This window comes from Scyliorhinus torazame, chromosome 8, assembly GCF_047496885.1.
Source record: "Scyliorhinus torazame isolate Kashiwa2021f chromosome 8, sScyTor2.1, whole genome shotgun sequence".
In the NCBI taxonomy this organism is placed as follows: domain Eukaryota; kingdom Metazoa; phylum Chordata; class Chondrichthyes; order Carcharhiniformes; family Scyliorhinidae; genus Scyliorhinus; species Scyliorhinus torazame.
In genome coordinates this window covers 31,263,883-31,552,240 of record NC_092714.1, presented here as the reverse complement: position 1 = coordinate 31,552,240, position 288,358 = coordinate 31,263,883, and the positions used below count along the sequence as shown (strand labels likewise).

The 288,358-nt window shown below is 45.7% G+C and overlaps 1 protein-coding gene and 1 pseudogene across 1 annotated transcript; both read left to right on the top strand.

The window, feature by feature from the left end:
* Window positions 1–50,004: 50,004 nt before the first annotated feature.
* Window positions 50,005–286,336, top strand: LOC140427719 (bromodomain and WD repeat-containing protein 3-like). The gene is made up of 40 exons (XM_072513258.1): window positions 50,005–50,420; window positions 50,529–50,587; window positions 50,705–50,734; window positions 50,989–51,048; window positions 54,781–54,931; window positions 77,697–77,795; window positions 77,891–78,051; window positions 83,133–83,354; window positions 83,966–84,066; window positions 93,983–94,053; window positions 103,895–103,995; window positions 105,162–105,202; window positions 115,840–115,938; window positions 116,505–116,658; window positions 126,075–126,209; window positions 130,276–130,404; window positions 138,219–138,444; window positions 146,467–146,649; window positions 149,777–149,960; window positions 165,006–165,099; window positions 169,272–169,415; window positions 175,538–175,605; window positions 181,687–181,867; window positions 183,556–183,672; window positions 190,759–190,866; window positions 192,796–192,920; window positions 194,407–194,489; window positions 195,633–195,744; window positions 213,785–213,846; window positions 221,682–221,837; window positions 221,975–222,095; window positions 233,739–233,864; window positions 246,589–246,667; window positions 247,064–247,108; window positions 248,154–248,297; window positions 265,002–265,154; window positions 266,158–266,327; window positions 270,490–270,734; window positions 277,835–277,981; window positions 278,629–286,336. The coding sequence occupies exons 1-40, from the start codon at window positions 50,093–50,095 to the stop codon at window positions 279,354–279,356; spliced, it is 5,742 nt and encodes a 1,913-aa protein (XP_072369359.1). The 5' UTR covers window positions 50,005–50,092; the 3' UTR covers window positions 279,357–286,336.
* LOC140427718 (histone H2A-like) lies at window positions 260,974–262,512 on the top strand (annotated as a pseudogene).
* Window positions 286,337–288,358: the final 2,022 nt, after the last annotated feature.

Sequence of the window (288,358 nt, the reverse complement as noted above, 5' to 3'; positions counted from 1 at the left end):
CCATCCATTCATGTCCCAGACCTCGACCATGCTCCGGTCCTTCAGCGGATGTAACAGTCTCGCGCGCAGTGCAAGGCGGTGCATGACGGTCGGGCGACTGATCTTCCTGCTCTGGCACCAGGTGACCACATCCAAATCCATCTTCCGGAGTGTGGCTGGGCTGTGACTGCTGTGGTTCTTCGGCTGGTGGCTCCCCGCTCATTCCTGGTTCGTCTGCCTGATGGCTCCATTCGCTGCCGCAATCGGCGTGCCCTTTGTCTGGTTCCACGCTCGCTATGCGATCCATCCCTGGTGCCATGCACTCCTGTTGTCCCCGACCTGGACTTTGTAGAGCTTCCGGATACTCTGCATCCTCCTCACTTGGCCGTGGCCCGGCCCGATCCTCAGCCGATGGCTCCTGACCCACCCTTGAGGCGGACAACCCGAATTCGTTGCCCACCTCAGAGACTTGATTTATGAGCCTTACAATGTTGGACTCAATGCTTTGTTCTTTCATCCTGTTTCTGCATTTCACTAGTTTGTTCATAGCATTCGTTATTAGTTTTGTTGTTGGTGTAACACGTTGTTTTTCTTTTCTCTGCACCAGGCACCTTCCCGTATATATAGACTAGCCTCATGTACATAGTTATGTAAATCCTGCACACACATGGTCAGATACACTCATTACACATTATTTATTCTCACATAGGCACATGTTCTTTGTAAAAAAGGGGGATGTCATAATATACATTAGTACATTATGGTGCAATCACATACACACACTGATCGACATGCAGTAGGACCAACCAGCATACATAACACCGCAGCCAATCACCAGTGAGAGCACAAGCACTATAAAGACAGGGGACAGGAGAGTTCCCGCTCATTCTAGCAGCAGCCAGCCCAGAGCACAGAGCTCACAGCCTGCATCACAGACATTCACCATGTGCTGAGTGCCTCACCATAGCTAGTGATAGGAAAGGGTCCACAGTTAAGCTGGTATTGCTTATACCCACGTTTACAGTATGTTAGCATAGTTGAACAGTTAATAAAATAGCGTTACACCACTTCCAGCATTGTTGGCTTGTTTGTGAACCAGAACACCCAACACAACACCCCCCTTCCTGCCTGCCTTCCTGTGCTAGCCCGCCCTGCTAGTACGGTGGCTCCCCTTCTAGGGCAGGTCTAGCCCTTTGTCAATGCCCACCAGCTGCCTGTTTCTCTGTCTGCCCCCTCACCTGCTTTTCCCTGTCCTCGCTCTCTCCTGTGCCCGGTCTTTCTGGCCAGAACAAAGCAGTACAGTCCCACACAAATATAGAGCAATGTCTATGAGTCTCTGATTCTGTCTCTTTCAGCGATCCTCCTCCGAACCAGTGGACACATGAGGCAAGGAAGCCCTTCATCGCTTCCTTGCCTGTTCTTTGTCCAGGCCATTGGCCCGTACAAAGTCATTTGCCTCCGCCGGGTGTTGAAATAGTATCCGTTACTCTGGTGCATGACCCAGAGTCTGGCCGGGAATAACATGCCGAATCGCACCCCACTCTTGTAAAGCGCCGACTTTGCTTGATTAAACTCGGCCCTTTAATTTGTCAGGTCTGCCCCAATGTCCTGATGGATCCAGATTCTATGTCCATCCCATGTGCTCACCTTCGTCTGTCTAGCCCACCGCAGGATCCTTTCACGGTCCTGGTATCAGTGCAGCTTCGCTATGATCTCTCTCGGATGCTCCCCTGCGTTGGGCTTCGGTCTGAGCGACCTGTGTGCCCTGTCTAGTTTTGGGGGGTTGGGGAAGCTGTCCCTCCCAACTAGGCTGCTCAGCATTTGGGCGATATAGGCTGTCGGGTCTCTGCCCTTGATGCCTTCCAGCAGGCCCACAATCCATACATTCTGCTGTTGGCACCTGTTATCCTGATCCTCGACCTTTCCCTTCAAGCTCCCCTTGGCCACCACCAACCTTTTCACCTCTGCCTCCAGAGCAAGGATCCTGTCACACTGGTCTGTTGAGGCTCTCTCGTGGTCTTGGATAGTCCTCTCTTGCGCCTCCACTTTCCTTCCCAGAACATTGATCGTTTATTGAAGGGAGACCATCGCCTCCGTCACTACCACCTTCACCACAACCGGGATCTCGATTCTAATGGCCTCCTTCATGGTGGACAGCTCCTTCTTTAGGAAGGTCAGCCGTCCATCTCCTGGTGGGGAGGGGGAGGCTGTTGTCGGGTCAAGCGTCTACCCCTCTCTTGGGCAGCCGGGCTTCCTTGCCTCATGTGTCCACTGGTTCGTCCGCCTGTTGCTCGTGGCTCTTTCCGCCACTTCTGTCCTCTCATCTGCCTCTTGAGCTCCCATTCGCCGGCATCTTTCCCTCCCTTGTTTCATTTTCTCCGTTGGGGTTGTTTTTTTGTTGGTTTCTCGGGTCAAATTCATCTAAATGTGTCCTTTTTGATTCTGGTTGGGAGGAGAGCCACCTGATGTGCTTCCGCTCAGCGCATCACCGTCACTGGAACCATTGCACTGCCATTTTTACTGATCTGTGTACCTGTACACCCAGATCTCTCTGCCTGTCAATACTCCGAAGGGTTCTGCCATTTACTGTATATTTCCCATCTGTATTAGACCTTCCAAAATGCATTACCTCACATTTGTCTGGATTAAACTCCATCTGCCATTTCTCTGCCCAAATCTCCAAACAATCATATCCTGCTGTACCCTCTGACAATCCTCCTCACTATCCACAACTCCTATATTTGTGTCATCCACAAACGTAGTAATCAGACCAGCTATATTTTCCTCCAAATCATTTATATATACAACAAACTAAGATCCCAGCACTGATCTCTGCGGAATACCACTAGTCACAATCTTCCATTCAGAAACGCACCCTTCCACTGCTCCCCTGTCTTCTATGACCTAGCCAGTTCTGTATCCATCTTGCTAGCTCACCTCTGATCCAATGTGACTTCACCTGTTGTACCAGTCTGCCATGAGGGACCTTGTCAAAGGCTTTACTGAAGTCCAGATAGACAACATCCACCACCCTCCCCTCATCAATCATCTTAGTAACTTCCTCAAAAACTCGATCAAGTTAGTGAGACATGACCTCCCCGTCACAAAACCATGCTGCCTATCACTAATAAGTCCATTTGTTTCCAAATGTGAGTAAACCCTGTCCCTAAGATTCTTCTTCAATAATTTCCCGACCACTGACGTAAAGATCACCGGCCTATAATTTCCTGGATCATCCCTGCTATCCTTCTGAAACAAAGGAACAACGTTGGCTATTATCCAGTCCTCCGTTGGCTATCATCCAGTCCTCTGGGATATCACCTGTAGCCAATGAGGATAAAAAGATTTCTGTCAAGGCCCCAGCAATTTCCTCTCTTGCCTCCCTCAGTATTCTGGGATAGATCCCATCAGGCCCTGACACTTACCTACCTGAGTGCTTTTTAAACCGACCCAGACTATATAGTGTATATATATAAATATATACACAGAGTGTGTGGTGGGCTCAGTTAAACTCAGGGGGGGACATGAATCCACCCTCCCCCACCATCTTACTGAATATCTCTGCAGTACTCAGTGGGCGTTGGGCCTTCCATCCCTTCTGGCAGCCCACAATTTGAATGTTTTGCCTCCTTGATTTTCCAGAATTTAGTACATGCAGGTAAACCTGGCGACAAGTCATATGGTGAGTTAATGACTGTCTTTCAAGAACATTTCTCTCCATGTCCACTAGTAATAGCTGAAAGATTCCGCTTTCACTATCATACTCAGACGCAAGGGGAAAACATTTCACAATTTGTTGCATCACTGTGAAAACTGGGGCGTGGAGAGAAATGTTCTTGCAAGACAGTCATTAACTCATCATTTGACTTGTCTCCAGGTTTACCTGCATGTGCTAAATTCTGTTGCAGCCTGACTAGTTTCTTCCCAACTGAGCTGAGAAAGGATGCAGTACGCAGGTCTGCTTGTGCCTGATTGGCTTTAAGGAACGACTAAAACCTTTTCCCATCAGAGTTCCATTTCTCCTCCTCCTCATCAAACTAGCAAAGTACTGTGCATTTGGCCAGGCTTTGGATGATATATTGCTGCGAGAGAAGCTTCGCTGATTGGTGTTTGAGCTAAAGTCCATAAGATGCAGTCCATGTGAAGCAGGTCTACCAAGAACCTACCATGTCATCATTGTAACCAAATGGGACATGTGGCTGGAGATTGTTGGAGCGAGGAGAAAAAATGCAAAACCTCTGGTAAAGTTTGTCACATTGTCAAGGCATGTTGGTCACACCAACCTTCATCAGCACAAAAGAAGTGTATCAAGAAAAATGGTGCAAAGTCCACAGAGTAAATTTACCAGTTAAGTGATCCAACTAAAGACTCACTGAGTACCAAAGTGTTAAGGAATTTAAACTCAGCGTTCTCGCAGTACAAAGAGACCAGCAACAATTTTGGGTCTATTAAATTAAATGGGAACACTATTAAGATGGAAACGGATACAGATGTTGCAGTATCACTTATACCTGAATCGATATAACGTCAGAAATTGAAGTATCTGCCAGTACAACCATCTGATGTGGTCTTGAGGACATATAACAAGGAGGTTTTGCTGCTGAAGGGCTTCATCAAGGTGTCAGCAGAAAGTGGAGTTATCTCTTTATATCATTCAAGGAAACTTTTTATCATTATTTGGAGATAATTGGTAGAAGTTTTAGCTAAATTGGGCCATCATGAACCATCTTGTTGATTCCACAAACGATCTTCAACCACTTCTGAAAAGTATATGATGGTATTTTAGATCCATTTTGAGATCTGGGGTCGACTGGGGTCGATGTGGAACTTAAGATAAAGGTGTACAAGTGTTTCAAAGTGCATACAGTACTCAATGCTATTCAACCTAAAGTGGAAGAAAAACTTGAGAGGTTACTGAAGACAGGAGTAATTGAGCCTGTTACCACCAGCGATTAGGCAGCCCCAACTATCCCAATCTTAAAGAAGGATAGTTCAGTATGAATATGTGGGGATTTCAAAATGACTATCAACCTTGTATTTAATGCTGATCAGTATCTTCTACCACTTATCGAGGATCTTTTTGCAGGCCTCTCAGTGGGCCAAAAACTTAGCAAAACTGATCTCTCCTTAGCCTATATGCAAAATGAACGTAGCTATTAGTCTCAACCATTACTGACCAGAGTAACACACAAAGGTTTGTTTCACTATCGGAGGCTTCCGTTCAGGATAATGTCAGCACCTGCTCCATTCCAACAATCTATGGATCAGGTCTTGAGTGGACTATCGAATACAATGGTACCTGTATGACATTTTGTTTTCAGTTTTGAACAATGTAGAGCATATAAAGGACCTAGAAGCTACTCTTGCAAGGCTGCAACTACATAATCTCAGGGTCAAGAAAGAAAAGTGTGAAGTTTTAAAATCTTCTATTCACTATCTTGGACACATCATCAACCAAGAGGGTCTTCACAAAGAACCTAAGAAGATGTCAGAGATCCTAGATGGTCCATGACCACAGATCATGGCTCAGTTAAGGTTGTTTCTAGGAATATTAAATTACTATGTAAAGTTTGTATCACACTTAGCAACAAGACTGAAGACTTTACACACTTTGCTTTGTAACAAACAAGCTTGACTTTGGATGAAAGATTGTGAGGATGCCTACCAAAAATTCAAGAACAAATTACAGGAATCTGAATTATTGGTCCATTATAACCCAAAACTGAAGCTGCAGTTTGTTTGCGAGACATCACCCTGTGGGTTGGAGCAATTGTCTCGCATATAATGCCTTCAGGCGAAGAGCGACAAATAGCATTGGATTCCAGGATGTTGGATCGCGCTGAGTCCAATTCTGCTCAACTTGAGAAATAAGCTCTTAGCATCATTTTTGGTATTCAACGGTTCCACCATTATTTATTTGGCCATCAATTTATTTTATGAGCTGACCATCATCCCGTAACAACAACAATATTTGGGCTACATAAGGAAATCCCTTCACTCGCTGCTAGTTGATTTCAACATTGGGCATTAATCTTGTCGGCACATGATTATGTCATCGGATATCATATGTTTGACAGCATGTGAACGTGGATGCTTTGTCTAGATTGCTGCTGCAAGATCAACAAGACCAAAAAGATAAGCATGAATCTGATGAATACTCCAATGATATATTCTATCTGTCTCATTTGGAAAATATTCTGGTAGCGTCTTCTCAGATGTGAACAGTTATCAAACTGATCCGGTGATGGGGAAGGTGTTGGACATGATTCACAAAATGGAGTATTGCTGTGGGGTATTAGAGTAATCATTTCACTGTGTCCACTGTAATAACCCTCACAAGATTTATGGGATTCTCCAATTGATCTCCTCATAGGACTTGTAGATTACGATCTCCCTTCCAGTGGGTGAAGGCCCATTAGCTGGGGTTTGTAAAAATCACCTCATAAATGTTGGCCTGGACTGGGATCGGCGAGATCAATAGTCCCAATTGGGACAGTAAGCCGCGTTGCAGCCTTTACTTTTGTTGTCAAAATAAACTTCTTTTCTATTTACCTTCTCGGGCCTTGAGGGCGGCACAGTTGCACAGTGGTTAGCACTGTTGCTTCACAGCGTCAGGGTCCCAGGTTCGATTCCCGCTCAGGTCATTGTCTGTGCGGAGTCTGCACGTTCTCCCTGTGGCTGCGTGGGTTTCCTCCGGGTGCTCCAGTTTCCTCCCACAGTCCAAGGATGTGCAGGTTAGGTGGATTGACCATGCTAAATTGCCCTTTGGCTAAATTGCCAAAACAAAAAGGTTAGGTGGGGTTACTGGGATAGGGTGGAGGTATGGGCTTAAGTAGGGTGTCCTTTCTAAGGGCCGGTGCTGACCTGAAGGGCAGAATGGCCTTCTTCTGCACTGTAAATTCTATGATTCTAAGCTTTTATACTGGCGACAAGGTAAACAACGGCTACGATCCTGGATGTCCTAACTGCGTCAGAATTCCCCAGCATGAGAACGAGGTCAGTGGGACCTCACACACTTTGACCCGTCAACTGGTTCAAGCTCACCTCCATTAAAGCTGGTCTTCTCCCACCTCCCACTCACATTCAACCTGTTTGTACTCATTTTTGTCCGCAATTGCTGACAAATGTAAAAAGCAACGAAAAAAATGACTGCTAACCTTTGTGCTTTCTTTACTTCCTTCCCTAAAAACTTGAGTGGAGATGTAGCTTAGTTGTATTTTGTACTGCTAGAATGAAGATGTTTTGACATTTCAAGGCTCACCTCACAAGCTATTAACTGGTTCGACCTCAGATTATTTCTACATGGTCTGTGAAACCTATGTTGTAATAACAAAACTAAGGTAATAATTCAATTTTCAACTTTTCAACATTCCTGTTCATCATCATGGTTCTCATTTTGTGTTCATAGAATTTACAGTGCAAAAGGAGGCCATTCAGCTCATCGAGTCTGCACCGGCTCTTGGAAAGAGCACCCTACCCAAGGTCAGCACCTCCACCCTATCCCCATAACCCAGTAACCCCTCCCAACACTAAGGGCAATTTTGGACACTAAGGGCAATTTATCATGGCCAATCCACCTAACCTGCACATCTTTGGACTGTGGGAGGAAACCGGAGTACCCGGAGGAAACCCACCACACACGGGGAGGGTGTGCAGACTCCGCACAGACAGTGACCCAAGCCGGAATCGAACCTGGGACCCTGGAGCTGTGAAGCAATTGTGCTATCCACAATGCTACCGTGCTACCGTTATTAGTTCATGGTTGGTAGAAGCTGCAGTGCCACCTTGTCCTGGTCCATTATTTTATTTTTTAGTCACAATTCTGTCTGGACAATTAGATTATTTAACCATCATTGTCTTAAGTGTTGCCTGGAGGCAAATAGCATCTTCTCCAGATTTTTGTCGGAACTTGTCACAGTCCTAAAATATTGATCCTTGATGCTTAAACCCTTGAAACTGCAGTGTGTTTGCTGGTAGTTCCTTTCTCCTTCCAACAGAAAGACTAAATAAACTTACAGAAATTAAAGATAAGAAATAAATTGAATAAGAAAGAAACTGGATTTTTCTCCCAGATTAAATAATAAATAATAGTATTCGTAAGTTTGTTTGTTTTGACCTACTCTGTGTGGACTCTTCATTGCCCTTACAAAACATCGCTCCACATTTGGTCCACCATCAGGCTCATTAATAATATTTTACTACGTGTTATAACCTGCCCGCTGACCACTGGCTGGTGACTAATGGAAATCCCACAATCCTTAGGGAGTATGAGCTTTCCCAATGAGGGGGGAGAAATCATTAGCAGGTCCCTGCATAAATAAAGCTGGCCAGTATGGAACCAGCTAGAGAGGAGTGAGCAGCAAGGGAGTTACTGGTGCTGTTGTGTATATATATATATATATATATATATGTTATTGTAAATAAAGTTTTCTTTCTTTTCTACAAACTCGTGCTGGATTCTTCGTGGCCCTCACAAAACTGCCGATGAGGGTTAAAGTTTCTACGCTGCTGAAGCCATCTCCCTGGGTTTTTGTTGGAAGTTTCTGTTCTGTTACACCATGCCTCTTTATGGATGTTTGGATGTCTTTGATGCTGCGCTGGAAAGTTGGAACCAGTATGCACAACATCACCGAAAACGACCAGCAGGTGGTCATTTTGCTCACCGCCTGCGTCCCGCATACGTTTGGAGTCATAAGGAGTCTTATGTGCCCAGCTGCGACGGACACCAAGACGTTTGATGAACTTGTGACCTTAGTGGGGCAATATTTTAACACAACCCTGTCCACGATAGTCCAGCGTTACCGGCTTAATACAGCTGAGAGGACCCCAGGAGAATCCCTTGCAGAGTTTCTATCCAGGCTATGTAGGATTGCAGAGTACCTTGACTATAGTGAGACATTGTCAGAAATGTTACGTGACCATTTGGTTTGCGGTATTAACAATGCGGCCACCCAGAGAAAGTTGTTAGCTGAGGCAACATTGACTTTTCAACAGGCCATTCAGATAGTATCGTCCCTAGAGAGTGCAGAACAGGAGGTACAGGGAATGGAGGTGCACGCCTTGGGGCACAACCCCTTCCATCCAAAAGCGTCTCCCCGCACCCCTGTGGCACCTTGGGCGGGGCGGCGTCCCGATCGACTCCAGTGGCCACCGGACGTTCCTCCCTGAAGGTAGCCTTCTCCAGAACCGATGGATGAGGAGCCATGTCTGTGTCGGACTTGTGGACGCTGACCCCGTCTCGGACACCAGTCCTGGGGGTGCCAGTGACGCCGTCGTTCTGATGGAAACTGGGGCCAGCCCAGGGGCCGTACCTTTCATTTGGATGAACCTGCGGGGACTTCTCCCAAGGACGTAGAGACGGAGGACGACTGCCTGCAGCTGCATTATGTGGCAGCTCCCCGTGTGACCCCCATTAAGGCGATAGTACAGGCCAATGGTCACCCGCTTAAGATGGAGTTGGACACTAGTGCAGCGGTCTCTGTGATCGCCCAGAGGATATTTGACCACATCAAGCAGGGTATACAGACCCTTACATTAACCGATACACAGGCCAGATTGGCCACTTACACGGGGGAACCATTGGACATTGCTGGAACTACGATGACTCCTGTTGTTTATGGACGCCAGGAAGGGTGTTTCCCACTTATTGTGGTGCGCGGCCACAGGCCCAGACCGTTGGGTTGGGACAGGTTGCGCCATTTGCGGCTGCAGTGGCAGCACATTCTTCAAACAGGTTCTGGAGTGTTGACAGAGGTACTGGGACGATACCCAGATGTATTCCAGCCTGGTTTGGGGAAGATAAAAGGGGCCGTAGCCCGTATCCAGGTCGAACCAGGAGCCACGCTGCACTATTTCCGGGCACGCCCGGTGCCTTACGCCTTGCTCGAGAAAGTAGAAGGCGAGCTCACTGTTTGGAGTCCTTGGGTATTATCAGGCCCGTCCGTTTTGCTGACTGGGCAGCGCCAATTGTACCTGTAATGAAGCCAAATGCCACAGTTCGCTTGTGCAGCGACGATAAACCTCCAGTGAATACGGCTTCCCGGCTCGACCGATATCCAATGCCCCGCATAGTTCTCTACACGAAGCTTGCAGGCAGACTCTCGTTCACGAAATTAGATATGAGTCACGCCTACCTGCAGTTGGAGCTGGACCCTGCCAGATGTAACAATTAATACACACAGGGGCCTGTATGAATATACACAGTTGCCCATTGGGGTATCCTCTGCCTGTGCTATCTTTCAACGCGTCATGGATGGCATCTTGAGAGGTTTACCGCGTGTCGCTGTCTACTTAGATGACGTTTTGATTACAGGGATGTCGGAGCAGGAACATTTAGAAAATTTGGAGGCTCTCCTTAGACGCTTCTCAGAGGCTGGAATCTGTTTACGTTGTACAAAGTGCGTCTTTCAGGCAAAGGAAGTGGTCTACCTGGGTTATCGGGTGGACCGCGAACGTTTGCACCCCGTCGCAGGGAAGGTGCACACAATTCAACAGGCCCCCGTCTCGACTGACACTTCGCATCTTCGTTCTTTTCTCGGCCTCGTAAATTATTATGGGAAGTTCCTCCCCAATCTGGCAACTACGCTGGCCCCGTTGCACCTTCTGCTAAAGAAGAATCACATCTGGGTTTGGGGTCAGCCGCAAGAAACCGCTTTCCAGCGGGTAAAATAGCAATTGTCATCGTCGGGATTACTAACCCACTACGATCCTGGAAAGCCTTTGCTCATCATGTGTGATGCATCCCCATATGGTATTGGGGCTGTCCTGTCCAACAAGACCGAGAACGGGGCAGAGCGACCAAAAGCTTTTGCCTCCTGCACATTGACTGCAGCGGAAAAGAAGTACGCGCAGATCGAGAAGGAGGGCCTGGCGGTGGTCTTTGTGGTGAAAAGTTTCCACCAGTATGTGTATGGCCGCCATTTCACTATTGTGACTGATCATAAGCTTCTGTTGGGACTTTTCCGAGAGGATAAGCCAATACCGTCCATTGCTTCCGCACGGATCCAGCGCTGGGCTTTGTTGCTCGCTGCCTATGAGTATTCTCTGGAGCATAAACCAGGGACCCAGATAGCGAAAGTCGATGCATTGAGCCGGTTGCCTTTGTCGACTGATCCCATGTTGACCCCACGACAGGTGGTGGTTGCAACCCTAAATTTTATGGACTCCTTGCCTGTCATGGCATCACAGATCCGTGAGTGGACCCAGACGGAGCCAGTCCTGTCAAGGGTTTGGCACATAATCCTGTATGGTGGGCAACATAGACAGCTCCCAGGCGAGTTGCGGGCATTTTCCTCCAAGCTGTCAGAATTTAGCGTGGAAGACGGTATCCTCTTGTGGGAGACGCGTGTGGTCATCCAGGAAAAAGGACAGGACCTGATACTACAGGACTTGCACAATAGGCACCCAGGTGTGACCAAAATGAAAATGTTGGCCCGGATTTATTTCTGGTGGCCAGGCCTCGACACCGACATTGAGAAGATGGCCCAAAACTGCTCCATTTCCCAGGAGCATCAGAAGCTTCCCCTACATCACTGGGAATGGCCAGGGCAGCCTTGGGTGCACTTGCATGCGGATTTCGACGCCCCTTTTCAAGGATCCAGGTTCCTTCTATTAATCGATGCACAGTCTAAATGACTAGAGGTGCATAAGATGGTAGGCACAATGTCCTGCGCAACGATCGAGAAGATGCGTTTGTCTTTCAGTACACATGACCTCCCCGAGGTGCTCGTGACGGCCAATGGCACTCTTTTCACAAGTGAGGAGTTTGCGAGGTTCATGAAGATTAACGGCATACACCATATCCGCACCGCTCCATACCACCCAGCTTCCAATGGGTTGGCAGAGCGCGCAATGCAGACATTCAAACGGGGCCTAAAGAAGCAGTCTTCCGGGTCTATGGACACGAGACTGGCTCATTTTTTGTTTTCATACAGGACCACTCCACATGCGGTGACTGGGTTAGCTCCCATGGAACTCCTAATGGGCCCGCGCCTTAGCATGGTTTTCCCGGATATTGTAGCAAAAGTATGCTGCACTCAAGAATGTCAGGGACATGGCCTTTCTCGGCATCGGCCGATTTGGAAGTTTGCGCCTGGTGAACCGGTGTTCATTCGAAATTTTGCTGGTGGTGCCCAGTGGGTCCCTGGCGTTATCTTACGATGAACGGGCCCGATCTCTTACCAGCTGCAAGCCCAGGGTCGTCTCCAGCGCAAGCATGTAGACCACGTTCGGTCCAGAAGGCCGCCTCGTCCAAAGATTCCCTGCCCCCGGAGCTCACTTCTACAGCCGCAGAGACCAGACACAGTGGAGGGTGTTTCTCATGATCTTCCCCTGGCGCCGCACTCAAAGTCTCCACAGGTCGTTGCAGAACCACGTGGAGATAGGTATGCTGAGATGACAGAAGCTTTGGACTCCGAGATGGAGATACAGGACGCCTCAGAAGGGGAGTCCTCGGTCCCACAGGCCGTGGATTTACAACCGTTATGCCGTTCATCACGGAAGCGCCGTTCTCCATCTCGTTATCCGCCGCCCGATCCAGTGCCTCGTGCAAATAGTGTCCGGCCTGCGGCAAAACGAGTCCGACGCCCTCCTTCGCCAGGGTCTTCGGTGGATTCCTTGGACTTTGCGGGGGAAGGGTGTTATAACCTGCCTGCTTACCACTGGCTGGGGACTAATGGCAATCCCACAATCCTTAGGGAGTATGAGCTTCCCCAATGAGGGGGGTGGAGAAATCATTAGCAGGCCCCTGCAGAAATAAAGCTGGCTGGAGAGGAGTGAGCAGCAAGGGAGTTACTGCTGCTGTTGTGTGTATAATATACATATGTTGTTGTAAATAGTTTTCTTTCTGTTCTACAAACATGTGCTGGATTCTTCATGGCCCTCATAAAACTATGGTTTTTATTTATCAGAGCCAACTCTCTCCAGACGGCTATTTCTTTCTTGGCAACTGCTCATCTCCTCTGAAGCCCCTTTCTTCAATTTCATAGTTCCTCTAATTTACCTGTTATCGCTATGGCTCGAGGTAGGAATCTGAATAGGGTATTTACCTTCAGCTTGGCACTAAAGTACTCATTTACTACCAAAAGTCTAAAGTGGTTCTAAAATGTATGTTTCCAATTAATAACAACAAATATCAGGTGAGGGTATGAGTGTGGAACTGTTAAAGGATTCCTGTGGTAGCGTGGCCTCTTTAAGGGGGCGGGGTTTGTGGTCCACGTGGCCGGCTCGGGACCAATCGCATGGGAACACATGAACCCCGACCAATAGAGAGAAAACGCGGGGCCTTGGGATCAGGCAGTGTGGACCCCAGAGCTGGAGAGTTAAGACCGATCCAGCATTGCTCTGTGCATGAATATAGTTGTAGTTGCCTATTGTTAACAAACCCTTTTTTGTTGTTACTGGAAGCCTCCAGTGTATGGTAGTTGTTCGTTGGTTATGCTGTTTTTTATGAGTGGGGTCGTCCTGCTAGCTGTATATTCTGTTTTTTTTCATGAGCGGGGTTCGTCCTGCTAGCTGTATAGTTAGTTAATGGGAGCGGAGTGGTAAGGGTAGCTGTGGCTGTGGGGGGATTTTTAAGGATAGGCATTTTCAAAAATTAATTTACGGGATGTGGGCGTCGTTGGTTAGGCCAGCATTTATTGCCCATCCCTAGTTGCCCTTCAGAAGGTGGTGGTGAGTTGCCTTCTTGAACCGCTGCAGTCCTTGAGGTGTAGGTATACCCACTGCTGTTAGAGAGGGACTTCCAGGATTTTTGTTTTCATTTTGATAAGGGTTAAGTTGAGAGGGGGGAAGGGTGGGGGCTTTTGTTTGCCTTGTTGTTGTTTGCTGGTTGATTTGGGTGTGGTATTGATGGGAGGCCGGTTGGATGGGGAAGGTGGAGAAACAATATTTCTCTGATGGTCATTAAGTCCCATTTGTATCCACTTAATGGGCCAAGCACCATATTCTGCAGGTTCGCATGATTCTCCGGTCCTCTGGGCTGGGAATCACATGGGCGAGAATTACTACTGGTTCTGACAAATGTGGCCCTGATGCAGTGGATGTTGCGGTGGACCGAGGGGGTAACCTTCAGGGAATTGCCTCAAAGTCCATTGGACGGCCCCCCCCTCCAATTCAAGACCTGCCACTATCCTAGATTTTCACCACTTAGAAATACTTTAGTCTATAGTTTTAGGCCCCAAATAGATGACCTGCCATTTGCCTTCATTGGGAGGTGGTGGCACAGCGTTAATTTCACTGTACTAGTAATCCAGAATCTAAGGCTAATGCGCTACTGAACAAAGAACAAAGAAATGTACAGCACAGGAACAGGCCCTTCGGCCCTCCAAGCCCGTGCCGACCATACTGCCCGACTAAACTACAATCTTCTACACTTCCTGGGTCCGTATCCTTCTATTCCCATCCTATTCATATATTTGTCAAGATGCCCCTTAAATGTCCCTATCGTCCCTGCTTCCACTACCTCCTCCGGTAGTGAGTTCCAGGCACCCACTACCCTCTGCGTAAAAAACTTGCCTCGTACATCTACTCTAAACCTTGCCCCTCTCACCTTAAACCTATGCCCCCTAGTAATTGACCCCTCTACCCTGGGGAAAAGCCTCTGACTATCCACTCTGTCTATGCCCCTCATAATTTTGTATACCTCTATCAGGTCGCCCCTCAACCTCCTTCGTTCCAGTGAGAACAAACCGAGTTTATTCAATCGCTCCTCATAGCTTAATTCCACTGCTGGTGGAATTTAAATTAATTAATATAAAATTCAGTCTCAGTAACGGTGACCATAAAACTATCATTGATTGTTGTAAAAACTGCCTGGTTCACTGGGAAGGAATTTTGCCATTCTTACCTGGTCTGGCCTACATATGACTCTAGACTCACATCAAAGTGAACTCTTAACTGCTCTCTGAAAGCCAACAAATGCGGCTTTACCAGCGACACCCAAATCCCATGAAAGGCTCAGGCCAGAGTGAAGGAAGAAAGGAAAAACAAACCTAAAAGGCTGGAATTGTGGGGGCGGCATGACAGTGCAGTGGTTAGCACTGCTGCCTGACAGCACTGAGGACCCGGGTTTGATCCCAGCCCTGGGTCACTGTCCGTGTGGAGTTTCCACATTCTCCCCGTGTTTGCATGGGTCTCACCCCCACAACCCAAAGATGTGCAGGGTAGGTGGATTGGCCACACTAAATTGCCCCTTAATTGGAAAAAAACCTGAATTGGGTTCTTTAATTTTTTTTAAAAGGATGGAATTGTGAAAAAGAAGCCTCAGATGCAGGGGAATGTTTTTTTTTTACAATTTTATTGAGGTATTTTAGGCATATAGAAAAAATGACATTGTATAGTACAAACAAAAAAAGTCAAGACACAAATTCCACATTAAACATAATGCAAACCACGGCTCTGTTCACGCACGGACCTGCCTCAATATCCCCCACTCTACTCTATACCCTAGCCCTTTCCCCACCCCCCTCCCTTCTGACGTTTACTCCTCTGAGAAGAAGTCAATAAATGGCTGCCACCTTCGGGCGAACCCTAGTATCGAACCTCTCAAGGCGAACTTGACTTTCACGAGGCCAAGAAAGCTTGCCATTTCCGATAGCCATACCTCAGCACTCGGGGGCTTTGAGTCCCTCCATGCTAACAGTATTCGTCGCCGGGCTACCAGGGAAGCAAAGGCCAGAACCTTGGCCTCCCTCTCTTCCTGGACTCCCGGGGCTTCCGAAACCCCAAAGATTGCCACCTCCGGGCTCATTACCACCCCAGTTTTCAATACCCGGGACATGACATCTGCGAATCCCTGCCAATACCCCCCGAGTTTAGGGAACGACCAGAACATGTGTACATGGTTAGCTGGCCCTCTGGCGCATCTAGCACACTTGTCCTCCAGCCCGAAGAATTTGCCCATCCGGGCCGTCATGTGGGCCCGGTGCACAATCTTAAACTGGATCAGGCTGAGCCTGGCGCATGTTGCGGTCGTGTTTACTCTGCTCAGGGCTTCTGCCCAAATACCGTCCTCCAGCCCCACCCCCCCCCCGAGCTCCTCCTTCCACTGAAGCTTCAGGTCATCGATCTGCGTACCCTCAGCTCTCATTAGCTCCTTGTAGATGTCTGAAACTCTACCCTCTCCCACCTCTCTCCTAGAAACTACCCTGTCCTGCCTCCCCTTCGGCGGGCGACGTGGGAAGGACGGCACCAGTCTGCGTACAAAATCCCTCACCTGCAGGTATCTAAAGTCGTTCCCTCTCGTCAGCCCAAACTTCTCCTCCAGCGCCCTCATGCTCGGAAAGATCCCTTCCAGGAACAGATCCCCCATCCTCACAATCCCCGCCCTCCTCCACAGTCGATACCCCCCTTCATGTTTCCTGGGGCAAATCGGTGGTTGCTGCAGATTGGGGTCCACACCTCCCCAACATGCCTCCTCCACTGGCCCCAGATCCGAAGAGCTGCCACCACTATCGGGCTGGTGGAGTACCGTGCCGGCGAAAGCGGCAGAGGCGCTGTGACCAGGGCTGCTAAGCTAGTGCCCCTGCACGAAGCAGCCTCCATCCGCTCCCAAACCGACCCAGCACCCACCATCCATTTCCTTATCATCGCTATGTTGGCCGCCCAGTAATAGTTGCTGAAGTTCGGCAACGCCAGCCCCCCTTCTCCTCTGTTCCTTTCAAGCATCACCCTCTTCACTCGCGGGGACTTCCCTGCCCATACAAATCCCAGGATAATTTTATTCAATCTCTTAAAGAAGGACCGCAGGATAAAGATGGGGAGACATTGAAAAACAAACAAGAACCACGGGAGAATTGTCATCTTAACCGTCTGCACCCTCCCCGCCAATGACATCGGAAGCGCATCCCACCTCCGGACCTCCTCCCTCACTCGTTCCACCAGTCGGGACAGGTTGAGCTTGTGCAACCTGCCCCAGTCCCGTGCCACCTGAATCCCCAAATATCGGAAACCCTCCCCCACTAGCCTGAACGGCAACCTCTTCAGCCTACTCTCCTGCCCCCTCGCCTGAATTACAAACAACTCGCTCTTAGCCATGTTCAGTCTGTATCCGGAGAACCAGCCAAATTCCTTCAGGGTTGCCATAATACCGTCCATCCCCACCATTGGGTCCGATACATATAACAGCAGATCATCCGCGTATAACGAGACTCTATGTTTCACTCCCCCCCGGACCAGCCCTTCCCAGCCCCTAGAAGCTCTCAGTGCAATTGCCAGCGGCTCTATGGCCAGCGCAAACAGCAGTGGGGAGAGTGGGCAGCCCTGTCTTGTCCCACGGTGCAGTCTAAAGTAGTCCGATGTCGTCCTGTTCGTCTTTACTCGCCTCCGGGGCCTGATAGTCGATGAACTCCGCCCCCCCCCCCCCCCCCTCCCCCGGAACCCGAACCGTCCTAGTACCTCCCACAGATAATCCCACTCGACCCGGCCAAAAGCCTTTTCAGCATCCATGGCTACCACTATCCCTACCTCCCTACTCTCCGGGGGCATCATAATCACGTTGAGCAGCCTTCTTATGTTGGCCACCAGCTGCCTCCCCTTTACAAACCCGGTTTGGTCTTCCACAATTACATCCGGTACACAGTCCTCAATTCTGGTCCCAAAATCTTGGCCAGTAACTTGACGTCTACGTTAATCAAAGAGATCGGCCTGTATGACCCACAGGCCTCCGGGTCCTTATCCCGTTTCAGAATGAGCGAGATGGTGAGATGCAGGGGAATGTTTTGATAACAGAGAAATTACCCCAACCCAGACCTCAGTGGAGAGATATTTAAATTTGTACAATTCCTTCCAAAGTTTGAGAGGGATGTGGAGGCATTCTTCAGTTTCTTTGAGAAAGTAACTAGGTAGATGAAGTGAACAAAAAAAAATTGGACACTGCTCCTGAAAAGTAGGTTGGCGGGCAGAGCTCACAAGGTTTAAACATCACTTTTGGAAGAGGTTCCTGTGGGTTACGATGAAGTACAAAAAGCTATTCTTAGTGGATATGGGTTGGTCTTTGAGGCGTACACCAGGACTTTTGAAACATAAAGAAACAGCCGGGCAGACTTTGAGAGGTTAAAGCAAAGTAATTTTGACCATTGGATGGCATTAAAGATATATGTCAAGTATGAAGCTCTTGGGGGACATAATTCTCTGAGAAGAATTTTAAAAATCACTTCCTCCAGTAGTTAGAACCCATGTCGAAGACCAGAAGGTTACAACAACTAGACAGGCAACAGAGATGGCTGATGATTATGAGCTGATCCATTAATCCAAACCCTTTTTCCATCATCCGCATGAACCCAGGAAGGATAGAAAGTGGGAGGGTGGAAGGACGGCAAATAGCCAAGGAAGAGAAGGGACAGCTGGAAATGTCCCAGGAACTTATTCTACAAAGGCAGGTGTTGAGAGTGGAGGTGATATTCAAAAGCCTAAGTTTATCCATTGTAGCAAATTGCATGGGAAATCCATGGGACTTCCTGGGGCACGTAAGGACAATTCCAAAAAGAGCCCTGACTGAAAATAAAACAAATCAAGTTGTAACTCCAGCTCTGAGTCCGAGTATGAACACTGCTGTGAGTTGGTGAGATTCTCCGCTCGCGTTGAACCTGGCGCACATCCCACTATTCCCGGAGAATAGTGCGGGAGCCCCTAAACGGGGTTTCCACCAGGCGTCGAATAGAGAGTGATGCTACCGGCGCAATCTGGTTCACGCCATCGCTGAACTCCCAGCATTTTGCACCTTCAACGGTACAGCGTGAGGCCAGCAGCAATCACTATTGGTCTCCATCAACAAAAATCAGACGTGATGACCACACCAGAGGGCTCGGAGGCTATTGGTGTCCCCGGTTGGTCAGGGACAGGGTTGGCACTGCCAAGGTCCCAATGAGCACTGCCAAGGTGCCATGGGTAACCGCCAAAAGGCGGAGTCTGAAAGGGGGCATTGTCATGAAATGGGGGAGGGCCATGAAAAGGGGAGGCATGAAGGTGGCAACTCCATATCGGGATGTCTCTCAACTGGTTGGGGGTGGGGACAGATGGAGACTCTTTGGGATGGACATCATGCCCCAATTCCAGTGATCCTTGTGGGGGGCTGCATCCTCACTTTGAGGTTGGGGCACCCACCGATCTCTGAGGCCTGGCTTACCGGTGTCTTTGGGTCCCACACATCACTTTCTCGACGAGGTTCACCCCAGGTTCCGAACATGACTAAGTGTAGGAAAGGATCTATCATTCAATGCCATTACCATCGTTGAATCCCCTTCAGTCAACATCCTGGTGTTACCATTGATCAGAGACTGAACTGGACAAGCCATATTAATCCTGTGGCTACCAGGGCAGGTCAAAGGCTACGAATCCTACGGTAACTCACCTCATGACACCTCAAAGCCTGTCCACCATCTACAAGGCACAAGTCAGGAGTGCAATAATATAATAATAATCTTTATTGTCACATGTAGGCTTAAATTAACACTGCAATGAAGTTACTGTGAAAAGCCCCTAGTTGCCACATTCCAGCACCTGTTCGGGTACACGGAGGGAGAATTCAGAATGTCCAAATTACCAATGGGATACTCTCCACTTGCCTGGATGAGTGTAGCTCCAATAAAACTCAAGAAGCTCGACACCATCCAGGTCATAGCAGCCCGCTTGATTCCCCCTTCCACAAACATCCAAACCCTCCACCACTGACAAACAGTGGCAGCCGTGTGTACCATTACACAAGATACACTGCAGTAACTCGCCAAGGTTCCTTCGACAGCACCTTCCAAATTCATGACCACTACCATCTAGGACAAGAGGAGCAGATACCTGGGAACCCCACCACCTGGAGGTTCCTCTCCAAGTCATTCATCATCCTGACTTAGAAATATATCACCGTTCCTTCACTGTCGCTGTGGCAAAATCCTGGAACTTCCTCCCTAACAGGGGGTATACCTACACCTCAGGGACTGCAGCGTTCAAGAAGGCAACTCATCACCACCTGCTGAAGGGCAGCTAGGGATGGGCAATAAATGCTGGCTTAACCAGAGACACCCACATCCCGTAAATTAATTAAAAATAGAATTGAGGGGAATGGCGCCGGAACAGCCAACGGGATTCGCCCCAGTTTTCCAGACTGAAATGACGCTTCGTCCTTTTTTGGGATAATTCCACCCAGTGTTTCTAATTGTGTGGTTTAGCTGGACAATGTATTGATTTACAACAACACTTGGAAAGATCGTTTAATGCATGTGGAAGTTCCATGTAAACAATTAGTTTCTAAAAGGTCCCCCACTCATTCTTCTGAATTTCAGCGAGAACAATCTCAACTTAGTCAATCTCTCCTCATATGTCAGTCCCACCATCCCTGGAATCAGTCTGGTAAACCTTCGATGCACTCCCGCGAGAGCAAGAACATCCTTCCTCAGAGAAGGAGACCAAAACTGAACACAATACTCCAGGAGTGGCCTCACCAAGACCCTGTATAATTGCAGCAACACATCCCTGCTTCTATACTCAAAACCTCTCGCAATGAAGGCCAACATACCATTAGCTTTCTTTACTGCCTGCTGCATCTGCATGCCTACCTTCAGCAACTGGTGCACAAGGACACCCAGTTCCCGCTGCATACTCCCCTCTCCCAATTTACAACCATTCAGGTAGTAATCTGCCTTCCTGTTTTTGATTCCAAAGTGAATAACCTTAAACTTAATCAACTTATACTACATCTGCCATTGATTTCCCCACTCGCCCAACCCGTCCAGACCATGCTGTAGGATCCCTGCATCTTCGTCACAGTTCACCCTCCCACCCAACTTGGTATCGTCTGCAAATTTTGACATGTCACATTTTGTTCCTCATCCAAATCATTAATATATATTGTGAATAGCTGGGGTCCCAGCACCGATCCCTGTGGTACCCCACAAGTTACTGCCTGACAATTTGAAAAGGACACAATAATCCCTACTCTTTGTTTCCTCTCTGCCAAACAGTTTTTAAAAAAAAAATTTTATTGGGGTATTTTGCAGTTTTTATAATTATAACAGCAACATAAACACGGTACAATAAACATTTCCACCGCCATCACATTCTTCACACCCCCACCACAGAACATAGAACATTGCAGCACAGTACAGGCCCTTCGGCCCTCGATGTTGCGCTGACCTGTGAAACCAATCTAAAGCCCATCTACACTATTCCCTTATCATCCATGTTTATCCAATGACCATTTAAATGCCTTTAATGTTGGCGCGTCCACTACTGTTGCAGGCAGGGCATTCCACGCCCTTACTACTCTCTGAGTGAAGAACCTTCCTCTGACATCTGTCCTCTATCTATCTCCCCTCAATTTAAAGCTATGTCCTTTGGATTTCGGCGGCAGCGGTGCGCAGGGGCCTTCTTGGAGGTGAGTAGTGAGTTTAAAAACCTTACCTTTACAGGAGCAGCCCTTTGGATTTCGGCGGCAGCGGTGCGCAGGGGCCTTCTGGGAGGTGAGTAGTGTATTTAAAACCACTTACCTTTACAGGAGCAGCCCTTTGGATTTCGGCGGCAGCGGTGCGCAGGGGCCTTCTTGGAGGTGAGTAGTGAGTTTAAAAACCTTACCTTTACAGGAGCAGCCCTTTGGATTTCGGCGGCAGCGGTGCGCAGGGGCCTTCTGGGAGGTGAGTAGTTAGTTTAAAAAGCCTTGCCTGGTCCCGTGTCTGTTCTTCTTTTCAGTTTTATTTGTTTTTATATAAGGCGGGAACCGGAAGTTCTACCTCTGGCAAGTCCCCCCCCCCCCCCACCCAACCAATAAATTCTGGTGGAGAGGAAACCCGAGACACTACACGTGTAGTGTCTCCCACCCGCCCTCCTCCTCGAACCTAATAATAAGACCCATTGGTGTAAGGTAAGTGCCATATTATATTATTATATTATTAGCATTGTGCAGGTCAAGGATCGGTGGTGGAGGAGCAGTCTCTGTCAGCGAGAGAACCTGAGAACATCTCAGACACTCAGAAGGCAAGTAAGTGATTTTTACTTTTATACCTTTTTTCAAATTGTGTGTGTCGGGGGGAAACTGAAGCGACATCACAGAAAAGCTGTGACCTGAGTGGCTGGTTGGGATTCTAACCTAAATTTTAAAAAAAATTTGAGTATTTGGGAACTAATTAAACATAATAACTTAATTATAATTTAGAGGATATCTAAGCCAGAGATCGGAGAGTATTATAGTTAGCTATCGCATTTCTATTAGAAATCTAGTGCTAGGAAACAGATAGTTGACAGTAACTTTGCAATTTAAAAAAAAAAGTATTTAAAAAAAAAGACAAATTTTAATTTTAATTAATTGACGCAATGTCAGTTAGAGGGGTGCTGTGCTCTGACTGTGAGATGTGGCAGGTCCGGGAGGCTTCCAGCGTCCTGGATTGCTTCATCTGCAGAAAGTGCACCCAACTGCAGCTCCTCACAGACCGCATGGTTCGGTTGGAGCAGCAATTGGATGCACTTAGGAGCATGCAGGTGGCGGAAAGCGTCATAGATCGCAGTTATGTAAATGTGGTCACACCCAAGGTGCAGGCAGAGAAATGGGTGACCACCAGAAAGGGCAGGCAGTCAGTGCAGGAATCCCCTGTGGTTGTCCCCCTCTCGAACAGATATACCCCTTTGGATACTGTCGGGGGGGATAGCCTATCAGGGGAAAACAGCAGCAGCCAGAGCAGTGGCACCACGGCTGGCTCTGATGTTCAGAAGGGAGGGTCAAAGCGCAGAAGAGTAATAGTAATAGGGGACTCTATAGTCAGGGGCACAGATCGACGCTTCTGTGGACGTGAAAGAGACTCCAGGATGGTATGTTGCCTCCCTGGTGCCAGGGTCCAGGATGTCTCCGAACGGGTAGAGGGAATCCTGAAGGGGGAGGGCAAACAGGCAGAGGTCGTTGTACATATTGGTACTAACGACATAGGCAGGAAGGGGCATGAGGTCCTGCAGCAGGAGTTCAGGGAGCTAGGCAGAAAGTTAAAAGACAGGACCTCGAGGGTTGTAATCTCGGGATTACTCCCTGTGCCACGTGCCAGTGAGGCTAGAAATAGGAAGATAGAGCAGACAAACACGTGGCTAAACAGCTGGTGTAGGAGGGAGGGTTTCCGTTTTCTGGACCACTGGGAGCTCTTCCGGGGCAGGTGTGACCTGTATAAGATGGACGGGTTGCATCTAAACCGGAGAGGCATAAATATCCTGGCCGCGAGGTTTGCTAGTGTCACACGGGAGGGTTTAAACTAGTATGGCAGGGGGGTGGGTACGGGAGCAATAGGTCAGAAGGTGAGAGCATTGAGGGAGAACTAGGGAATAGGGACAGTGTGGCTCTGAGGCAGAGCAGACGGGGAAAAGTTGCTGAACACAGCGGGTCTGGTGGCCTGAAGTGCATACGTTTTAATGCAAGGAGCATTACGGGTAAGGCAGATGAACTTAGAGCTTGGATTACTACTTGGAACTATGATGTTATTGCCATTACAGAGACCTGGTTGAGGGAAGGGCAGGATTGGCAGCTAAACGTTCCAGGATTTAGATGTTTCAGGCGGGATAGAGGGGGATGTAAAAGGGGAGGCGGAGTTGCGCTACTTGTTCGGGAGAATATCACAGCTATACTGCGAGAGGACACCTCAGAGGGCAGTGAGGCTATATGGGTAGAGATCAGGAATAAGAAGGGTGCAGTCACAATTTTGGGGGTATACTACAGGCCTCCCAACAGCCAGCGGGAGATAGAGGAGCAGATAGGTAGACAGATTTTGGAAAAGAGTAAAAACAACAGGGTTGTGGTGATGGGAGACTTCAACTTCCCCAATATTGACTGGGACTCACTTAGTGCCAGGGGCTTAGACGGGGCGGAGTTTGTAAGGAGCATCCAGGAGGGCTTCTTAAAACAATATGTAAACAGTCCAACTAGGGAAGGGGCAGTACTGGACCTGGTATTGGGGAATGAGCCCGGCCAGGTGGTAGATGTTTCAGGAGGGGAGCATTTCGGTAACAGTGACCACAATTCAGTAAGTTTTAAAGTACTGGTGGACAAGGATAAGAGTGGTCCGAGGATGAATGTGCTAAATTGGGGGAAGGCTAATTATGACAATATTAGGCGGGAACTGAAGAACATAGATTGGGGGCGGATGTTTGAAGGCAAATCAACATCTGACATGTGGGAGGCTTTCAAGTGTCAGTTGAAAGGAATACAGGACAGGCATGTTCCTGTGAGGAAGAAAGATAAATACGGCAATTTTCGGGAACCTTGGATGACGAGTGATATTGTAGGCCTCGTCAAAAAGAAAAAGGAGGCATTTGTCAGGGCTAAAAGGCTGGGAACAGACGAAGCCTGTGTGGCATATAAGGAAAGTAGGAAGGAACTTAAGCAAGGAGTCAGGAGGGCTAGAAGGGGTCATGAAAAGTCATTGGCAAATAGGGTTAAGGAAAATCCCAAGGCTTTTTACACGTACATAAAAAGCAAGAGGGTAGCCAGGGAAAGGGTTGGCCCACTGAAGGATAGGCAAGGGAATCTATGTGTGGAGCTAGAGGAAATGGGCGAGGTACTAAATGAATACTTTGCATCAGTATTCACCAAAGAGAAGGAATTGGTAGATGTTGAGTCTGGAGAAGGGGGTGTAGATAGCCTGGGTCACATTGTCATCCAAAAAGACGAGGTGTTGGGTGTCTTAAAAAATATTAAGGTAGATAAGTCCCCAGGGCCTGATGGGATCTACCCCAGAATACTGAAGGAGGCTGGAGAGGAAATTGCTGAGGCCTTGACAGAAATCTTTGGATCCTCGCTGTCTTCAGGGGATGTCCCGGAGGACTGGAGAATAGCCAATGTTGTTCCTCTGTTTAAGAAGGGTAGCAAGGATAATCCCGGGAACTACAGGCCGGTGAGCCTTACTTCAGTGGTAGGGAAATTACTGGAGAGAATTCTTCGAGACAGGATCTACTCCCATTTGGAAGCAAATTGACGTATTAGTGAGAGGCAGCACGGTTTTGTGAAGGGGAGGTCATGTCTCACTAACTTGATAAGAGTTTTTCGAGGAGGTCACTAAGATGATTGATGCAGGTAGGGCAGTAGATGTTGTCTATATGGACTTCAGTAAGGCCTTTGACAAGGTCCCTCATGGTAGACTAGTACAAAAGGTGAAGTCACACGGGATCAGGGGTGAACTGGCAAGGTGGATACAGAACTGGCTAGGCCATAGAAGGCAGAGGGTAGCAATGGAGGGATGCTTTTCTAATTGGAGGGCTGTGACCAGTGGTGTTCCACAGGGATCAATGCTGGGACCTTTGCTCTTTGTAGTATATATAAATGATTTGGAGGAAAATGTAACTGGTCTGATTAGTAAGTTTGCAGACGACACGAAGGTTGGTGGAATTGCGGAAAGCGATGAGGACTGTCTGAGGATACAGCAGGATTTAGATTGTCTGGAGACTTGGGCGGAGAGATGGCAGATGGAGTTTAATCCGGACAAATGTGAGGTAATGCATTTTGGAAGGGCTAATGCAGGTAGGGAATATACAGTGAATGGTAGAACCCTCAAGAGTATTGAAAGTCAAAGAGATCTAGGAGTACAGGTCCACAGGTCATTGAAAGGGGCAACACAGGTGGAGAAGGTAGTCAAGAAGGCATACGGCATGCTTGCCTTCATTGGCCGGGGCATTGAGTATAAGAATTGGCAAGTCATGTTGCAGCTGTATAGAACCTTAGTTAGGCCACACTTGGAGTATAGTGTTCAATTCTGGTCGCCACACTACCAGAAGGATGTGGAGGCTTTAGAGAGGGTGCAGAAGAGATTTACCAGAATGTTGCCTGGTATGGAGGGCATAAGCTATGAGGAGCGATTGAATAAACTCGGTTTGTTCTCACTGGAACGAAGGAGGTTGAGGGGCGACCTGATAGAGGTATACAAAATTATGAGGGGCATAGACAGAGTGGATAGTCAGAGGCTTTTCCCCAGGGTAGAGGGGTCAATTACTAGGGGGCATAGGTTTAAGGTGAGAGGGGCAAGGTTTAGAGTAGATGTACGAGGCAAGTTTTTTACGCAGAGGGTAGCGGGTGCCTGGAACTCACTACCGGAGGAGGTAGTGGAAGCAGGGACGATAGGGACATTTAAGGGGCATCTTGACAAATATATGAATAGGATGGGAATAGAAGGATACGGACCCAGGAAGTGTAGAAGATTGTAGTTTAGTCGGGCAGTATGGTCGGCACGGGCTTGGAGGGCCGAAGGGCCTGTTCCTGTGCTGTACATTTCTTTGTTCTTTGTCCTCTTGTGCTAGCCATCACCATCCGAGGAAAAAGGCTGTCACTGTCCACCCTATCTAATCCTCTAATCATCTTGTATGCCTCAATTAAGTCACCTCTTAACCTCCTTCTCTCTTAACGAAAACAGTCTTAAGTCCGTCAGCCTTTTCTCATAAGATCTTCCCTCCATACCAGGCAACATCCTGGTAAATCTCCTCTGCACCCTTCCCAATGCTTCCACATCCTTCCTATAATGCGGCGACCAGAACTGCACGCAATACTCCAAATGCGGACGCACCAGAGTTTTGTACAGCTGCAACATGACCTCATGGCTCCGAAACTCAATCCCTCTACCAATAAAAGTTAACACACCGTACGCCTTCTTAACAGCCCTATCAACCTGGGTGGCAACTTTCAGGGATCTATGTACATGGACACCGAGATCTCTCTGCTCATCCACACTACCAAGAATCTTACCATTAGCCCAGTATTCTGTTTCCTGTTACGCCTTCCAAAATGAATCACCTCACACTTTTCTGCATTAAACTCCATTTGCCACGTCTCAGCCCAGCTCTGCAGCTTAACTATGGCCCTCTGGGACTTCCGGTTGCGGCGATGTGGAGCTAAGCCGCACGTTCCGGCAGCTCCCGCCATTACGGACTTTCGGGCTCTCCAGAGGAGCCCCAACGGGAATTTTTCGAAGACGTCCCGTGTGGGAAGGTGAGAGAAAGGTCCCCCTTCACTGTATATGGAACGGACAAGAAGTGGAACTCCTAAAAAAGCGGCGTTGGAGCAGCGAGGAAAGAAAAACAAGATGGCGGCGGCCAGAGATAAAGTGGAATGCGGGCCGGAGCTGCAAGAATTTATCAAGCGCTGTTTTGAGGAGCTGCGGAAAGAGATGCTGGCGCCTATGCTGTCGGCGATCGAAGGATTAGGAAGGCCCACGAGGTAAAGATCCAGGAGGTGCAGAAAAAAGTCGATGAGAACGAGGATGAGATCTTGGACCTGGCGGTGAAGTTGGAGAGGCACGAGGCGCTGCACAAAAGGTGGGCGGAAAGATTCAAAGACCTGGAGAACAGGTCGAGGAGAAAGAATCTTCGGATCCTGGGTCTCCCTGAAGGAGTGGAGGGGGCCGATGCCGGGGCATATGCGAGCACGATGCTTGAGTCGCTGATGGGTGCGGAGGCCCCTCCGAGGCCTCTGGAGCTGGATGGGGCACATCGGGTGCTGGCGAGGAGGCCCAAGGCCAACGAGCCGCCAAGGGCGATTGTGGTGAGGTTTCACCGTTTCACGGACAGAGAGAGGGTCTTGAGATGGGCAAATAAAGAACGGAGTAGCAGCTGGGAGAATGCGGAGATCCGAATCTACCCGGACTGGAGCACGGAGGTGGCAAAGAAGAGAGCGGGTTTCAACCGGGCCAAGGCGGTGCTGCACCGGAAAGGAGTGAGATTCGGAATGCTGCAGCCAGCGCGATTGTGGGTCACATTGCAGGATCAACATCACGAATTTGAAATGCCTGAGGAGGCTTGGACCTTTATCCAAACTGAAAAGTAGGACTCAAACTGAGGGTTTGTGGGGGTGGGGGTGATGTTGGATGTTTGTTGTACACAGGGTTTTAATCACGCGCAGGAAATGTTCCACGGGTTGGGTGATGGATGGGGATGGGGAAAGGGATCGGGTGAGAAGACTGTGCGAGAAGGTAGGCGCCGGTGCTGGAGGGAGGGGAGGCTCGGGGATGGGGGAAATGAGATAAGGCCGCGACAGGAGCTGCGCCAGAGGGGGCGGGGCAGGCTCAGGAAAGTGCGGGCTTTTTCCCGCGCTAGGGAAGGACGGCGGGGGGGGGCGGGGTGGAGGAGCGCACACGGATTGTTGGGGAGGGGAGATTCCCACACGGGGGGGGTCAATGGGATGGCGGGGGAAGCCGGGGTCAGCAGACTTACGGGAGTGTTATGGGGGGAGCAAAAGAGCTAGACTCTGGTCTAGCGGGGGGGGGGGGGGGGGGGGGGTGGGGGGTGGGGGGGGTGGATAGGGTTGCTGCTGCACTGGCCGAGGGGGAATTGGACACAGAAGAGGTGGTCGGGGCGGGGGTCCCTGGTCTGGGGGACTGGAGGGTAAGGGCGGCGCGGGCACGGGACTGGCCTAGAAAAGGTGATGGCTAGTCGGCGGGGAGGCCCCCCAATCCGGCTGATAACGTGGAATGTGAGGGGCCTGAATGGGCCGGTAAAGAGGGCCCGAGTGTTCGCGCACTTAAAGGGACTGAAGGCAGACGTGGTCATGCTCCAGAAGACACATTTGAAGGTGGCAGACCAGGTCAGGTTAAGAAAGGGATGGGTAGAACAGGTATTCCATTCGGGGCTGGATGCGAAGAACAGAGGGGTAGCAATATTGGTGGGGAAGTGGGTGTCATTTGAGGCCAAGAATATTGTAGTGGACAATGGAGGTCGATACATGATGGTGAGTGGTAGGTTGCAGGGGACGTGCGTGGTATTGGTAAATGTATACGCCCCGAACTGGGACGATGCTGGATTCATGAAGCCTATGTATGTTGGGGCGCATTCCGGACCTGGAGGTAGGAACCTTGATAATGGGTGGGAATTTCAACATGGTGTTGGACCCAGCACTGGATCGCTCCAGATCTAGGACCGGAAAGAGGCCGGCTGCGGCCAAGGTGCTAAGGGGTTTATGACCAGATGGGGGGAGTGGATCCATGGAGGTTTGCCAGGCCGCAGGCCAGGGAATTTCTTTTTTCTCCCACATGCACAAAGCCTACTCCCGGATAGATTTCTTTGTTTGGGCAGGTCGCTGATCCCGAAAGTGGAGGGAACGGAGTATTCGGCCATAGCCGTTTCAGATCACGCCCCGCACTGGTGGAACTGGAGTTGGGAGAGCAAGGGACCAACGCCCGTTGTGGCGGTTGGATGTGGGACTGCTGGCAGATGAGGCGGTGTGCGGGAGGGTGAGGGGGTGCATTGAAAGGTACTTGGAGGCCAACGACAACGGGGAGGTGCAGGTGGGGGTAGTATGGGAGGCACTGAAGGCGGTGGTCAGGGAGAGTTAATCTCCATCAGGGCTCATAGGGAGAAGAGAGAGGGAAGGGAAAGGGAGAGGTTAGTGGAGGAGATTTTAAGAGTGGACAGGAGATACGCAGAGGCCCCTGAAGAGGGACTACTTAGGGGAAAGGCGAAATCTCCAGACGGAGTTTGACCTGTTGACCACAGGGAAGGCAGAGGCACAGTGGAGGAAGGCGCAGGGGGCGACGTATGAGTATGGGGAGAGGCGAGCCGGATACTGGCACACCAGCTCCGTAAGAGGAAGCAGCGAGGGAGATAGGTGGAGTCAAGGATGGAAGGGGAGCTACGGTGCGCAGTGCGATGAAAGTAAACGAGGCATTCAAGTCCTTCTATGAGGAGCTGAACAGATCCCAGCCCCCAGCGGGGAAGAGGGGATGCGACGATTCTTGGACCAACTGAGGTTCCCAAGGGTGGAGGAGCAGGAGATGGCTGGTTTGGGGGCACCAAATGGGTTGGAGGAGCTGATTAAAGGTCTGGGGAGTATGCAGGCAGGGAAGGCCCCGGGACCGGATGGGTTCCATAGGAAGTACATAGACCTGTTAGCCCCGTTGCTGGTGAGGACTTTTAATGAGGCAAGGGAGGGAGGGACCCTGCCGCCGACAAGGTCTGAGGTGACGATCTCTTTTGACCCTGAAGGGGGATAAGGACCCACTGCAATGTGGGTCGTACAGGCCGATCTCGCTCAACGTGGATGCTAAGTTGCTGGCAAAAGTGCTGGCTACGAGGATCGAGGACTGTGTCCCGGGGGTGATTCATGAGGACCAGACGGGATTTGTAAAGGGCAGGCAGCTAAACACCAATGTGCGGCGGCTCCTAATCGTGATAATGATGCCATTGGCGGAGGGAGAGGCGGAGATAGTGGCGGCTATGGACGCGGAGAATGCCTTTGACCGAGTAGAATGGAGTACCTTTGGGAAGTGCTGTGGAGGTTTGGGTTCGGGGGATGGTTTATTAGCTGGGTTAAGCTCCTATATAGAGCCCCGGTGGCGAGTGTGGGTTACGAATCGGCGGAGGTCGGAGTATTTTCGCTGTATCGAGGGACGAGGCAGGGGTGCCCCCGGTCCCCCCTGTTGTTTGCATTAGCAATTGAACCCTTGGCCATGTCATTAAGGGAGTCTAGGAAATAGAGGGGGTGGTCCGAGGGGGAGAGAGCATCGAGTGTCGCTTTACGCAGGCGACCTGTTGTTGTATGTGGCGGATCCAGTGGAGGGGATGGTGGAGGTCATGCAGATGCTAAGGGAGTTTGGGGATTTTTCGGGCTATAAGCTCAATGTAGGGAAGAGTGAGCTCTTTGTAGTACAGTCAGGAGACCAGGAAAGGGGGATAGACGATCTACCCCCGAAGCTACCAAGGAGCTTTCGGTACTTGGGATCCAAATAGCTACGAGTTGGGGGCCCTACATAAACTTTATTTGACGAGGCTGGTGGAGCAGGACTTCAAACGATGGGACATGTTGCCGCTCTCGCTAGCGGGTAGAGTGCAGTCGGTCAAAATGGTGGTCCTCCCGAGGTTTCTTTTGTGTTCCAGTGCCTTTCAATCGTGATCACCAAGGTCTTTTTTAAGAGGGTAGGCAGGAGCATTATGGGGTTTGTGTGGGTGAATAAGACCCCGAGGGTAAGGAGGGGGTTTCTGGAGCGTAGTAGGGACAGAGGAGGGTTGGCGTTGCCGAATCTGGGTGGCTACTACTGGCAGCCAATGTGGCGATGATCCGTAAGTGGGTGATGGAGGGAGAGGGGGCGGCATGGAAGAGGTTGGAGATGGCGTCCTGCAAAGGAACGAGCCTGGGAGCGCTGGTGACGGCATCGCTGCCGCTCTCGCCGACAAGGTACACCACGAGTCCGGTGGTGGCGGCAACGCTAAAGATCTGGGGCCAGTGGAGACGGCATAGGGGTGCAATGGGAGCCTCGGTGTGGTCCCCGATCAGGGGTAACCATCGTTTGTCCCAGGGAGGATGAACGGGGGTTTCAGAGCTGGTATCGGGCAGGGATTAGAAGGGGGGACCTGTTCATTGATGGGACGTTTGCGAGCCTAGGGGCAACTGAGGAGAAGTTTGGGCTACCCCTGGGAAATGCTTTCAGGTACATGCAAGTGAGGGCGTTTGTGAGGCGACAGGTGAGGGAATTCCGTTGCTCCCGGCACAGGAGATTCAAGATAGGGTGATTTTGGGTTGTATGGTTCGGAGAGGGGCAAGGTGTCGGCGATATACCAGAGATGAAAGAGGGGGAGGCGTTGGTAGAGGAGCTGAAGGGTAAATGGGAGGAGTTGGGGGAGGAGATTGAGGAGGGGCTATGGCTGATGCCCTAAGTAGGGTTAATTCCTCTTCTTCGTGTGCCACGCTTAGCCTGATACAGTTTAAGGTAGTGCACAGAGCTCATAAGACGGGGGCGAGGCTGAATAGGTTCTTTGGGGTGGAGGACAGATGTGGGAGGTGCCCAGAAGTCCGCAACCATGTCATATGCTTTGGTCATGCCCGGCCCTGGAGGGGAGTGGCGGGAACAGTATCTAAGGTGGTGAAAGTCCGGGTCAAGCCAAGCTGGGTGTTAGCACTATTTGGAGTAGTGGACGAGCCAGGGTGCAGGAGGCGAAAGAGGCCGGCATTCTGGCCTTTGCGTCCCTAGTAGCCCGGCGAAGGATCTTGCTAATGTGGAAGGAGGCGAAGCCCCCCAGCCTGGAGGCCTGGATAAATGATATGGCAGGGTTTATTAAGTTGGAGAGGATAAAGTTTGCCTTGAGAGGGTCTGCGCAGGGATTCTACAGGCGGTGGCAACCGTTCCTAGACTATCTCGTGGAGCGCTAGATGAAGGTCGGTCAGCAGCAGCAACCCAGGGGGGGGGGATATCTTTCATGGGGGGGGGGGGGGGGGGAGGAGGAGGGAAGGAGGGGGAAGGGGGTTTATTTGGAGGGCATTCGAGCAAGAAAATTCGAGCCGGAAAACTGACATGTACGGGAGGAATCCAATGTACAAAGCTCTGTATCATATCGATTTACCATGTTCATGTCTTGCTATGTGAGCTTTTCTTTCTTTTTGTTACGGGGGGGGGGGGGGAAAGTTTGTTTGTTAAAAAATTCTTAATAAATATATTTTAAAAAAAACTATGTCCCTCTGTAACATCCTTCTGCACTGTCCACAACTCCACCGACTTTAGTGTCATCTGCAAATTACTCACCCTCCTTCTACACCCTACTCCAGGTCATTTATAAAAATGACAAACAGCAGTGGCCCCAAAACAGATCCTTGTGGTACACCACTAGTAACTGGATTCCAGTCTGAACACTTCCCATCAACCACCACCCTTTGTCTTCTTCCAGCTAGCCAATTTCTGATCCAAACTGCTAAATCACCCTGAATCCCATTCTGCAATAGCCTACCGTGGGAACCTTCTCAAACGCTTTACTGAAATCCATATACACATCAACTGCTTTACCCTCGTCCACCTGTTTGGTCACCTTCTCAAAGAACTCAGTAAGGTTTGTGAGGCACGACCTACCCTTCACAAAACCGCGTTGACTATCCTAATCGCCACAACATCCCAGGCACAACCCATGCTGCAAGTTCACCCACCTTATTCCGGGTGCTCCTGGCGTTGAAGTAGACACACTTTAAACCACTTTCCTGCCTGCTGGAATATTGCAATAAAGCAATAGTCCTAGCCCTACCCCGCCCTTGGATTTCTGCTTCTGCTGACATTTTAATTATCTCCGAGAATGTCGATGAACGTCTGCCACCTCCGGGCGAACCCTAACATTGAGCCTCTTAGGGCGAACTTTATTTTCACGAGACAGAAACCCAGCCATGTCACTAACCCAGGTCTCCAAGTTCGGGGGCATCGACTCCCTCCACACAGGGAGACAATGGCCAAGACGTCAGCTTCTTTCACCCCTGAACTCCCGGCTCTTCCGACACTGCCTGTGGAAGTAGTTGAGTCGGAAACATTAGGGACCTTCAAGCAGCTATTGGATAGGTACATGGATTACGGTAAAATGATATAGTGTAGGTTTATTTGTTCTTAAGGGCAGCACGGTAGCATTGTGGATAGCACAATTGCTTCACAGCTCCATGGTCCCAGGTTCGATTCCGGCTTGGGTCATTGTCTGTGCGGAGTCTGCACGTCCTCCCCGTGTCTGCGTGGGTTTCCTCCGGGTGCTCCGGTTTCCTCCCACAGTCCAAAGATGTGCGGGTTAGGTGAATTGGCCAATGATAAATTGCCCTTAATGTCCAAATTGCCCTTGGTGTTGGGTGGAGGTGTTGAGTTTGGGTAGGGTGCTCTTTCCAAGAGCCGGTGCAGACTCAAAGGGCCGAATGGCCTCCTTCTGCACTGTAAATTCAATGATAATCTATGATTAATCTAGGACAAAGGTTCGGCACAACATCGTGGGCCGAAGGGCCTGTTCTGTGCTGTATTTTCTATGTTCTATGTTCTATGTCCAAAAATCGCCACCTCTGGACTCGGCACACCCGTGTTTTAAGTACCGTGGACATAGCCTTAGCGAATCCCTGCCAAAACCCTCTAAGCTTCGGGCATGCCCAAAACATGTGGACATGATTTGCCGGACTTCCGCGCACCTGTCCTCTAGCCCGAAAAACTTGTTCATCCGGACCATCGTCATGTGTGCCCAGTGGACTACCTTGAACTGTATCAGGCTAAGCCAGGCACATGATGAGGATGTGTTAACCCTGCTTAAGGTATCCGCCCACAGACCCGCCACTATCTCTCTCCCTAGCTCGTCTTCCGACTTTATCCTTTAGGTCCTTTATCGGAATATTCTGACTCCATAAGTTCTTGGTAGATATCTGATACCTTCCCTCTCCCACCCATGTTCTGGAAACTACCCTGTCCTGCATCCCCGTGGTGGCAGGAGGGGGAGGGAAGGTCGGAACCTGCCTTCTCAAAAATCTCGTAGCTGCAGATATCTAAACCCATTACCTGCTGGCAATTCAAATTTACCCTCCAAAGCTTTCAAGCTGGGGAAGCTCCGTCTATAAATAGATCTCCCATCCTCCCAATTCCTGCTGTCTGCCATCTCCGGAACCCACCATCTAGTCTGCCCGGTACAACCGATGGTTATTGTATATCGGGGTCCAAACCGATGCTCCCGTATATTTCCTCCACTGACCCCAGATTCTCAAGAGACGCCACTACGACCGGACTTGTGGAGCATCGGGCTGGCGAGAGCGGAAGAGTTGCGTTTATCAGTGCCCCAAACTTGTATTTTTACACAATGCTGCCTCCACTTGCTCCCATACTGCCCCCCCCCCCACCCACTTCCTAATCATGGCTATATTGGCCGCCCAGTAGTAGTTACAAATGTTCAGCAGCGCCAGCTCTCCCCCCCGCCCCCCCACCAATTCCAACAATACTGAGATCACTCACGGGTTTTAACCGCCCATACAAAGCCCAAAATCACCTTATTCACTCGGTTGAAAAGGCCCTCGGGACGAATATGGGGAGGCACTGAAAGACAAAAGGAATCTGGGGAGGACCGTCATTTTCACGGACTGTACCCTCCCCGCCAGTGATAGCAGGAGCGTGTCCCATCTGTTAGAAAGTCCTCTTTCACTTATTCTACGAGCCGAGACAGTTGAACTTGTGCAGTGTCTCCCATTCCCGAGCCACCTGGATTCCCAGGTATCGAAAGCTCCTTCCTACCATTCTAAATGGCAACTCTCCCAGTCTCTTGTCCTGCCCTCTCGCCTGGATCATGAACATCTTGCTTTTTCCCATGTTCAATTTGTACCCAAAAACCTGCCAAATTCCCCTAAAATCCGTGTAATTTCCCCATCGCCTCTAACGGGTCCGAAATATACAGGAGCAAGTCATCTGCGTAAAGCGAGACCCGGTGTTCCACCCCCCTCCCCCAGCCAGCCCTAGAAGCTCTTAATGCCATGGCCAGTGGCTCTATGGCCAGAGCAAACAGCAGCGGAAGAGGGGGCACCCTCGTCTTGTCCCTCGGTGTAGTTTAAAATAACCCGACCTCAACCGGTTTGTATGCACACTTGCTACTGGTGCTTGTTAGAGCAACAGTACGCAGTCAATGAAGCCCTCACCAAACCCAAATATGTTCCTAGTACCTTCCACAGGTAATTCAACTCCACCCAATCAAAAACTTTCTCTGCATCCATCGCGAGCACCACCTCCATCTCCCCTCACTCTGAGGGCATCATGATAACATTTAAGAGCCTTCTAACCTTGGCCGTGAGTTTCCTGCCTTTTACAAATCCCTTCTCTCTTGCTTCATTAAATGCCCTCACCAGCAGTGGGCTCAATATCTCCGAAAAGTTCTTACAGAATTCCGCCGGGTAGCCATCTGGCCCCTGGGCCTTGCCTGACTGCATGCCCTCCAACCCCTCCATTATTTCCTCAATTTCATTGGGCTCCCAGCTCTTGCACCAGTTCCTCTTCCACCCTTGGGAACCTCAACTGACCCAAGAACTGTCTCATCCCTCCACACCAGCCGGGGGTTGCGACTCATATAATTTACTGTAAAGTCCTTAAACACCTCATTCACTCTCACTGAGTCCAGGACCGTGTTCCCACCTCTATTCTTTACTCACCCTACTTCCCTGGATGCCTCCCTTTTTCTGAGCTGGTGCGCTAACAATCTGCTTGCCTTTTCCCTATACTCATAGACTGTTCCCCTTGCCTTACTCAGTTGTTCCACCGCCTTCCGTGTAGACAACAGCCTCAACTCCACCTGTAACCTCCGCCGCTCCCTTAGTAGCCTGTGTCCGGGGCTTCTGAATATCTCCTGTCCACTTGAAGTATCTCCCCAACGAACCTATCCCTCTCAGCTCGTTCCACCTTTTCTCTATGGGCCCGTATCGAGATTAATTTCCCTCTTGACCACTGCCTTCAAAGCTTCCCACACCGTTGCTGCAGAGACTCCCCCATATCATTTATTTCCAGGTAGTTCTGGATGAACGTGTTCATTCGCCCACAGATCACTTCATCTGCTAATAACCCCACATCCAGCCTCCATAGCGGGCGTTGCCCTCTCTCCATACTAACCCGTAGATCCACCCAATGTGGGGCATGATCCGCCACCCACGGTAGTCGATCCGAGAGTATACCTTGTGGACATGGGAGAAAAAAGAAAACTCCTTTGCTCTTGGCCGTCCAAACCTCCATGGGTCTATTCCCCCCATCTGCTCCATAAACCCCTTCAATTCTTTTGCCGCGGCTGGCACCCTCCCTGTCCTGGATTTGTTAATCAGGATTCTGTTTGTTAGTTAGGATCGCAACCCTCCTGGTCTTAGAATGCAGCCCTGAGTGGAATACCTGGCCAACCTACCCCTTCCTCAATCTAGTCTGATCTGTAACCTTTACGTGTGTCTCTTGAAACATTGCCACGTCCACCTTCAGTTCCCTCAATTGCGCGAATATGTGAGCCCTCTTGACTGGTCCATTTAGCCCTCTAACATTCCAAGTAATCAGACTGGTTGGGGGACTTCCTGCCCCACCCCCGCCCACTAGCCATCACCCTTTTTAGGCCAGCCTCCAGCTCGTGTCTCCCGCCTCCTCGAGCCCGCCCTCGGGCATCTGCCGTCCTTGACCTCCTATTTGTCCCCTAGTAACAGTACCTCCCCTGTCAGCAAAGCAGCTTCCTCCTCCCCCCCCCCCCCCAAGTAACAGCACCAGAAACCCCCCCCCCCCCCCCCCCCCCCCCCGTATCAAGCTTATCACCTGCTCGCCTCCTACTGTGCTTCTGTGAGTCAGCTTACCTCGCTGAGCTGATAGCTCCAGCCCATGCTGCCAAACATACTATCTCCCCATTGTTCTCCTTCTTCTCCCCCCCCCCCCACTTGGACATGCATATTGAAAACATCACATTTCCCAGTAAACAAACAGTGGAAAAATCCCCTCCACCCAGCTCCCAATAAAACAAAGTTAACTTTAGAAACAGAAACAGCCCCTTATTATACATAACACTACTTATTCAAAACAGCATTAAAGTGATTTTCACGAAATCGCCACTGCAATGCTCTCCCCCAAGTTTCATTGTCTTTAGTTCACATCTAGTCTTTTGTCCTTGATGAAAGCCAATGCTGTCTGGTGTTTCAAAATAAAATTCCCGGTCCTCAAACGTGACCCAAAGATGGGCTGGATACAGCATCCTGAACTTCATCCCCTTCTTAAAGAGTGCCGATTTTGCCCGATTAAATCCGGCTCGCCTCTTGGTCAAATCCGCACCCATGTCTTGGGATATGCGCAACTCACAATTCTCCCACCTGCTGCTCTGTTCTTTCTTGGCCCATCGCAGAATATGTTCCTTGTCCAGGAACCGGTGCATTCGTACCACCATCACCCTCGGCGGCTCATTCGCTCGGGGCTTCTTCGCAAGGGCTCGATGCGCTCTATCAACTTCCAGGGGCCGTGGAAACGCACCAGCCCCCATCAACGTTTCCAACATACTTGCCACATAAGCCCTCACATCCGATCCATCACTGCCTCAGGGAGGCCGATGATTCTCATGTTCTGTCTCCTGGACCTATTCTCAAGTCCTCCAGCTTCTCCTGTATTCTTTTCTGGCAATCATTCATCATCTCCACCTTGGGCTCCAGCACAGTTATATATTCCTCGTGCTTGGACACCTTTTTCTTCTTTTTAAAAAAAAATGTTTATTCAAATTTTCCAACAACACTTTTAACAACCCCCCCCTCCCCCCGCAATACAAAAAGAAACACAAACACAACAATCAAAAATTATACAAAACTTATACATTGGGTTTCCCCCATATACAGTAACCCCCCCATATGACATTCAAAGGTACCCGTAGGAAAGCCCCCCCCACCCCTGGGTTGCTGCTGCAGCTGACCTCCTCCTAACACTCTGCGAGATAGTCTAGGAACGGTTGCCACCGCCTGAAGAACCCCTGCACAGACCCTCGTAAGGCAAACTTTATCCTCTCCAGCTTAATGAACCCTGCCATGTCATTTATCCAGGCTTCCACACTGGGGGGCTTCGCGTCCTTCCATAGTAGCAAGATCCTCCGCCGGGCTACCAGGGACGCAAAGGCCAGGATACCGGCCTCTTTCTCCTCCTGCACTGCCGGCTCGTCCGTTACCCCAAATAGTGCCAACCCCCAACTCGGCTTGACCTGGACTTTCACCACCTTGGACATAGTCCTCGCGAAACCCCTCCAAAACCCATCCAGTGCCGGGCACGACCAGAACATGTGGACGTGATTCGCTGGGCTTCCCGAGCACCTCCCACATCTGTCCTCCACCCCAAAGAACCTGCTCAGCCTCGCCCCTGTCATATGCGCTCTGTGAGTAACCTTGAATTGTATTAGGCTGAGCCTGGCGCAAGAGGATGAAGAATTAACCCTACTCAGGGCATCAGCCCACAGACCCTCCTCTATCTCCTCCCCAAGCTCCTCCTCCTCTTCTTTCAGCTCCTGGTAGATCGCCAAGACCTTGCCATCTCCAACCCATACACCCGAAATCACCCTGTCCAGAATCCCTGTGCCGGGAGCAGCGGGAATTCCCTCACCTGCCGCCTCACTTGCATATACCTGAAAGCATTTCCCGGGGGTACCCCAAACTTCTCCTCCAGCGCCCCTAGGCTCGCAAACGTCCCATCTATAAACAGGTCCCCCATTCTTCTAATCCCTGCCCGATGCCAGCTTCGAAACCCCCCATCCATCCTTCCCGGGACGAACCGATGGTTCTCCCGAATCGGGGACCAAACCGATGCTCCCACCTCGCCCCTGTGTCGTCTCCACTGCCCCCAGATCTTCAACGTCGCCGCCACCACCGGACTCGTGGTGTACCTTGTCGGCGAGAGCGGCAGCGGTGCTGTCGCCAGCGCCCTCAGGCTCGTGCCCACACAGGACGCCATCTCCACGCCGCCCCCTCTCCCTCCATTACCCACTTACGGATCATCGCCACATTGGCAGCCCAATAATAGCCGCACAAATTCGGCAGAGCCAGCCCTCCCTGTCCCTACTACGCTCCAGAAACACCCTCTTTACCCTCGGGGTCTTATTTGCCCACACGAAACCCATGATGCTCCTACCTACCCGTTTGAAAAAGGCCTTGGGAATCATAATGGGAAGGCACTGGAACACAAAAAGAAACCTCGGGAGGACCATCATTTTAACCGACTGCACCCTGCCCGCTAGCGAGAGTGGCAGCACATCCCATCTTTTAAAATCCTCCTCCATCTGCTCCACCAACCGCATCAGATTGAGCTTGTGCAGGGTCCCCCAACTCCCAGCCACCTGGATCCCTAAGTACCGAAAGCTACTTTCCGTCCTCTTCAACGGTAGGTCGTCTATCCCCTTTCCCTGGTCCCCTGGATGCACCACAAAGAGCTCACTTTTCCCTACATTGAGCTTATACCCCGAGAAGTCCCCAAACTCCTAGGATCCGCATGACCTGCGCCATTCCCTCCACTGGATCTGCCACATACAGCAACAGGTCATCTGCATATAGCGACACCCGGTGTTCCTCTCCCCCTCGGACCAGTCCCCTCCATTTCCTGAACTCCCTTAGTGCCATGGTCAGAGGCTCAATTGCCAATGCAAAGGGGGACAGGGGGCACCCCTGCCTCATCCCTCGGTACCGCCGAAAGTACTCCGACCTCTGCCGATTCGTAGCCACACGCGCCACCGGGGCTCTATATAACCTGACCCAGCTGATGAACCCCTCCCCGAACCCAAACCTCCGCAGCGCTTCCCAAAGATACTCCCACTCCACCCGGTCGAAGGTCTTCTCCGCGTCCATAGCTGCCGCTACCTCCGCTTCTCCTTCCACCGAGGGCATCATAATCACATTGAGGAGCCTCTGCACATTGGTGTTTAGCTGCCTGCCATTTACAAATCCCGTCTGGTCCTCATGAATCGCTCCCGGGACACAGTCCTCAATTCTCGTATCCAGCACTTTTGCCAGCAACTTAGCATCCACATTGAGGAGCGAGATCGGTCCATACGACTCACATTGCAGTGGGTCCTTGTCCCGCTTCAGGATCAGAGAGATCAGCGCCCCGGACATTGTCGGGAGCAAGGTCCCCCCTCCTTTGCCTTATTGAAAGTCCTCACTAGCAACGGGCCTAGCAGGTCCATGTATTTCCTGTAAAACTCGACCGGGAACCCATCTGGCATGCTCCCCAATCCTTTAACCAGCTCCTCCAGCCCAATTGGCACCCCCAAACCAGCCACCTCCTGTCCTCAACCCTCGGGAACCTCAGTTGATCCAAAAATCGTCGCATCCCCTCTTCCCCTGCTGGGGGCTCAGATCTGTACAGATCCCCAGAGAAGTCCCTAAATACCTCATTTATTCTCACCGCACTCCGCACCGTATTCCCCCCGTTATCCTTAACTCCACCTATCTCCCTCGCTGCCTCCCTCTTACAAAGCTGGTGTGCCAACATCCGACTCGCCTTCTCCCCATACTCATTCGTCGCCCCCTGCGCTTTCCTCCACTGTGCCTCTGCTTTCCCTGTGGTCAACAGGTCGAACTCTGTCTGGAGGCTCCGCCGCTCCCTGAGTAGTCCCTCCTCGGGGGCCTCTGCATATCTCCCGTCCACCCTTAAGATCTCCCCCACCAACCTTTCCCTGCCCTCTCTCTTCTCCCTTTGGGCCCTGATGGAGATTAGCTCTCCCCTGACCACCGCCTTCAGCGCCTCTCAGACTACCCCCACCTGCACCTCCCCGTTGACATTGGCCTCCAAATATCTTTCAATGCACCCCCGCACCCCTCCTCACCCGCCAATAATCCCACATCAAGACGCCACAGCGGGTCTGGTCCCTCTCCTCTCCTAACTCCAGCTCCACCCAGTGCGGGGCATGGTCTGAGATGGCTATGGCCGAATACTCCGTTCCCTCCACTTTCGGGATTAGGGCCCTACTCAAAATAAAAAAATCTATCCGGGAGTAAGCTCTATGGACGTGGGAAAAGAATGAAAATTCCCTGGCCAGGGGCCTGACAAACCTCCATGGATCCACTCCCCCCATCTGGTCCATAAACCCCCTAAGCACCTTGGCCGCCGCCGGCCTGTTCCCTGTCTTGGACCTAGAGCGATCCAGTGCTGGGTCCAGCATCGTGTTGAAATCCCCCCCCATTATCAAGCTTCCTACCTCCAGGTCTGGAATCCGACCCAGCATGCGCTTCATAAATCCGGCATCATCCCAGTTCGGGGCATATACGTTTGCCAGTACCACCCGCACACACTGGTTTAGCACACTGGGCTAAATCGCTGGCTTTTAAAGCAGACCAAGGCAGGCCAGCAGCACGGTTCAATTCCTGTACCAGCCTCCCCGAACGGGCTTTTCACAGTAACTTCATTGAATCCTACTTATGACAATAAGCAATTTTCATTTCATTTCATTTTCAGTTTTCATTTCATTTCAACCTACCGCTCACCATCACATATCGACCTCCATTATCCACTACAATATTCATTGCCTCAAACGACACCCGCTTCCCCACCAGTATTGCAACCCCTCTGTTCTTCGCATCCAGCCCCAAATGGAATACCTGTCCGACCCATCCCTTTCTCAGCCTAACCTGATCTGCCACCTTCAAATGTGTCTCCTGGAGCATAACCACGTCTGCCTTCAGTCCCTTTAAGTGCGCGAACACCCGGGCCCTCTTGACCGGCCCGTTCAGGCCCCTCACATTCCAAGTTATCAGCCGGATTGGGGGGCTGCTCACCCCCCCCCCCTGCCGACTAGCCATCTCCTTTTCTAGGCCAGCCACGTGCCCGCGCCTCCCTCACCCTCCAGTCCCCCGCCCCGACCACCTCTCCTACTTCCAGCTCCCCTTTGGCCAATGCAGCAGCAACCCTCTACCCCCCTCTAGATCCACATCTAGCCCTCTTGCTCCCCCCATAACACTCCCGTAAGTCAGCTGACTCCGGCCTCTCCCGCCATTCCATCGACCCCCCCCCCCCCCCCCCAGTGTGAGAATCCCCCCTCCCTGGCAGTCAGTGTGCGCTCCTCTCCAGCACCGCCCATCCCCCCCCCCCCCGTCCTTCCCTAGCGCGGGAAAAAGCCCGCGCTTTCCTGAGCTGGCCCCGCCCCCTCTGGCGCAGCTCCTTTTGCGGCCTTACCCCAATTCCCCATCCCCGGGCCTCCACTCCCCTTCTTCCTTCGTGGGGGTCTGCCCCTCCAACACCGACACTCTCCCCATCAAATCCCTTCACCCATCCCCATCCAGCACCCAACCAAAGGAACATTCTCTAAACGTAGTTAACACCATATATACAGCAAACATCCCCCACAACAAACCCTCAATTTGAGTCCAACCTTTCAGTCCGTATAAAGCTCCATGCCTCATCAGGCGTTTCAAAATAGTGGTGCCGATCCTGGAACGTGACCCACAATCGCGCTGGCTGGCTGCAGCATACCGAACTTCACCCCCTTCCGATGGAGCACCGCCTTAGCCCGATTGAAACCAGCTCTCTTCTTAGCCACCTCTGCACTCCAGTCCTGGTAGATTAGGTGTTCTCCCACCTGCTGCTCCGCTCTTTCTTGGCCCATCTCAAGACACACTACTCTGTCCATAAGGCGGTGAAACCTCACCACTACAGCCCTTGGCGGCTCATTGGCCTTGGGTTTCCTTGCTAGGACCCGGTGCGCCCCAACAAGCTCCAGGGGCCTCGGGAAGGCTCCCGCGCCCATCAGCGAATTGAGCATTGTGCTCACATATGCCCCCGCATCGGGCCCCTCCACTCCTTCAGGGAGGCCTAGAATCCGAAGATTCTTCCTCCTCAACCTATTCTCCAGGTCCTCAAATCTTTCCGCCCACCTCTTGTGCAGCGCCTCGTGCGCCTCCACCTTCACCGCCAGGCCCAAGATCTCATCCTCGTTCTCTGAGGATTTTTGCCGCACCTCCCGGATCGCCGCCCCTTGGGCCTTCTGGGTCTCCACTACCTTCTCAATCGCCGCCTTCATTGGCGCCAGCATTTAGGTTTTCAGCTCCTCAAAGCAGTGTTTAAGAAACCCCTGCTGCTCCTGAGACCATGCTGCTTGGTCTGCACCCGCCGCCATCTTGTTTTTTCTCCCTCTCACTTTCCGCTGCTCCAAGATCACTTTTTTCACCGCTCCACTCCTGGTCCAATCCATATAATGTTGGGGGGACCTTGCCGTCACCTTCCCACACTGGAAGCCCGTCGAACAATTGCCGTTGGGGCCCCTCTAGAGAGCCCAAAAGTCCGTTCCCGGCGGGAGCTGCCGAACGTGCGACCTACCTAGGCATAGCTACAACCAGAAGTCCTGGACACCTTTTTCTCCACCTCCTAAATTGCATGCCCATGGGTTTCTTGACCCTTCACCACCTGATCAATCGATGTCTTAATCGGGTCCAGCGTGTCTTTCTTAAGCTTGGTGAAACAGTCTTCAAAAGCCTTCACCAGCTGTTCCGTCGACCACTGTGCCGTGCGCGGGCCTGCTTCTCCGCCATGTTTTCTTGCGTTGTCAGCTCTACCCGCGTCTTTCTTGTTGAAATTTGTCTTCTTACACGGCCACTTCTAGTCCCAATTCTCTATACACTAGTGGGGGATTTCTGCTCACTGTCCCACTCTCCACCGATTTATCCAATAAAATTCGGGAAAAAAATGAGAGAAAAATTCCGTCACAAGCGGGAGCTATCAAATGTGCGACCTACTCCTCCATGGCCGCCACCTGAAGTCTGCCAACCAGTTTTCTATCCACCTCAATACATTTCCCCCAATCCCATGCGCTTCAATTTTGCACAATAATCTCTTATGCGGAACTTTGTCAAACGCCTTCTGAAAATCCAAATATACCACATCGACTGGCTCCCCCTTGTCAACTGTACTGGTTACATCTTCAAAAAATTCCAACAGATTTGTCAAGCATGATTTTCCCTTCATAAATCCATGCTAACTCTGACTGATCCTGCAACTGCTTTCTAAATGTTCCTCTATTAAGTCCTTGATAATGGATTCAAGCATTTTCCCCACTTACTGGTCTACAATTCCCTGCGTTCTCTCTACCTCCCTTTTTGAATATTGGAGTGACATGAGCTACCCTCCAATCTGCAGGGACAGTTCCAGAGTCTATAGAATCCCGGAAGATGACCATTAAAGCATCCACTATTTCCAGAGCCACCTCCTTAAGTACTCTGGGATGCAGATTCTCAGGCCCTGGGGATTTATCCACCTTCAAACCCATCAATTTTCCCAGCACCATTTCTCTACTAATGTTGATCTCCCTCAGTTCTTCCCTCTCACTAAACCTTTCATTCTCCAACAGGGGCTGGTTTAGCACAGTGGGCTAATGCAGAACAAGCCAGCAGCACGCGTTCAATTCCCGTACCGGCCTCCCTGAACAGGCGCTTTAATGTGGCGACTAGCGCTTTTCACAGTACTTCATTGAAGCCTACTTGTGACAATAAGCTATTATTATTACATTTCTGGTATCTGATTTGTGTCCTCTTTTGTGAAGACAGAAGCAAAGTATGTATTCAATTGCTCAGCCATTTATTTGTCCCTTATTATGCATTCCGCTTTCTGACTGTTGGGGACCAACATTTCTCTTTACCAATCTCTTTCTCTTCACATATCTATAGAAACTCTTAGTGTTCAATTATTTAAAATAATTCGGAGAACATTGAATTTTGAACATTCTGCTGAGACTTTATTTAAAGACTACAAGCTTACATTAGTCTGTAAGTTCATAAGATATAGGAGCAGAATTAGGCCATTTGGCCCATTGAGTCTGCACCACCATTCAATCATGGCTGATCTCATCCTGGCCTTAACTCCACCGTCCTACCCATTCTCCATAATCTTTCAACCCATTACCAATTAAAAATCTGTCTAACTCCTCCTTAAATGTACCCACTGTCCCAGTAATCCAAGAAATCATATGACTTCAGCTTGCTGACCAGCAAGACATCTGGTGAGAAGAGATATTTTGTAGTTGAGTTAAAGTAAAAAAACTTATTGTCATGCTGTCCACTCCAGCTGGCCTGGGAAAGATTCTCTCTGAAAATTTTACTTTGAACTCCGTGTTTCTGTTTGTGGATTGGGAATAACCTGTGTAGAAAGATTACTTCTTTCTCTCTCCTCCTGGATTGCTTGTGGTCCAGAGTGGAATGTTCACATTCAACCAGAAAATTTTCATCTTGGTGTAACTCATTTGTATTTTGAAAGCCTGCGAAGCTGTGACAAATAAGTTGACAAAGATAGTGGGCGTGCTTCAGTGACCCCCTTGCACCTGGCGCAGATCCGGGCATAATGGGTGAATCGCGTACGGGCCCCAAATCAGGATCTGTGCCAGGCCAGTGAGGGAGAGATCCAGATCAGCATATTTAAATGAGCTTTTAAATACCCAGATGCCGGACATATTCATTCATGGGATGTCAGTATCGTTGGCTGGGCCAGCATTTATTGCCCATCCCTAATTGCCCCTTGAACTGAATGGCTTATTAGGCCATTAGAGAGGGTATTTAAGAGTCAGACATGTTGCTGTGGAACTAGACTCACATCTAGGACAGGCCAGCTAAGGGTGGCAAATTTCTCTCCCTAAAGGACATTAGTGTTTCACTGAAGATCCATCTGAAAGGACCAACACTCTGACAGATCGACAATGTCAAGACCTTTTGAACTTGATCTTTTTAGAGTGCTCATTTATGCCAGACCGGATGTGGCTCATGAGGCATTGATAATTGCCCTGCCACGTCCCCCTGTAAGTAAATGCTCATCATCTGAATTTCCTGTAAAGAATTTCAAAAATGCTGATTCTGCTCAGCCAATCACAGGTTGGTTTCTCCATGCACTGGTTGCTGGTTGCCTATCAGCAAAGCTAGCCTGTGGTTACGAGCAAAATGTCATCAGTTGCCGGCTAAGTTTTAAATGTCTGTATGGCTGGGGAGCTCAGAGCAGAAAAGTTCAATGGGAGGGGACGGGAGACCAGGAACCTGGTCAGGTTAGAGACTGAAAAAAGGGGCGAGCAGAAGGGTGGGCTTTCGGGGGGGGGGGGGGGGGGGTGTTAGTGTCGGCCTAGTTGGTCCGAGAGGACTGCCCTAGCTTCAGACAATGGCAGAGGAAACAAATTTACTTCCACATGCGGGGAGCAAGTACCAAGCACGGGTACAGAACTGCTGCTGATCCGTCTATATAGGGGGCTTGGTAAAGTAACTGACTGCTAGTGTGTGTGAGGAAGAGAGTGTGTATGTATAAGATAAATGGTGTTTTTTTTATTTGTTAATAGGATGTGGGTGTTGATAGCTGGGTCAGCATTTACTGCCCACCCCTCAGGACAATTAAGAGGGTAATTAACGGTCAACCACATTACCAGTGAATCTGGAGTCACATGTAGGCCCGACCAGATAAGGATGACAGATGTCCTTCCCTAAAGGATATTAGTGAACCAGATGGGTTTTTACAACAATGGTTTCATGCTCATCTTTTAATTCCAGATTTGAAAAATGAAAATCGCTTGTCACAAGTAGGCTTCAAATGAAGTTACTGTGAAAAGCCCCTAGTCGCCACATTCCAGCGCCTGTTCGGGGAGGCTGTTACGGGATTTTTAATTAATTCAAATTTCACCATTTGTCCTGTGGGATTCAAACCCCGGTCCCCAGAGCATTGCACTGGGTCTGTGAATTATTACACCAGTGACAATACCACTACCTCCCCTTTGTGAGAATTTGTAGGTGCTCGGAGCTTGATGGGGGAAGGAGTGGTGGTGCTGTAGGACGCTCAGAACTGAGGGCTGCCCAGACTTCAGGCAGCCTCAATTTCCTTCCTCATGGATTGGATTGGATTTGTTTATTGTCACGTGTACCGAGGTACAGTGAAAAGTATTTTTCTGCGAGCAGCTCAAACAGATCATTAAGTACATGAAAATAAAAGAAAATACATAATAGGGCAACACAAGGTACACAATGTAAATACATAGACACCGGCATCGGGGGAAGCATGCGGGGGAGAAGTTTGTGCGTGTTCTCAAACGTTTGTTCCTCCTGCCCGATGGAAGAAGTTGGAAGACTGAGTAAGTCGGGTGGGAGGGGTCTTTGATTATGCTGCCCGCTTTCCTCAGGCAGTGGGAGGTGTAGATGGAGTCAATGGATGGGAGGCAGGTTCATGTGATGGACTGGGCTATGTTCATGGCTCTCTTAAGTTTCTTGCGGTCTTGGGCCGAGCAGTTGCCATACCAGGCTGTGATGCAGCCAGGGCGAGGCACATCTGGCCCAGGGTTTGTGTGCGGTGGCAGTGAATGACTGAGGAAGTGTGTGGAGGGAAGTGCATGACACTGACTGAGAAGGTCGGCACGGTGGCGCAGTGGTTAGCACTGTTGCCTCCCAGCCCCAGGTCACTGTCCGTGTGAAGTTTACATTCACCCAGTGTTGGGTGGGAGTGTGTGGTGAGTGCGAGAGTGAATGTGTGGGGTTGAGTGGGAGTCTGCCTTATGCCCAATCTCAGTTTTCTCACTCACTCTCCCCACCACACACCAACACATATACAGTGACCCTATCACATCCCCTTTGTTATTATTTTGTAAACTTGACAATTTATTGCTGTGGCATTGCTATACTTTTGCTCAACAATTGTTTATTTCCTTAACTTGTTGAAATTCAGTTTATTGTTGTGCCAAACCTTATTTTTCTGAATTTTGATCATAGGCCCTTGAGTGAGAAAGTATTCAAACGTGGCACCCCCAAGCAAAATGTTGGACAAGCCTGCTTTACGTCATCATCTGCAGGGACCATATTAGTCTTGTCCTTTGTTTTGTGTCTGTATGTGTTGGGATTTTAAAAAGGGAGTAAATTGTTATATTTCTGGATTAAAATTGTATGTTAACCAGTTTTGCTATTTGTTTAAAAAAATAAGTTTTGTTGAATCAAAAATCAATTATTTTGAGTTTATTGAAAGATACCTGGTTAAAGTCTCTTTTATTCTGGGTTTAGCAGGAGTTAAGGTAAACAATTGGTCATCTTCATGAGTGAATTAAACATTTACACGATTGCTGCGACCTGTAGTGAGGCTAGAGAATCTGCACACTCTTCCCAACCAGGTCATAATACTATGTTTAATATGTGAAATGATGTTAAGAGTTTCAACTTAAATAATGGTAGACATGTATTCATAATTGAGCACAAATTGGTCATCCCATTCAGAAAAAACAGAATCATGGCTCTAGTGAAAATTTTAAGTTAGTGGAATGGTTGTTTTCCAAATTTTACTCAGTAACACCCTTTGAAGTTTCTCTCAAAGTTTTATCACATTAAAGTAACTCCAGGTTGTTGTTTCTGAGATTAGGTCATTCGGCATAAATCAGAAGCAACATAGTTCCATTTTAACTGTTACATGTTTGTAAACCTATGGTAACTTGATCCACAAACAAGTGGATTGATAAAGGTCGGTGTGATCCAGTTTTGTAGTTGTCATCATTCACTTCTGCAGATTTAATGATGCTTGGGTTGAGAACCTTGCCTTTTAAAAAAGAAAGCTTAATAATTATGACCTTAATGTTCCCTTTCTCTCATTTATTTTGACCAGTACTTCAAAATATATTTGTTTAAAGAGCAGTACCTTCAGCATCACTGCTGATTTGAACTCAAAACAGCAAGAAAATTGAATTATTGCAATGGTTCATGAAATTGGGTCTTCATAGTTAAGACACCTTTAAATCAGTCCCAGTGTCATATAAAGACCAATTTAAGATTGACAAAAACAATCACTGAAATAGGTGTTCATAGAATTTACAGTGCAGGAGGCCAATCGAGTCTGCACCTGCCCTTGGAAAGAGTACCTCACTTAAGCCCACACCTCCACCCTATCCCCATAACCCCACCTATCCTTTTTGGACACCAAGGGCAATTCAGCATGGCCAATCTACCTAACCTGCACATCTTTGGACTGTGGAAGGAAACCGGAGCACCTGGCGGAAACCCACAGACACGGGGAGAATGTGAAGACTCCGCAGACAGTGACCAGAGCCACAAATCGAACCGGGGACCCTGCAGTCGTGAGGCAGCAGTGCTAACCACTGTGCCACCCCCACGGCTGGTTATTTTACTTTTTGACAAAGCGGATCGTAGTCCAAAACTAGGAATTAGTCACAAGAACATTCAATTGGGAGTGCAGAAGGAAACCTTTTTACCAGTTACTGGTGAGAATGTGGAACCCACTTAGAAGACCAATACCAAAGCCCTGCTGACAAGAACTGAGCTGTCAGAAGAGGGGGTTAGTATTTGATAAGTTATGAGGGGATAGGATTGCTGATGTCGAAAATAAGGAATGTGCAATATTATTGTTCCAGGAAGGAAAATAATAAATGTGATATAGGACGTTCTGGTGTCCCTTTCGGTGAAAATTATTGGTGACATTTATTTTAAGGAAACACTAAGTGAGGAAGCTTGAATGCTTACTATGGCCTTATAAAGTATCCTAACGATTGACGGATCACAAAAGTCCAACCTCACCACTAACAGGCGGACGCATCTCGCAGAACAATTAAACGCCTTCCACAGAATATTTTGAATCCATCAAAAAAAAAAAGGGGGGGGGGGGGTTAAATTGATGACTTTTTAAAAATAAGACACCAACTCTCCCTCTCCCTCTCCCTCTCCCACCACCAGCAGCCCGGTGCCGCCATCTTGGGGCGGATCGATACCAGCTCGGCGACTCCATTTTATATTCAATCATTCAACCACCGTACCTCGGTGTATGCGTGTGTGTGGCAGGAGGAAAAAATATTTCCAATTGATCGCTCATTCTACTTTCTTTCCTCCTCTGTACTTACTGCTGTCCGGAATCTGCAAAAAAAATGGAAACGGTTAGCCGATCCTTCCGTCACCTCTTCTCTTCCTCCCCCAACCCGTAGTCTGGGACTCTTTTTTTTCCCCTCTTCGCGCATGTGTACACGTGGTTGGAGGCTGGCCTCAGCACTCACTGAATGGCGACCGAAAATCTTGATTAGAGGGAAGCAGAGGCGGCCGGGCCCGGCGCTCAGACAAACAGCGGCGGGGACAACATTCTTTGTATTTTTTCTCTTAAAAACACACAGATACGGAAAAAACAACTTTTATTCAGAAAAAGATATACATACACAAATTACAAGCAGCACAAGAGAATCATGTATTAAAAAGCCATCATTGAAACCGAAGTATATAATTAAACAAATTAAAGGAAAAATGGCCGAGACAACCGCTACCTCTCCTAAAGTCTCTCCATTAGAATCAGGTAAGAGCAGCATTGGGGGAAAAGACGACCTCAACTGTTTTATTTTACCAAAGGCAAAAAAGACAACTTTCGAGAAAATATATCTTTTTTTCGCCCTCCCATTCTCAGAACTCTACTTCCTAATCGCTCGCTTTCTCTCGGCGGGTCCCTGCCAAAAGTCCGCGGAGGTGAGTGAATTACTCCCCCCTCCCGCCCGCACACCGTTTTTAAAGTAAAATAAAATTGACCTTCGGTGATTATGTCGAAGAATAATAATTTAAAAATTGTTATTTTTCCTCTCGCAGATGCTGGCGAAGGAGCTGGAGGCGAATGAGGTGCGTATCGGCGGACGGCAGCGGCCGCTCAGCTCGTCCTCCCTCTGTCCTTTACTCCGTTTGCTGCTCCTATTCGGCCTCTTATGTCACTCTAATGCTATCTGATTTGACGGTTCTTTTTTTTTCTCCCCCCTCTCTCCGCATTAATAAAAAAAAACTCACCTGAGGTGGAAATTTAAAGACTTAACACGTTTTTCCAGCCTTTATAATATTTGCCTCTTCCACCCCCCCCCCCCCGTTTTTTTTTTGTGCAGCTCCTCCCGAAGCGTCTTGACTGGGAAGGTAACGAGTACCACAGAAGCTATGTAAACTTTGTAAGTAATTTAGAAGAAAAATTAATATCCAGATATTTGACGATGGGAGGGGAGAAAAGTTTTATTTCAGAATTTTATGTCGGGAAAATCCATTTATTAAAAAAAAGGTCAAGATTGCTGTTCTTAGTGTCCCGTAATTTATTTTTGTTTTGGGGGTTGTTTTGGGGTAAAGGTGTTAAAAGTGATAAATTGGGGGGGGTTTCCTCGTGAAAGTGGGTGCGGCCTCGGGTCATTCCGATAACATACTCGCTTTGCATAAGCGGCCGTGACCCAATCGCAATCCTGCTTTCATCGGCGGCCAGTGAGCCAGAGAGAAGCTGACGCTGATTGGCTGAGGGGGAAAGAAACTGGCTCCTTGCACTGCGCACGCTCCAAACTTTATGAGGCGGGTTCGCACTGAAATGCCGTCAGATGGGGTGGATTCTTTCAAAATATACTCCCGACTGCCGAAAATTAAAAATAAAATCATTAAAATGTAAGAAACGCGTTGGAAAGAGTTAAAAGAGAACGAAGACCGGTTTAAAGCTTCGGAATTATGTACGCAATGGAGACCAGCCTCCCAAGTCGTCAGCTAGCTTTGCCCGTCAGATGCATTTCAGTATATTGCGTTTTTCATTTGGAAAGAGTGCTTTGAAGTGAATTGACAAGATATTAACGAAATAAGTACAGATGATCAAGAAGTAGAGATAGATGATCACCATCTGCCTAGTTTTCACTGCAAAGTTTCACCTGTAATGCAAAAATACTTTTAATAGGGTTCACCTTTTCCATTTCAGAAGATTGGTGTTATCTGAAATATTTGTGCTCATTTGCTGTAGAAACCCTCATACGTGCCTTTGTTACTTCTAGATTTCAGTGCACCCCTGATCGGTGTCTCATATTTCTGCCTTCTGTAATTGCGACCATTGCTTTAACTTGCAAAAAGTCCTGTTCACCTCTCACCCCTGTGGTCATCTGCCCTAAGATCTCCCTGTGTGGTTCCATGTAAAATTTGTTTTATAATGCACCTGTGAAGCATCTGGTTCATTTTATGACATTAAAGATGCTTGTAGTTGTTAACAACTTAGCTCTCTCAATCTCCTCCCAATTTAAGATGCTCTGACCTGTGATTCATGTGCAGATTGTGTGGCATTTTAAAAATTATCTTGGCAATCTCTTTGAAATTAAGTTAACCCTGCCAGAGTTTGGACATGAAAAAAGTTTGTTACCACTCCCAAGGTTGAGAAAGTGCAACATCATTTAGTTTTTGGTATTATCTAGTTCTCCTATCTTGCACCACTGCTATCTGTTTTAGATCACGAGTTAATGGTCCACGGTGTTGTTCATGTTAAGATGGTGATTAGCCCCGCGATGTTTGTGATCTATCTCTTGTTGCCTATTTTTCATCATTATCCTACTCTAGGTGTCATTTTCTGTAATTAGTTGATGCGTGTCCATAGATTAATTCGTGAAGAGTTAAATGTTGACATTTGTAACAGGCAATTCATATTTTAAATGATTAGTGCTGTCTTTTCTGTGCTGCACACCATGAAACTAGTTCAGGAGGCAGGTGATCAGGTGCCTCTTTAGATCATGTTGATGAGATGCTGATCGGATTTCCACGTGCTTTGTCTTTGCTTCATTCCTGTTGTGTCTCTGCTAACCCTGAAAATGCCCCAGTTGGACAACACTAGCTTCTGAAGGATAGATGAAGATCCTATGTACAGTATGGGTCTACTGCAGCAGTGCATTTCATTCTCCTAATTAACGTAGCTGTAAAACAGTGGCAGAATCGAACAGTCGATATGGATTTATGAAAATGCTTGACAGTTTACTGGAATTCTTCAAGGATGTAACTAGTAGAGTTGACGAGGGGAATCCAGTGATTGTCGTTTATTTGGACTTTCAGAAGGCTTTCGACAATCCCACATAAGAAATTAGCTAGTTAAATTAAAGCGCATGGGTTTGGGGTAGTATATTGAGATGGATAGAAAGCTGTTGGTAGACAGGGAACAGAGTAGGAATATCCTTTTCCAAATGTCAGGCAGTGACTAGTGGGGTACCACATGGATCAGTGCTGGGATCCCAGCTAGTCACAATATAAATTATTTAGATAAGGGAACTAAATGTAATATCTTCAAATTTGCATATGACACAATGCTAGGAGGGAGTAAAGGTGAGCTGTGGAGGATGCAGAGATGCTTCATTGTAATTTGGATACGCTGAATGATTTGGAAAATGCATGGCAGCTGAAATGTGGATAAATGTGAGGATACCTACTTTGGTAGTAAAAACAGGAAGGCAAATTATTACCGGAATGGCTACAGATTGAGAGAGGGGAATGTGCAACAAGACTTGGGAGTCCTCGTATACCAGTCATAGAATCTCTATGGTGCAGAAGGAGGCTATTTACCCGATTGAGCCTGCACCATCCCTCCGAAAGAGCACCCAACCTAGGCCCACTCCCCCGCCTTATCCCCATAGCTCCACAGAATCTTTACATCTTTGGACACCAAGGCGCTATTTTAGCGTGACCACTCCACCTAATCTGCACATCTTTGGCCTGTGGGAGGAAACCGGAGCACCCGGAGGAAACTCGCGCAGACACAGGAATAAAGTGCAAACTCTTCAAAGACAGTTACCAAGGGCAGAATCAAATCCAGGTCTCTGGCGCTGTGAGGCAGCAATTCTAACCACTGTGCCGCCCCTATCGCTGTACGTAAGCATGCAGGTGCAGCAGTTGGTGAAGAAGGCAAATGGTATGTTGGCCTTTATAGTGAGTACAGGAGAAGGGATGTCTTGCTGCAATTATACAGGGCTATGGTGAGACCACACCTGGAATATTGTGCACTTTTGGTCTTCGTATCCGAGGAAGGTTGTTCTTGCTACAGAGGGAGAGCAGCAAAGGTTTACCAGACTGATTCCTAGGATGGCAGGACTGATGTGTGATGAGAGATTGAGTCGGTTAGAATTGTTTTAGCTGGCGTTCAGAAGGATGAGGGGGATTCTCCTAGAAACCTTTAAAATTCGAACAGGACTAGACCGAGTAGATGTAGGAAGGATGTTCCCAACAGTGGGAGGAGTCCAGAACCAGAGGTCACAGTCTGGACTGGGAGAAAGTGCAAACTCCTCAAAGGCAGTTCCCCAAGGGCAGAATCAAATCCAGTACTCCAGTGCTGTGAGGCAGCAGAGCTACCACTGTGCCGCCCCTGTCGCTGAACGTAAGCATGCCGTTGCGCAGCAGATGGCGAAGAAGGCAAATGATATGTTGGCCTTTTAGTAGACCATTTAGGGCTCATTTGAGGGTAAATCTCTTCACCCGGAAAGCGATAAGCCTGTGGAATTCACTACCGCAGAAATATTTGAGGCCAAAACATTGTTTGTATAATAGTATAATAATCGCTTACTGTCACAAGTAGGCTTCAATGAAGTTACTGTGAAAAGCCCCTAGTCGCCACATTCTGACGCCTGTTCGGGGAGGCTGGTACGGGAATTGAATCCGCGCTGCTGGCCTTGTTCTGCATTACAAGCCAGCTGTTTAGCCCACTGTGCTAAACCAGCCCCATATGTTTTCAAGAAGCAATTAGATGTAGCTCTTGGTGAAAGGTATCAAAGGATATTGGAGGAAGGCGGGAATAGACTATTGAGTTGGATGATCGACTGATAATGAATGGCAGAGCAGGCTCAAAGGGCAGAATAGCCTACTCCTATTTCCTATGTTTCTATGTAACTGGTTATTTTGTGGTATCCTAGGTTTTATCAAATCAACATGTTCCACCTGATTATCTGCTGCGGATATGCCAGCGAATTGGCACACTGCTGGATAAAGAGATTCCTTCAAGTGTGTCTGGAGTACAGTCCCTACTTGGTGCAGGCCGACAGTCCCTACTTCGAACTGCAAAAGGTATGAATTTTGGTTAACCTCCCATGATGTTTGAATCGTATTGTCCAGAAGTAGGAATACTGTTTACTTGATTGCAGCCAATCATAGTAATTTTAATAGTAAGACTGTATGGAGTCTAAAATTATTGTGTGCAGCTACATGTTCAGATGGTAAGGTACTAGCTCTTCTTTGTCATAAGTTCAGCACCAATGTGTTCATGGTTTCAGTATCATGCCCAAGTAGCCATTATTTCTGAAAATTTTGACAGCCTGTTTGACTAGAAGTTTGAAGCTGAGACCACACGTAGTTTAAATAACAGTCACCGGATAGCAGATTGAGAGTGGAAACCCTGGACAAACTTCTCAAATAATTACCAAATAAAAGCTGCATCCACTTGTGACACTTTTGGTGCTGTGCTTGGGTTGGTAAGCCAGAGATTGAACCTGGAACTTAATTACTCGGTCACTAAGTGAACAGAGGAGTTGAGCACCATAATTGCTTTTCAATAAAATAAGAGATTTTTTTTCCCCTTGTATATGAATGAATAATATAGATTGTTCTTAATCATTTCCCTTGAATGTAAGCGACCAGTCCAGATTGTTCTCAAGTTAGCTTTGCAGTTTTCTTTACTTTTCATCAATTTCACAATGTTGTATACTGTTTCGGTCAACAGCCAATTTGTTCTTGTTTTGGATATACTCTTGTCAAATTCATGCTTTTGTCGCTGCAATTGAGTAAAATAACAATGAAGTTCATCCAGGTGTATCAGATAAAAGTGAATACTGGTTAAATGTGTACCTTTTAGAATCCCAGTGAGGGGTGACTTGATGGAAGGATACAAAATCCTGAATGGTGTTGACCAGGTGGATGTGAAAAGGGTTGTTTCCTCTTGTGGGAGAATTTTGAACCGGGGGGGAGGGAGGGAGGTTGAGGGGCACTGTTTAAAAAAGGGATCGCGCATTTAAGACGGAGACTAGGAGAATTTTTTTCTGAGGATCTTGTATGTGGAGTTGAGTAGTTGGATTAGTTAGGTCCACACTGAGATTGAGGGTAGCACCCCCCCAATTAGAGCTAACTGTATTGGGTCTTTATTATGTTTTTGCTATTTTGACATTGTTATTTTGAATTTAAGAATCTGTGCTTGTCTCATTTGATGACCTGGGCAGGTTATGTATCCAGGGAAGGACTGGGTTCGTTCTGACGTTTCCTTGAGGTTGGAGTGTTTTTTTGGGGTCACTTTTTGTTGAGAGCTACCAAAATAGGCCAAATTAAGTGACAGAACATGGTGAGATGGGTTTGGTCAATCTTTGACTGAATTGTTGAACAGCGAACTGTTTGCCATGCATCTACATTGTTGGAGTCTATCCCTCGTGGGGGTAACTTTTATGAAGGGGTTGCGCGCCCTCCTCCAAGTGGTCTTATATGGTGCTTTTCCTGAGTGTCCTCGTTGTGGTTGGGTTTTCTATCTGAGAGCAGTGTTTGTGTCTCTGTTGTGGTCTCATTTCCCTTAATATCCTTGTGAGGGCGTGCAGTGCGGGGGGTGCCTAATATTTCTGTGTCAGCTTGGGTTTACTTGCCTTAGCGGTTTTTTTTTCTTTTTCTCTTCATCGGGGCGTGCTGTTATAAATTCTGGTCTGGTCCTGTGGTCTATGGGAGGTTCCACCTATTGTACTGGAGGGGGGCCCTTCCAGGGCACCAAATTATTGGGTGTCTTGATGATTCTTCTCTTCAGTGAGGGGGTCTCCCTGGCTGGGGCTTGCATAATTTGGTTTAGTGTAAATGAGAATGATGCACTGCCTTGGGTGTGGTTGGTGAGGTACAGGATCAGCTGGGATGTAGGTTTTGGGGTGTGCTGGAGGTCTAGGGATATTGATTCCTGTGTGTCAGAATGTGCTAGGCTAGGTCAGTTCCAGTGCTGTGGTTGGTATCCTGTTTCCCCCTGAGCTTGGGATGTGCCTTCTTGAAGGCACTATTTATCGACAGGATAAAATTGTTTCCCTTGGTAGATAATTTTAGAACCAGGGGTCATAGGTTCAAGAAAAGAGGCAGAAGGTGTAGAGGGGACAGGAGAAAGAGCTTTTTTATGTAGAGAGTAGTGGGTGTCTGGAATTACTGCCCTAGTTGGTGGTGGAGGCAGAGACCTGCACCGTAAGTGGTCTAAGCTACAGGGCTATGGACCGAGTGCAGGAAAATGGGATTAACAAGGGCACCTGGGCTATGATTCTATGATATATAGTGCCCTTTTAGAACTGGGGTTCAGGGCAGCACGGTGGCACAGTGGTTAGCACAGCTGCCACACGGCGGCGAGGTCCCAGGTTCGATCCCGGCTCTGGTTTACTGTCCGTGTGGAGTTTACACATTCTCCCTGTGTTTGCGTGAGTTTCGCCCCCACAACCCAAAGATGTGCAGGCTAGGTGGATTGGCCACACTAAATTGCCCCTTAATTGCAAAAAATTAATTAGGTGCACTAAATGTATATTAAAAAAAAAGAACTGAGGTTCTTGTGTATTTTTGTTCTATGGTTCCCTTTTTTTTTTTAAAGGGTGGGTATGACGTATCTGTGATTGGTTCCTGCATGGATGCAGATGGGTCTGCTATCTGAGGAGAGGAGGTTGTGGTGCCCCTGGCGCTCCTGGAGTTGGAGATATATATTGGTGCGTGCCCAGATGTGGTGTAAAAAATTTATCCTGGACACTGGTTACAATCGCTAAGTCGGAAAGGTTTTTTGTTATTTACAGCACAGAAGGAGGCCATTTTGCTCATTATGTTCACACCGACTCTCAAAAGAGCTACCCAGCTAGTCCCACTTTCTAGCCCTATCTCTGTAGCCCTCAATTAATCACTAGAACATAGAACATTACAGCGCAGTACAGGCCTTCGACCCTCGATGTTGCACTGACCTGTGAAACCAATCTAAAGCCCATCTACACTATTCCATTATCATATGTTTATCCAATGACCATTTAAATGCCCTTAATTTTTTTAAACAATATTTTTTATTAAGGTTTTTTAACAACACAATTTTTCCCCCCTTACAAACAATCACCCCCCCCCCCCCCCCCCGGTAACAAAATAACGCAAATCCTCCCTGAGCAAGATATATACATGGCAAGATGGTATATTTACATAGCTTTATACACTGGCTCTTGGCCGCGCGTACCGTTTTCCCCCCACCCTCCATGCTATCTCCCGCTCGTCCTTCACCTCAAACAGTCTCTCGTTCTCCCCCCCTTCTCCTCTCTCCCCCCCCCCCCCCCCCAAGGGTTGCTGTTGCTGCTGAACGACCTTCTTCTAACGCTCCGCGAGACATTCTAGGAACGGTTGCCACTGCCTGTAGAACCCCTGTGCAGACCCTCTCAAAGCGAACTTAATTCTCTCCAATTTTATGAACCCCGCCATGTCGTTAATCCAGGCCTCCAGGCTAGGGGGCTTCGCCTCCTTCCACAATAGCAAGACCCTTCGCCGGGCTACTAGGGACGCAAAGGCCAGAATTCCGGCCTCTTTCGCCTCCTGCACTCCCAGCTCATCCACCACTCCAAATATTGCTAGCCCCCAGCTTGGCTTGACCCGGACTTTCACCACCTGGGATATTACTCCCGCCACTCCTCTCCAGAACCCCTCCAATGCCGGGCATGACCAAAACATATGGACATGGTTCGCCGGGCTCCCTGAACATCTTTCACATCTATCCTCTACCCCAAAGAACCTACTCAGCCTCGTCCTCGTCAGATGCGCTCTGTGAACCACCTTAAATTGTATCAGACTGAGCCTGGCACACGAGGAGGTATTAACCCTACCCAGGGCGTCGGCCCATAGCCCTTCCTCAATCTCCTCACCCAGCTCCTCCTCCCATTTACCTTTCAGTTCTTCTACTAGCGCTTCCCCCTCTTCTTTCATCTCTTGGTATATTTCCGACACCTTGCCCTCCCCGACCCATACCCCCGAGATCACCCTATCTTGAACTTCTTGTGCCGGGAGCAACGGAAATTCCCTCACCTGTCGCCTCACAAAAGCCCTCACCTGCATATATCTAAATGCATTTCCTGGGGGTAACTCAAATTTCTCCTCCAGTGCCCCCAGGCTCGCAAATGTCCCGTCAATGAACAGGTCCCCCATTCTTCTTATCCCCGCCCGATGCCAGCCTTGGAACCCCCCCACCCATCTTCCCCGGGACAAACCGGTGGTTACCCCTGATCGGGGACCACACCGATGCTCCCATTGCACCCCTGTGTCTTCTCCACTGGCCCCAGATCTTTAGTGTTGCTGCCACCACCGGGCTTGTGGTGTATTTTGTCGGCGAGAGGGGCAGCGGTGCCGTTACCAACGCCCCCAGGTTCGTTCCTTTACAGGACGCCATCTCCATCCTCTTCCATGCCGCCCCCTCTCCCTCCATAACCCACTTACGGACCATCGCCACATTTGCTGCCCAGTAGTAACTCTCTAGGTTTGGCAAAGCCAACCCTCCTCGGTCCCTGTTGCGTTCCAAGAACCCTCTCCTAACCCTCGGGGTCTTATTTGCCCACACATACCCCATGATACTCCTACCTACTCTCTTGAAAAAGCCCTTGGTGATCACGATGGGGAGGCACTGAAACACGAACAAAAACCTCGGAAGGACCACCATTTTGACCAACTGCACCCTACCCACCAACGAGAGCGGGAGCATGTCCCATCTTTTAAAATCCTCCTCCATTTGCTCCACCACCCTCGTCAAATTCAGTTTATGTAGGGCCCCCCAACTTCTGGCTATCTGGACCCCCAGATACCGAAAACTCCTCTCCGCCCTCCTCAGCGGTAGGTCCCCTATCCCTCTTTCTTGGTCCCCTGCCTGTAATACAAAAAGCTCACTCTTCTCTACATTAAGCTTGTAGCCCGAGAACTCTCCAAACTCCTTCAGAGTCTGCATGACCTCCACCATCCCCTCCATTTGGTCCACCACGTATAGCAGCAGGTCATCCGCATATAGCGATACCCGATGCCCCTCTCCCCCGCGGGCTATCCCCCTCCGTTTCTGAGACTCCCTAAGTGATATGGCCAAGGGTTTGATCGCCAATGCAAACAAGAGGGGGGACAGGGGGCACCCCTGTCTCGTCCCTCGGTACAGCCGAAAGTACTCCGACCTCTGCCGGTTTGTCACTACGCTCGCCACCGGGGCGCTGTAAAGGAGCTTAACCCATCTAATAAACTCTCCCCTGAACCCAAACCTGCGCAATACCTCCCAGAGGTACTCCCACTCTACTCGGTCAAAGGCTTTTTCCGCGTCCATAGCTGCCACTATCTCCGCCTCTCCCTCCTCCGATGTCATCGTTATCACGTTTAAGAGCCGCCGCACATTGGTATTTAACTGCCTGCCCTTTACGAATCCCGTTTGGTCTTCGTGAATCACCCCCGGGACACAGTCCTCAATCCTAGTGGCCAGTACCTTCGCCAATAGCTTAGCATCCACATTGAGGAGCGAAATCGGCCTGTACGATCCACATTGCTGTGGATCCTTGTCTCGCTTTAGAATCAGGGAGATTGTCGCCTCAGACATTGTCTGGGGCAGGGTTCCCTCCTCTCTTGCCTCGTTGAAGGTCCTCACTAGTAGCGGGGCCAGCAGGTCCACATATTTTCTATAGAATTCCACCGGGAACCCGTCCGGCCCCGGGGCATTCCCCTGCTTGCATGCTCCCCAAACCCTTACTCAACTCCTCCAACTCAATTGGTGCCCCCAAACCAACTGCCTCCTGCTCCTCCACCCTCGGGAACCCCAGCTGGTCCAGGAATCGCCTCATCCCCCCTTCTCCCCCCCCCCCCCCCCCCCCCCCCCCGGGGGCTGGGATCTGTACAGCTCTTCATAGAAGTCCTTAAATACCTTATTTATTTCCCTTACCCCTCGAACCGTGGCTCCCCTTCCATCTTTGATTCCCCCTATTTCCCTCGCTGCCGCCCTCTTACGGAGCTGGTGCGCCAGCATCCGACTGGCCTTTTCCCCGTACTCGTAAGTCGCCCCTTGCGCCTTCCTCCACTGTGCCTCCGCCTTGCCCGTGGTCAGCAGGTCAAACTCCGTCTGGAGCCGTCGCCTTTCCCCAAGTAATCTTTCCTCCGGGGCCTCTGCGTATCTCCTGTCCACCCGCAAGATCTCCCCCACTAGCCTCTCCCTTTCCATTCCCTCTATCTTCTCCCTATGAGCCCTGATGGAGATCAGCTCTCCCCTGATCACCGCTTTCAACGCCTCCCATACCACCCCCACTCGCACCTCCCCGTTGTCGTTGGCCTCCAAGTACCTTTCAGTACACCCCCTCACCTTCCCACACACCACCTCATCGGCCAGCAGTCCCACATCCAGCCGCCACAGCAGGCGTTGGAGCCTCTCCTCTCCCAGCTCCAGTTCCACCCAGTGCGGGGCATGGTCCGAAACGGCTATGGCCGAATACTCCGTCCCCCCCACTCTCGGGATGAGCGCCCTGCCCAGAACAAAGAAATCTATCCGGGAATAAGCCTTATGCACGTGGGAGAAAAAAGAAAATTCCTGGCCTGCGGTCTTGCAAACCTCCATGGGTCCACTCTCTTTCCCCCCCCCCCCCCCCATCTGATCCATAAACCCCCTTCGTACCTTGGCTGCCGCCGGCCTCCTTCCCGTCCTTGATCTGGAGCGGTCCATTGCTGGGTCCAGCAACGTATTGAAATCCCCTCCCATTATTAGTCCTCCTACCTCCAGATCCGGAATGCGCCCCAACATGCGCTTCATGAATCCAGCATCATCCCAGTTTGGGGCGTATACATTTACCAACACCACCCACGTCCCTTGCAACCTACCACTCACCATCACGTATCTCCCTCCATTATCCGCTACGATAGTCTTGGCCTCAAATGACACATGCTTTCCCACCAGAATTGCCACCCCTCTATTTTTTGCGTCCAACCCCGAGTGAAATACCTGTCCTACCCATCCCTTTCTTAACCTGACCTGGTCCACCACCTTCAGGTGTGTCTCTTGGAGCATTGCCACATCTGCCTTCAGTCCCTTCAAGTGCGCGAACACTCGTGCCCGCTTCACCGGCCCATTCAGGCCCCTCACGTTCCACGTTATCAGCCGGATTGGAGGGATTCCCCCCCCCGGGCCGACTAGCCATCGGGCCAGTCCCTTGTCCGCGTCTCCCTCACTCTCCAGTCCCCCAGCTGGGGGACCCCCGCCCCAGCCACCTCTTCTGTGTCCCGTTCTCTTTCGGCCAGTGCAGCAGCAACCCTCCTTTCCCCCCCCCCCGCTAGATCCCCGTCTAGCTTTTTTGCTCCCCCCATATCCCCCCCGTAAGTCAGCTGACACCTGCTGACCCCGGCTTCCCCCGCCATCCCTTTAACCCCCCTGTGTGGGAATCTCCCAATCAATGTACATTCCTTTGTTCCCCTTCCCGCCTTTTTTTTTTGCCGCGCGCGGGAAAGACAACCCCGCGATCCCAAAGCCTGCCCCGCCTCCCATGGCGCAGCTCCTGTCATGGCCTTGTCCCTCTCCCCCAGCCCATATATCCTTTCCTGCGCGTGGTTGACCCCCTATGCACGACAACCGTCATACTTCAACCCTCAAACACCCCCCTCCCACACAAACCCTCAATTAGAGTCCAATTTTTCAGCTAGTATAAAGGTCCACGCCTCTTCGGGCGTTTCGAAGTAGTGGTGTTGGCCATTATGTGTAACCCACAGTCGCGCTGGCTGCAGCATTCCAAATTTCACTCCTTTCCGATGCAGCACCGCTTTGGCCCGGTTGAAACCCGCTCTCCGCTTAGCGACCTCCGCGCTCCAGTCCGGGTATATTCTGATCTCCGCATTGTCCCACTTGCTGCTCCGTTCCTTCTTGGCCCATTTCAGGACCCTCTCTCTGTCCGTAAACCGGTGAAATCTCACCACCATCGCCCTTGGCGGCTCTTTTGTCTTGGGCTTCCTCGCTAGCACTCGGTGCGCCCCATCTAGCTCCAGCAATCCCGGGGGGTCCTCCGCACCCATCAGCGTCCCGATCATTGTGCCCGCATATGCCGCGGCATCGGCCCCCTCCACTCCTTCTGGGAGACCCAGGATCCTCAAGTTGTTTCTACTTGATCTGTTCTCCAGGTCTTCGAGTCTTCCTGCCCACGTCCTGTGCAGCGCCTCGTGCCGCTCCACTCTCTCCGCCAGGCCCACGAGCTCGTCGTCGTTCTCACTCACTTTTTCCTGGATCTCCTGAATCTTCACCTCTTGGGCTTTCTGGGTTGCTCCAAGTTTTTCCACCATTGCCAGTATAGGCGCCACCATCTCCTTACGCAGCTCCTCGAAGCAGCACTTGATGAACTCTTTTATCTCCTCTCTGTCCATGGGCGCCACCATTTTGTTTTTTTCTTCTTTCTTCTCCCGTTGCACCAGGGCCGCTTTCCTCGCCGTTTCACTGCGGGTCCGGTCCATGCAGGTCTGTAGGGGACTTCCTCCGTTCTTCCCCACGGGTTGATTTTTTTTTTTTTAAAGGTCCGTTGGGGCTCCGTTAGCGGGCCCAAAAGTCCGTTTCTGCGGGAGCTGCCGACTCGCGCGGCTTAGCTCCGCATCGCCGCGACCCGGAAGTCCTCTTAAATGCACTTAATGTTGGCGAGTCCACTACTGTTGCAGGCAGGGCATTCCACGCCAGTACTACTGTAGTGAAGAACCTACCTCTGACATCTCTCTTATATTTATCGCCCCTCAATTTGAAGCTATGTCCCCTCGTGCTAGCCATCACCATCCGAGGAAAAAGGCTCCCACTGTCCACCCTATCTAATCCTCTGATCATCTTGTATGCCTCTATTGACACCTCTTAACCTTCTCTCTAACGAAAACAGCGTCAAGTCCCTCAACCTTTCCTCATAAGATCTTCCCTCCATACCAGGCAACATCCTGGTAAATCTCCTCTGCACCCTTTCCAATGCTTCCACATCCGTCCTATAATGCGGCAACCAGAACTGCATGCAATACTCCAAATGCAGCCACACCAGAGTTTTGTACAGCTGCAACATGACCTCATGGCTCCGAAAATCAATCCCTCTACCAATAAAAGCTAACACACCGTACGCCTTCTTAACAACCCTCTCAACCTGGGTGGCAACTTTCAGGGATCTATGTACATGGACACCGAGATCCCTCTGCTCATCCACACTACCAAGAATCTTACCATTAGCCTAGTACTCTGTATTCCTGTTACTCCTTCCAAAATGAATCACCTCACATTTTTCTGCATTAAACTCCATTTGCCACTTCTCAGCCCAGCTCTGCAGCTTACCTATGTCCCTCTGTAACCTGCAACATCCTTCCGCACTGTCCACAACTCCACCGACTTTAGTGTCTTCCGCAAATTTACTCACCCATCCTTCTACGCCCTCCTCCAGGTTATTTATAAAAATGACAAACGGCAGTGGGCCCAAAACAGATCCTTGTGGTATACCACTAGTAACTGAACTCCAGGCTGAACATTTCCCATCACCCACCACCACCTGTCTTCTTACAGCTAGCCAATTTCTGATGCAAACCGCTAAATCACCCTGAATCCCATGCCTCCGTATTTTCTGCAATAGCCTACCGTGGGGAATCTTATCAAACGCTTTACTGAAATCCATATACACTACATCAGCTGCTTTACCTTCATCCACCTGTTTGGTCACCTTCTCAAAGAACTCTATAAGGTTTGTGAGGCACGACCTACCCTTCACAAAACCGTGTTGACTATCTCTAATCAAATTATTCCTTTCCAGATGATTATAAATCCTATCTCTTATAATCCTTTCCAAGACTTTGCCCACAACAGAAGTAAGGCTCACTGGTCTGTAGTTACTGGGGTTGTCTCTACACCCCTCTTGAACAAGGGGACAACATTTGCTATCCTCCAGTCTTCTGGCACTATTCCTGTAGACAAAGATGACTTAAAGATCAAAGCCAAAGGCTCAGCAATCTCCTCCCTAGCTTCCCAGAGAATCCTAGGATAAATCCCATCTGGCCCAGGGGACTTATCTATTTTCACACTTTCCAGAATTGCTAACACCTCCTCCTTATGAACCTCAAGCCCTTCTAGTCTAGTAGCCTGAATCTCCATATTCTCCTCGACAACATTATTTTTTTTCTGTGTGAATACTGATGAAAAATATTCATTTAGCACCTCTCCTATCTCCTTGGACTCCACGCACAACTTCCCACTACTGTCCTTGACTGGCCCAACTCTTACCCTAGTCATTCTTTTATTCCTGACATACCTATAGAAAGCTTCAGGGTTTTCCTTGATCTTACCTGCCAAGGACTTCTCATGTCCCCTCCTGGCCCTTCTTAGCTCTCTCTTTAGGTCATTCCTGGCTAACTTGTAACTCTCAAGCATCCTAACTGAACCTTCACATCTCATCTTCACATAAACCTCCTTCCTCTTGACAAGTGATTCAAGACTTTAGTAAACCACGGTTCCCTCGCTCGACCACTTCCTGCCTGCCTGACAGGTACATACTTATCAAGGATGCGCAGTAGCTGTTCCTTGAACAAGCTCCACATTTCACTTGTGCCCATTCCCTGCAGTTTCCTTCTCCATCCTATGCATTCTGAGTCTTGCCTTATCGCATCATAATTTCTTTTCCCCCAGCTATAACTCTTGCCCTGCAGTATATAGGGCTAAGGAAAATCCCAAGGCTTTTTACATGTCCATAAAAAGCAAGAGGGTAGCCAGGGAAAGGGTTGGCCCACTGAAGGATAGGCAAGGGAATCTATGTGGAGCCAGAGGAAAAGGGTGAGGGACTAAATGAATACTTTGCATTAGTATTCACCAAAGAGAAGGAATTGGTGGATTTTGAGTCTGGAGAAGGGTGTGTAGATAGCCTGGGTCACACTGAGATCCAAAAAGACGAGGTGTTGGGCGTCTTGAAAAATATTAACGTAGATAAGTCCCCAGGGCCTGATGGGATCTACCCCAGAATACTGAAGGAGGCTGGAGAGGAAATTGCTGAGGCCTTGACGGAAATCTTTGGATCCTCACTGTCTTCAGGGGATGTCCCGGAGGACTGGAGAATAGCCAATGTTGTTCCTTTGTTTAAGAAGGGTAGCAAGGATAATCCAGGGAATTACAGGCCGGTGAGCCTTGCGTCAGTGGTAGGGAAATTACTGGAGAGAATTCTTCGAGACAGGATCTACTCCCATTTGGAAGCAAATGGACGTATTAGTGAGAGGCAGCATGGTTTTGTGAAGGGGAGGTCGTGTCTCACTAACTTGATAGAGTTTTTCGAGGAGGTCACTTAGATGATTGATGCAGGTAGGGCAGTGGATGTTGTCTATATGGACTTCAGTAAGGCCTTTGACAAGGTCCCTCATGGTAGACTAGTACAAAAGGTGAAGTCACACGGGATCAGGGGTGAGCTGGCAAGGTGGATACAGAACTGGCTGGGTCATGGAAGGCAGAGAGTAGCAATGGAAGGGTGCTTTACTAATTGGAGGGCTGTTAATAGTGGTGTTCTGCAGGGATCTCAGTGCTGGGACCGTTGCTGTTCGTAGTATGTATAAATGATTTGGAGGAAAATGTAACTGGTCTGATTAGTAAGTTTGCAGACGACACAAAGGTTAGTGGAATTGCGGATAGCGATGAGGACTGTCAGAGGATACAGCAGGATTTAGATTGTTTGGAGACTTGGGTGGAGAGATGGCAGATGGAGTTTAATCCGGACAAATGTGAGGTAATGCATTTTGGAAGGTCTAATGCAGGTAGGGAATATACAGTGAATGGTAGAACCCTCAAGACTATTGAAAGTCAGAGAGATCTAGGTGCACAGGTCACTGAAAGGGGCAACACAGGTGGAGAAGGTAGTCAAAAAGGCATACGGCATGCTTGCCTTCATTGGCCGGGGCATTGATACAAGAATTGGCAAGTCATGTTGCAGCTGTATAGAACCTTAGTTAGGCCACACTTGGAGTATAGTGTTCAATTCTGGTCGCCACACTACCAGAAGGATGTGCCGGCTTTGGAGAGGGTGCAGAAGAGATTTACCAGGATGTTGCCTGGTATGGAGGGCATTAGCTATGAGGAGCGGTTGAATGAACTCGGTTTGTTCTCACTGGAACGACGGTAGTTCCAGGGCTGTTTTAGCACACTGGGCTAAATAGCTGGCTTTTAAAGCAGACCCAGGCAGTCCAGCAGCACGTTCAATTCCCATACCAGCTTCCCCGAACAGGCGCCGGAATGTGGCGATGAGGGGCTTTTCACAGTAACTTCATTGGAAGCCGACTTGTGACAATAAGCGATTTTCATTTCATTCAGGTTGAGGGGCGACCTGATAAAGGTCTATAAAATTATGAGGGGCATAGACAGGGTGGATAGTCAGAGGCTTTTCCCCAGGGTAGAGGGGTCAATTACTAGGGGGCATATGTTTAAGGTGCGAGGGGCAAGGTTTAGAGGAGATGTATGAGGCAAGTTTTTTTTACACAGAGGGTAGTGGGTGCCTGGAACTCGCTGCCGGAGGAGGTGGTGGAAACAGGGACGATAGTGACATTTAAGGTGCTTCTTGACAAATACATGAATAGGATGGGAATAGAGGGATACGGACCCAGGAAGTGTAGAAGATTTTAGTTCAGTCGGGCAACATGGTCGGCGAGGGCTGAAGGGCCTGTTCCTGTGCTGTACTGTTCTTTGTATATACTTATCCCTTTCCATCGCTAAAGCAAACTTAACCAAATTGTGGTCACTATCACCAAAGTGCTCACCTACCTCTAAATCTAACACCTGTCCTGTCAGGAAACCCTCCTGCACACATTGGACAAAAACAGACCCATCTAACGTACTCGAACTATAGCGTTTCCAATCAATATTTGGAAAGTTAAAGTCCCCCATAACAACTACCATGTTACTTTCGCTCCTTTCCAGAATCATCTTTGCAACCCTTTCCTCTACATCTCTGGAACTTTTCAGAGGCCGATAAAAAAACTCCCAACAGGGTGACCTCTCCTTTCCTGTTTCTAACCTCAGCCCATACTACCTCAGTGGACGAGTCCTCATCAAACGTCCTTTCTGCCACTGTAATACTGTACTTGACTAATAATGCCACCCATCCCCCTCTTTTAGCACCTTCCCTGAGCTTACTGAAACATCTGAATCCCGGAACCTACAATAACCATTCCTGTCCCTGCTCTATCCATGTCTCCAAGATGGCCACAACATCGAAGTCCCAGGTACCAACCCATGCTGCAAGTTCACCCACCTTATTCCGGATGCTCCTGGCGTTGAAGTAGACACACTTTATACCACTTTCCTGCCTGCTGGCACACTCCTGCGACCATGAAACCTTACTCATGCCCTCACTACTCTCAACCTCCTGTACACTGGAGCTACAATTGTGGTTCCCATCTCCCTGCTGAATTAGTTTAAACCCTCCCGAAAAGCATTAGCAAATTTCTTCCCCAGGATATTGGTACCCCTCTGGTTCAGATGTAGACCATCCCGTTTGTAGAGGTCCCACCTACCCCAGAATGAGCCCCAATTATCCAGGTAACTGAATCCCTCCCTCCTGCACCATGCCTGTAGCCACGTGTTCAACTGTTCTCTCTCCCTACTCCTTGTCTCGCTAGCACGTGGCACGGGTAACAACCCAGAGATAATAACTGTTCTAGCTCTAAGATTCCACCGTAGCTCCCTGAATATCTGCCTTACATCCCCATCCCTTTTCCTACCTATGTCGTTGGTACCTATGTGGCCCACGACTTGGGGCTGCTCCCTCTCCCCCGAAAATACGATCCGAGACATCACAGACCCTGGCACCTGGGAGGCAACACACCAACCGCGAGTCTCTCTCGTTCCCACAGAACCTCCTATCTGTCCCCCGAACTCTGGAGACCCCAATGACTAATGCTCTACTCTTCTCCCCCCTTCCCTTCTGAGCAACCGGGACAGACTCTGTGCTGGAGATCTGTCCCCCATGGCTTAACCCTGGTAAGTCCCAGTATCCAAAGTGGTATACTTGTTACTAAGGGGAACGACCACAGGAGATCCCTGTACTGGCTGCTTCCTCCCAGCCCCTCTCATCGTCACCCATCTACCTTCATTCTTTGGAGTAACTACATCCCTGAAGCTTCCATCTTATGACCACCTCTGCCTCCCGAATGTTACGAAGTTCATCCAGCTCCAGTTCCCTAACACGGATTTTGAGGAGCTGGAGATGGATGCACTTCCCACGCGTGAAATCAGCAGGGACACTGACTGTGTTCCTCACCTCACATTCTGGGGAAGGAACATTGCACTGCCTTCCCTGCCATCCCCTCGAGATAACTTACGGATAAAACAGGAAAAAGAAAGAAAGGAAGAGCTTACCAGATATTCGCTCAACTCCTTAGGTTCGAGCTGGTGGAAGGGTCGGGGACACTACAAGTGTAGTGTCTCGGGTTTAGGAACCGCCCAACCTGTATACAGGTACTACACACCTTCCCAGAACTCCCCACGGCTGACTTCCGGTTTCCTGCTGCTCTGAAAGAAAAACAACTCCAAAGAAAATAAGTTTAAAAACAAAAATTCAGCTTACCTTCAGCTCTCCTTACCAAAATATCGCTCCCCTTTCTGCCTGCTCCGCTGGAAGAATATTCAAATACGATTCCAGCTCTTTTTTGAAAGCTCTTGTGGAATCCATCTCCACCACTCTCCCAGGCATTCCAAACTCCAACAACTCTTGAGTAAATAAGTTTCTCCTCATCTCACTCCTAGCTCTCTTGCTGACCATCTTGAAATTGTGACCCCCCTAGTCACTGACATGCCAACTAGTGGAAACTGAATATCCTTCTCTCCCCTGTCAAATTTGTTCAGAATTTTGAACACCTCAATAAGATCACTTTTTAATCTTTTCTGGTCAAGGTGAATAAGCCCAATTTCTCCAATCGTTCTTTGTTCCTCATTCCTGGTATCATTCCAGTAACTCTCCCCCTGCACTCTCTCCAGGACTAACATCCTTCTTTAAATAAAGTACCCATAACTGAACACTACTCCAAATGTGGTCTGACCAATGATTTGTAGCGGTGTAGCATCACTTCTTTGTGTTTATACCCGATGCCTCTACTTAGTTCCCAAGGATCCTATAAGCCTTCTTAACTTTTTCAACTTGCCTGACCACCTTCAGAGAATTATGCACTTGAACCCGAGTTCCCTCTGCTCCTGTACCCCCCTCAAAATTGTACTATTGAGCCTATATTGTCACACCCATGTCTCTTCTACCAAAATGCATTACCATTACCGAACATTTTGCTGCATTAAAGTCTGTCTGCCCGTTTGGTCAACTTGTCAATGTCCCTCTGAAGTCGCTCAGAATCATTCTCTCAATTTATTATTCTCCCCAGCTTAGTAAATTTAGAGATTTTTCCCTCCACACCCTCTTCTAAATCATTTATATAAATCAGAAAAAACAAGCATCCCAACACTGAGCCCTGGGGAGCCACTTTCAACTAGCCTCCGGTCTGAGAAATGCCATCTGTACTTGCCCTCTTTCCTAGCCCGTAGTCAACTTCTAATCCATACTGCCAAGGACCCATCAATCCCAAACATTTTTAATTTGCTAACCAACTTGCCCCATGTGGCACCGTATCAAATGCTTTCTGAAAGTCCAAATATACAACATCCACAGCACTACCTTAACTGCCTGTGTCACCTCGTCAAATAACTCAATTACATTTGTTAGACATGCCCTGCCCTTGACAAAGCCAAGTTGACTGTCGAATATTAACTTATTTTTCTCCAAGTGTTTTTCTAATTGTTTTAGCACAGCCTGCCATCTTTTGCTTTTTAAAAAATAAATTTAACGTACCCAATTCTTTTTTTTCCAATTAAAGGGCAATTAACGTGGCCAGTCAACCTATCCTGCATATCTTTGGGTTGTGGGGGTGAGACATGGGTAGAGCATGCAAACTCCACACAGACAGTGAACCGGGATCGATCCTGTGTCCTCGAAGCCTGTGAGGCAGCTGTGCTAACTGCTGCACCACCGTGCCACCCCTCCTGCCATCCTTTCCTTATAATTTTTCTTAGCCTTCCTTATTCTAGCCTTAGCCTCTCTCCTGCATATGAGATACTCTTCCTGATTCTATTATTATTCTGGCATGCATTATACCAAATAAGATCACTGCTCCCTTCCTGTTTCTCACCTCCAACCATATAGATTCTAATTCAGGAACTGCATCTCGTTCAAGGGCCACAATGCTATCTTTGACCAAGCCTGCTACAACTCCTCCGTGTTTACCCACCCTGTTCCTGCTAAAAACCTTATAACTCAAGATGTTAAGTATCCAGTCCTGTTCTGGCTTGAGCCATTTTTCTGTCAATGCTACGATGTTAAATCCCCCTAGAGCAATTTTTGCCTTCAGTTCTCCAATTCTGTTCACTATACTGCATGCATTTACATACAACCCTGTCTTATCTTTCTTGCCCTTTGGGAGGCGACTATTTCTTGGTTCACTGTCAATTTGAGCCTTCCCTCACTTCCTTTTCCTTAGTAAGAAGTCTTACAACACCAGGTTAAAGTCAAACAGGTTTGTTTCGATGTCACTAGCTTTCGGAGCACTGCTCCTTCCTCAGGTAGGATCAGTGCTCCGAAAGCTAGTGACATCGAAACAAACCTGTTTGACTTTAACCTGGTGTTGTAAGACTTACTACTGTGCTCACCCCAATCCCAACGCCGGCATCTCCACATCATTCCTTTTCCTTGTTTCCCATCTTCTCTCTTTTGCGCTCACTGGTACTTCTAAAACTAGGCCCATTATTGAACCCACCCCCCTGCCTCAAGTTTAAAATCTACCCTCACTATGCTGTGGTGTGCACCATTTTACCATGTTTTCATGACATCCTGTTTCTCCCTTGTTCTCTGGGTTAGGGTTATAGAGGCATCGAGTTCTGTCTTAATGATTATAACAAATGAATTATACTACTGTTCTCTCTTCCTCTGTATTCATGTCTACTGAGCCTATTTTTTTGCTTGCTGTGTTGTATCATTCTTGTGGTTTTGTTGCGTTGTTTGTCGAAATGTAAAACCTTTGTAAACATACTTTTAATGTGCGACAGAGTGGCACAGTGGTTAGCACTGCTGCTTCACAGTGCTGAGGACTCAGTTTCAATCCTGGCCCCGGATCTCTGTCCGTGTGGAGTTTGCACATCCTCCCCGCGTCTACATGGGTCTCACCCCCACAACCCGAAAAGATACGCAGAATTGGTGAATTGGCCATGCTAAATTGCCCCTTAATTGGATAAATAGAATTGGACACTCTAAATTTAAAAAAAAACATATAAACATACTTTCAAAAAAGTCTTCGCTGCAAACTGAGCATTGGTGACCAAAACTGAAAAAAACCTATGAAACTTAGTTTCGTGGCAAAATCTTTTTGTGGCTTTCTATTTTTTCTATGCTTAAAATTGACTCTGGATCAAATGAGAGTAGTAACAGTTGTTTCTCACTATGGAGAAAGTGTTTAGTGGCGGCCCCTAGGGGTCTTATAAGGCTCTTATGAAGTACGTTAGGATATTTTATTACATTAATAGTGCTATATAAATATATGGTTTCCCAGGGATTGGTGTTGGAATAACAAAATTTTGATGTACGCCAACAACCTGGACATAATTTAAGTTTGAAGATGACAGGAAACCCTGGAAATCTAGACCGCCGCGAGGAAGAGACAGGTGCTGAAATAGGCAGATCAAAATGTAATACACTGAAGTGATTCATTTTGGTGGGAAAAGAAAATTTTGATTACATAGTATAATTTTATAGGATCAAAGAAATCTGGTGGATGTATATGCACAAGTACGCAAGGTCTTTTGACTTTAACGAAGAGGTGTAATGTAGAAATGTTATACTAAATCTTTATAAAACACTGGCTTTGCCACAGTTGGAAGATGTAGCCAATTCTGGACACCACTCACTAGGAAGCATATCGAGGCCTTTGAGAGGGTGTGGAGGCGATCTGCTACAATAATTCCAGGCATGCAAGAGTTGGGTTATGTGGCGCGACTGAAGCAACTATTTTCCTTGGAACTAACAAGGTTAAGGGGAGATAGAGGTGTTCAAAATAACGAAAGATTTTGATAAGAATAAACACCTAGTTCCAGTGGTGGGATGGTTGTTAACTAGGGGACAGAGTATTACATTAATGACAAAAGAGCCACAGACAACATGATTGAGTTGTTTTGTTGTGGCATGTGTTGTCTGCAAGGGTGGTGGAAACTGATTTCAAAAGGGAGTTGAATAGCGACTTAGGAAGAAAAAAATACGGGTTATGGGGAAAGAGCAGGAGAATGGGACTAATTGGATAGCTCTTTCAACAGGATCAGCACAGGCATGATTGACTAAATGGCCTCTTTATGCTATGACATTCTATGATTCTATGCAAGTTTGATGGTGAGCTGGGCAGACCATGGATGCAACCTAATATTTACCTGTTTGTCTAGTCCACGCTACATTAAATACTGAGCCATCAGGAAAACTGGTGAAGCACTTGTATGTCATTGGATTGGTTCTTGTATTTATGGTAAGGGTTGGGAAGCACTGCATAATGTGAAGAATATCAATTATATTCCTGTTTTGGATGATCAAAAGTGAATAGATTGTCTTCGTACTTCAGTTCTTGTAATTACTTTATTTTAAAATTGTACATTTGATCCAACATGAGGGAAGTACTGACTCAGATTCTGTCTTTTCTCTCATGAGACTGCTTTTGCAAGTGATGTTTACTGGTAGCTCAGGTTGTTGATGCTTAATGCAGTGTTCCACTCGTATAAAAATTAAAGGAGGCATACAATATTTATAGCTGCATATTATTCCTCTGAGAAATTAACAACCTATAATTATTTGCATACATGTGCAGAACTGGTCTAAAATCTTAATTTCTCTTGTACCATCCTCCTTTGTAACCTGATTATCAACCATATACTTGTGCCTCTTTCCTGGACGCTCCTGTTTTTCCAAAATAATACATTATTTGTCTAATGGTTGCTGTTGGATATCTGTAGCCCCATTAAACTCTGAATAATTTGTTGCTGATTTTATTTTCATTTTGGTTATTGACGAGCTATTTAAGTACTGTTTTAAGTGAGCATTCAGCACATCATGCTTCTGTTGTTTCTGGCTTTGGTTTAGGGTATATTCTTTTGTGTAATTTACCCTAGTGATTGAAAATCTGTATGATGTGACGGTGTTTTAAAATATAGTTCACCAACAAAATGAACCATATAATAACTAGAGAATCAATAGTCTAGTAGTTGAGGTAGATATTTGGCAGTTGCCTGGGTATAGCTTATGAGTATGGTATTGAACCATGTAGTCTGGGAAGGTTCCAGTCCCTGGTCTTTACTGAAGGAGCTGCTTTTAAACTGAGTACTGAACAGGTGTGACAGACATAACTGAATGACGACTGAATACCTAATGTAAAGACATTGCGACCAGCTTCTTGATCCACATTGCTGCTCTGGCTAAGACTAAGCCATGGAATTGGGATTGAATTTGATATTTTTCTTAGTTATGATGATTCATTATTACACTGCAGGCATTTGTTTCTTTCATTTTTGAAGTAAAAATTGCTTATGACTAAAGATATTTGATATCTTTGTCACCGGAGGGTGACAAAGACAGGTTGTGTGTGGCTGTCTCCAACCCTTTTGAAAGCATGACAACCAGTTCTTTTTTCTAAATTCAGCCGGGAATTCATTCCCAGCTTCCTCTGAGAGACCGGGCGCAAGGATACACATTCTCCGACCCCCATCTCCCTGAATAAAACAGGATGCAGCAAGATTTCTCAGGACTATAAACTGCCCTATCAACTGACTGGATTCTCTTCTGCGCTTCATCCATTCTCTTTTCGGATATCTTGCAATTAATTAAAGTAAGCACCAATAATCTGTGCCAGGGAGCCAAAACAGTTGTTCACAACATATTCTCAATGGCAGCCATCATCTCTACGCTGAAGCGCAAGTCGCTCACCAGCGAAACTGCGTCCCACCCCGGCCATCTCAGACCGCCTCAATCAAACTAGGATTTTCTTTGATTTAACTCTGCTCCCCATTGTCAAATTTTAAAAAAAATCTAAATTTCGAGTATCCAATTCATTTTTTCCAATTACTGGGCAATTTAGTGTGGCCAATCCACCTAGCCTGCACATCTTTGGGTTGGGGCGAACCCCACGCAAACACTGGAGAATGTGCAAACTCCACACGGACAGTGACCCAAAGCTGGGATCAAACTCGATGCTAACCACTGTGCTGCCCTTCCATTGTCAAATTTTAACCAGGATCTTCCAGGAACATGCACAGGTCATAGACTTCAGGATCAAATAATTATGGGTTGTGCATCAGGATTTTTAAAAAAATTAAAAGATGAACTGTGCTAGAGCTCGCGAAAAAGCAACCGCTCTCGTGCTTATATGTGACCGTCGAAAGAATTTTCAAAAACAAATTATTTCATGTGATGGGAGAGTCACTGGCAAGATCAGCATTTATAGTCCATCCATAATTGTCCTTTAGAAAGTGGTAAGAACTTTGCGAATCTGCTTCAGAATCAAAAACATTTTTCTTGTACTATGCTTATAAATTTTGGGGTCTAATTTTTTGAAGAAGTCTAGTTTATCTCACATATCTTTGCTCACCTGGATGGTTGTTACATGAAGATTTTGACCAGTAGTGTTCTGAGGTAAAAATACTAATTTCAATTAGTATTTTAAAAGCTCTCTAATTTGGTAAGTTTTCCCAAAATAAATGCAATCCACAAATTGGACTCTCCGTTTCGTTTACCTCTTTTTGTTGATATAGAAATATACACAAATTCTGTTTTAATTGTCCTTCCAAATATGGACAGTGAGCTTTGAGCTATGGCACTAGGGTGATACTGGAGGGAGAAATAGATTAGTAAATTATATCAGGAGGTGTGGTTTACCATGGGCAGTATATTGCTTTAGGTCTTTCCCATAAATCATTTGGCGTCCGTGCACTAAATATATCTTGCAATAGGTGTTATCCACATCTTCTGTTATGACGTTTGTGGTACTTGTTCCATTGGTGCAATAGCAATGAATTTAGCCGTGGTAATGTTACGAATGCATGTTATAAGGAATTTCAGCACCTTGAAATGTGTGTTTTAAGCATGATTTGACTTATTATTATGCATCTTATTTAAATCCATTATTAATGTGGGCTAAACAGCTGGCTTGTAAAGCAGAACAAGGCCAGCAGGGCGGATTCAATTCCCGGACCAACCTCCCCAAACAGACAAGTGGGCTTCAATGAAGCTACTGTGAAAAGCCTCTAGTCGCCACGTTCCGGCGTCTGTTCGGGGAGGCTGTTACGGGAATTGAACCCGCGCTGCTGGCATTGTTTTGCATTACAAGCCAGCTGTTTAGCCCACTGTGCTAAACCAACCCCTCCTGTGCATATTCGTATTTAAATGTAATTAGTGCTAATTCTGTTAGTTATTTTAACTTTTAAGCTAGCTGCTCCCATTTTTGAGTCAAAATGTATTTTAAACTGGTTATTTTTATATATTAAAGAAGATTAACTTAATTTGTTAACAATGCGTTTCAACTACCTTTTTGTAGTCAAGTTGCCCAGACTTCAAAACTTAACAATATGGTTTGCGCACTTGCCTAATCATTTTAAAAGAAACAAAATGGTCCATTCCTGGTCCTCCTAAGCCAAAACCTGTGATTCAGTTAGAAGTTGTGTAGAGTAGTGATTCAGTTCAAAGTTGTACAGGACAGCACATTCTGCCCTTGATAAACTGGAAAACTAGTAGTTGCTTTTTGTTTTTAAGTGTTTATTGATGAGCAATCACATGCCAAAATCACAAAAAGCATTGCATAAAAAATCTGCTCATGGGCTACATATGCCTTTGCTCATGTAGGAGCAATTGGACATCTAATTCCCCAATCTCCAGCTTACTACCATATCCTTATACAGGCTGACTTACTGCTCAATGTTATGATGTGTTCCCTGTTTTTAGGCCAGCGATCTCCTTAGACAGTTATCATGTCCTTGACTCATTCATTCTGAGTCCACTTTCCTTCCTGAGTGCCATGTCCTAGATTTGATTCTTCTACGTTCCCTTCCCCTGGTCCCTGCCAAATGTACCAGGCTACCTTTCTACTTAAACTTCTGTTATGTTAAACTTCATGCCACCAGTGTGCATTACTCTTTCAAAAATTATGTTTGTTTATAATATGGATGAACATGTATTAGCTTGGACGTCTACAGTTTGATGTGACTTCCTTAGTAATGTGATAAAACTTGTGTTGACCAGTCCTGGTTAAAGCAAATAAACAGCATTTATGTTTAACTTGTTCTACGTAGCGTTTAACAAGTCAAAATCCAATTTTTTTCTAATTTGTATTGGTCTGCATGCCCTATTCCAGCATAAAACTTTAAAAACAAATGAAGAGTACCCAATTCTTCTTTTTTCCAATTAAGGGGCAATTTTGCGTGGCCAGTTCATCTACGCTTCACATATTTTTGGATTATGGGGGTGAGACCCATGCAGACATGGGGCGAATGTCCCCAATGACCCGGGGCTGGGATCAAACCCAGTTCCTCGGTGCCGTGAGGGAGCAGTGCTAGCCACTGTGCTGTCCCATCATAAAATTGTTAATCTGGAATTAGTTATTTAAACAGCATAAAAATCAGTTGTGGCAAATATATTTGCAATCTATGGTAAGCCTAAGCATTTCCATTTAAATACTTGAATGCACTTTGAACAAAAGAAAAGTAGTGTTCACAAATTTCCTTGTACCTTGTCTGAAGTACTTTTGGCAGATTTATTAACAGTGAAGCTTCTTCTCTTGATTTAAGATTGCAAGCACGTCATATGGAGAGGCTCAGCTTTTGCAGCCCTTCATAGAGGAAGACCACCAGAAGTACCCATTACATATGGGAGTCCACCTAGTGTTGGTAAGTGTGAGATCAATGCAGTTCTGCTGTCATAATGCTCTGTTGTACTGGAGGTTTCTCAGAAAATTCAACCTTGCACAAAATTATTATTACAGTGGAGGTTGTCCGTGGCAGACGGTTGACAGGAAGTGGACGTTTTAGTTCCATTTTTCCGGCCAGTACCTATCAGCATATAAAGATGCACCGCAGGATTCTAGGACATCTGTCTTCTGTGTACTGCATTGCTTTTGATCGCACAGGGCATAGGATTTTTACTGTAAGTACTGATTTTCTGAGGACATACTTATTTTGTGTTCTGCTTTAAATTTTGTTCAGTTGATAATTGAAGATGTTTGCATATCAAAGAGTGTGGCATGTTACATGTCTGAAACAGACCTGGAATGTTGTCGAGGAGAGTACTGAGATTCGGGCTACTAGACTAGAAGGGCTTGAGGTTCATAATGAGGAGGTGTTAGCAATTCTGGAAAGTGTGAAAATAGATAAGTCACCTGGGCCGGATGAGATTTATCCTAGGATTCTCTGGGAAGCTGGGGAGGAGATTGCTGAGCATTTGGCTTTGATCTTTAAGTCATCTTTGTCTACAGGAATAGTGCCAGAAGACTGGAGGATAGCAAATGTTGTCCCCTTGTTCAAGAAGGGGAGTAGAGACAACCCAGGTAACTATAGACCAGTGTGCCTTACTTCTGTTGTGGGCAAAATCTTGGAAAGGTTTATAAGAGATGGGATGTATAATCATCTGGAAAGGAATAATTTGATTAGAGATAGTCAACACGGTTTTGTGAAGGGTAGGTCGTGCCTCACAAACCTTACTGAGTTCTTTGAGAAGGTGACCAAACAGGTGGATGAGGATAAAGCAGTTGATGTGGTGTATATGGATTTCAGTAAAGTGTTTGATAAGGTTCCCCACGGTAGGCTACTGCAGAAAATACGGATGGCATGGGATTCAGGGTGATTTAGCAGTTTGGATCAGAAATTGGCTAGCTGGAAGAAGACAATGTGTGGTGGTTGATGGGAAATGTTCAGACTGGAGGCCAGTTACTAGTGGTGTACCACAAGGATCTTTTTTGGGGCCACTGCTGTTTGTCATTTTTATAAATGACCTGAAGGAGGGCGTAGAAGGATGGGTGAGTAAATTTGCAGATGACACTAAAATCAGTGGAGTTGTGGATAGTGTGGAAGGATGTTACAAGTTACAGAGGCACATAGATAAGCTGCAGCGCTGGGCTGAGGTGGCAAATGGAGTTTAATGCAGAAAAGTGTGAGGTGATTCATTTTGGAAGGAATAACAGGAAGACAGAGTACTGGGCAAATGGTAAGATTCTTGGCAGTGTGGATGAGCAGAGAGATCTCGGTGTCCATGTACATAGATCCCTGAAAGTTGCCACCCAGGTTGAGAGGGTTGTTAAGAAGGCGTACGGTGTGTTAGTTTTTATTGGTACAGGAATTGAGTTTCGGAGCCATGAGGTCATGTTGCAGCTGTACAAAGCTCTGTTGCGGTCGTATTTGGAGTATTGCGTGCAATTCTGGTCGCCGCATTATAGGAAGGATGTGGAAGCATTAGAAAGGGTGCAGAGGAGATTTACCAGAATGTTGCCTGGTATGGAGGGAAGATCTTATGAGGAAAGACTGAGGGCCTTGAGGCTGTTTTCGTTAGAGAGAAGGTCAAGAGGTGACTTAATTGAGGCATACAAGATGATCAGAGATTGGATAGGGTGGACAGTGAGAGCCTTTTTCCTCGGATGGTGATGTCTAGCACGAGGGGACATAGCTTTAAATTGAGGGAAGATAGATATAGGCCAGATGTCAGAGGTAGGTTCTTTACTCAGAGTAGCAAGGGCATGGAATGCCCTGCCTGCGACAGTAGTGGACTCGCCAACACTAAGGGCATTCAAATGGTCATTGGATAGACATATGGACGATAAGGGAATAGTGTAGATGGGCTTTAGAGTGGTTTCACAGGTTGGCGCAACATCGAGGGCCGAAGGGCCTGTACTGCGCTGTAATGTTCTATGTTCTAATTTACATATCTTAGTCTCTGGCAGCTGCAAGAGAAATTTGACCATTTGAGACATTTGACCATGAAGTCAGAGATGGCACATTTCAGCTGCTGGAGGAAGTGCTGCTGAAAATATTTGGCTGCCTGCCAAAGCTGTTTAATGTGATCTCTTCATGACAACGTGATTGTTAAGGTCAGCGATGGCGGTGCAACATTGGAACTGAGGTTAAGTAGGCTGGGCCGATACTCATTGGAGTTTAGAAGAATGAGAGGTGATCTTTTTGAGACATATAGGAATCACAAGGGGGCTTGACAGGGTAGATGCTGAGAGGATGTTTTTCCTTGTGGGAGAGTCTAGGATCAGAGGACATAATCTTCGGGTAAGGGGGTGCCCATTAGACTGAGATGAGGAGTAATTTCTTCTCTGAAGATAGTGAATCTGTGCAATTCTTTACCGTAGAGAGTTGTGGAGGCTGAATCGCTAAGTACATTGAAGACTGAGATAGACAAATTTTTAATCAGAAAGGGAATCGCGGTTTATGGGGATAAGGTGGGAAAATGGAATTGAGGATTATACCAGATCAGTTGTGATCTCATTGAATGGTGGAGCAGACTCGATGGGCTGAATGGCCTACTTCTACGTCTTATGGTCTAACCCTTTGAGATATGCAGTGGGGTCAACCAGGGTTGTGTTCTCGTACCGACACTCATTGGCATATTCTTCTCATTTCTGCTAAAATATGCCTTCAGGTGATCTATGGAGGCTGTCCACTGACATACCAGAACATACAGAAAGCTATTCAGTCTTGCTCGGCTGAGATCCAAGACTAAGTCAAGTCCTCATCAGAGAGTTAGTTGCTCTATTCTGACGATGTTGCTCTGGCATTCCATTTTGAGAAACAGTCAGCAGCAAATGGACAAACTCTCTCGTGCCTGTAAAGAGTTTGGTTTGATCATCAACACCAGGAAGGTAAATGCTATGCTCCAGGAACTTGCCATGCGCCATCTAACAGCAGTGACAATGTGATGCTGGAGGCTGTTGTCAGCATCACATATCTAGGCTCTGCAAACATCAGCCACCGGTCGCTTGACACTGAAATCAACACACTCATCACAAAAGCTGCAGCTGATATGTTCAAGCTGAGTAAGAGAGTGTGGAACAACAGCATTCTGAATTCACCAAGCCTGCATCCTGAGCGTGCTCTTTTACAATAGTGAGACCTGGACAACATATGCTTGGCATAAGAAGTCTGAACAGTTTTCACCTTCGCTGTCTCAATCTTGGCTTTGGCACCTCTTGGAATGAAGAGGTCACTAACTTGGAGGTCTTGCAACTTTCTAATTCCATCAAAATGCAATCATTACTAAACCAAAGATGACTTTGTGGCTCGATGGATGACTGCATGAATTCAAAAACGTTTTGTGCAGTGAATTGGACGCTGGATTACAATGTCCTGGGCTCCCATAACTCCACTGCAGGACACCTGCAAATTAGATATGAAGATGGTGGCATTGACAACTGGAACACCATCAGCAATGGCTATCGCCTTGGAGGCTGACTGGTGGGACATTAGAAGATGCAAATGGAAAGCACATCTGGCCGAGAAGAGAGCAAAGAAAACTGGCAAGCAAAGACTGCCAAGCAGGAGTGAGCCTCCTGAGCCACACCAGGTGATGTTTAACATGTGAATTGACCACCAAGGTGCAAACCATCACTTTTAAGTGATGGAAGGTTGCCAGTGAGCAAGGCATACTGACAAAGGTTAATGTTACCGCTGTCCCACATGCTAAACTGCTGCATTTATTCTGTGAAGGTGAAGTACTGAGCGGAAAGCCAATGGTTTTTAGACAGGAAATCTAAGAATTTTTAAGGATTCCGATTTGATATCATTTGGTAACTTTTTTTATTCTTTCATGAATGTGGGCATCGCTGGATAGACCAGCATTTATATTGCTCATCCATAAGGACATGTCTGCACGTTCTCCCTGTGTCTGCGTGGGTTTCTCCCGGGTGCTCCAGTTTCCTCCCACAAATGCCGAAAGACGTGCTGTTAGGTGAACTGGACATTCTGAATTCTCCGAGTGTATCCGAACAGGCGCCGTTGTGGGGAAACTGGGGGATTTTCACAGTAATTTCATTGCAGTGTTAATGTAAGCCTACTTGTGACAATAAAAGGTTATTATTACTACATCCTTTAAAACGTACCTGGATGAGCACTTGGAATGCCATAACATTCAAGGCTATGGGCTAACTGCTGCCAAGTGGGATTTGGTGGGCAGGTCAGGGCCTTTTCATGCGACGGTGCGGACTCGATGGGCCGAAGGTACTCTTCGGCACTGTGGTATTCTGTGAAATGGCACTAGCTGGATAGCTATTTCAGAGAACTAGCATGGACACAGGAGGCTGAATGGCCTCCTATGCTGTAATCATTCTACGACTCTATAATTTATTTTATGCAATCTACATGAAATTTGACTAGTTGTCCTGAACCTTGGGGTCACTCTTGCTTTCCGTAGCTGTAATTGGTGGAATCCTAAATTAACTTCTGATCTTTGCCTGGTTTCACTTGTGACTATGGTTTTGGAGAGTATCTTGAGATATGTTCACAATACCTCAAGATGGGAAAGTATAAACACTTGAAATAGACATACAAGGCCATCCTTGTTTCATGAATTCTAGTCACAGTAATTTTGGCATCAAGGAAAAGCACATTCTTTTTTGAATTCTTGCTATAGCTAGTTAGTTGCCTTAACTGAAATCTCAAGGCTTCTTTTCATATTTTCTTGTAAACTTGCTTTCTGGGCATCAATGAAAATTATAATTTAGTCTTTTGCTTATTAGCATTAGTAGTGGCTGGAACACCTAATTAAGGTTTGATTTGAGCTCCATATTATAGATAAAAATGAATAGTTCAAAATAAATTTTACACTTGTAACAAAGTTTTCATTTGCTGCTCTCGTTTTTTACCGTGCAAAACTCTGTGTGGGATCTATAGTTAATATGCAAAGTTACATTACTTCATTATGTTATATTGCTGCAGTAGCTTAAAATTGTCTGAGGTGTACATTTTAATTGGAAGGACGGAATATTTTTTTTTCTTTGGAAGGATAGAAAATTGAGTGATGTTATGTACAGGAGGGTTTGAAAGTCACAATATTTGGGTTGTGGAGGTGAGACCCACACAGAGACGGGGAAAATGTGCAAACTCCTCACGGACAAGGGGCCGGGATCAAACCTGGGCCCGTGGCTCCGTGAGACAGCAGTGCTAACCACTGCACCACCGTGCTGCCTCATTGAGAAGATTATAAAGCAACATGTTAAAAGATTGATTATGTTCCAGGGCTCTGATGACTGTCTGGTGAAAATCTGGGCCACACACACTGGTCGATTACTCTCCACCCTACGTGGCCACTCCACGGAGATTTCTGACATGGCTGTGAATTATGAGAACACTATGCTGGCTGCTGGCAGCTGTGATAAACTAATTCGCGTTTGGTGCTTAAGAACGTGTGCCCCAGTAGCTGTGCTTCAGGGACACACCGGATCCATTACCTCTCTACAGGTAATTTTAACAAAATAGGTATAAATGTTCTTAAATTTGTAATCTGGTCATTCTTGCAATCAGAGATTTCAAAGGCTATAACTGTTTCCTTAATTCTGCTACTGTGCTTTTGATGTCATATTTTCATTATGTTGATGGCAAAATTATGGAAATGTTTTTTGACCTTATCTTAGCAAGTTGTCAAGACCCCTGAAAGAGTTCAATTCTGCTTTTCACAGTTGCAAAGTATGCATTTATTTATGTTTAAACCTTGGACAACTTATTGTGAATCAATTCCAAAAATGAAGTGACAATGAAGGAGCCCGAAACCACATTTCTGCATATAAGTTTAAAATGCTAGTCATTGCATGCGCATGCACCATTTTAGTCTGCTACTGAACACCTAGATGCTGTTTGCATTAAAACTCAGATTTTTGTCAAGTTTATTAAATGCAACTGTCTTAAAATACAGTTGGAAATATAGTTGAACTGTACAAATGTCAAGACTATTTGCATGAATCTATTTTTGTGAAAAATGTCATAACGGAAGAATGTTTATTTTTGCTTGTGTAATCAACTTCAAATGAGTTTTCAAATATGATTGTGGTACCTTCTTTCTACGTTTATTCCAGTTTAGTCCGATGGGCAAAGGTTCTGTAAGGTACATGGCGTCTACAGGATCTGATGGGAGTGTTTGTTTTTGGCAGTGGGATCCAAACACTCTGAAATTCACGTAAGTTTTAAACGAATCATTGAGAAATATTTATTAAATGAAAAGCGCTTATTGTCACAAGTAGGCTTCAATGAAGTTACTGTGAAAAGCCCCGAGTCGCCACATTCCAGCGCCTGTTCGGGGACAGGAATTGAACCCGCGCTGCTGGCCTTGTTCTGCTTTACAAACCAGCTGTGCTAAATCAGCCCCAAAATGAAGATAATTGTAGTTGCTTTTTGCCAATCCTTTACTTATAGAAGTAAAATTGCAAAGAACTGACTTTAGAATTGAGGATTTCTTTGTTAATACTGAAACAGGTTTGTGGTAGTTGCTTGAACCTAGTTTTGCTAACATTTGAACTTCTTTAAAACTCCAATTTTTACAATTAGAAAACATAGGGACATTCCATTCCTTTTGTTTTAAACTTTGTCTTCTGTTTAATTGCCTATTTTTTAGGTGTTCTCAGTGTTGCAAATTGTTAAATTAATATTTTTATAGTGATTTTAAATACTTGTTATTTTTAAAAAGGTATTGATGTTTTCCATTCATTTTCATTGCTATGATACTGTACGACATTTCTGAGCTGTGTCATGCTAGCAATGCAAATTTTAATGCGGCTGTAAAGCTTTTAATTATCCATCATAATTGGGACTCGTTTGATGGCTGGAAGGAATGAGTAGATGATGAAGAATCTCCCATGTTTTCTAATTTGCAAACTATTGTTCCCATGCCTGCTGACAGTTTCTGCTCCCACTAGTACTTGAGCAAGATGCTGTTTTTCTCCCCCCCCCCAAATAGTAACATAGAACGTAGAACATTACAGCGCAGTACAGGCCCTTCGGCCCTCGATGTTGCGCCAACCTGTGAAACCACTCTAAAGCCCATCTACACTATTCCCTTATCGTCCATATGTCTATCCAATGACCATTTGAATGCCCTTAGTGTTGGCGAGTCCACTACTGTTGCAGGCAGGGCATTCCACACCCTTACTATCTGAATAAAGAACCTACCTCTGACATCTGTCCTATATCTATCTCCCCTCAATTTAAAGCTATGTCCCCTCGTGCTAGACATCACCATCCGAGGAAAAAGGCTCTCACTGTCCACCCTATCCAATCTCTGATCATCTTGTATGCCTCAATTAAGTCACCTCTTGACCTTCTTCTCTCTAACGAAAACACCCTCAAGTCCCTCAGCCTTTCCTCATAAGATCTTCCCTCCATACCAGGCAACATTGTGGTAAATCTCCTCTGCACCCTTTCCAATGCTTCCACATCCTTCCTATAATGCGGCGACCAGAATTGCAGGCAATACTCCAAATGCGGCCGCACCAGAGTTTTGTACAGCTGCAATATGACCTCATGGCTCCGATACTCAATCCCTCTACCAATAAAAGCTAACACACCGTATGCCTTCTTAACAACCCTCTCAACTTTGGTGGCAACTTTCAGGGACCTATGTACATGAACACCGAGATCTCTCTGCTTATCGACACTGCCAAGAATCTTGAAAAAAAATAAAAAATGTTTATTACAAGTTTTTAAACCATTTTCAATCATACAAACAAAACCCCCCCCGTAACAACAAAGAAAGAATGCACGCATAGCCAGACATGAACATGGCAAATCAATATGATACAGAGCTTTGTACATTGGATTCCTCCCGTACGTGTCAGTTTTCCGGATCGTTCATGTGTGTTCTTGCTCAAATGGCCCCCAGAAAAAAAAACCTTCTCCCTCTCTTTCCCCCCCCCCCCCCCCCCCCCCAAGGTTGCTGTTGCTGCTGTCCGACCTTCGTCTAACGCTCCGCGAGATAGTCTAGGAACGGTTGCCACCGCCTGTGGAACCCCTGCGCAGACCCCCTCAAGGCAAACTTTATCCTCTCGAACTTAATAAACCCTGCCGTATCATTTATCCAGGCCTCCATGCTGGGGGGCTTCGCCTCTTTCCACATTAACAAGATCCTTCGCCGGGCTATTAGGGACGCAAAGGCCAGAATGCCGGCCTCTTTCGCCTCTTGCACTCCCGGCTCGCCCACTACTCCAAATAGTGCTAGCCCCCAGCTTGGCTTGACCTGAACTTTCACCACCTTAGATACTGTTCCCGCAACTTCCCTCCAGAACCCCTCCAGTGCCGGGCATGATCAAAATATATGGACATGGTTCGCCGGACTTCCTGAGCACCTCCCACATCTGTCCTCCACTCCAAAGAAACTACTCAGCCTCGCCCCCGTCATATGAGCTCTGTGCACTACCTTAAACTGTATCAGGCTAAGCCTGGCACACGAAGAGGAATTAACCCTACTTAGGGCATCAGCCCACAGCCCCATCTCAATCTCCTCCCCCAGCTGCTCTTCCCATTTACCTTTCAGCTCCTCTACCAAAGCCTCCACCTCTTCTTTCCTCTCCTGGTATATCGCCGACACCTTGCCCTCTCCGACCCATACGCCGGCAATCACCCTATCTTGAATCCCCTGTGCCGGGAGCAGCGGGAATTCCCTCACCTGCAGCCTCACAAACGCCCTCACTGGCATGTACTTGAACGTGTTTCCCGGGGGTAGACCAAATTTCTCCTCCAGCGCCCCTAAGCTCGCAAACGTCCCATCGATGAACAGGTCCCCCATTCTTCTAATCCCTGCTCGTTGCCAGCTCTGGAACCCCCCGTCCATCCTTCCTGGGACAAACTGATGGTTATCCCTAATCGGGGACCACAGCGAGGCTCCCAGCGCTCCCCTGTGTCGTCTCCACTGCCCCCAGATCTTTAGCGTTGCCGCCACCACCGGGCTAGTGGTGTACCTTGTCGGTGAGACTGGCAGCGGTGCCGTCACCAGCGCCCCCAGGCTCGTTCCTTTGCAGGACGCCATCTCCAACCTCTTCCACGCCGCCCCCTCTCCCTCCATCACCCATTTACGGATCATCGCCCAGTAGTAGCCATCCAAATTCGGCAACGCCAACCCTCCTCTATCCCTGCTACGCTCCAGGAAACCCCCTCCTTACCCTCGGGGTCTTGCTCGCCCACACAAAACTCATAATGCTCCTGCCTACCCTCTTTAAAAAAAGGCCTTGGTGATCACGGTTGGAAGGCACTGGAACACAAAAAGAAACCTTGGGAGGACCACCATTTTAATTGACTGTACCCTGCCCGCCAGCGAGAGAGGCAACATGTCCCACCTTTTAAAATCCTCCTCCATCTGTTCCACAAGCCGTGTCAAATTAAGTTTGTGCAGTGCCCCCCCAGCTCCTAGCTACCTGAATCCCCAAGTATCGAAAGCTCCTTTCCGCCCTGCTCAACGGTAGGTCGTCTATCCCTCTTCCCTGATGCCCTGGATGCACACTGCCAAGAATCTTACCATTAGCCCAGTACTCAGTCTTCCTGTTATTCCTTCCAAAATGAATCACCTCACACTTTTCTGCATTAAACTCCATTTGCCACCTCTCAGCCCAGCGCTGCAGCTTATCTATGTTCCTCTGTAACTTGTAACATCCTTCCGCACTGTCCACAACTCCATCGACTTTAGCGTCATCTGCAAATTTACTCACCCATCCTTCTACGCACTCCTCCAGGTCATTTATAAAAATGACAAACAGCAGTGGCCCCAAAACAGAACCTTGTGGTACATCACTAGTAACTGGCCTCCAGTCTTAACATTTCCCATCAACCACCACCCTTTGTCGTCTTCCAGTTAGCCAATTTCTGATCCAAACTGCTAAATCACCCTGAATCCCATGCCTCCGTATTTTCTGCAGTAGCCTACCATGGGGAACCTTATCAAACGCTTTACTGAAATCCATATACACCACATCAACTGCTTTACCCTCATCCACCTGTTTGGTCACCTTCTGAAAGAACTCAATAAGGTTTGTGAGGCACAACCTACCCTTCACAAAAGTGTGTTGACTGTCTTTAATCAAATTATTCCTTTCCAGATGATTATACATCCTATCTCTTATAAACTTTTCCAAGATTTTGCCCACAACAGAAGTGTAAGGCTCACTAGTCTATAGTTACCTGAGTTGTCTCTACTCCCCTTCTTGAACAAGGGGACAACATTTGCTATCCTCCAGTCTTCTGGCACTATTCCTGTAGACAAAGATGACTTAAAGATCAAAGCCAAAGGCTCAGCAATCTCCTCCCTAGCTTCCCAGAGAATCCTAGGATAAATCCCATCCGGCCCAGGGGACGGATCTATTTTCACACTTTCCAGAATTGCTAACATCTCCTCATTATGAACCTCAAGCCCTTCTAGTCTAGTAGCCTGAATATCATTATTACTCCTCGGCAGCATTGTCTTTTTCCTGTGTGAATACTGACAAAAAATATTCATTTAGCACCTCTCCTATCTCCTCGGACTCCACGCACAACTTCCCACTACTGTCCTTGACTGGCCGTACTCTTACCCTAGTCATTCTTTTATTCCTGACATATCTATAGCAAGCTTTAGGGTTATCCTTGATCCTACCTGCCAAAGACTCCTCATGTCCCCTCCTGGCTCTTCTTCGCTCTCTCTTTAGGTCCTTCCGAGCTAACTTGTAACTCTCGAGGGCCCTAATTGAACCTTCATGTCTCATCTTTACAGAAGCCTCCTCCTTCCTTTTGACAAGTGTTTCGGCTGCTTTAGTAAACCACGGTTCCCTCGCTCGACCACTTCCTGCCTGCCTGACAGGTACATACTTATCAAGGACACGCAGTAGCTGTTCCTTGAACAAGCTCCACATTTCCATTGTGCCCATCCCCTGCAGTTTTCCTCTCCATCCGATGCATCCTAAGTCTTGCATCATTGAATCATAATTGCCTTTCCCCCAGATATAACTCTTGCCGTGCGGTATATACCTATCCCTTTCCATCACTAAAGTAAACATAATCGAATTGTGGTCACTATCACCAAAGTGCTCACCTACCTCCAAATCTAACACCTGTCCTGGTTCATTACCCAGTACCAATTCCAATACCATTTTACCACCTTCCCTAAGCTTACTGAAATATCTAAACCCCGGCACCTGCAACAACCATTCCTGTCCCTGCTCTATCCCTGTCTCCAAAATGGCCACAATATCGAAGTCCCAGGTACCAACCCATGCCGCAAGTTCACCCACCTTATTCCGGATGCTCCTGGCATTGAAGAAGACACACTTTAAATCACCTTCCTGCCTGCCAGTACACTCCTGCAACTTTGAAACCTTACTCATGACCTCACTACTCTCAACCTCCTGCATACTGGAGCTGCAATTCAGGTTCCCAAACCCCTGCTGAACTAGTTAAAACCCTCCCGAAGAGCATTAGCAAATTTCCTCCCCAGGATATTGGTACCCCTCTGGTCCAGGTGTAGACCATCCCGTTCGTAGAGGTCCCACCGACCCCAGAATGAGCCCCAATTATCCAGAAATCTGAAACCCTCCTTCCTGCACCATCCCTGTAGCCACGTGTTCAACTCCTCTCCCTATTCCTCGTCTCGCTAGCACATGGCACGGTTAACAACCCAGAGATAATAACTCTGTTTGTCCTAGATCTAAGTTTCCACCCTAGCTCCCTGAATTCCTGCCTTACATCCCTAACCCTTTTCCTACCTATGTCGTTGGTACCTATGTGGACAACGACTTGGGTTAAACTATTTCCTATTATCTGTAGGAGCACAACAGAGGATCTTCAGAATGGGAATGAGAAAATGATTTAGATCAGAATAATGTGGGGAGAATAATTCACTCTTGGTGGATATTTTTTCTGGTTGATTCCAACACAAGATCATTTTCTCTGCCTGAATATGAGAGCGATTTAGTCTTCAGATTTATTAGCAGACTTGATAGTTCAGAAAATGAGGCCACATGTATTTGAAATAGTTACACAATATGAATCAAACTAAATACTTGAGCCACATGTAGGCCAGACTAGGTAAGGATGGCAAATTTCCTTTCCTAAAGAATGTTAGTGAACCAGATGGATTTTTGCGACATTCAACAATGGCTTCATGGTCATTAAATTCCACCATCTATGGTTGTGGAATTCATACCAGGGTCCCTATAGCATTGCCCAGGTTCTCTCATTACTAGTCTGGTGACAAGACCACTACCCCATCGCGCCCCCCCCCCCCCGCCCCCCTCAATATTGCAGATTGCTGGAGATGTGACTTATTTATATGGTCATGTATGTGTTTTTTCACCGTGAACAACTGTGCCAGATGAGACACCAAAGGTTCTCATTGGTTAGGGACTAATAATGTTTTGTTTAAAGTAGACCAAGTTTGAGAGACACCAAGTGAATACAACCAGAAGTTTGCAAGGGTTTTGAACAAACAAAAATAAAGTTTACGACGATGAGCAAAATAAAACAGTTTCCAATATCTATCTTGTACCGTAACATTCAGGGAAAGTATGAGGTGCATATGAATTAACAAGCCAACTTTGGTCGAACAGAACACACCACACTACATAATAAATGGCCTATGCGCCCAAGACTCGGACCATGGATTTCTCAACAACTCGCCCTGATGTCAGTAACATTGAATCAACTTATTTGATTGAAACTCTGTCTCTCTTACAAGAGATTCCAGTCTTTACCTTTTGAAGATCTAACCATGGAATTCTGCCCAAAAGTCACTCAACTTGGATGGCTGCATCAACAGCCCACCGTGCAAGGTCGGTTTTAATCTCGTCTCCAGAGATTCCGTTCCTTTGGATTCGCGAGTGTACATTCAAACCACAACTCTCAAGCACAGCTTCAGTTCTTTGGTTGCGCCAAGCCGAATGCTACTGTGCCTGAACGGCCCACAACTTGGAATCTCCAATCTTCAGCTGCCTTCCTGGATCTTCACAGATCCGGTGGCTGGCACGGTGGTTAGCACTGCTGCATCACAGTGCCAGGGACCTGGGTTCGATTCCGACCTCGCGAGACCACCTGTGTGGAGTTTGCAGGTCCTCCCAGTGTCTGCATGGGTTTCCTCCAGGTGCTCCGGTTTCTTCCCACAATCTAAAGATGTGCTGGTTAGGTGGATTTGCTATGCTAAATTGCCCCTTTATGCCCAAAGGTTAGATAGGATTATGGGGATAGGGCAGGGCTCTGGGCCTAGATAGGGTGCTCATTCGGAGGTTCGGTGCAGACTCTTCTGGGCCAAATGGCCTCTTTCACTGTGGGGATTCTATGATCCCACATTTATGTATACTCCTGAGCCCTCTTTGATTACCAGGATTACGTCTGAGCCCGCACTATGTAGAGGTCTGCGACCCACAGCTTTTTCTGCAGTCGGAGCCTTTTCTGTCGCATACCTAGGACTCTTGGGACCGTTCCCTGTTTTCTGCCTGGGACGCCTGTTGGTTATGGTCTTCTCTTGGTCACCCGAGTCAGATATTCATACTGTTTTCTGATGCACAAAACGCACTGGGTCAAGTAAAATATTAAATTGCCAGTCTGCGCATGCACGGCAGCTCCAAGGCCGGTCTGGAATTGAAGTTCCTCATTTTGTGCTCTCCAATGAAGTATGATGAGGTTTCACAGCATGAGTGGATATGAGGTACACGTATATGTAAATTAACAAGCCAATTGTGGTTGTACACGTTCCACAGGTGTTACAGTGGTTAGCACTGCTGCCTTACAGCACCAAGCACCAGAGATCCGGCTTCAATTCTGGCCATGAATGACTGTGTGGTGTTTGCATGTTCTTCCGTGTCTGCCTGGGTTTCCTTCATGTGCTCCGTTTCTTTCCACAGATAAAGATGTGGTTATGTAGATTGACCATGCTAAATTGCCCTTGGTGTTCAAAGATGTGCAGGTTAGGTGTGGTTACTGGGATAGCGTGGGGGAGTGGGCCTAGGTGGGGTGCTTTTTTGGAGACTAGATGCACTGAGATTCTATGGATTCAATGGACTACACAATAAGTGGTAGATGCAACCAAGACTGAGTCCAAGGACTTCTTCACCCACCCAGATGCCAGTAATAAAGAGTCAACCAATCTCACTAAAACTCTTTGTCACTCACAAGGGATTCCAGTCTTCATCGTTGAATATCTAGCCTTGGAATTATGTTCAAAAGTTACTTCAATTTGAACAGTCTCAACATTGGCTCACCTTGCATGATTTAAACCTTGTCACCAGAGATTCTGATACCCTGGATTCCTGAGTGTATACTCACACCAACTCACGAGCACAACTTCAGCCCTTTGATTGGGCCAAGCAGAATACGATTTCAAACGGAATCACCAACATTCGGCTGTTCTCTTCACTTGAGTCTGCTCCCCGCAGAGCCTGTTTCACTGCTTCTCTTGTTAACTGAATTGGGACTGTTTCTTGCCCCTCACCTCTCTTTGGAATTCTTGGCTGTCACCTGTGCTATGAATATTTATGGTTGTATGGTGATTGCTGTGGCAAAACAATGTTGAACTGGTGCCTTGGTGCCACTGCAGTGGGTATGTTTGCAGATAATTGTATATTGTTCAGTCACCACTTCTTAAACTGAAAGAGGTTTGCTCTCGTATGCAACAAGAGCAGGACAACAGTTAAGTTTGGGCTGATTAAGTCGCAAGGAACATTTACATTTCAAATACCAGGCAATGACCACCTCCAAAAATAATGAATCCAATAATTCAATTATCTCATCTTGATATTTAATGTAATCGGGGAGGGGGGGGGTTTACCATCGGCCAGAAACTGAACTGGACCAGCCATATAAATACTGTGGCTACAAGAGCATGTCAACGGCTGGAAATTCTGCGGTGGTTAGCTCTTCTCCCTAAAGCCTACCCACCGTGTACACGGCATAAGTCAGGAGTGTGGTGGAATAATCTTCACTTCCCTGGATGAGTGCAGCTCCCCCAACACTCGAGAAGCTCAACACCATCCAGGACAAAGTAGGCTGCTTGATTGACACCCTATTCACTACCTTCTGACAGCCACTCCTTCCGAGGTACAGTGGAAGAAATGTGTATCATCTACAAGATGCACTGAGTAACTCACCAAGGCTCCTTCAACAGCACGTTCCAAACCCACTACCTCTACCACGTAAAAGGATAAAGGCAGCAAATGTGTTGGAACCACCACCTACAATTTTCCTCCAAACGATACACCATTTTGACTTGTAACTACGTCGCCGTTCCTTCACTGTCACTGGGTCAAAACCCTGGGATTCTCTCCCAAATAGCACTCTGCGTGTACCTCCACCACATGGACTGTAAGAGGTTCAAGAGGTGAATCATCACCACCTTCTCAAGGGCAATTAGGGATGGACCATAAAAATGTGGGCCTAGCCAGTGTCAAAATAGCAAAGCAACCAATCCATTGAAGTATTCTCAGCCAGCAAATCAGGAAGTTAAAAGCATTGAATCTCTTCACTTTTATTAAATAGTGAAAAAAAGATCATATTAGAATAGAAGCTAAACTATCATAAGTTTCAAAGTTATTTTCTTTTATGGAGAAATTGACATTCCAGAAATGTTTAATTAGCTTTTTGGGCTCTTAAGGGCATTTAGCAGAAATAATGAATTTTGTACGCTGTTAAAAACCCAGTTACACCTCGTTCAACAAGGCTTGACTTTTTCCAAGAGTTTTTATAGTAAGATTGAGAATGTAAGAGTGTACCTTCTTTCCAGTTCCATAATTTCTAATTAATTTGAGTCTGAGGGAAATTCAACAGAACACGATAGAGAAGTGTACACTCACTGCAGCAGCTTCTGTGTTTCCATGTTACTCTGTGCATGTGCAGATTCCCAACGTCAACGTGGAGTAATGAACCCTCTAAATTTGATTATCATTACCAGTTAAGATATGGGCCATTAACTGTGATTAACAGTAACTATTGAAGTGCGAAACCTGGATTATCACATTTCTGTCTCAGTTATCAATGTAGTTAACTGTAAAACAAAAAATAACTAGTGCAATTTAGACAATGCATAGTTCTCTTCTGTTGAAAACCATTTTTTTATCTGAATGCATTGACCGATATCTTTTTTGAATAAGGAATCAGCCATTGAAGTTTACAGAGCGGTCCAGACCAAGTTCTCCAATGATTTGTTCCTCATTCAGTGTTGGTAAGTGATAGAAATGGTCTTTGCTTTTTAATTTAAATTAAGTTCATAGTACAAAAATACTTAAATAATCTGAATCGAATTGGATGTGGCTTTATAGAGGTTTCTTTGTGGTAAAAGGGTAAATGAATTGACATATTCTGAGCCTGGGAGAGGCTCTACTAGGAAAGTGTAAGTGTGGAGCTGTATATGGAAATACACTGAACCATTTGACAACTCTTATTGTCAAAGTTTGCACAAAAAGTGGCAGCTTGAGTGAAGCACTAGAGGGATTATGTTTTAAAAGCATCAATGACTGCCTTAGACCAAATGGTAGGAAAGATGAAAGAGTGTGAGAATGCTGCTTTATCTCAGTATTTGCAATTTCCTTGATATATTTTTGTGTATGTAAAAGAGGTGACTAAATCTCCTTTAGCAAAAACAAATTGTTTCTGAATGGGGAATTTCCTACTCCTTAATGAAAAATTTTGAAGGGGATGAGGTGGCTGAGACTCCTGGTGATTAGTATCCAAAAACAAAATATTCGACTGCCAAAGAAAAACTTTCACATTGTATTTTATTGATTTTTTTATTAAAAAATCTCATTGGTTAAATGGCTTACTCTCCTTTTTCATCATCCCCTTCTCAAAAACTTCACCATTGATTTCTATGTCTTTGCAACTATTGTCCCATCTATAACCTGCTTTTTCTCTACAAATGTTTTCATTTAAAAAATATTATATTTAAAGTTTTTATTGTTTTTACAAATAACACAAAAAACCTTCAAACCTGCACAGTACAAAATAATTGCTTCTGCGTGGATGAATACAGAAACAGACAGGCGGACGCCAAAGCATTGATTCTTAAACCTAGTGTCTTCAACTAGACAGCGAATAAACTAGACAATAGGAGAGTGAAGAAGAGAAGGCCATGTAAACAGGGTAAAATGATGCATAGCTTTCAAGGTGTTGCTGACATGACTTATGGAACCTCTTTTGAGGTAGGGATCCCAGAACTTTTAAAATGATTTAGAACAGATTACAGAAGTCAGGAACTCCCATCAGGATGCATTCCATAATTTGATGCCAACTCTCAAAGGATACTTGTCGCTAATCCAGGAGCAGAGAATATTCTTCCATGCCGCAAAAGTTAGGATATTCTGCAGCCTCTTTCCATTAGCGTCGATAATTCAGCTATCTGGGAGCCCAGAATTGAGAATAGAGGTACAAATTCTAAGGCCGTGTCAAATATAAAAATACCAGCCCAGTAGGGTTCTATTTTGACACCGGACCACAGTGTGTGCAGTCACCTTCGACTACATAGCTACCTGTTCTTGAACCTGTTAGAGTACATTAGGAACACTGCAATCTTTGGGAAAAAGATTTGGCAGTCAATATTGATGAGACGTGGGGTAATTTATGGGAATATGCCAATAAAAGTTCAGTCTGTCATAGAACAAAGGAGAGTCAGTTCAAAATATTACATCGTCTGCATATTACACCGAGCTTGAGTCACAGGTTTGATCCTGCTATGTCCTCAATGTGCATTAAGTGCCAGCGATGGTTTCATAGACCCAGCCCTGATCTCTGCGTGGAACAACAAGGGCCTGTAAGGAGTACACAGACTGGCCTGCTTCAATGTCTTGCCAAATGGAGGAGAGGTTTCTCTCTGACTCAATCTCTTCTAAACCTAAGATGAGTGGCTAATTGGTACATTTTGACATCCAGCACCCCTAACCAGGCCTTTTGGAGCCAGGGAGCTGCAACTTAGCCAATTTCAAGCGAGACTTATTTTGTTCCATATGAGCGAACTAAAAATCCCATTAATTTATTTTAGGACCCCAGCAGACAATAAGATTGGCAGCATTTGCAAAGGATACAATAACCTCGGCAGCACATTTATCTTAACCCCCCAATAGTCGCAATTAACAGGGGGAAGTTTACCCCATACAAATGCTTAAAGGAATGAGTAACCACGATGCCCAAATAAGTATAACCTGCAGGGGACCATCTAAATTGGAAATTAGTAAAGGAGGATGGTCTCCCTAACCACTGGCATAGGTTCAGACTTTGTAAAGCTGATTTTGTAACCCCCCCAAAAAGATCTATCCACCAGATCAATAATAGCGGGAAGAGAAATGCTTAGCTTAGATACAATTAGCAATACATCATCCGCATAATACATGATCTTATGCTGTTTCCCTCCACTATGTAGTCCAAAAACCAAACAATCCTGTCTAATTGCCTCCACCAGAGGCTCCAGGAGGCCATCAAGTGCAGGATCGTACTCCTCATGAAGAACTGGCTAATTCTAGTATGACATTGTTGAACAGCGAAAAAAGTGAATTATTTATTTTTAGGATGCAGTGTTCTCTACATGTCCAAATTACCACACTTCCTCACAAACCAACGGTGGAGCCCGCATGTTGGGCGGGAGGGTTTCTGCTTACTCGTAGCTTGTCCACTTAGGGGGTTAAGGTGACAGTTGAAGTCCCCATTAACAAAGGAGATAGCCGAAGCCACTTCTGCAAAGTCCACAAAACCTTCAGTAACAAAATTCTGAATGATTTGGTGGACTGTACATGTTCATTAACGTAAACGCCATATACAAGTCCCTTTAACAATCACATATTTTACCCCCCCTTACCCTTCACACACTTTTCTACTTTAAAAGGAACATTTTTATTGACTAATTTTGCTACGCCCCGGCTACTGTTCACGAATGAGGCAAAAGAAAACCTCCCCATCAAGTCATACCTCAACTTAAGTGCTCCTTGTCATCTCCGTGAATTTCCTGCAACAAGGCATGTCAACTTTATCCTTTTTTTAAGTAAAGACAGGATTTCTTTCTTTTAATAGGGTAATGCACTCGCACATTCCAGGAACACAATTTTAAATTGGCGTTGCGCAATCAAACAGAAAAAATATAGGATTTTCGCACCATATTTGGGCATGCGCCAAAACTTACCTTCCCCGTCTCCCATCCTACCAGAGGCACCATAAACTCCATATAATCTATTTTTCTCTGATAGGAGATATGTCTGTATCATTGCAAGATCCAACAATTATTCAACCCCCAACATGAAAAGAAATCAAAGCAATCACAACATTAGTTCTAGGGGACTTTCCTCGATACGAGGATCCGTAGGCCATACCGTCATTACACTCGGGAGATGAACCAGAATGAGAATAGAAGCCAAATGATGCCCGTATTTTGACCACACCCATGAAGACCTAAACCACTCACGGGTGGCATGGTAGCACAGTGGTTAGCACTGTCGCTGCACAGCGCCAGGGTCCCAGGTTTGGGTCACTGTCTGCACGTTCTCCCCGTGTCTGCGTGGATTTCCTCCGGGTGCTTTGGTTTCCTCCCAAATGTCCCGAAAGTTGTGATGTTAGGTCATTTGGACATTCTGAATTCTCCCTCTGTGTACCTGGACAGGTGCCGGAATATGGCGACCAGGGGCTTTTCACAGTAACTTCATTGCAGTGTTAATGTAAGCCTACTTGTCACAATAATAAAGATTATTATTATATAAACCAGAATAAGACTGGAAGCCAAATGACCTTCCCGTATTTTGACTCCACTCATGAATACCTAAACCACTCCCCTACCTCCTAGCAATGGCGCGACTCAAATTAGAACGATTATAGTAAGGATACCAAAAAACCTATATTACCATCATAAGTGTGTGGATAAGAAGAAAAGACTGATAACTATCACGTGGCCCAACTGCCATACTTCACAGCACACCCTTTAGCTAGAAGGAGCAAGCTGAATGTGTATTCCATTCACATTAAATGGAAGTGCCTGAGATTCTTAAAGGTAAAACAGTCAGTATAGTGCTCAATGTTCAACAGCTCCCTGCGAACATGATAAATAACAACAAAAGATCAGGCAGGAAGCATTACAATGAAGATAGTCTGGGTATTTCAGTGAGTTGCAGATTGTTATTCAATATTATCGCATTCCATGACGTTCACAAAGGCCAAGGCATTAAACGGATTATCGAATGTCTTTACAAAGCTGTCAGATATCACCCTCAGTGTCACAGGGTAAAGCAGGGTATAATGAACTCAAGCAGCTTTGAGTTATTTTCTAACTTCATCGAAGCCTCTACATTTCTGTTGCGTCTCCCTGAGAAATCTTGGAGGAAAGAGACCCTCACCCTCTCATGGAGCCAGGTCCCACCATGCTTCACAGCCCCCAGTACTCTCTGCAATCTATGAAGTTATTACAGGCCGGGAACGCTGGTTGCCTTTAGGCATCAAAGAATGGATACCATGTTCCCATTCCAACTTCATATGCTCACATTTCGCATCAAGCTTAAGAAAACGTGGCAGCCAACTCTCAAAATATTTAATTGGGATCTTGCCCTCCACGTGGGGAGGTAGTGGTGTAGTGGCATTGTCACTGGACTAATAATCCAGAGACCCAGGGTAGTGCTCTGGGGACCTGGATTTGAATTCCACCAGGGCAGATGATCGAATTTGAATTCAATAAAAAATCTGGAATTAAAAAGACTAATGATGACAAACCACTGTTGATTGTCGTAAAAACCCATCTGTTTCACTAATGTCCTTTTAGGGAAGGAAATCTGTCATCCTTACTTGGCCTGCATGTGACCTTCAGCAATGTGGTTGACTCTAAGCCCTCCGGGGTGGACAATAAATGTTGGCCCAGCCAGCGACGCCCACATCCCATGAACAAATTTTTTAAAACTCCTGGTAAACCTTGATTTTCCAGCTCCTCCAGGGTTTCAGACATGCCATGCCGATGATTTCTAGGGATTGCATGCAGGCCTCAGCTGAGGAAGTGATATCATCGGCATTCGGGATTCTTTCCTTTTTTCCTTTTTAAAAAAAAAAATATATATATTTTTATTGAAAATTTTTTTTTTTTCAATATAACACCGTAAAACCATAATACACAACAAATACAATTCCAGACTCAACCTCCCTCCTCCCCACCTTACACCAGAAAGTAAAAGAAACCGAGTCAAAAGCAGGAACCCACCACCCCCCTAACATCTGACCGTGATCAACTCCCTAAAAAAGGAAATAAATGGCCTCTTGCTGACCCCCTCACGATATACTTGACCTGTGCAGAAACTCCATAAGGTCACTTAGACAGAATGAAGCACTGGCCACATCTGGAGTCTTCCACCCAAACAGAACTCTCCTTCAGGCTATCAACGATGCAAAGGCAAGAGCATCAGCCTGTGGCCCTGTCTGCAGTTCCGAGCAGTCCGAGACAACAGGCAAGGCTCCTACTCAATCCCAATAATCCATGACATGGTGCTGAAGAAGGAGACCCAAAAGCTCAGTAGTTTAGGACATGACCAGAATATTGATTCGCCGAACCCGTGAACAATGCTCACACCTATCCTCTACTCCTGGAAAAAAAAACACTTACAACAAAAATCGAAACCGTGGGAGGATATTCATCTTTATCGATTGGATCTTGCTAGCTAGGGAGATTTTCCCACTTGACAATGAAATGAAATTAAAATTAAATTAAAATTGCTTATTGTCACAAATAGGCCTCAATGAAGTTACTGTGAAAAGTCCCTAGTCGCCACATTCCGGCGCCTGTTCGGGGAGGCCGGTACAGGAATTGAACCGTGTAGCTAGCCTGCCTTGGTCTGCTTTAAAAGCCAGCGATTTAGCCCAGTGTGCTAAACCAGCCACTTCAGTCAGACCAGCAAAATGTAATTTATGGAGCGAGGGGAAATTCACCAGAAAATATTCGATTTTGTCTAAGTTCAATATATATCCTGAGGAAAAAATCCTAAGCAGCTTGATTATCTCTTCTATGGTGGAGAGAGGATTTGTTACATAAAGCAGCAGAAATCCATGTACAAATGCCCCATGCCCCCTCCCACCCCTCTCATCCCCTCCACCTCGTAAATAACCTCTATGCTCTAGCCAAAGGTTCAGTTGCCAAGACAAACAATTGTGGGGGCAATGGACATCCCTCTCTTGTACCTCTTTTCAGTTGGAAATATTTCGAGCTCGATGCATTCGTATGAACGCTCGCGGTGGAGGCTGCATATAAAAGCTGGATCTGCGATATAAATCTAGTCCCAAAACCAAACCTTCCAAAGATCTTTTAACAGATACCCCCACTCCACCCTATCAAATTCTTTTCATCATCCATTGAAATAATTACCTCTGGCTCGGACTGAAGAGGAGAGGGGACAAAATAACAATAAGTAATCGCCGTATGTTGGCCGACAACTGCCTGCCTTAACAAACAATCTGTTCCTCCTGTAGGATCTCTTTTAGTTTCTAATGAGAGTCGATAGTCCGGTTGATTGGAGGTGTCAAAAATACAACTTTATTGCGAATAATTAACTTGAATACACTTGAATAAGAATTTAAAATTTAGTAACAAAATGTCAAACAATACAAACAAGGGTCAAACACATGGCAAAAAAGGCATTAAACATAAAAGCATAAAGAAATCACAAACAAATAGATGATTCAGGAAGGCAGGAATTCAGGAAAGGAACTTTGATCACATAGTCTTACTTATAAGGGATCGCCATTACTTGGTAAATCCAGACTCCAGAACTACCGGCAAGTAGAAATAAATTTTTGTTTTTACCGGACAGGGCGGTACGTCAGCTAGGAGGTTCGATGGGTGAGCTTTTTATGAGCATGAGATGAATGTCAGTCACCTGTTGCGCACCAGCTGAGGTGACAGGCGGCTTCTCGGGAAATAAAGCAGGTAAAGGACTCGAGTGGCAGGTTTGTCTCGGTCCCAGCCAAGGTTAATGTGGCTTTTGAGGGTTTTTACTGTAACAGTTAAAGTCGGAGCACCCAAAGGATGGGTTGTCAATGTTGGAGTTCTTGGATGGTTTGTCTATCCCAGTGCTGGAGCAGGAGAGAAGGGAGGAACTGGAGTCCCGCTTAGAGGAGGCTGAAAAATTCATGGGTCTGATGCAGTCGGGTAAGACGCCAGGTACGGATGGATTCCTGATCGAATTTACTTTTCACTGTACCTCCGTACATGTGACAATAAAACCAATCCAAATCCACAAATAATGGGTGCAATTTAACGGCTTCATCACACTTGGCAGGAATCCACGCGAGCCAGTTCTCGCATGAGCGACCTAAATCAGGAATCTCGCCAGGCGGCAAGTGGTTTGCAATTGAACCAGCTCACGATCATTGGATTCCGGAACTCACCTAGGCGCAGCAAGACAACAATAATAACCAATTAAATGCAATCTCCATCTCATTAATGAAATGGTCACCCAATGCAACAGTCCCCTGGTAACTAATGGGCTTGCTGGTCAGAGGTCCCGCGAGCAACGATTAGTACTGGCCCACACAAATGAGGACCAAGTGGAACAGCACTTGGGGTCTTCTAGGGCGTTGGAGGCCCATGGCGAGACAAGGCAGGGTGGTACACTGGCTCTTCCCCTCCGCTGGGGCACCTTGGCACTGCTCGGTTGGCACCTTGGCACTGCCACCCTGGTACTGCAGCACTGACAGGGTGCCACAGTGCTGGTGCTGGGGTGACATTGCCAAGGGTCTGGGCCTGAGTGGATCTATCCCTGTGAGAAGCGGGATGAGGGAGGTATGGAGTGCGTGCAGCCTTAGTGCAGTTCGATAGTGGTCAGGAGCTTGCCAACGCGGCCCTTCGAGGAGCTTGCGGGAAACCTCACTATTGCACTTAGAACTTGTTCTATTTAATCACATCCAATGTCTGAGTGAGACCCAGGTGAATTTTCTATCCTTTTTGTACATCTTTGTACGCTTGAATGCGGATGACTAGGCTATTTTTCTCCAGTGCGCCTCTTCTGTTCTCCAACTTGTAAGTTCACTAACATCGTTGCACTCATCTGTTCTATCTGGGGTAGCAGTGATTTTTCTTCAGCAAAATATTGTGGATGTTGGCTGAAATAAAATCTGGAAATGCTGCAAAATACTCAGCAGGTCTAGCAGCATCTGTGGAAAGAGAAATGAGTTGAGGTTTTAAGGTTGTGACCTTTCATCAGAACTGGGATTATTCTAGATGGGTTCAATTCCTGTACCTGCTGAGATTACTCATGAAGACTGCCTTCTCAACCTTTCCCCTTGCCTAAGGTGTGGCGATCTTTAGGTTAAATCACCAGTCCATTTTTCCCCTCAAAAGGGGAAAGCAGTCTATGGTCATCTGGGACTATGGTGAAGGAGCAGACTGAAACTCTGGTGGTAGGGTTCTGGAGATGTTTGTTTGAAAAATGAAGGAGCAAGTGAAGGAAATTCTGGTGGCTGGGCTTAGGAGATACATGTTTGGAAAGTGTATCTTTGTAAATAGAAACTTATGTAAAGATTGGTCTCCTGGCAGCACGTTGACACAGTGGTTAGCACTGCTGTCTCACAGCACCGAGGTCTCGGGTTTGATCCCAGCTTTGGGTCACTTGTGTGAGTTTGAACATTCTCCCTGTTTTTGCGTGGGTTTCGCCCCCACAACCCAAAGATGTGCAGGGTAGGTGGATTGGCCATGCTAAATTGCCCCTTAATTGGCAAAAATGAATTGGGTACTCTAAATTTAAAGTAAAAAAGATTGGACTCCAGTTCTATCATTTATCCCCAGGTTTTCTGGAATACAACATGTTATCAGTGGTCATCTACATGCTGCCTTGGTGACATCATCTGCAGACATAGAGTCGGCTTCCACATATTTAGTGACAACATCTAGTTTTACTGATGCACCACCTCTTTCGACTGCACCATTACCATTTGTTGTTAATCTACCAGCCTTAGATGAGCTAAATATTTGTTAGACTGACGTTATTGTCTTCAGTCTCTACCGTATTAGTAGACTCTGTACTCTTGCCAATGACTGTGACCCTCTGAACTGTCGCGGACCGAACCTGACTGCTCTCAACTTTGGCATTCTATTTGACTCTTGAGAGCGGAGCATCTGGCTCCATACCTTACCTGTCACAAAGTTTACATATTTCACCTCCATAAAAGTACTCAACTCTGCTTTCACCTTGGCCCATCCAATGCTGAAACCTTCACATCCAGCGGAATGCTGAAACGCTATAATCCCCAGCTTTTCTTCCTCAGCTCTCCATAAACATCAGCTCATCCAAATCGTTGCCTCCTATATTTTCCACTAGCCCGCCCATCCATCATTCCTGTGCTTGATGACTGTAAACCGCTCAAGTTTAAAATCCTTTATGACCTCCTCCTCTTTCGGAAGGCTGCCGATTGCTTAACGTGTTCAGGATATGGTGCCACAGTGGTTAGCACTGCTGCCTCACGGCACCGAGGACCCGGGGTCGATCCCAGCCCTGAGTCACTGTCCGTGTGGACTTTGCACATGTGGGGGTCTCATCCCGACAACCTAAAGATGAGCAGAGTAGGTTAAATTGCCCCTTAATTGGGAAAAAATGAATTGGGTACTCTAAATTTATATTTAAAAAAAAAAAAGATATGGTACCATGCAGCAAAGAAATTAAACAACTTGCACATTTCCTATGGAGAAATATTTTTTATTTTGCCCATTCGTTATAACCTTGTGCCATTCAGAACCTTATGCCATTTAGCTCTCACTAAATTCTCTGACAGAGTGTTCAATGTTAGCTTCTGGACTGTGATTTTCAAAGAGCTGCGGGGCCGGGACCCAGTGGAGTTTCGATAGGCCATGTGCTGTACTCCTGCTTTTATTTCTTGTATGTGCAGTCAGGAATGCGATTTTCTACCTTTATTTCATGGTGCTACATTTGGTTAAAATCTGCAATTAGAGTAGAACTTTTTGCCTCCAGTGCCTCCGTCTATAATTGCAAGCATGTCTTGCTGTTTCTTTAGTAGTTTAAATTAATTGTGGTTCCTGATCTAAAGAATATTTTTCTCTTTAAAAGGTGGCATGTTCCTAGCGGCTGGCAGCAGTGACCATGTGATCAGAATATATTACCTTGGATCTGGAATCCCTGAGAAGATTTCTGAATTAGAATCTCATCTGGTAAAAACGTTACTGAAGTTTTGAAATGGACTTGAATATTTGCATACTATTTACAAATAGTGAATTCCATAAAAAAAATATATATATATATGTTTATAAGCAATTCCTCTCCTAATCGTAAATTATTTTCAGGCACATGGTATTAGTTTTCATATTGTAATAAAGCACTTTTCTTTCATTGTTTAAATTAAATTACACTCTAATTCCATTCTTAGTAAGTTAGCTATTGTTTGTGATATTAGTTAACTTTTAGCCTTTTGTCTTGTTGTTTATTCTGTTCAGTAGAATCATTTCCACAAGGGGAAATAAGAACTTGACGTTAAAATTGAAGATGCAATTTCACCCTGAATTCAGTTTTGATGGAAAAACCATTACTGTTGTTTTCTTACTCTTTTAAATATAATTTGCATTGTTTTACATAAATTCAAGATAGCTTTTTATTCTGCTCAAGGATATGACAGCTAATCATGGATATATTCATTGAATTATACGAGAATGGCCCAGTGTATTGTCCTTCCTTACTTTGCACAGTTGTGGAATAGGCACAGCATGTCTATGTTCGGACTTCCTGCTCTTCCATGTCTGAGTGGTACATGAGACAACCCGTTTCTTCCACAGTTTTTAGATAACAGCAGATCATGGATGTTTCTGTAACAAAGACACCATATATGTGATTAGGTCATTAGCCTGACCAGGGATGACTAACATGTATGCTGGGAGGTCACATCTCCATTCCCAACAGATGTTGGTACCTGCTGGATGTGAACCAGAGACACTGACTTGTTTTGCTCATCAGGGATGCCTGGAGTGTGTCTCAAACCTGTAATATTCTGATTCTGGTGTGAATGCTACCTCAATGGCTCACTCAAATCAGGGCAAAATGCGGGAAGTACAAAGTAAATTAAATAATGACTGAAAGGAAAACAGGTGAACAGACTTTTTTGGGGTCAGATATTGACAAACTCCTGTTTCCAATGTCTTTTTTTATTTTATAGCTTGTTTTTAAAATCCTTATTGACCTTTCTTTAGGTGGCCCTATATAAGTGATTATATGCAACAGTGAATATTCAGCACTATGTAAAAGAGAATTGTTGGAGGTGACGTGCAATTTTTCAAACATTAATCATTTTTCATTTAATCATTTGTATTTATTTTCACCCTTTCAGGACAAAGTAGACAGTATTCAGTTCTCCAATAATGGTGATAGGTAAATATTTTATTTGTGGTTATTGTCATTATGAATATACCATCTATTTTACAACTTAACTTTGGATAATTCTTTGAGGGGAACACCAGTATATGCATGGAAATTATTTATTGGTTGTTTGTAATCGGACTTTGCCATTGCACTAACTGTTTTTGCAATAGACATTTGTCAAGTTCTAAGTATTGACAATTGTGTTAAATACTGGCTGAAATCATTCATAGTAGATGGTTCTTTACACTCATTAAAAAAAAAGTAGGAGAAAATACTTTATAACGGGCAAGTGAAATTTGACTGTGGTAAATAATCTTTATCCCATAAGTGAATCTGACCATACAACTGTCATTCATGGGTTTTGTGGTCAAGATCTCCAGTTTAAAACATGCACCATAGCTGCCATCTGTGTATGAATATCCAAGTTAATACTTCATTTTAAAAATATAGTATTAATAAAAATAGTCCTAATAAAAGCTATCTATGTAAATTAAAATTAAAGACCCGTTTAATCTTGAAACCGCACTGGCAAAACTTGAAATAGTATCACCATTTTAAATGTTTGTTTAGAAGTATTCCAATTTGAATATATGTATAAAATTATGCATTTATGCCTTTCCTTTACAAACTTATCGTTTAGAGGGGCCATTGCAACTTTCCATTTCAAAAACTAGATTTAAAGTAAACTTCTTCTTTAGATTGTTAAGTAATAGTTAATTTGATTGAGAAATTCTAATATGTAGTCATGCATGGTTTTATTCCAAGATATATTTAGCAGCTATTTTAATTTGAAGTTGGTTGTTTGTTCCATTAAGCTGATCACCTTCGTTTTCAAGTTGTGCAGTGTGGTATTTTTAAACGATAAGCTTGCAGCCCACCAAGATACAAACAAACAAGAGCTTTATTGGAAAGGTGTTTACTCAACAGGCTGCAAAGTTAGACTGTGCTTAAACGTCCAATGATGTCATCAATGTGTCACGTGATCAGACTCAACATGAATGCACAACACTTTCTTCCCCCTTTACATCAGAGGCTCCTGCAATGAAACACATTAACCATCAAAATTTACAATATGAACAATTAATAAACAACAGCAATCAATAGGTTAGTCGTTTTGGAGGACGTTAATTTCTGTGTGGTTGTTGGCGAACCTCGGGTGTTTGCATTTTCTTGTTGACTGCAACCCCTGGTGTTTTTGGTGTAGTTTGGATGCCGTCTGCAGTTGTCTCAATCGGAGTCAATGTAATGTTTACCGGTTGACTTGGTTTTGAAGTGTCCTTGACTGAGGTACTGTTTTCCATAGTTGTTTCTGGCATTGTCAGGTTCTCAGGAATTTTTAGGTCTTCACTTGGCACGATTTGTTGTGGACTCTTGGTTGACTCGGTCTCTGGAAAATTAGTTCTGGGAGATAAAAGTTGATCAGTATATCTCCTCCACACAACACCGTCCCGAGTTTGAATGGTGTAGGAGACCGATCCTGTCTGTGCGAAGACGATGACAGGTATGCACTTCTCACTGGTGGTATAGTTCCTTGTCAATGCTTCCTGACCTTTCTGAAAAACGGTGTTTAGACTTGTTTTCATGTTCCAAACATGACTTTGCTGTTTCCTTTCAACAATTTCTCTTGTCTTAGGTGGTTTCAGCAGATCAAACAATGTGCGTAACTGACTTTATCATAAGTAATGCTTGAGACCTTTTTAGGTTGTCAAATGTATTGTATTCCTGTAGGTCATCAGGAATTGGTTCAGTTGTTTTGACAGTGATCCTTGTTCATGAGTTACTTTCAATGAATGTTTCATTGTCTGAACAAACCTTTCAGCCAGCCCATTTTTGGCAGAATAATATGGCTCAGTTCAGATATGTTGGATTCCGTTCTCCTTTAAATAATTTATGAATTCTTGCGAAATGAACTGTGTGGCCCATTGTCGCTAACCAGCGGTTCAGGCGAACCGAATCTTGTAAAAATCTCATCCAGTCTTTTTGATCTCTCTCTCTCTTCATAATGGTGTCTTCAGGCCATTTAGAGTGTGTGTCTACCACAGTGGGAATAACATTTGTCCTTCAGATAGTCTGTCATACTCTATACAAATTCTTTGCCATGTCACTTCAGGCCATTCCCATGGGTGCAAGGATGTTTGTGGCGGGCACAGAACACATGCCCACCTTCTCGTCGATTTCGCTCTGGCCACCAAAAATAGCTCCTGGCTATTTCCTTCATCCTTACTATCCCATAATAACCTTCATGAATTGATTTAGGACATGTTTCTTTAACAATGGCAGGATGAAGACTTCCAGTGGCGACCATGAGCTGATCGGCCGCACACAAGGTGGCTCCCGCTTGGAGACTTGGTTTTGGGTCCTTTCTACCTGGTAAATGGTTGTTTTCGTGACAAATAGAACAAGGCAATTGAAGCTTGTTGGTTTCTACACTGATGCGGGATGTCAGCGGATTATAATACAAGGTTTAAATTTAACAACGTCCCTGCTTAAGATTTGGAGGACTGTTGTTGCACAGTGAAGGAAATGGTGGACCTCACGATAACGACGTCGCCCTTTGCGATGAATTAAAGAAGCATCGGCAGGAGATCAGGGCAATTGAGATAGCGGTAGCTCCTTGCGGAGGGTTGGAATGGGTGGAGTAGTGACTCGAGTCGCTATGTTAAAAAGAGTCGCCGGACACGACGATTCAGGAGGTGCAGAAGGTGGTCTAGGATCACAGCAACTAAATCGGATCTCTGGAGGCAGAGATAACCATGCTGGAGGAGGTGCACAAAGTTTTGAAGGCCAGGGGAATTGATCCAGGCGTTAAAATCTAAGGAGAGATGGACTGTTGGTGGGAGTAGAAGGTACGAGTGCCACAGAATACGTGGTGAAGATGTTTGGGAAGCCGGTCAGTGAGGGGTTTTCGAGAAGCCCCCAGAGGCGGATTGGGCCCACAGGTCGCTGTCAGAAGCTGAGAGCCAGGGATCGGCCACGGGTGGTAATCGTTCGGTTGCATAAGTACATTCGCAGATTTTGAGGTGGGTGGTGGGCGAAGTCCATGTGAGATTGTAGCTGGAGGTTCACTTCATACGCATATATCAGGACATTGGGGCCGACCTGGCGAAACATCGAGCAGGCTTCAACAAGACTAAGACGGCGCTCTTTAGGAGCAAAAGACGTGCTGTTAGGTGAATTGGACGTTCTGAATTTTCCCTCCGTGTACCCGAATAGGCACCGTAGTGTGGCGACGAGGGGATTTTTACAGTAACTTCATTGCAATGTTAATGTAAGCCTATTTGTGACACTAATAAAGATTATTATTATTAAGTTTGATTCGGGATGCTGTACCTGGCAAAATTATGGGTCACATTCAAGAGCAAAGAAGGTTATTTTAATACGCCGGAGAAGGAAACTACTTTGTGAAAAAGAATGGGCTATGGTTAGGATTAATGCTGACGATGTACAGATTTGATGCTGTTGTTATTTGAATGTTTGGAGATGTTATATGTTCTTGTGTTGGCTCTTCGCCATGATTAATGTTGGGGTTACTTTGAGTTCTATGTTATTATCTTGTTGGGAGTTTGGGGCATAAGACTTCGGGTTTGTTCTTCCTGGTTTGCACTAGTTCAGATGGGGAGTGGGATGAAGGGTTGTTTGGGTGCGGTTCTTTCTGTGCTCTTCCAGGTGGGGGCACCGTTTTAACAAGGATGGCTAGTACACAAGAGCAGGTGGGAGGGGGATGGGGGTTAGAGAAGGGAGGGAATGCTGGTGATGCAAGTGTCTTTGTGGTTAGTTTTGGGAGAGGGCAGTGGTGGTGGCAAGCTTGGGTGGGCCTGGATCTGGCTGGATCTTCTCACAAAGTAGTGATGGCGGAGCCAAATAAGAAGGGGACATTCAGAGACCCCTGTTAAGATGATTACATAGAATATGAGGGGGTTAAATGGCCTGGTCAAAAGGTCCCGGATGTTTGTGCATTTGAAGAGCTTGAAAGCAGATGTTATCTTCTTGTAGGAGATGGATTTGAGGGGAGGGATCAGCCAAGGCTAAGGAATGGCTGGATGGGACAGGCGTTCCACTCAAAGGGAAGTCGAGAGGGGTAGCAATCCTGCTTAATAAGAGGGTGGCCTTTACGGCAGCCAATATGGGGCAGGGGGTGAATCTGTGGAAGTTTAGGTATCCGGGAGAGAGGGAGTTTTCCTCCTCCAACGTGCATCGGGTATACTCCGAAACAGACGTATTTTGCGGTGGGGAAGTTGGTACTCCCGGGGCTTGTCGGTGCTGAGTCGAGTGCGATAGTGATATCGGGCATGCACCACAGGTGTGACGCTAGAGGCTGGTCGAGCAAAACAGCCCTGTGGAGGTTAGATACAGTGCTCGTGGCAAAGGAAGTTTTGTGAGAAGGTAGCCTCGGTCATAGGGAGCTACCAGAATGAGTAGGTCTCATCTGCCACGTTTTAGGAGGTGCTGAAGATAGTGATCAGAGGGGAGATAATTTCATATAAGGCCCACATGGCAGAGGTTGGTTGACTCAATTCTGAAAGTGGATTGGTAGTACTCCACAGCCCCAAAGAGCTGTTCGTGGAGAGAAAGGTATCAAGTTCAATTTGGTATCGACAGGGAAGGTGGTGAACCAACAACATCGCTCACTGGGAGCATTCTATGAGTATGGGGAGAAGACCAGCCGTCTTGGCTCAACAGCTGAGAAGATGAGCAGTTGTACAAAGTTGGCCCAGGTTAAGGATGAAGGGGGAGGGCTGGTGCCGGCTTCAAACAAACTAAATGGTACATTTGATGCATTTTATCGGGGGCTGTACAGGTCTGAGTCCCTGGCGGAAAGTTTGGCGATGGAACAATTTTAAGACGGGCTGGACTTCCTGGTGGTGGGGAAAGGGGTTAGAGGTGCTGTTGGGGCTGGAGGAGGTAATGGAGTGCACCGGTTCTATGCAATTGGGGAAGGATGGGCCGGATAGTTTTCTGGTGGAATTGTATCAGCAATTTGCAGCATCACTGGCACCACATTTATTGGGCATGTATAATGACTCTCTATTGCGGGGGGAATTACCGGCCATGTTGGCACAGGTGTCCATCTCCCTGATCCTGAAGAAGGATAAGGATCTGGTGGGATGCGGAATTTGTAGGCCCATTTCTTTTCTGTAGGCTGGCTTTATTAAGGGGTGACAGTTGCCGAATAATATTACGTGAATTTTGAATGTTGCCATGACCCCATCTAGGGGAAGATGCCTGAAGTAATCATCTCTATGGACACAGAAGGCTTTTGATCAGGTCCTGGGACTATTTGGTTTTGGACCAACATTAATCTGGGTGAGATTGTTATATACTGCCTCTACGGCAAATGTCAGGACTAGTGTGGTGAGTTCAGGATATTTCCGGCTACACAGGAGCATGAGGCAGGGGTGTCCCCGTTGGTTTTTGCGCCTGCTGTTAACCCCTGGCCATTGCACTTAGGTCATCGAATGAATGGAGAGGTTTTGAGATGGGGTGAGGGGGTAAGGAGCCTGGTGTGTCCCTATGAGAACAATCTGTTGCTGTACATCTCATAGAACATAGAACATTACAGCGCAGTACAGGCCCCTTGGCCCTCGATGTTGCGCCGACCTGTGAAACCACTCTAAAGCCCATCTACACTATTCCCTTATCGTCCATATGTCTATCCAATGACCATTTGAATGCCCTTAGTGTTGGCGAGTCCACTACTGTCACAGGCAGGGCATTCCATGCCCTTGCTACTCTGAGTAAAGAACCTACCTCTGACATCTGGCCTATATCTATCTCCCCTCAATTTAAAGCTATGTCCCCTCGTGCTAGACATCACCATCCGAGGAAAAAGGCTCTCACTGTCCACCCTATCCAATCTCTGATCATCTTGTATGCCTCAATTAAGTCACCTCTTGACCTTCTTCTCTCTAACGAAAACAGCCTCAAGTCCCTCAGCCTTTCCTCATAAGATCTTCCCTCCATACCATACCAGGCAACATTGTGGTAAATCTCCTCTGCACCCTTTCCAATGCTTCCACATCCTTCCTATAATGCGGCGACCAGAATTGCAGGCAGTACTCCAAATGCAGCCGCACCAGAGTTTTGTACAGCTGCAACATGACCTCATGGCTCCGAAACTCAATCCCTCTACCAATAAAAGCTAACACACCGTACGCCTTCTTAACAACCCTCTCACCCTGGGTGGCAACGTTCAGGGACCTATGTACATGAACACCGAGATCTCTCTGCTCATCGACACTGCCAAGAATCTTACCATTAGCCCAGTACTCTGTCTTCCTGTTATTCCTTCCAAAATGAATCACCTCGCACTTTTCTGCATTAAACTCCATTTGCCACCTCTCAGCCCAGCGCTGCAGCTTATCTATGTCTCTCTGTAACTTGTAACATCCTTCCGCACTGTCCACAACTCCATCGACTTTAGTGTCATCTGCAAATTTACTCACCCATCCTTCTACGCCCTCCTCCAGGTCATTTATAAAAATGACAAACAGCAGTGGCCCCAAAACACATCTTTGTGGTACACCACTAGTAACTGGACTCCAGGCTGAACATTTCCCATCAACCACCACCCTTTGTTTTCTTCCAGCTAGCCATTTTCTGATCCAAACTGCTAAATCACCCTGAATCCCATGCCTTTGTAGTTTCTGCAGTAGCCTACCGTGGGGAACCTTATCAAACGCTTTACTGAAATCCATATACACCACATCAACTGCTTTACCCTCATCCACCTTCTCAAAGAACTCAATAAGGTTGTGAGGCACGACCTACCCTTCACAAAAGCGTGTTGACTATCTCTAATCAAATTATTCCTTTCCAGATGATTATACATCCTATCTCTTATAAACCTTTCCAAGATTTTGCCCACAACAGAAGTAAGGCTCACTGGTCTGTAGTTACTGGGGTTGTCTCTACACCCCTCTTGAACAAGGGGACAACATTTGCTATCCTCCAGTCTTCTGGCACTATTCCTGTAGACAAAGATGACTTAAAGATCAAAGCCAAAGGCTCAGCAATCTCCTCCCTAGCTTCCCAGAGAATCCTAGGATAAATCCCATCCGGCCCAAGGGACTTATCTATTTTTACACTTTCCAGAATTGCTAACACCTCCTCAACAACCTCAAGCCCTTCTAGTCTAGTAGCCTGAATCTCAGTATTCTCTGACCCTCTTTTTCATGTATGGGGAAGATAGGACTGTTAAGGGCTTCTCTGGGTACAAACCTGACCTAGACGAGAGCGAAATATTTCCGGTAAACTTCCTGGGTAGGGGAGCAGACCTGGGAACCCTAGCATTCAAGTTGGTCAGGATGCAATTCGGATATCTTGGTATTCAGGTGGCTCATGATTGGGCCCTTGATGCACAAATTGAACTTGGCCAGTCTGGTGGAAGGGTGAAATGGGGCTTGAAGAGGTGGGATTCTCTCCCGCTTTTCTTGGCGGGAAGAGTGCAGACGATCAAAATGAAAATTCGGTCGAGGTTCCTATTCGTGTTCTTTTTAATCTTTTTTTGTTATGGTCGATAACTAATTTTGGCATTTGTATTTGAAGGTAGAACACCTAGGATTTGGAGAGCCTTTCTACAGAGGGCAGGGCATTCGGTGGGGCTGGCATTACTGCATTTAATATTACACTACTGGATGGCGAATCTAGAACCTGTGGTGGGGTTGGAGCAGGTGTTGGGTTGCGGGCAAATGGAGGAGGCTTCCTCTGTTGGGTCATGTTTAAAGGCACTGGTCACTGCCCCTCTCTCTTTTCCCCGGCCAGGGATAAAATTTGCAAGACGTTTAGGTGGCATTCCAGATTGGGGGACATGTCAGTATTGTTGCCAATCTGTGGAAACCATAGATTTGCACTGTCGCAGATAGACCTAACTTGTAGGATTTTGAAGAGGGAGGATTCTGAACCTGGGGTTTTCTTTGAGGTTATAATTAGTTAGTTTATAAAATCAAAAATGACAAACTAATAGATCTGAGTGTATGTTTGTGGAACTTTCTGTCTTGTTTGGGATGACTACCCTCACTCCCCAGAGGACACGACCAGCCTGTACTGATAGGTTAGCATATGGCTTCAATTCTGGGTTTCCTCTTGTGGTCTTTCCACTAAGCACTATGTCCATAACTTCTGACAGTAGTGGATTATTTCTCGTATACCTATTTCTGGTATACCTTTTAACTTGTCCTGCATTTACAAGAGTATTATTGACTTCTTCGAAATAGACAATATTACCACTCGAACTATTCTTAACAACTCGTTAGGTAAAGGTAAACTAGAGAATCCATCAGCTTTCCCATGGAGATTTGATTGAATATATATGGTGACAACAGCAGCGCCCATCTCTGCATCCAACTCTCTGCTAGAGATGGAATACCACCCATTTCTGAATCCAACTCTCTGCTAGAGATGGAATACTACTCATCTCTGCTTGAGATGGAATACCACCCATTTCTGCATCCAACTCTTTGCTAGAGATGGAATACCGGTGTGCAGCCCAAGCATCATTGTCAGTGGTTGATGATCCGTTAATAAAGTAAATTTCTGTCCAAATAGGTATTGGTAAAAACGTTTGATTCTGATAATGATGCCTTCAGCTTTCTTCTATATCTGTGCATAGATCATTTCTGCTTTGTTCAAGGATCTTGATGCAAACGCTATTGGCTCCACTTCATCATTTGGGCATCATGTGAGAAATCACTGCTCCCACCCCATAAGGTGATGCACCGCTAACCAGTAGCAAGGGTAACTTTGGATCAAAGTGTGTCAGGACTTCTGATTTAGTACTGCCTTTTAGCTTGTACGAAGGCCTTCTCACACTGAGAAAACAATCCCAGTCTATCCAATCTCTCTTCAGAGCTAAAACTCTCCAGTCCAGACTCCATCCTGGTAAATCTTCTCTCCACCTTTTAAGTGCTATCCCATTGCTCCTATAATGTGGATTCCAGAACCACACACAAGATACTAGCTGTGGCCTAACTAACGTTTTATACAGTTCCAGAATAACCTCCTTACTCTGAAACTCTACACTTCGGCTAATAAAGGCAAATATACCATATGCATTCTTAACCACTGTATCCACCTGCCTACCCATCTTAAGGGATGTGTACATGCATACCAAGTCCCTCTGATCCTCGGCCCAGGATCCTGCTGTTCATCATGTATCCCCTTGCCTTGTTTGGCCTGCCCAAGTACATCACCTCACACTTATCCTAATTGCATTCTATTTGCCACTGATTAGCCCACCTGACCAGCCCATCTATAGCGGTAGCACAGTGGTTAGCACTGTTGCTTCAAAGCGCCAGGGTCCCAGGTTTGATTCCCGCTTAGGTTACTGTTTGTGCCGAGTCTGCACCTTCTCCCTATGTTTGCATGGGCTTCCTCCCACAGTCCAAAGATGCGCAGGTTAGGTGGATTGACCATTCTAAATTGCCCTTAGTATGCGATTACTGGGATAGGATGGAGGTGTGGGCTTAGGTAGGGTGCCCTTGCCAAGGGCCGGTGCACACTTGTTGGGCTGAATGACCTCCTTCTGCAGTGTAACTTCTATGAATATCCTCCTGTATTCCATCCCACTATTTACCATTCCACCAATTTTCTTATCCACAAACTTACTGATCAACCCTCCTACATTTATGTCTAAATCATTTATATAAACCACAAACAGCAAGGGCCCCATCACTGATCCCTGCGGGACGTCCTGCAACTCGGCAATTTTGGATCCACTTTGCCAAATTTCCTTGGCTTTGACCTCGCTATCAGTCTTCCATCTGGGGCCTTATTAAAAGCTTTGCTGAAATGCAAGTAGACTACGTCAAATGCATTGCCCTCAACTACACCCCTGATCACCTCTTCAAAAAATACACTCAAGTTGGTCAGACATGATCATGCTTGCTCTGCTCCCTGTACTATTCCAGATCTTTCTGGGTAGAGCACATGGCGAGCTTCTTTTGCTGTTGTTTCCTCCGAAATCTGTGCTAAATTTGGATTCCTTCAATGGCTGGTACATATATTTGGCATCCCTCCGTTGCCAGTTGTAGTGCCGCAAAGTTTTTACCTTTTATCCTTTTCGGACGTCGCGTGGATTGACAATTTATCTCGTTTTTTCTTCTCCGGGAGTCTGCCAGGATAGTTCCGACCTCCTTGTCGCCATTTTTCCTTGTGGTGTCTTAAAAGATAGGCTTGCAGACCCCAAAGGTACAAGCAAACTAGAATTTAATTGGAAACTTGTTTACTTATCAGGCTTTAAAGATAAACTGCCTCTTTGCCTATGCTGTGGCCAATGATGTCATTAGTACGTTAAGTGGTCGGACTTGATGAGACCTTGTTCCAACTAGGAACAGAGATGAATACATAACATGCAGTAGTAATACCACTCATTGTCTCCTTCAGTTTCTAATGTCACAGTGGTGAATATGTTTAATTCCTGTGATTCTTTTGTATTCTACAAAGATTTTGTGCACTTTTCACATTTTGGTATTATTTACCTTTTCTTTGGAACAAGCTAGTAGCCCAGAATTGCATTCGCTAAATTTTGTAAGATGCATATCAAAGAATGATTTTTAAAAAAAAAAAATATAAAATTAAAAAAAATAATTCAATCCACACAACCGATTCATCCTGTAGATATTGATGTTAGTTTTTTTTTTATGAAATAGATTGGTCAGTGGGAGCAGAGATGGGACAGCACGGATCTGGCAATATCAGCACCAGGAGTGGAAAAGTATCTTGCTGGACATGGGTGCTCAATTGCCAGGGTAAGCTTTGGGATTTCTCAGTCCACTGTTGTAATTTGTAAATTTCTGTACAATTGGTTGGAAAGTACTTAGCCATGGTCATCCAGAATTTAGATTTGTATGTTGCGTACAATTTAACGGTACCAGTTTTGATGTATTGGGATTATTACTGATGAAACTTTGAAGAGATTTTACAAATGAGTGTGAATAACAAAAGGAAAATAGTAAAAATAGAAGAAACAAAGGCAAGTTGCCTTTCTGACATCTGTAACGATCTAAAACTTGAACAAACTTGGCATAAGCTGTTGACTTTTACTGAATGTAACAAATGTGATTGGATTCTTTATGACATCCGGAAATATAGATATTATGACGAGTGGTTTGTTACATGTATTGTCCAGATCTTCAGGAAATTATGGAAAAACAGAAGGTTTATTAGTGTCAGATAAGAGAACGGATTTGAATACAGATTTCCAGAATTTTATGTTTCTACTTCATTTCCACCACCTGTCATTTTCCTTTTTGGTCATTGTGTATTATTTGCTGGTATCTGAAAAGGTTTTGTTTCTGCTTTTTTTTTTTTTTAGAACCAACCCCTGTCCAGGGGATGATAAGGTCACAAAACTTAAAGTGACAATGGTTGCATGGGACCGCCACGACAACAATGTCATCACTGCTGTGAATAACCATACTTTAAAGGTGTGGAACTCATATACTGGGCGATTGCTACACATTCTGATTGTAAGTAGTATTCTACAACTGACAAAGGCATGGTTATGATATGAAATGACATCACTTTCCCATAATGGAATGATTTAATGTGAAGCATTGAAATTAAAGAAGCCTATATGTTATGTTTTGTTCCCTTAACTTAGACTTTTGTGAATTTCAGTTTTGCATGCAGTTTAAGATCCAGGACCATGTGCTCTTTCATGCTGGCAGCTTGCTACAGAAAGTCAGAATACCCAATCTTGGCTGTGTTTTTTGGCTGTCGGTACTTGGAGGTCTGCTATCTCCCTACAAGGGGGAGGGAAATTTGGGTTTGGTCAGTTCCTTGTAGCCAGTTGAAATTCATTGACTGAGAATGAGAATGTGTCATGATTCAGTTTGTGAAACTGACCAAAAACAACCTGTGTTCAATGACCAAAGAGCAGAACTTATTGTCATGGTTACATAATAGGTGTGCCTGAAGTTGCCTTATCTGTACAAATTTGAATAGTAAAGAACTTGAATACTGTCATAGTAAACATTTACCCATACCTCTATTGTGGAAGGCTACTTAAGTGTTGTGATAATTCTATGCTAAAAGAATTAATGGTGTACATTGAGGTGAAATACTAAAAATAATTAACTCAATTGCTGTTCCTCTTTCCCTGTCCCATCTTTTTCTTCCACATTTTCTCCCTCCTTTTGCATTTTTTCCAATCCACTAACCTATTCTGTAGCTCAATATTTTTTTCTGTTTCTTCAAAATTTAAATTAATTTCACTCCTGATCCTATCATCCACTTTAATGGGAGACAAAGCATACAAATTTGGCCTGCAAAGAAAAGGATTGTTGCATGTTTTTCAATTGATCGTTAGAACTTTTTAAAAATAAGTTTTTAGAGTACCCAATTATTATTATTTTGGGGGCAATTTAGCGTGGCCAATCCACCTAACCTGCACATCTTTGGGTTGTGGGGGAGAATGTGCAAACTTGACACGGACCCAGGGCCGGGATTCGAACCCGGATCCTCAGTGCCGCAGTCCCAGTGCTAACCACTGTACCACATGCCGCCTCAATCGTTAGAACCTTGACTCCAAAATGGCATCCACAGTGTGCACAGTTCTGATGCAGTGTGCATGGATGCTACTTTGGTAAGTAAGATGGCAGACGTGGAGGCACCGTGTATAGATGGTATGTAACGTCATAGAGTTTTACAGCACAGAAGAAGAGGCCCTTCGGCCCATCGTGTCTGCTGGCCATCAAACACCTCTCAAGGGCAGCACGGTAGCACAAGTGGATATCACTGTGGCTTCACAGCACCAGGGTCCCAGGTTCGATTCCCCACTGGATCACTGTCTGTGTGGAGTCTGCTCGTTCTCCCCGTGTCTGCGTGGGTTTCCTCCGGGTGCTCCGGTTTCCTCCCAAAGACGTGCAGGTTAGGTGGATTGGCCCCGATAAATTGCCCTTGGTGACCAAAAAGATGAGATGGGGTTATTGGGTTTAGGGGATAGGGTGGAAGTGAGGGCGTAAGTGGGTCGGTGCAGACTCGATGGGCCGAATGGCCTCCTGCACTGTATGTTCTATTCTAATCCCATTTTCCAGCTCTTGACACATAGCATTCTATGCTATAACGTTTCAAGTGCTCATGTAAATGCTTCTTAAATATTGTGAGAGTTCCCAGCTGTACTACCTTTTAGGCAGAGAGTTCCAAATTCTCACCACTCTGGGTGAAAAGGTTTTTCCTCCATTTGTTCTAAATCTCCTCCTTACCTTAAATCTATGCCCTTGGTTATTCACCCCTCTACGAAGTGGTTTCTTTCTACCTCCCCTAACCATATCCCTCATAATATTGTACACCTTGATGAAGTCCCCCCTCCTCTGCCTTTGTTCTAAGGAAAACAACCCCAGCCGTTCTCCATAGCTGAAATATTCCAGTCCAGACAACATCTTGGTGAAGCTGCTCTGCATCCTTTCCAGGGCAATCACATAATCTTTTATTGTCACAAGTAAGCTTACATTAACACTGCAATTAAGTTACTGTGCAAAGCCCCTAGTCGCCATATTCCGGCGCTTGTTCGGGTACACTGAGGGAGGATTCATTCCTATAGTGTGCGGACCAGAATTGCGCACACTTCTCCAGTTGTGGTCTATCAAAAGTTTTATATAGCTCCATCATAACCTCCCTGCTCTTATATTCTAAGGCAAGTATCCCATTTGTTGCCATAACCACCTTGTCTACCTGTCCTGCCTTTCAGGGATCTTTGGACATGCACTCCAAGATTCCTTTGGTCCTCTGTACTTCCCAGCGCCCCACCATTTATTGTATATTCCTTTGGCTTGTTAGTCCTCCCAAAATGTACCATCTCAAGTTTTCAGGGTTAAATTCCATTTGCCACTGTTCTGCCCATCTGACCAGTTAGTCTATATCATCCTGTAATCTAAGGCTTTCCTCCTCTCTATTTGCCATTCAGCCCATCGAGTCTGCACCGACCCTCTGAAAGAGCACTCTATCCAGACACATCCCCTCCACCCTATCACTGTAACTCAGAAACCCCACACAACCTTTTGGACACTGAGGGGCAATTTGGCAAGGCCAATCTACCTAGCCTGCACATCTTTGGACTATGGGAAGAAACTGGAGCACCCGGAGGAAACCCATGCAAACACAGGGAAAACATAGAAACTCCACGCACACAGTCACCCAAGGCTGGATTTGAACCAGAGTCCCTGGTGCTGTGAGGCAACAGTGCTAACCACTGTAGCATCATGCCACCCACAAATCTTTAAATGTACACTACAAACAACGAGGGACCCAGCACAAATCCCTGCAATACACCACTGGACACAGGCTTCCAGCCAGGAAAACAACTATCGACCATTACTCTCTGTCTCCTGCCACCTAAGCCAATTCTGGATCAAATTTGCCAATTTACATGGAAACATAGAAAATGGGAACAGGAGGAACCCATCTGGCTCCTTGAGCCCACTCCACCATTCATTATGATCATGGTTGATCATCCAACTGAATAACCTGAGCCTGCCTCCCGCCCCCATATCCTTTGATCCCCTTCACCCCAAGTGCTATATCTTACTGCTTCTTACACTGTTTAAAGAGGTGTTACTTCTTAAACAACTCATGGGTGTTTAACTTCGTGATCAGTCTCCCATGCGGGACCTTGCCAAAAGTTGATGTAGAGTACACCAACTGCACTGTCATCTGCACACCGAGTCACCTCCAAAAAAAAAATCTAATTTGTTAGACACAATCTCCCCCTGACAACAACATGCTGACTCTCCTTGATTAATCCTTGCCTCTCCAAGTGGAGATAAATTCTGCCCCTCCGAATTTATTCCAATAATTTCCTTACCTGGTTTCCTCCCACTTCCCTTCTGGACTAATAGTACCACATTAGCTGTCCTCCAGTCCTCTGGTACCTCTCCTGTAGCCTGAGAAGATTTGAAAACTGGCATTCGGTCCCTTGCAACCTCCTCCTTTGCCTCCCACAACAGCCTAGGATACATCTCATCTGGGGATTTATCCACTGTTAAGTCCGCTAAAACCTCCACACTCTCAATGATAATCTCTTCAGTTATATTACAATCCCTGTCTCTGCTTTCTATACCTACATTGTTCTTCTCCATAGTGAACACAGATGCAAAATATTAATTTTACTATCTCTCCTACCGTGGCTCCACACATGTTGCCACTTTGGTCCCTAATGGGTTCTACTCTTTCCCTCTTGCCCTTAGTACACCTAAAAAAACACAGTGGGATTTTCCTTTATTTTGCTTGCTAGTGTTTTTTCATGCTCCCTCTTCGCTCTCCTGATTTTTTCCTTTTTCAAGTATCCCTATCCCCTCCACTTTCTATACTCCTCTAGGGTGTCCACTGTTTTGAGCCCCTGAATCTGTCATAAGCTTCATTTTTTTTTTTCTTATCCAATGCTGTATATCCCTTGACATCCCGGGTTCTCTGGACTTGTTGGTCCTACCCTTTATCTTTATGGGTATATGTTGACATTGTACTCTTTCTTTTAAAATGTATTTTATTACAAACATGTATCAAAACAGGTTACAACGAACAAACACCCCGGTAAACATGCTTCCCTACAATCAACTATACAATGTGCACAGATTTTTCAACTTTTGAACCTCCCCTCCCCCGTGACGAACATCCCCTTAAACACGGTCACAAATATCCCCCACCTTTCCTCAAAACCCCCTGAAGAGCATCTTAACTCGTACGTTATCTTTTCTAATCGCAGGAAGTCGTACAAGTCACCCAACCAAGCCGCTACCACCGGTAGCGATGCCAACCCCACTCCAGCAAAATTTGCTGCCGTGCAATCAGAGAGGCGAAGGCCAAGACATCGGCCTTCTTCCTCTCCATGAGCTCCAGTTTCTCTGAGACCGTAAATATCGCCACCGAAGGGTCCGGATCCACCACCTCCTCCACTATCCCGGCTAAGACTGTGAACACTCCCGCCCAGAATCTTGTTGACATTGTACTCTGATTTCCTTTTTGAATAACTCCCACTGTTCTGATGTGGGTCTTGCTGGAAATGTCCGCTCCCAGCCCACTTTGGCCACATCCTTTCTTATCCTATTAAAATCGTCCATCCCCCAGGTCAGAATCCTTGTACCCGGTCCATTTTTGTCCTTTTCCAAACTACCGTACATCTTACTGAGTTATGGTCACTCTCATACACACACACTCTCTCTCTCTCTCTCTCTCTCTCTCTCTCTCTCTCTCTCTCTCTCTCTCTCTCTCTCTCTCTCTCTCTCTCTCTCTCTCTTTTCCCCCCCCCCCCCCACTCGCGTGCACCTCCCCACGTGCGCACACCTCACCCCCCCCCCCATACACGCACACATACCCCCTTCCTGCGCATGCACCACACACACACACACCTCGCCCCACACACACTGCCTGAAAATTCTATACCGCGGAATATTGAGTTGCCAGTCCTGCCCCTCCCTTGCCAATGTCTTTGTGATAGCAGTAATATCACACTTTCGTGTCATTCAGTGTCCTCGGTTCATCAACCTTATCTGTGAGACTCCTTGCATTAAAATAAGGCCTTGCCAGATTGCCTTGGGCCTTAATATGTCCCAATTTGGACTACCTTCCAGACTGACCTGTATTTTATTCTATATTTAGCTGTGCATCATCCCCCACTGTACCTCCACATGTGACCCATCGCCTGCCAAATTAGTTGAAACCCTCCATAGTAAGCCTTCCTGCAAGGATGTTGTCCCATCCTGGTTCAGGTGCAACCCATCCGACTTGTATGACTTTCTACCTGCTGGTTCAAAAACTGTCCTGGATGCATTTTAAAATTATGCCGCCTCTAACACTTCACATATCCCAGTTAATATTGGGGAAGGTGAAATCTTCTATTATTTTTACACTTCTGCGATTCATCCTTGCATCTGCTCTTTTTAAAAAAAAATATGTATTTTTTTTCCAATTAAGGGGCAATTTAGTGTGGCCAATCCATCTACTCTGCACATCTCTGGGCTGTGGGGATGAGACCCTCGCAGGCACTGGGAGAATGTGAATGGTGAGGTGTGTGAGAGTGGGGAGGTGCGTGACTGACCCGGGGCCCACCTTCCCCATAAACTGACCCAGTGATCCAGGAAACTAAAGCCTCCCTCCTGCATCATCTCTTCAGTCCCATATGTCTGCTCTATCCTCCTATTCTATACTTGCTGGCATGTGACACCGCAATGGTAATCCAAGATTGCAATCTTTGAGGTCCTGATTTTCACCCCCCCCCCAAAAAAAAAAATCCTGTACAGATGAGCCACTCTCAGTGCCATGAACATGGCTCTGGGTGACTCCCAGGGAACAATCATTCATAATTTTCCAACACAGAAAAATGGTTCTGGAGTGAGATGCACGCTGGGTCTTTCCTGATCAAACATGTGCAGGTTACGTGGATTGGCCCCTTGTGTCCAAAAGGTTAGATGGGGTTACATCATTTACGGGGAAGGGGTGGGTGCGATCTTCTTTCAGAGGATCGGTGCAGACTCGATGGCCAAATGGCCGCCATGGGGCTGGTTTAGCAAACTGGGCTAAATCGTTGGCTTTTAAAGCAGACCAAGGCAGGCCAGCAGCACGGTTCAATTCCCGTACCAGCCTCCCCGAACAGGCGCCGGAATGTGGCGACTAGGGGCTTTTCACAGTAACTTCATTTGAAGCCTACTTGTAACAATAAGCGATTTTCATTTCATTTTCATTTCATTTTCTGCACTGTAGTGATTCTGTGACCAGCTACCTGCCTGCCTGCCTCCTTTCTTCTGACTGGTGGTCTTCCTGTCCCGCTCTGAAGGCATTTCCTAAGCTGCCGGCTATAAACATGCTATCCACGATCCTCTCTGCCTCGCAGTTGCATCGCTGTGCCTCCAGCCGACACTCGAGCTCCAAAATCTGGCTCTCAAGCTGGTCAAACTGGCAATTCCTTTTTAAAATAAATTTAGAGTACCCAATTCATTTTTTCCAATTAAGGGCAATTTATTGTGGCCAATCCACCTACCCACGCAAATATGTGGAGAATGTGCAAACTCCACATAGACAGTGACGCAGGGCCGGGATCGAACCTGGGGCCTCGGCACCGTGAGGCGGCAGTGCTGACCACTGTGCCACCGTATTGCCTAAGCTGGCACTTCCTGCATATATGGTTATCCAGACTGCCTAGGAATTCCCACATGCTTCTGGCCATGCAGAAAATGGGCCTGAGCTCCCAGTCATACTTTTAGTTAAAGGACTTGTTGGATTTGGAAATTAATTGAAGTTTTTAAAAAAAAAAAAAAAGCTCAAACTCTTACCTTTCCTTAATGTAGCTTTAAATTCAAGAAAAATAACTTGCCCACTGTTTACCAATCAGCTCTCTCCCTTGTAGCCTGTACACCTGCAGCAGAAGATTAAAAAGTTAGAAAGCAAAAGAGCACCTCTTTCCTCTTGTTGGAGTTTAGAAGGATGAGGGGGGATCTTATTGAAACTTGCAGGATACTGCGAGGCCTGGATAGAGTGGGCGTGGAGAGGATGTTTCCACTTGTAGGAAAAACTAGAACCAGAGGGCACCATCTCAGACTAAAGGGATGATCCTTTAAAACTGAGATGAGGAGGAATTTCTTCAGTCAGAGGGTGGTGAATCTATGGAACTCTTTACTGCAGGAGGTTGTGGAGGCCAAATCACTGAGTGTCTTTAAGACCGAGATAGATAGGTTCTTGATTAATAAGGGGATCAGGGGTTATGGGGAAAAGGCAGGAGAATGGGGATGAGAAAATATCATGATTGAATGGCGGAGCAGACTCAATGTGCCGAGTGGCCTAATTCTGCTCCTATGTCTTATGGTCTCGCTGCATCAAATTCCCACTGTGCTCCAAATTCCCAATGCGCACACTTTGGCTGTCTCATTAAGGATGTGCTTTCTCCCAACTGCTCGTGCACAAATCTTACTGATCATAAGAGGCAGATCATGACATCATCTGTGCATAATGCTGATTTGACACTAGCTGAGGGAAATGGTGCAATGGTAACATCACTGGACTAGCAATCCACTGGGAGGGCAGGGATTCAAATATCACATGGCCGTCGGTGGAATTTAAATGTAACTGATAAATCTGGAATTAAAAGTTAGTCTTGGTAATAATGACCATGAAAATAATCCTAGTAATCTGTTACTTAAAAACAAGATATTGCTGGAAAAACGCAGCAGGTCTGGCAACATCCGTGGAGATAGAAAAACACACAGCTAACGTTTTGAGCCCATATGACCCTTCTACAGAGCTGAAGAGGGATATAAATGTGATGAATCTTGAGTGTGTGGGGCAGAATGGGAAATCTGATAGGTCAGAGCCAATGAGAGATTGACAAATCCCCCCCCCCAAAAAAAACTCTTGAACGCACTCATCCAGCAAGTGGAGAAAATTCCTTCAAACTCCTGATATGTAACATGTAGATTGGCGGTAGGCTTTGAAATGTCAGGGGCGAGTTATTTAGCAGAGGATTCCCAGTCTCTGACCTGCTCTTCTGCCCGAGTATTTATATGGCTGGTCCAGTTAAGTTCATGGTAATGTCCATGTGTTGATGGTGTGGATTCAATGATGGTCATTCCTTGAATATCATGGGAAGATGGTCAGTTCCTCTCTTGTTGGTCATTTCCTGGAATTTGTGTGGCATTTGCCACTTATCAGCCCGAACCTGAATGTGGTCGAGGCCTTGGTACATCTAGACATAGACTGCTTCAGTCCCTGTGGAGTCTGGAATGGTACTAGTCAATCAGTTAAGATCCCCGTACTGACCTCATGATAGATGGAAGGTCAGTGATGAAGCAGGTAGAGATGGTTGGGCCTAGAACAGTGTTTTTCAAACTTTTTTCCTGGGCCCACTTTTACCAACTGGCGGAACTTTGGGACCCATGCTGGCCGCCGTTTTCGACCCATGCCTGCGACCTTAGTGATGCATGCCTGCAAACCTTTGCAACGCAACATCATTGCTTACCTTTAATGCAGTAGATGAGCCTGCTTGGTCCTCACGATCTCACTTACTTCGTCATTCAAGGGCCCTGGATCACTACTTTGTCCAGCTATTTACTTTACCTCCTGTGAAGCTCTCTCCAGCATATTCAATTGTGAGATCCTGGCCTGTTTGTGTCTCTGGCCCTCTCTTCCTTGTTACACAATAATCCATCATCATCATCAGCACGGCACTGTAGCACAGTAGTTAGCAGGGCTGCTTCACAGCGCCAGGGTCCCGGGTTCTATTCCCATTTGGGTCACTGTCTGTGTGGAGCCTGCACGTTCTCCCCGTGTCTGCGTGGGTTTCCTCCGGGTGCTCCGGTTTCCTCCCACAAGTCACGAAAGACGTGCTTGTTAGGTGAATTGGACATTTTGAATTCTCCCTGAGTGAACCCGAACAGGCGCCAGTGTGGCGACTAGGGGATTTTCACAGTAACTTCATTGCAGTGTTAATGTAAGCTTACTTGTGACAATGATAAAGATTATTCATACAGTCCTCTTGCTTTCTTACTGGCAGCACAGGGTCTGTGGTGTCAGTGTACATGCTGAGCATGTGGCCTTCACTCTGCCGCTGCCTGTGGTGGAAAGACTCGATCATATTTCATGACCGGTCCGAACGGCCTCCTTTTTATTTTACTTTGAAACTTGATTTCCAATACCTGATTTTTTTCCCCAAGTTTATGCCTTTTTACGATTGAAAATTAAAACAATTTCAGTTGAACATGCGCATCCTTACATTTACACACAAATGTTGTTTTAAATATATTCCCATTTCTTTAGACATTTAAACAAGTATAGAAAAAAGTGCAATCTTGTTTTACTTTACATTTTTCAAATGCATAAATTGTGAAACTGACAGTATTAAAATGTATAATTTCATTTTAAATGGTCTTACAATCTGATAAATTGCTGTTAAAATGTTTAGGGTCACGAAGATGAAGTGTTTGTTTTGGAACCACATCCATTTGACTCGAGAATTATTTTGTCTGCTGGCCATGATGGCAATATCTTTATTTGGGACATTACTAAAGGCACAAAATCTCACCATTACTTTAACATGGTAAGTGTACAAAGCAGATGCGGGGAACTGTTCAGCAGTTTTCTTTCATTTTTAAATCTTTGAATCTTTCCATATAATTAAGCTTCGTGTCTACTGAGTAGAATCTTTCTTTCTTGATCCTGGGTCACTTCCCTTAAATCTGCATTAATAGTACATATTTATTCACTTGGGGATCCATATTTTTTCTGTAGCTTTTAGATATTGGCCCACTACATCCTGCCCACCCCATCCGCCCAGCCATTCTCTGCTATATTAGCCACAGCCACTAACTTGAAAGATAGACAAAATTAGATGAGAGTGACGCAGCCACCAATGAATATTGTGGACATACAAGCTCATGCCTACAGTGATAAATGTAACTATCCCATCCTAATCCTGTACAATGAAACATTCAAAACATTGACTTCCTGGTGACAATTTCCCACAGTTAATCTGTCTGGAATCTTGCCATCAGAATTTGCCAGGTGCCCTCTTCCTGCACCTACCTTCCAAACCTGTGACATCTACCACCTGGAAGGACAAGGGCAGCAGCTGATGAACACCACACACACACACAACTACAGCATTCTGGAGGTTCCTGCAACACATGGACTGTAACAGTTCAAGAAGGCAGTTCACCACCACTTCGCGAGGGCAGTTGGGAATGGGCCTTTTAATAATAAATGCAGGCCTTTTATTTTAAATTTTTTTAAAAAAAAAGTAGTAATAAGTATAGGGGAACTTCCGGTGGTGGCCATGGAGTGAGCGGTCGCACATTTGGTAGCTCCCACTCAAGGTGGAATTTTTTGGTCATTCCCTATCTGAGGGGTGAAAGTTTTGGGTGAAAAGAGGTGTAGGAATGCCGGGAGAAGGTGTAATTCCTCTGGAATGGCTGGTGGATAGATCTACGAACTAGGAATGGGTTGAGGGGAAGGGGACGATTGGAGCAGGAGAGTCTTCAAGGTGCGCCACAGGTTAAGATGGCAGAGGACAAAAGGGCCTGTTCTGTCTGCCCAGTGGTTAGCGGAGCAGCGAGTGGAGCAGAGGCTGGAGTCCCAGAGCCGGGTGACCTAGTAATAAGTATAGATAACCATGGCAGCCATGGTATCAATTTTTATTTATACAGGGTCTTTAATGTGGACAAATGTCCCATTATCCTTGATAGGAAAATAAAGGAATGGACATTATGTCATGATGGGAGAGGTAAGAAAAAAGCTTGATATTGAAAGTAAAATGAACAAAAATATGAAGTAAAATTTGGGAGGCGTTAAATAGTCTATCTGAGGCACCTGAAAGCTTTAATAGCAATGAGGGTAAAAAGAGTGGGGATATGCCAAAGTCCAGAGTTGGAGGACTATGGAGGACGTGGGTTTCCCCCGGGTGCTCCGGTTTCCTCCCACAGTCCAAAGACGTGCAGGTTAGGTGGATTGGCCATGTTAAATTGCCCTTGGTGTCCAAAAAGGTTAGGAGGAGTTATTGGGTTAGGGGCATAGGATGGAAGTAAAGACTTAAGTGGGTCATTGCAGACTCGATGGGCCAAATGGCCTCCTTTGTTCTATGTTATATAAATGCCTGGTCCCCAGGTTCGATTCCCACTTGGGTCACTGTCTGTGCAGAGTCTGCATGTTCTCCCTGTGTCTGTTTCGGTTTCCTCCCACAAGTCCCGAAATACAAACTTGTTCGGTGAATTGGACATTCTGAATTTTCCCTCTGTACCCGAACAGGCGCCGGACTGTGGCGACTAGGGGATTTTCACAGTAACTTCATTGCAGTGTTAATGTAAGCCTACTTGTGACAATAATAAATATTATTATTATTAATAAACCTTCGTTGCACTCCCTCAATGGCCAGTATATCCTTCCTTGGAGCCCAAAACTGCGCGCACTGCTCCAGGTATGGTGTCTCCAAGGTTGTATACAACCACAAAGGTTTTTTACTCTATACTCAAACCCTTGCAGTAAAGGCAAAATACCAATTACCCCCTTAATTGTTTGTTGCATCTGCATGTTCGCTTCCCCAATCTTTTCCTATTGATGAAATACTCTGCATTTCAGTTTTTCCTACCAAAGTAGACAATGTCATGTTTTTCCACATTGTATTCCATCTGCCATGTTCTTGCCCACTCATCTGTCTAAATCTCCTTTACATCTTTGCATCCTCCTCAACGTCTATTCCCAAAAATTTTGTGTCATCAGCAAAGTTGGAAATATTGCATTTGGTCCCACACCAAAATAATTCAGAAAGGTGCCTTTAATTCTGCTTATTAATTTTGTAATCCCTCTTCTTAATTGCTGGCACACACTTATGTTTGTACATTCTGTCTCTACCTGACAGTCTGATAAAAAAATTCCCTTATTGCTATACTGATTTTTTACCTTCACCTTTCTCTTTAGTTCATCACATCTTCTCTCACTCCCAATATTTAGTTTAAATTATGTCCACTTCCCTAGCCAGAACACCGGTCCCAGCACAGTTGAGGTGAAGATCGTTCCAATGTTACAAATCCCACTTTCGCCAACACAAATGCCAGTGTCCCCGGAATCGCAATACATTTTCCCCACGCCAATCTTTAAGCCGTGTATTTAGCGCTCAACTTTTTAATCCTACACCAATTCGCTCGAGGCTCGGGTGATAATACCGTTCGACACTCTGCTTTTTAATTTATTCCTCTAGCTGTTCATACTCTTAAGCAGTCTTTTGATTGAACACTTTATAGTCTTTCAGGTTCAACGGTGGGTTCAAAAATTTAAACCTTGTTCCCATTTTTCAGTATACATTTTGGATTATGGTGCTTCTCATTTATGACTAAATGATGCTTCTCATTTATGACTAAATGGTACAGTAACAGTTACACACACAAGAGTATCGTATAGATGGAAAGCTGGTGAACAAGTATGTTGCAGTTATGATGCTCACTTTGCAGTTCTTCAGTTTGTAAGATGGATCTTTCTTGGACACTCTTGTCAAATTGTTCAGTTTCGCTCTGATACTGGAGCCATGTCCTTGGGCAGGGCTCGTTGGTGTGAACGTCTGATAATCTCTCCCAGATCTACTGCATTTCGCTCTGGCCTCCTCCTTCACTTGCAGGTGCAGCTTTTTTTTCACAATTTTATTGTCACAAGAAGGTTTACATTAACCCTGCAATTAAGTTACTGTGAAAAGCCCCTAGTTGCCACATTCCGGCGCCTGTTCGGGTATACTAAGGGAGAATTCAGAATGTCCAAATTACCTAACAGCACGTCTTTTGGGACTTGAGAGGAAACCGGAGCACCCGGAGGAAACCCACGCAGACACAGGGAGAACGTGCAGACTCCGCATAGACATTGACCCAAGCCCGGATTCAAACCTGGGACTCCTTTCCTTCTGGGTCTCCGCAGCCAAGACCTCCTACACACTGTCAGAGAATCTTTGAGCCCTTCCCTCGGTCCCTTATCCATCCCGACGCCTGCTGTTGTCAGTCGGCCAATGCACCTACAGCGGAACTCAATGAAAATTGCTCCTAATCAACGCTCAGCTGCTAAATATACATGTCTAAGTTTAAGTACCTGCAGGCACATTGAAATCACGATAATAAGCAAGTAGTCCTAAAACGTTAGGCTTTTAAGCTGATTAAGTCTGATTAATACAGCATTTGCTTAGCACCTATTTTCACCCGTTGCCCAAAATACCTATCATTTGTATGCTGGAGTTATCAATTAATGTAAAATTATATCAAATCTTTATTGAACTAAATTTGACCCCAGTGATATAACTTGGCAATCTTGCTTTCCAATGACCATATCATACCCTTAATCGTACTTGTTACTTTATGCATTACCGTTCATTAGGCAGACAAGTAATGTTTTAATTTGGTGTTCTTTCTTTTCTTGCTTGATTTTTCTATTATTGAAAATAAATTGCTTGGTATAGAAAATTCGTAACTATTGAGTCAGACTAAATATGTTCAATAAATTGTATTGTAAAATAGAAGTTCCAGAAATTCTAAATAGAATTGCTGCTAAATTAATTTTTGTCCTATTTTTCCAAATTTAAAAATTCATTTGTTTATGCTGCAAGTTGAAGTCAATTATCTATGATATCTTCACAGATTGAAGGCCAAGGTCATGGTGCTGTATTTGACTGCAAGTTTTCACCAGATGGCCAGCACTTTGCCTGCACAGACTCGCATGGACATCTGCTTATATTTGGGTTTGGATGCAGTAAATTATATGAAAAGGTACTGTTAGTCCTTTACATTGTTTTGTAATCTTTCAATTACTTATATGGTTTTAATTGGCAAAGTCTGCAGTTGCTTTATATATCAGATGGAACAAACAAAATAATGATTCTGTACTGGTTGTGGGATGGCGATGGGCACTCCCTCCCACCTACTCCAATCCTGCAGAACCCATAAAGTTCAGCCCTTGGTGTGTAATGCTTGTTGAAGATCAGATGCTCAGTCTTAGCTTTTGCTAAATTAACTGATCTTTGCCGAAACTATAATCGTCCTACACAATCCCACAAGTAGCAGAGGGAAAAATTAATTGGATTCTTGTTTTTGAGTATTATCTGTTCAGCCTAGATGCATTCACACTGGCATCTGGCAAAACCAGTATAAACTTTGACTGATTCGCTTCACTCTTGAGTTGCATGCTCACACCTACAACTGTGAGAACACTAACTCCCAATGGTACAGCAACTAAGTGTCATAGAGCTTACTATTGTGACGAATGGAGGATGTGAGGAAAATTGGATTATATATGTATCGGGTAGTTTAATGGTTAAAAGTCTTGGGTTTGATTGACTGCATAGTCCTGTTTTTTTTTTAAAAAAGGATTCGGTTTTTCAGGACCTAGAGCTTTTTGCAACCAGAAGGTGAATTTGACACGTGTTTTTCAGTCTGGGCTAATGCACTGTGGTTTGACTGGGGGCCATCCCTGGGGAGTTAATGTGCTTTTTTAGTCCCTGGAAAGTTAATTTGTTTTTCAGCTTGGGGAGAGGCTGTTTAGCACAGGGCTAAATCACTGGCTTTGAAAGCAGATCAAGGCAGGCCAGCAGCATGGTTCAATTCCCGTAACAGCCTCCAGGAACAGGCGCCGGAATGTGGCGACTAGGGGCTTTTCACAGTAACTTCATTTGAAGCCTACTTGTGACAATAAGCGATTTTCATTTTTCATGATGTCAGTGCTGGATGCAGCTAAGCGAGAGAGAGACATATTTTTTTTTTTTAGAAAAACATTTGGAAAGAAGAGTTGAAGTCTGATCTGGCAACCTTTGTTTTGACCACAAGTAAAGACCAGTTTCTCCCAGTAGCATCATTTTAAAAAAGAGAAATAATATTTTAAAGCAGTATACTCTCTTCTGAACATGAGAAGCTGAAACAACCCAGTTGAAGCAGCTATTTGAAGATATTCAGCCAGTCTGCAGGAATTGTAACCGGGGCCCAAATCTGTTCAGCAAAGCAAGTTGTCCTCTATGCCCTACTGATTTTAAGCTAGATTGAGAGCTGTATGTTACTTGTTGCTTAATTGGAAATTGAGTCGTAATATTAAGGGATAATTGTAAGCTGTTCTTTTCGGGTGTGAAGTAAGAGTTAATATTGTATTCATAACAAACGTTTTGTTATAATATACGAAAGTCTTATTTTCATTGAATCACTTCTGGAACAAACTATTGCTTCCACACAGTGTTACAAAATAAATTAAAATATTGGGGTTTCGGTCCAGTATCCTAGCCACTGTTGGTCTGGTCTGGGATCGTAATAAAATATGTACAAAGCGTTAGTTTTGGTGAGGACAGTCAAAAAGAAAGGCTTTGATACCTTCAGATAGGCTTTGAGGCTTTCAGAAGCCAGCAGGAAGGCAGTAACAACATAAAGGCTTAAGGGAAGAATAGTTGGGGCCAAAGTAGTTTAAAGTTTTGAGAACAAGTGAAAATATCAGGAGAGGACTGTACAGGAAACCAGAGTTGAGGGTTGAGATGTACGGTGAGACAGGACAGTGGATTTGTAAAGAAGACATTTTTATTTTGAAGTGAGAATGGTGTGGACAGGATTAATGAGTGGATGGGACTTTAGGGGTGTAGATGGCAGGGTTTGGGGCAATATGAAATTCATCTAGATTTAAATGTGAAGAATGGCCTCCTGGCCATATACTTGTTGGATTATATTTCACCATGAGTTGTTATCAAGAGAGTAGATAAAGGCTTTCGGTGGCGGCTATGAAGGAGTAAGTCGCACATTTGGTGGCTCCCGCTTGGGTCGGACTTTTGGACCTTTTCCCCCGATTTTGTACCGGACTTCATTTGGAAAATTGATGACAGAGGCAATTGTGTACTGGATCCCCACATCGGTGCATGGAGAGGAGGACTCGAAGTGCTCGCCAAGGCAGAAACAGAAGGACAGAGAAGGCTTGGGCTGAAGCTGCACCGTGAGTCAGCATGGCAGAGGACCGGACCTCTGGCTTGTCGACCCAGCGGTCAACGGGGCAGCTGATGCAAATTATCCAGGAGGGCTTCACTAAGCAGAAACAGGACTGCTTGGACCCGATTAAAGAGGCAATTGCGCGGCTGGAGCTTAGATTGGATGCCCAAGATCGGGCGATCCAGAAAGTAGAGAAGGCGCTGCCTGACCAGGAGGACCATCAAACAACGGTGGAATTGGAGGTGGGGATGCTGAGAGACCAGCAGAAAAGGCTCCTGGAGAAGGTGGAGGACCTCGAGAACAGATCCCGCCGGCAGAGCTTGAGAATCGTTGGGCTTCCGGAGGGAACAGAAGGAGCGGACGCTGGGGCATACATAGCGGCCATGTTCGAGAAGCTGCTGGGGATGGGGCATTCCCCCGACCCTTGGAGGTGGACAGGGCTCACAGAGCGCTTGCGAGGAAACCGCGAATGGGAGACCCCCCGAGGGCAATGGTGGTGAGATTCCACAGGTATTTGGATAAGGAGTGTATTTTACAGTGGGCCAAGCAGACTCTGAGCTGTAAATGGGACAACCGTGTCCTGCGGATCTATCAGGACCTGAGAGTGTGGAGGTGGCCAGAAGAAGAGCGGGATTTAACCAGATCAGGTCGACCCTTTTCAAGAAAAAGGTGAAGTTCGGGCTGTTGTATCCGGCCCGCCTCTGGGTCACATACAAGGAGCAACATTTCTATTTCGAGTCGCCTGAGGAAGCGCTGGACTTCGCGAAAAGGAAAGGACAGGTGTCGGACTGAGAACTTTGAACTTTGCTGCAACGTTTATGTTTAAATAAAGTTTCTTGTTTTGCGGACGTTATTTGTAATGCCTTCTGTATTGATCTGGGGCCAGTTGCAGAGCTGAGTGAGTTAACGTTTGCATTTGCACTGTTGGCGGATGGAGGTGTCTTTGTTCAGGTGCTGGATCTTTTGCTTGATCTTTTCTTTGTTCAACTTGGGGTTTTTTTTCTCTCTGTCGGGCAATTGTGTTGGGATTGTTTTTAATTTGAATATGTATGTATGAGCGGGTGGGGAGGGAACAATAGGTGGGAGATATCTGGCGCCAGGGGCGAGGGCCACCAAGCTAACTGGGCGGGTTAGCTTACGGAAGCGTAGTGGGGGGTGAGCAGATGTTAGGCTTATTAAAGGGGTTGATTTATTTTGTGCTGTTACTAGGGAGGGGGGGGGGGGGAGAGGAATGTCCTGCTGACGAGGGAGGGACTTTCGCTGAGGGACAGAGGAGGTCGGGGGCGGAGGCTGCCTGGGGGCGGGCCGGTGGAGGCGTGGGGCGCGGGCTGGCGACTGGCCCAAGAGAGGGGATGGCTGAAAGGGGGGGGGGGGAGCGATAGGCCCTCCAACTAGACTGATCACCTGGGATGTAAGAGAGCTCAAATGGGCGGGTCAAGAGGGCACGCGTGTTCGCGCATTTGAGGACTGAAGGCGGATGTGGTAATGCTGCAGGAGACGCACCTTAGAGTGGCTGACCAGATTAGATGAAGGAAAGGTTGGGTCGGGCAGGTTTTTCACTCTGGACTGGACTCGAAGAATAGAGGGGGTCGAGATCCTGATCAACAGGCGAGTGGTGTTTGAGGTGGGAAGAATAGATTCGGATGTGTGAGGCTGGTACATTATGGTCAGTGGGAAATTGGAGGGGCTGCAGGTGGTACGAGTAAATGTGTATGCACCAAACTGGGACGATGTGGAGATAATAAAGAGGATGCTGGGAAAGATACCGGACCTAGATTTGCATAAGCTGGTCATGGGAGGGGACTTCCAAAACAGTTATTGACCCTGGTTTAGACTGGTCAAGCACAAACGGTCAGGGTGCCAGCAATGTCTGATGGGGGGGGGGGTGGACCCATGGAGATTTGGGCAGCCAAGAGTGAAGGAGTTCTCCTACGCACACGTGCATAAAATGTACTCCCGGTTTGATTTTTTTATTCTGAGCAGGGCTCTACTGACAGGGGTGGTGGACACTGGGTACTAGGTGATCACAATCTTGGACCATGCCCCGCATTGGGCAGACCTACAGGTTAGTAAAGACACTAACCAGCGCCCGCACTGGAGGACGTGGGACTTTTAGCGGACGAGGTGGTGTGCGGGCGGTTGAGGAAATGTATTCAGAACTACTTGGAGGTCAATGACACGAGGGAAATTTCAGCAACGGTGGTCTGGGAGGCATTTAAGGTGGTGGCTCGAAGGGAGCTGATCTCGATACGGGCCCACGGGGAGAAGGTAGACAGGGCAGAAACGGACTGACTGATAAAGGAGATACTACAGGTTGACAGAAAGTATGCGGAGACCCCAGAGGCAGGGCTTTTAAGGGAACGGCGGAGGCTACAGGTGGAGTTCGGCTTGTTAACCACAGGAAGGGCGGTAGAGCAGCTGAGAAAGGCGAGGGGGGGGCGATTCATGAGTATGGAGAGAAGGCCAGCAGAATGCTTGCACAGCAGCTTAGAAAGATGGAGGCAGCCAGGGAGATGGGGAAAGTAAAGGATGGAGACTGGAACCTGGTGGGAGACTCAGCAGGGGTGAATAAGGCGTTTAAGGAGTTTTGTAGTAGGCTGTATGGGTCGGAACCCCCACCTGGGCTGGAGAGGATGAGGCACTTCCTAGGGGGGTTGAATTTCCTGAAGGTGGTCGGGGAGCTAGTAGAAGGGCTGGGGGCCCCGATCGGGATCGAAGAGATAGCGGAGGGGCTGAAGGCCATGCAACCAGGTAAAGCCTCGGGGCCGGATGGGTACCCAGTGGAGTTTTATAAAAAGTTCTCTGGGATGTTGGGGCCGCTGTTGATGAGGACATTCAATGAGGCAAAGGAGAGCAGGGTGCTTCCCCCGACGGTGTCACAGGCCACGATCCTGCTGATCCTGAAACGGGACAAGGATCTGGAGCTGTGTAGGTCCTACAGGCCGATATCCCTATTAAATGTGGCGCCAAACTGCTGGCCAAAATTTTGTCCTCTGGGATTGAAGACTGTTCCGGATGTGATTGGGGAAGACCAGACGTGGTTCGTTAAGGGGAGGCAGTTGGTGGCCAATGTAAGAAGATTGCTAAATGTGATCATGATGCCCCCAGAAGGTAGGGAGGTGGAGATAGTGGTCGCAATGGACACAGAAGGCTTTTAATCAAGTAGAATGGGAATATCTGTGGGAGGTACTGGGACGGTTCGGATTTGGGCGGAGCTTTATTGACTGGGCCAGGTTGCTGTATCAGGCTCCTGTGGCGGGCGTATAGACGAATAGGACAACATCGGACTATTTTAGGCTACATTGGGGGACGAGACAGGGATGCCCCCTCTCCCACCGTTGTTCGCGTTAGCTATAGAGCCTCGGTGATTGCACTAAGAGCCTCAAGGGGCTGGTCCGGGAGGAAGTGGAACACAGAGTCTCGCTTTACGCAGACGACCTGCTCCTGTATGTATCGGATGTATCGGACCCAGTAGAGGGGATGGAAGAAATCATGAGGATTCTGGGGGAATTTGGCCGGGTTTTTGGGGTACAACCTAAATATGGGGAAAAGCGAGATGTTTGCGATCCAGGCAAGGGGACAGGAGAGGCGACTGGGGGAACTGCCGTTTGCAGTGGTAGGAGGAAGCTTTAGGTATCTAGGCATCCAAGTGGTGCGGGTTTGGGAACGGTTGCAAAAACTTAATCTGGCCCGACTAGCAGACCAAATGAAGGACGATTTCCGAAGGTGGGACGCGCTTCTGTTGTCACCAGCTGGGAGGGTACAGACGGTAAAGATGACGGTCCTTCCGAGATTCCGGTTTGTGTTCCTGTGTCTCCCCATCTTTATTCCGCGGTCCTTTTTTAAACGGGTTAACAAAGTTATCACTGGCTTTGTATGGGCGGGCAAGATCCCGCGAGTAAAAAAGGGGATGCTTGAGCGGAGCCGGGGAGATGGCGGGCTGGCGCTGCCAAACTTCAGTTACTATTATTGGGCGGCGAATATAGCCATGATTAGGAAGTGGGTGGTGTGCGGAGGGTCGGCATGGGAGCATATGGAGGCAGCGTCATGTAAGGCCACCAGCTTGGGGGCGTTGATAACAGCGCCTCTGCTGTTCCCGCCGGCACGGTACTCCACCAGCCCCATGATGGTGGCAGCCCTGAGAGTCTGGGGGCAATGGAGGAAGCATGTGGGAGCGGAGGGAGCATCGGTCTGGTCTCCAATTTGTAATAATCACCGGTTTGCCCCGGGAAGGATGGGCGGGGGGTTTCGGAGATGGCAGAGGGCAGGAATTGAGAGGCTGGGGGATATGTTTATAGAGGAGAGCTTTCCTAGCTTGAGGGAGCTGGAGGAGAAATTTGGATTGGCGAGGGGAAATGAATTCAGGTACCTGCAGGTGCAGGACTTCCTACGTAGGCAGGTCTCAACCTTCCCGTTCCTACCACCAAGGGGGATACAGGATAGGGTAGTTTCCAGAGTGTGGGTGGGAGAAGGGAAGGTCTCTGACATCTATAAGGAACTCATGGGGTCAGAGAACACGCAGACTGAGGAGCTGAAGCGCAAGTGGGAAGAGGAGTTAGGAGGAGAGCTAGAGGATGGTCTCTGAGCGAATGCATTGAGTAGAGGCAACACGTCCACAACATGCGCAAGACTCGGTCTGATACAGTTTAAGGTCGTTCACCGGGCTTACTTGACAGTGGCCCTGATGAGCAGGTTCTTTGGGGTAGAAGATAGGTGCGCAAGGTGTGCGGGGGGGCCAGCGAACCATGTCCACGTGTTTTGAACATGCCCAAAGCTCAGGGGATTCTGGCAGGGGTTTGCAGATGTCATGGCCACCATGTTAAAAACAAGGGTGGCACCGAGTCCGGAGGCAGCGATTTTCGGGGTGTCGGAAGATCCGAGAATCCAGGAGGCGAAAGAGGCCTTTGCTTCCCTGGTAGCCCGGAGACGGATATTATTAGCTTGGAGGGACTCAAAGCCCTCGAAGTCGGAAACATGGCTATCTGACATGGCTAGCTTTCTCTGTTTGGAGAAAATCAAGTTCGCCTTGAGAGGGTCACTGTTTGGGTTCGCCCGGAGGTGGCAACCGTTCGCCGACTTGCTTGCGGAAAATTTACCATCAGCAGAAGTGGGGGGGGGGGTTAGTTTAGCTTAGAGTAGGGGGTTAATAAAGGTGGGACCTGTAAGGGAGGAAGTGGGCTTTTTGCACTATATTTATAGACTCATGTACATTGTTTATTTTGTTGTTGTAAAACCAAAAATACCTCTAAAATGTTTATTTATTTAAAAAAAAGAGTAGATAATCTTTGTCAATCACAAATTTGTAGTGCAAGTGAAAATGACTTATTTTGCAGTAAGAAATGTCATAAAAGTGTAGAGATAAAACAAGTAATTTGGCCTGGATAACCTGTTCTGACAGCACACTTTGGAATTGTCATTTATTAAATGTTCCTACCTCTAATGTGCATGCTAAACCGATCATAAGAGAATATAAAGCTGGACAGTCAAAACAAAAACTAAAAACTATCTTAAAATATTTGCAGTACTTAACCAAAGTAGTTTTGTTTGCCACAACACATTGCTATACAATTTCAAAACTGGATACTTTGCTCTGTGGAAACTGATGTGTTAAAAATGTGCCTTGTTCACAGATTCCTGAACAAATGTTTTTCCACACTGACTATCGTCCGCTAATTCGTGATGGGAACAATTTTGTCTTAGATGAGCAAACTCAACAAGCTCCCCATCTCATGCCACCGCCCTTCCTGGTGGATGTGGATGGAAATCCTCATCGAACAGAATACCAGCGATTGGTGCCAGGCCGCGAAAACTGTCTGGATGAGCAGCTCATACCACAGCTCGGATATGTGGCAACAAGTAAGTGGTGTAGTTTTGTAGTAAATCATAGAAAAACCTTCCAAAAAAATGAGTTTCAGTTCTTCTATAATCTAAATAATTAAGAACGCAATTTTGCTTTGGTTATGTATTGTTACAGATGGGACAGAGATGGTGGGATAACTTTTTCCACTTTGCTGATATCTTTGTGGACAAGATATATAATTTCGAAGGAATGTTTTAAAGCCCGTAGAATCTTGTGATTTTTAAAAATAAATAGTGTGGTACAGGTTTTCTGATGAGTTTAAATTAGATGATAAATGTTTATTCTCACACCCCAAAATGTAATCACAATGAAAATGCAGGCGCACACATACAGATGAATTCTAGAGACGAATTCATGCATTTAGGTTATTAATGGAATCACAAAAAGCAAAACTCGTGTGTTTAAATCGGTTCTTTATAAGATGCGACATTGCAGGCCTGGGTGGGGCGGTTCTTTGGAGTTGAATGTCAAGTTAGAAGTCTAGTTTCCAGACAAAGTTGTAGCTAAGTTTCCATGGAGATGAATCTTTGCAGGGAAAGCAAAATAGCCCCTCTCTCACTGCTTCAATTGACTGGTTATTAGGCAGGGTTCTTTCGCCTTTCTGAAGAAATGGTCCCTCATGTGTCCTGTCTCCAGGCTGACTTATCTATGGCTGGCTCTTGAAGTTACTAATATTTGTTATCCATAGAGTCCCTAGAGTGCAGAACGAGGCCATTTGGCCATCAAGCCTGCAGCGATGCTCCGAGAGCGCACTCTACCTAGGCCCACTCCCCGCCATATCACTGTAACCCCGTGCATTGATAATTGCCAATCCACCAAACCTGCACACCTGTTGTCTGAAGTCCATTTCAATCTCTCAGCCACATGACCAATACTTTTATGGTTCACAAATTATTTGACATTAGAAGCCATTGTGATACAATGGGGGCTGTATGGTGACTGTTCACACCTGCTTGTGATAAACTGGTTTCTCTGCACTGCTCTTTAAATTTTGAACTTGTAGACACTGAGTAGACGGCACAGTGCTGGTGTTCCTGTCTCTCAGTGCCAGGGACCCAGGTTTGATACCGGTCTTGGGTGACTGTCAGGTTTGTGTGCAGCTCGCAAGTTCTCCCTGTGTCTGCATGGGCTTCCTCCGGGTGCTCCAGTTTCCTCCAACAGTCCTAAGATGTGGGGGTTGGGTGAATTGGCCATGCTAAATTCCCCCTTAGTGTCCAGGGATGTGCAGGTTAGGTTACGGGGATAGGGCAGGGTGGGCGGGGGAGTGGTCCTGGGTAGAGTGCTCCTTCAGAGGTTGGTGCAGACACGATGGGCCGAATGACCTGCACTGTAGGGATACTATGATTATGGGATTACATGAATCTGGGGGTAAGAGATTGAATTTGGATGGACTACACCCCAGGGCTCCAAAGGAGATAGCTGGGGAGATTGTGGAGGCATTGGTGGTGATCTTTCAGGAATCAATGGAGGCAGGGAGGGTTCCAGGGGACTGTTTCAGAAGGGTGGGAGGCAGAAGACGGGAAATCATAGGCCGGTTAGCCTGACTTCGGTCATTGGTAAGATTTAATGAATCCATTATTAAAGATGCGATCGCGGAGTACTTGTAAGTGCAAGTTAAAATAAGACTGAGTCAGCCCGGCTTCGTTAAGGGGCGGTCACGTCTGACAAATCTGTTATAATTCTTTGAGAAGTTAACAAGGAAGTTAGACAAAGGGGAACCAGTTGAGGTGATCTATTTAGATTTCCAGAAGGCCTTTAACACGGTGCCATATAGGAGGCTGTTAAAGAAGTTAAGAGCCCATGGTGTTAAGGGTAAGATACAGGCATGGATAGATGATTGGCTGACTGGCAGAAAGCGAAGAGTGGAGATTGCAGCCGATGATTGGTGGTGTGCCTCGGGTTAGTGTTGGGACCACAACTTTTCACAATATACATTCATGATCTGGAAGAAGGAGCTGAGGGCACTGCTACTAAATTTGCCAATGATGCAAAGATATGCAGAGTGACAGGTAGTATTGAGGAAACAGAGGGTCTGCAAAAGGACCTGGACAGGTTCGGAGAGTGGGCAAAGAAGTGGCAGATGGAATACAATATGGAAAAGTGCGAGGTTATGCACTTTAGTAAGAAAAATGGAGGCATAGACTATTTTCTAAATAGGAAAAAGCTTAGGAAATCAGAAACATAAAGGAACTTTGGAGTCCTGGTTCAAGGTTCTCCTTAAGGTTAATGTTCAGGTTCAGTCGGCAATTTGGAAGACAAATGAATGTTTACATTCAAAGAACAAAGAAAAGTACAACACAGGAACAGGCCATTCGGCTCTCCCAAGCTTGTGTCGATCATGATGCCCTAACGTTTAAACAAAAACGTCTGCCCTTACTCTGTCCGTGTCCCTCTATTCCCTCCCAACTCATGTACCCATCCAGATGCCTCTTGAATGTTGCTAATGTGCCTGCTTTCACCACATCATCTGGTAGCACATTCCAAGGACCCTCCATTCTCTGCGTGAAAAACTTACTCTGCACATCTCCCTTAAACTTTCCCCCTCTCACCTTGGACCTGTGCCCACGCGTAATTGACCCTTCTACACTTGGAAATAGCCTCTGACTATTCACCCTGTCTATGCCTCTCAATTTTGTAGACCTCTATCAGGTCTCCCCATAGCCTCCGTCTTTCCAGTGAAAACAATCGTAATTTATTCAACCTCTCCTCATAGCCAACATCCCCCAGACCAGTAATACCCTGGTGAACCTCCTTTGCACTCTCTCCAAAGCTTCTATGTCCTTCTGATAATGTGGTGACCAGAACTGCATACAATACTCTAAATGCGGCCTCACTAAGGTTTTATTTAGCTGCAACATGATTTCCCAACTGCTGTACTCGATGCCCCGGCTGATGAAGGCATGAATGCCATATGCCTTCTTAATCACCTTGGCCACCTGTGTTGCCACTTTTAGGAAACTGTGGACCTGCATGCCCATACCCCTCTGTATGTTCATGTTCCCTAAGGGTTCGGCCATTTACAGTATAATCCTTCAAAATGCATCACCTCGCATTTGTCTGGACTCCATTCTGTTCCCAAGTCTCCAATTTATCTATAATCCTGTTGTATCCTCTGACAATCCTCGGCACTATCAGCAACTCCGCCAATCTTCGTCTCCGTCGCAAACTTACTAATCACACCACCCACATTTTCCTCCAGATTATTTATGTATTCTACAAACAACAGAGGTCACAGCACTGGTCCCTTGGAACACCACTAATTACAGATCTCCATTCAGGAAAACACCCTTTCACTGCTACTCTGTCTTCTCGAACCAAGCCAGTTCTGTATCTATCTTGCCAGCCGACCCCCAAACCTATGTGATTTTAGTTTTTTTAACCAATCTGCCATGTGGGACCTTGCCATATAAACCACATCCAAAGCCTCCCCTCATCAATTTTTTTTGTCACCTCTTCAAAAAAAACTCAGTTGATGAGACACTTCTTCGTATAAAACCATGCTGCATGTCACTAACTCGTACATTTTCCTCCATATGTGCATACATCTTGTCCCTCAGTATCTTTTCCAAAACCTTCCCCACACCTGATGTCAGGGTCACCGGCCTACAATTTGCTGGATTATCCCTGCTTCCTTTCTTAAACAAGGGAACACCATTAGCTCTCCAGTCCTCTGGAACCTCGCCTGTGGTAGAAGAGGATTGAAGATGTATGTTAAGCCCCAGATATTTCTTCCCTTGCCTCCTGTAGTAACCTGGGATAGATCCCATGTACCTTAATGCAATTTGGGATACTCAACACTTCCTCCTTTGATATATTGACATTCTCAAGAGTGTTCACAAACCGATCCCTGACCTCCACATCCGTCATGTCCTTCTCCCTGGCGAATATACTCATCAAGGATTTCACCCACTTCGTGTGGTTCCATGCATAACTTCCCTCTAAAAATCCTTGGGATTCTCCTTGACCATGTTCGCTCAAGATATTTCATGGCCCCTTTTAGACCTCCTAATTCCATGTTTAAGTTCCTTCCTACTTTCACTGTACTCCTCATGGGCTTCTTCAGTTTTTAGATGCCTGGACCTATCGTATGTTTCCTTTTGACTATGTTTACAATTTCACTTGTCATCCATGGTTCCCGAATCCTGCCATTTCATTTCTTCATTTTTGGGGACATGCCTGTCCTGCATGTCAATCAACTGGCCTTTAAAAGCGTCCCACATGTCAGATGCGAATTTGCCCTGAAATAGCCGCTCCCAATCCATATTCCCCAGTTCCTGTCTAATCTGGATGTAACTAGCCCTCACCTAATTAAGCACCCTCACCTGCAGCCACTCATGTCCTTATCCATGACTACTCGAAATCTTATGGAATTCTGGTGCCTAAGCCCCAAATGCTCTCCCACTAAAACATCAATCACCTGGCCTGGCTCATTCCCCAAAACCAAGTCCAGTATGGCCCCCTCCTTGGTTGGATTGTCAACATACTGTATCCAAAAGCCCTCCTGGACACATCTAACAAATTGCTCTTCATCCGAGCCCTTGGCTGTAAGGGATTCCCAGTCAATGTGGGGGAAGTTCAAGTCACCATCACAACTAGCCTGCTTTTTTTCACATCTTTTCAGTATCTGACTACACAACTGCTGCTCTGTCTCCTACGGGCTGTTAGGAGATCTGTAGTACATTCCCAACATTGGGATTTCACTCTTATTCCTGAGCTCTACCTATAATGCCTCATTACAAGATCCCTCTAATGTGCCCTCCCTCAACACAGCTGTGATGTGCTCCCTAACCAGCAATGCAACTCCCCCACCTCTCTTGTTTCCCCTTCTGTCCCGTCTAAAATACCGATACCCTGGAATGTTAAACTGCCAGCCTTGTCCCTCCTTTAACCATGTCTCCGTAATTGCAATAACATCATAGTTCCATGCAGTAATCCAGGCTCTCAGTTTATCTGTCTTGCCTGTTATATTTATTGCATTGAAGCAAACAAACTCCAGACCTACAGTCCCGCTGAGCACTATGGCTTCCCTCTGCCTGCTCTTGCTCTGTGCTATGGGGGCAGCACGGTAGCATTGTGGATAGCACGATTGCTTCACAGCTCCAGGGTCCCAGGTTCGATTCCGGCTTGGGTCACTGTCTGTGCGGAGTCTGCACATCCTCCCCGTGTGTGCGTGGGTTTCCTCCGGGTGCTCCGGTTTCCTCCCACAGTCCAAAGATGTGCAGGTTAGGTGGATTGGCCATGATAAATTGCCCTTAGTGTCCAAAATTGCCCTTGGAGTTGGGTGCGGTTACTGGGTTATGGGGATAGGGTGGAGGTGTTGACCTTGGGTAGGGTGCTCTTTCCAGGAGCCGGTGCAGACTCAATGGGCCGAATGGCCTCCTTCTGCACTGTAAATTCTATGATGTTTATCTCAGTCTCACTTTTTCTCCCAGTCTCTACACTTACTGGCCTGCTATTCCGGTTCCCATCCTCCCGAACAGCACTAGCAAAGCTCCCGCCCAGGATGTTGGTGCCACTCCAATTCAGGTGCCATCTGTCCTTCTTGTACAGGTCCCACCTTCCCCAGAAGACATCCCAGTGATTCATATATCTAAAGCCCTCCCTCCTACGCCAGTTCTTTAGCCACGTGTTCAACTGTACTATCTTCCTGTTCCAAGCCTCACTAGCACATGGCATTGGGTGTAATCCTGAAATTACTACCCTAGAGGTCCTGCTTTTTAGCTCCCGACCTAACTCCCTGAATTGGCTCTGCAAGACCGCTCCCCTCTTCCTGCCAATGCCATTAGTACCAATGTGGATAATGACATCTATCTGTTTCAGGATGCTCTGTCACCATTTAGTCATCCAGGACCCTGGCATCAGGGAGGCGACACACCATCCTGGAGTCCAGTTTGCAGCCACGGAAATGCCTATCTGTGCCCCTAACTATCGAGTCTCCTACTACTATCACTCACTTGGATTGGCCCAACCGTGCTCTACAGCAGAACCAGTTGTGGCGCCACAGTTCTGCCCATTGCTGGTATCTTTCCCTGAGAGACTATCCCACCTAACAGTATCCAAAACGGTATACCTACTTGAGACGGGAATAGCCACAGGAGGCTCCTACCTTGTCTGCCTGCCTCTCCTGGCGGTCTCCCATCCACCTGTCTGAACCTGTGGCGTGACCGCCTCTCTGAAGCTAGTATCTATCACACTGTTCCCCCTCTCTGCTCTGCAATGTGTTCAGCTGCTGCTCCAACATGCAGCTGGTCACACTTCCCACAGGCATAGTCGTCAGGGATGCTAGAAAGCTTCCTGATCTCCCACATCTGGCAGCAGGGCCATATCACTTCCCTAACTGCCATCTCTGACCTTGACACTTAAAGATATAAGAATAAGAATCTTGCCTTGCTTGACCTCCTCACAGTGCCATTTGTTTTTGGTTAGAGGAGGAGGGAGGGAGGGAAACATTAATGTAGTGTTTCAGGCTTAACCACTCTTTGGCACCAGTTCTTCGGCTGCCCATAGTATAGTCGAGGTGACTGAGTTGACATCTCCCTGAATTCTCTGCTGCCACCTCTCCTGTTTGTCACTGGAGGGGTTGTTCGGCTACCCACATTACAGTTGAGATGACTGAGTTGACTTCATTCATGTCGAGTGCTAGAATACAAGAGCAGGGATGTACTTCTGAGGCTGTATAAGGCTCTGGTCAGACCCCATTTGGAGTATTGTGAGCAGTTTTGGGCCCCCTGTCTAAGGAAGGATGTGCTGGCCTTAGAAAGGGTGCAGAGGAGATTCACAAGAATGATCCCTGGAATGAAGGGATTGTCATATGAGGAGTGGTTGAGGTCTCTGGGTCTGTACTCTTTGGAGTTTCGAAGAATGAGGGGGCATCTTATTGAAACTTACAGGATATTGAGAGGCCATGTAGAGAATGTTTCCACTAGTAGGAAAAACGAAAACCCAAGGCCACAGCCTCAGACTGAAGGGGCGATCCTTTAAAAGTGAGATGAGGAGGAATTTCTTCAACCAGAGGGTGATGAATGTGTGGAACTCATTGCTGTGGAGGCCAAATCACTGAGTGTCTTTAAGACCGAGAAAGATAGGTTCTTGATTGGTAATGGGATCGGGGTTATGGGGAGAAGGCAGGAGAATGGGGATGAGAGACATAACAACCATGATTGAACGGCGCAGCAAACTCGATGGGCTGAATGGCCTAATCCGCTCCTTTGTCTTATGGTTTCGAGTTTCGCTAAATACCCAGAAAATAGGTGCAAATGGTTTTGGTTTTGAATGTTATCCATCATAGACATTTACAACTTAATGATTTTCCAGAAATATGTTAACGCATGTGTTAATCTGTCCAAAAGTCACCAATGGTCACCTGAGCCATGTTTGCAGTACATTGGGATTGACTCTAAGAAAATTGACCCAAGTGTCCACATTGAATAAAGCCCACCTCTTGAATGTTAGGACTATGATATCTTTACGAAGCATGTATTCACTAACTAATGGTATCATTTAAATCTTGTCTTCATCTACTGACTGAACAAGCAGGCATGGTTAAAATTTGTAATTCTTGACTGACTCGATACTTGTTTCTCCTGGCTGTGGAGTCCAGAACTAAGGCATGTCAGGTTATGGTGGCGGCCATTTCGATGATATGAGACAGTTAGCCTCTGCGAACTGTTGGAAATTCAGCACTCCAGAAGGCTGTGGATGCTCAATTGTTGAGTTTATTCGAGATGGATTGATTGAGTTTTGGACACCAAGGGAATTGAGAGATGGTGCTAGAACTGTGTAGTGGAGTAGAGATAGATAACCAAAATCTTATTAAATAGCAGTAGAGGCTCTGAGGGTCATATGGCTTCCTACTCTTGTTCTTTTTTCTTGTATAGGATGCCTTTGATCATCCCTAGCCCTGATCTCTTCCTCCTAAATAGCTGCCATCAGCAGGCTCCCCTTTCCCAGTCAGTGGCTCAGCCTTATGAAGAACCAAAGTTCTTTTAAATATCTGTGTCATGTTGATCTGTTAATAGGTGATGGTAATGTTGTGGAACAAGTGATTGGGCAGCAAACAAGTGACCAAGATGAACCGAACATGGAACGTAGTGTTCTGGATGGCATAATCCGAAATTTACAACTGGAGCAAGACCAGCGAATAGTAGTTGGACAACATGGGACAAATAATCCACCCAACAGAATCAGCACACCTGCAAGAGGTACAACTTAGATTTTTGAGTAATTTTTCAGAGAACATCTAGTTGCAAATATCAAACTGAAATGTTAAATACACTAAATTTTAGAATGTGTATGCTTTATTTATTTAAATTAGCCCAGTCATAGAGAAAAATTTAATTTTGTGATTATTTGAAAATGCTGCACTTAACTCTGCTGTGGTGATGCTTTATCCTGTATGTATATATTCATTTATCCTGTATGTATATATTTGTTTATCCTGTATGTATATATTAGTTGCAAGGATACCAGACAGAAACCCCAATATTTTGTTTAATTTGTAAGATGGTGAGGAAAGGGTACTTAGCTCCAGCAGTGATTCCACGCATAAACAGGGATATGGTATATTAAAAAATCTTTATTACTAACATAGTATTGCTAACTTCAAAATCCAGTTTTAAATACAGTTAGCAAAGTTCCTTTTAAAAGACTGATTGGCGAGAGAGAGAGAGAAAAACCTGGTCAGGAAACAGCCTGCAGATTCTAGTCTCTGTCAGACTACTGTTTAACCTGCTCGCCTTTTGAGAAACTGCTGTTATATTCACATCCCAATCTTTAACTGAACTGAATACCTGACTGCTTCAGCCCCTGGCCCCTCCCATTAACTACATAACCTTACTAAGGCCAGTCACTGCCTCTGATTATCTACCCCCAGGAACCTTCTTTATATGAACAAAAATTCCATTAGCCCAACTTAAGGTAAACAATATACATGGTTGGAATGAATGATTTCATTTTTTATGATGCTTTAATTGTACCTCTGTAGCCACAAAGCCAGGATTATTAAAAGCATTACTGCAGCAGTCGCAAGCTCAGACTTGCTGCACCAGCTGCATATAATACAATATATTTGACATTCCACGCTCAACCCAATATCAAAATTGAACTTAACTTTGATATGATAATTCAGTTGCTGTTGGCTTTAAAAAAAAATTAAAAAAAAAAAATCCCTTTTTGCACCTTCAAAATGTTTGTGGTGCAAAAAAAAGTTTAGTTATTCAAAATTATCTTTAATCAAAACTTATTAGAGCTGTTATACTTTTATATATCTAAATGTACAAAACAGGATGTGGATAGAGAAAACTGACTAAAAATAAATGTTTTTATTTAAAGTTGTTTTACTGTGTTAATACAGTAATGAAGCTACTCCTGGAATTTAAGTAGGTTTATTGTAGCATGTTTTATTTTAGTATGCTTGTTTTAATGCAAAACAAAAAGCCAGCCCAAAACAAGCTGTCTGGAAATTAATTGTTGATACTTTTGATTTTTTTGTGAAGTGAACAAATGTACGATTTTTAAAAATGTTTCACTTTGAGGCAAGGTTCAACTAGCATACTGTATGCAGTGTTCTACCCACACAATTGTATATTCCTAATATCTTTGTGATGTTTCTGGCTTTGCCATCATTACTATTCTGAGTACAGTAATGGCAGCCATTCACATAAGTAGTCTGGGCATCTTATGATGAGTTGGTGCAGGCTGTCCAATATCTATTGGGTGTAACAATTGTATCCCTTTGTTATTTTAAGTTGTCTTTTGCACATGTCGTTCTGCAAAGAAATTGAAGTACAAAGAAAAGACTTAGTGAGAGATAAGGGTAGGCACAGATAGATAAGTTGCATGATTTCACAGGAAGTGAATGTGTGTACTTGAGTCGTCATCAGATTCATTTACATCACTTGAGCATAACTTGCCGTCACATATTATTGCAAAATAATGAATGAGTTACACTTCCTGCATCAGCCGTATTCTTACACCATCCTGATTTGGAAATATATCGCAATCCCTTTACTGCCACCGGGCCAAAATTCTGGAACTCTCCCTAACAGCACTGTGGGTGTATCTACACCACATGGATTGCAGCAGGTCCAGAAGGCAACTCACCAACACTGTCTTGCAATTCGGAATTGATAGGAAATGCTGATCTAGCCAGCAGGGCCCCCAGATCCCACGAATAAAAAAAACTGACATTTAAAGAAGGAGCTCCCAATGGCACTCCTTCATTCTCCTTCTCATCATGGCAAACGCTTGCAAAAAACAATTTATGTTTTAATAGAACATACTATTATCTTTACAGCCTTAGTTACAGCTGATTTCCTGTCCTTTTTTGAACCCCTCTGTTGACAACTGGGGGGGGGGGGAAGGCTTGTGACCCCTGCCAATGCTGGGAACCAGAATGTTCCAAGTGCACAATGTGTGCAATATTTAGCGATTATTAAGACAAGCTAACAAATTGCTTCAGTCCTGACTATTTTATTGACCTGAAACTTTTAACTTTTCCCCTCGAGATCACAGATGCTACCTGTCCTGCTGAATATTTCTAGCATTTTTTATTTTTATTTCTGGCTAATTGATTATTATCTGGAAAGATTGAGAAAAATACCGAGTAAAAATGCACTTTTCTGTTAAAACCCCACCTTAAGTGTAACACTGTTCTCAAAACCCTTTCCATTCAAAATTTATTTTCTCTAAAATGTTAAAATTACTACGTTATCAAAAATATATACCCAGTCTTAATAAAGTGAATATTCTGTGGAAAAGCTGTTAAGACCGATAGTTGAATCTCTTAACGCAATTGTAGAAATGAAACCAGTATCAGGGTGGAGTGCATGGGCGGTACGGTAGAAGGACAGCAAGTAGCACAATGGTTAGCACTGTTGCTTCACAGCGCTAGGGTCCCAGGTTCGACTCCCGCTTGGGTAACTGTCTGTGCGGAGTCTGAACGTTCTCCCCATGCCTGTGTGGGTTTCCTCCGGGTGCTCCGGTTTCCTCCCACGAGTCCCGAAAGCTGTTAGGTAATTTGAACATTCTGAATTTTCCCTCTGTGTACCCGAACAGGTGCTGGAATGTGGCAAGTAGGGGCTTTTCACAGTAACTTCATTGCAGTGTTAATGTAAGCCTTCTTGTGACAATAAAGATTATTGTATTATTATTTTGAACTTTTAGTTGGCTTATTGTGGATGCTACTTTGTATTCAAAAGCATATTCAGCCAACTGATTTGCAGAAGTGCAGATATTGAAAGATTAACTGTGTCACATGACAAACTATTGCAACATGATTAAGATGCTAAAGGTTTTTATCCTTGTTAATTTTGTTTGTTCTCTTTTAAGTTTTAAGGAACCCGAGCTCTGATATTCTGTCACCACCAAATGTGGGACTGCGCCGCAGTGGGCAGATTGAAGGTGTTCGTCAGATGCATCACAATGCTCCCCGTAGTCAGATAGCCACAGAAAGAGATATCATGGCTTGGAAACGAAGAGTACTAGTACCAGATATACCACATAGTGTGAACAGGTATGAAGTTGTTCTAGGAATATTTGATTTGTTTCATTTCATTGCCTCGGAGTGACCTTTTTTCTCTCCATCTTTGCAGCAAAAATAAAATTCAGTTAAGTCCACCTCGAGCGTTTTTGTTACACTAGTATGATTTCTCATTTTATTTCTACCCTGATATATATAGTCGTACCATTTCTTGGAGAGTGTTAGTTGTACTGATTATAAGGATACTTTTAGGGCTATAGCCAGTCATCGACTGAGTATTAAACCGACTGGGATTTCAGTTAGGGCTACTCAAAAATAATGAAGAGTAGATTTCAGTCCATCTGTGTGGAGTAGATTTAAGGTTAGATTCCCATGGTTAAAAAAAATGTTCTGTATTATCCAGTGCTTGACTTGGAGTATAAAAAATTAATAGTACAGCTCTGGAGTTAGATGTTCATATGAGCGAGTGTTGTGAATTTACCCTTGGGGAAGTTGATTTAAGCTGCTTTAATTTGACCGTGGGAAAAATAAGATAAATTAATCTTTAGATCATACTTCTGTTGAAGAGGCCCCCTTCTGAACACTAAGAGCTTATTTTGGAACAGTTTGAGGATTCCCACATACACCGGAGCATTCCTCCCAATGAACTGAACAAGTTCTAAGCCCGCTTTGACAGTCAGCCAATACATCAGTGCCACCTGCCCCAACAGCCCTGGACACACTCATACCCATTATTACAGCCTCAGAGATAAGAGCTGCCTTGTTGAAAGTCAACCTGCGGAAAGCGACAGGCCCCAACGGAGTCCTTGGGCGAGCACTCAGAGCCTGCGCAGACATCTTAAAACACCTCACTTCTCCGCTCCGAGGTCCCCACATCCTTCAAGGAGACCACTGTAATACCAGTACCAAAGAAGAACAGTTAGCATGCCTCGAGGACAACTGACCGGTGGCCCTGACGTCTGTTATCATGAAATGCTTCGAGCGGCTAGTCATGAGACGGATCAATGCCAGCCTCCCAGGCGATCCATTGCAGTTCACCTATCGCCGCAACCGGTCCACAGCAGATGCTATCTCCCTGGCCCTACAATCAACATTCCAACACCTCGACAGCAAGGACACCTACGTCAGACTGCTGTTCATAGACTATAGCTCTGCCTTCAACACCATTATCCTGACTAGACTAATAACCAAACTCTGCAATCTTGGGCTTGACCCCTTCTTGTGCAGCTGGATCCTTGACTTCCTCACCAACAGACTGCAATCTGTCAGGATAGGTAACAGCACCTCCTCCACAATAGTCCTCAACACCGGGGCCCCGCAAGGATGTGTGCTCAGTCCTCTACTGTACTCCCTATATGCACACAACTGTGTGGCAAGGTTTAACTCGAATTCAATCTATAAATTTGTGGATGATACGACTGTGGTGGGTTGTTTCTCAAACAACGACGAATCAAACTACCAGAAGGGAGATAGATCACTTGGTTGCATGGTGTACCGAAAACAACCTCGGAAAGACCAAGGAACTGATCATCGACTTCAGGAAGTTTAGAAGGACATACACACCCGTCTACATCAATGGATCCAAAGTGGAGAAACATACATAGATGCATAGAAGATAGGAGCAGGAGGAGGCATTTTGGCCCATGGAGCCTGCTCCGCTATTTATCACGATCATGGCTGATCATCCAACTCAATACCCTAGTCCTGCTTTCTCCCCATAACCTTTGATCCCATCCTCCTCAGGTGCTATATCTAGCCACCTCTTGCATATATTCAATGTTTTAGCATCAACTACTTCCTGTGGTAATGAATTCCACAGGCTCACCACGCTTTGGATGAAGAAATGTCTCCTCATCTCTGTCCAAAAAGCACAGTGGGCTAAATAGCTGGCTTGCAATGCAGAACAATGCCAGCAGTGTGGGTTCAATTCCCGTACCGGCCTCCCCGAACAGGCGCCGGAATGTGGCGACTAGGGGCTTTTCACAGTAACTTCATTACAGCCCACTTGTGACAAGCAATTATTATATTATTACCTTGAATCCTCAGACTGTGACCCCTGGTTCTGCACACCCATCATTGGTAACATCTTCCCCGCATCTACCCTCTCTAGTCCTGTTAGAATTTTATAAGTCTCTGAGATCCCCCCTCATTCTTCTAAACTCCAGCGAGTACAGTCCTAACCTAGTCAATCTCTCCTCATATGACAGTCCCACTATCCCTGGAATCAGTCTGGTAAACCCTCGCTGCACTCTGAGAGCAAGAATATCCTTCCACAGAAAAGGAGACCAAAACTGCACACAGTATGGAACATAGAACATTACAGCGCAGTACAGGCCCTTCGGCCCTCGATGTTGCGCCGACCTGTAAAACCACTCTAAAGCCTATTTACACTGTTCCCTTATCGTCCATATGTCTATCCAATGACCATTTGAATACCCTTAGTGTTGGCGAGTCCACTACTGTTGCAGGCAGGGCATTCCACGCCCTTACTACTCTCTGAATAAAGAACCTACCTCTGACATCTGTCCTATATCTATCTCCCCTCAATTTAAAGCTATGTCCCCTCATGCTAGACATCACCATCTGAGGAAAAAGGCTCTCACTGTCCACCCTATCTAATCCTCTGATCATCTTGTATGCCTCAATTAAGTCACGTCTTAACCACCTTCTCTCTAACAAAAACAACCACAAGTCCCTCAGCCTTCCCTCATAAGATCTTCCCTCCATACCAGGCAACATTCTGGTAAATCTCCTCTGCACCCTTTTCAATGCTTCCACATCCTTCCTATAATGCGGCGACCAGAATTGCACGCAATACTGCAAATGCGGCCGCACCAGAGTTTTGTACAGCTGCAACATGACCTCATGGCTCCGAAACTCAATCCCTCTACCAATAAAAGCTAACGCACCGTACGCCTTCTTAACAACCTCCTCAACCTGGGTGGCAACTTTCAGGGATCTATGTACATGGACACCGAGATATCTGCTCATCCCCACTACCAAGAATCTTACCATTAGCCCAGTACTCTGTCTTCCTGTTATTCCTTCCAAAATGAATCACCTCACACTTTTCTGCATTAAACTCCATTTGCCACCTCTCAGCCCAGCGCTGCAGCTTATCTATGTTCCTCTGCAACTTGTAACATCCTTCCACACTGTCCACAACTCCACTGACTTTAGTGTCATCTGCAAATTTACTCACCCATCCTTCTACGCCCTCCAGGTCATTTATAAAAATGACAAACAGCAGTGGCCCCAAAACAGATCCTTGTGGTACACCACTAGTAACTGGACTCCAGTCTGAACATTTCCCATCAACCACCACCCTTTGTTTTCTTCCAGCTAGCCAATTTCTGATCCAAATTACTAAATCACCCTGAATCCCATGGGTATTCTAGGTGTGGCCTCACCAAGGCCCTGTATAATTGCAGCAACACATCCTTGTTTCTGTACTCGCAACATCTCGCAATGAAGTCCAACATACCATTAGCCTTCTTTACCATCTGCTGCACCTGCATGCTTACCGTCAGCGACTGGTGCACAAGGAAACCCAGGTCCTGCTGCACACACTCCTCTTCAAATTTACAACCATTCAGGTCGTAATCTGCCTTCCTGTTTTTGCTTCCAAAGTGAATAACCTCACACTTATCCAAATTATACTGCACCTGCCATTGATTTTCCCACTCGCCCACCCTGTCCAGATCATGCTGTAGGATCCCTAAAGCTATCGAGATGGGCGATAGCTTTACGTTCCTGGTGATCACGTTCACCAACAGTCTGTCCTGGTCCACTGACGTTGATGCAACAGTCATGAAAGCCCAATAATGTTTCTACTTTCTACGGAAGCTGAAGAAATTTGGCATGTCTGCATCGACTGTCACAAACCTCTACAGATGTGCCACAGAGAGCATCCTATCCAGCTGAAATCACAGCTTGGTATGGCAACTGCTCGGCCCAAGATCTCAAGAAACTGTAGTGAACTCAGTCCAACACCTCACAAATGCTTGCCGCCCACCCATTGATTCTGTCTACACTGCCCTCTGCCTCAGGAAGATAGACAGCATTGTCAGAGACCCCTCCCACCCAGGCTTTGCCCTTTTCCAGATCCTTCCATCAGGCAGAAGATACAGAAGTCTGAAGACCCGCACATCCAGACATAGGAACAGCTTCTTCCCCACAGCTCCTCACTCCTCAACGACTCTCCCTCGGGCTGATTTGTTCTCTGAAAGAAAACTATTCACTATGTCCTATGCTGCTTTTGCTCATATATTTGCTTTGTTTGGCCCTTGTTCTGCACTGTAACCAATCACTATTTGTCGATGTACTATTTGTCAGTGTACTCTGTCGATTATTCTTTTTGCCTACTATGTACATTCTTTGTACGTTCACTTGGCCGAAGAAAAATACTTTTCACTCTACTTCGGTACATGTATCAATCAATCATCAATGAATAAAATGTAAGGGACTTCCGGGTGCGGCGATGACCAGCTGAGTCGCACGTTTCGGCAGCTCCCGGTGTAACGGACTTTTGGGCTCTTAATAAGAGCCCCAACGGCAATTTTAACAGCTAAAAGTACTGTGCGGTGAACCAGAAGGGAATCCCCCCTGGATACGGATGAAAAAGGAGAGGAAGGTGGCCGGATTGCGGTGGATCCTTTAGAGCAGCGGCAAGGAAGGCAAGCAAAAACCAAGATGGCGTCGGAAGGTGGCAGTTTAATATGGGGCCCTGAACAACACGAGTTTTTGAAACGCTGCGTGGAAGAACTCAAAAAGGAAATGAAGAAGGAGCTGTTGGCCCCGATATTACAGGCGATCGAAGGGCTAAAGGAGGAGCAAAAGACCCAGGAGCGGGAGCTTCGGGTCGTGAAGGCAAAGGCTGCCGAGAATGAGGACGACATACAGGGCCTGGTGGTGAAGGCGGAGATGCACGAGGCACACCATAAACGATGTGTGGAAAGGCTGGAGGCGCTGGAGAACAACGCGAGGAGGAACAACCTATGGATTCTTGGCCTTCCTGAAGGTGCAGAGGGAGCGGACGTCGGGGCATATGTGAGCACGATGCTGCACTCGTTAATGGGAGCGGAGGCCCCGGCGGGTCCGCTGGAGGTGGAGGGAGCGTACCGAGTGATGGCGCGAGGACCGAGAGCAGGAGAAATTCCTAGAGCCATAGTGGTGAGATTCCTCCGTTTTAAGGACAAAGAGATGGTCCTTAGATGGGCAAAGAAAACTCGGAGCAGTAAGTGGGAGAACGCGGTGATCCGCGTATACCAAGACTGGAGTGCGGAGGTGGCGAGAAGGAGGGCGAGCTTTAATCGGGCCAAGGCGGTGCTTCACAAAAAGATGAAATTCGGAATGCTGCAACCGGCAAGACTGTGGGTCACATATCAAGGGAGGCACCACTACTTTGAGACGGCGGATGAGGCGTGGACTTTTATCGTGGAAGAAAAATTGGAATGAGCGGGTTATTAAAAAAAGAACGTTTGAAACAAAGTGGTGGGGCGAGTATGGGGGGCGAAGAAGGGGGGAAAGAGGAGTTTTATGTTATTAATCCTGCGATGTGGTAACCTTTCTCTCTCCCACAGGAGGTGGTGGGGGGAGGAAAGGAGGTGGAAGAGATGGGGCGTTGGCCATTGGGGGCGGGGCCAAGGGGGAAGCGCGGGCTCGGTTCCCGCGCTATGATGATCATGGCGGGAATAGGGAAGCAGGAAGGAGGGGGCGTCGCACGGTGCAAACCGAGGTCACGGGGGGAAGCCGAGGTCGGCCAGAGTTTGCTGACTTCTGGGAGCAACATGGGGGGTGTAACTACGCTAGTGGGGGATCTAGCGGGGGGGGGGGTTGGGAGGGGGGAATTATTGGGCTGCTGCTGCTGGGGAGAGGGGGGAGCGGGTATGTGGTGGGATGGGCGGGGGGGCACCGCTTGGGGGGGACACAGCTGCGTGGGAACCGGGTGAGGAGCTGGAAAAAGGGGATGGCTAATCGACAAGGGGGGGGGTAAAAAGCCCCCCCAACCCGGCTGATCACGTGGAACGTGAGAGGGCTGAACGGGCCGATAAAGAGGGCACGGGTACACGCACACCTTAAAAAACTTAAGGCAGACGTGGTTATGTTACAGGAAACGCACTTGAAACTGATAGACCAGGTGAGACTACGCAAAGGTTGGGTGGGGCAGGTGTTCCATTCGGGGCTAGATGCGAAAAACAGGGGGGTGGCTATATTAGTGGGTAAGCGGGTAATGTTTGAGGCAAAGACTATAGTGGCGGATAGCGGGGGCAGATATGTGATGGTGAGTGGCAAACTACAGGGGGAGACGGTGGTTTTGGTAAACGTATATGCCCCGAACTGGGATGATGCCAATTTTATGAGGCGTATGCTAGGATGCATCCCGGACCTAGAGGTGGGAAAGTTGGTAATGGGGGTAGATTTCAATACGGTGTTGGAACCAGGGCTGGACAGGTCGAAGTCCAGGACTGGAAGGAGGCCGGCAGCAGCCAAGGTGCTTAAAGATTTTATGGAGCAGATGGGAGGAGTAGACCCGTGGAGATTTAGCAGACCTAGGAGTAAGGAGTTTTCATTTTTCTGCTATGTCCACAAAGTCTATTCGCGAATAGACTTTTTTGTTTTGGGAAGGGCGTTGATCCCGAAGGTGAGGGGAACGGAGTATACGGCTATAGCCATTTCGGATCACTCTCCACATTGGGTGGACTTAGAGATAGGGGAGGAAACAGAAGGGCGCCCACCCTGGAGAATGGACATGGGACTAATGGCAGATGAGGGGGTGTGTCTAAGGGTGAGGGGGTGCATTGAAAAGTACTTGGAACTCAATGACAATGGGGAGGTCCAGGTGGGAGTGGTCTGGGGGGCGCTGAAGGCAGTGGTTAGAGGGGAGCTGGTATCAATAAGGGCACATAAAGGAAAGCATGAGAGTAGGGAACGGGAGCGGTTGCTGCAAGAACTTCTGAGGGTGGACAGGCAATATGCGGAGGCACCGGAGGAGGAACTGTACAGGGAAAGGCAAAGGCTACACGTAGAATTTGACTTGCTGACAACGGGTACTGCAGAGGCACAGTGGAGGAAGGCACAGGGTGTACAGTACGAATATGGGGAGAAGGCGAGCAGGTTGCTGGCCCACCAATTGAGGAAAAGGGGAGCAGCGAGGGAAATAGGGGGAGTGAGGGATGAGGAAGGAGAGATGGAGCGGGGAGCGGAGAGAGTGAATGGAGTGTTCAAGGCATTTTATAAAAAAATTATACGAAGCTCAACCCCCGGATGGGAGGGAGAGAATGATGGGCTTTCTGGACCGGCTGGAATTTCCCAAGGTGGAGGAGCAGGAAAGGGCGGGACTGGGAGCACAGATTGAAATAGAGGAAGTAGTGAAAGGAATTAGGAGCATGCAGGCGGGGAAGGCTCCGGGACCGGATGGATTCCCAGTTGAATTTTACAGGAAATACGTGGACTTGCTCGCCCCGCTACTGATGAGGACCTTTAATGAGGCAAAGGAAAGGGGACAGCTGCCCCCGACTATGTCTGAGGCAACGATATCGCTTCTCCTAAAGAAGGAAAAGGACCCGCTGCAATGCAGGTCCTATAGACCTATTTCCCTCCTAAATGAGGATAGAGGATTGTGTCCCGAGGGTGGTCCATGAGGACCAAACTGGGTTTGTGAAGGGGAGACAGCTGAATACCAATATACGGAGGCTGCTAGGGGTAATAATGATGCCCCCACCAGAGGGGGAAGCGGAGATAGTGGTGGCGATGGATGCCAAGAAAGCATTTGATAGAGTGGAGTGGCATTATTTGTGGGAGGTGCTGAGGAGATTTGGTTTTGGAGATGAGTATGTTGGATGGGTGCAGCTGTTGTATAGGGCCCCAGTGGCGAGTGTGGTCACGAATGGACGGGGATCTGCATACTTTCGGCGCCATAGAGGGACAAGGCAGGGATGCCCTCTGTCCCCATTACTGTTTGCACTGGCGATTGAGCCCCTGGCAATAGCATTGAGGGGTTCCAAGAAGTGGAGGGGAGTACTTAAAGGAGGAGAAGAACACCGGGTATCTCTGTATGCGGATGATTTGTTGTTATATGTAGCGGACCCGGCGGAGGGGATGCCAGAGATAATGCGGACACTTCGGGAGTTTGGAGAATTCTCAGGATATAAACTGAACATGGGGAAAAGTGAGATGTTTGTGGTGCATCCAGGGGAGCAGAGCAGAGAAATATAGGACTTTCCGCTGAGGAAGGTAACAAGGGACTTTCGTTACTTGGGGATCCAGATAGCCAAGAATTGGGGTACATTGCATCGGTTAAATTTAACGTGATTGGTGGAACAAATGGAGGAGGACTTCAAGAGATGGGACATGGTATCCCTGTCACTGGCAGGGAGGGTGCAGGCAGTTAAAATGGTAGTCCTCCCGAGATTCTTCTTTGTGTTTCAGTGCCTCCCGGTGGTGATCACGAAGGCTTTTTTCAAAAGGATCGAAAAGAGTATCATGAGTTTTGTGTGGGTCGGGAAGACCCCGAGTGTGAGGAAGGGATTCTTACAGCGTAGTAGGGATAGGGGGGGGCTGGCACTACCGAGCCTAAGTGAGTACTACTGGGCCGCCAATATCTCAATGGTGAGTAAGTGGATGGGGGAAGAGGAGGGAGCGGCGTGGAAGAGATTGGAGAGGGCGTCCTGTAGGGGACTAGCCTACAAGCTATGGTGACGGCCCCATTGCCGTTCTCACCGAAGAAATACACCACAAGCCCGGTGGTGGTGGCGACTTTGAAAATTTGGGGACAGTGGAGACGGCATAGGGGAAAGACGGGAGCCTTGGTGGGGTCCCCGATAAGAAACAACCATAGGTTTGCCCCGGGGAGAATGGATGGGGGATTTGGAATATGGCAAAGAGCAGGAGTGACGCAACTGAAAGATCTGTTTGTGGATGGGAAGTTCGCAAGTCTGGGAGCGCAGACCGAGAAATATGGGTTGCCCCAAGGGAATGCATTCCGGTATATGCAACTGAGGGCTTTTGCGAGGCAGCAGGTGAGGGAATTCCCGCAGCTCCCGACGCATGAGGTGCAGGACAGAGTAATCTCAAAGACATGGGTGGGGGACGGTAAGGTGTCAGATATATAGGGAAATGAGGGACGAGGGGGAGATTATGGTAGATGAGCTGAAAGGGAAATGGGAAGAAGAGCTGGGGGAGGAGATTGAGGAGGGGCTGTGCGCGGATGCCCTAAGTAGGGTAAACTCATCGTCCTCGTGTGCCAGGCTAAGCCTGATTCAATTTAAGGTGTTACACAGGGCGCATATGACTGGAGCACGGCTCAGTAAATTTTCTGGGGTAGAGGATAGGTGTGCGAGATGCTCGAGAAGCCCAGCGAATCACACCCACATGTTCTGGTCATGTCCGGCACTACAGGGGTTCTGGGTGGGGGTGACAAAGGTGCTTTCGAAAGTAGTGGGGGTCCAGGTCGAACCAAGCTGGGGGTTGGCTATATTTGGGGTCGCACAAGAGCCGGGAGTGCAGGAGGCGAGAGAGGCCGATTTTTTGGCCTTTGCGTCCCTAGTAGCCCGGCGCAGGATACTGTTGATGTGGAAGGAAGCCAAGCCCCCGGGGGTGGAGACCTGGATAAATGACATGGCAGGGTTTATAAAGCTGGAACGGATTAAGTTCGTCCTAAGGGGATCGGCTCAAGGGTTCACCAGGCGGTGGCAACCGTTCGTCGAATACCTCACAGAAAGATAGAGGGAATGGAAAAGAAGAAGGCAGCAGCAGCAGCCCGGGGGGGGGGGGGAGGAACCAGAAGGAGTCTCAGGGTTATTAATATATATGTATAATATGTATAGGTCGTTGCTATAAATAATTGTATATTGGATTGTTAAACCATATTTTTGGAGAGTGTTTATCTGAGACAAGGCAGTTGCCATTTAGTTTTAGTTTTCGTTTTTGTTATATATTATTTATTCTTTGTTTATAAAACAGGTCATTGTTATTTATACTGTTATATTATTGTGTAAAGGATAAACAATGTACTGTGATGGTTGACCAAAAATTTTCAATAAAATATTCTTTAAAAAAAAAATGAATAAAATGTCACAGAGTTTTCGTGACCACTGGAGTCTGGTTTGCAGCTAAGCAGTATAAATGATTACAACTGAGACAGAAAATGCTGGAAATGCTCCGCAGGTTAGGCAGCATCCATAGAGAGTGAATCTAAGTTAATACTTAAGGTTGAATGACCTTTCATCAGAACTTCATCCAGTTCAGCTATGCAGAGCATTGCGATCAGTAATCTATAATAATAACAATCTTTATTGTCACAAGTAGGCTTACATTAACATTGCAATCAAGTTACTGTGAAAAGCCGTTCGCCGCCACATTCTGGCGCCTGTTTGGGTACACAGGGAGAATTCAGAATGTCCAATTCACCTAACAAGCACATCTTTCGGGAATTGTGGAAGGAACCTGGAGCACCCGGAGGAAACCCATGCAGACGGGGAGAACGTGCAGACTCCGCACAGACAGTGATCCAAGCCGGAAATCAAACCTGGGGCCCTGGTGCTGTGAAGCTGCAGTACTAACCATTGTGCTACGGTGCCGCCCCCACGCAGGATATGTCAGGAATCGCTCAATCTCTGGAAGGATGTAGTGGATATAATCAATTGACAGAAAAGACTCAAGGAGCTGAATAACCTGTGCTAAAGGTAACTTGGAGTGAGCATCATGCTACAGTTGTCTTCTATTACTGAGACATAATGCAAATGTTTCTATAACTGCAGTTGGAGTTATCATAAACCAATGAAAATGTTCAGATGAAAATGTTCTGACTGACATCCACTTGTGTTTCAAGAGTATCTGGTGTCATATTTGTGCTAACTAATAGTTTAACACGCTATTGCATGGAGTTGATAGTTAACTTCAAGTGTGGTTGCTAAAGAACATATCAAAGATCTATGAGGTCACAGAGCTAGAAATCTGACCTGTTATTCACCTGTAATAAATGTAATCGTAAACATTTTTCTTTCCATTCTTAATGTTATCCTGAATGGTCTCTAATTCTCTTTGCTTCTTTGTTGCATTCAAATCTAAGTAACCCACTTCTCCCGAGTGTCTTTTGTGGTTACTCAAGATGAGCAGCAATTCTGCACTCATTGTTTTATGTGCTATGATGGTGCTAATTTTTCATTTCAACCCTGCAGTCACAAATCGATTCATGAAAGATGTTGAAATGTTCCTTTTCAGCTAGAGAGTTTGGTTTGACCATCGACATAAGGAGAACAAATATCATGATCCAGGATGTTGCCATACTACCATCTCCGCATTGGCAATGTGGCACTTGAGGCTGTTGATGGGTTCACACATCTAGGTTCAACAATCGTGAGTAATCTGTCACTTGATGCAGAAATCAACATGGATGCTGCTCAGCCAACAACATCTGCACTGACTTTACCATGCTCAACAGCTGGCTGACAACCGTACACCCAAAAAATATCTGTATGGTGAACTTGCCACTGGATGTTCATATCTGTGCTACAAGGGCATCTGCAAGCAATATATGAAGATGGCGGACATCAACACTGACAACTGGGGAACAGTCATTGACGGCTGTGACTTCTGGAGGTTAACTGTTTGGAGGGACATTGGAAACGGAAAGCTCAGCTGGCCAAGAAGGCAGCCAAGATAAAACAGGCCAGCAAATGTTCCACATTCTCAGCCCACTATCTTGCTTGGCAGCAAAAGTGGCCAAGTCTGCCATGTCAGAGTGGAGCTTTTGAGCCACACCAGATGATGTTTGACAGGGAGTTGACCAGCATGGCCCAAATTGTTGTCTCATGAGGTGGAATGCTGCAAATGTTCCTGCTGCTAACCCATTTACAATGAATGGACTAAAGTGGCATGAAATAACCCAAATCATAAAATCTAGGTATAAAAATAATAGGGCAGGATATTATTCTAAAAAGAGAGTCGTTCTGTTTTGTTGTTTTTCACCCTCTACTGGGCAATTGAGACTGCAGCACAGGATTTAAGAATAGGTTTCATAGTTGCTGGAAGTACTTACTCAAGGCACTGGCATGAGGAGAGTGGGAATACAAAGCAGAAAATGAAGAAATTGGACAGCTTTTTTGGGTCGGTCTTCACAGTGGAAGACACAAATAACATGCCAGTGACTGATGGAAATGAGGCTATGACAGGTGAGGACCTTGCGAAGATTGTTGTCACTCAGGAGGTAGTGATGGGGAAGCTAATGGGGGCTAAAGGTAGACAAGTCTCCTGGCCCTGATGGAATGCATCCCAGAGTGCTAAAAGAGATGGCTAGGGAAATTGCAAATGCACTAGTGATAATTTACCAAAATTCATTAGACTCTGGGTTGGTCCTGGTAGATTGTAAATTAGCAAACGTGACACCACTGTTTAAAAAAGGAGGTAGGCAGAAAGCGGGTAATTATAGGACAGTTAGCTTAACTTTGGTAGTAGAGAAGATGCTGGAATCTATCATCAAGGAAGAGATAGCAAGGCATCTGGATGGAAATTGTCCCATTGGGCAGACGCAGCATGGGTTCATAAAGGGCAGGTCGTACCGAACTAATTTAGTGGAATTTTTTGAGGACATTACCAGTGCGGTATATAATGGGGAGCCAATGGATGTGGTATATCTGGATTTCCAGAAAGCCTTTGACAAGGTGCCACACAAAAGGTTGCTGCATAAGATAAAGATGCATGGCATTAAGGGTAAAGTAGTAGCATGAATCGAGGATTGGTTAATTAATAGAAAGCAAAGAGTGGGGTTAATGGGTGTTTCTCTGGTTGGCAATCAGTAGCTAGTGGTGTCCCTCAGGGATCAGTGTTGGGCCCACAATTGTTCACAATTTACATAGATGATTTGGAGTTGGGGACCAAGTGCAATGTGTCCAAGTTTGCAGACGACACTAAGATGAGTGGTAAAGCAAAAAGTGCAGAGGATACCGGAAGTCTGCAGAGAGATTTGGATAGGTTAAGTGAATGGGCTGGGTCTGGCAGATGGAATACAATGTTGACAAATATGAGGTTCTCCATTTTAGTAGGAATAACAGCAAAAGGGATTATTATTTAAATATTAAATATTAAAACATACTGCTGTGCAGAGACCTGGGTGTGCTAGTGCATGAGTCGCAAAAAGTTGGTTTACAGGTGCAACAGGTGATTTAAGAAGGCAAATAGAATTTTGTCCTTCATTGCTAGAGGGATGGAGTTTAAGACTAGGGAGGTTATGCTGCAATTGTATAAGGTGTTAGTGAGGAGTATTGTGTTCAGTTTTGGCCTCCTTACTTGAGAAAGGACGTGCTGGCACTGGAGGGTGTGCAGAGGAGATTCACTAGGTTAATCCCAGAGCTGAAGGGGTTGGATTAAGAGGAGAGGTTGAGTAGACTGGGACTGTACTCGTTGGAATTCAGAAGGATGCGGGGGGATCTTATAAAAACAATTAAAATTATGAAGCGAATAGATCGGATAGATGCGGGCAGATTGTTTCCACTGGCGGGTGAAAGCAGAACTAGAGGGCATAGCCTCCAAATAAGGGGAAGTAGATTTAGGACTGAGCTTAGGAGGAACTTCTTCACCCAAAGGTTTGTGAATCTGTGGAATTCCTTGCCCACTGAAGCAGTTGAGGCTCCTTCATTAAATGTTTTTAAGATTAAGATATAGATAGTTTTTTGAAGGATAAAGGGATTAAGGGTTATGGTGTTTTTGCCGGAAAGTGGAGCTGAGTCCACAAAAGATCAGCTATGATCTCATCGAATGGTAGAGCAGGCTCGAGGGGCCAGATGGCCTACTCCTGCGCCTAGTTCTTATGCTTTTAAGTTGCATTTGTATATCTCCTTTCATGTTGGGGCAGTCTACAGGACTTGCGGCCAATAATTATATTTGTAAGTGTAAACATTATTGTAATGTAGGAAACACAGCAGTCAGTTTGTGCACAGCATGATCCCACAACCAAGTGACAATAAGATCTGTTTTTCGTGATGAAGGTTGAAAGATGGATGTTGACCAAGGCACGGGGTCGAATTCCTCTGCTCTTCATCAAAATAGTACCATGAAATCTTTCATGGTTACGTGAGAGGGCAGACGAGACTTCTTGTTACGATCTCTGTAGAGACTGATAACTTTTTAAAAAGCGATTTGATCTTACAATTATTAGCTGAAATAAATACCCAACAAGATTTCACATTTTAAAACATTTACTGTAAGATCTGATGAAACCAAAAACTATTGATTAAACATTATTTCTTTCTGTAGGCTACTTACACTTAAAAAAATGACATTCCCCTTGTATGCTTATAATTAGTCTTTTTTGTAAACAATCCAGAATTTACTCCCAGCTTTAAATTAGTTCCTGTATCCTCGTTTCATGGAGTAGTAATTTCAGGTGATTGTTCCCAAACACTTTCCTCAGTTTATGGAGTTCCTCCCCTACCAGCATGTAAGGTCTTTTCTGATGATTCTTCTGCCCTCTGGCTATACCAGGATTAATCTCCCAGCATCCTTAGCTGCATCTCTTTGACTCTTGTGTCCAGCTGTGGTTGCTTGCAAAGCAAAGTAATCTCTTCTCGCTGCTGACTCCACAGAACTCCTGCTATCTCTCTGTAAAATGCATAGATCTGTAGATAAGCCTGACGTCAAAAATGGCTTTCGTTGCCCTATTCCCCATGGACATGTTGGGTGAAATTGGGCACTGTCTTTGGAGTGGTTCCCATGGCACTATTTTGAAGTAGAGCAAGGTATTTTTCCCATAGTCCTAACCAATAATTATTCTTCAATCAATATCACTTTGGAAAAAAAAAAATCTAGTTCTTAACGCTACTTTTTTGGGAGCTTGCTGTGCACAAATTGTCTGCTGCATTTCCAATCTTACAGCAGGAGCTGCACTTCAGAAGTAATTAATTGGCTGTAGCATGCTTTGAGACATCCTGTAATTATGAAACGTGCTATTGAAGTTCAAGTCTTTTTCTTAATTTCTTTCTCGGCCCCCTTCAGCCCCACGTATTCCAAATGAAGGGGATGATTGAGGTTTCCTTTGAACCTTTTTGACTGATGAAGATCATGTATTTGTTTTTTATTCAGGCTGCAGGAAGATTTTAGGCTTGCCAAAAGCGAAGAGGAAATTGCCTTGTATGCAAGGGAGAAGAAAAGACGGCCAATGCACTCTGCACAAAGGGTGAGTGGTTTAACTGGAATATTACTCTAAATGAAGTGAAGAGCTGCTGAGCTCTGAGCTCATGTTGTTGATGGGCCCCATTGTTCACTTCCCACTAAACTACTACTTACCCAGCTTCCACTCCTGGTCCCCATGGGTGATGGTTGCAAACTTAAAGTTGTGAGGACACGAAAGCTGAAGGAGAGAGAGCAGTTAATAACTATTTAATAGAAGGAGGGAATGATGTGTTTCTTGGATCAGCTGGAATTCCCTAAGGTGGAGGAGCAGGAGAGGGTGGGACTGGGAGCACAGATTGAGATGGAGGAGGTGGTAAAAGGGATTGGGAGCATGCAGGCGGGGAAGGCCCCGGGACTGGATGGATTCCTGGTGGAATTTTATAGGAAATATATGGACCTACTGGCCCCGCTTTTGACGAGAACCTTTAATGAGGCTAGGGAAAGGGGGCAGCTGTCCCCCGACTGTCAGAGGCAACGATATCGCTCCTTTTGAAGAAGGAAAAAGACCCACTGCAGTGTGGGTCCTACAGGCCCATTTCCCTTTTAAATGTAGATGCTAAGCTCCTGGCCAAGGTGATGGCGACAAGGATAGAGGACTGTGTCCCGGGGGTGGTCCACGAGGATCAAACTGGGTTCGTTAAGGGGAGACCGCTGAACACGAACATACAGAGGTTGCTAGGGGTAATGATGATGCCCCACCAGAGGGGGAGGAGGAGATAGTGGTGGCGATGGACGCCGAGAAAGCATTCGACAGAGTGGAGTGGGATTATCTGTGGGAGGTGCTGAGGAGATTTGGTTTTGGAGAAGGGTTTATTGGATGGGTACAGCTGCTGTATAGGGCCCCGGTGGCGAGCGTGGTCACGAACAGACAGAGGTCTGACTACTTCTGTCTTCATAGAGGGACGAGGCAGGGGTGTCCCCTGTCTCCGTTACTGTTTGCATTGGCGATTGAGCCCCTGGCCATAGCACTGAGGGGCTCCAGGAAGTGGAGGGAAGTACTCAGGGGAGGAGAAGAACACCGGGTATCCTTGTATGCAGATGATTTATTGCTGTATGTTGCGGACCCAGTGGAGGGGATGCCTGAGATAATGCAGACACTCTGGGAGTTTGGGGAATTTTCGGGGTCCAAATTGAATATGGGGAAGAGTGAGGTGTTTGTGGTGCATCCGGGGGAGCAGAGCAGGGGAATAGATGACTTACCGCTGAGAAAGGTAACAAGAGATTTCCGGTACTTAGGGATTCAGAATGCCAGGAGTTGGGGAACCTTACATAGGCTTAATTTAACAAGATTGGTGGAACAGATGGAGGAGGATTTTAAGAGATGGGACATGGTGGCCCTGTCACTGGTGGGTAGGGTGCAGGCGGTCAAAATGGTAGTCCTCCCGAGATTCCTCTTTGTGTTTCAGTGCCTTCCGGTGATGGTCACGAAGCCTTTTTTCAGGAGAATTGAGAAAAGTGTCATGAGTTTTGTGTGGGCTGGGAAGACCCCGAGAGTGAGGAGGGGGTTCTTGCAGCGTAGCAGGGATAGGAGGGGGCTGGCACTACCGAGCCTAAGTGAATACTACTGGGCCGTCAATATCTCAATGGTGTGTAAGTGGATGGGAGAAGGGGAGGGAGCGGCGTGGAAGAGATTGGAGATGGCGTCCTGCAAAGGAACCAGCCTACAAGCAATGGTGACGGCGCCGTTGCCGTTCTCCCCGAAGAAATACACCACAAGTCCAGTGGTGGTGGCAACACTAAAAATTTGGGGGCAGTGGAGACGACATAGGGGAAGGACGGGAGCCTCGGTGCGGTCCCCGATAAGAAATAACCATAGGTTTGTCCCGGGGAAAATGGATGGGGGATTTGGAGCATGGCAGAGAGCTGGGGTTGTGCAACTGAGAGATCTGTTCGTAGACGGGACGTTTGCGAGTCTGGGAGCGCTGACGGAAAATTATGGGTTGCCCCAAGGGAATGAATTTCGATACATGCAACTGAGGGCTTTTGCGAGGCAGCAGGTGAGGGAATTCCCGCAGCTCCCGACGCAGGAGGTTCAGGATAGAGTGATCTCAGGGACATGGGTGGGGGATGGTAGGGTGTCGGATATATACAGGGAAATGAGGGACGAGGGGGAGATCATGGTGGATGAGCTGAAGGGGAAATGGGAAGAAGAGCTGGGGGAAGAGATTGAGGAGGGGCTGTGGGCTGATGCCCTACGTAGGGTAAACTCGTCGTCCTCGTGCGCCAGGCTAAGCCTGATACAATTCAAGGTTTTGCACAGGGCGCATATGACCGGAACAAGGCTCAGTAAATTTTTTGGGGTAGAGGATAGGTGTGGGAGATGCTTGAGAAGCCCAGCAAACCACACCCACATGTTTTGGTCATGTCCGGCACTGCAGGGGTTCTGGGTGGGGGTGGCAAAGGTGCTTTCGAAGGTGGTGGGGGTCCGGGTCGAGCCAGGCTGGGGGTTGGCTATATTCGGGATTGCAGAAGAGCCGGGAGTGCAGGAGGCGAAAGAGGCTGATGTCTTGGCCTTTGCGTCCCTAGTAGCCCGGCGAAGGATATTGCTTATGTGGAAGGAAGCCAAACCCCCAGGCGTGGAGACCTTGATAAATGACATGGCAGGGTTTATAAAACTAGAACGGATAAAGTTCGCACTAAGGGGTTCGGCTCAAGGGTTCACCAGGAGGTGGCAACCGTTCATTGACTACCTCGCAGAACGATAAAGGAAATGGGAAGGTAACAGCATCAACCCAGGGGGTGGGTGGGGGGGGGGGGTGGGGGGCGGGCTCGGGTGGGTCCTCGGGTGTTTATGTATAGATATTTGTACTAGGTTATGTATAATGGATTGTTTGATTTTATTTTTGGAGAGTTATCATATTTGTGTTCTGGCAGTTGCCATTTAGTTTATATATTTATTTATTTGTTAAAATGGCCACTGTTATTTATATTGTTTTATTGTTGTAAAAAGGAAAACCTATATTGTTTAGTTTGGCCGAAAAATTTGAATAAAATATATATTAAAAAAAAAAAACTATTTAATAGCTACATTACACAACCTCCTGTTTCTTGTATTTGCTATTAAACGGGACTTTGCTTCATCGGGGCCTCCGCTTGCCAGTGCAGGAAGATAAAATGGCACCCCAATCTCTATACCCCCACCGCTGCCTCCGGACCCCCCCCCCCCTCCACACACACTGATGAGGGAGTCATCAATCCCACTGCACCATCCCTCATAAGGGCAGGGCACCCCGCCTGATCCTTGGTACGAGCAAAATGTCACCTGGGCATCCCGGCAGTGCGAGAGTGGCACCCAGGTGGCACTGCCAGGGTGCCTGGTTGACATGGAGGTTGCCAGGATACCAGCTTGCCCAGCGCCTGACCACCCAGGTGCCCCTGCTCGCCCAGGGGACCCCCCCCCCCCCCCAAAAGTTGGTGGAGGCCAGTGCTAAACAGTGCTCGCTCCGGGTCTCCTGAGAGGATTAGACCCCGCGCCTTGGGAACTCATTGGGAACTCCGGCGTCAGCAAATTCACGTGAGCCTGGCTGCACTCTTAAATATGCAAATGTATGCCCTGCCCACATTACTATGCCTCGCAAGAACTCATTAGATCTCTCATGGCATGATGAGGCCAGTAACATCTCGTGAGAGGCCTCGTGAGATTTACTGGCCTCGTCGAGTCCCGAGTCAGGCATGGTGAGGCTGTTAGATTGCGGCGTTATGTCTATTTTCTGATTAGTTTTCAATATTAAAATCTGATTATCAGACGGATTTAATTTTGGTATAGTTAGTCCATTTTGCCTATTTACGTAAAGTTGTCATTCAGTGTTCTTGCCTTGTGTATTTTTTTTGAGTTCGCCCCTCAATCTACTTTCTAGTTAATTATTAAAGTGTGAATAATAATTGATCACTTTTCATTTCCATGCATCATACCATTGCTTTCCTGTTACTTTTCTGATTTTTCAGCTGTTTGTGTCAGCTCCATTTGTTGCTGCTCTGCTCCCTTTGCTACTCTGCGCTCTTTAAATATCCTTTCCTGACACCTCGTGATGCTCTGCTCTGTTACCAGTACGCTCTGCTTTTTTGAAATATTTTACCGTACCTTTGTGTGCGATGCTCTACTACTCCTGTCTTCATGTATCTGCCACAAGGCAGTTGTATGGTTTTGTTATTTTTTTTTTTGTATCTTCATTTTAGAATGACTTCTTGGACTCATCTGAACACACAAAACGAAAAATGAGGGCACAGCGTCGTGAGCTGCACAAATATCGAACTCGCGCTGCTGTTGAAGAATTAGCTCAATTTTTCCATGAAGAAGCAGAAGAGGTTAGCTCTGAAGAGGTTAGTGACAGGAGTCATTTTTTGCATCCTAGATCCAGCGATCTCATTTAATTTGTGTAGTTGACAGCATAAAGAAACAGTTTAATTATGTAAATAGTTGGAAAACTTGATTTATACTAAATTCTGGAAGATTATATTAAGAATTAAGAAACAACATTAGAAGATGAATATAAAATGTAAGCTCTGAAATACTTTTGAGTGCTCAGTAATATATATTTGAATGCATATTTGACTTGTCCAAAATATTTGCATCACAATTTCTGTCATTTAAAAATCGCACAGTTGTTTCAAATTAGGCAGAAAAAAATCAGACACAAAAGTATGCTGCTGTTTTGTCAGTGGCTGTTTGGGAGTGACGAAAGTGAGGATATTTATCACATGGGAATCCATAGGATTATGGCACAGAAACGGGCCATTTGGTCCAACCAATCCTTGCTATCATTTATGTTACACTTTTAGTCTGCCTTATCTTTTCTCATTTAAGTTTATCAGTGTAACGCTCTATCTTCTTCTCCCTTCATTTGCTTGTTTCCTTAAATGCATCTATAATTTGCTTCAACCATTCACAGTGGTAGCAAGTTACACATTCCCAGCATCCTTTGGATAGTTTTTTTTCTGAATTTCCTATTGGATTGGTTACTTTCTTCTATCCATGGCATGTAGTTATGCTCTTTCCCATAAGTGGAAGCATTTTCTGTGTATCAACTCTAGCAAAACCTTTCACAGTTTTAAGTATCTTATTGGGTCACTTCTCAGTCTTTTGAGCAACCCAGCCTGTTCACACCTTTCTGATATGTATGCCCTTGTATTTCTGATATCATCCTTGTTAATATTCTCAAGCCTTTCCAACGCCGCTATACCCTTTTTATAATGAGGCGACCAGAATTGCATGCAGTCATCTGTGGCCTAACCAAGGCTCAAAGCATGTTTAACATAACTTCCCTTCCTTACTTTTCAATTAGTTCCTCTAAAAATAGTACTTAGTTTTCTTTTTCTGATGGTCTTGCTAACCTGTGGTGCAAACTTTGGTGTATTTGTAGTCTGAGATCATTTTATCTCGCCTATAGCCGCAACTTCCAAGTAATAATTGACCTGATTCATGTGATCGTTTGTGTTGGCCTTCATTTGCATAGTATTTGCCCGTTCTGCAAGTTTATTAATGTTCTCCTGGAAGTTGTTGGAATCCTCAGCATTGACCATCACCCCAATTTGGTGTCATTCACAAATTTATAAATTTGTGTTTTTAATGTAAATTGTGGCCAGGAATGGACCCAGCATTGATCCTTGTGGAATACTACTATCCACCTCCACCACTGTGCATAGCTACCCCTTAATCCCATTCTGCGTTTTGTCTTGAAGACAACCAACAATCCATTCTGCCATTTGTCCCTTGACTCCTCATTCTCTAACTTCATTAATCTATTTTATATGTATTTATATATATTGTGTGTCTATTATTTAGACTAGTAAGCTAGGTTGTTTAAAACCCTGGATCAATTTTTTGTCAAAACATGGGAATTTTGTAGAAAACGAATGAATCTATAGTTGAGATATTAGCATCCTGTAATTAGATCAGTAAATATAAAAGTTTGCTAGTTTGAAAACTGCTACTTTGAACATAGCTGAGAAACTACTTTAGAGCATAGATCATAGAATTTATAGTGCAGAAGGAGGCCATTCGGCCCATCGAGTCTGCACCGGCTCTTGGAAAGAGCAACCTATCCAAGGTCCACACCTCCACCCTATCCCCATAACCCAGTAACGCCACCCAACACTAAGGGCAATTTTGGACACTAAGGGCAATTTATCATGGCCAATCCACCTAACCTGCACATCTTTGGACTGTGGGAGGAAACCGGAGCTCCCGGAGGAAACCCACGCACAAACTGGGAGGATGTGCAGACTCCGCACAGACAGTGACCCAAGCCGGAATCGAACCTGGGACCCTGGAGCTGTGAAGCAATTGTGCTATCCACAATGCTACCGTGCTGCCCGTTCTTAAGAGTTCTTATTTGCATTCCCCTATCTCTTGTTCAAGACCGTAAAAATCTCTGTGCCCTTGTTCTTGTACCGTCAGCAAATGGAAAAAAATTTCCACTGTTAATTTTATCCAAGAATATTATAATTCTATGCACCTCTGTCTGATCTCCACTCGCAGTCTCCTTCGCCCCAAGGAGAGCAAGTCTAGCTTTTCTAACCTCATCCTGTAGCTAAAATCCCCATACCTGAAATCATTCTGGTAATTTTTCTCTGCATCCTCTCAAGGACCTTCAGATATTTCCTGAAAGATTGTCAGAACTGGATGTAATACTCTAGTTGTGGCTTAACCAGAGTTTTTTTTAAAGATTCAGCAAAACTTCCTTACTCTTGTACTCAATGTCTCCATGAAGCCCAAAATCCCATATGCTTTGCTAACCACACTAGGAAATAGAGAGAGTGCAGGACCGACATGCTCATGTAAAGGTGAAGGGTGGGAGCAACAAGTCTAGAGCACCTTGGATGTCGAGGTGTATTCGGGTTTGGATAAGGGAAAATAAAGGGGGGCTTATGGCAGATACCAAGGGCTCAAAGCAGCAGATGCACTAGAGGAGGATCGGACGTGCAAGGGAGTTGCTTACAAAAAGAATTTTGGAGAGCGAAGAGGGGGCATGGACACTGGCAGGTAAAATAAAGGTAAATTCAAAGGTGTTTTATATGTATATTAAGGGCATGAGGATGACCAGGGGAAGGGTAGGGCCCATTGGTGACCAATATGGCAATCTGTTTGTGGAATCCATGTCATAGGTGAGGTTTTCAATGAATACTTTTCATCTGTGGTCACTCTGGAGAAGGACAATGTGGGACTGTGATGACTTCGAGCAAATTAACATTGAGAGGCAGTAGGTATTAATAGTTTTAGCGGGCTTAAAAATGGATACATCCCCATGACCAGATGAGATGTATCCCAGGCTGCTGTGGGAGGCAAGGGAGAAGATTGCATAAACTCAAGACAATTTTCAAATCTTCTCTGGTCACAGGAGAGGTGCCAGAGGACTGGAGGACAGTTAATGTGGCACCATTATTCAAGAACGGTGGTGGGGATAAACCAGGAAATTACAGGCCAGTTTGTCTAACCTCAGTGGAATGGAAACTATTCTGAAGGACAGAATTAATCTCCACTTGGGGAGGCAAGAATTGGTCAAGGATAGTCTGCATGGCTTTGTCAGGGGGAGATCATGTCTAACAAATTATATTGAATTTGTTGGGGAGGTGATTAGGTGTGTAAATGAGGGTAGTGCAATTGATGTAGTCCACAGGGACTTCAATAAGGCTTTTGACAAGGTATTTGCATGGGAAACTAGTCAAGAAGGTAAGAGCCCATGGGATCCTGGGCAATTTGACAAATTAGAATCAAAGTTGGCTTGGTGCAGGAGATAGAGGATGATGGTTGAAGGTTGTTTTTGTGACTGGAAGACTGTGGCGAGTGATGTTACGCAGGGATCGGTGCTGGGTCCCTTGTTGTTTGTCGTGTACATTCATGATCTGGACGTGAATGTCGGAGGTGTGATCAGTATGTTCGCAGATGACACACAAATTGGTGTGCTAATTAGTGAGGAGGAAAGCCGTAGATCATAGAACGATATAGATGGGCTGGTTAGACGTGCAGAACAGTGGCAACTGGAATTTTACCCTGAAAAGTGTGAGGTAATGCATTTTGGAAGGACTAACCGGGCAAGGGAATACACAATGAATGGTAGGACCCTAGGAAGTACAAAGGACCAGAGGGACTTTATAGAATTTACAGTGCAGAAGGAGGCCATTCGGCCCATCGAGTCTGCACCGGCTCTTGGAAAGAGGACCCTACCCAAGGTCAACACCTCCACCCTATCCCCATAACCCAGTAACCCCACCCAACACTAAGGGCAATTTATCATGGCCAATCCACCTAACCTGCACATTTTTGGACTGTGGGAGGAAACCGGAGCACCCGGAGGAAACCCACCCCCACATGAGGAGGATGTGCAGACTCCGCACAGACAGTGCCCAAGCCGGAATCGAACCTGGGACCCTGGGCTGTGAAGCAATTGTGCTATCCACAATGCTACCGTGCTGCCCCTTGGGATGCATGTCCATAAATTCCTAAGACAACAGGACGTGTAGATGAGGTGCTTAAGAAGGCAAATGAAAGGCTTTTGTGGGGACGAAGTGCTGAATAGTCGCATGAAAGGTGGCTATCTAGAAACTTCAACCTGGATTAAAGTAGATCGGTGCTTGGTGGCTGGTGTGGAAAAGATGGACTGAAGGACCTCTTTCTGAGCTGTAAAACTCTATGAACTCCGTATGTCCCAATTTTGTTAAAATCAAAGTTGACATCGACCCTCCTATGCCATAAACCTTAAAACTGTTAAACTAGCCTTTTATATGGTACCTTGTCAAATGCTTTCTTAAAAAAAACGTATAGACAACTTCCATCGTATTCCCTTCATTAACCTCCTGTGTTGCTTCAACAAAAAAATATTAAATTTGTGATTTCCTTGCCTTAAGTTGCAGAAAAAGATCAAGTCCTTGGAGGAGGTTGGGCGGCATGGTGGTGCAGTGGTAGCATTGCTGCCTCAAGTCACCAAGGACCCGGGTTCAATCCCGGCCCTGGGTCACGGTCCGTGTGGAGTTTGCACATCTCCCCGTGTCTGCGTGGGTATCGTCCCCACAATCCAAAGATGTGCAGGGTAGGTGGATTGGCCATGCTAAACTACCTAATAATTTTTAAAAAAAAGAGGTAGAGTAGTGAATGTGTTGAATGATGAAAGGCAACATGACATATTTTTCCTCCTGGAATAATTCGTTTTGGCTGCATAAAGCATGAGACAATGCAATAGAAAGTCTCAAGTCTTAGTTCACATCCATCCTGTGCATTTAGAATGATCCATAAGGAGGCCATTCGGTTCATCGTGTCTGAACAGACCCTTCAAAAGAAAACTTTGTCCACCCCGCCGTATCCCTGTAACTTAACCTGCACATTCCTGGGCACTAAGGAGTGATTTATCATGGCCAATCCACCTAACCCGCACATCTTTGGACTGTGGGAGGAAACTGGAGCACCCGGAGGAAACCCGCGTAGACACTGGGAGAGCATACATACTCTGCACAGACAGTGACCCAAGGCTGGAATCGAACACTGGTCCCTGGCACTGTGAGGCAGCAGTGCTTGCCACCATGCTGCCCATTTCTAACTTTCCACAAACTCACCAATCACCCACACAGAATTGGTAAACAGTAAGTAGGTTTGATTTATTTGAAGACTACAACTAATATGTACATGTTAAAGGATAGCTTAACCAACATCTATTTTAGGGATTCCGCAGCTACCACTAGTCATAGCAACAACTGCAACCATAACAGCACTAACTGACTTGGTCACATGGTGCTTTACATTCTGGTTCCTCTGACTTCATGTGGATATTTTCTTCATGTGTCGTGTGCCTGTGATCCTCTGATTTGAGTTCATACGATTGGTTGTCATCCCATTGGATTTGATTAGGGTAACAGATTTTCAAAGATCTGATGAGGACAAAGGCGTAACAGTCATTAAATAAACCAGTGGAGCTGCTTATGATATTTTTAGGTATGAGGAGGGAAAGTTGGGTCTGTTACAACTTGGCACTTCATTTGGAGATCATCGTAGAATCTCGACAGTGCAGAAGGAGGCCATTCGGTCCATCGAGTCTGAACAGACCCTTCGAAAGACCACTCTACTTAGGCTCAATTCCCCATCCTATTCTGTAACCCCACCCTAAGGGGCAATTCAGCATAACCAATCCACCTAGCCTGCACATCTTTGGATTGTGGGAGGAAACCGGAGCACCCGGAGGAAACCCACACAGACACGGGGAGAACTTACAAACTCCACACTGACAGTTACCCAAGGTTGGAATCGAACCTGGGTCCCTGGCGCTGTGAGGCAGCAATGTTAACCACTGTGTCACATGCTGACAATGCGAAATACACTGCTTTATTTCTTCCCTGCATAGTCTCTCATTTCGCATGGGAGACTATGCAGGGAAGAAATTAAGCAGTGTATTTCATTTGTACAAATTTATAGGCAAATAATGAAACAATACTTAGATGTGTCTCTTTATATATAGGAAAGTAATTCAGCAGAGGGCAGTGGAGGATCTTCAGAGGAATGGCAGAGTGAATCTAACAGCTCAAGGTAATATGGCAAGCAATTGACTATACATTTTAATTCATGGGTATTTGAGCTGTAATGTGCAGACTTTGTTTTAAGCTGCATTTACCTTTCTCAGCGTAAAAGTAGACTGGTATTGAATACTATTCAAACATTGTCTCAAAGCTTTCAAGATTGGCACTTGGAATCATGAGGGCCCTGCAATATTGCCACCAAGAAAAATATAGTGTAAAACTTCTTCATCCTGGTTACTTGTGTATATGTACTGCTTTTTGTGAGCATTTGGTGCAGCCACAACAATTTGCGTTTATATTGCGCATTTAATGTAGAAGAACTTCTCCATGTGCTTCAACAGGTGTGTTATTAAAATATGCACTAAGCCACCGATAGAGATGTTAAGACATGACCAAATGTTTAGTTTGAGATAACTTCCAAGGATTGTCTTAAAGGAGGGTAGGAACTGGAGAAGATGAGGGAGGAAGTTCCAGAGCTTAGGACCTAGACAGCTGAAGGCAAAGCCGCCAATGGCACAGCGATGAAAATTGGGGATGCATAACAAGGTAGGAGTGGTGTAGTGCAGAGATCTCAAAGCGTTATAGTGCTGGATAAGGTTAGTGAGGGGCAAGGCCATGGAGATATTTGAAAACCAGGATGAGAATTTAAAATTTAAGTGCTGCCAGGATGGGAGACTGTGTACATCACTGAGCACATGGGTGATGGATTTGGTACAAATTAAGATATCAGCAGCAGTGGTTTGGATGAACCCCAGTTTATGGAGGAAGGAAGATGGGAGGATGGCTAGGAGAATGGTACTGTAATTCTTGGTTTGTTGCATGTGAAAATATTGCTTTATCTTGGGTTCTGCTGTCATGCCCATGTAATGCGCTATTCTGCTGGGTCAAACTAACAAATATTTCAGTATTTTGTGTCCAGTTAAAAATGTTTTGGATCTACAGTTTTACTAACTGAGAAAAATTAGGGTTTTTAGATGTGTGAATTGGGCATAAAGGTTGATGAACACTTTTAAATATTGGTTATTTTAAAGTAGTCACGGTATGTAGGATTTTACAATAAGTTACTTGCATAATATTGTCCCTTCTTGTGCCTTGGGATATTAGTCTGGTGGCTTCCTCTGAACCTCTTCCAGAATCTCTATATCAACCACCATGAGAGGATATTAAAGCTGAACACAACTTTCTGTGGGACCTAATTAAGGCCTTGTACTAGGGCACCATTGTACTGTTAGTTGTATATTGTGCTCTGTTGGTTATATCTTAATATCATATTTGCTCTCACTTCAGTCTCTTGGCCTGAGTAATAAACCTTTCGAGAATTGAACACCATAACAAAACATAAAGATTTTCATGTATGTAGTGCCTTTCATGATCACAGGATGTCCCAAAATGCATAATAGCCATTGAAGTACTTTTGAAGTGTGATCACTGTGGTAATGCAAGAAACGTGGCATTGAACTTGCACACACAAAAACTCCCACAAATGGAGACCTGATAGTGACCAGCAAATCTGTTTTTTGTGATGTTGATTGAGAGAGAAATTTTGACTAGGACGTGGAACAACTCCCTTGATCTTCAAAATATTGCCATGCGATTTTGTCATAGAATCTCAGAAATATTATGGCGCAAAAGAAAGCCATTTGGCCATCATATCTGCACTGGCTCTCCAAATGAGCATTATGGCTTCATGCCATTCCCCAGACTTTTTCCCCATACCCCTGCACAATTTTTCGATTTAAATAATGAAATGAAATGAAATGAAAACCGCTTATTGTCACAAGTAGGCTTCAAATGAAGTTACTGTGAAAATAATCATCAAATGCTCACTTGAATGCCTCAATTGGGGCACTTTATGTCCACCTAGGAGGACAGATGTGGCCTCGGTTTAAGGTCTCATCACAAAAGCAGCAAATTTTTATTCCTTTTTGCAGATTTTAGTTTATAGTCTACATGATATGTACATGCTTGACATTACCCTTGCCTACATTTGTCAACATTAAATGTGGCACCCATTCCCATATCTCTAGATCTGCTTTTGAATTTTACTTCTTGAGGGGTTCTGATATTGGCACATATGAGAACTTGTGGGTACTACTTCATTCAGATCACAGATCGAGAAGACTGTGTTTGTCAGGCATGTGAAAGACAGCTTGATTTGTCATGCAAACCTTATTCTTAAAAAGATGTGCATCCTGCACATAAGTGTTCCACATAAGTGACCCTCATTCTTTTTTTTTTTTTTGAAAAATAATTTATTTAGGCAGTTATATTATCAATTTTAACACAATGGACAACCCCAAAACCAGCCCACATGGCTTACATAAACAACAACCCAACAAAAATTCCCCACCAATCCTCCCCAACCTTGTCCACCTCCCCCTGCCTCCTTTTTAATCCGCCCGGGCCTGCGGACAGCTTAGTTCCTACGACAAACGGCTGCCACCTCCGGGCACACCCTTCCATCGAGCCTCAGGATGAACTTAATTTTCTCAAGCCCGAGAAACCCAGCCATGTCACTTGCCCAAACCCCCGACTTTGGGGGTTCCGAGTCCCTCCATTCTAGCAAGATCCGTCTCCGGGTTACCAGGGACGCAAAAGCCAAGACATAAGAACTGGGAGCAGGAGTAGGCCAACTGGCCCTTCGAGCCTGCTCCGCCATTCAATCAGATCATGGCTGATCTTATGTGGACTCAGCTCCACTTTCCAGCCTGAGCACCATAACCCTTTATTCCTTTATTCATCAACCTCTCTCGCCCCCTGGACTCCCGGGTCTTCTGACACATCAAAGATCGGCACCTCTGGACTCGGGACCACCTTTACTTTTCGAACCTCCGACATAACGTCGGCAAACCCCTGCCAGAATCACCCAAGCTTCGGACAGGCCCAAAACATATGGGCATGGTTCGCTGGCCCACCCGCATTCCACCCACACCTATCCTCCACCCTTTCAAAAAGCCTGCTCACCCACACACCCTGAAATCACCCCGTTCACCTTCCTAAAAAATGCCTTGGGAATGAAGATTGGGAGGCTCTGAAATACAAACAAGAACTTCGTAATTTCTACCGTCTGAACCCTTCCTGCCAATGACCATGGGAGCGCATCCCACCTCCTGAAATCCTCCTTCATTTCCTCTACCAACCGAGCCAAATTTGGCTTATGCAGCTGCCCTCACCTCCGCGCCATCTGAATACCCAAGTACCGAAAGTTCCTCCACCCCACCCACCCACCCAACACCACCTTGAATGGAATCTCCCTCAATGTCATCTCTTCTGCCCCCTCACCTGGATTGGAAAGACCTCACTCTTGTTCAATTTATACCCCAAAACTTACCAAATTCCTCCAAGGATCCCATAATCCCCCCAATACCTCCCAACGGGTCCGATATATACAACAACAAATTGTCCGCATAAAGCGAGACCCTATGTTCCATCCCCCCGGCACTATCCCCTGCCAGCCCCTCAACGCTTTCAACGCCATCGCCAGTGGCTCTATAGCCAAGGCAAAGAGCAATGGAGAGAGTGGGCATCCCTGTCTCGTCCCCGATGCAGTCTAAAATAGTCCGAGCTCACCCGGTTCGTCCACAAGCTCGCCACCGGTGCCTGGTACCTCAACCGACCCAGTCCACAAAACCCTATCCAAACCCAAACTGTCCCAGAATCACCATAGATAGTCCCACTCCACCCAATTTTCCGCCTTCTCCCTGTACCCCTGTATCGAGATAAACTCTCCCCTCACAACCGCCTTCAATGCCTCCCATAACGTGGCCGCCAAAACTTCTGCCGAAACCTCCCCTGTCGTTCGGCTCCACATACCTCCGAATGGCTGCCCTCTCCCTCTCACAAACCGCCTCATCTGGCAAAATCCCCACATCCAGCCTCCACTGCGGGTGCGGCACCTTCCCTTATTTACCCGCAAGTCCACCCAATGCGGAGCATGATCCGACAGAACAATCGCTGAATACTCCACATTGACCACCCCCACCAGCAGCGTCTGACCTAGCACAAAAAAGTCAATCCGTGAGTGCACCCTGTGCACATGTGAGAAGAACGAAAATTCCTTCACCCTCGGCCTCCCAAACCTCCCTGGACCCCCCCCCCCTCCCCCCCCCCCACCCAATGTGCTCTATAAACCCCCTCACCTCCTTCGCTACCGCCGACACCCTCCCTTATCTCTAACTCGACCGATCCAGCACTGTATTAAAATCCCCACCCAATATCAACCGGTGCGAGTCCAAATCGGGGATCTTACCCAGCACCCGCCTCATGAACTCCACAGCGTCCCAGTTCGGATCAAACTAATCCAAACACAAAGAAAAGAGCAACCCACCATCACCCACAAAGAAAAAACACAGTGCAATGGTCCCAAACAAAATACTAAGACAAATCCGAAGGAACAGAAAGCACGCATCTCCTCAAGTTCAGAGTCCTCCTTCTCCTGCCAGTTCATTTTCCCCAACAAATTCCATCACCAACTCCAGCGTCCCAAAGTACAGCTCACGACCCTTGTTGGTCACCCGCAGGCACGCCGGTACAGCATACCAGATTTCACCCCCTTCTTGAAGAGGGCCAGCTTTAACTTGTTAAAGCCCGCTCTGCTCTTGGCCAGCTCCACACCCAGGTCCTGATGCACATGCATCTCACTGCCCTCCCAGGTACAATGCGTTGTCTGCCTGGCCCACCTCAGGATCTGTTCCTTATCCAGGAACCGGTGCAGGCACACCACCATCACCCTCGGCGGCTCGTTCCCCTGCGGTTTCCTCATTAGTGCCCTATGCGCCCGGTCCACTTCAATGGTCATTCAAATGCCCTCTCTCCCAGCAACTTTTCGAATATCCGAGCCAGGTACGTGCCAGCGACCGCTCCCTCGCTGCCCTCCGGCAGCCCTACGATCCTCAACTTCTGCCTGCGGGACCGGTTCTTCCAAGTCCTCCACCTTCTCCTGCAGCCACCTCTGATTGTCCCACATCGACCTCAGCTCAGCCGCCATCGAGGTAAACTGCTCCTCGTGATCCCCCACAGTCTCCACCTTCTGGATCGCCTGACTCTGGGCCTCCAGCCTCGTTTCCAGGCGGCCGATCCCCGCCTTTATCAGGTCCGCCACCCTAGCCAGGTCTTCCAAATCCTCCTCCTTCCCCTGCTGAGTGAACCTCTCGTTCAGGAAGCCCACCAGCTTCTCCGTCGACCATTGAGAGGGTAGGGTCGGTGCCTGACTCTCTGCCATCTTCTCCTGTGTTGCTAGCACAACTCTAACTCACTCCAACTGCTTCTTTCTTTTTAGACCATTTCTGGTCCACAAATCCATCCACTGGTGGGACACTCTCTCCTTCTATCCCTCCTGCACCTTCTACCCCTCCTGCACCTTCTTCGACCAACACATCCATCCGTTAGCCGGGGAAAAGGGTCCAAAAATACCACCATGAGCGGGAGCCACCAAATAAATGTGCGACCAGACGTATCATGGCCGCCACCGGAAGTTCCACTGACCCTCTTTCTTAAAGGCATACTTTGGTGGTCTTATTGTAAAGTGATCGTATTCAGGTCAGAAAAGCCGATCAGAACAATGCAGGCCCTAAGGCTTTTTCAAGTATACGGTGTGACCATCTATCTGCAACAGGGGCTGTTTTAGCACAGTGGGCTAAGCAGCTGGCTTGTAAAGCAGAACAAGGCCAGCAGTGTGGGTTCAATTCCCATACCAGCCTCCCAAACAGGCGCCGGAATGTGGCGACTAGAGGCTTTTCACAATAACTTAATTTGAAGCCTACTTGTGACAATAAGCGATTTTCATTTTTAATTTCATTGTAACCACATTTCTATGTCCTTAAATATAGTACATGGTTTATCCAGAACACCGAACTGGTCTCTGTTCCGTTTGGAAGATGCATATTATTAAAGAAACAAGATATGATTAAGTGGTGGCCAGTCTATTTTTTAAGTTCTAGAGAAAAATTGTTGCATCACCATTCTATTTCAATTTCATAAAATAGAAAATAAAAAGAAATTAAAAATTACTCTTGTTTGTTTAAAAATATATTATTGGACATAACTTTCACTAATGTGAACGGAAATTAAATTGGCTCGTGCTTGGCTTTAGTGATTCTTCGAGTGAGTATTCAGATTGGACAGCAAATGCGGGAATTAATCTTCAGCCACCCAAGAGACCAACCAGACGGCGAGCCCCACGCATCGTGAGCAGCTCAGACGATGAACAAGATGATAAAGTTAAAGTACTATGGAATCAAAAGCTAAAGAAACCCAAAGGAAGGCCACGAAAGGTAATTTTAAGTGGGTCTTTCAAAACCAATCTCACCAGATAGATTAGAGACTTAATATACTTCATATTCTTATAATGAACCAGGCAAACAAGGTTAGAGTTCTGATTTTTGATTGAGATATTTCTTGGACCCCGCTGGCGTCGGGATTGCGGTTCAGGCCCCACGCTAGTGGGAGGATGCAAATGGATCATTAAGACCTCCTGTGCAATTGCTGCCAGGTCTGCTACGTCAAATAGCCTCTGACACTTGCTAAGATTTTGCATGACAAATAAACCAAAGATGGAACAAACTTTTGGGAGACTGCCAGCTGGAACTGAATTGTACCGTTTTCAGTTTCTAGCTGAACACTCCAAAGTTAACTCAACCGCGAAGGGAAGTGAATGGAAAGCACTTAATTAATCTATGTGTCTCTTTTTTTTTAGGGGCGGGCCTCTTTATTTTGTGCATCTTTGGGTGGAGGGGGGGGGGTCTATTTATTTATTTAGAGGGCATCTTGGGGGGAGCGGGGGTCTATTAGGGGTTCTCTGGTGTGGGTGTGACTTGCATTGTGGAAGGGGTGAGGGGGGGGGGGGGGGGGAGGTGGCCCTCCTGTGGACTTTGGGAGCAACTCCCTTAAAGACGGATCTCCTTGGCCCGCCATATTTGCCAGGACCAGTAGTAATTCTTGCCCACATGATTCCTGGCCCAGAGCACCAGAGAATCACACGGGCTCAGAGAATATGGTGCCTGGCCTTTCAGTGGATGCAAATGGGTAGCGGAATTACTGACGAGGCGGAGAATCCAGCATCTGGGAGAAAATGGATCTGTGCCTATGCTCCGGACCCAACTGGCGTCGAGATTGAGGTTCAGGCCCCACGCTAGTGGGAGGATGCATATGGATCATTAAGACCTCCTGTGCAATTGCTGCCAGGTCTGCTATGTGGTTCCAGCATCCTGTTTTTATTATGGTTTTACTATTCCTCATCAAATTTGCCAAGATTATCTCATCCTCTCATCTGAATGAGGCTATTTGGTTGGGGTGAGACAAACAGGAGTGCTTCCTGCATTGAAATGTGTTAGAATGCAGATGGCTGGCTCTAGTGAGGTCTTATAAATTGAATCATTTATTTAAAAGATCCTGAGGTATCTTGACCGGATTGATGTGGACAGGAATATTTTTTCTTGTGGCAGAATCTAGTAGTAGGACCCACTGTTTAAAAATAAAGGGTTACCCATTTAGGACAGATGAGAAGAATTGTTTTTCTCTGAGGGTTGAGCCTTTTGAACTCTCTTCTGCAGAAAGTGGTAGAAGCAGAGTCTTTGAATATTTTTAAGGCAGAGGTAGATCGATTCTAAGGGGTGAAAGGTTATCACAGGTCAGAGGGAGGGTGGAGTTGAGGTTACAATATCAGCCATGATCTTCTTGAATGGTGGAACAGGTTCCAAGGGCTGAGTGGCCTACTCCTCCTAAATAGTATGGTTGTATGTTCATCTAAATTGTATATTCATTAATTCACCTAACTTGTATATTCATTAATAACTATCCCAAGTTCCCAACGTACCATGTCTCGCGAACATATGTGGTAATTGGTGCTAAGAAACAATAGTTCTTCAAGAAACAAACATTTTTAAGTTGGGGAGAGAATAGGTCTGTCTATGGTGGTGTGTGTCTGCAATTACTGTGCTTTGTTTTCCTTCTTGCAATGCAGAGACCAAATCCTGTGCCAACTGGGGAAGGTACAATTTTAGAGGAATGGCATCCACCGAAATGGATCACAGATACTGTACCGCGCAGGTCACCTTATGTTCCACAAATGGGTGATGAGGTAAGAAAACTGGCAATCCGTTACAAATGATAATATAGCAGGAATTGTTTTGATGACATGCGATCTCTAAATTTACATATCAGGATATTACCGAAAGTGTAAATAAGGGAATTTTATTGAGATTCTATTTGTGTACACAAAATAATTAAATCCTGATATCTGAAGCAGAAGCTTCATCAAGTGCATGATCCTTAGTCATGAGTCTAATATTAAACTTTGCAAATCCAAATATATTGTGTTACCCCATCATGGCATCTATGGCGTCATTCCCTGTTATCATGAAAATGTGTGCGCACAATGGTGCCGCTTTTGTATTTCCCTTACTTTTTAATATGCCTCGTTGTAATCCACCCAGACTGGGAGTTTTATCCTGTTAATTTAATTAGTTCATCAATTAATACCACCCCTTTTTAAATAGCTTCTTATCTTATTTGATCGCCTCTAATATCCAGTCACACGGTCCTGGTAGTTATTTGTTGAGACTTCCGGTGGCGGCCATGGAGAGAGTGGTCGCATATTTGCCAGCTCCCGCTCATGGTGGTCTTTTTGTGGCCTTTACCGTTTTGTCGCAGGAATTTTGTAGGAAAAAGGTACAGAAGTGAGAGCAGAAGAGAGTGACCCCTAGTTTATGGAGCTGCGGTCCAGAAGTGCCCGGGAAAAGCGAACCATTTGGTTGAGGCGAGTGTGGTGTGGACAACGCACGTGGAGATGGCGGACGGGCAGGGTCTGGCCCCGTCGGCTCAATGGTCAATGGACCAGTTGGTGAAACTGAAGAGAAAATGCTGGAAAATTTGGTTGGTGAGCTTCCTAAATGAGAAGTTCACCCAACAACGGAATTAAGTGTGGAGAACCTGGCCCGGGCGGTGGATTCGATCAAGGCGGTGGTTGACCGCATGGAGACGAGACTGGCAGCTCAGGTACAGGCAATCCAGAAGTTGGAGGAGCAGGCGAGGGATCATGAGGATCAGTCCACCTCGATGGCAGCCGAGATTGGGCTGATGCGTGACCAGCAGAAGCGACTGCTGGAGAAAGTAGAGGACCTGGAGAACTGTTCTCTGAGGCAGAACGTGCAAATCGTGAGCCTGCCGGAGGGAATCGAAGGATTGGATGCGGGTGCCTATGTTGGGAAGATGCTGGAAAGGCTGCTCCGGGAAGGTGTATTTGACTGCCACCGAGGATAATGGTGGTACGGGTTGCATCAGTTTCTGGACAAGGAATGCATCATGAGGTGGCCAGGCAGACGAGGCGATGTATTTGGGAAGACGTCTAGATTCGGGTGTACCAAGACCTGGGAGCAAAGCTCGCGAAGAGGAGGTCGAGTTTTAATAGGGTCAAATCGGCCCTGTACAAGAAGGGCGTAAACGTTCGGTCTACTGTACCCGGCCCGCCTATGGGGGCCGGGAGTTGTACTTTGGCTCGGCGGAGGAGGCAGCGGACTTTATGAAGGAGAATGGACTATGTTGTGAGAAACTTTGGGTTTATGTTGTTTGGATTTGTTTCATTTTTTTTCCCCGTTCTTCAGTCCTGTTTGGGGTGAGGTCGGTTTGCAGTGCTTTGGTAAGGGCTGAAGGATGGGTCTCTGCGTTCGGACCTTGGGAGGGATTGTTTGTTTGTTTTTACTTCTTGCCTTTGTTTTGACTGTTTGCACTAACCGCGGGGGCAGGGGAATCAGTGGGGGGTAGGATGCTAGGCGTTATGGGCGGGGCTGCCAGGCTAACAGGGCGGGCTAGTTCACGGAACCAATGTGGGGGATGAGCTGAAGATCGATTGGGGGGTGGGCTTGTACTGCTGACGGGGAGGGGACTTTCAAAGTGGAGGAGGGTTGATGACGGTAGTTGCCCAAAGGTGGGCTAGGGGAGGTGCGGGGCATGGGCCGCAGACTGGCCTAGGAGAGGTTGTGGTTGATTGGCAGGGGAGGTGGGCGGGGTGCCCCCCCCTCGCCCCAGACTGGACTGTTCACATGGAACGTTTGGGGACTGAATGGGCCAGTCAAAAGGGCCCGCTTGTTCACGCACTTGAGGCAACTGAAGGCAGGCGGACGTGGCTATGTTGCAGGAGATGCATCTGAAGGTGGGAGACCAGATTAGGTTAAGGACGGGATGGGTTGGACTGGTATTCCATTCGGGGTTAGACTTTAAAACGAGGGGGGTGGCGATCTTGGTTAATAAGCGGGTGTCATTCGAGGTGGGGAATATAGAAGTGGATCCGGGGGGTAGATATGTTCTGGTTTGTGGGAAGCTGGAGGGAATGGCCGTGGCATTGGTAAATATATATGCCCCGAACTGGAATGACGTTGAGTTTGTTCGACTGGTATTGGGGAAGATCCAGACCTAGATTCACATTGACTGATTATGGGGGGAGATTTTAATACGGTCCTGGATCCAAGGCTGGACCCGTCGAGTTCTAGATCTGGGAAGATATCAGCTATGGCAAAGGTGCTTCGGGGGTTTATGGAGTGGGGGGTGGGGGGGGTCGATCTGTGGAGATTTGGGAGGTCCAGGAGTAAGGAGTTTTCATTTTACTCCCATGTGCATAAGCTAAATGTGTATTCCTTGATAAACTTCTTTATGATGGACAAAACACTGCTGGCTGAGATGGTAGATGCTGAATATTCAGCAATAGTGGTGTCAGACTAAACTGCATTGGGTGGACATGCAAGTCAGCAATGGAAAGGCCCAGCGCCCACAATGGAGGTTGGATGTGGGCCTGTTAGCGGAGGAGGAGGTATGTGAGCAATGTGAGGGAGACCATTCGGAATATATAGGGATGAATGACATGGGTGAGGTTTCGGCGGGGGTGGTTTGGGAGGCACTGAAGGCGGTTATACAGGGGTAATTCATCTCCATTCGGGCCCGTAAGGAGAAGGCAGATTGGTAGGCGAACGTTTACAGGTGGACAGGAGGTATGCGGAGTCTCCGAACGACCGGCTTTTGAAGGAGCGTCCGAGACTGCAGCTGGAATTTGGGCTCCTGTCCACAGGTAAGGCAGAGGGACAGCTGAGGAGGGTAAAGGGGGTGGTGTATGAATATGGGGAAAAAGCCAGCGGGACGCTGGCACACCAGCTGAGGAAACAGGAGGCGACGAGAGAGATTGGGAAAGTGAGAGATGCAGGGGGGGGGGGGGGGGGGGGGGGGGGGGGAGGAGGTGGTTTTGTATCCGGGGGGGGGGAGTAATGTATTTCGGGAATTTTATAGTAAACTGTATAAATCTGAATCCCAGCCGGGGAGAAGGGTATGAAGCGATTTCTGGGGGGCTGGAGTTCCCGAGGGTAGATGAAGAGTTGGTGGAGGATTTGGGAGCTCCAATTGGGATTGGGGAGGTTATAGGCGGGTTGGGGACAATGCAGTCGAGTAAAGCCCCAGGACCAGACGGATACCCGGTTGAGTTTTATAAAAGGTTTTCCAGGCTGTTGGGGCCGCTCCTGGTAAAGGCTTTTAATGAGTCCAAGGAGCTGGGTGTGCTCCCCCCAACGTTATCGCAGGCATGGATTTCCCTTATTTTGAAGCGGGATAAGGATTGGGAGAGCTGTGGCTCGTATAGGCCAATCTCCCTGTTAAATATAGATGCGAAATTGCTGGCAAAGATCTTGGCCACACGCATAGAGGATTGTGTTGTGGGGTTAATAGAGGGGGGGGGGGAGAGAACCAGACGGGATTTGTTAAGGCATGACACCTGACGTCCAACATTAGGTGGCTGCTAAATGTAATAATGATGGCGGCGGAGGGGCGTGAGGTTGAGGTGGTGGTTGCCATGGATGCAGAAAAGGCCTTTGATCGAGTGGAGCGGAAGTACTTGTGGGATGTTCTGGGAAGATTTAGGTCTGGGCAGAGATTTGTAGTTTGAGTCTGGTTGCTATATCAGGCACCAGTGACGAATGGAAGGACAAATCAGGATCGATCAGAATATTTTAGTCTGTGCCGGCGGACGAGACGGGTATCCACTCTCCCCACTACTGTTTGCCCTGGCCATAGAGCTTTTGGCAGTGGCGCTGAGAGCATCGAACATTTGGTGGGGGATAATGAGAGAGGGGAGTGGAACATAGGGTTGCGCTCTATGCTGATGATTTGCTCCTTTATATACAGACAGGGATTGCAGGAAATATGGGGATACTGGAGAAATTTGGTCGGTTCTCGGGTTACAAACTGAATATGGGCAAGAGTGAGGTTTTTGCGAACCAGGCAAGGGGGCAGGAGAGGAAACTGAGGGAGATGCCGTTTAAAGTGGTGGGAGGGAGTTTTAGATACCTGAGGATTCAAATGGCAAGGGACTGGGGTCAGTTTCATAAACTAAATTTGGGCATGATGTGGAGATGCCGGCGTTGGACTGACGTGAGCACAGTAAGAAGTCTTACAACACGGTTAAAGTCCAACAGGTTTGTTTTGAATTCAAAGTATCATCTTGCATCTTTGACTTTGTCTATATATATATATATATATATATATATATATATATGTATGTTTCTGGAACCCACCTCTTCATTCACTTGAGGACGGAGCTGTACTCTGTAAACTAGTGCTTCGAAACAAACCTGTTGGACTTCAACCTGGTGTTGTAAGACTTCTTCCTAAATTTGCACAGGTTGATTGAGCAAATGAAAGGGGACTTCCGTAGGTGGGACGTGCCCCCGCTGTCATTGGCAGGGAGGGTACTGACTGTGAAAATGACAGTCCGCCCGAGATTACGGTTTGTGTTTGTGTCTTCCAATCTTCATCCCCAAGGCATTTTTTAGGAAGATTAATGTGGCGATCTCGGGTTTTATATGAGCCGGGAGAGCCTCGAGGGTGAAGAAGGTCCTTCTTGAGTGGGGGCATGGGGAGGGGGGCTTGGCCCTTCCGAACTTTATTAATTACTACAGGGCAGCTAATACATCGATGGTTAGGAAATGGGTAGTGAGAGAGTGGTCAGTGTGGGAGCGGTGGACGCGGCATTTGCACGGTCATGAGTCTGAAGGCTTTGTTAACGGCACCTCTGGCGTTCTCGTCGGCTTGGTACTCCACATGCCCAGTGGTTATGTCAGCCCTGAGGGTGTGGGGGCAATGGAGGCAGCCAATGAGATTGGTGTGTTCACTGATCTGTGATAATCACCAGTTTGCTCCACGGAGGCTGGACGGGGCCTTCAGGAGGTTGTAGCGGGCAAGCATTGAGAAATTTGGGGACCTCTTCATTGAGGATTGAGGAGGGTTTCCCGAGCCTGGAGGCGCTGGAGAGGAGTTTGAGTTGCCGGTTGGGAATGGGTTCCGGTACCTGCAGGTATGTGATTTTGTCCTAAAGCCGCCTCCCACTAAGGGGACTAGGATAAGGTGTTGTCTAGAACAGGGGTTGGGGAGGGGTGGGTCTCGGAAATATTCAAGGAACTGATGGAGTGGGAAGGGGGTCCCAATTGGGGAGGTGTAGAGGAAGATCTGGGAGGGGAGTTGGAAGTCAGGTTATGGAAGAAGGCCCTGAGGAGAGTTAATGCATCCTCGTTGTGTGCTAGGCATAGCCTGATCCAGTTCATGGTGGTCCACAGGGCTCATATGACTGTGGCCCAGATGAGTAGGTTTTTTGAGGAGGTAGAGGTCAGGTGTGGGCAGTGTGGGGGGGGGGGGGGGAAGTCCTGCGAATCATGTACATGTGTTTTGGGCGTGGCTGAGGGGACTCTGGCAGGGATTCTCATGTCATGTCAGAGGTCCTGGAAGGGAGGGTGACTCCAAGTCCAGAGGTGGCAATATTTGGAGTGTCAGACGATCCGGGACCCCAGGAGGGGGGGGAGAGGCTGAAGTTTGGCCTTTGCCTCCCTAGTGGCCCGGAGACGGATTTTACTGGGATGGAGGGATTTGGAGCCTCCAAAGTCGGGGGTTTGGGTCAGTGACATGGCAGGGTTTCTTCGACAAGAGAAAATTAAGTTCACATGAAGGGGTTTGTTACAGGGGTTGGCCCAGAGGTAGCAGTCGTTCATCGACTTCTTTGTTAGGGTTTGGGGGGGGGAAGGGGGGAGGGGGGGGGGGGAAGAGTTGGGTGTGTTATTGTGGCATTTTTGCTAGTGTTGGATCTCTCTGTTTAAAATGTTAAAATTAAAAATGCCTCAAAAATATTTTCTAAAAAAAAATAGTTTTTTGTTATTTTTGCCATTTCACTCTGATTACCTGTGAATTTATCTTCCTTCGTGCCCTAACCATATCCTGATTTTTCTTATTTATGTCTGTAGGATACCTTACTAATTCTTTCTATATTCCAACAATTTTGTTAATCGTGATAGCTTTTTAGCAATGCTTTCAAAATGTGTGGCATTCTTGTAATTAATGTTAATGTCAATTATGATCACCATAAAATGTTTAATTGATTTCGCAGATTATAAAAGGATAGTAATTTACAACACAGACTATTTGGCCCATGGTATCTGTGTGAGCTGGAACAAACATTATCCATTTTAATCCCACTTTTCAGCTCTTGGTCCAAAGCCTTTTAGGTTACAGCAAGTGCCTTTCAAAGCATTTTGTAGATGTGATGAAGGGATCTGCCTCGACCATCTTTTCAGGTAGTGAGTTCCAGGTTCCTATCAACCTCTGGGTAAAGAAATTCTCCTCAACTCTCCTCTAATTCTTCTACCAGTTACTTTTAAATGATTTCCCTCCGACTTCTCTGTTAAGGAAAATAAATATTTTGTATCCACCCTATGCACCCCAATTTAATATCTCCCCTTTCTCTGTTCAACCTACCATATCAAGCCTTTCCTTATAGCTGAGTTTCTGGCAACATCCTTGTATATCTCCTTTGTAACCTGATCATATACTTATAATGTAGGGAGCAGAACTGCATCTGGTATTCCTGCTGTGGCCTAACTAGTTTTTGTACAATTCCAACATAACCTCCCTGATCTTGGATGCTATGCTTCAGCTAATACAATACAATAAAGTATGATGAAAACCAATGATGATGTTCATTATTCATTCGCAGAAGAACAATGTGTTCAGTTTTTAAAATATCAAAATTTGTTTGACGGAACACACTGCGGCATGACGGAGTATATTGTTCATTCAGTAACATTTAAAAAATTATACACTTTGGACCATTCCAAACATTCCTGAGAGGAATTTGTTTCAACAGGTTGCCTACTTTCGTCAAGGCCATGAAGCTTATGTTGAAGCCGTCAAAAAAGCAAAAATATACACCATTAGCTTACGCAAGCAGCCGTGGCAGAAGCTGGAGTTTAGGGTAAGACTAAAAAATCATTTTTGTAAGTAAAATTTGACCTGAAGAATTCATTAAGGGCTGTCACAGACAGAATTTTTGTATTTCCTTTTTGTGCCCATGTTGATATGTAAGAGGAGTGTGTTTTCTTCGGATTGATTGTTTCAATTAAATAATTCTAGCAGCAAGCTTAAAAGAAAGATGGTTATTTATTATCAAATTTGCCCCAAATTTGATGCAACATTTAACTTGTCTTACACACACTGTCACATACATGTACATGGATAAATATTAGATACAGGTGAAAGTAATGGACTGCTACGGCATACAAATATCTTTGTCTCTTTCATGGCAGACATGTAGCTTCTTGGACAAAGTTAATGCTTTAGTTGAAATGAAGGCCTGGTAAAACAAAGGTTTCTCAATAAGCTGAGGTTTCTTGTAGTCTAATTTGCAGGAAGTTGGATCTCGGGTGAACTTTACCTGTGCCTGGTTGGAGAGTCCTTCTTGCTCTAATAAGATCTTCCACTTTCAATGCTTTGCAGTTTATTATCTTGACTGCTTAGATGACTTCCAGCGAAATGGGTTTCAGTGGAACATGTAATAAGCCATGTTTGCTTTCTGTTTTTAAATCCACTAGAAGCTGCTTGCAAACAAAGCTATTTTCCAAATAAGCTTAGTAATTAGGTTCATTTATACATCTTATGTTATGGTTTTCAGACCACCTTGAGTTTAAGACAGCCAGTGTCTTTTTGTTTGAATGGCCCATTCAATGTACTAATACCCTTTTGGATTAGCTTCAGGAAAGGGCAACGATTCAGCATCAATCTGGAGTGTTCCTTTTATTCCATTTTTATACAGGGAGTGGTTTCAATCCACAATGAGCCAGGTGACCCTCGGGCAGCCACCATTTTGAAGTCTTTTGTCTTCAGTTTTAAAATATAAAAATCAATTTGTAATTCAAAACATATTGGGGCATAACAGTTTGTAAATCTGGAATTAAAATCTGATGATGACCATGAAACCATTGTCGATTGTTGTAAAGACCCATCTGGTTCACTAATGTCTTTTAGGGAAGGAAATCTGGCATCCTTACCTGGTCAGGTCTAAAAGTGACTCCAGACCCACAGCAATGTGGTTGACTCTTAAAGCCCTCTGAAATGGCCCAGCAAGCCACTCAGTTCAAGGGCAATTAGGGATGGGCAATAAATGCTGGGCCAACCAACGACACCCACATCCCATGAATGAATGAAACAAGAGGCCTTCATCAAGAAGTTTCACAAGTTAATTTCTAAATAGCAGTGGTACTGTGCATATGTAGCTGTACAGTATCAAGTTGCTAAAATATATGAAATATATCTGGTTTTAAAATAAAACTTTAAATGAATGTGCACATTTCATTCCCATTACCAAGGGAAGAATAATATTTTTAAGGACAGCCGTTATGTGATTTTTCTACCCATATAACCATGGTGTGAGCATAGACCAATATCAATATGCTCGCATTTCCATACTTGGCTTTAATCATAGGATGCTGGATAGTCATCAGTGTTAGGAACCCTTTTTCCCCTCTTTCTTCCATCTTTCTTCATCCTGAAATGCTAAAAGAAAACACTCAGGAGAGAATGGAAATGAAATCTGACCCTTCTCTGTTGCAATAGTGTTTACCCATTAGGCCATTGAGGAAGTCATCATTTGTATTGACATATGTTTTGCTCTTTTCCTATATTTGTTCAATGATGTTGAATCTGTATGGTTATGTCCTGAGTTATATTTTTACTAATGGTACAGATGTCTGTCTAATGTCATTCGACTATTAACCAGCTAAGTAGCACTTTGGATAGTGAGCATTGGCTGAGATTTGAATATGTTCAAGCTATAACTTTCTACTGTCAGGAATTACATTACTTATCAAACCTGGGAGATTTTTGAACTTATTTCTGTTTTAAACAGGATCAAGAAGTTTTGAAAATTGTTGGACTAAAATATGAAGTTGGCCCTCCTACACTATGCTGCCTAAAACTTGCTTTTATAGACCAGGATACAGGCAAAATTATGGATAAGGCATTTTCTCTGAAGTACGTTCACTATTCAATACTTTTAGTTAACTGTGTTTTAACAAAATTACATGTATAAACTTGATTTTAAAAAGTTATTGCTGCAATTAAGAACATGACTACAAATCTACTTTTGAGAACTGATTTTCAGGAACTTGTGGAATTATCCTTTGTTTTGTATCTTGTGTTAATTTTTCTTCAATGAGCATCTTTTATACATTGGAGTTTAGCCAATTCAACCCTTTCGACAAAAAAAATTGAAAAAACATAGCACTTGTGCTCTTTGCACATTTAAAATCTACACGTATGAAATATAGAAACTTCAGAATGGGAAGAGACCATTTAGCCTTCGAGCCTGTTCTGTCATTCAGTCATGGGTAAACTGTCCACCATTCTCTGGAGTTTTGAAACTTGAAGCAGCTACAGAGCCACTTGTAGCATCCAAAAGAATGGGAGCTATGGAGTCCTGCTGAGTCCAAATCAGCAAGTAAGTTAGACTATTTAATTCAATGCCTCATCGTGTACAGAAGTAGCACAGTGGGTCGCACTGTTACTTCACAGTGCCAGGGTCCTGGGCCCAATTCCCACTTCGGTCGCTGTCTGCGGAGTCTGCACGTTCCCCTGTGCCTGCGTGGGTTTCCTCCGGGTGCTCTGGTTTCCTCCCACAAGTCCCGAAAGACTTGCTGTTGGGTGAATTGGACATTCTGAATTCTCCCTCTGTGTACCTGAGCAGTGCTGGAGTGTGGCGACTAGGGGATTTTCACAGTAACTTCATTGCGATATAAATGTAAGCCTACTTGTGACAATAATAAAGATTATTATTATTATACAGAAGGGAAATCTGGTTCAGAGAGAGCCAAGAGACCAGAAAAGTTTTTTTAAATTAAGAAACCTCCAATAGTTAATAACTGGAGAAGTGATGATCCTCATTTGTAGAGGTAAATTTTGAGTAATCAAGACTTATCCCTGCATTAAAAATTCACTTTAACTTTAGTAGACAAGGATAAACTTTTGCTGAATGTTTAATTGCAGTCTAGTGATAGAGCATTACAACTTCACTCCCTTCATGTGTTTTAATGCTATGGCACTTGGTGACCTACCAATGTCATAGCTTGTGGAGAAGCAGGGGAAATGATTTCCGTATTTAACTGAACACATGTGGAACCTGAAAACTGCCACCTGACTTATTCTATAGCATCAGCGAGTTCTAGATGTAATATTTCATCAATATGTTACCTAGTAATGTCTACTTCTGCAAGTTTTAGTGATCCTCTGTATGTGCTTCTGCTGGAATGAATAATATTTTTAACTTACTAAAATAGTTATTTTTAACGGAACTGTCTGTTTAAAATTTTCTTTGACTTTGTTGCATTTCATATCTGCTCCACTTAATCCCCAATCTTAATTGGGTTCTAACCCCTAGTGCATAGTTAAAAACAGTTATCTACTGTCAACCGTTATTGCTAATTTTTTTTAAGGGAAATTAAAATGTTTTTCTTTGTTTCAGGTATCATGACATGCCTGATGTGATTGATTTTCTTATATTACGTCAGTTTTATGATGAAGCAAGGGAGAGAAATTGGAAAACTAGTAAGTTTTAATTTGTTTTCTAGTTTAAATCTGGTGAAAGAAACCGATCTTAGAAATTTGGGATATATTAGTCATGTTGAAGTCTGGATTTTTAATTTACTTTAATTGTTCTGAGGTTACCTTCCACAGGATGTTTGACACTTGGCTGGAAGTTGAGCTCAAGATTAACTCCATAACTTTCACCAACGATATACAGGTAAATCCTGTTTTTTACGAAATGGATAGGAGCCCAATCCATTCCGTAAAAAAGGATTTCCGCGAGGCAGCCTTCGGCCTAATCGACCAAAAAAATCTTGGAAGAAGTAGATTGGTACAAGTAGTACAGTGCTGACTGAGTTTGAAGACGATCAATAACCTACATAAATCAACCCACTACGGAAAGGAGACAAACAACCACAATCCAGTTAATAAATTAATCTAAATTACTGTACCCTGAGTAACGCCCAATATTGATCCTGTCACCATTACAAGTCCGCAAACATGTTTGTAAAATCGGCATTTCCGAAATATTGGGATTAACATCAATTCAGGATTTACCTGTTATCAACTTCCAGAATGTCCTTCAAATGACTACCCATTCACTTGGTTCTTCACTACAACATCACAATTGTGCCCATGTTCTGTTGGTTGGTAGATCCATAGTGCATTCATATTTTGTGAATGCTATTGATCAATACTTTTGTGACTTTTTTTAACCTCGAGATTTATTGCTGTGCAAGTGTGGGCATTGCGATACAAAGGCTGGAAATTACAACATTATAGTGGTTATGATATGGTTAAATGGTGCACATAGTACAGTTTTTGAGAAAACGCTTTTAACTGAAGACAGTTTTGGAAAAGTAATGAATGTCCTCCTTGATACGTGCTTCCTCCCCTCCTAACAAGCATAGCTTAAATTTCAGCCAGAGCTCCTTTTCGGGTTGATGGGATGCACACGATTTTTCTTGTCTTGGAACTATACCATACGGTAATATAACAGTCACATTTTTACAGCTTGTCTTTTCCTACATTGGGAACCAATGTGTATGGTTGCATTTTATTGTAAATTGTTGAATATTGTAAGCTTATTACTATTCTGAACAAATATAATCATAACTTCATCCAAATAATTAATTATTACTCATATTTCTTTTGTTGCTACAGGTGACAAATTTCGATCTATAATAGATGATGTTTGGTGGTTTGGGGCAGCATTAAGCCAGGAACCATTTCAGCCAGCATATCCCGATAGTCATTTCCAGTGTTACACTGTTCGGTAAGTTGGCAGGAACCATATCTGAACTCCAAAGTCTCATTCGATAGGTGTACAGCTCTTAAGTTTTTAAACGGATTTAATTGAGACCACAAAATGTGTGATCTGTAGATCAGCACAAAATATCCAGACAGAATAAGCACGAAGGATTAGGCAAAAGTCTACTTAATTCTCAGCAGAGGAAGAGTTACAGATGTACTCATAAATTTAGAGAATCATTGAATAGTTGGCAACAGTACGAGGGAAAGAGGGACCTATTCTGTTTGGATGACTCCACTTAAACCATTTTAGGACCAGTCCCCTGGCCAATCATCTAACTAGAGCTGAAGATGGGGCTTTAAGCTAAAAAGGGGAAGGGGGAAAGGAGGACGGTTCAAGTGAGGGGAAATGTATTATCTCAACTAGAAAAGCTAAGGCCATAGAGCAGTGTAGTATTTTAAGTGACGGTAGCAGAATGTGACAGGAAGAAACAAGTTGTTAACAGATACTGCCAGTGGTATTCCTCCAGGTATATATAACCAGTTGTGTATCTTCAATGAGAGGGATGCCATGATCCTTTGTGGAGTCTAGTTAATTACAATCAGGAAAGAGGCTATTTTGTTTAATGAGATGAGTTTAATTAGTAATTTCATAGTATGGCATCCTCTTGGAAACACTGACTGCAATAAGATAGAATTTCACATTGTGTTTGAGAGTGATATATGTATATCCAAAACTAGAGGATTGAATTTAAAATAAAGGATGACAATATGAAGGCAAATTGGCTAAGGGATTGGGAAATTATATTAAAAGGCATGGTGATAGATGTGTGATTGTGAGCATTATGGAGTCATAGAGTCATTGATGTTTACAGCATGGAGACAGGCCCTTCGGCCCAGCTTGTCCATGTCGCCCAGTTTCTATCACTAAGCTCGTCCCATTTGCCCGCATTTGGCCCATATCCCTCTATATCCATCCTGCCCATGTAACTGTCTAACTGTTTTTTAAAGGAAATAGTTGCATCTGGCAGCCCATTCCAGATGCTCACCATATAAAGAAACATTTGTAATTCTCAAGTCTAAATTCCATTGAGGATCAAAAACTCCATGGGAAAAGAGATACATCCATGTCTAACCAGAGGTTAAGGTAGTAATGGATTATAGAAAAGGCGTATAACATTTCCAAGAAGAAGAATAAGCCTGACTATTTGGAGAGTTGTAAATAGTGGGAGTACAGGATGACTATTGATAAATAAACCCACCAGAAATATAAAAGATTGTGCAAACTTCAACACATATTAAAAGAGAGAATAATGAAGGTCATAGTGAATCCCGTAATGCCTGAGGCGAGAAATTATAATGGGGATAAAGGAAATGGCAGAGACATTAAACAAATAATTTGTCTGTTTTCACAATATAAGGGAACAATGTCCTGCAGTCAGCACCACAGTGAAGCAGTCTGGGATCTGTGTCCTGCAGTCAGCATTGCAGTGAAGTAGTCTGGGAACAGTGTCCTGCAGTCAGTTGTAGTTGAAAAAAATTAACTGGGAAGCACCAGGGATAAATAAAAGTCAGAGCCAGTATTATAAAGTAAAGTGATAAGTAAGTAAAACAAGGATAAGTGTCATGTGAATGTACCTTTAAGAAATGTATGATTTTCAAATAGCTGCAGTGATGTCATTGCATGAGTGCAGCTGGGGTGACTCTGGCTTTTACTTTCGTTTTGAGCTGGAAGCTGTTTTGAGGCTGTGTGTTTTACTTCCCTTTTCGGTAGTTGGGAGCTGCACTTAGACAAAGCAGGTGTATTTTTGGTCTTTCTCTGTATGTTAAAAAGGTATTCAGATCACTTGATAATTTAAAAGTGCTAACTGTTCTCTGTAGAGAATTCAAACCTCCTGTCTTTGTTGAAAAGGGTATTTGGCTTATGGATGTTGTTAGGAAAGTTATTAAGGGTTACCTATAAAGTATTGCATCTGTGTTGGTAGTTGTCCTTAGTGTTGGGTGGGGTTGCTGGGTTGTGGGGATAGGGTGGAGGTGTTGACCTTGGGTAGGGTGCTCTTTCCAGGAGCCGATGCAGACTCGATGGGCCGGGTGGCCTCCTTCTGCACTGTAAATTCTATGATAATCTATGATAAACTGTTTATTGTGTTTATAAAATGTTAACTGAATTCCTAGAATAAACATTGTTTTGTTTAAAAATACTGAATGTCTCTGTTGCATAACACCTGGAAAGTGGGCCCTTGTGCTCCCCATAACCAAAATCTATTAAAAGTTGTGGGTCAGGTGAACTCCATGATATATTTTGGTGTTCTCTAAACACTGGTCAATAATAAATTGAGGGCTTGTGGGCTAAAAGTCCATCTTTCGTGATTGGGTTGGCTTGGTGAACTTGGACAGTGAGCATATTTCTGTTTCCTGTTCCGGTGTGGTATTCCAGTTTAAGTAGGGAGTGTGTTGTGGACATTTGGCTCTTTCAGAGGCTCGGACGTTTTTGGGGGTGGAGAAGGTCACACGCAGTACCTTACGAACAGAGTCTTGAAAAAGGCTTTTCGAGTTGGCAAAAACATTGCAGTTAACGTTACATGACAGCATACGAAAAGAAGAGGTACCTAGGGCAGTAGCTGGGAATTTAAAATTGCCTGATATACAGACAGACTAGTTAGAAATGGCAAAAATTCAGTTACAGCTTAAGCAACTTGAATATGAAAGAAAATTAAAGCAGCTTGAATACGAAATGAGGGAAAAAGAAAGAAAAAAGGAGAGAGAAGAAGAAAAAAAAGAAAGAATAGCCCTAGCATCATAACAAGAAAGAGAAAGGGAAAAAGAAAAAGAGAGAGAAAGTTCAGAAAATTGCCATGAAACATGACAGTTATTTAAAATTGGCGGATGTAACGAGAAAGGTACAGTTTGAGGATAGTGATGAGGATAAAGCGAAAGAGCGTCGTAGTCGAAGGCTTGGTGGGGATCTATTTAAATATGTCCATGCATTGCCACGGTTTGATGAGAAGGAGGTAGAAGCCTTTTTCATTTTATTTGAGAAGGTGACGAAACAAATGAAATGGCCACAGGACATGTGGGTATTGCTGATTCCAACAAAGTTGGTGGGTTGAGCTAGTGAAGTGTTTGCATCACTATCAGAGGAGGTATCTGGGACGTATGAGGAGGTGAAAAAATCCATCTTAGGTGCAGATGAACTAGTGCCTGAAGCCTACAGACAAGGGTTTAGAAATTTAAGGAAAGAACCTGGTCAAATATACATGGAGTTTGAAAGGATCTAACAGAGTAACTTTGATAGGTGGATAAGAGCGTTGAAAATAGACCAAGCATATGAAGCTCTCGGAGAAATTATACTTTTGGAGGAATTTAAAAATTCAGTTGCTGATGTAGTGAGAACCCATGTGGAAGAGCAGAGGGTTAAAACTGCGAGGTTAGCAGCAGAAATGGCAGATGATTATGAATTAGTTCATAAATCAAACCTTGGTTTCCGACATCAGTTTCAGCCTGTGAGGGATAGAAACTGGGGAAAAGAGAAATACTCAAGTGGTAAAGGGGATCTGATGGGAGTTAATAAGGAGAGTGTACCTCAGATTAAAAAAGAAATCCAGGAGGGTGGAAGAGAAATGAAAAGTTTCAAATGTTTTCACTGTAATAAACTAGGCCATATAAAGTCAGTGTTGGTGGTTGAAGGAAAGCAATGGGAAGGCTGATATGGTAAAACAGGATAAGCCAGTGCGATTTGCTAAATTGGTAAAGGAAAACCCAAGTGAAGCAAAGGAGGTGCAAAAGATTGTACAGCCTGATCAGGAGGTGATTGATAAGAAGGTGCCAGATCTCTTTGAAGAGTTAGTTTACTCTTCAAAGTTTACTCGTGTACCAGGAGGAGCAGGGAAAGAAGTCACAATTTTACGAGATACGGGAGCTAGTCAATCTTTGATGGTAAGAGATGAGGTGTTATGTAGTTTGGGAGGAATATTGCCAGAAAAGGTGGTATTATGTGGAATTCAGGGTGAGAGGAGTAGCGTTCCATTATATAAGGTGAGGTTGGAAAGTCCAGTGAAGAGTGGTGAAGTGGTAGTAGGATTAGTAGAGAAACAATCTTGTCCAGGAATACAGTTTATCTTGGGTAATGGTATAGCTGGTTTGCAGGTGGGAGTGATGCCTACTGTGGTGGATAAGCCAGTGGAAAATCAGACAACTGAAGTGTTGAAGGACGAATATCCTGAGATTTTTCCGGATTGTGTAGTAACAAGGTCGCAAAGTCACAGGTTAAGACAAGAGGAGAAATCAAAGAGTGAAGATAAGGTTGAAGTTCAATTATCAGAAACAATTTTTGATCAGATGGTTGGAAAAGAACAAGAACAGGTGGAGGATGTGGCAGATATTTTTAGTTCAGGAAAATTGGCGGAGTTGCAACAGAAAGATACAGAATTAAAACGGATGTATCAGAAAGCATACACAGAAGAGGAATCGGAGTGTATACCAGAATGTTATTACCGTAAAAGTGATGTCTTCATGAGAAAATTAAGACCTTTACATATGCAGGCGGATGAAAAGTGGGCAGAAGTTCATCAAGTGGTAGGGTATAGAAAGGATGTGTTGCGAGTAGCACATGAGGTACCAGTGGGAGGTCATTTGGGAGTAAGGAAAACTCGAGCTAAAATACAAAAACATTTTTCTTGGCCTGGATTACTTGAATTTTGTTGATCATGCCACACATGTCAAGTGATATGGAAACCTAAACCAGTGATAAAACCAGCGCCCTTAATATTCATTCCACCATTTGAGGAACCTTTTACAAGGGTCTTAATTGACTGTGTGGGACCGCTTCCTAAAATGAAAAGTGGGAATCAATATCTTTTTGACTATAATGGATGTGTCTACTAGGTTTCCAGAGGCCATTCCAGTACGCAGTCTTACAGCTATAAGGATTGTGGAGGAGTTCTTAAATTCTTGACTAGATATGGACTACCGACAGAAATACAATCGGATCAAGGATCAAATTTTACCTCCAGGTTATTCAAAGAAGTTATGGATAACTTAGGAATAAAACAATTTAAATCAACTGCGTACCATCCAGAATTGCAGGGAGTGTTAGAAAGGAGGCATCAGACATTAAAGACAATGTTGGGGGCTTTTTGTCAAGATTATCCAGAGGATTGGGATAAAGGAATTCCATTCGTACTGTTTGCAGTTAGGGATGCACCTAATGAGTCAACCAAATTCAGTCCTTTTGAACTAATTTTTGGTCATAAGGCAAGAGGACCACTTAAATTGATTAAGGAAAGATTGGTGAGTGAGCAGTCACATTATTGGATTACATGTCACATTTTAGGGAACAATTAAATAGAGCAAGGCAATTGGCTAGACAACATTTAAAAGTTGCACAACATGCGATGAAACTGGTAGCAGACAAGAAAGCAAATGTTTGTAGTTTTGCCAGGGGAGATAAAGTTTTAGTATTGTTACCAGTGGTAGGTGAACCTTTAAAAGCAAGGTTTTGGGGACCTTATCAGATTGAAAGGAAATTAAGTGAGGTGAATTATGTGGTAAGAACGCCAGATAGAAGGAAAGTCACCAAGTGTGTCATGTGAATCTGCTTAAAAGGTACATTGAAAGGGAAGGAGAGCAAAAGGAGGAGGTTTTAATGATTCTAACTCAAAGTGAAGAACCAAATCCAGATGACTTTGAATTTGACATCCCTCAAATTAAATTGCAAAATAAGCATGTTCTTAAAAATTGAGATAATTCCGGAGGAAAAACGAACTGACCTGAAAGAGTTATTGATATCACGTGGGCAAGTCTGTTAAATTGGGAAGTACTAAAATGGCTATACATGATGTTGATATGGGAAATTAAACAACATCCATATAGACTTAACCCTTTAAAATTGGCACAGTTTAACAAAGAAATTGAAAGAATGCTTAAACATGGCATAATTGAAGTGGGTTGCAGCCAATGGAGCTCACCCATAGTGATGGTACCGAAATTGGACGGTATCTAATGGTTGTGTGGGGACTATAGAAAGGTTAATGCAGTTATAAGAACGGACTTTTATCCTATTCCATGCTTGGAGGATTGCGTTGAGAAGGTGGGACAATCAGCTTTTATTTTACAAACTGGATTTACTGAAAGGTTACTGGCAGGTACCTTTATCCGAAAGGGCGAAGGAGATTTCAGCTTTTGTGACTCCAGATGGTATATACCAATTCAAAGTTATGCCATTTGGCATGAAAAACGCCTCAGCCACATTTCAACGGTTAACTAACAATGTTGTTTCAGGATTACCCAATTGTGCGGTATACATTGACGATCTGGTAATTTTTAGTCAGACATGGAAAGAACATTTGAAGCATCTGATGGAATTATTCGATTGACTTCAGGAGGCGGGTTTGGTGATAAACCTAGCCAAAAGTGAATTTGGAAAAGCCCAAATCACTTTCCTTGGCTGTACAATTGGACAGGGTCGAATAATCCCATGGGATGTGAAAGCAAAAGTTATTGGGGAGTTTCCAATACCTTCAGTGCGAAGGGAAATAATGCGATTTTTACCAGAAATTTGTACCGAATTTTAGCAGTGTGGCCGCTCCACTGACGGACTTGCTAAAGAAGCGTAGCAAATTTCAGTGGACAGCAGAGTGTCAACGGGCATTTGACAGCCTGAAGGCTGTGTTAACCACTGCACCTGTGTTGGCCATCCCAAATTACACACAACCATTCAAAGTGGCTGTTGATGCAAGTGATATGGGCGTAGGTGCGGTGCTCTTACAAGAAGACGACGAAGGACTAGAGCTGCCTATTAGTTATTTTTCAAATATATTAAATAAGCACCAGAATAAGTATTCAATGACTGCGAAGGAGACTTTGAGCTTGGTGCTGGCTTTGCAACATTTTCAAACTTATATTACCAGCAATTCGTCTGTCACAATTATATATACTGATTATAATCCAGTGACGTTTTTGGAGTGATTCCGGAAAAACAATGCCAGATTGTTTCAATGAAGTTTATTGTTACAGCCATTTCATTTCATACATGTGGCAGGACGAGAAAACGTGATAGCTGATGCTTTAACACTAATGTGATGAAGAGAAGCACGTTCAGTGGAGGAAGAAGAACTAAAATGGACTGTTATTATAGATGGTTGCATGTTTTGGTTTGTTAAACAAAAAAGTATATTTTCTGTCAATATCTCTTAAAGGAAAGTGAAACGGTGAAAAATGAAATCACCTTCAAGTTGATGGTTAATTTTTTTTTCTTGTTGAGGGGGCGATGTGTCATGTGAGTAAACCTTTAAGAATTGGTGTTTATCAAATAGCTGCAGTGATGCCGTGTGGGTGGAGCTGGGGTGTCTGGCTTTTACGCTCCTTTTGAGCTGGAAGCTGTTTTGTGCCTTTGTGTTTTACTTTTGTTTTAGGTAGTAGGGAGCTGCACTCGGACAAAGTAGGTGTATTTTTGGTCTCTCTCGCTCTCTGTTAAAAAGGTGTTCAGATCACTTGATAATTTAAAAGTGATAACTGCTCTCTGTAGAGAATTCAAACCTACTGTCTTTGTTAAAAAGGGTACATAGAACATAGAACATAGAACAATACAGCGCAGTACAGGCCCTTCGGCCCACGATGTTGCACCGAAACAAAAGCCATCTAACCTACACTATGCCATTATCATCCATATGTTTATCCAATAAACTTTTAAATGCCCTCAATGTTGGCGAGTTCACTACTGTAGCAGGTAGGGCATTCCACGGCCTCACTACTCTTTGCGTAAAGAACCTACCTCTGACCTCTGTCCTATATCTATTACCCCTCAGTTTAAAGTTATGTCCCCTCGTGCCAGCCATATCCATCCGCGGGAGAAGGCTCTCACTGTCCACCCTATCCAACCCCCTGATCATTTTGTATGCCTCTATTAAGTCTCCTCTTAACCTTCTTCTCTCCAACGAAAACAACCTCAAGTCCGTCAGCCTTTCCTCATAAGATTTTCCCTCCATACCAGGCAACATCCTGGTAAATCTCCTCTGCACCCGCTCCAAAGCCTCCACGTCCTTCCTATAAGGCGGTGACCAGAACTGTACGCAATACTCCAAATGCGGCCGTACCAGAGTTCTGTACAGCTGCAACATGACCTCCCGACTCCGGAACTCAATCCCTCTACCAATAAAGGCCAACACTCCATATGCCTTCTTCACAACCCTATCAACCTGGGTGGCAACTTTCAGGGATCGATGTACATGGACACCTAGATCCCTCTGCTCAGCCACACTTTCAAGAACTTTACCATTAGCCAAATATTCCGCATTCCTGTTATTCCTTCCAAAGTGAATCACCTCACACTTCTCTACATTAAACTCCATTTGCCACCTCTCAGCCCAGCTCTGCAGCTTATCTATATCCCTCTGTAACCTGCTACATCCTTCCACACTATCGACAACACCACCGACTTTAGTATCGTCTGCAAATTTACTCACCCACCCTTCTGCGCCTTCCTCTAGGTCATTGATAAAAATGACAAACAGCAACGGCCCCAGAACAGATCCTTGTGGTACTCCACTTGTGACTGTACTCCATTCTGAACATTTCCCATCAACCACCACCCTCTGTCTTCTTTCAGCTAGCCAATTTCTGATCCACATCTCTAAATCACCCTCAATCCCCAGCCTCCGTATTTTTTGCAATAGCCTACCGTGGGGAACCTTATCAAACGCTTTGCTGAAATCCATATACACCACATCAACTGCTCTACCCTCGTCTACCTGTTCAGTCACCTTCTCAAAGAACTCAATAAGGTTTGTGAGGCATGACCTACCCTTCACAAAGCCATGCTGACTATCCCTGATCATATTATTCCTATCTAGATGATTATAAATCTTGTCCCTTATAATCTCCTCCAAGACTTTACCCACTACAGACGTGAGGCTCACCGGTCTATAGTTGCCGGGGTTGTCTCTGCTCCCCTTTTTGAACAAAGGGACCACATTTGCTGTCCTCCAGTCCTCTGGCACTATTCCTGTAGCCAATGATGACATAAAAATCAAAGCCAAAGGTCCAGCAATCTCTTCCCTGGCCTCCCATAGAATCCTAGGATAAATCCCATCAGGTCCCGGGGACTTATCTATTTTCAGCCTGTCCAGAATTGCCAACACCTCTTCCCTACGTACCTCAATGCCATCTATTCTATTAGCCTGGGGCTCAGCATTCTCCTCCACAACATTATCTTTTTCCTGAGTGAATACTGACGAAAAATATTCATTTAGTATCTCGCCTATCTCTTCAGACTCCACACACAATTTCCCATCCCTGTCCTTGACTGGTCCTACTCTTTCCCTAGTCATTCGCTTATTCCTGACATACCTATAGAAAGCTTTTGGGTTTTCCTTGATCCTTCCTGCCAAATACTTCTCATGTCCCCTCCTTGCTCGTCTTAGCTCTCTCTTTAGATCCTTCCTCGCTACCTTGTAACTATCCATCGCCCCAACCGAAACTTCACACTTCATCTTCACATAGGCCTTCTTCTTCCTCTTAACAAGAGATTCCACTTCCTTGGTAAACCACGGTTCCCTCGCTCGACGCCTTCCTCCCTGTCTGACCGGTACATACTTATCAAGAACACGCAGTAGCTGATCCTTGAACAAGCCCCACTTATCCAGTGTGCCCAACACTTGCAGCCTACTTCTCCACCTTATCCCCCCCAAGTCACGTCTAATGGCATCATAATTGCCCTTCCCCCAGCTATAACTCTTGCCCTGCGGTGTATACTTATCCCTTTCCATCATTAACGTAAACGTCACCGAATTGTGGTCACTGTCCCCAAAGTGCTCTCCTACCTCCAAATCCAACACCTGGCCTGGTTCATTACCCAAAACCAAATCCAACGTGGCCTCGCCTCTTGTTGGCCTGTCAACATATTGTTTCAGGAAACCCTCCTGCACACACTGTACAAAAAACGACCCATCTATTGTACTCGAACTACATATTTTCCAGTCAATATTTGGAAAGTTAAAGTCTCCCATAATAACTACCCTGTTACTTTCGCTCATATCCAGAATCATCTTCGCCATCCTTTCCTCTACATCCCTAGAACTATTAGGAGGCCTATAAAAAACTCCCAACAGGGTGACCTCTCCTTTCCTGTTTCTAACTTCAGCCAATACTACCTCGGAAGAGTCCCCATCTAGCATCCTCTCCGCCACCGTAATACTGCTCTTGACTAGCAGCGCCACACCTCCCCCTCTTTTGCCTCCTTCTCTGAGCTTACTAAAACACCTAAACCCCGGAACCTGCAACATCCATTCCTGTCCCTGCTCTATCCATGTCTCCGAAATGGCCACAACATCGAAGTCCCAGGTACCAACCCACGCTGCCAGTTCCCCTACCTTGTTTCGTATACTCCTGGCATTGAAGTAGACACACTTCAAACCACCTACCTGAACGCTGGCCCCCTCCTGCGACGTCAAATCTGTGCTCCTGACCTCTATACTCTCATTCTCCCTTACCCTAAAACTACAATCCAGGTTCCCATGCCCCTGCTGCATTAGTTTAAACCCCCCCAAAGAGCACTAACAAATCTCCCCCCCAGGATATTTGTGCCCCTCAGGTTCAGATGTAGACCATCCTGTCTGTAGAGGTCCCACCTTCCCCAGAAAGAGCCCCAGTTATCCAAAAATCTGAAACCCTCCCGCCTGCACCATCCCTGTAGCCACGTGTTTAAATGCTCTCTCTCCCTATTCCTCATCTCACTATCACGTGGCACGGGCAACAACCCAGAGATAACAACTCTGTTTGTTCTAGTTCTGAGCTTCCATCCTAGCTCCCTGAAAGCCTGCCTGACATCCTTGTCCCCTTTCCTACCTATGTCGTTGGTGCCAATGTGGACCACGACTTGGGGCTGCTCCCCCTCCCCCCTAAGGACCCGGAAAACACGATCCGAGACATCACGTACCCTTGCACCTGGGAGGCAACATACCAAACGTGAGTCTCTCACGCTCCCACAAAATCTCCTATCTGTGCCCCTGACTATAGAGTCCCCAATTACTAATGCTCTGCTCCTCTCCCCCCTTCCCTTCTGAGCAACAGGGACAGACTCCGTGCCAGAGGCCCGTACCCCATGGCTTACCCCTGGTAAGTCCCCCCCCCCCACAAGTATCCAAAGCGGTATACTTGTTTCTCAGGGGAACGACCGCAGGGGATCCCTGCACTGACTGTTTTTTCCCAGTCCCTCTTACAGTTACCCACCTATCTCCAATCTTTGGTGTAACTAATTCCCTGAAGCTGCTATCTATGACCCCTTCTGCCTCCCGAATGATCCGAAGTTCTTCCAACTCCAGCTCCAGTTCCCTAACTCGGTCTTGGAGGAGCTGGAGATGGCAGCACTTCCTGCAGGTAAAATCAGCAGGGACACTAACTGCATCCCTCACCTCAAACATCCTGCAGGAGGAACATTGCACTCCCTTCCCTGCCATTCCTCTAACTTTCTACCAAGATCTGGCTAACAACTAAATTAAATTTTTATTAAAAATAATAATAATATAATAAAATATGGTACTTACCTCAGACCAATGGGTTTTATTATTAGGTTAGAGGAGGAGGGTGGGTGGGAGACACTACACGTGTAGTGTCTCGGGTTTCCTCTCCACCAGAATTTATTGGTGAGGGTCTTCCCAGACGTCCGCGGGTCGACTTCCTGTTCCCGCCTAAAAAACTCCCAGCAACCTCCTTCCGCAATGCTCCCGCTGAAATTGACTAACCAGCTGCTCTCACGCCGCCGAAATCGACTGGATTTGGCCTATGGATGTTGTTAGGAAAGTTATTAAGGGTTACCTATAGAGTATTGTATCTTGTGTTGGTAGTTGATAAACTGTTTACTGTGTGTTTATAAATGTTGACTGAATTCCTAGAATAAACATTGTTTTGTTTAAAAATACTGAATGTCTCTGTTGCATAACACCTGGAAAGTGGGCCCTTGTGCTCTTCATAACCAAAATCTATTAACAGTTGTGGGTCAGGTGAACTCCATGATATATTTTGGTGTTCTCTAAACCCTCGCCCATAACATAAGTAGGCCGAAGTAGGATTACACAAGGAGACGAAGATTAAAAAGCAGGACCACTAAAAGTTGTACTCTCTGGATTACTCCCAGTGCCACATGCAAGCAAGTACAGAAATAGGAGAATAGGGCAGATGAATGTGTGCACGAGCTGGTGTAGGAGAGAGGATTTTAGATTCCTGGATCATTGGGACCGTGGAGTTTAAACTAGGGACACAGTATTAGTACAATGGGGACACAGCATACTAAAGTAAGGGAGTTCAGCCGTGTTGAGATCCAAGGGAGTAAGGCAAGGCTGGATGACCTCTACTTTAATGTAAGGAGCATTATATGCAAGACTGATGAAAGAACATGAATTGACATGTGGAATTGTGATATTATTACTATCAGAGACATGGTTGACGGACGGACAGGACTGGCAACTCAACATTCCGGGATATAGATCTTCAGCCGGGATGGGGGAGGTTGTAAAAGAGGAGGTTGTGTTGCATTATTAATTAAGGAGTGAGTTACAGGGTGGCGCATGGCGCAGTAGTTAGCATTGGGACTAAGGCGCTGAGGTCCCGGGTTCGAATCCTGGCCCTGGGTCACTGTCCATGTGGAGTTTGCACATTCTCCCCATGTCTGCGTGGGTTTTACCCCTACAACCCAAAGATGTGCAGGATAGGTGAATTGGCCACACTAAATTGCCCCTTAATTGGAAAAAATGAATTGGGTACTCTAAAATTTTTTTTTTAAAGTAGTGAGTTACTGTAGTAAGGAGGGGCAATATCTTGGAATGGTCTTTGTGTATAGAGCTTAGGGAATAAAAAGGGGGCAGTCACATTGCAGTCACTCTGAGATTGTAAACTCAAGTATATCATGGAGTTCACCTGACCTACAACTGTTTATCAAATTTGGCTAGGATGAGCACAAGAGCCTGCCTTTCAGGTGTTGCATTCAACAGAGAACAGATTGCAGCGGGGTTGTAAGAGTCACCTTCTTGAAAATTTAGGCACTAGATTCTGAGGTGGCCCCATGGCATTGGAAGGAAGCTAATATAACCCGGCTATTCAAGAAAGATGGGAGAGATGAAATAACGAACAACAGGCCACTTAACTTGACTTCAGTTGCTGGGAAAACGTTGGCATTCATTATCAAACAAGTGGCATTATTAAACAGCATTTCGAAAATCATTTCTTTGACTGAGCATCACTGGGAAATTCTGCATTGCCTATCCTTAATTGCCCTTGAGAAGTTGATGGTGAGGCAGTGTTGACATGATTTCATGAAAATCATGTTTGATATCATGTTTGACAAATCAAGTAAAAACATTTTGAGGATGTAGTTAGCAAGGTAGATGATGGGGAACAAATGCATGTCATGTATTTTGATTTTTTAAAGGCATTTGATAAGGTACCATGAGGTTGCTGCGCAAGATATGGGCTGATGGGATTGGGGGTTATTGATTAGGATGGATAGAGAATTGTTTAAAGGACCGAAAATGGTGAGTTAGAATCAATGGGCCATTTCAGTTTGATGGACGAAAACAAGTGTGGTACAAGAAGGATTTTCGCTGGTACCTCAACTATTTATAATCTATGTTAATGAAGGGACCAACTGCAATGAATTCAAGTTTGCTGACGATATAAATCTAGGTGGAAAAGTAATCTGTACAGAGGGCATCTAGACTGCAAGGAAATGGAGATGGTATGAGTGAATATCAGTGAGTGAGCAAAAAGATGCAGGAATGAGATGTTTATTCACTTTGGTAGGAAGAATAAAAAAGCAGATTATTTTTTAAATAATGGCAAGCTTTTAAAGCTTGGTGTTAAATGGAATTTGGGTTTTCTTCTGTGAGAAATGAACATTCTGATTCAGCAAGCAGTTAGGAAGGCACAGGGCATGTTGGCTTTCATTACAAGGGAATAGGAGTATAAGAGTTACGAGGTTTTATTGCAATTGTACAGGGCTTTGATGAGACCATTGCTGAAGCATTGTGTATTGTTGGTCTTCATATTTAAGAAAGGATGGAATGAACATTACTAGATTGATTCCTGGGATGAGGTTATTCTATGAAGAGAGTTTGTGCAGAATGCGCTCTGAGGTTCAGGAGAATGCGAGGTATTCTATTGAAACATACAAGATTTTTAGAAGGTTTGACAGAGTAGATACTGAGGAGCTGTTTCTCCTGGCTGGAAAGTACAGAATTTATCGTCTCACAATAAGGGGGTGATCAATTTGAACTGAGATTAGAAATTTCTGGACTGCCGGGTGCGGCGATGACCAGCTGAGTCGCACGTTTCGGCAGCTCCCGGTGGAACGGACTTTTGGGCTCTGGCAGGGAGGGTGCAGGCGGTTAAAATGGTAGTCCTCCCGAGATTCCTCTTTGTGTTTCAGTGCCTCCCGGTGGTGATCACGAAGGCTTTTTTCAAAAGGATCGAAAAGAGTATCATGAGTTTTGTGTGGGCCGGGAAGACCCCGAGAGTGAGGAAGGGATTCTTACAGCGTAGTAGGGATAGGGGGGGGCTGGCACTACTGAGCCTAAGTGAGTACTACTGGGCCGCCAATATCTCAATGGTGAGTAAGTGGATGGGAGAAGAGGAGGGAGCAGCGTGGAAGAGATTGGAGAGGGCGTCCTGTAGGGGGACTAGCCTACAAGCTATGGTGACGGCCCCATTGCCGTTCTCACCGAAGAAATACACCATAAAATTGGCTTGATCCCAGTTCGGGGCATATACGTTTACCAAAACCACCGTCTCCCCCTGTAGTTTGCCACTCACCATCACGTATCTGCCCCGGCTAATTTTAACGGCTAAAAGTACTGTGCGGTGAACCAGAAGGGAATCCCCCCTGGATACGGATGAAAAAAGGAGAGGAAGGTGGCCGGATTGCGGTGGATCCTTTAGAGCAGCGGCAATAAAGGCAAGCAAAAACCAAGATGGCGTCGGAAGGTGGCAGTTTAATATGGGGCCCTGAACAACACGAGTTTTTGAAACGCTGCGTGGAAGAACTCAAAAAGGAATTGAAGAAGGAGCTGTTGGCCTGGTGGTGGTGGTGACTTTGAAAATTTGGGGACAGTGGAGACGGCATAGGGGAAAGACGGGAGCCTTGGTGGGGTCCCCGATAAGAAATAACCATAGGCTTGCCCCGGGGAGAATGGATGGGGGGATTTGGAATATGGCAAAGAGCAGGAGTAACGCAACTGAAAGATCTGTTTGTAGATGGGAAGTTCGCAGGTCTGGGAGCGCTGACCGAGAAATATGGGTTGCCCCAAGGGAATGCATTCCGGTATATGCAACTGAGGGCTTTTGCGAGGCAGCAGGTGAGGGACTTCCCGCAGCTCCCGACGCATGAGGTGCAGGATAGAGTAATCTCAAAGACATGGGTGGGGGACGGTAAGGTGTCAGATATATATAGGGAAATGAGGGACGAGGGGGAGATTATGGTAGATGAGCTGAAAGGGAAATGGGAAGAAGAGCTGGGGGAGGAGATTAAGGATGGGCTGTGGGCGGATGCCCTTAGTAGGGTAAACTCATCGTCCTCGTGTGCCAGGCTAAGCCTGATTCAATTTAAGGTGTTACACAGGGCGCATATGACTAGAGCACGGCTCAGTAAATTTTTTGGGGTAGAGGATAGGTGTGCGAGATGCTCGAGAAGCCCAGCGAATCACACCCACATGTTCTGGTCATGTCCGGCACTACAGGGGTTCTGGGTGGGGGTGACAAAGGTGCTTTTGAAAGTAGTGGGGGTCCAGGTCGAACCAAGCTGGGGGTTGGCTATATTTGGGGTTGCAGAAGAGCCGGGAGTGCAGGAGGCGAGAGAGGCCGATGTTTTGGCCTTTGCGTCCCTAGTAGCCCGGCGCAGGATACTGTTGATGTGGAAGGAAGCCAAGCCCCCGGGGGTGGAGACCTGGATAAATGACATGGCAGGGTTTATAAAGCTGGAACGGATTAAGTTCGTCCTAAGGGGATCGGCTCAAGGGTTCACCAGGCGGTGGCAACCGTTCGTCGAATACCTCACAGAAAGATAGAGGGAATGGAAAAGAAGAAGGCAGCAGCAGCAGCCCGGGGGGAGGGTTGTGGGGGGGGGGGGGGGAGGAACCAGAAGGAGTCTCAGGGTTATTAATATATATGTATAGTATGTATAGGTCGTTGCTATAAATAATTGTATATTGGACTGTTAAATCATATTTTTGGAGAGTGTTTATCTGAGACAAGGCAGTTGCCATTTAGTTTTAGTTTTCGTTTTTGTTATATATTATTTATTCTTTGTTTATAAAACAGGTCATTGTTATTTATACTGTTATATTACTGTGTAAAGGATACACAATGTACTGTGATGGTTGACCAAAAATTTTCAATAAAATATTTAAAAAAAAAAAAAAAAAATTTAAAAAAAAATTCTGCACTGAGGGTTGTCTTTATCTTTGGATCTTCGACTCCAGAGGGCTGTATCTGTCCAGTCATTGAGTATATTCAAGGCTGTCAAAGGATTATTGGACTCTGTCAAATGGGGAGAAGGCTAAAAGATCAGACATGACCGTATTAGATGGCACAAGAGCCATATGGCCTGCTCCTGTTTCACGGTAGCACAGTGGTTAGCACTATTACTTCACAGCACCAGGGACTCCAGTTCGATTCCCGGCTTGAGTCACTGTCAGTGCAGAGTCTGCACGTTCTCCCGTGTCAGCGTGGGTTTCCTCCGGGTACTCTGGTTTCCTCCTACAAGTCGTGAAAGACATGCTTGTTACGTGAATTCGATATTCTGAATTCTTCCTCGGTGTACCCGTACAGCTGCCGGTGACGAGGGGCTTTTCACAGTAACTTCATTGCAGTGTGATGTAAGCCTATGTGTGACACTAATAAAGATTATTATTATTATATGTTCTTGCGCTCAGCCTTGGAAACCGACTGCCAACTTGCACGGTGCATTTTTATTGGCTCTCTAAGATTCATATTAATAGTGACCAATTATGATTTGTAGAAGGTTGATGTGACCTGTACAAAACAGGGTTGAGGTTACCTGAACTTGTAACTTGTAAGCTGGCAGAGGAATAACTGTCTCAATCTATCATTTTGACATGGATAAAGTGCCATAGGACATTATGCTATCTCAATTGAGTTAGATTCAACTCCTGGAACCGAACAGTTACCTTGTTCCTTTTGCCACTTTTGTAAGAACTTGACACTCATTGCATTTGTGTGATGAGTATTTCTGGGCTTGGAAGAACCCCCCCTCAAACCTGTTATGGATTAGCCATAAATTGCATGCAAACAGGAATATTTGGTATTCCATTAAACCAACATTTTTATTCTGGGTTGTAACCTGAACTTCACTCTTTTAAAAATATTTTTTCCCTATTTTCCTTTCTTACTCTGGGTCTGTCAGGCCAAATAATTCCCCAAATATGAGTGCAGACTGCCTACATTCAGGCTTTAGCCATTCTCCAACAATCTACAAAGTGGAGCATGAGCTGATGCTGTGTAAGTCCCTTTGCCTTTTTGCCTTCCTGTGAAGCAGGTCGAGATCAATAATTCATCTTTGAGTTATAGGTATAGTCCTGTTACTCTGACATAGTGCATTTGAACTCTGTTACTGTAATAAGATTATGAAAGAAACACTTTATATAGTATCTTGGACCAACTACAGAGCACTTCACAGCAAATGCATTACTTTTAGTGCAGTCACTCATAGGCAACATAGTAGCCAATTTCTACATAATGAGGACCCAAAGAGATTTTGAGATAATTAACCAGTTAATTTGTTTTGTTCATTTTGGTTGATGGATGAATGTTGACCAGGATATTAGGAGATCTGCCTGCAATTTGAAAAACCTTAGAATAAATGCCTGAAATTGCCATCTTTTGGATGAAACAATGTAGCACTTCCCTAGTATCACTGAAAAACAAAGATATATGCATTCAAGTCTTGGAGTCAAGCCTTGAACATGCAACCTTACTATCTTTAATGGTAGTGAACTAATCTGTCATTAGAATTTACCAGAATCATCATAACTCAGTGTGTCTCTTTTATTTTGTCTCCACAGCTGGGAGAATAATGAAATTGAAAGGCTGAGTCCTTGGGATATGGAACCTATTTCTGAAAATGGTAAGAAACTGAAATCTTGTGTTGCAAATGCTCCACAAAATTACCAATGAGAAACCATTGCTTCAATCCAAACATCGATTCATTGCTCTGTGGTGTTATTTTAATAGGTATACTATTCATGCAATGTCTCAAATTTGATTTTCAATAAATATGAATCAATATGTGCAACACACAGATGATATTCATTGTTGCATTTACAATTTGAGTTCTTTGCAGTCAATAAAATGCATTTAAAGTATGCAGTGGTTACGTAGAGAAACTTGCTACCCAGTTTTCACATATGGGCCAGGGTTTAGAGAACCCCAAATTGTATCATGGAGTTCACCTGACCCACAACTTTTAATAGATTGTGGTATGGGGAGCACATGGCCCACTCTACAGGTGTGGTACAGCAGAAATGAAAAAGTATTTTTTTAAACAATGTCTATTCTATGAACTCAAGTTAAACCTTTTTAAAGCATATAGTGAACATCTTAGCAACCATCAATTCAAATACAACCCCCAAAGAATACAGCTTAAGCTGTCCTTTTAACATCCATAAAACTTTAAAAACCTTTAAAACTGAAAGACATCAGGCTTAACTTCACGACTGAGAACAGTTATTAGTTTTAAATCACCAAAGGATTGATTTACAGTCTTTAGATTACAGAGAGAGAGACTAAAGCATCTTCTGGCTGTGACTGCAGCTATCCAGCTCTGAAAACTAAACTCAAACACACCCTGCAGCAAACAGCCTAAAATGAAAGTAAAAAGCCGACAGACAGCCCAGCTCCACCCACACTCGGACATCACTGATAATCACCCATTTCTTAAAGGTACTCTCACATGACAATAGCATGATCCAGCAAATAGCAATAAGATAGATTACTATAATCTGTTTTAGTGGTGTTGATTGAAGAATAAGTGTTGTCTAAGACACCAAAAGAACTCTGCTCTTGTTTGTCAGGGCATATTTTGCAGTCATCCAAGAGGGAAGACAGGACCTCCCTCCATTTAACGTTCTCATCCAGCAGTAAGGCACTCCCCCACTACTACAATAGTGTTACATGTTTCAGTAGACTCATGTTTCTTGTGTATGACTTAATATATAGTGATAGCAAGCATGCAAACAGGGGAGGAGAACAAACAATAACTTGTATTTATATAGCACTTTTAAAGTTATGAAACATCCCAAGGTACTTCACCAGAGTGATCAAACCAAATTTAACGCTGAACCAACCGAAGGAAATATTAGGGAAGATGTCCAAAAGCTAAATCAAAGAGGTAGGTTATAAGGAGTGTCTCAAAGGAGGAAAAAAAGTTGGGATTGTTTAGGAAGGGAATTTGAGCTTTTGATCTTGATAGCTAAAGACATGGCTACCAATCGTGGAGTGATTAAAATCGCATGTTTATGCGATCAGAATTGGGGGAGCACCGATATATAAGAGGAGTGTAGATCTAGGGAACGTTACAGAGATACGTTGGGGTACAGCGATGGAAGGATTTCAAAACATCAATCAGAATTTTACATTCAAGGCATTGCTTGACCAGAGTTTAGATTAGAGTTCTGACTGAAAACTAATATGTGGCACTTATCAGGTTTGCACTGCCAGGGTACACTGCCCTGTCATGTCCCTGACCACCTGGGGGCCACACTGGCCGAGCCCCAGGTGTGGTCATCGCATCTGGTCTCTGGTTTTGGAGACCAGTCATGAGTCATGTCGGTGGGTGGGAACATCTAACATTCCCGGAAGATTTGCCATTTAGCCAATTTTGAAAATTTTAAATTTATTAAAATGTATGATAATGGATTTACCGCCCTCGTTGGGCATAAACCTGATTATATCAGCAGTCACAAATCCTGCTATGATGCGCTCATGAGACTTTCTGGTCAGAACGGGATTTGCGCCAGGGCATAACGGGACTGAATAATTGCCCGTGTGGCTTTCCAAAATTCCTTAGATTCGAAGATGGACCCATTATATTGGTAGTTGCCAAATGTTAGACAACTTTTCAGGAAAGGAGAGAGGGGGAAAATAGTGAACAACAGGCCAGTTAGCCTAACATCAGTTGTTGGGAATATTAAGGGAGTCTTAACAATGCACTTAAAAACATGGTATAATTAGAACAAGTCAAAATGGTTGTATTACAGGTAAATCTGGTTTGACAAATCTGTTAAGAGTATTTTGAGGATGTAGGTCGTAGGGTAGATAAAGGTGAGCCAGAAGATGTCGTATACCTGAATTTCCAAAAAGTATTTGATGAGGCTCCACACAAAAGGTTCCTCAGCAAGGTAAGGGCTCGTGGAGCTGGGGGTAATATTTTAGCATGGCTAGAGGATTGGCTAACAGATAGAAAACAGAGTCGGCATAAATAAGACTTTTTCAAGTTGTCAGGCAGTGAACAGTGAAGTGCCTGGATCAGTGCTAGGACTTCAGCTATTTTCAACTTATATTATTAATTACTTTGAAGAGAGTAAGGATCAAAATGTGATATTAAATTAGGTGGGAATGATACCAAATTAGGTGGGGGTGTAAGCTCTTGGGGGGTGGGGTGGGCGGGGGGGGGGACAGAGGCTACAAAGAGATATAGACTGGTGAGGTGAATTGGCAGGTGGAATATAATTGAGGCAAGTGTGAGGTTATTCACTTTGATTGTAATGATAGAAGAGCAGAATATTTTTTTTAAAGGTGTGATATATATAGTGTTAATGTCCAAAGAGACTTGGTCTGCTGATACAAAGTTAACATGCAGGTACAGCAGGCAGTTAGGAAGGCAAATAGCATGTTGGCCTTTATTGCAAAATGATTAGCAGACAAGAATAAATAAATGTTGCTGTGATTGTACTTGATTTTGGCTGAACAACACCTGCTATACTGTGCAGTTTTGGCCTCCACATTCAAGAAAAGATGTACATGCATTGGAGGTGTGAAAAGGTTATCATATGATGGGAGGCTAAGTAAGTTAAAACATCGAAACGAGGGGCAGGACTAGGCTCTTTGAGCCTGCTCCGCCATTCAATATGATCATGGCTGATCCTCAATTTCAATGCCATATTCCTGCTTTCTCCCCATACCCATTGATGCTATTAAAATTTTTTAAATGACCTATCTCTTTCTCTAATACACCAAGATCAGCTATGACCATACTGAATATCAGAGCAGGCTCGACATGCCATTTGGTCTACTCCTGCTCCTATTTCTTTTGTCCTTATGTTAGAGGTTGGACCAGGGACTATTCTCCCTGTCACCACCTGAATGGACTGGTTTGATTATAGGGTGTTCTTGGGCAGGTGAGTGCCAAGGCTCACTTGAGTTTCCTGGGATTTTGTCCTAGTTGTTTTTCAAACCTGTTATGCCTTCTAGCCCTCGTACCTTTTCACCCCCTCCTACTGGGCCCCAATGGCCACTCCTGCCATCTAATCCTCTCCATCCACCCTCTGTGGTCACTATGCCAACTTGTACGCCCATACCAATTCATGTCTTCCACTCATAGCTCTCCATGCTCCACATTACTCCTCTTGCCCCATGCTACCTCCACAGGTGTCCAGTAGCCACCTTGATTTCAAGAGCTGTGTGGAGAGCAAAAAAATGAAGGTCTAACAATATAACTCTCACCCATAACATTTTTGGTGTTTTGATACGTGAAGTTATAAATTTCCTCGTGTTCAGTAATTCAAAAAAAAAATTCTATTTTTGATAACATCAAAGGCAATAATCCTTTAGCCTCATTAAAGTGTCAATCTGAGCTTCGATTGGATTTGTTTATTGTCACGTACCGAAGTATAGTGTAGCTCAGACGTGCAGCTCAGACAGATAATTCTGTACATGAAAAGAAAATACATAATAGGGCAAACATAAAATACACAATGTATGATACTGAAACGTTTGAAACTCCATCATTCAAAATGACACATATCAACAAAGAACTCTTTTAATAATAATAATCGCTTACTGTCACAAGTAGGCTTCAATTAAGTTACTGTGAAAAGCCCCAAGTCACCACATTCTGGCGCCTGTTCTGGGAGGCCGGTACGGGAATTGAACCCTTGCTGCTGGCATTGTTCTGCATTACAAGCCAGCTGTTTAGCCCACTCTGCTAACGGAATAAAACTGCATGGACAGATGTTTTATTTTCACTTGCAAGTGTCTGCCAATAAAAGCTGTCCAGCAGACATTTTTTAACTCACTGACAGTTTAAGGATGTTTTTGTTTTTAATTTAAAGAGTAGGTGATTTAAACAGGATCATGTCATGACACTTGAGCAGACTTTATCTGTCCTGCAAGAGCATTTACATCAACATTTGTAACTCTCATACTACAGATTAAGGCCCATGGACCAGCCAAAATGTTTGAACTCGGCAGTAAGATCAAGAGGCCCGACCTGAGTCTTGGTTTCCCAACTCTGAAAATCTAGCTCTTAGTCTCACGTATATGACTGTGGCGGTGGCATAGTGGTATTGTCACTGGACTAGTAATCAAGAGACCCAGGATCATGATCTGAGGACCCGGGTTTGGAATTTAAAAACAATATCCGGAATTAAAAGTCTAATGATGACCATGAAGCCATTGTCGATTTTCGTAAAAACCCATCTGGTTCACTAATGTCCTTTAGGGAGGAAATCTGCCATCCTCGCCTGGTCTGGCCTACGCATCATTCCAGATCCACAGCAATGTGGTTGACTCTGAAATGGCCTAGCAAGCCACTTGGTTGTATTCAAGCTGCCCCTGCAAAGTCCTCCTTACTAACATCTGGGGGCTGTGCCAAAGTTGGGAGAGCTGTTTCTCAGACTAGTTGAGCAACAGACTGACAGTCATACTCACTGAATCATACTTTACAGACAATGTCCCAAACACCACCATCACCATTCCTGGGTATGTCCTGTCTCACCCTCAGGACAGATCCAGCAGAGGTGGCGGAACAGTGGTATACAGTCAGGAGGAAGGTGCCCTGGGATTCAGCACCCCATGCAGTCTCATGGTTTCTGGTTAAACGTGGGCAAGTAAACCTCCTGCTGATTACCACGTACCGGCCACCATCAGCTGATGAATAAGTACTCCTTCATGTTGAATGCCACTTAGAGAAAGTACTGAGGGTGACAAGGGTGCAGAATATGCTCTGGGTGGGGGCCTTCAATGTCCATCACCAAGAGTAGCTCAGTAGTTCCACCACAGACAAAGCTGGCCGGTTCCTAAAGAACATACCTGCTCGACTGGGACTGCAGCAGGTGGTGAGGGAACCAACAAGCAGCAAAAGCATGTTTGACCACCCCCTCACTAATCTGCCTGCTGCAGATACATCTGTCCGTGACTGTATCGGTGGAAGTGACCACCGCACAGTCCGTGTGGAGACAAAGTCCCATCTTCACATTGAGGATACCCTCCATCGTGTTGTGTGGCACTACCACCATACTAAATGGGATAGACTTCGAACAGATCTAGCAACTCAAGACTGGGCATCCATGAGGCATTGTGAGCCATTAGCAGCAGCAGAATTGTATTCAACCACAATCTGCAACCTTGTGGTCTGGTATATCTCCCACTCTACCATTACCATCAAGCCAGGGGATCAACCCTGGTTCAATGAAGTGTGCAAGAGAGCATGCCAGGAGCAATATCAGGCACACTGAAAAATGAGGTGTCAACCTGATGAAGCTACAACACCGGACTACTTGTGCGCCAAACAGCATGAGCAGCAAGTAATAGACCGAGCAAAGCAATTCTACAACAAACACATCAGATCTAAGCTCTGCAGTCCTGCCACATCCAGCCGTGAATGGTGGTGGACAATTAAACAACTCACTGGAGGAGGAGGCTCCACAAATAGCCCCATCCTCAATGAGGGAGGACCCCAGGACATATGTGCAAAAGACTCGGCTGAGGCATTCGCAACAATCTTCAGCCAGAAGTGCCGAGTGGATGATCCATCTCGGTCACCTCCGGAGATCCCAGACATCACAGCTGTCAGTCTTCAGCTAATACGATTCACTCCATGTGATATCAAAAGCACTGGATACTGCAAAGGCAATGGGCCCTGACAATATTCCGGCAATAGTACTGGAGACTTGTGCTCCAAGCTGTTCTGGTGCAGCTACAACACTGATATCTACCTGGCAATGTGGACAATTGCCCAGGTGTATCCTGTATACAAGAAACAGGACAAATCCAACCCAGCCAATTACCACCCAATCAGTCTACTCTCTATCAACAAAGTGATGGAAGGTGTCATCAGGAGAGCAACGTACGCTCAATTTGGATTCTGCCAGGGTCACTTGGCTCCTGACCTCATTACAGCCTTGGTTCAAACATGGATAAAAGAGTTGAATGCCAGAGGTGAGGTGAGAGTGACTGCCCTTGACATCAAGGCAGCATTTGACCAAGTGGGGCATCAAAGAGCCCTAGCTAAACTGGAATCGGGGAAAACTCTCTGCTGGTTGGAGGCATACCAGGCACAAAGGAAGATGGTTGTGGTGGTTGAAGGTCAAACCATCTCTGCTCCAGGATATCACTGCAGGAGTTCCTCAGGGTAGTGACCCAACCATCTTCAGCTGCTTCATCGATGACCTCCCTTCCATCATAAGGTCAGAAGTGGGGATGTTTGCGGATGATTGCCCCATGTTCAGCACCATTCGTGAAGACTCAGATAATGAAGCAGTCCAGGATCAAATGCAGCAAGACCTGGACTATGTCCAGGCTCGGGCTGACAAGTGGCAAGTTACATTTGTGCCACAATGACCACCTCCAATGTGATGATCCAACCATTGCCCCATGACATTCAATGGCATTGCCATCGCTGAATCCCCCCACAATCAACATCCCTGGGGGTTACCATTAATCAGAAACTGAACTGGACTAGCCATCTTAATGCTGTGGCTGCCAGGGCAAGTCAAAGGCTAGGAATCCTACGGCCAGTAACACACCTCCTGACACCCCCTTCTCTCTCTTTCTTCCCCCCCCCCCCCAAAGCCTGTCCACTATCTACAAGGCACAAATCCGGAGTGTAATGGAATACTCTCCACTTGCCTGGATGAGTGCAGCTGGAACAACACCACCATCCAGGACAAAACCCGCTTGATTGTTCCTCCTTCCACAAACATTCAAACCCTCCACCACTGACGAACAGTGGGAGCCGTGTGCACTGCAGTAACTCACCAAGGTTCCTTAGACAGCACCTTTCAAACCCATGACCATTACCATCTAGAGGGACAAGAGCAGCAGGTACTTGGGGACCCCAGCACCTGGAGGCTTCCTTACAAGTCACTCAGCACCCCGACTTCAAAATATGTCGCTGTTCCTTCACTGTCGCTGGGTCAAAATCCTGGAACTCCCTCCCTAACAGCACAGTGGGTGTGTCTACACCTCAAGAACTGCAGCGGTCCAAGAAGGCAACTTGCCATCACCTTCTGAAGGGCAACTAGGGATTTACAATAAATGCTGGCCTAACCGGCGGCCCTGCACCCCATAAATGAATTTTTAGAAACCATGATATGTTTTTCTGCTTATTGACCGTGTAGGCATCATAAATGAATACCAATATAAAATATCTCTGAAAAGGTTGCTTGTTCATTCTGTTTCACACTAAACCTATTCACAAACCATGAACAAGATTATCCATTTTGGATCACATGATGCGGAGTTTTGCTTGGGATAACAGCTTTGCTGTGCTCACAAATGCAGTATTGGTAGATTGTGTGGCGAACATCCAAACCATAACTGCATGCTCAAAAATGAATTGTGGTCAACCCCTCAGAGTGAAAGTTGCTTTATTTGATCCTATAAGTTTCTGATAACTATCATATTAACTTTATTTTCATCCATTTGATAAGTAGTCCTTTTATGTTACTGTTCACATTGTAGCTGAATATCCTGATGATCCTAGTGCTGGTGTTCCTGTGACTGTGGAAGAGTTAGAAGCTCTGCTCTATAAACCTCAAGAGGGAGAGTGGGGTGAAAGAACACGAGATGAAGAATGTGAACGTATTATAAGGGGCATTGATGACCTTCTGACACTCGGTGGGTTCACTAACTGCATTTGTTTTCTGGCCTAACAACTATTTGATACTTGATGCAGTGGCTTATGCCAGTGTGATACTGCTATTCTTCACTGCTACTGAAAGTAATCTGAGCGGGATGTGCTGTTTTATTAACAGACATAGCGACAGCCTTTAATGCTCCTGTGGATCTTCGGACATATCCTGTATATTGTATGGTGGTTTCCTACTTTACAGACCTCAGCACCATCCGAATGCGGCTGGTCAATAGATTTTACAGGTATGCGTGTTTTCTCCATATGGAGCTATAAAAGTGCTTGTTCTTATAAATAATACAATGATTTATTTACAATGGTTGAATATTTAAAGCTTGAGTGTAACTAATAATATGGTTGTTAATTGTAAGTATGTTTTAAGAAGGTTTTAGGGGATATAAATTTAAATATGGGCATGTATTTAAAAAGTAACAATTCTATACATTTTCATAAGCAGATTTTAGAAATCAGTATATGCAACATGTTGACATTTCTTGCATTTATTTGTTAAAAAATTAAAGCACGGATATATGTTCTTATTGGTTAATATAGCCCCCCCCCCAAATTAAAACAACATTAGATGAATGAATATTGCCTTCTCTTTTGCTAGTGAGTAAAGGATCATTAAACAAGAGCTATGAATAAGTTATTAATACTTGATGTGAAGGTCTCCTGCAACACTATTAGAGACCAGTTTGCCATATTTGCTATCGCCAGAAGCCAGACTGTTGATTCTACTGGATACTGTTTGCTATAATCTTGAAGTAGCTGGTATTGCTCACTGCCCTGGCATGATAGGAAAATCACTCGGGTTTCTGTGCCTGATTGGTATCTAGTGTGGATATCTGGTAAGGCCAAAATTTGGTTTTGTAGTGATTTTGCCCCCAACCATGAAAATGCTGCGATCACTTTTTTCAAAAATGTTTCTTGAGTATTCATATTTTATATATCCAACAATTTAGAAATTACAAAACCGCTCAAAAAATACCACACCTATATTCACAAGCATGTATCTGCACTACAACTGTGGCTGTGAGCCCCCCCCCCACTTTAGGGGGGGAGGGGGGGTCACAGCCACAGTTGTAGTGTTGTAGTTACATATTTTACATTCCCCAATATGGCCAAAACATGTATTTACAACCGTCTAATTGCGGTTTAGTTTGGGCCTTAGCATGCCCTTGGACCGGTCTCCTACTGCTTTGTCCCTCTTGCTTGACACTTGCGTGCCTTTGCCCTTCTTTTTCCTCTCTGTCCTGTGCCCCCCCCCCCCTACTGGTTTCTGGCTGTGAACAGGTCTTGAAACAAGTTGGTGAATATAGAACCTGCCTTCCGACCCATGGATAGCAAATTTTATTTTCTTCAGCCTGAGAAATTCAGCCAGGTCTTACAGCCAGTCTGCAGCCTTGGGTGGTGCTGCCAATTGCCAGCCGAGCAGGAGTCGCCAGCAGGCGATCAGGGAGACAAAGGCTAGGGAGTCCGACCCCCTCCCCATGAAGAGTTCTGACAGATCTGATAATCCAAAGCTCTCAACTTTTGGGCATGGTTCCACCCTCACTCCCACAACACTAGACATGGCCTCAAAGAAGGTCGTCCAGTATCCGACAAGTCTGGGGCACGCCCAGAACATGTAGGTGTGGTTGGCCGGGCCTCCCTGGCACCATTCGCATTTGTCCTCAACCTCAAATGATCTGTTTAAGCTGCACGCAGAAAAATACTTTTCACTGTACCTTGGTACACGTGACAATAAGTAAATCGAAATCCAAAGAACCCACTCATTCGCATTCTGGTTTGGTGCGTTCTGTACACCACCTTTAGCTGCGTTCGGCTCAGCCCTGCGCAAGTGGAGGTGAAGTTCGCCTGTGCAGTGCTTCAATCCAGAGTCCTCCCCCTATTCCTTTGCCTGGTTCCTCTTCCCATTTTTTCCTTGTCCGCATATTTGGCCGGGGGAGGATGGGGCAGCGGCTGTGGCTAGGGCTCGGAGGGACGTCCCTCTGCAGGAACTCCCTTCCATCTTCACCCACTCTGCTCCTGGTTCCTTAACCCACTCCCGACTCTCTCTGCGGTGGCCATCCAGTGGTAGAACTGTAGGTTCTGAAGGACCAGGTCCCCCACATTTCTTCTCTTTTATTGGACCTTCTTTTGGATTCTCAGACTCTTTTCTCTCCCCACACGCACACAAATACCATGATTAGTTTGTCGACTGTGTTGAAAAAGACCTTTGTGATCTTGATCGGGAGGGGAAGAGGAACCTGGGGATCACGTTCATTTTGATTGTCTATATTCTCCCCGCGGGGGAGTGTGGGAGTGGGCCCCACCTCTGTAGGTCCTTTATGACTTCATCCACCGAACCCGTCATGTTCTGTTTGTGGATCTGTCTCCAGTCATGGGCTATTTGGATCCCCAGGTCGTTGAATTTGGTCTGGGCTTGCTTAAACGGCAGTACTTGAGGTTCTGTCCATCTCTCTCTCTCTCTCTCTCCCTCTCCCTCTCCCTCTCCCTCTCCCTCTCCCTCTCCCTCTCCCTCTCCCTCTCCCTCTCCCTCTCCCTCTCCCTCTCCCTCTCCCTCTCCCTCTCCCTCTCCCTCTCCCTCTCCCTCTCCCTCTCCCTCTCTCTCTCCCTCTCTCTCTCCCTCTTAATCCTCTCCAACTTTATGAACCCAGCCATATCATTTATCCAGGCTGGGGGGCTTCGCCTCCTTCCACATCAGCAAGATCCTTCGCTGGGCTACTAGGGACGCAAAGGCCAGAATGCCGGCCTCTTTCGCCTCCTGCACTCCCGGTTCGTCCACTACTCCAAATATTGCTAGCCCCCAGCTTGGCTTGACCCGGACTTTCACCACCTGAGATATTGCTCCCGCCACTCCTCTCCAGAACCCCTCCAGTGCCGGGCATGACCAAAACATATGGACATGGTTCGCCGGGCTCCCTGAGCACCTTCCACATCTGTCCTCCACCCCAAAGAATCTACTCAACCTCGCCCCCGTCAAGTGCGCTCTGTGGACCACCTTAAATTGTATCAGGCTGAGCCTGGCACACGAGGAGGAGGAATTAACCCTACCTAGGGCATCAGCCCACAGACCTTCCTTGATCTCCTCCCCCAGCTCCTCCTTCCATTTACCCTTCAACTCTTCTACCAGCGCTTCCCCCTCTTCTTTCAACTCCTGGTGTATTTCCGACACCTTGCCCTCCCCGACCTATACACCCGAGATTACCCTATCTTGAACCTCTTGTGCCGGGAGCAACGGGAATTCCCTCACCTGTCGCCTCACAAAAGCCCTCACCTGCACATATCTAAAGGCATTTCCCGGGGGTAACTCGAACTTCTCCTCCAGTGCCCCTAGGCTCGCAAACGTCCCGTCGATGAACAGGTCCCCCATTCTTCCAATATTCGCCCGTTGCCAGCTCTGGAACCCCCCCGTCCATCTTCCCCGGGACAAACCGGTGGTTACCCCTGATCGGGGACCACACCGATGCTCCCATTGCACCCCGGTGCCGTCTCCACTGGCCCCAGATCCTTAGCGTTGCCGCCACCACCGGGCTCGTGATATACTTTGTCGGCGAGAGCGGCAGCGATGCCGTCACCAACGCCCACAGGCTCGTTCCTTTACAGGACGTCATCTCCATCTTCTTCCATGCCGCCCCCTCTCCCTCCATAACCCACTTGCGGATCATCGCCACATTTGCTGCCCAGTAGTAGCTCCCCAGGTTTGGCAGCGCCAACCCTTCTCAGTCCCTACTGCATTCCAGGAACCCTCTCCTTACTCTCGGGGTCTTATTCGCCCACACAAACCCCATAATACTCCTGCCTACTCTCTTAAAAAAGGACTTGTTGATCACGATGGGAAGGCACTGAAACACAAACAGAAACCTCGGAAGGACCACCATTTTGACCGACTGCACTCTACCCGCCAGCGAGAGCAGTAACATGTCCCATCTTTTGAAATCCTCCTCCATTTGCTCCACCAACCTCGTCAGATTCAGTTTATGTAGGGTCCCCCAACTCCTGGCTATCTGGATCCCCAGATACCGAAAGCTCCCCTACGCCCTCCTCAGCGGTAGATCCCCTATCTCTCTTTCTTGGTCCCCCGCCTGTAATACAAAGAGCTCACTCTTCCCTACATTGAGCTTATTGCCCGAAAACTCCCCAAACTCCCTTAGAGTCTGCATGACCTCCACCATCCCCTCCATTGGATCCGCCACAGGTCATCCGCATATAGCGACACCCGATGCTCTTCTCCCCCTCGGACCACCCCCCTCCATTTATTAGACTCCCTCAATGACATGGCCAATGGTTCGATCGCCAATGCGAACAACAGGGGGGACGGGGGCTCCCCGGCCTCGTCCCTCGGTACAGTCGAAAGTACTCCGACCTCCGCCGGTTCGTCACTACACTCGCCATCGGGGCGCTGTAAAGGAGCTTAACCCAATTGATAAACCCTACCCCGAACCCAAACCTACGCAGCACCTCCCAGAGGTACTCCCACTCTACTCGGTCAAAGGCCTTCTTCGCGTCCATAGCTGCCACTATTTCCGCCTCTCCCTCCTCCGATGGCATCATTATCACGTTTAAGAGCCGCCGCACATTGGTGTTTAGTTGCCTGCCCTTTACAAATCCCGTCTGGTCCTCGTGGATTACCCCCGGGACATTGTCCTCGATCCTCGTGGCCAGCAATTTTGCCAGCAACTTTGCATCCACATTGAGGAGCGAGATCGGCCTGCACGATCCACATGGCAGTGGGTCCTTGTCCCGCTTTAGGATCAAAGAAATTGTCGCTTCCGACATTGTCGGGGGCAGGGTCCCCTCCTCTCTTGCCTCATTAAAGGTCCTCACCAGTAGCGGGGCCAACAGGTCTGTGTACTTCCTGTAGAACTCCACCGGGAAGCCGTCCGGTCCCAGGGCCTTCCCCGCCTGCATGCTCCCCAAACCCTTGCTCAGCTCCTCCAACCCAATTGGTGCCCCCAAACCAGCCACCTCTTGCTCCTCCACCCTTGGGAATCTCAGCTGATCTAGGAATCGTCTCATCCCCTCTTTCCTCTGCTGGGGGCTGGGATCTGTACAGCTCTTCATAAAAGGCCTTGAATACCTCGTTTATTTTTGTCGCACAACAAACCGTGGCTCCCCTTCCATCTTTGACTCCCCCTATTTCCCTCGCCATCCTCTTACGGAGCTGGTGTGCCAGCATCCGACTAGCCTTTTCCCCATACTCGTCGGTCGCCCCCTGAGCTTTCCTCCACTGTGCCTCCGCCTTCCCTGTGGTCAACAGGTCAAACTCCGTCTGGAGCCGTCGTCTTTCCCCAAGTAATCTTTCCTCCGGGGCCTCTGCGTATCTCCTGTCCACTCTCAAAATCTCCCCCACTAACCTCTCCCTTTCCATACCCTCTGTCTTCTCCCTATGAGCCCTAATGGAAATTAGCTCTCCCCTGATCACCGCCTTCAACGCCTCCATACCACCCCCACCCGCACCTCCCCGTTGTCGTTGGCCTCCAAGTACCTTTCGATACACCCCCTCACCTTCCCACACACCACCTCATCCGCCAGCAGTCCCACATCCAGCCACCACAACGAGCGTTGGTCCCTCTCCTCTCCCAACTCCAGTTCCACCCAGTGAGGGGCATGGTCCGAAACGGCTATAGCCGAATACTCCGTCCCCTCCACCCTCGGGATGAGTGCCCTACCCAGAACAAAGAAATCTATCTGGGAGTAGGCTTTGTGTACATGGGAGAAGAAAGAAAATTCCCTGGCCTGCGGCCTTGCAAACCGCCATGGGTCCACTCCCCCCATCTGATCCATAAACCCCCTAAGTACCTTGGCCGCCGCCGGCCTCTTTCCAGTCCTTGATTTGGAGCGGTCCAGTGCTGGATCCAACACTGTATTGAAGTCCCCTCCCATTATCAGGCCTCCTATCTCCAGGTCCGGAATGCGCCCCAACATGCGCTTCATGAATCCTGCATCATCCCAGTTCGAGGCGTATACGTTTACCAACACCACCCACGTCCCTTGCAGCCTACCGCTCACCACTACATATCGCCCTCCATTGTCTGCTACAATAGTCTTGGCCTCAAATGACATCCGCTTTCCCACCAATATTGCAACCCCTCTATTCTTCGCGTCCAGTCCCGAGTGGAATACCTGTCCTACCCATCCCTTTCTTAGCCTGACCTGATCCGACACCTTCAGGTGTGTCTCTTGGAGCATGGCCACGTCCGCCTTCAGTCCCTTTAAGTGCGCGAACACGCGAGCCCTCTTCACCGGCCCATTCAGGCCCCTCACATTCCACGTTATCAGCCGGATTGGAGGGGCTCTCACCCCATGCCCCGCCGACTAGCCATTTCCTTTTTCTGGGCCAGTCCCGTGTCCACGCCTCCCTCACCCTCCAGTCCCCCAGAGGGGGGACCCCCGTCCCGACCACCTCTTCTGTGTCCCATTCCCTTTCGGCCAGTGCAGCAGCAACCCTTTTTCCCCCCGCTAGACCCCTGTCTAGCTTTTTTGCTCCCCCCATGTCACTCCCGTAAGTCAGCTGACGCCTGCTGACCTCGGCTTCCCCCGCCGTCCCATTGACCTCCCTGCGTGGGAGTCTCCCAATCCATATACATTCCTCCGTTCCCCTTCCCGGCTTTCTTCCCGCGCGCGGGAAAACACCCCGTGCTTTCCAAAGCCCGTTCTGCCCCCTCTGGCGCAGCTCCTGTAACATTTCCTGCGCGTGATTGATCCCCTATATACAACAACCATCACACATCAAACCACAAAACATCCCCCCCACCCTCACAAACCCTCAGTTAGAGTCCAACTTTTCGGCTTGTACAAAGGTCCACCCCTCTTCAGGCGTTTCAAAGTAATAGTGTTGGCCCTTGTATGTGACCCACAGTTGCGCTGGCTGCAGCATTCCGAATTTCACTTCTTTCCGGTACAACGCCGCTATGGCCCGGTTGAAACCCGCTCTCCGCTTTGCAACCTCCGTGCTCCAGTCCGGGTATATTCGGATCTCTGCATTGTCCCACTTACTGCTCCGCTCCTTCTTGGCCTATCTCAGGACCCACTCTCTGTCCGTGAACCGGTGGAACCTCACCACCATTGCCCTTGGCGGCTCATTTGCCTGGGGCTTCTTCGCCAGCACCCGATGTGCCCTGTCCAACTCCAGCGGCCTCGAAGGGGCCTTCGTGCCCATCATCGCCTCGAGCATCGTGCTCGCGTATGCCCCGGCATCAGCCCCCTCCACTCCCTCAGGGAGACCCAGGATTCGCAGATTCTTTCTCCTCGACCTGTTCTCCAGGTCTTCGCGTCTTCCCGCCCACCTCTTGTGTAGCGCCTCGTTCTGCTCCACTCTCACTGCCAGGCCCACGGACTCGTCCTCGTTCTGACTGACTCTTTTCTGTACCTCCTGGATCTTAGCTTCGTGGGCCTTCTGGGTGATCCCGGATCCTTCAATTGCTGAAAGCATAGGCGCCAACATCTCCTTGCGCATCTCCTCGCGCTGCACCTCGAAGTAGCGCTTGATGAACTCCTGCAGCTCCCCTTTGTCCCTGGCCGCCGCCATTTTGTTTTCTTTCCCTCGCTTCTCCCGTTGCTCCAGTGCCGCTCCTTTGGCTGTTACACATCTGGTCCGTTTCATAGAAGTTGGAGGGGGACCTCTCTCTTCCCTTCCCCACGGGTTGCGTCAAAAAAACAAAAGTTCCGTTGGGGCTCCTCTAACGAGCCCGAAAGTCCGTGGTAGCGGGAGCTGCCGAATCGTGCGGCTTAGCTCCGCATAGCCGCAACCGGAAGTCGAGAGGGAATCCTTTTGGCAGTGTTCGCTTCACCAGTCTGCCCCAAAAAGTCTATGGAAACTCCTGAAAAAGAGTCGGTTCCAGACGGGAGCTGCTGAATGCGCGACTTACTCATCCATGGCCGCCACCGGAAGCCTCGTCCCTGCTTCTTCAATGGCCTTGGTAGATCTTTTCACAGTTGTTCCCTCTGCTGCTAGAATTCACCTTTGATAGAGTCAAGTCAGATTGCAGCTTTAAGCTTGCCCTTCCCCCGCCTGCATGCTGGAAGAGGCTTTTGTCTATTCCTGCAGCTCAAGCCAAATCTTTTACTGTTTCTGCCGGGTCTGGTAGCCAAAAGACATAACATTCCTGGGGGACACTGTCAGGGGAATGCTGCAGTCTTCTTCCCACACCGGGAAATGTCAAACAAATGCCGTGGGGGCCCTGTAAAAGAGCCCAAAAGTCCGTTCCAAGCGGGCGCTCCCGAATATGCGACCTAGCTCTGCATAGCCGCACCCGGAAGTCGACTCCGAACTCCTTTAGGAGTTTCATTATCCATTCCATGTTGGTCCGGGGGTTTGAGATGTAGAGGAGCGGGTAATCCTGATAGAGTGAAACTCCATGCTCTCTCTCCCTAGTTTTGGATACCTCTCCATCCCTTTGCCGTTCTGCTGACGATCGCTTGTGGCTTGATTGCCAGGTCAAACAGCAGCAGGGATGGCGGGCAACCCTGCCTCTGTGCAGCATGAAGTCCCTGGCCCAAACCAAACCGATCCAATCCCTCCATGAGGTACTTCCATTCAACTCTGTTGAAGGACTTTTCTGTGTCCAGGGAGATGATCACTTCTGATGTTACTCGGATGGGATCATTATCACGTTCAGCAGATGTTCGATGTTGGCTGCCTTGACATAGCCCATGTAGCCCTCCGCAACTACTGCTGGCATGCAGCTCTCCAGCCACTTCGCCAGGACCTTCGCCAGAATATTTGCATCTGTTAAGTAGCGAGATGGGCTGTAGGATTCGCACTCAGTAGGGTCTTTGCCCTTTTTGGATATCAGCGATATTGATGCCTGTGCCACTGTTGGTGGCAGGGTGTCTCTCAGTTGTGAGTCTGCGAACATCTCCTGCAAATGCAGGGCCAGTGCTGGCACAAATTCTTTATAGAAGTTCGCCGGGAATTCATCTGGCCCCGCCGCTTTCCCTGCTTGCATGGAGTTCCATGACTTCCCCCATTTCTAATGGTGCTTCCAGGCGCCGTCTCTTATCTTCCCCCATGACCGACATGCCCAGGCCGTCGAGGGCCGGCTTAATCTTTGAGTCCCCCTCCGGTGGCTCGGATGGGTGGCACGGTAGCAAAGAGGTTAGCACTGGTGCTTCACAGCTCCAAGTTCCTGGGTTCGATTCCTGCTTGAGTTACTGTCTGTGTGGAATCTGCACATTCTCCCCGTGTCTGCGTGGGTTTCCTCCGGGTGCTCCGGTTTCCTTCCACAAAAGACGTGCTTGTTAGGTGAATTGGACATTTTGAATTCTCCCTCGGTGTACCCGAACAGGTGCCGGAGTGTGGCGGAGTAACTTCATTGCAGTGTTAATGGAAGCCTACTTGTGACAATAATAAAGGTTATTATTATATGTACAGCCGTTGTTAGAAGGTTGCGAAGGCTTCGTTGATCTTTTCAGGCGCTGCGACTAGCCTGCCGCTTCTGTCTTCACCTGAGCTATTTCCCTTGTGGCTGCCTGCTTTCTCATTTGGTGAGCTAGCAGGCAGCTGGCTTTGTCCCCGTGTCCTTAAAAGGTCCCACTTGTCTGGCGGAGCTGGTGCACCACTTTCCCTGTGGAGAGCATGTCAACGTCCATCTGTAGTTTTTTCCCCTCTGGCAGTAGTTCCATGGTCGGGACCGATGCAGTACCCCTGATCTCCTTCCAGTATGGAGTTGACCAGGTGTTGCTTAGCCGCCTCCTCCTTACTATCTTTGCACACCTTGTACGCAATAATTTAATCCCTTATCACTGCCTTCAATGCCTCCCAGAACGTGGAGAGTGAGGCCTCCCCATTTTGGTTGTTGGTAATATACCTGTCTGTAGCCTGTGATATTGGTCCACAGAATGCCTCGTTGGCAAGGAGGGCCACGTCCAGTCTCCATGGGAGGCGTTGTAGCCGGCCCGTTTCACCCCTCACATCCACATAATGTGGAGCGTGGTCAGAGATTACAATTGCGAAGTAGTCTGCCCCCACTATCCCTTGAAGCATCACTTTCCCAACTGTGAAAAAGTCAATCCTGGTTTATACCCTGTGTACCTGGGAGAAGTATGAGAACGACTTCTCTCCTGGATGTGTGAACCTCCGTGGGTCCACTGCCCCCATCTGTTCCATGAAGGCGTTCAATTCCTTTGTCATGTTTGATCTTTTCCCCGACTTGGGGTTGGATCTGTCTGTCCATGGGTCCTATATGCAGTTAGTCTTGGGGCTATACACGTTTACAAGGACCACTGGTGCCATTTCCAGTACACCTCTAGCCATGGTGTACCGTCCCCCTTGGTCTGTAACCGTCCTCGTCACTGTAAATGCTGTCATCTTATTGAGCAGTATGGCATCCCCCCTAGCTCTCATCCCGTAGCACGATTGGTAAGTCTGTCCCACCCAGCTCTTTTTTATCTGCAGTCGGTCCTTCTCCCTCAGTTGAGCGTCCTGGAAGACGACTGTCGGCTCTCGGACATTTCAGGTGGACGACGACTCTGGATCTTTTCACTGTGCCTTTAAGTCCCCTGACGTTCCAGGTGACTATTCTGATGAGGCTGTGCATTTGAGCCGAATTGTATCTTTCACGCAATGAGAAGAGAATAATAGTGGAGAAGAAGTGGCAATTCTTTGTAATACTCAATATGTATTGCATTTTCTTTGGGTGTGGGGGCGGGGTTGTGGTCATGAAGGTGTGGAGAGGGGATGGTTGTGACCATGGAGGGAGAGGGAGACTGAAAAGATAAATTAAATTGCTGTCAAGACTGCAAATGATTGTGTCTCTAAACCTGTTTGTTAGCTCAGCAACTAAACAACAAACTGGAAGATGTAAATTTGTCTTAAATTGAAATCCTAGTCTTGATTGACATGTAGTATCCCCACAATTAATTCTGTCAGCCTTTGCCAGATTGTCTGGGGAAAGAGGAGAAAAAGTGACGTTGCAGATTTCATATTTCAGTGATTCAAAACTTTTTTACCCAGAGGGTGGTGACGGTCTGGAATGCCGGGAGGGTGGTAGAGGCGGGTTGCCTCATCCTTTTAAAAAGTACCTGGATTAGCACGTTGCACGTCATAACATTCAAGGCTGTGGGCCAAGTGCTGGCAAATGGGATTAGGTAGGTAGATCAGGTATTTTTCATGTGTTGGTATAGACTCAATAGGCGGAAGGGCCTCTTCTGCACTGTATTTTCTGTGATTCTATAAACTGTTCCTAGCAGCTCTGCTGGCAAGTTGTTTTAAAAGTTTATTTGGGGTTTGCTTTTTGCTGGACCAACTTTGGAGTGTTTTTTGACTTTTTATCAATTTGTTACCTGACCATTATTTATAATTGACAAATACTGAGCTATGAATTCCCCAATATGTAGTTCCAATTATGATTTCACTTGCCATGTTTAGTTGTGAGATTAGGAAGAAAAATTTGTTTGCTACACAGGGCATGATTCTCCAGTCCCCCAGCTGCATGTTTCTCTGTCTCTCACAGTTTGCTGGCGGCGGAATTCTATCCTCCCGCCGCTTGTCAATGGGATTTCTCATTGAAACCACTCCATGCCGCTACGAAACCCGCAGGCAGGGGTGTGCTGTCAGCGGGAAAAGTGAATCCTGATGACTGGAGAATTCCGGCCATAGTTTATTAACCGAGAAGAAACCGTGAGACAGTCTGATTAAAATAATTTAATCCAAATTAATTAATGGTTGCTGCTGATGGAAAATCTCCACTTCACCACATATGTGACATCTTCAGTGATGGATGGGAGTAACTGTGTGTTGGTATTGTGCATTTTTTAAAGAAGTATTCTGAACCTGACATTTTTATAATATATATTTGTATCGTGCAAATAAACTACATTGTAGCATGTTTATACCAGGATTTTGAAAATGTCATTTGTATGTCTTGTGCTATAATTTGCAGGAGGATCAGTGCACTTGTGTGGGAGGTGAGGTACATCGAGCACAATGCAAGAACCTTCAACGAACCAGATAGTCCTATTGTTACATCGGCCAGGAGAGTCACTGATCTGCTTCTTAAGTTCATTGAGTGAGTAACCTCATTTCCCCCCCCCCCCCCCCCCACCCAAAAGAATAAAGTTCAAGAAACTGAATTAAATAATGGAGTAGTTTTCAAACTAGCCCCAGAAAATAATTAACGGAAGTAGCTAGATTGTCATCTTCTCCTTGGGGCAGTCTCTCTCGATCAAAGGATGACTTGCTTCCACTCTGGTATGGCGTTTTCTGAGATGGCGGATCAATCCAATGCACGACCTGCAGGGTATATGCGTGCACACTCGCGCAAACTGCTCCGACTGATGTTGAAGTGATTTTGGTTTTGGATTGAAGGTGGCTTAGATTGAACAGTTCCCCCTTTGTTCTGTAAATCATCTTCACACCTGTGGGCAGGTTACTGGAAGTGAGATGCAGTGCAGGGTTGCAGTAAGGAAGCTGGAGAAGAGGGATGGTTCTGTTGCACGTTGTTGTTTGACCTCAGATTCACTGAAATAGGGTCTGTGGTGGTTTTGGTGAGGATTGTGGCTTGCAAGTCTTCATAGAGTAGGCAGAGGATAGTGACAAATTTCTGAGGGCAGCCAGATATGAGGGGGATACTCCATAAACCTTCGTGGTTGACAGTCAATAGCTTTTGTGAGATTGGAAAAGGTAATTTACAGTGTTTTGGTGCTGTTCTTTGCATTTTTCTTAGTTTTTTTTCCTCTAGGGAAGGAAATCTATCTTCCTGACGTGGTCTGACCTACATGTAACTCCAGATCCACAGCAATGGGCACACTCTGAAATGGCCCAGAAAGACGTGCAGTTCAAGGCAATTGGGGATGGGCAATAAATGCTATCTCAGCCAGCAATGCTCACATCCCATGAATTACATTTTTAAAATTGCTACACATTGATGGTCATTTATGGTGCCTCCTGATGGGCAAAAATTACACTCTGACCCTGCAAAGAGCATATCAGCCCCTGGGAGGAGACGATTGAGGATAATCCTTGCAACTATCTTTCTCTATGGCAGGCAAAAGGGAAACTCTTCTGTCATTTTCATAATCGTACTTGTCCCCTTTTGAACATATTCACAATGTTCTCAAGAACTCTGGCATGCAGTCCTCTCCCAGATGAGGAATTTGAGGTTCTGCAGTCGTGCGAGGAGTGTATCTCTGTTGTATTTCAGAATTTTGGCTGGGCTTCCATTTGCTCCAGTGGCTTTGTTGTGTTTTAGCTATTATGATTGCTCCACCATTGGATGCTATGTCTTCAGTTGCACAGGCCCCAAGCTCTGGAATTCCCTCCCTACACCGAGACACAGGTAAGTCAGACATGGTACGAGTGTGAGGTTCCTTTCCCTCAACAATATTAGCAAACCAGTGGGCTTTTATGACAATCATTGGCACCTGCTTGACTACATCATTATACACGCAAGGAGATGTCCACTTTACCCGCACCCTGACAGGCACGGACTGTTGGACCAATCACTGCCATATCCAATCAACCTGGCCCCCAAATAATAGAAGTAACAGAAGCAATTCCACAAGAAAATTAACACTGGAGACCTCTAGGATTCTACAAAGGCAGATCTTCTCAAGTCAGCATCTGCCAACCTCTGGCCACCAGCGTGTTCATGGTGCTTGGTCAACCTTAAAGTCCACCATAACGAGCATCTTCAGAGAGATCCAGTTTTAAGGGGGTGTGAGAGTCCCTTCGGAGGCTCATTAAAATTCAGAGTTACCCTGAACCTAACCGGAATGAGTGTCAATGCCAAGTAATCTGTTAAAACAACAATCTTATTGAATAATGATAATAAGAATGAAATGACAATTATAATAATATAAAAAAGAAAGTATTAAAAAGAAAGATCACTTTACTGAAAGGAGAAAACACTTTACATGGAAGATTCCCGGCTTGGGTCACTATCTGTGCGGAGTCTGCACATTCTCCCCCTGTCTGCGTTGGTTTCCTCTGGATACTCCGGTTTCCTCCCGAAAGATGTGCTTGTTTGGTGAATTGGACATTCTGAATTCTTCCTTGGTGTACCCGAACAGGTGCCAGAGTGTGGCAACTAGGGGATTTTCACAGTAACTTCATTGCAGTGTTAATGTAAGCCTCCTTGTGACACTAATAAATACTATATATTAAAAGAAGAAAGACCAATTTATTTTTTTTTAAGCACAAACAATAACCCCAAATTGGTCTGTTCCATGACAGCTCCCCAAAATGCATAACCCTAACTTAGTCTGTTCCACGACAGGAAGCTAAATTGGTACATACATTACCAAGTCTTCTGAGCAACCTTAGAAGGATGGGCTCATCAGTCAGTCACTCCAGTGTCCCTTCCTCCACCATCTTCAGTGGTTGACTATTCCGCTATAGCTGCAGCTCTGCGTCCTGGAAGCAGCATCACTTTAAGCCAGATTTCTAGCTTGATTCCAGCCTTTGAAACCTGGTGTTCAGACATTCTCAGAACAAGTCTCAGTCCTTATCAATGCTCATCTCATCTGGAGTCAAATGTAGACCAGACCAGATAAGGACAGGTTCGATTCCAGGCTTGGGTCACTGTTTGTGTGGAGTCTGCATGTTCTCCACGTGTCTGCGTGGGTTTCCTCCGGGTACTCCAGTTTCCTCCCACAAGCCCCGAAAGACGTACTATTGGGTAATTTGGACATTCTGCATTCTCCCCATGTCCCCGAACAGGCGCTAGAATGTGGCGACTGGGGGCTTTTCACTTCATTGCAGTTTTAAGCCAACTTCGGACCGCAGATTTACTTCCCTAAAGGACATTAGTGAACCAGATGGGTTTTTGCAACAATCAACAATGGTTTCATGGTCATTATTCGACTGTTAATTCCAAATTTTTATTGAATTCAAACTTCATCATCTGCAGTGGCGGGATTTGAACCCAGGTCCCAGGATCCAGAGCATTATTCTGGATCTGGTTAACGAGTCCAGTGAAAATACCAGTACACCACCGCCTCCCCACAATGTTACTGATTATATAATTAATCAATGATCGATGCACAGCATCTAGGTTTAAATCAATGTCAACAAAGTACTGTTCGATACAAGCTTTAAATATTTATTACAAGCTTAAAAGCAAGAGCAAAGCAAAAATAAAACAATTACAAAAACTAGTAGCTGCAAACTTTATAATACCTCGAGAGAAAAGTGAGTCCGACGCATGTCTGAAGAAAACGGTACAGCACAAAACCCATGATATAAAGAACAAATGGAAGGAGTCCGGGAAATCCAACAACCTACGCAACTAATGACGTGTGACTTCCAGTGCTGCCGAAACAATCTGTGTCCCAAACACTTGAGGGCCAAAGTCACTGTGTGCCAAACATCAAGGTGAAGGAGGTAGTCGGTGATCATGGGGGTGGGGGGGGGGAACATTTTTAACAACTCTTCAACCAAGACTTTGTCTTCAACTTGAATTCCCTCAATTGGATTCATCAATATAAAATAACAGAAAATGCTAGAAAACCTGAGCAGGTTTGGCGGCATCTGTCAATTTTTGGGCTGGAGGAATGTTTGTTCGTCGGTAATGGGACCCTTGCTTTTTCTGATACGTTAATGATCTAGGTGCAGGGAACAATTAAGTTTGCAGATGACGCAAAACCTAGTGTTGGAAACTGAAGAGAACAGTGTAGAAATTCAAAAGAAATTAGACAATTTGGTGGAGTGGGCAGGGAGGTGGCCGATGAGGCTCAACATGGAGAAGTGTGAGGTAATGCATTTTGGTAGAAGAGACTATATAAAATAAGGATCAAAATTCTTAAAGGGTTGCAGGAGCAGAGGGACCTGGGTGTATATGTGCATAGATCACTGACCATAGCAGGACAGGTGAAGACAGCAATTCATAAAGCATGCAGTATCCAGGGCTTTATCAATAGGGGCAAAAGAATTCAAGTGAAAGGAGGTTATGCTGAATTTGTTCAAGACCTCGGCTAGGAAGGATGTGAATGCATTGGAGAGGGTGTAGAAGAGGTTTACAAGAATGGTTCCAGGCATGAGAAACTCCAGTTATGAGAATAGATTGGAGAGGATGGGATTGTTCTCTTTGGAGAGAAGAAGGCTAAGAGGAGATCTGTTAGAGATTTTCAAAATCATCAGCGTGCTGGACAGCTCTTGAAAGGATCAAGAACGAGAGAACATAGATTTAAAGTGATTTGCAAAAGAAGCAAATGTGATGCCTGATGGAACTTTTTAACACAACGAATGGTTTGGGTTTGGACTGCACTGCCTGGAAGTGTGGTAAAGGCAGGTTTAATCGAGGTGTTCAAGAGGACATTAGATTATTATTTGAATAAATATGGGGAAAAGGCAGGGGAATGGCACTTTTGGAGACCTAGTGCACACATGGTGGGCCACATGGCCTTCTGTGCCACAACTCTTCTATGATGTGGTGGATGAAAGGCAAGTGGGCCAGGGGTACTGAAATGAAATGAAATAAATCGCTTATTGTCACAAGTAGGCTTCAAATGAAGTTCCTGTGAAAAGCCCCTAGTCGCCAAATTCCGGTGCCTGTTCGGGGAGGCTGTTACTGACCACTACAGCTGTGTTCTGGGTGGGAAGGTAGTAGTAAAATATTAAATTTTTTTTAAAATATATATTTTATTGAAAATTTTTGGCCAACCATCACAGTATCCTTTACACAGTAATATAACAATATAAATAACAATGGCCAGTTTTATAAACAAGAAATAAATAATATATAAACAAAAACAAAACTAAATGGCAACTGCCTTGTCCCAGATATATATTCTCCAAAAATATGTTTTAACAGTCCAATATACAATTATCTATAACAACCTATACATATTATACTTGTATATTAACATCCCTGAGAATCCCTCTGGTTCTCTTCCCCCCCCCCCCCCCCCCCCTGGGCTGCTGCTGCTGTCTTCTTCTTTTCCATTCCCTCTATCTTTCTGTGAGGTATTCGACGAACGGTTGCCACCGCCTGGTGAACCCTTGAGCCGATCCCCTTAGGACGAACTTAATCCGTTCCAGCTTTATAAACCCTGCCATGTCATTTATCCAGGTCTCCACACCCGGGGGCTTGGCTTCCTTCCACATCAACAGTATCCTGCGCCGGGCTACTAGGGACGCAAAGGCCAAAACATCAGCCTCTCTCGCCTCCTGCACTCCCGGCTCTTCTGGAACCCCAAATATAGCCAACCCCCAGCTTGGTTCGACCTGGACCCCCACTACCTTCGAAAGCACGTTTGTCACCCCCACCCAAAACCCCCGTAGTGCCGGACATGACCAGAACATGTGGGTGTGATTCGCTGGGCTTTTCGAGCATCTCGCACACCTATCCTCTACTCCAAAAAATTTGCTAAGCCGTGTTCCAGTCATATGCGCCCTGTGTAACACCTTAAATTGTATCAGGCTTAGCCTGGCACACGAGGACGATGAGTTTACCCTACTTAGGGCATCAGCCCACAGCCTCTCCTCAATCTCCTCCCCCAGCTCGTCTTCCCATTTCCCTTTCAGCTCGTCTACCATAATCTCCCCCTCGTCTCTCATCTCCCTATATATGTCTGACACCTTACCGTCCCCCACCCATGTCTTTGAGATCACTCTGTCCTGCACCTCCTGCGTCGGGAGCTGCGGGAATTCCCTCACCTGTTGCCTCGTAAAAGCCCTCAGTTGCATATACCGGAATGCATTCCCTTGGGGCAACCCATATTTTTCGGTCAGCGCTCCCAGACTTGCAAACGTCCCATCTACAAACAGATCTCTCAATTGTGTTATTCCTGCTCTTTGCCATGTTCCAAATCCCCCATCCATTCTCCCCAGAGCAAACCTATGATTATTTCTTATCGGGGACCACACCGAGGCTCCCGTCTTTCCCCTATGCCGTCTCCATTGCCCCCAAATTTTCAGAGTAGCCACCACCACTGGGCTTGTGGTGTATTTCTTCGGTGAGAACGGCAACAGCGCCGTCACCATGGCTTGTAGGCAAGTCCCCCTACAGGACGCCTTCTCCAATCTCTTCCACGCCGCTCCCTCCTCTTCTCCCATCCACTTACATACCATTGAGATGTTGGCGGCCCAGTAGTACTCACTCAAGCTCGGTAGCGCCAGCCCCCCCCCCCCCCCCCCCATCCCTACTACGCTGCAAAAATCCCTTCCTCACTCTCGGGGTCTTCCCGGCCCACACAAAACTCATGATACTCTTCTCAATCCTTTTGAAAAAAGCCTTCGTGATCACCACCGGGAGGCACTGAAACACAAAGAGGAATCTCGGGAGGACCACCATTTTAACCGCTTGTACCCTCCCTGTCAGTGACAGGGATACCATGCCCCATCTCTTGAAGTCCTCCTCCATCTGTTCCACCAACCGCGTTAAGTTTAACCGATGCAATGTACCCCAATTCTTGGCTATCTGGATCCCCAAGTAGTGAAAGTCTCTTGTTACCTTCCTCAGCGGTAAGTCCTCTCTTTCTCTGCTCTGCTCCCCTGGATGCACCACAAACAGCTCACTTTTCCCCTTGTTCAGCTTATATCCTGAAAATTCTCCAAACTCCCCAAGTATCCGCATTGTCTCTGGCATCCCCTCCGCCGGGTCCGCCACATACACCAATAAATCGTCCGCGTAAAGAGATACCCGGTGTTCCTCTCCTCCCCTGAGTACTCCCCTCCACTTCCTGGAACCCCTCAATGCTATTGCCAGGGGCTCAATCGCCAGTGCAAACAATAATGGGGACAGAGGACATCCCTGCCTCGTCCCTCTATGGAGCCGAAAATACGCAGACCCCCGTCCATTCGTGACCACGCTCGTCATCGGGGCCCGATACAGCAGCTGTACCCATCTAATATACTCATCTCCAAAGCCAAATCTCCTCAACACCTTGCTTTCTCGGCATTCATCGCCACCACTATCTCCGCTTCCCCCTCTGGTGGGGGCATCATCATTATCCCTAGCAGCCTCCGTATATTCGTATTCAGCTGTCTCCCCTTCACAAACCCAGTTTGGTCCTCATGGACTACCCCCGGGACACAATCCTCTATCCTCATTGCCATTACCTTGGCCAGAAACTTAGCGTCTACATTTAGGAGGGAAATAGGTCTATAGGACCCGCATTGCAGCGGGTCTTTTTCCTTCTTTAGGAGAAGCGATATCGTTGCCTCCGACATAGTCGGGGGCAGCTGTCCCCTTTCCTTCGCCTCATTAAAGGTTCTCATCAGTATCGGGGCAAGCAAGTCCACATATTTCCTATAAAATTCGACTGGAAATCCATCCGGTCCCGGAGCCTTCCCCGCCTGCATACTCCTAATTCCTTTCACTACTTCCTCTATCTCGATCTGTGCTCCCAGTCCCACCCTCTCCTGCTCCTCCACCTTAGGAAATTCCAGCCGGTCCAGGAAGCACATCATTCTCTCCTTCCCATCCGGGGGCTGAGCTTCGTATAATCTTTTATAGAATGCCTTGAACACTCCATTCACTCTCTCCGCTCCCCGCTCTATCTCTCCTTCCTCATCCCTCACTCCCCCTATTTCCCTCGCTGCTCCCCTTTTCCTCAATTGATGGGCCAGCAACCTGCTCGCCTTCTCCCCATACTCATACTGTACACACTGTGCCTTCCTCCACTGTGCTTCTGCAGTACCCGTTGTCAGCAAGTCAAATTCTATGTGTAACCTTTGCCTTTCCCTGTACAGTCCCCCCCTCCGGTCCCTCCGCATATTGCCTGTCCACCCTCAGAGGTTCTTGCAGCAACCGCTCCCGTTCCCTACTCTCCTGCTTTCCTTTATGTGCCCTTATTGATATCAGCTCCGCTCTAACCACTGCCTTCAGCGCCTCCCAGACCACTCCCACCTGGACCTCCCCGTTATCATTGAGTTCCAAGTATTTTTCAATGCACCCCCTCACCCTTAGACACACCCCTTCATCTGCCATTAGTCCCATGTCCATTCTCCAGGGTGGACGCCCTTCTGTTTCCTCCCCTATCTCCAAGTCTACCCAATGTGGAGCGTGATCCGAAATGGCTACAGCCGTATACTCCGTCCCCCTCACCTTCGGGATCAACGCCCTTCCCAAAACAAAAAAGTCTATTCGCGAATAAACTTTGTGGACAGAGGAGAAAAACGAAAACTCCTTACTCCTAGGTCTGCTAAATCTCCACTGGTCTACTCCTCCCATCTGCTCCATAAAATCTTTAAGCACCTTGGCTGCAGCCGGCCTCCTTCCAGTCCTGGATCTCGACCTGTCCAGCCCTGGCTCCAGCACCGTATTAAAATCTCCCCCCATTACCAACTTTCCCACCTCTCGGTCCGGGATGCGTTCTAGCATGCGCCTCATAAAATTGGCATCATCCCAGTTCGGGGCATATACGTTTACCAAGACCGCCGCCTCCCCCTGTAATTTGCCACTCACCATCACGTATCTGCCCCCGCTATCCGCCACAATGGTCTTTGCCTAAAACATAACCCGCTTCCCCACTAGTATAGCCACCCCCCTGTTTTTCGCATCTAGCCCCGAATGAAACACCTGCCCCACCCATCCTTTGCGTAGTCTAACCTGGTCTATAAGTTTCGAGTGCGTCTCTTGTAACATAACCACGTCTGCCTTAAGTTTCTTAAGGTGTGCGAGTACTCGTGCCCTCTTTATCGGCCCGTTCAGCCCTCTCACATTCCACGTGATCAACCGGGTTGGGGGGCTTTTTACCCCCCCCCCCTTGTCGATTAGCCATCCCCTTTTTCCAGCTCCTCACCTGGTTCCCACGCAGCTGTGTCCCCCCCAGGCGGTGCCCCCCCGCCCACCCCACCCCATTCCGGCTCCCACCTCTCCCCAGCAGCAGCAACCCAGTAACTCCCCCCTCCCACCCCCCCCCCCATCCCCCGCTAGATCCCCCACTAGCGTAGTTACACCCCCCATGTTGCTCCCAGAAGTCAGCAAACTCTGGCCGACCTCGGCTTCCCCCCGTGACCTCGGCTTGCACCGTGCGACGCCCCCTCCTTCCTGCTTCCCTATTCCCGCCATGATTATCATAGCGCGGGAACAAAGCCTGCGCTTCCCTTTTGACATCGCCCCCCATGGCCAACGCCCCATCTCCTCCACCTCCCTTCCTCCCTCCACCACCACCTGTGGAAGAGAGAAAAGTTACCGCATCGCAGGATTAATAACATAAAACTCATCTTTTTCCCCCCCCTTTTTCCCCCCTCTTCGCCCCCCATACTCGCCCCACCACTTTGTTTCAAACGTTCTTTTTTAATAACCCGCTTATTCCAGTTTTTCTTCCACAATAAAAGTCCACGCCTCATCCGCCGTCTCAAAGTAGTGGTGCCTCCCTTGATATGTGACCCACAGTCTTGCCGGTTGCAGCATTCCAAATTTTATCTTTTTGTGAAGCACCGCCTTGGCCCGATTAAAGCTCGCCCTCCTTCTCGCCACCTCCGCACTCCAGTCTTGATATACGCGGATCACCGCGTTCTCCCATCTACTGCTCCGAGTTTTCTTTGCCCATCTAAGGACCATCTCTTTGTCCTTAAAACGGAGGAATCTCACCACTATGGCTCTAGGAATTTCTCCTGCTCTCTGTCCTCGCGCCATCACTCTGTATGCTCCCTCCACCTCCAGCGGACCCGCCGGGGCCTCCGCTCCCATTAACGAGTGCAGCATCGTGCTCACATATGCCCCGACGTCTGCGCCTTCTGCACCTTCAGGAAGACCAAGAATCCTTAAATTATTCCTCCTCGCGTTATTCTCCAGCACTTCCAGTCTTTCCACACATCGTTTATGGTGTGCCTCGTGCATCTCCGTCTTCACCACCAGGCCCTGTATATCGTCCTCGTTCTCGGCAGCCTTTGCCTTCACGACCCGAAGCTCCCGCTCCTGGGTCTTTTGCTCATCCTTTAGCCCATCGATCGCCTGTAATATCAGGGCCAACAGCTCCTTCTTCATTTCCTTTTTAAGTTCTTCCACGCAACATTTCAAAAACTCTTGTTGTTCAGGGCCCCATGTTAAACTGCCACCTTCCGTCGCCATCTTGGTTCTTGCTTGCCTTCCTTGCCGCTGCTCCAAAGGATCCACTGCAATCTGGCCACTTCCCTCTCCTTTTTCCATCCGTTTCCAGGGGAGGTTCCCTTCTGGTTTACCGCACAGTGCTTCTAGCCGTTAAAATTGCCGTTGGGGCTCTTATTAAGAGCCCAAAAGTCCATTCCACTGGGAGCTGCCGAAATGTGCGACTTAGCTGGTCATCGCCGCACCCGGAAGTCTCCGTAGTAAAATATTAATGAGGTTTGACAATTAAAATTCCCATGACCTCCTTCTGCCAAAGGTGAGTGGAAATTAACACAAACTAGTGAGTTTCTATTGGCAATTCGAATCTACCCAAACCTTCTCTCCACTTGACTTTCATAAAAATGTTTCAGAAAAAGCAGCAGATCCCTTATTTATTAGCAGGAAGACAGAGTACTGGGCTAATGGTAAGATTCTTGGCAGTGTGGATGAGCAGAGAGATCTCGGTGTCCATGTACATAGATCCCTGAAAGTTGCCATCCGGTTGTGAGGGTTGTTAAGAAGGCGTACGGTGTGTTAGCTTTTATTGGTAGAGGGATTGAGTTTCGGAGCCATGAGGTCATGTTGCAGCTGTACAAAGCTCTGGTGCGGCCGCATTTAGAGTATTGCGTGCAATTCTGGTCACCGCATTATAGGAAGGATGTGGAAGCATTGGAAAGGGTGCAGAGGGGATTTACCAGAATGTTGCCTGGTATGGAGGGAAGATCTTATGAGGAAAGGCTGAGGGACTTGAGGCTGTTTTCGTTAGAGAGAAGAAGGTTAAGAGGTGACTTAATTGAGGCATACAAGATGAACAGAGGATTGGATAGGGTGGACAGTGAGAGCCTTTTTCCTCGGATGGTGATGTCTAGTACGAGGGGACGTAGCTTTAAATTGAGGGGAGATAGATATAAAACAGATGTCAGAGGTAGGTTCTTTATTCAGAGAGTAGTGAGGGTGTGGAATGCCCTACCTGCAACAGTAGTGGACTCGCCAACACTAAGGGTATTCAAATGGTCATTGGATAGACATATGGACGATAAGGGAATAGTGTAAATGGGCTTTAGAGTGGTTTCACAGGTCGGCGCGACATCGAGGGCTGAAGGGCCTGTACTGCGCTGTAATGTTCTATGTTCTAAATTCTATTTCAACCATTTCAGAGGCTTGAAATTTTCACTGTCACCAATTGTCACTTTTCCTGCCTACGATATTGCTTTATTGAAGACGTCCAACTAAAATTTTCACTAAGGCTCATACATTGTTTGTCAGCTCATCCAGTACAAGAATTCATATGTAAATAGTGCAATAATAGTGTTAAATTTATTAATTTTAAACTTTAGCATTTGGGTTATGCAAAGATTGGCCCTTTCATGACTGGAATTTATGTTCGAATGAAACCTGGATTGAATGGAGAAAAGTCTCCTCCAGCAATGTGGACCTGCTGCAAATGATATGGGGTGTCTCAATGCAGTTATCAATGACTGTGGTTTTACAGTACAGATTTGCTCTCAATTGGCAGTCTCACTTGCTTTGAAAAAGGCTGCTGCGAGAAAATGATCAAAGAGGGACATTTGAAGGCTGGAGCTAATGCACATTACAGGAACAGAGCAATAAAACCCAGGACTTATTTAGGGCTGACAGATTATGCCAAAAGTACATTTTTTTTGAACAAGAAAGTATTCTTATCCTTCATCTTGATAAACAAATCACAATTTAAACGACACACTGTTGAATATTTTAATATTCACCTTTAGTATTTTTTATACTTTCCTTCCGTATCACTTCCCGACACTGCATGATTCTCTGACTATCCAGATCTCAGCTGTTTTCATCCCAGTCTCAGTTTAGGTGGCTTTTCATAATTTTAGCATTTTTATGTAAATGGTGCTGCTGAGATGAAACATTCAAAATGCTGGGAATTGGCTGGAATAATGAAATTAGTTAAAGTACTTTATTTGGTAATTCATCTATTGAAATGACTCAAAGCATGTGATATATTACATTGCAGTGATTATTATGTGGACAGCAATGTTCCACATAAAATATCATTTTTGGTTGTGGCAAAATATTAGGAGAACACTAATAGATGCAGACTTTTATCCAAAAAGATGCTAGCAGACCTGAATTTATCCGGCACCCTCTGTTCTAGTTAGCCGAACACTACTTTTTTCACACTGGCTTGGGGTTTTGACATTTACCCAAGTTATCAGAATGGACAAATGGGGCCTTGGTTTAGCATTAAAAACAAATTTGTATTTATATTGTGTCTTTATGTAGTAAATTGACCCAGTTTGCTTTGCATGAGTGTTGTCGAACAAAATTTGACACAAAACCACATAAAGGGGGTATTGGGATAGTCGACCAAAAGCAAAGATCTAGGTTTTACAGAGTGTCTGCGAAGCAGATAGAGAAGTAGAGAGATGTCCGAAGGGAATTCCGAAGCTTGGGGCCTCGAAAGCTGAAGTGCTGCCACCAATGATGAAACCATAAAAATCGACGTTTCGAACTGGAGGAGCACAGAAATATTTGAGGGTTGTGGACATGGAATAATTGTAAATATTATAAACACAGCATATGGTGGATAACGTTCTACAATATTCAACTCCGAGCCAAGTTGCGCAACAAATTCTGTACACTTTTGCTTTTCCGCGTAGTACATTATTAACCAAAATGAAAGATTACTGATGATTTGAAGTTTAACGTGTTACTTTTCAACGGTGTTACATTTTCGTATTTACAAACACATTGTATTTAATTCCAGGAACAAAGACTGTATTGATTTTTTCGAGATTTTGAGTACAATGGAGAACTGTTCACTGGACTCTCAAGAAGATGATGAGGTACTGAAGCTAATCAAAAGGCTTACCTGGAGGGCAGCACGGTGTCGCAGTGGTTAGCACTGCTGCCTCATGCACCGAAGTCCCAGGTTCGATTCTGGCTCTGGATCACTGTCCGTGTGGAGTTTGCACATTCTCCCCGTGTTTGCGTGGGTTTCCCCCCACACCCAATGATGTGCAGGGTAGGTGGATTGGCCACGTTAAATTGCCCCTTCATTGGAAAAATTAATTGGATACTCTTTTTATTAAAAAAATAATTTAAAAAAATTTTAAGGCTTACCAGTAAATGGTGATACTGTTAGCTTAACTGATTCTATTCTGTAAACATAGAACTGAATATTGTAAAATTCTTTTATGAATAAATTATTGTACTTCAACCTATATGTTATTTGATTTTAGGAAGATGATGAGGCTGTTGTTGCAGGAACATCTACTGCTAGAAGAGTGAGTAGCATAAATGTACCACTGGCAAAAATATTGTATGGTTATTGGCCTAGCCCTAAGTTTGGTGCATAGGGCTGCCACCATGACATTCCCACTTCAACATGTTGCTGTCCTGACCCCACAGTGCGCAGAACTTGCTGCTTTTCATTGTGCCAGTAGCTGGTGCTCTGTGCTAACAATATTCTAATTTATTTTTGGACACAAACCAGAAAAGGGAAAAAACTTGCAACCATTAATGATTGACATTGCGCACAATCCATGTTGCTAAACGTCATTAGATAACTATGAACGAAACAGGGAAAATGGAAGTATTAACTTGCAAAAGAAAATGTACATTTTATAGGTCTTAATTTTTTTGCAGTTCTCTTGACTCTTATTAATTTAAGGAAGATCTTAGGTTCTCAAGAGTTGTGGTATTGAACTGACTTTGCCAGTTAAATAGACATGATACTTTAAGACATAGATGGATAAGTTTTTGATTAATAAGGGGATCAGGGATTATGGGGAGAAGGCATGAGAATGGGGATGAGAAGCATATCAGCCATGATTGAATGGTGGAGCAGACTCGATGGGCCAAATGGCCCAATTCTGCTCCTATGTCTAATGGTCTTTTGGCCTAATGTTCGACTGGAGACTAATTTGTAGTTCAATAACTAAATTCCTTGACTCCTGAGTCCTAATGAGCTCCCCTCAGTAAATAATTTTTTTTTCTTCCTAAACTTTGAAACATTTTGCTATTTCCAAATAGTGTCAATTGAATGCATCGGTAATGGCTCTGGAATACAGAGACTGTTGTATGATCCATCTGCATCATAGCTTCTTAACAATTTTCTTTATGAATAATGTCAGTTCTGTATTCATTTGTAATATATTTTAATCCTTCAAGTTGCTATTCGTCTGAACATCTGTGTTTAAAAATGGAGTCTTGGCACAAGATATTGCTGGATTGATTATTTAGTTTTGCTGTTAGTGACTTGTAATACATGTTTTTACAATGCAAACTCATCGATTTTGTTCTATTTTTCTATTTTGTTCCTGTATGAAGAACCATGTAAGGCACCAATTGGGACGGAACCTGAGCTATGATATCAGCATATGGAAAACTCAGTGTAAAGAACTGTTGGAAATTCTGTTTCAGTGTGAAGATTCTGAACCTTTCAGGCAGCCTGTGGACCTTGCTGAATACCCAGTAGGTTAATTCGGACTGTTTTCTTGAAAACTAGTTGAAGCCTTATCATTCCATATCATGGTTAATATAGTAAATGTCTCAAGCCAAGTTTGTTTTAAGGAGGAAAATTATGTCAGGAAAACATTGTATTAATGTATCACCTCTGGTAGCCGAGTGCTGAACCTGTTACCAAAGGGGTAATATGTTTAGGTACCAGGAAAGCCTGACATTCTGACTTGTTCTATCGCTTTGAAACTCTTTAGGTTTACTGTCCCTGCAGTGTTTTGATTCTTTTCCTGAAATTAAAAATGAAAATTTTGAAAAATGAAAATCGCTTATTGTCACAATTAGGCTTCAAATAAAGTTACTGTGAAAAGCCCCTAGTCGCCACATTCCGGCGCCTGTTTGGGGAGGCTGGTACGGGAATTGAACCGTGCTGCGGGCCTGCCTTGGTCTGCTTTAAAAGCCAGCTCTTTAGCCCTGTGCTAAACCAGCCCCTGAGAGGCCAGAGTGCTTTTAAACATTTATTGCGTATAAATAATACAAGGTAGCATCTAGCAATGGTAAAATAACTGCACAAAGTTCATAAGCTATTCAGTTGCTATTCAAATTCTTGGAATTTAAATATATTCTGAAATTACTTGACTGACTTGTCAACTTTGGTTAAAAATTGCGTACGTTTCTTTTGATTTGAAATTGGTTTCTCTGCACTCCTTTCAGCTGAAGATAATGATTAGTCAGCTATATATGTAGTATTTCTCACGTTTCCTAATGAGGAAAACAAAAATTAAATGTATGGAAAAACTAGAAAACTGATTTAAAGAGAAGGGAATGCAAAGTTATTCTGTTAGCAATCATGGAACCAGCTGCAGGAAATCTCCGTGAGCCTGACGTGATTTGAACACGCAACCTTCTGATCTGGACGCGCGACATTGCGCAACAAGCCCAAGTTCTGTTAGCATTCATAACAGAAAAGATAGGTTAGTGTTCCCCACTGAAAGGTTCTTTAGAAGCAGTAAAAATGTATTTTGTCTTTGAAAATAACTTTTTTTTTTTTTTTGCTTGAAATTCACATTTTAAAATATTTCTAAACTGAACATAAATGTAATTTACAGTGAAATTTGTTTTTAAAAGGTGTTTGAGAAAAATATATTTTAAGCATCAAGTTTTGCAAGTGTTATAATTTTGAATTATTTTGCTACACATGGCTACTGGATATGGTAAGATTTCTTCTGCTGATCAGCCAGACATGTTATTGCACAATATATAAACTTTTAAAAATATATATTTTATTCGAGCAAAATTTTGATTACAACAAACAAAACCCACCAACAATGCAACCCCATCCTATCCTTAAACCACACCCATCCTGACCTCCCTACCCCCCCGCCCCCAGTAAAGAAATTAAACCTTTGCAAAACCTTAATCCAACTAAGACAACAAACCCGTTCTCCTCCCCCTTACGTCTGACGGTAACCAGCTCCCTAAAAAAGATCAACGACTGCCATCTCAGTGATCCCCTCCGGGTATATGTAATATTCTCCAGTTGTAGAAATTCCATCAAATCCCCCAACCAATCTGAGGACTTGGGCGGGACCTCCAACCAAACAGAACTCTCCTCCGGGCTATTGGCGAGGCGAAGGCTAAGACATCCCACTCCATCCTCGTCAGCAGCTCCAGTGAGTTCGACACTCTAAAGTTGGCCATCAACGGACATGGCTCCAACTGAACGCCCAAAATCCCTGATAACGTATCAGAAAAGGAGTCCCAGAAGCTGACGAGCTCAGGGCGGGACCAAAATGGGTGCACGTGATTCGCCGGTCCCCGGGAAGACCACTCACACCTGTCCTCCACCCTTGGGAAGAACTCACATATAGGCGCCCGAGTCACCTTAAACTGGATCAGACTTAACCTCGCACACGAGGATGTGAAGTTGATCCTATGCAGAGCCTCATTCCACATTCTCCCCTTCCCTTCCAGGACAAAGCCCAAATCTTCCTCCAGCTTCCTCTTTACCTTCTCTAGTGAAGCCTCCTTTATCACCATCAACTGCCCATAAACCTCCCATATCTTGCCATCCACTAGTTCACCCATTGCCAATACTCTGTCCATAAGCAAGGGTGACAGCACCAGAGGAAATGAAGAGAGTTCCTTGTGCAAAAACTCTCACCTGCAAGTACCTAAATACAGCTGAAACTGGATCAGTACTTGGAGCTATGATGTTGTGGTCATTAAGGAGACATGGATTTCACAGGGGCAGGAATGGTTGTTAGATGTTTTGGGGTTTAAATGTTTTAAGAAGAATAGGAAGTGAGGTAAAAGAGGAGGGGGAGTTGCACTGTTTTTTTTTTTTATTTTATTTTTTTTTTATTTTTTTATAAATGTTTTATTGAAAATTTTTTCCCAAACAACAATTTTTCCCCTCTTACAAAGCAAACGCAACAATAACAATACAGAAATTTTAAACAATACACAAGTAACAAAACCCCTTTATCTTTGACCTAAACTAAACCCCCCCTCCCCCCCTCCCCCCCTCCCCCTGGGTTGCTGCTGCTGGTCATCTGTCTTCCCTCTAACGTTCCCCTAGGTAGTCGAGAAATGGCTGCCACCGCCTGGTGAACCCTTGAGCCGATCCTCTCAGGGCAAACTTTATCTGCTCCAGTTTAATGAACCCCGCCATATCATTTACCCAGGCCTCCAGTCCGGGGGGTTTCGCCTCCTTCCACATGAGTAGGATCCTGCGCCGGGCTACTAGGGACGCAAAGGCCACAACGTCGGCCTCTTTCGCCTCCTGCACTCCCGGCTCTTCCGCAACTCCAAATAGAGCTAACCCCCAGCCTGGTTTGACCCGGGCCTTCACCACCCGCGAAATCACTCCCGTCACTCCCTTCCAATACCCTTCCAGTGCCGGGCATGCCCAAAACATATGTGCGTGGTTTGCCGGGCTCCCGCCACACCTCCCACATTTGTCCTCCACTCCAAAGAACCTGCTCAATCTTGCTCCCGTTATGTGTGCTCTATGTAGCACCTTAAATTGAATCAGGCTAAGCCTGGCGCATGAGGAAGAGGAATTTACCCTGCTTAGGGCATCAGCCCACATACCCTCCTCTATCTCCTCCCCTAGTTCTTCTTCCCACTTTCCTTTTAGTTCGCCCACCGACTCCTCCCCCTCTTCCCTCATCTCTCGGTAAATCTCTGACACCTTGCCCTCTCCGACCCACACCCCTGAAAGCACCCTGTCCTGTATCCCCTGTGTCGGGAGCAATGGAAATTCCCTCACCTGTTGTCTAGTAAATGCCCTCACCTGCATATATCTCAAGAAATTTCCCCGGGGCAACTTATACTTTTCCTCCAATGCTCCCAAGCTCGCAAAAGTCCCATCTATAAATAAATCTCCCACCCTCCTAATTCCCAACTGGAACCAGCTCTGAAATCCTCCATCCATTCTTCCTGGGGCGAACCTATGGTTGTTCCTGATTGGGGACCCCACCAGGGCTCCCCGCACCCCTCTCTGTCGCCTCCACTGTCCCCAGATATTCAATGTTGCCGCCACCACCGGGTTTGTGGTAAACTTTTTAGGTGAGATCGGTAGCGGCGCCGTCACCAGCGCCTCTAAACTCGTCCCTTTACAGGACTTTCTCTCCAGTCTTTCCCACGCCGCTCCCTCACCCTCCATCATCCATTTACGTATCATTGCCACATTGGCGGCCCAATAGTAATCGCCCAAGTTCGGTAGTGCCAATCCTCCTCTGTCCCTACTACGCTGAAGGAACCCCCTCCTTACTCTCGGAACTTTCCCTGCCCACACGAAGCTCGTGATGCTCCTGTCTATTTTATTAAAAAAGGTCTTAGTGATTAGTATAGGGAGACATTGAAATACAAATAAGAACCTCGGGAGGACCATCATCTTAATTGCTTGCACCCTGCCCGCCAGCGATAGAGGCTGCATGTCCCACCTCTTGAAGTCCTCCTCCATTTGTTCTACCAACCGTGTCAGATTAAGTCTGTGCAAGGTTCCCCAGCTCCTAGCGATCTGAATCCCCAGGTATCGGAAGTTTCTTTCCACTTTCCTTAGAGGCAAGCCTTCTATCTCTCTACTCTGGTCCCCTGGATGTATCACAAATAATTCACTCTTTCCCATGTTTAGCCTATACCCCGAGAAATCCCCGAACCCCCTCAAAATTCGCATAACCTCTATCATTCCCCCCGCTGGGTCCGACACGTATAACAATAGGTCATCCGCATATAACGAGACTCGGTGTTCTTCTCCCCCTCTAATCACCCCTCTCCATTTCCTGGAGTCTCTCAACGCCATGGCCAGAGGTTCAATTGCCAACGCGAACAACAATGGAGACAGCGGGCATCCCTGTCTTGTTCCCCTATATAGTCGGAAATACTCCGATCTATGTCGACCTGTAACTACGCTTGCCGTTGGAGCCCCATAAAGAAGTCTAACCCAGCTAATAAACCCGTTCCCAAACCCAAACCTCCTTAACACTTCCCATAAATACTCCCACTCCACCCTATCAAATGCCTTCTCTGCGTCCATTGCCGCCACTATCTCTGCCTCCCCCTCCACTGGGGGCATCATTATCACCCCTAATAGTCGTCGCACGTTAACATTCAGTTGTCTCCCTTTTACGAACCCTGTCTGATCTTCGTGCACCACCCCCGGGACACAGTCCTCTATCCTCGATGCCAGTACCTTTGCCAACAATTTGGCGTCCACGTTCAACAATGAAATGGGTCTATAGGACCCGCACTGCAACGGATCTTTATCCCTCTTCAAAATTAACGATATCGTCGCCTCCGACATCGTCGGGGGTAGAGTCCCCCCTTTCCTGGCCTCATTGAACGTCCTCACCATCAACGGGGCCAACAAGTCCACATATTTTCTGTAATACTCCACCGGGAACCCGTCTGGTCCTGGGGCCTTCCCTGCTTGCATGCTTCCCAGTCCCTTAATAACCTCGTCCACCCCAATCGGTGCCCCCAGGCCTACCACCCCCCGCTCCTCCACTTTCGGGAACCTCAATTGGTCCAGGAACTGCCGCATCCCCTCCTCTCCCTCTGGGGGTTGAGACCTATACAGTTCCTCATAGAAGGTCTTGAACACCTCATTTATCTTTCCTGCCCTTCGCACCGTGTCTCCCCTTTCGTCTCTAATTCCTCCTATTTCCCTCGCTGCTGCCCTCTTTCGCAATTGATGAGCCAACAGGCGACTCGCCTTTTCCCCATATTCATACCTCCTCCCCTGTGCCTTCCTCCACAGTACCTCCGCCTTTCTGGTGGTCAGAAGGTCAAATTCCGTCTGGAGTCGTCTCCTCTCCCTGTACAATTCCTCCTCCGGGGTCTCTGCAAATTCCCTATCCACCCTTAAAATCTCCCCCAGTAATCTTTCCCTTTCCTTGGCCTCTGTTTTCCTTTTGTGGGCCCCAATGGAGATCAGCTCTCCTCTGACCACCGCTTTTAGTGCTTCCCATACCACTCCCACAGGGACCTCGCCATCGTCATTGACCTCCAGGTATCTCTCAATACACCCCCGCACTCTTGCACACACTCCCTCATCCGCCATCAGTCCCACATCTAATCGCCAGAGTGTTCTCTGCTCCCTTTCCTCTCCTAATTCCAGGTCCACCCAATGTGGGGCATGATCCGAAACCGCTATGGCTGAGTACTCAGCTTCTTCCACCCTAGAGATCAACGACCTTCCCAAAACAAAAAAATCTATCCGGGAGTACACTTTATGGACATGGGAGAAGAAGGAATACTCCCTAGCCCTAGGTCTAAGAAATCGCCATGGATCCACTCCCCCCATTTGGTCCATAAACCCCTTAAGTACCTTGGCCGCTGCCGGCCTTCTTCCGGTCCTTGAGCTGGATCTATCTAGCCCCGGGTCCAGCACCGTATTAAAGTCCCCTCCTAAAATCAAGTTTCCTACCTCCAGGTCCGGTATACGCCCCAGCATCCGTCTCATAAATCCCGCATCGTCCCAGTTTGGGGCATACACGTTAACCAACACGACCTCCATTCCCTCCAGCCTGCCACTCACCATTACATATCTACCTCCGCTATCTGCTACAATGTTCTTTGCTTCAAATGCGACCTGTTTCCCCACCAAAATGGCCACCCCTCTATTCTTTGCGTCCAGTCCTGAGTGGAACACCTGTCCCACCCATCCTTTCCTTAGCCTAACTTGGTCCGCCACCTTTAGGTGCGTCTCTTGGAGCATAACCACGTCTGCCCTTAGTCCTTTCAAATGCGCGAGCACTCGGGCCCTTTTTATCGGTCCGTTCAGGCCTCTCACGTTCCACGTGATCAGCCTCACTAGGGGGCTACCTGCCCCCCTCCCGTGTCGACTAGCCATTACCTTCTCTAGGCCAGTCCCATATCCCGCCTCCGCGCTCCCGCTCGCTCCCCCAGCGTCGCACACCATCCCCGCCCACCCACTCTTTAGCCATTTCCTTTTGGATTTCCGCAGCAGCAACCCAGTTGTCCCCCCCCCCCCTTCTCCCTCCCTCCTCCCCTCCCCGCTAGATCTCTTTCTAGCTTGATTGCTCCCCCCATATTACTTCCGTAAGTCAGCTGACTTCAACTGACCCCGGCTACTCCTGCTCACTCCTCGACCTCCCCATGTGGGGAACTCCCATCCGCCTTGCGCCTGTCTTCCCGCCTTATTCTTTCTGGTGCGGGAACATCCCTTTACCTGACCCGCCTCTTATGGCGCAGCTCCCTTTCCCCTCCCCCTCCCCTTCCCCATTCTCCAACTATGTCCCGTCTTTCCCCCCTCACCGGCGCCCACATTTCCCCAATGTCTCCCCCCTTCCCTGTTTACTTCTCAATTAACTTCCACTGTAACATTATCAATAACATTTCCTGCAGCATCAGTCCCTCAGTTCCGATCCAATTTCTCTTCTTTGATGAAGGTCCATGCTTCCTCCGCCGTCTCGAAATAATGGTGTCTCTCCTGATACGTGACCCATAGTCTTGCCGGCTGCAGCATCCCGAACTTCACCTTCCTTTTATGCAACACCTCTTTGGCTCGGTTGAAGCTCGCCCTCCTTCTCGCCACCTCCGCACTCCAATCCTGGTATACCCGTACCACTGCATTCTCCCATCTGCTACTCCGCACCTTTTTAGCCCATCTCAGGACCTCTTCTCTATCCTTAAGGCGGTAAAATCGCACGATTATCGCCCTGGGTGGTTCTCCCGCTTTTGGTCTTCTCGCCGGAATCCGATTTGCCCACTCCACCTCCAAGGGGCCCGTAGGGGCCTCAGCACCCATCAGTGAGCTCAGCATCGTACTTGCGTACGCTCCACAGTCCACTCCTTCCACACCCTCAGGGAGACCCAGTATCCGAAGGTTCTTCCTTCGCGCTCCATTTTCTAGGGCTTCGATCCTTTCAGTACACTTTTTATGAAGTGCCTCGTGCGTCTGTGTCTTAACCGCCAGGCCCAGGATCTCGTCCTCAATATCTGTCACCTTCTGCTCCACCACACGGAGCTCTGTCTCCTGGGTCTTTAATGTCTCCTTGAGCCCCTCAATTGCCTGTAGCAACGGGGTCAGCACCTCCCTCTTCAGCAGCTCCACGCACCGTCTCACAATTTCATGCTCAGGCCCCCATGTCGCCTGCGCTTTCTCCGCCGCCATCTTGTACTTCTCTCTTTCTGACCCTTTGGTCGACGATTCCTCGCGCTGCAGCCGCCGCCGCCGGTTTTTTCCTCCTTCGTTTGGGGGGGACTCCCTTCTCACACGCCCCACACCGGGTTGCGTCGTCGAAAAATTCCCCGTTGAGGCTCTTAAAAGAGCCCGAAGGTCCGTCGGAGCTGGAGCCGCCGAAGCGTGCGGCTAGCTAGGCATCACCGCAACCGGAAGTCCCTTCAGTGGCCTTGATGAGGTCTTTTCACAGTTGTTCCCTCTGCTGCTAGAATTCACCTTTGATACAGGCCCTCAGGTCAGCTTGCAGCTTTAAGCTTGCCCTTCCCCCGCCTGCATGCTGGAAGAGGCCCTGTTTATCCTGTAGTTGCAGCCAAATCTTTCACTGTTTCTGCGTGTGTCTGGCAACCAAGAGACATACCCTTCCTGGGGGACACTGTCGGGGGAATATTGCCGCCTTCTTCCCACACCGGGAAATGTCAAACAAATGCCGTGGGGGCCCTGTAAAAGAGCCCAAAAGTCCGTTCCAAGCAGGAGCTGCCGAATATGCGACCTAGCTCTGCATAGCCGCACCCGGAAGTGGGGAGTTGCACTGTTAATTAGGGAGTGCATCACAGCTGCAGAAAAGGAGGTAGTCAAGGGGGGGTTGTCTACTGAGTCAGTATGGGTGGAAGGCAGAAACAAGAACGGATCAGTCACTTTATTGGGAGTTTTCTATAGATCCCCCAATAGCAGCAGAGAGATGAAGGAACAGATTGGGCGGCAGATCTTGGAAAGGTGCAGAAGTAACAAAGTTCTTGTCATGGGTGACTTCAACTTCCCTCATATTGGCTGGAACCTCCTTCGTGCAAATGGCTTGGATGGAGCAGAGTTTGTCCGGTGTGTCCAGGAAGGATTCCTGTCTCAATACGTAGATAGGCCGACTGGAGGGAGGCCATATTGGATTTGGTGCTTGGCAACGAACCAGGCTGGATGTCACATGTCTCAGTGGGAGAGCATTTCAGTGATAGTGACCACAACTCCTTGACCTTTACCATAATCATGGAGAGGGGTAGGGACAGATAGTATGGGAAGGTATTTAATTGGGGGTGGGGAAATTATACTGCTATTAGACGGGAGCTGAGGAGCATAAATTGGGAACAGATGTTCTTGGAAATGCACAACAGTAATGTGGGGGTTGTTTAAGGAGCACTAGCTAGGAGTGCTGGAAAGTTTTGTCCCACTGAGACAAGGAAGTAATGGTAAGGGGAAGGAGCCTTGGACAAGAGAAGTGGAGCTTCTAGTCAAGAGGAAGAAGGAAGCTTATATAAGGTTGAGGAACCAAGAATCTGGCACTGCTCTCGAGGGTTACAAAGTAGCCAGGAAAGAACTCAAAAATGGACTTAGGAGAACTAGAAGGGGGCATGAAAAAGCCCTGGCATTAGGGAAAGGATTAGGGAAAACCCCAAGGTGTTCTACACTTGTGAGAAATAAGAGGGTGATCAATGTGAGAAATAAGTGGATGATCAAAGTGAGATCAGGGATAGTGGAGGGAACTTGTGCCTAGAGTCTAAGGATGTAGGGGGAGGCCCTAAATGAATATTTTGCTTAAGTATTCACTAGAGAGAGGGACCTTGTTGCTCGTGAGAACAGCGTGAACCAGGTTAATAGGCTTGAACAGGTTGATATTAAGGAGGAGGATGTGCTGGAAATTGTGAAAAAGCATCAGGATAGATGAGTCCCCTGGGCCAGACGGGATATACCCAAGGTTACTACGGGAAGCGAGGGAGGAGATTGCTGCGCCGTTGCCGATGATCTTTACTCCACTGGAGTAGTACCGGAAGATTGGATGGAGGCGAATGGTGTTCCTCTGTTCAAGAAAGGGAATAGGGAAATCCCTGGGAATTACAGACCCATCAGTCTTACGTCTGTGGTGAGCAAAATACTGGATAGGATCCCAAGAGATCGGATTTATGATTATTTAGAAAAACATAGTTTGATTAAAGATAGTGAGCATGGCTTTGTGAGGGGCAGGTCATGCCTCACAAGCCTCGATAAATTCTTCGAGGATGTGACGAGACACATTGATGAAGGTCTGACAGTGGATGTGGTGTATATAGATTTCAGTAAGGCATTTGATAAGATACCCCATGGTAGGCTCATTCAGAAAGTTAGGGGGCATGGGATACAGGGAAATTTGGCTGTCTGGATACAGAATTGGCTGGCCGAAAGAAGACGCTGAGTGACAGTACTTGAAACTACGAAGATGAATGTGGCGATCTCGGGTTTTATATGGACCGGGAGATCCTCGAGGGTGAAGAAGGTCCTTCCTGAACGGGGGCGGGGGGAGGGAGGCTTGGCCCTTCCGAACTCTATTAATTACTACTGGGCGGCTAATATATCGATGGTTAGGAAATGTGTAGCGGGGGAGGGGTCGGTGTGGGTGCGAGTGGAGGCGTCATCTTGCAATGGCACGAGTCTGAAGGCTTTATTAACGGCACCTCTGCCGTTCTCGCCGGCACGGTACTCCACAAGCCCAGTGGTAGTGGCATCCCGGAGAGTGTGGGGGCAATGGAGGCAGCACATGAGACTGGAGGAGGCATTAGTGTGGTCACCGATCTGTGACAATTACCGGTTCGCTCCGGAGGGGCTGGTTGGGGGCTTCAGGAGGTGGCAGCAGGCAGGGATTGAGAGATTTGGGGATCTCTTCATTGAGGAGAGTTTCCCGAGCTTGAGTTGCTGGGTGTGAACGGGTTCCGGTACCTGCAAGTGCGGGATTTCGTTCGTAGGCATGTCCTGAGCTTCCCTCGCCTCCCACTAAGGGGACTACAGGATAAGGTGTTGTCTAAAACAGGGGTTGGGGAGGGGAGGGTCTTGAAGCTATACAAGGAACTGATGGAGTGCGAAGGGGTTCCAATTGGAGAGGTGAAGAGGAAGTGGGAGGAAGAGCTGGGAGGGGAGTTGGAAGTCGGGTTATGGGAGAAGGCCCTGAGGAGAGTCAACACATCCTCATTGTGTGCCAGGCTTAGCCTGATCCATTTCAAGGTGGTCCACAGAGCTAATGTGACTGTGGCCCGGATGAGTAGGTTTTTTGAGGAGCTGGGGGACAGGTGTGGGCAGTGTGGGGAAGTCCTGCGAACCACATACATATGTTTTGGTTGTGTCCGAGGATGAGGGGATTCTGGCAGGGATTCTCAGATGTCATGTCGGAGATCCTGGAAGGGAGGGTGACTCGAGTCCAGAGATGGCAGTAGTTGGAGTGTCGGAAGATCCGGGAGCCCGGGGGGGGAAAAGAGGGGCCAACGTGTTGGCCTTTGCCTCCCTGGTGGCCCGCAGACAGATTTTGCTGGGATGGAGGGACTCCGAGCCCCCAAAGTCGGGGGTTTGGGTCAGTGACATGGCAGGGTTTCTTAGGCTAGAGAAAATTAAGTTCGCCTTAAGGGGTTCACTACAGGGGTTCACTTGGAGGTGGCAGCTGTTCATCGACTTCTTCAAGGAAAATTGACCATCAGCGGGGGGTGGGGGGAGAGATAAAGAGGAGGCATGGAAGTGACGAATAAGGACAGGGAATCTCATGTCTGGATAGTTAGGGTTTAGGGATGGGGGGAGTTGGGTGTGCTATTTGGGGCTTTTTCTGTGTTGGATGTCTCTGTTTAGAATGTTACAACTATAAATGCCTCAACAAAATATTTTCTTTTTTTTAAAAAAAAAGCGGGTATTGATTTTCGGAGCTGCAAGATTTTGCTGCAGCTTTATAAAACCCTGAATATTGTGTCCAGTTCTGGTCGCCTCATAGGAAGGATGTGGATGCTTTGGAGAGGGTGCAGAGGAGATTTACCAGGATGCTGCCTGGATTGGAGGGCATGTCTTATGAAGAAAGGTTGAGGGAGCTAGTGCTTTTCTCACTGGAGCAAAGAAGGAAGAGAGGTGACGTGATCGAGGTGTACGAGGTGATGAGAAGTGTGGATAGCCAGAGACTTTTCCCCGGGGTGGAAATGGCTGTCACAAGGGGACATAATTTTAAGGTGATTGGAGGAAGGTATAGGGGAGATGCCAGAGGTAGGTTCTTTACACATAGTGGTGGGTGCGTGGAATGCACTGCCAGCAGAGGTGGTGGAGTCAGTCATTATGGTCATTTAAGCAACTCTTGGACAGGCACACGGACAGCAGTAAATTGAAGGGATGTAGGTTAGGATGATCCTAGATTAGAATAAATGGTCGGCACAACATCGTGGGCCGAAGGGCCTGTACTGTGTTGTACTGTTCTATATTCTCCTGCCGCTCATCTAGGCTGGCAAACCTACTCCCCAAAATCATCTCTAAATCTCTGCAGCCTACCCTTCTCCCATGCCTTAAAAGATGAGTCTAAACCAAGCTGCACAAACCTACACTTCCTACAAATCGTAGCCAAAAGAAACATGGAACCCAACTTCTAATGCTGTCTAAATTGACCCAAATCCACAAGGTTGCTATCACCACCGGATTAGAAGAGAATCTTGCCGGGGAGAAAGGAAGTGACACTCTAACCAGAGCCCTCAAGATTAGACCCCTTACACAATGGGCAGCATGGTAGAACAGTGGTGAGCACGGTTGCTTCACAGTGCCAGCCAGGGACCTGGGCTCGGTTCCCGACTTGGATCACTGTCTGTGTGGAGTCTGCAGGTTCTTCCCGTGGGGACACCTGAAAAACTTCACTCTTAGATTCAACTTATACCCTGAAAAGGAGCCAAACCTCCTCAGCAGCTTCATTGTCTTCCCAACATTGGAGAGAGAGTCCGTAATATGTAGTAACAGATCATCCGCATATAAGAACACCCAATGCTCTCCCTCTGTATTCTGTGCTCCTTCACCCGGTAGACGACCACAATGCAATGGCCAGTGGCTCGATTGCTAATGTGCACAGCAATGGAGACAACAGGTACCCCTGTCTTGTACTCCAGCCCATTAGAAATAACCCAAACTCAGGGCATTAGTATGTACACATGCGGAGGGGGCCCTGTATAAAAGCTTAATCCATGGCACAAATTTAGTTATAAAACCAAAGCGTGCCAAAATTTCAGAGATATCTCCACTCAACCCTGTCAAATGCCTTCTCCACATCCATCGAAATGATCACCTCTGGTTTGCTCTCGGAGGAGGGCAAGAACACATTTAACACCTCTTGATATTGGCTGACAACTGCCAGCCCTTCACAAATCCAGTCTGCTCCTCTGAAATCATCTCCGGTAAACAGGGTTCTTACCTCACCATTTAATAACGGGACAGGCAGATATGACTTGTTTGAACCCTGAATGATGTCGGGTCGACATAAAAACGGAGGCAAAGGGCGAGCCAAGACCCGCTCCTTCCGGACCGGCCTGCAGTTCCCCGTAGGCTGCATCCACCGGCTGCTGCGCTCGGGCCACTACGCTGAGGGGTGGGTGCCGGCGCGCTGGTCTATCTGGCCACCGTGCTGGAATACCTGACCGCCGAGATCCTCGAGCTGGCCGGAACGCGGCCCGGGACAACAAGAAGACCCGCATCATCCCCCGCCACCTGCAGCTCACCATCCTCTATGACGAGGAGCTCAACAAGCTGCTGGGTGGGATAACCATTGCCCAGGGCAGTATCCTGCCCAACATCCAGGCCGTGCTGCTGCCCAAGAAGACCAGGCACCCCAGCAAGGTTTACGCCTGAGCAGGCGGGGGAGGGAGTGACAGAAAAAAATCCTTGTCCATCTTCAGGATCAAGGAAATTGATGCCTACGTCAGCATGGGTGGCCACGCCCTTCGAGATATATAGTCATTGAACATATCTAGCAAAAGCGGGACCAGCTGTCCAGTAAACGGTTTATAGAATTCAGTGGGGAACCCATCAAGTCCCAGCGCCGTACCCATCTGCATTAGTCTAATACAACACATGATCTCTTCCAGCGCCTCTAACTTGCCTTTTCACCTGCTCCACCTCTGGGAAGGTCAATCAGTCCAAATATTGTCTCATTGAGCCCCCAACTTAAGCTGTGATTCACAAAACCCACGATAGAAAGCGTCAAACACCTCATTCACCTTCCCTGGGGCAGAAAGAATCCCGCCAACAGAGTCCCTGACCTGTATTATTTCCCAGGAAACTGCCTGCCGCCTCAACTGGTGAACCAACAGATGGTTGTCCTTCTCCCCATATTCACAGAAAGTATCCCTCGAGTGATGCAGCTGGGACACCGCTTTCCCTATTGTCAACAACGCAAACTCCATTTGCAACTTTCTGTTTGCTAGTAATTCTGGAGTCGCTGCAATCGAGTACTTTCGCCACTAATGATGGACTCCGGGACTTGTAACTCGACGTATACAGGCTCGGATCGAAAACACATTTAAAGTCTGCCCCCATGATTAGCTAATGAGAATCTAGTTGTTAATTAACACTTTGTTAATAAAAGCTGTGTCATCCCAAATTAGTGTATACACGTTGACCAGCACCACTAGCGCACATGCCTATTACACACCTCCCTCCTGGGTCCGCTAGTATATTGTCCGCCAAGAAAACCATCCTCTTATTAATTAACGCCACAACCCTCCGTGCCCTGTTAATTAACACCGTGAACCCCCACAACCTACAATCCAAACAAGGGTGGTATACATGCCCCACCCATCCCTTCCGCAACCTTGCTTGATCCTTAATTCTTAAATGGGTCATCTGTTAAAAATAAAAAAAATTTAATAAATAAATCATACTTCAAACTTCTCAAGTGGCCAAACACCCGGGTTCTCCCCTCACACTCCAGGTTATCCTAACATAGGATCAGCCACATCCATCACGTGAGGCATTCCCGCAATGCCTCAATCTGCGGCAGCTCCAGGTCCACTCAAGGTGGCAGCAACACCCCCCATGAAGGAATCGTCGTTGGTCTCCTCCTCACCGTACAATTATAAAAAATAAAAAAAGAATCCACATGGTAACAAGCTGCAGACATTCCCCCCCCCCCACCCTTCTCTGCTCCCGTGAATTTGCTATACCACTAGCAGGGTGACCCCCACACAGGGCAAAGATCAAAGTCAACACAACAATAAATTAATGAACAACCCCCTCTTCAAACCAAACTTTAATACAGAACCCTAGAGGAAAAGGAAACAATACCCAGTCCCCCTCCCCAAAAAACAATGCTCAACAGCACAAAATATTATCCCCAACTCTGCCCCTTACAAACACCTACCGACAAGCCCAAGCAACATTCTAAATCCTCCCCCACATTACAAAAATCCTCTATCAAATACAAGAACAGATGAACCTAGCTACACGCAAACAACAAACTCCATAGTCCTCAATTACTTTAGTTCATCTCTCGGTGTGGTTCCTGACGAATTTGTTCACATCTTCTGATGCGTCAAAATAATAGTCTCTGGCCTTGAAGATTACCCGAAGACTAGTCGGGTACACCACACCATACCTCACGTTGTTCTTGAACAGCGCAGCTTTGGCCTCATTAAATGCCGCACGTCTTCTCACCAGCTCTGTCCGAAGATCTTGATATGTCCTGTTGGCATGACGCTCCCATCTACAATCCTGATGGTCTTTCGCTCACCTCTGGACCCACTCCTTGTCCAGGTAAAGATGGAACCAGTCTATGACGACCTGAGATGGGTCCCCCAATCTGGACTTGGCCGAAGTGATCTATAGGCAAATTCCAACTCTGGAGGAGTCGTAATGACCCTTTTCCCCCCACCAACTTTCTGAACATCTTGGACGTATAGTCCATGGATTTTGAGCTCTCCAGCAGCTCGTCGATCCTTAAGTTTTGCAGTCTGGAGCGGTTCTTGACCTTAAGCGCCCTCCGCTCTGCCTCCAATGAGGCCATCAGATCATTATGGTTGGAGAGCGTTGAATCGTCTCCATGTACCTCCATCCGCTGGTCCAACTTCTCAATTGTCGCCTGGATTGGGACAAAGACCCCTCCATTGTCTTCTTTGATCCTTGGTCATCGCCTGTTGCTGCTTCCTATATTCATCCAACAGAAAGCTAACGATTTCTTGGTTGTCCATTGAGGAGCCCCAGCCTCAGCAGAAGCTGCCACTGCATTGTTTTCCACTGCTGGGGCTCTAAGTGCGCCAGACTCCGTCGATGTTCCCTTGCCCAACTTCTGTTTGGAGCTGCTTGTACTGGACATAGTAAGAAGGAGGCCCTATACTAAATGATTCTATTCTTTAAAACAAAAGCTTGTACATCAGACGGAAAGAGCCGAAAACTGAGAGCCCCATCGGGACCGCGTGTGCGTCCGCTTGGCACATCGCCATCACAGGAAGTCCCACAATATATAAAAATCTGAAACACATCTGTAAAATAAGCTTGTTTTTAATATGTAAATTTCTTGAAGAATTAGATTTGTTAAGTAAGGTGGTGCAGTGGTTAGCACTGTTGCCTACGACGCTGAGGACCTGGGTATGATCTCGGCCCCGGGTCACTGTCCGTGTGGAGTTTGCACATTCTCCCTGTGTCTGCGTGGGTTTCACCCCCACAATCCAAAGATTTGCAGGTAAGGTGGATTGGCCACACTAAATTTCCCCATAATTTGAAGAAAATAATTCCATACTCTAAATTTATAATAATAAAAAATAGAATTGTTAGATGAAGTTTTCATCAGTGTTCCCGTTGGTCATGGAAAACCTGGGAAAGTCATAGAATTTTGTAAAGATACGGATGAGACTTCTCTGACTTTAGGGTGGGGCGTGGTTTAGAATTCCAATGTTTTCCGACGTCCACTTCCTACCCTTCTGATCGTTTGCATCAGATGTCTAGAATCCAGAGCAGGTAAATAGACTCGTGATCCAATAAACATTTTTCATAAAATTCTACAAAACCAGGTTGCCGGGCAAGAAATTGAAGTTATTGAATAACTGGCATACAATGTAAGGTTCCAATGTTTATGTAAAGCTACAATAAACCGAGTTCATAATCTATTTGAAAGAAAAAATGGGCATGAAAGATTTCAATTGGGTTATGGAAATATCATGGAACTTTATTCTACTCATGGAGAGAGTGAGTATTAGGTTTTGAGCAAAGTAAATTTTTAGGCATTTCATTTTCAGTGCTTGTTTTTGATTATTTGTGGTCATATCTAGGATTACAGGAATATTATACACACTCCGATGGACTTGGCAACTATAAAAGAAGCAATAGAAATGGAAAATTATGAAAGTCCTATCGAACTTTGCAAAGATGTGCGATTAATCTTCAGCAATGCTAAAGCTTATTCCCCAAATAAAAAATCGAAGGTAATCTGAATCAGACACTTCGCGACTAATAATAAATTATGTGGTAAAATGTTCATTCTTTTTCGGACACATGTTAACTTGGATGTGCTTTTGAAGTCGGTGGAAATAAAAATTGGGACTTGTAAAATGGCTGAAAATCCATCATCCATGTTATTCCATAACACAGATCCAAGGTTTTGCCCCAGTAATGCCATGGCAATGCTACTTTTGTACTCCTTGATAAATGTCACCGGGGTGTATGCGCTGCCAAAGTAACTTTGGTGAGTTGCTGCTATGCACCTTGTGCAACCAACAAAACAGCACCCAGCCAGGAAGTTTCCAACATGCTCCTGACATAAGCCTTTGGAGATGAGCTACTGTGTGCACTTATCTCTCTCGCGCTTCTCTCTCTCTCTCTCGCTCTCTCACACACACACGCCTCTCTCTTGCACGTGCCTCTCTCTCTCTCTCTCTCTCTCTCTCTCTCTCTCTCACACACATACACACATGCCTCTCTCTCGCACACCTCTCTCCCTTCTTCAGCCGCCATTTATTCTTTCTCTCCGTCTCCCCTCCCTGATCATTTCCCCCCTCGCTCTCTACCCCACATGATCTTTTTTTTCTCTCTCCCCACATGCCCCCCCCCCCCCAACCACCACCACTCCCTTGTCCTGCTCCTCCCAAGATTCTAGCTGATGGTTCATTAAGTTATGGCCTACAAAATTGTGGTTGTCTGGGCACTGGATTCCACTGTGATGTCCATCCTACTCTTTTCAGACTCCCTCTTCCACATTTCCAAATATCCTCCCAATGCTCCATGTAAACACTCCGATTAAGAATAGCTACTTGGGTTAGGCCCTTAATTATGAAATTTGATTGTTAGTAATCTGGGAAAATTGGAAACAAACCATTTGATAATTATGAATTGATTATGTAGTGATCTGTAATAGTTATTCCATTACAATGTTGCTACATTATGATATTAGAATACTCTTAACAGCCATCATTTTTCTAAAAAAAATAGATATACAGCATGACTCTGAGGTTGTCTGCATTTTTTGAGGACCAAATTCGAACAATTGTTTCCGATTATAAAACAGCTCTAAATTACAATAAAAGGAGTCAACACAAACAAAGATACAAGAAACGCCTGCATAGTTCTGAAGCCTCCAGGTCAAGTAGCAGAGCCTCCAGGTATGTTATTTGTACAGTGGATCTTTCTTTAAACTGATCACAATTAAAATTAAGGCCATTGTAATTTAATATTGTAGCCTCTGCAGTTCAATGGATCAGCCTTAGTTGTGCGGCAAGGTCAGGTTGTCGATAGGAAGAGTTAATGGAGCTGTGGTCAGAAAATCTGCACACAATATTAAGAAACTCACCTCTCTGGAGAATTTTAGACAAAATAGTGTGTTATACCAGCTTATGGTGCATCCTGTCAAATCTGCACCTTAATGGTCTATTTTAATGTAAAGTAACTTGAGGAAAAATAAAACTGCTTTTGGTGGGGACAGTAGAAGATGAATTAAAAAGATAATGTTCAAAAGAGTACTTGTGCATAATGTCATGTGAGAGTACCTTTAAGAAATGTGTGTTGTCAGAATGTGGGTGGAGCTGGGCTGTCTGTCTGCTTTGCTTTCGTTTTTGAGCAGGCTGCTACAGAGTGAGTTTTTAGTTTCGTTTTCAGAGAGAAGAGCTGCAGTGAAAGCCAGCAGATGTGCATGTATCTCTCTACAAGCTAAAGAGTGTTCATTTGGGTGATTTCAAAGGGATAACTGCTCTCATTTGAGAATGTAAACCTGATCGCGGTATTAAAAGGGTCTTTTGTCTTCTGGATGTTGTTTGGGAATTTATCAAGGATTATCTATAGAGTGCTGTATACTTTGGGGATTTATTGGTGTTGATAGTTGTTAAGATGTTTACTGTGGGTTTATAAAGTGTTAACTGGTTTCATAAATAAACATTGTTTTAATTTAAAAGTACTGTAACTCTGTTGAGTAACACCTGAAAGGCAGGCCTGTGTACTCTCCATAACCTCAATACATTCAAAGTTAAGGGTCAGGTGAACTCGATACACTTTGGGGTTCTCTAAACCCTGGACTTTAACAATAAAAAAAGAGATACCTTAATGTTTCAAGTGGTTAAGTGGAATGATCTAACAACAGGCATATACTGTCAGGCATGCCAGTATTAAATGGTTCCATTATAATTGAAAGCATATTTGTAGCAACTGCATCTTCAGACTGTACATTAAAAAAAATTAAACAATAGTTCAATCACTGGGAGTAGTATGGATATTCTTTTGTTAACTGTGAGGCAAATGTCAATTATGCCATATTGTGGCAGGAATTTTATACCAAATGATTGGGAACAGTTGAAGTTGGTGCAAAATACAAATCTGGCAGCCTCGGTTGGGGGGGGGGGGGGGGGGCGGGGGCGGGGGGAGGAAGAGGAAGAACCAAGAGTGTGTAAATAAAGTTATACATGGGCAATGAAAAAGAATTGTGAGATTAAAGTTTAAAAAGTCTTAAAACGAAGCAAGTTGCACATCTGAGACTGTTGATAATATGGAACAAGTTCTGTGTGACGTTAAAAGGGAAATATCACAATGGATATCTAGCATTATGGATAGAGAGAGATGCAGTTCTGGCCTGGAGAATGTAATTTACATGAATTTAGGAAATGGGATTTAAAATTTTATGTATGTGTCTATGTCCAGAAGATCTGCATTCTTTAAAGTGAATTACTTACAGGTACTGCCATTTGGTTATCATTTATAATTTCAAGAACATAACTGGCAATCATAACATAACTTAAGAACTAGGAACAGGAGTAGGCCATCTGGCCCCTCTAGCCTGCTCCGCCATTCAATGAGATCATGGCTGATCTTTGTGGACTCGGCTCCACTCTCCGGCCCGTACACCATATCCCCGAAACCCTTTATTCTTTAGAAAGGTATCTATCTTTTTCTTAAAAACGTTTAAAGAAGGAGCCTCAACTGCTTCACTGGGCAAGGAATTCCAGAGATTCACAACCCTTTGGGTGAAGAAGTTCCTCCTAAACTCGGTCCTAAATCTACATCCCCTTATTTTGAGGCTATGCCCCCTAGTTCTGCTTTCCCGACCAGTGGAAACAACCTGCCCGCATCTTTCCTATCTATTCCCTTCATAATTTTATATGTTTCAATAAGATCCCCCCGCATCCTTCTAAACTCCAGTACAGTCCCAGTCTACTCAACCTCTCGTCATAATCTAATCCCCTCAACTCTGGGATCAACCTAGTGAATCTCCTCTGCACTCTCTCCAGTGCCAATATGTCCTTTCTCAGGTAAGGAGACCAAAACTGAACACAATACTCCAGATGTGGCCTCATCAACACCTCATACAATTGCAGCATGACCTCACTAGTCTTGAACTCCATCCCTCTAGTAATGAAAGACAAAACTCGATTAGCCTTCTTAATCACCTGTTGCACCTGCACACCAACATTTTGCAACTCGTGCACCAGCACACCCAGGTCCCTCTGCACAGCAGCATGTTTTAACATCTTACCGTTTAAATAATAATCCATTCTGCTGTTATTCCTCCCAAAATGGATAGCCTCACACTTGGCAACATTGAATTCCATCTGCCAGACCCTAGCCCATTCACCTAACCTATCCAAATCCTTCTGCAGACTTCCGGTATCCTCTGCACTTTTTGCTTTACCACTCATCTTAGTGTCATCTGCAAACTTTGCCACATTGCACTTGGTCCCCAACTCCAAATCATCTATGTAAATTGTGAACAACTGCGGGCCCAACACTGATCCTTGAGGGACCCCACTAGTTACAGGTTGCCAACCAGAGAAACATCCATTTATCCCCACTCTCTGCTTTCTGTTAGTTAACCAATCCTCTACCCATGCTACCACTTTACCCTCAATGCCATGCATCTTTCGTTTATGCAGCAACCTTTTGTGTGGCACCTTGTCAAAAGCTTTCTGGAAATCCAGATATACCACATCCATTGGCTCCCTGTTATCTACTGCACTGGTAACGTCCACAAAAAATTCTACCAAATTAGTCAGACACGACCTACCCTTTGTGAACCCATGCTGCGTCTGCCCAATGGGACAATTTCCCTCCAGGTGCCCCGCTATTTCCTCCTTAATGATAGATTCCAGCGTTTTCCCTACAACTGAAGTTAAGCTTACCGGCCTATAATTACCCGCTTTCTGCCGACCTCCTTTTTTAAACAGTGGTGTCACGTTTGCTACTTTCCAATCCTCTGGGACCACCCCAGAGTCTAGTGAATTTTGATAAATTATCACTGGTGCGTTTACAATTTCCCTAGCCATCTCTTTTACCACTCTGGGATGCATCCCATCAGGGCCTCGAGACTTATCTACCTTTAGCCCCATTAGCTTGCCCAATACTGCCTCCTTAGTGATTACAATCATCTCAAGGTCCTCACCTATCATATCTTTATTTCCATCAGTCACTGGCATGTTATTTGTGTCTTCCACTGTGAAGACTGACCCAAACAACCTGTTCAGCTCCTCTGCCATTTCCCCGTTTCCTATTATTAAATCTCCCTTCTCATCTTCCAAAGGACCAATATTTACCTTAGCCACTCTTTTTTGTCTTATATATTTGTAGAAGCTTTTACTATCTGCTTTTATGTTCTGAGCCAGTTTACTTTCATAGTCTACCTTACTCTTCTTTATGGCTTTTTTAGTAGCTTTCTGTTGTCCCCTAAAGACTTCCCAGTCCTCTAGTCTCCCACTAATTTTTGCCACTTTGTATGATTTTTCCTTCAATTTGATACTCTTCCCTCACCTCCTTAGATATCCACGGTCGATTTTTCCCCTTTCTACCGTCTTTTTTGTCGGTATGAACCTTTTCTGAACACTGTGAAAGATCGCTCGGAAGGTTCTCCACTGTTCCTCAACTGCTTCACCATGAAGTCTTTGCTCCCGGCCTACCTTAGCTAGTTCTGCCCTCATCCCATTGTAATCGCCTTTGTTTAAGCACAAAACACTAGTGTTTGATTTTACCTTGTCATCCTCCAACTGTATTTTAAATTCCACCATATTGTGGTCGCTCCTTCCAAGAGGATCCCGAACTATGAGATAATTAATCAATCCTGCCTCATTACACGGGACCAGATCTAGGACCGCTTGTTCCCTTGTAGGTTCCATTACATACTGTTCCAGGAAATTATCCTGGACACATTCTATAAACTCCTCCTCAAGGCTGCCTTTACCAACCTGGTTAAACCAATCGACATGCAGATTAAAATCTCCCATGATAACCTCTGTACCATTTCTACATGCACTATCTTGAGCTGTTTACATGTTTTTGTGCAATGTTTAGTCCAGAACGAAAACGGAAACTAATGAAGCCTCCAGCAAAAGTGGAACATCTTTCCAAAAGATCTACCTCATTACATTCATCTCTGAACAGCACAAGTAGTACTGGAGATAGTGCCTGCAGTGATGCTTCTGAGCATTCTTCCACATCACCCAGAGTAAGGAACATGAGGACCAAGACACCTGTCCAAACTATTAAAAAAGAAAGAAAAAAAGGCTTGCCGAATGGATCAGTGGGATCAACAACAGGTGAGCAAACAAACTAAATTCAGCTTAATTCATATATGTCGAATATATATTTTGTTCAAGTTGCTATACAAATACAAGTTGTTGAATAACCATCAGATTATCATGCAGTGTAGTTGTGTATCTGTTACTGCGTTTTCATGTGTCAGATTTTATTGACATTTGTAAAACACTTGGCCATCATGAATTGTTGATATGCAAGTTTTGACATATTGGTGTGGACTTTGCAAGGATGCTCGCCAATGACCTTGAAGAAAGTTTTGAGACGTCTAGCGATCTCTGTGGTGAGAACTTTAAATGCAAGAAATTTATGTCCCCCGATTTTGGGTGTGGGTTGTGCCTTGTGGTATGACTGTGCCTGTTAGACCACAATGGGCAAGGCACAAAATTAGTTGACCCACTTTTATATGATTTCAGTGTCATTCCCTCTGGCTCCAGCTGGTGTTCTCTTCGCAACTCTACTGGTGAGCTCTGTACACAGCAAGGGCACCATATTTGTTTGCTGATTGTGTGGTAAAGGCAGACTACTTTTTCTCAAGACAGCTTGATGTCCTGCATCCTAAAGGTCTAAAAGAGGTAGCTGCAGAGATACTGGATGCAGTTGTTATGGTTTTCTAAAACTCCCTAGATTCTAGAACAGTCTCAGCAGTTTGAAAGTTAGGAAATGTAACATTGCTGTTCAATAAAGGAGGGAGGGAGAAGATAGGGAACTAGAGACCAGAGGCCTGACATTGCTTGTTGGGAAAATGCTGCAATCTGTTATTAAGGAAGTCTTAATAATGCACTTAGAAAATCAGAGTATGATCAGACAGAGTCAGCATAGTTTTATGAAAGGAAAATTGTCTTTGATAAATTTGTTAAGAACTTTTTGGGGTTTTAAGAAGTAAGGTAAATGAAGTAACCAGTTGATGTTGTATACTTGGATTTCCAAAAGATGTTCAATAAGGTGCACAGAAGATTAATATGCAAGATAAGGGCTCATGGATTTAGAACATAGAAAATAGAACAGTACAGGCCCTTCGGCCCATGATGTTGTGCCGACCATTTATCCTAATCTAAGATCAACCTAATCTACACCCCTTCAATTTACTGCTGTCCATGTGCCTGTCCAAGAGTCGCTTAAATGTCCCTAATGACTCTGACTCCACCATCTCTGCTGGCAGTGCATTCCACGCACCCACCACTCTCTGTGTAAAGAACCTACCTCTGGCATCTCCCCTATACCTTCCTCCAATCACCTTAAAATTATGTGTCCCCCCGGGGCAGCATGGTGGCGCAGTGGTTAGCACGGTTCACTCACGGCGCCGAGGTCCCAGGTTCAATCCCGGCTCTGGGTAACTGTCCGTGTGGAGTTTGCACATTCTCCCCGTGTTTGCGTGGGTTTCGCCCCCACAATCCAAAGATGTGCAGGGTAGGTGGATTGGCCACGCTAAATTGCCATGCTAATTGGAAAAAATGAATTGGGTAATCTAAATTTACAAAAACAAAATTATGTTCTCTCATGACAGCCATTTCCACCCCAGAGAAAAGTCTCTGGCTATCCACTCTCTCCATGCCTCTCATCACCTTGTACATCTCTATGAAGTCACCTTTCTTCCTCCTTCGCCCCAGTGAGAAAAGCCCTAGCTCCCACAAGCTTTCTTCATAAGACATGCCCCCCAGTCCAGGCAGCACCCTGGTAAATCTCTTTTCTACCCTCTTCAAAGCATCCACATCCTTCCTCTAATGAGGCGACCAGAACTGGATACAATATTCCAAGTGTGGTCTAACCAGGGTTTTATAAAGCTGCAGCAAAACCCCGTGGTTCTTGAAGTCAGTCCCCCTGTTAATGAAAGCCAACACACCATACGCCTTCTTAACAACCCTATCAACCTGGGTGGCAACTTTGAGGGATCTATGTACATGGGCCCCAAGATCCCTCCGTTCCTTCACACCTCCAAGAATCCTGCCTTTAACCCTGTATTCAGCATTAAAGTTTGACTTTCCAAAATGATTTGGGGTAAGAAATTTAACAGGGATGAAAGGTGATTAGCACACGAGTTAGAGAATTGGGATAAATGGGACACTTCAAGTTGGAGGGCTGCAAAGATCAGTGTTGGACTCTATTACTTGCAATCTATTACATTACACGTGTCAAAGTCAATATATTCAAATTGGCTGATGATACAAGCAAGGCACGAATGTCTGCTCAGAAGAAGATACAAAGCAGCTCCAAAGAAAAATAGACAGATTGAGTGGACAAGGAAGTTGCAGGTGGAGTATAATGTGAGAAGTGAGTTTATTCACTTTGATAGTAAGAACAGAAAAGCAAATTATTTTTTTTAAATGTGTGCAACTTGAAAACAGTGACGTTCGGAGAGACTTGAATATACTTGTACAAGGTGCATAGAGCTTTAGCCTGCAGAGTGGTAAATGTGACACCCTTATTCAAAAAAGAGTGCAAGAAATACTGTGTACGGTTTAGGTCACCACCTTTACTGAAGGAGGGGGACATACATTTTCAGAGAAGGTTCACTAGGCTGATTCCTGGGATGAGGGTTTTGTCTCCTGAGGGAAGGTTGAGTAAGTTGGGTCTATACTCATTGGAGTTCAGAGGAAGGAGAGGGAATCTTATTGAAAAATACAAGATCCTGAGTGGGCTTGGTTGGGTAGATGCTAAGAGGATGTTCCTTTTCATGGCAGAAGCTAGAACTTAGGCTACAATTTGAAAATTAAGACTGAGATGAGATATTTCTTCTCTGTTCGTGCTTGGAATTCACTTCCCCAGTGAGCAGTGGAAATGGGTCACTGTCTAAATCAGCCTTGAAAACATTTTGTTTTAAGATGAATAAGAGAGTCAAGAGCTTTTGAGGGCTGGCAGGAAAGTGGTGTTAAGGTCACAATCAGATCAGCCATGATCTTTTTGAATGGCAGAGCAGGCCGAATGGAGAGGCCAAATGACTCTCCTCCTATTTTGTTAAGTTATTTTTTTCCTTTTTTTTTTATTAATGTCATACAAGTACATTAAGTTACTGTGAAAATGCCCTCGTCACCACACTACGGTGCCTGTTCGGGTACACTGAGGAAGAATTCAGAATGTCCAATTCACCTAACAAGCACGTCTTTCGGGACTTGTGGGAGGAAACCAGAGCACCTGGAGGAAACCCACCCAGACACTAGGAGAACATACAAAGTCCGCACAGATAGTGACCCAGCTGGGAATCGAACCCAGGTCCCTGGTGCTGTGAATCAACAGTGCTAACCACTCTGCTACCGTACCACCCAAGTTTTTGTTCGTCTGAACAACTACAGGCCAGTTAGTTTGACATCCGTGGTGGGTAAAGTTTTAGAAACAAAAATCTGAGGAAAAAATAAATAGACATTTGATGGGGTCTGAGTAATTAAGGATAGCCAGCACAGATTTGTAAGAGTCAGATCGTGCTCGACTCGTGTTCGGTGACGTATCAGGGAAGGTTGATTGGAATGTGCTGCATGTTGTCTCTGTGGATTTTAGAAAAGCGTTTGGCGAAGCACCACGTAAAAAGCTGGATAACAAAATTGAGGCTCATGGGTTAGGAGGGTCACTGTCAAGTTGGATTTAAAAAATTGGTGGAAGGACAGAAAACAGCAAGTATATATAAAATATACATGTATGACTTGGATGTTGGAATACAGAATTGCAAAAACTGTTGATGTTAACAAACTTGGAGGAGTGGCAGATAGTGAGGATGATACAGGCCAACTGCAACAGCATATAGCCTACAGAATGGACAAGCAGCAGATTGGATTTAATACAGAGAAGTGCAAAGTCATTTTGGAAGAGAAATGTGAGGTAATTTTGGAAGAAGAGATAAGGAGAGTGGCATGTGAGAGTACCTTTTAAGAAATGAGTGTTTATTAGATAGCTGCAGTGATATCAGAGAGTGGGTGGAGCTAGGCTGTCTGTCTGCATTTACTTTTGCTTTGGGCTGTTTGCTACAGGGTGTGTTTTAGTTTCGTTTTGAGAGCTGGATAGCTGCAGGAAAAGCAAGGAGCTGTATAAGGATCTCTCGCTGCAAACTAAAGACTGTCTCCAGATCAATTGGGTCATTTCAAAGTGCTGACTGCTCTGAGCAGTGAACTTAAACCTGATCCCTGTGTTAAAAAGGGTCTTTTGTCTTATGGATGTTAATAAGGAAAGATTCCGGTTTACTTATGGAATATTGTATCTGTGGAGAAGATTAGAGTTGATAGTTGTTAAAATGTTTACTGTGGGTTTATAAAGTGTCAACTGGTTTCATAAATAAACATTGTTTTAATTTGAAAGTACTGCACAGTTCTGTTGCATCACACCTGCAGAGTGGGCCCGTGTGCGCCCCATAACCACAGTCTGTTAAAGTTGTGGGTCAGGTGAGCTCCATGATACACTTTGGGGTTCTCCAAACCCTGGCCCATAGCAAGAGGCAATATTGACTCACTGGCACAGTTCTAAACGTGCAGGATCAGAGGGACCAGGAGGTACTTGCGCATAGATCTTTTAAGATGGCATGGCTGTATAAAAGTTGGTTCACAGCTGGAATACTGTGGAATACAGTTCTCATCACTGCATTAAATATGTGATTGTATAAAAGAGGATACAGGAGAATTAGGAGGATGTTGCCTGGACTGGAGAATTTGAGGAAAGATTGGATAAACTTGGGTTATTTACTTGGAAACAGATGAGGTTGAGGGGAGATTTAATTGGTGTGTAAAATTATGGGATGTCTAGACAGTGGATATGAATAGCTGGATTGAATTCTGGCCTTGGGTGACTGAGTGGAGTTTGCACTTTCTCCCTATGTCTGTGTGGGTTTCCTCCGGGTACTCTGGTTTCCTCCCACAGTCCAAAGATGTGCCGGTTAGGTGGATTGGCCATGCTAAATTTCCCCTTGGTGTCCAAAGATGTGCAGGTTCGGTGTGGTTACAGGGATAAGGTGAGCGAATAGGCCTAGCTAGGGTGCTCTTTCTGAGGGTTGGTGCACACTCAATGGGTTGAATGACCTCCTTCTGCACTGTAGATGAAAGACTAGGAGGTTTAGAGGAAATTCAAGGGGAAATTCTATGAACCAGAGGATGATTGGGATCTGGTGCACTGCCTGAGAGCAGGGTAGAGCAGAAACCCTCCTAATACTCAAAAATGCACGTGAATTTTATTTTTTAGTTTGTCCTGTCATGTGGCATTGCTGGCAGGGCCTGCATTTGTTGCATAACTCTTAATTGGCCTCGAACTGAGTGGTTTGCTAGACCATTTCAGAGGTCCGTGTGGAGTCACATCTCGGTCAGAATAGCTAAGGATTACAAATTCCCTTCCATAAAGGACATTAGTGAACCAGATGGGCTTTTATGACAATAGTTTCATGATAACCATCACCAAGACTAGCTTTCAATTCCAAATTTTATTAATTTAATTTAAATTTCACCAGCTGCTGGAGTGGGATTTGAACCCATGGCCCCAGAACATTAGTCTGTTCCTTCCATGTTGTCAGTTTCTATGACATAAAGGAAGAGTCATTAGGAAACCAAATGGGATCTTGGACTTCATAAATTAAACTTCCCCAATGAGATCGGTGTAATTAGTCTCAAATTTAACCTGGAATGGTCATTTAAATTTTTTGAAGGGGCAGCACGGTAGCCTTGTGGATAGCACAATTGCTTCACAGCTCCAGGGTCCCAGGTTCGATTCCGGCTTGGGTCACTCTGTGCGGAGTCTGCACATCCTCCCCGTGTGTGCGTGGGTTTCCTCCGGGTGCTCCGGTTTCCTCCCACAGTCCAAAGATGTGCAGGTTAGGTGGATTGGCCATGATAAATTGCCCTTGGTGTCCAAAATTGCCCTTAGTGTTGGGTGGGGTTACTGGGTTATGGGGATAGGGTGGCGGTGTTGACCTTGGGTAGGGTGCTCTTTCCAAGAGCCGGTGCAGACTCGATGGGCCGAATGGCCTCCTTCTGCACTGTAAATTCTATGAAACTATGAAATGGACGCATTGAGTATAAAGACAGGGAGGTAATGCACAACCTGAAAGTTCTCGTTAAACCACAACTAGAGTATTGCATTCAGTTCTGGTCACCACACTTAGGAAGTTTGAGTTTTTGCTCTACCAGCCTTCCAGATCCCAATTTTGGGCGAAAAAATGTTTCCTCCTCCTCCGCTAATCCAGTATACTCTGGTTTCTCTTCAGATCGTATAAATTATTTGCCTTATCTCTCCTCTAATCCTTTTACCAATTACTTCAAATCTGTGCTCTCTGGTTTTTGATCTCTCTGCAGACAAAAATGGATTGTCCTTATTTATCTAGGCTCCTCAATTGTACTCCTGAATTAAGTTATCCCTCACCCTCCTCTGTTCCAAGGTAAACAAGCCCAACCTATTAAATCTTTCCTCGTAGTCTAAGTTTTTCATTCCTTGCTGTAGAAATCTTAGAAAATTTACAAGAAATCGTAATACTGATGTGCATAAATGTTCTTTATTTAAAATCAGCTTGACCTGCCCTCTATAAATTTTGCATCACTACTAGCCCTTTCCATTTCACAGTTAGCACAAGCCTAGGATTCTGGGAAATTGCATAGTTCCTAACTGTGAACAGCATGGTGGCGCAGTGGTTAGTACTGGTGCCTCACGGTGCTGAGGATCTGGGTTCGATCCCGCCCCAGGTCACTGTCCGTGTAGAATTTGCACATTCTCCCTGTGTCTGCGTGGGTCTCACCCCCACAACCCAAAAAGATGTGCAGGGTCGATGAATTGGCCATGCTGAATTGCCCCTTAATTGGAAAAAAATAATTGGGTACTCTAAATTTTTACAAAATAGTCCCCAACTGTCTCTGGGTTAGTTTCTTTGAATTGAGCAGGATTTCTGGTATACAAAACATCAGATTTCAGTGATGATCTCTTGTTGACTGCAAATTGAGATTATGATTTTTGGATACCCTTTTTAAAATTAAAATTAGCAGTGACACCTTTGTGAAACATCCCCTAGTGACTAATGATTTGAGTGAAAATACAGAGTTTAGGAGCAAATATGTTATGTCAGAAGAGAATGATCCATTCAAAAGAGTTTGCATAACTAAAATAAAAACAACTCTTTCCATGATGTTGTGTTTCTTTGCATCAGAACATGAAGACTCCAGTGAAAGTTCTGCTGAAGAGAATGAAAGTACTATGAAGTCTACAGCCTCTTCCCTGAATGGTGCTTCTGCAGAGTCTGTGCCAGGTAGCAGTCGGACAATAAGAAAAAAGGTGTCGCCTAAACAAAAATCGGGTGAGCATGATTGAGCTTTTTCTATATGTAAATTAATTTTCTGGACCTATTGGTTTAGATACACATCTGGAAAGTATCTCAAGTTTTTAACTTTCACTTGCCTAGCAGTTCAGTAGAGATTGGCAACCCAGAAAATCTGATAAAATCATTTGTGTACCATGGATTGCTATTTTTCAGCTCTGTTGCTGAATTTAATTGTAATTTGGTTTTCTTTCTGGGGGAAGAGTTTAACGATAGTTTGTGTATTCATTCTCCTGTTCGGTTGAGGTATTGGTTTACTTTCTTGTCATTAAGTGCTAGTACGATTTAGTTTGTCACGTACCCAACTGAATCAGAAGGGCTACAATAAAATTTGTACTTGTAAACTATGCTGATATTTCAGCACAATACTGAGGGAGGCTGCATGATGACAGCGATATCCTTTTGCTGAGTTTTTTTCAACTTTAGATCTATCTTGTTTTATCTTTGTCATCTTTCACTTCCATTCTGACTCTCCAGAAGGTCAGGTGATTTGTTTAGGTTTAATGATATGTCTACTAAAAGTTCTGATTCAGGTCTTTCTTATTTTGAGTTTATTTAATCCCTCTTCTAACTGAAGAGGTTTAACGGTAAAACTAATTTTTTTTTTTTTGTTTGTTTAATTTCAGAAACAAGTGGTACTCAGGTAAATGGAGACAACAGAAAATTGGTTCGGCAGACAATGGCAGCTAAGAAACGCAAGATCTTGAGTGATTCTGAGGAAGAAGATTCCTATTCTGAGCAGGAACAGGAGATGTTAGGTGCAGTTAAGAGAAGAAAGTATGCCTGTGTTTTGGAAGAAGATGACTCTCTGTCTGAGAGCCAGCAGCGGCAGGAAGGAGAAGCCCAGAAACCCAGTTCGAGTAGCAGTACCAGGTCTGGGACTGAAAGCAGTTCAAGCTCCAGTTCTGAATCAAAATCCCAGTCAGACACTGAATCACGATCTGTTTCTGATTTGGATAGTGATTACAATGTGAAAGCTAAGACGAAAGCGAAATCAAAGATTAAAGTGAAAGCAAAAACAAAATTGAAGCGAGGGAGACCTAAAAAAGTTAAAGGGAAAGGAAAAAACAAAATAGCTTTTTCCAAAAAAGTCACCAGCAAGTTTGAATATAAGAAGCAGCAAAACATCTTGGACAGCGATGATGACGAGGGGGATGATGATGATGATGATTCTGATTATGTAAAACGGGATTGTGTTTGTAGACCATCTGCAATAAGGACCAGAAATCAAGGCAGAAGAACTGTAAGATATGATGATTATGATTCAGATACAGACAGCGTTTTACAAAATGAGATTGCTAAAGTGTCCAGGTCGGGACGGGTACGGCGAATACCCATGAGAGTGAGAGACTGAGATGAAGCCATTTATTGGCATTGTACCACTGTGAATTTGTTTTCTCGAAAAATTTCAGGGATTATATTTATATTTTTCTGGGTTTATTTTCTGGGAAAGTGGGGGCAGCTGGCTGTGCTCGGACACAAAATCATGACCGATATTGCAACCATTAAGGAACATGTAGTAACAGCACAAGAAACTGCAGTAGTACATAAGCCAACTCTAGCGATGTCCATGGACCAAGCTAGAAAAATGTGTAACTTTGTTTTTTCTACTATTAAGCACTACAGCGAAAGTTATTTATTTTTGCTTCCTTGCATGTATTTTAAGCCAACTGAACAGCATACCTTTTGTCTCACCAGTGGGCAGGTAGTTATTGTTCACATTTAGACACTGGATAATGGCAGCAGGAAGAAACACAAGTTTTACATCCATTTTTCCCCCCTAATTTGTGATATCTTTGCATTAATTGAATTAATGTTCAATTCAAATAATTTTGTCTAAAGCTTGTGTACTTTCATACCAGAGTAGAGATTTGTTTTGGAGGTGCAGGGCAGAAGGGAAGGAAATTTTCAGGAAAGATAGGAAAAAACAGATTTCCCTTTTAAGTAGGTGTACAGTATTGCTCAAAAGCCTGTAACTTTCTTTGTACTAATCTTAACATTACTTACATTAATGAGCAATAGGTTAATTTAGTAGTAAGTTGGATAATTCTGATCCTTTAAATTTTCTGTCACATTGGCAATCATCGTCTGTGCCTGATCAATTTGCTGTTTTCTGTGTTTGGGCAAAGAACAAGAACAATGTAATAGTAATGGTTTTATTGATCAGAACATTTTTTTTCCAATTTATTGAAAGATGGAGAGGAAAATCAGTATTTACACAGTTCCGACCTGATTATGATCTAATTGCTGGTGCAGAAACAATGCAGATTTATTTTGAATGTGAGGAATGGTTTGGCACAAAGTTGAGTAATAGCTTAAGAGTTATATACCTAATTGACATAGTCTGGTTAAAAATCAATTTTACCCCTGTTTTAAATTACTTTACAGTTTGCGCGCTCCTTTTGTTTTAAGTGAATTGTCTTTAGTTTATTAAATTACTTTTCGTTAGTACCTCAACATTTCCCCAAATTTTTAATGTTGGCCATCAAATTTAGCAGAGGGTAGAGTTTTTTTTAAACCTCATTAAAAACAATATTTAAATATTACCTTTTTAAGAGGGTTCTAATCTGAGTGAATTCAGAAAGCATGGATTAACTATGAAATCCTCTTTTGCGATGATAAATCTTGTGATATTCCAATAATAATACTTAAGAGTGAAAAGTATCTTCCCAAACTGTGGCTCACCAGTGTGCTGGTGGTGTACAGTACAATATTAGTACCTTCAGTCTGTACTTTTACACTGAAGTTGCATCCTTTTTCAGAGTTTGTAAAATTTGTTTAGAAGAACATCCTTTCTGCCCTCCACTTCTAAAGGAAGTGATTGGCAGTGAAATGTAATTCCATCACCATTTTGTACCTTGCCTGAATATCCATATGTGTGTCGAGGTACACAGGGCAAAAGGTTGAGGAAAGGTAGGGTTATTTCACTCGAGCATGATCTTTGACTCTCATGCACATGATTTCAGACTAATGTTGAACGATAATGCAGGAACATTGGCTGTTATTTTTCTTCTGCAGTCTTGAGACATTGTGGATAACTAAAGCCTCTCCTCAGACTGATATAATCCAACAGAAATTAACAGGTATCAAACTTGGAACTTTGCTGCCCTATATTGGGGTAGCATAATGCTACTGTAATGAGTCATTAGTGGAGTTCCTGTGCAAATCTTTGAACTCCAAGCTGCTTGCCAATTTCCACAACAAAGATCATCCAGAGGAATACACAACATAAATCACTTGGCTAGATCTACAACAGTCACTGATGTACACAAGTTGCTAAACAGAATTTCCTTTGATAAAGACATCTTTAACTCCATTATGGATTGCAGATCACAAAGTAAATATTGCAAGAAAGGTAATTCCATAGTGTTTGTAATGACAACAATGCAACACATCTAATTAAATTTTCAAGTTGCTAACAGGCATGGGACCTAAAATAACTTCTGCCCATTTATAAAATACTTTTCTGAACATGTAATATCTCCCTGAAGTTATAAAATTAGCTGTGGTTTTCTGAAGACATCTACCCACTGCTGACTGTTCCAAGAAGTCTTTGTACAGATGCTTTAATTTACTATTTTCAGATTCATACAAAACTGCTGCATTGTTTTTTAAAATTTTGTTATTTTACAAAATGTGTAAATATTCTTTAGCTACTTAACAGCAAGCCATATTTTTTTAAAAGTCTGTACTTAAATCAGTTAATTATTGTTTTTCCTATCGGTTGCATCAAATTGACCTATCCTTTCAGTTATTCAGTTTTGGCCTTTATAAAAATCTACAATGACAGTGAAATTAAACATCCTAACCTTGAACATTAGCTTTTAAAAGACACACAGCAAAGACCTATTAAAACTTGTGAATCAACAAAGTTGCTAATATTTTGGCACAGCAGGACCATTGGCTACCATTCTTTAGCGGTATGATCCAGTTATACCTGAGATAGCTTGTCTACATTGTTTTCCATTTTACCTCAGGCATATTTTTGTATGAGGTGGAGACTGAGCAAGTCACCTTAAAATGATTTTTTATGCTGTTCAGCCTTTTTTAAAAAATTGTAGCTGAGCTTTACGTTTGTCATGTGCAAAATGTTTTGGGGATGCCAGATGATCACCTGAAGAGGAGGAGATGGTAAAAATATCTGTAAACTCACTTGAGTGAGAGAATGTAATTTCTGACATACAACATGATTTATGACAGCAGCTACAATTTTGTTCAGTCTGATTTTTTTTAAACCTGTATTGGCAAGTGACCTTTTAGCTGATCCACAGTTTATTAGTGTGGATTTGTGTTCATAAAAATAAATTGGTGCCTTCAGTTTTATCTGTGCCTACAGTGATACAAGATGATATTTCTACTCTTTTTTTTTTGTGGTGGTGGTTCTCAGGAGCACATTAAAACCAAATGTCTTACACCAGCAACCACCCCCTCCCACCCCAACTCTGATATTGCCAAATATTTCGACATGGTCAGATTTTGTACATTCAATGTCCATTTCAAAATAGAGGGGTCGTTTTGACGAGGTGGCTATGGTTATATGTAAAATTAAGAGGGTAATTTTAACCTAACTCCCCAGACAGGAAACCTATAGGATGAGGTGAAACTCTGGTTTTACCCAAGGCCCAATATTACTCTTCATTCAATGGTGAGTGAAATTGTGTAGGGTGTAAAATTAGTGTGGCATCAATTTCGGGTGGGCGAGTGGTGTTAACTGAGAATTTAAACCGGTGAATTGTCTTCCAGTTAGGAATTTTGTTGCGGGTTAAACATCCCTCAATATTGAATATTGTTTAGGTCGATGGAAAAATGGTGCTAATTCTGCATCAGTTGATGAATTTAGAAAATGTCAAATTATAGAGTAAGCGCAAAAGTCCAATAATTTGCAACAGAACTCATTTCTGTTAACTAACTACAAACAATTTTGATCCCCTTAATGGAGCAATAAACACATCAAGAGAGAAACAGGAAATTCTCTGTTTTATTCTCAACTATATTCCAATGAATGTAAAGATGGCAGTTTGAAAAATGGGGGAGTCTGACTCTGAATTAATCTTCATATACCTTAATTATCAACCAGTGTTCATATTGCATATTTCCACAGGTAATTCCTTGGATCATGGAAGCATACAGTTTTATTTTGATTTAATTTATTAACATGATTTTATTTTATCTTAATTTCCAATAATTAGTTTAGCAGCATAATACTTGCATATAGGGCAGGATTCTCCAGTCTCCCAGCTGTGTGATTCTCGGTGGCAGGAGGCGGCACACCGTTCTCTGGTGGCCGAATCCTTTGGTCCCGCGGCTGTCAGTGGGATTCCCATTGAAGCCACCCGACATGGCTGGGAAACCACTGGGAGGTGGTACTCTGCCGATGGGACCAGAGAATCCTGCCGCCAGCAAATGGCCAGAGAATTCTGTTCAGCAAATTTGTGCATGGTACTAGCTGCATCCTGAACTGGAATTTAATCTTGTTAATTTTTAAATTCCTTTATGTGGCTCCTTCCCAACCCGGTCAATTACAAGTACAAACTTTTCCCTTTAGAGCATGGTACACTATTTCTAACTGTATTGACAGGTGACCTCCTATGACACTCCCATTCCTAGTAGCAGAGCAAGAAAAACATTGGCTAATATTTGCCTTCCAACACTTCACAACCCTATCATTCCGTAATTATGTAACTGAACTAGTGTGCTATGACTGACCTACCATTTCTAATTTTGTACATGTGAAACTGTACAAAATGGATGGATTTATTCCAACACTGCCACTGCTGTTTAAAATGCATAGTTTGTAGAGGCAGGATCTTACTACATTACACTTAGGTTATCCGTCTATTTGCTGAAAAGGCATATCATAACAGGAAACAATGGTGCCTGATATTCCCCCAAAGCCATGTATCTTTTAGAAGTTTAAAAATGCAGTTGATGTCAAACATGAGTTAACAACTACAGTAAAATCGTTATAACGTCCAGATATTAAGGTACTGGCTTTTGCAAGGTACAGTTCTAGTGCTTCTTGGGCACCCTGGATTAATTGTTAGCCTAATATTGAGTATCATCAGGCTTATTTGACTGGGTTGAGCAGAGTCGAGAGTGATCCTGAACACATTTTTTAATAACATTCCCATTCACTGCATGAACTTTATGTGTTCCTGGGCAGTTAGTGTCAGAAAGCTGGCCAAATGGAGGCACTGTGGCTCTTCCCAAACCTTATGTTCTCAGGCAATTTGGTAAAAGATGGATTGCCATCTGGAATAGAAACTCTGACCATTTTCCCCTGCCCAGGAAATATGTGACCAGTTGTATTGTACCTCTCTTCCTCATTGGCTACAGCACAAGAATTGAACTTGTAATTTGTAATAAAAGCATTGGGAAAACTACGTACCATTCTGTTGTACAGCCAAAATTCCTCTTTGATGATTCAAAGACAACTGTTGCACTGATACAGGCTGCCTATTTTCTATTTAATGAGGGGGAATGTTCAAGGTAAATTGTAATGACAAAATTCGATCTCTTTTTCTGACTATGAATTATCTGCATTCTCTTTCTAGTATTTTGTGAACATATCAAAATGCACTTGCCCAGAAAATGTAATTTTAAGCTACTGCATCATGTGTTTGCACTTGTCAGTCCATGAAATAATAGTTGCAGTGAATTAATTTTCAGAATGTATTGCTTGATGAGTTTTTTTAAATCCTGAAGCATAATGGAATAAAGGGTAATAGCAATAACAGTGATTCCCACTTACAGTTTGATTTATATAAACTATATACATTTGATTTGGATATCCAACCTCTTTTATAAAGAGGATTATTTTTCAGGCAAGACTGGCTTTCAAAGACTGCCACGCAAATCATCAGCCTTTCTTTATACTGCAGATCTATTGTACATTTTCAGCATTTTCTTTACATTTAAAAATCCGTTCACATCCAATGTTATTGTTAACATCAGAGTGTTATGGCAAGTACTCCATTTTGCTGCAAGACGAGCTATAAAACGATAGCAGTTTAGGAATTAACTTGAGCTTTATTTTAAAAATAATTTCCCCAAATATCTTATATCCAGCTGAATCGTAATGCAGTCTTAAGCTCAGATTTCTTTCAGATAACAATTTGGAGAACAACTGAGAAAACAGAAGAAAAGTTCAATGGAGCAAAAATTTTGTTTACATACTTGACATTATCTCTGAAACGTTTCACACCTGTTAGCTTGATCAGCAACATGTAACGCTTTGGAAATAACAGTGTAAATGACTATGCATTTGGGATTCTGATTAAAAGTACAATATTAGAAAAAGGAAATAGAATTTTGTAATGCTATGAAAAATTAAGTCGTTAAAGAAAAATTAAAATATCAGTTGATTTTGAGTTAATACAAGCTGGTAAATAAAGTTCTATTGGTTTTGGATGATGTGCCATGCTTTACTGTGTTGAGTACTCTGCATATAGCAGATGATACTTCCACAGGCTTCCTGCTCTGGAGGTTGTTAACTTATGCATGTGTGTGATACAGCAGCAATGTTCCAGATAATGTGATTATGGCATTTAGAGTTTTATTTGGGGAGGAAAGCAGCATTTTTATAATTTCAGAAGTATGGTGCTGAATTGCCAAATTGGAGTGCCTGAGGCCTGATCCCTCTCAATTTATGTATCGTTATTGGTTGAACCTCTTAGTGGAACACTTAATCGTGTTTGATCTTGGAGAGGAGCATTTAAAAAAAAAACTGCAGGACATTAGCCATGTCTGCAGAAGGAATACCCTCCCAAATGACAGCATTTCTATACCAGTCCCAGGATCAGACCACCCTTCATTTGTGACTGAAGGCAAAACTGGCACAAGCTGGGGAGGGGATAATGAGGAATAAATGTGAAAATTGAATGAATAATTTTTCTAGTACCGATTGGTTTAGATGTTCAAAATTTAACCGCTCCCAATTTAAAAATTTAGAATGTTTATTCCTTTTCCTGGGACATTGCTTTTGCCAAATTGTTTCCATTTTGATCTCAGGACAGTTTATATGTACAAACTGAAGAATCAAAACTATTCAGGGAGAGGTGTTTGCCAAAATGGCAGACTTCAGTTTTCTTTGATATGCAAGGAAAAACATTGGCAGTTTATTTTTGTCATTTTTCTGGCAGTTTATTGTAAATTGTACATATGTAAAAGTTCAGAAAACCTGTAATTTTTGCATTAGCAGCATAGCATATTGTACAAATCAATAATGTATGTGGTTGTGATTATGCTATTTTCCAAGTTTTATGTGGAAAACTGATTCCCCTGTAAAAAGAAAAACAGATTTCCTTCTTTAAAAATAAAAGGCATTTCAAAGTTTTTTCCTTGTGTTCTTTGCCTAAAATATTCTGGGACTATTGCGAGTACCATTGTACAATATTGCTTCTGAGTCAGGAATGGTGTGTAAACTGATGCAGAAACAGTCAGCAGAAGGAAAATGATTGGAGTAGTGAATACATACAAGGGGTAATTTTGGCCAAAAGGTGTACAGCGTTGTTAAATTGGTACTGTACTAATAAGAAATGCATACTTGAAAGTCCAATGGATGATGTCTATCATGATTTTAACATACTTGGACATGTGGATTTAAATCTCAAGTGCTGGTTACATGCAGTAAAGGTGTAGAGGGCTTTGGCTGGCATGCAGCAGCATCTTGCAGGATGGCTCGAAGACAAAGGTAGAGGAACATACACGTTCTTGGATGTGTGGAACTGGAGGTCACGTTGATAGAAGGAAATTCTATGAAGAGGAATTAAAAGTTTAAAGATAATCATGAAACCATTGCCGATTGTGGTTTAAAAACCCATCTGGTTCGCTAATGTCCTTTAGGGAAGGTAATCTGCCATCTTTACCTGGTCTGGCTTACTGATGGGCAATAAATATGGGATGGGTAATAAATGCTGGCCAGCCAGCAACGCCCATGTCCCATGATTTATTGTGGATTCATAGAATTTACAGTGCAGAAGGAGGCCATTCGGCCCATCGAGCCTGCACCAGCTCTTGGAAAGAGCACCCAAGGTCAACACCTCCACCCTATCCCCGTAAGCCAGTAACCCCACCCAACAGGCAATTTTGGACACTAAGGGCAATTTATCATGGACAATCCACCTAACCTGCACATCTTTGGACTGTGGGAGGAAACCGGATCACCTGGAGGAAACCCACGCACACACGGGGAGGATGTGCAGACTCCGCACAGACAGTGACCCAAGCCAGAATCGAACCTGGGACCCTGGAGCTGTGAAGCAGTTGTGCTATCCACAATGCTACTGTGCTGCCCTTACTCTGTCCCTCCAAATACATTATCTTACAATTCTCAGAATTGAATTCCATTTGCCACTATTCTAACCACCTCAATTCATTGATTCCAGGTGCCAAGATAGCCTCCCTGGGCTAGTGCGTGGTCAATTCTAGCCCCATGTGCCCCACAGTCAAAACACAAGTGAATTAACCAATAATTTTAGAAAAATTCCCGAAGTCTTTGGCCCTTGACTGCCCAATAATTACAGTCACCAAGTTTTGTATGTTTTTTAAATTTTTCTGCAGAAAGTGTTGGTCGGTTCTTCCCTGCTTGCACAGGCTGGTTTTCCTGTGCAGAGATTCATCCAGGCTACCTGCCAATTCAGAAATCTGGGGCTTTTCACAGTAACTTCATTGAAGCCTACTTGTGACAATAAGCAATTATTACATTAATACAGACTTTCTGAGAGGGGAAAGGAGGGCCTTCCTTCCTCAGAGCTGCCAGTTCAAACTGAAACCGAAAACTCAACCTTTGAAGCCTGGAAAAATACCAGTGGGATCAGATCCAATCACCACTTGTAACCAGGCAGAGCACGGTCTTTTGGGCCAATTCTTTGGCCACCAGCCAAATCAATCAACAGAGTCGTTACGATGCTGGACAACTCTTGTCATTGGTGCCAGTTTTTCTGCAATCACCAATTTAAATCAGCACAGCCTTCTGGATCCTTCTGTTTGAATTAAAGCCATAGCTTTCTCCTGCTTGAAATTGAAGTAGGCCATTTTCCGAGACCATATTTTTATCTCCTCTCATCAAACATTCTTCTTTTATGAAACTGTTTCATTGGACTGATTGGCACCGTTTAACATTTATTGGACTGATTGGCGCCGTTTATAATGTGCCCATAATGCAGAAGGGGTCACCCGGATGAACATTCGTTTAAATCCCCTCCTGCGCAGCTGGGAGACCTTTAATTCGAAATTGATGGAAGACCCTTGTTCTGCCCAGCAACAGCACGAAGCTGCATCTTAATGATGGAAGACACTTGTTCTGCCCAGCAACAGCACAAAGCTGCATCTTAAAATGGCCCCATGGCCAGGAGA

Bases quoted from the DNA above. Each gene is read 5' to 3' on its own strand.
- LOC140427719 (XM_072513258.1), top strand. From the start codon at position 50,093: ATGTGTACACGTGGTTGGAGGCTGGCCTCAGCACTCACTGAATGGCGA. The intron at 126,210-130,275 runs GTAAGTGTACAA...ATATCTTCACAG, and splicing joins CTCACCATTACTTTAACATG to ATTGAAGGCCAAGGTCATGG. The intron at 192,921-194,406 runs GTACGTTCACTA...TCTTTGTTTCAG, and splicing joins GATAAGGCATTTTCTCTGAA to GTATCATGACATGCCTGATG.